The sequence below is a fragment of the Dermochelys coriacea genome, chromosome 4 (genome assembly GCF_009764565.3).
Source record: "Dermochelys coriacea isolate rDerCor1 chromosome 4, rDerCor1.pri.v4, whole genome shotgun sequence".
Classification (NCBI taxonomy): Eukaryota; Metazoa; Chordata; order Testudines; family Dermochelyidae; genus Dermochelys; species Dermochelys coriacea.
In genome coordinates this window covers 91,028,433-91,252,445 of record NC_050071.1, presented here as the reverse complement: position 1 = coordinate 91,252,445, position 224,013 = coordinate 91,028,433, and the positions used below count along the sequence as shown (strand labels likewise).

Here is a 224,013-nt window from a genome sequence, read left to right as displayed (position 1 = left end):
AAAAAGTCTATTGCCATGATATTTAAGAACCAAAATAATACTTTCCACCCCAAGAACACAATGTGCTTCAAAATATCACTACATTAAATCTCACAACACAACTGTGAGGTAGGTATTACTGCTCTCATTTTACAGCTGGAGAAACTAAGGCACCAAGACATTAAATGATTTAATAAAAAAAAGTTTTGCCTGAGATGCCAGGGGAGAAAGGATACTGCTGGAAATCTGTATTATATGCTTAGCTCTGTTGCTCCCCAAAGGGCCCATGAGAAATGTGTAGCTTTGACCCAAAACCAAGAATTTTTTTCAAATTTTCATTGAGTTTTGTTCAAGTGAAGCTTAAAGGAACAAGTCAGACACAGCCACAAAGGTTTTCATTCTACCTGAAAATTGAAAGTGAAATAGAGAGGATACAAATCCAGGCAATCTGAAACTAAAAGGAAGTTTGCTGTGCCTCCTTCCAGAAGCTTGTGAGTTTAGCACGGCTCTAATAATAGAGCTGTTCAGATTGCTTTTTAATATTTAATTATTTTGTTTTTATGGAGTTGTATTTTAACTGTTCAGCACCATGAATGCCTTGGCAGTGAACCTGGGCTTAATAAATAAATGAAGATTTTATATATATTTGAAGCTTTTTTTGAAAGATCCATACATGTTTTTAAAAGGTAGTTTGTACCTATAAGCTCATGCTTTAAAAAAGTGTCACAAAAATATTCCAGGCACATGGCACGGAGTGTGCACCATTTACTGTATCCGAGTCAGACAAATAGTTTCTTAATGAGGACTCTGACACTGACTATGAACCACTGAAACTTCTCATCATGACGCTATAAATACTGATGGTGATGAACTGAAGTCTGAGGCAGCAGAAGCTTCAACAAGTCCTTGACAGATAGATGTCCTTGTCCTTGACAAAGGCTGGGCAGTAAGAGTGGGAGGATTGCAAGCTGTTTTTCACATCACAGTTGCACTCTACAATACCTCTGAATTTGCAGATTTAAAAAAAGGAGCCCAATCCAAAACATGGGAACAGCCAGAAAAGGGAAAATAGGTACAGTTGCAGAGTCAATTATTTTTTAAACTTTCCCTGAAGTTATGGGAAAGAAAGTATTGCCCATGTCCACCCAGTGAGCATGTAAACAGCCTATCTAGAGGCTCTTGCTGAATCCACACAGTGGATTGTGATTGATATTCTGTTTGGCCTGTATGCTAGGGGAGTTCTGTGCATGCAAAGAGAACAGACAAGCAATGTAAAGTTTCACCATGCAAATCTGTTAGAATAATTTTGTCAGTGTGCAAGAAAGGGTATTGACAAAATCTCACTGTGCAGTATTGCATATTTATTATGCATTTGCAAGCCCCGTATCTGATGGCTTAATTAATATCTCAGATATTTGAAATTCTGCCTGGCTGAGAACAAAGCCATGCAAATTGTCATCTCAGAGCATTTTAAAAAAAATCTATAAACAGCTTCATTATTTGTATAGCGTTGAACATTTTTGAAACTCTTGACAAGATCTAAACTAAAACACAGATTTTTTTTAAGCTAAGGCCTTTTAATATTTTGAAACAAAAGCAATGTGTTTATTAATCTTACTATCCATACCTTCTGCAGTCTTTATACAGAAAAGACTGCCAGTGAAATAAGGGGACTTGAGTCCCTTCTAACAGTGGTGAGAATAAAGTAACTCCGCTGAAGTCAGGTCAAGTCAGTGCAATTATTTCTGAAAGCAACATAGCTAAGGGATTTTCAATTGTAAGTTATTAATTTTTATTATTATATCATCTCATAGTGTCCACATTATGGCAGGAGCCATTTTGTGTTAATTCTGTGTAAATACATAGAAAGACATAGACATAGACTCCCTTACCAAGAGGAGTTTACAGTCTAAGCACTAACCTGGCAGAGTTTGGACATAGAACTAGCATACCAATCACATGAGGATTATTCCAGTGTAGGAGGATCCTCAGATGGTCAAGATCAAGTATTTATGGCTCTCTTACACCAACCCATCCCAGCAGAGGAGTCATGGCCAGAGAACTGAGCACCCTTATGCCTTGCTTATCCCCAGTTGCTCATAACAGCCATAGGCATTTCTAAGTTATGTCAGGGTCTGGCCTAGCATAGGATCTGGCCTAGGATCAGGGTGGCATAAAAGCCACCACCTTTGCACTCCTCCTAAACTATGCTGGGCTTTCCTCAGCTGTAACCGAGGATCTGGGTGTAAGAATTGTTTGTTCAAAATTAATCCAGTTTAATGTTTTGAATCAGTCACATGTCAGGAGACCTGGTCATGGGTGATCTGGCCTAGTGGTCAGAGCAGGGTCAGACCCAGAGTCAGAGTCCAAATGCCAGAGCCAAGGGTCAAAGCAGAGTCAGAGCCAACCAGGAATCAGAACAAAAGATCAGAACCAGATTATCTGGAGTCCAGGAGGACAGGAGCAGGGCAAGTTCTGAGGCTGGAACAGGAGGACTAGAACAAGGCCAGGTGGAGGTCAGGGTCAATGCTAGGTACAGGGCAGAAGCAAGGCAAGCACCAGGAAACAGAGATTCCACAGCAGGTACATTGAACAGCCAGCAAGCTACTGCAGGGTTTAAGAACAGGCCTGCTAGCTTCCTCAGCCAATCAGGAGAGGCAGTCTGTCAGCCAGCCTAGCTAATATAGCCCAGCTTGTTAGGGCATCAGGAGACTGAGCAGGTGCAGCTGCTGGACCTTATTCCTGACATCACAGAAATATATCTGTAGACTTAAGACTCTCAAATATATTTTCAAAAATGTGGAACAAACAAAATGCAGATCAAACCTAAACAATTAAAATGCTGTGGTTGTTTGTAGTATCCTTTCTTCTTACCCCATACTTAGGCAGTTTGTTGTTAAAGCACACTAGTTTTACACTAGCATAACTTCATTGGAGTTACTCCCAATTTACACCAGAGGAAGGAAGAGTAGAATTAGGCTCTGAGAATGTAAAAGCCTATAAGTCAGTAACTACATCTTATTTCATGTCAGTGAACCACCAAGTTTATCTATGATGCTACAAAATATAAGTAATGAAAACAAAACTATTTTTGAAAAAATATTCTTCAGATTCATAACTCACCTGCAAGATCCTCATTGCAGGAGTCCATAGGCCAGAGGCAAAAATCAGTGGCATTACTACAGATTTATATCATACTAATTGAGATCATACTCTGGTGTCATTTTTCCTTGCAACAGTTAGTGACATTAGAAACACAACAAACCCTGCAGAAGAGAGAAGCTGTTGCAGTCAACATTATTTTACAAACTAAAATTAAAGCCTCAGTGCACAGGGAAGAAGAGTTAAGCATCTCCCACCAGGCAACAAAGATGTGTTGACAAGAAGCAGCACCAACATGATTCAGACAGTGAAAGAGGACAGTCACTTGGAAAGTTAAAAGTTTAAATGTGATACAGAAATATGGCAGCTAAAGAGCAGACTTCATTTAAGAAAAGAAGTGAATGAAAATGTTGCCATTGAGTTTTCAAAGTTGAAAAATATTAAATTAACATACATAGGTACAATCTATTTACAGGGAAGAAGTGGGGGGGGATGGTCCTTCGTAAGGAAAGTATCTACTAAGGCAGTGAGATAAAAATTGGCTGTAAGTAGTGATTTGGGTGAGAATACAAGAAATGAAAAATAAATGAAGCGCTTAAATACCATGTTGATGGATGTGATATGAAAATAGAAATAATTGCAACAGCCAGCTGCTACAGGCATCTAAGAATGGGAGAAAATCAAAGATTGGAACATTCTATTGCAGGTTTTGAAATTAAGGGATACTGTACTGCTGAGGAACCTTATGGAAACATCTGCTGGGTGACAAGCACAGTTAAGCATAGGTCATAAGCATAGCCATACCCGTTATGTATTCTGCTTCCAGCAGTGTATTTAACACTTCAGAGGATGGCTTCCTCTTTTCCCCAAAAATGCATCTGGCCAATCCTGAATAGTGTTACATGAGAACTGTAGCTTTTGTTTGATTGTAATGGTCTACCTTTTAGTTTGTTCAGTTGTCCCGGCGACTCCCGCTGTTCTCAAGGTCAACAGGATAGGGCAGACCTGATCAGTTTACAATATGCCTTCACAGCTTTGTAAATCTCAAGTAAAACTCCCTGCTTCCAAATAAAAAAGGCTTTGTAATGTCTTCCCAGCGACAAGTTTCTGCATGACACTTACCATACTGTGCAAAAGTAATGACTGGTCAGCTTCATATAAATTGTACCATTAAATGAGAGTTTCACACGTGCATATTACTGACGGGTCAGTAGAGCCGTTAGTTCGTTAAAAAGTAGGGGTTTTTTTTCATTGCTAGATCAGAAAAGCATCACATCGGAGCAAAACCATCTATTCAAATTGCTATTAAAAATCCATGACACCTTTCGATTGAAATTAGCCTACAAAGAAGTTTATAACCCCTGAAAACAGAGGTTGATAATGACAGATTTGTCACAGCTTTAGTTGGACATGAGATCTGATTTAATTGTGAAGACAAGGGAAGGGAATGTTCATCCTAGGAGGAGATGGGTGTGAAAAGGTGTCTCACAAGCCACAGCAGTGATTGCTGCAAAGACCTTGTGTGATAACGAAGGGGTCAGTTTGGAGGATCAGATTTCCAAACAATAGGCTAGATTCACCCTGATGAAAATCTGGACTTGGGCTAATGCTGAAGCTACTTTCTGGGCTGGAGCCAAGAGCTGGCTGGCACTTTGCTCTGAAGCAATGCACACGGACCTGTGGGGAAAGTTAAGTGTTCAGCAGCCGCGCTACTGTAAGAGCAGAAGGGTGGGTAGATAGCCCTGCTTCTGCCTTTCCTCTTGCCAGTGGTAATATTCTTAATGGAAGATGATTACAATCGATACCTCCAGTCAGCTGTTAACTGATGGATATAATGGAATCAAACCGAGGTCGTGGGGCTTTATTGAAGGTTTGATATTAAAAATGCCTGTGCAGGGTAATAGCCCGGGGACTAAATACGTCTGCAACACCCCATGCACGAGTATGCCCCCCCCCCCCACTCCGGACAAGCCTCAGAGAGTCAGTGCTGGGCGCTGAAGAGTGGCGGCAGGCGGCTGCTCTTTTCAGGAGGCTGGGAAGTTGGAGGTTTGTCTGAGGCCTGATCGGGCTGTGTGCAGAGACCGAGACCCCCGGGCACCTGCTCGGGAGCCGCGAAACGGGGCAGCAAGGGACCCAGAGAGAGAGAGAGACCATCAGCCTCGCCTGCCGCTAAGGAAATGTCCTCGCTGGTGAAGGAGGACTTGCAAAAGAAGCTGTTTGACCCCCTGGGGCAGAGCCTGCAGGAGTTCATAGAGATCGAGTGCTCCGCCCACAACAGGTTTTACCTCTGTGCCGCAGGTAAGGCAGGGGCGGCGGGGGCAGGTGTATCGGTCTCTAGGAAGGAGCCCCGCGCTCGGCGAGCAAGTGGCGAGCTCGCCCTCGCCCACGCGCCTCCGGGCTGCGGGCTCCTAGCGAGCCTGCGAACGATGCTGGGTCCTGCTGCTGGCCCCGCTCGGGCCATGATTTGCATTGGTCACTAGGCGCATTCCAACATCTGCATTGCACATCGGGCTCTTACGTTAACGGCAACGGTGCCAGGCGCTGGAGGGGAATGTTTGCCCTAGATCTTCTGTGACTCAGGGGAGTCTTCCTGCAGCGCGCTGGCCTGGCACCTGGCCTTGCACCTTCCCGTTTCGCGGATCCTGGGCTACTGGCATGTGGAATGTGCATGGTACTAGTCTGATGAAGAGCTATTTTGCAGTTGTATTCAAAGGGCTTTAATGCAGGCTCTGTCCCCTTGGCGGTCTGGACAACCGCCCTGAGTAGAGCAGAGACTTGTCCTCTGGTGGGAATGGCGAGGCGGGGGACGCCCGTGCCTCTCCGAAAGGTTTTTAACTAATGATCCTGCGTTCAGCTTAGCCTTTTGGCCTAGTGTAATTGAAACAAAGTAAAACTATTTCCCCATGTTATTTCTCCCCCCCACCCCACCCCCCACTGTTCCTCTGATATTCTTGTTAACTGCTGGAATTAGCCTACCTTGCTTGTCACCATGAAAGGTTTTCCTCCTTCCTCCCCCCCACCCCCTCCGCTGCTGGTGATGGCTTATCTTAAGTGATCACTCTCCTTACAGTGTGTATGATAAACCCATTGTTTCATGTTCTCTGTGTGTGTATATAAATCTCTCCTCTGTTTTTTCCACCAAATGCATCCGATGAAGTGAGCTGTAGCTCACGAAAGTTTATGCTCTAATAAATTTGTTAGTCTCTAAGGTGCCACAAGTACTGCTTTTCTTTTTGTGAAACAAAAGCGGCGCACTTCTCCAGGGCTGTTTGTCTCAGGAGCTAAGATGGAACAAAAAATAGGTTTGCTATATTAAACCAAGTGTAGACACACGTAAAGAACATGGCACAGAAGCCTCCTGCGCGAGTCCTTGTGTGTGGCTCTCTTCTTGCTGAAGTGTAACTGACAGCTACCGTTGCTCCGCTGCGTGCCAGAGTCCTAACCTTAAACCCGAAGAGACGGGTATCTGGGGCCTCGTTCCTTTATGTATGGCTGTTGACACGAATCTAGCCCACATTTTACGATCGTGTCTGCGCCTCTGTCCATTGTCTGGAGGATCTTCCTTTGTTAAATGGAAGATTTAAAGCATCACTTTCATTAATTCACACAGCATGTGCAACAGATTATAATTGCACAGTAAGAAAGAGCCGAGATTTCCACATGAGGATGTTTAGGAATAGCCTATAAGCATACTGTCATGCTGTTGTATTTAGTAAGTGTGGTAATAAAGCGAGTGACAGTGTAGAACAGTAACTGGATAGCCCCTTAGCCACATGCATTTTCCAAGTGCATCGCTGAGATTGGGTATAAACTATTCACACAGCGGGGAGAAGAGGGAGAGAGTAAAATTTGACCCCCGTTATAGCAGGGCATCGCCACTGAAATCAATGGTTTGAACAAGAAAAGGGCAAATCAGTGAAGAATTTGGTTCTATGATACAGAGCTTCTTGATCCCGCACGATCCAACGCGGGCATAACTCCCATTGACTTCAAGTAGCGGAGCCTATAATGCGAGACTGTATTTGAAATAAGTGGCGAGCAACTAAACTGCAACACTTCCTCCCGCTGTAGTTAATGGCATTAAATGGGTTGGAATCTTTTGGGACAGGCAGTTATGTTGCCCAAATTTCTGTCTCTGCTGTCAGTCTCAATCAAGCAGTTCCTCTGCAGTCTTCAAATGGTTACATAAAGCATACATACATAAAGCAAGAGGAGCCTGAAACCATTAGCCTTGTCTTAAGTGTCTCTGTGTTTCTCATTTGTATCTAGTTCGGGGCATTTCCTTGTCTACAGCATGAAACCTACTGCATTGCTGAGAATCCCAGAACTTTTGGAAAGTTGTAGGCAACATATTTAGGATTTTGAAAATAGGGTTGGAAAAGGGCATGCATTTTCTCCTACTTCAGACCAGTTCTGAAAGGCACCAGATACATAGTTGTTTATAATACACAAAGAAATTAGATATTGAATACAAAATGTTAGAAAACTATTCACAATTTGCAAGCATATTTTGTGTAGCTAATTTGCCTTTAAAAGACTGATGCTATTTTATGCTAATTGCATTTTTATAATAACCATAACATTTTTCAGTAAACATTTGTTCTCTTTGTCTTTTTTTAGAGTATTTGCAGTCCCCATCCTCTCATTGTGTTTAAGTATAGTTTCTTGCTATTCACTGCCTGAAGTACATCTTTGTTTTAGCCAAGGGATTGTGAATGTTTATTACTATAATAAAGTAAGATTGTTCAGGGTGGCACAACCTTATTACTTGAATATTTACCAAAAAAATCATTGCAAATGTGTTTGCTATATAACTTTATTAAATAGGCATTGACAAATATCACCTAGTAAAATACGTTTAGAAATCCATGAAGTTGTATTGTTTTTATACCACTGAAAGCTGTTCAGAATTAGGGAATTTATAAATATTATGATTAGTAGGTAGAAGTGAACATTACTTTCCACTCTCTTTTTGTCCTTGAGGTTCAAACCATGTGCTACATATGGGCTTCAGGAATTTTTGTGAAGATTGATAGTTTGTGCAACGATGACAAATATAAAAATATTTGTTTTAAAATCAGACTAAAGTTCTGTTATAGAACATTCAAAGGGAAAAGGGAGCATAAGTATCTTCTGAAATATTTAAGTGTTGTTTCCTCAGAATAAAAAGAACCAGTGAAGAAATCATCTAAACAAATTCACCAAATGGAGAATCTCTGCAGACATAGTGGAAAATATACTGAAAATTAAGACTGGAGAGTGAGTGTGTGTGTGCATGTGTGTGTGTGAGAGAAAAAAAATACTCTAGCATAGTTGGGTAAGTGGTGGGCACACAGTAAACCTGATCCTGAAAGTTGGTGAGCATCCTCCAATTCCTACTGTAGTCACTGGCAGTTCAAGTTGCTCAGCACCTTGCAGGATATAGTCCTTAATCCTGACCTAAACAGCCCTTTCTAATCCTGGAAGTTTCTTGACTAGAGACTACCAGTTATATCAGATAACGTCAGAATGGGTGACGGCTTTGTGCAGTATCCATAAGGGATTAGGAGAAAAGGAGCCCAAACTTGTTTTACTTTTGACTGAGTTTTCTATTTTAACAAATTCTGTGAACCCTGAAAACAGGTTGGTATTTTTGTGCATTTAGAAGATGTACAAATATCAGGCATGAAACCTTTAAAACAAAATTGTTACTGTTTTAATATAATTTAAATACAGCCAAATGTTTCCTAATTCTTCACAAGTGGCAAGTATATATTCTAGCAGCACAATTAGTGTAAGATCAAAACAGTCTAACTAAAATCTTATCCTTGCAATATAGTCTCAATTTATTCTTACTGGTTAACTTGTATTATGCCTGTCAAAGTTTGTAAGAAAGAGAAAATATTGTAAATAACCAAATTTTTGCATAGATGCAAACAGAATCCTTTAGAGCCTGTCCCATTTAAAGCTATACTACAATAAAACCACAATGTGGGTTGATAAATGCTGCTATTTCCATGCCATATTCCCAATATTGTCTCTCTTCACCTTCATTGTGGCAAATGGTAAAAGTCTGAAATGAGGAAATTAGTGCCCATTAGTACTCCCCTACATTGAATCACTAATCAACCCAATTAGTGGTAAAACTGAAATGCAGAGATGTCTAGCCATTTTTAGCAACTGTTTTGATGTGGTTAGGAGGGATTTCAATGACATCGTAATATAGTCCACTGAAAAATACAAGCATCCCCAAACTGCATTTATTTTTCTTCTGTAAAACACCCCAGGGGACAATTTAAACAATCCAAGGCACTATAATGTCTCTCCTCTCCCACAAGAAGAAATTTCAAACCTAAACTAAATGGGAAATCTGAGAAATGCTGATGTTATACAATTTTTGTCAAGGGAGTATGAGGAATAGGAACTTGGATAATCTAAACTACCAAAGAAGTGAGGACATATTTTAGATGAGCGAGGACTTCACTATTTCTAGGACTGTTTCTTAACACATGTTCTTCTCAGACATCATATGATTTCAACTCCTAGATGGAGTCTAGCACTAGAAAAAGCAGTAATAGTTGGGTTTCCCAACAGACAGGACCAGGAAGAAAAAAAAGCAAGCCACCAAGTTTTACTGTGCATTTGCAGGAAAAACTATATCCAGTGTATTTGTTGTTTTGGGTTTGTTTGTCTCTGTATTTCAGGATGAAATATGGGCTTGACCCAGTAAACCCTTGCGCATGGGAGTAATTTTTATGGGAGTAATCCCTCTTGTGTAAATGGAGTTATGTGCCTCAGCTAGGGTTTGCAAGATCAGGCCCTACACTTGTTTTTTTGTTTTTGTTTTTACATCTGTTTCTATTATTTTTTTAAAGTACATAAAATGATTGACAAAAAGGATAAAACTTCCTCCATGAGGACTACCAATTTCTTGCTAACAAGGCAGAGCAAAAGAAATTTGGATAAGAAGAAGTTATTGCCAAATGATGTCCAGGAATTCCATTTAAAAAACATACTGTGCCCCTGAAGTATGCTGTGCCTCTAGTACCTGGTCTTCACCCTTTTTCAATAGCCATCTACTCTTGGACCAGACCACTCCTCCAGAGGGTATGTGATGATGTCTAGTGATGAGGTCAGGCTGCAGTCACAGGGGAAGAATGGTTTAGGAATACTAGGCTGAAGAACAGGCCATTAGGTCAGAGGTGGTCTCAGGAGGGTGCAAGAGTTACAAATCTGTGTAAAGCCATAGACACCAGCTGACAATTAAAAAAGAGAAAATAAAATAAACCTACCTAATATAGGTGTTCAAATTCCAGGGCTTTCCCCACTAATTAGCATGTATATTCCATAATACTGATCTCCTTTTCAGGGCTTAATGCAATTAATTAATATTGATGAGGATTATGAAGAGTTTTTCTATCCTTTTTTCACTTGCTCCCCATTAGCAGGAAAATGATAACCACAGACAAGTTGGAACTTCAAGTAGTGTTTCTTAAATACTACATGTTATTTTTGTTATGTATTATATTAATATTTTATAGGAAAACACAGATCTTCCATTCATGGGAAGTATACAAACATTAATGTAAATGCACAGACTCAGAACTGATTTTGGTCACAGTCCAACAACTCAGTGGACCCTTGCATGTGCATAGTGCACAACTGAGGTAACTATGATTCCAGACATATGGGGGTCTACTTGCACAGATCTAAAGGCAGGATCAGGGCTTTAATGCATATATTCTTTAGTAAACCCAACAAAGCTTTCCCACAAACAAGATTCGCTTTTACAGGGTGGGTTAGGGTTAAAAAAAAGAATCTATTAAAAGCAAATAGACTTTATAGGCTGCAAACATTGGGCTAAATTCTGCTCGCTGTGCAAACAAACCCATCAAGTTTCATATAGCTCTAGTTTTTAAACTATTGTTTAAAATGCAGCTTGATGAAGTATTTCATTTTCAGATATTTTGGAAAGCAATTATCTGTTTGTGTAAACTATTTTTTTGTCTTGCAGTGACTAAAGGTGGAGAAGTAGAAATATCTATGGTGAAACACTTCAGAATAGATCTGGATGAGAAATATGAAATGGCTGAAAAATGGTTTTTGAAAGATCTGGAGATGATTGATGGAAAAGAAGCAGACACTGTAAGTGCTGTATTTTATTGTAAGTTTCTATTAACACAATGCATTTATGTTACAATTTGTGACATAACAGATGAGGTGCAGTTCTACTAAGAAAAGCGATTCTGTAAAAAAAAAAAGATGGCATAATGGGGATACAGATTTATCATTTGTCAGAGACTCAAGATCACATTTGCTCTGCTTACAATATTTTTTTGTCAATTCTGTAAACTCACCTTAGATATGAGAGTCAAGATGTCCTATTTCTTGCTTGTATGTCATTGCAGTAATAGAGATTATCCAAGTCACTTTTTGACTTCAATTCCACCAGTGTAAATATGGAGTAATTCAGTAGATTAACATTGGTGTAACTAAAAGGAAAATTTAACTCAATGTCTTCAGTTGAGTTGCTTACGTATAACTGAGGGCAGGATATTTGAACTTGGAATTACCTGAGTAAAGATGAGGAAAATTCCAGAGTTTCAAGTTGCAGAACTTTATATAAATTCTGCAGAATGTGGGAACAAAATTATTCTTATCAGTGGAAGCAGCAGCTGGGGATTTTGCCCCCTTAGCTCACAAATTCTGAGGGACACATGGTCCTCAGCAGCTCTTCAGGATGCAAGAGCATCTGCCTACGGCTGTGCTGCCAGGGAATCCCCAGACCATGCCTAGTCCCTGAACATTCCCAAGTGTTGCAGAGTGGAGGACTAAGTGGCACAAATGTATGTGCACAGAAGGGAGCCTGAACCTATAGATATGGAGTGGGAACATGGAGCTTTAACTAACAAATCTGTTGATTTAATCTTGCTTTTTAAAAATTAAAAAACTAAAATAGTGTTTATATACAAACACACTGGTTTAACTCAATCAGTTTTAAAAGGTTAAGTCCATGTGCACCTAGGCAAGGCCTAAGACACTTATCTTTTAGTGATGTACTCTTTTTAAATAGATGTAGTAACCATACACTATTTTATTACACTGGAGCTTTCCCATGAAAACCCCCACAAATATAATGAAAAAGAGGTGGACCCAAAAACATGGCGCTAGCAACTGCATTCCCATGAACAGCAATCTTGAAATATTTGGGACCAAATCTTGCTCACATTACTTGGTTCCTCTGAATGTTTTTCATGAGTAAAGTAAGCATGATTTATATATCTTTGTTGTTTATACGGCCCTCATTACTAATCTGAGCACCTGCCAATCTTTTAATGTATTTATCCTCACAACACCCCAGTAAGTTGGGGAAGTACTATTATCCCCATTTTAAGATACAGAACTGAGGCACAGAGAAGTTAAGTGACCTGCCCCAGGGCACACACAAAGTGGGAGGCAGACTAGGGAGACCCAGGTTTAATTTCCAAGTCATAACCTAGTACCCTAATCACTGGACCTGCGGCTAAGGGATTCAAGTCAGAGTAGTAATTCAAGTGTAACTATGGAAGGGGAAAATTTTACACTAAAAACAGACATCAGAACAACCCCAGAGATAGAATTAAATTAAATTTTACAGAAGATGAAGGTGCATTGAGGAAAATACTTTATTGCATTTACAATACAAGATTTTAATAGACATTCAGCCAAATGAATATAATCCAAGTACAAATACAGGAATAAATTCTACATAAAAATGAATTCATCCAGAGTTCTCAAAGAAAAATCAGTGCAATTTTCTTCCAAGAAAAACAAACCTTGGTCTGAATCATTCACCCCAAAAAGATTGGTTTCAGAGTAGCAGCCCTGTTAGTCTGTAGTCACAAAAAGAAAAGGAGTACTTGTGGCACCTTAGAGACTAACAAATTTATTTGAGCATAAGCTTTCGTGAGCTACAGCTCACTTCACCAGATGCATTCAGTGGAATCCAAAAAGACTGTCCCTCTTCACACCTATTTCCCTTCAATGGAATGCTAAATTGTATTTTACTGTTCAGCCACTAGATGGCTGTGTGTGTGAAGTACAGTACTTTGTTTAAAAAAACCTCAGCCATACCTGGCAGAGTATTAAAGGATCTTATGATGAATATATCTTGTGTTTAAAGACAAGCTCTATAGCCAGTCCATATCTGATGCAGAAGAACATGACATGGTATCAGGAGTAAACTAAGAATAGAAACAGAAGGGAAAAGGCAACAAAGGTTGCAAACAGAAGAAACAAAGCAACAAAGGTTGCAGGATCTCATCAACATGCCACTCTTCAATGCCCCGGAGAACTTCAGGTTCGACAAACCTTCAGAGTGGACAGACTGGAAATAATATTTTGCAAGATTTTGCATGGCAACCAAGCTGAACAAAGAAACTGGAGATATGCAGCTATTGTCTTTAATTTATGCTATGGGAAAGCAAACAGAGCATATCGTTAAGTCCTTTGACTTTACTGAAAATAGTCATAAAGATAACTATGAAAGGGTTCTGCCTATGTTTGATGCATATTCTATACCTCATAGAAATGTGTTTTATGAAAGAGCATGTTTTCACCATGGAATTCAAGAACCAGGGGAAAATGTTGAATGTTTTATAAGAGCTCTGTGTACATTGGCTGAAAACTGATTTTAGGGAAGGCAAGACATGAAAATATCAGAGACAGACTGGTAATTGGGTTAACAGATAAAAACCTGCCACAGTAGCTACAACTGCTGAGAGATTTAACCCTAGCCACAGCTATACAGATAGCAAAACCATCAGAATTAGTCAAACAGAGCAAAAGGCAGGAGCAACTTGAAAAGCCTGAAACTAGCTTGGACGCTGTAACAGACACTTGAGTGTTAAAAGTCATAATAAAACCGCTATGGCAAGGAGAGAGAACTCCCAGTCTAAGAAGAATAAATTCCAGCCTACATGCATAAGGTATGTATCACAGGGTCTACTTATACAGTGGCACCTCCTGCTGGCCATCCTGGGGATTAGTTCTGCCAGATGGTGCACGCTCTTCAGGTGGTGCCTCTCCCATTGTCCTCTCCTTCTACAGACCCAGCTCACTCCAGGAACCATGGCATCCTCATCATGACTCAGCCCTCCAGACAGGTCACTAAGATCCTCACCTTCCAGAGAATTCATAGTCTTTCCAGACTTGCTGTCTGTCTGGCATCTCCAATGCCCCAGCCACTCCCCAGTGGCTAGTAGGGGGGAATCCAGGCCTGCCCTCTACATTGGGTTCCAGTTCAGGGACCCTCAACCTCAGCAGTCCTGGGCTTTCCTCTTCTAGCCCTCACTGCACCTTCCCTAGACTGCTTCCAACCACTGGTTTCCCTTCTCTCTCTGGGTCTACCAGTTCCCAAACCCTCCTCCCTCTTCCCAGGAAATGACTGCATCCTACTCACTTTGCAGTCTCCAAACACTCCTCCCCAGAGAGTGTCTGCCCTTTCTCAGCAGCCCCCACTGCTTACAATTTCCTATCTTTATAAGTCCAGCTCAGACCTGGACTACTTGACTCATTCAAGGGATTACTTGGCCACCTGATTCCCCTCAGCTGTGGCCTCTTGGATTAATTAACCTCTTTCTTTGCCTTCATTAACCTTTTCAGGGCAAATGTGGGGTGAACACCCCATCACAGCATGGAAAAAGTCATATCCCAAGAGATGATGCATGTCCAGCTGAGGCACATGGAGTAATAATTGTACAATATACGGATATTTTGCATCTGTTTGCTGCACCAAAGCAGTCAGGGAGTTGATTCATATTATAGATACTCAAAAGTCATTGTTTCTGGAATCTGTCACTTGTGATGACATAGAGCCTGCCTGGATAGTGAAACTGAATATTCACGGCAAGACTATTGACTTTAAAACTGATGAACAGGAGCTGATGTCACGGTCATCTCAGAAGGGATGTACAATCACTTCAACCCCTCCCAGAGCTTAAGTCACCAGACACAGCTCTGAGTAGCCCTGGAGGTTCTGAACTTCATGGACCAGTTCATCACAGAAACAGTTTACAAAGATAAAATCTATGCATTCATAGAAAGTCATAGATTCATAGAAGATTAGGGTTGGAAGAGACCTCAGGGGGGCATCTAGTCCAACCCCCTACCAAAGCAGGAGCAACCCCAACTAAATCATCCCCGCCAGGGCTTTGTGAAGCCAGCCCTTTAAAACTCTAAGGATGGAGATTCTACTACCTCCCTAGGTAACCCATTCCAGTGCTTCACCACCCTCCTAGTGAAATATTTTTTTCCTAATATCCAACCTAGACCTCCCCCACTGCAACTTGAGACCACTGTTCCTTGTTCTGCCTTCTGCCACCAGTGAGAACAGCCTAGCTCCATCCTCTTTGGAACCCCCCTTCAGGTAGTTGAAGGCTTCTATCAAATCCCCCCTCACTCTTCTCTTCTGCAGACTAAATTTCTCACTAATCTCTCAGCCTCAGCCTCTCCTCATAAGTCATGTGCCCCCTATTCATTTTTGTTGCCCTCTGCTGGACTCTCTCCAATTTGTCCACATCCTTTCTGCAGTGGGGTCCCAAAAACTGAACACATTACTACAAATGTAGCCTCACCAGTGCTGAATGGAGGGGAATATTCACTTCCTTCGATTTGCTGGCAATGCTCCTACTAATGCAGCCCAATATGCCATTGGGCTTCTTGGCAACAAGGGCACACTGTTGACTCATATCCAGGTTCTTGTACACTGTAATCCCCAGGTCCTTTTCTGCAGAACTGCCGCTTAGCCAGTCAGTTCCCAGCCTGTAGCAGTGCATGGGATTCTTCTGGCTTAAGTGCAGGACTCTGCACTTGTCCTTGTTGAACCTCATCAGATTTCTTTTGGCCCAATCCTCCAATTTGCCTAGGTCACTCTGGACCGCCTCCCTACCCTCCAGCATATCTATCTGTCCCCCCAGTTTAGTGTCATCCGTGAACTTGCTGAGGGTACAATCCATCCCATCATCCAGATCATTAATAAAGATATTGAACAAAACCGGCCCAAGGACTGACCCTTGGGGCACTCTGCTTGATACCAGCTGCCAACAGACATTGAGCCATTGATCACTACCTGTTGAGCCCGACGATCTAGCCAGCTTTCTATCTACCTTATAGTCCATTCATCCAATCCATACTTCTTTAACTTGCAGGCAAGAATACTGTGGGAGACTGTATCAAAAGCTTTACTAAAGTCAAGGTATATCATGTCTACCGCTTTCCCCATATCCACAGAGCCAGTTATCTCATCACAGAAGGCAATTAGGTTGGTCAGGCATGACTTGCCCTTGGTGAATCCATGTTGACTGTTCCTGATCACCTTCCTCTCCTCCAAGTGCTTCAAAATGGATTATTTGAGGACCCGCTCCATGATTTTTAAGGGACTGAGATGAGGCTGACCAGTCTGTGGTTCCCTAGATTCTCCTTCTTCCCTTTTTTAAAGATGGGAACTATATTTGCCTTTTTCCAATTGTTCAGAGTGCCTAGGATCAAAGACGAACAACTTTCTCAGCTGCAATATGGCAGCCATTATGGGCTAGTGAAAGAAATTGGAAGAAATTTACGGTAGATATGATGATAGGGGACTTCTGAAAGCAGATCCAGTACAAATCAACTCAGAAGACAATGCTGAACCATACAGTATACAAACATACCTACCAAAGAGACCTTGGAAGAGACTAGCTGCAGATTTATGCAAATTCAGAGGACATATTTATCTGGTCATAATGGACTGTTTTTCCAGGTATACAGAAATAATGTACTTGAAAGACATAACGTGTCATAGTGTTACTGAGAAATAAAAATGATCTTTTGATCACTTCTGTATTCCAGAAAAACTAAGGACAGACAGCAGACCACAATTCACTGCAGCAGAATGTAAGTCATTCTGAATAAAATATGATTTTGATCATATTATTAGCAGCCCACATTACCCACAAGCAAAAGGAGATGCTGAGAAAGCTGTACAGACAGCCAAGAAAATCCTACAGCAGGACGATCCATTCCTTGCTCTTCTGAGTAATAGATCAACACCAATAGCAGCTACTGGATACAGTCCAGCAAAACTCCTGATGGGAAGACAACTAAGGTTCTTTTCCAAAGCTTGAGCAGTAGTTCTATCTCCAACGTGGCCAAACATGAAAAAAGTAGCCCAATAGGATAAAAAGGCTAAAAAAGCTTATGAACGCTTTTACAACAGATGTCACTTGGTTAGAGAACTGCCAGATTTAGAACCTGGCACCCATGTTTTTGTCAAATTGGATGGAGAAAAGGGATGGACAACTCCAGCTGTAGAATTTTCTCCAGCTGTAAAGAAAAAATTCAGTGCCATGATCATATGTGATCGAGACCAAAAGTGGAGAGTTCAACAAACACTGTCAAAACTACAGTTTGTTCCTCAGAAAGAACAATGAGCTGAACAAACTCTACAAATGGCCAATGCAGAACATGAAGAAGAACACTCAGATTCAAAACCGACCAGAGACAGGCGTTGCAACTAGCCAGGTGACCAAATTGTTATGTGTTCAGATCATGTAATTAGAAAACCAGCACAATTCAGAGACTTAACAGACTGATCCATACTGAACATAAAAGAGTGTGATAGTGTAAATATTGTAAATGGTGGGAATGTAGAACTTGAAGGGGGAGATGTAATGGAATGCTAAACTGTATTTTACTGCTCAGTCACTAGATATGTGTGTAAAATACCTTATTTAAACAAATCTCAGCCATACCTGGCAAAGCCTGAAATGATTTTAAGATGAACACATCTTGTGCGTATATGCAAGCTCTGTAGCTTATCCATGTCTGGTACAAGAACATGATTCTCCCCTCATGCCCAATGGGGGGGTAGGGTCAGTCCCATTCCCCTTCCCATACTTTGAGTACTTTATACACTCTCTGTGTTTATGGTAAATCTGGGTGAATGAGGCTTGGGGGTGGAGGATATGTCCAACCACTCCCAGCCCCTTCTGGCTCCATGCAGCTTAGGCCAAAAAAATAACAGTTTAGGGCTGATTTATCTTTCCTCTGGAACTTTTCACATCCCAGAGCTCCCACAGCCATGTCAGCCAGAAGGACTTGCTCATAGCATGGCTACAATGAACTCCACTCCCATAATACAATGATGTGAGGGAGCTATCCCCGAGGGAATCCTCTCAGAGATTTCCTATTCCAGAACCTCCTCCCATAGATTTTTTTCATAGGAGGGTATGATCAAGGCCTGTCTTATTTCTGATGAAAAAACATTTAATCATAAAGTCATTAACATTAGTATAAATGTTCATAATAAACTACAGCTAATGACATTCACAAAGTTTAATTTAACAGGTTTCATTTTAAAGCCATTGTTAGCATTAAGCAAGCGGAGGAGCCTGTAAACATAGAGATCTGCAATATAAGCAAAGAAGGCAATCAATAATCTTAATTTGATAGGGGAATTTATTTATAATAGGAGATAAGTGCTCTTCATACAGTACATTTTGGACAATATTACAGTCCTTGTACATTTTAAAATTGTGTCTTATAATTGTCTTAAGTTGTAGTGTTCTCATTTGGCCAAATCCTGAAGCCCCTGCTCACATCACTGAGAGTTATACCTGATTAAGCACTACTGTTTTAGGGCTATTCTTGGTAAAAATTTAAAAGAACCACCCCTATAGGAATGTCTATGGATTGTGGAAATATTTCTGAAGTCCAGTGCTAATATTTTATGAATCCATTACAGTGAGACAAAGATTACAAGGTGGCTAAGCATAAAACAATAAATGTTGCTGTTCTAGTGCCTGTAAAGCTAGTAATTTCATTCTCTCTTCATTTTTTTAGGATAATCCATATTTTGATATGCACTTTGAGAAGGTCTACAGTTGGGAAGCACATAGCTGTGCATCTAAATATGCCTTTGCTCGAACGTTAAACAAATTGAATTACATGTACCTTAATAAGGACTTGAAGATTGTGAACTTTGATATAACCTACATAAATGATGATTCACTCTGGTCATCCAACAATGGAGACTGTTTAGTTCTTATGAAGATATGCTTCTATGCTTTCAACCTTTTGTGTCTGTCCCTGTGTCCTATGCCATAAAGATGGATTTTATAACAGTAAGGTGACTAGCTGACTTCCAGTGCCAGATTCCGACAAATCGTCTGATATAAAAGTTAAGTGATATGCAGTATTTGCTATTTAATTTTACATATCAGCCAAAACCAGAAATCTCATTTTGATATAAACAATGAACGGCTTCTTTCAGTAAGATCCCAATCCTGCAAGCACTTACACATCTGCTTAGCTTTCAACACAATAGTAATAACTGAGTTCCATGGGACTACTCATGCGAGTAAATTTCAGCACATGCACAAGTGTTTGTAGGGGCCCAAATTAGTATACATTAATGACAAAAATATTTTAAAATCAATATTGCCAGCTAATTTGTGTCTTCAAAGAAGGGGGGGGGAGTTTGTGTAGTTAAGCAATGCAAAATTCAATTTCTAAATATGTCAAAATATTGGATTCTTTTTAAAAGATCATATCTAGATAAATACAGAAGCTGAAATCCTGGCCGTATTGAAGTCAATGGGAGTTTAGCCACTGGGTAAAATTCTGGCTTCATTGATGCCAACATGGGTGTGATGGGTTTTCCCCAGGGTGCCACTGATGTCCCTGACCCACCAAACTGGGCTCCCTCACACATTGTATTGCTGTGACAAGCTGTAAAGCCCTCCAGCTTTCACTTTTACCAGCTTTCGTACAGGTAGTGCCACACCCAGCTGCAGTTACATGTGGGCTCTCTGTCCAGTCCCTGCAATGAACCAACAATGGAAAGGCTACAACTAAGGCAACTCCCAACTCCCCAAGCACACACCCCCTCTGGAGTATAAACTGAAAATTATACCACCTTGCGCTGCACAGGGAACAGTACAGCGTAAGCTCATAAAGCTCGCCCCCTCCCTCTATGTGGAGAGGAATATGCAACAGCCTTTGCCCCTTGAGCTAAAATTCCCACACACTTCACTCCAACTCACTGGTTTAAATAAAGCAAAAACAAGTTTATTAACTACAAAAGATAGATTTAAGTGATTATAAGGGATAGCAAACAGATCAAAGCGGATTACCTAGCAAATAAACAAAAAACACAAACTAAGCCAATATACTAGATAGATTGGATATGAATTAGCAGATTATCACCGTAAGAGATGATACAAGCAGGTTCTTAAGGGGCAAGCTGCACTTGCTTTACAGCTTGGAATCCCCAGGTATTTCATTCACAGGCTAAAAATCCCTTTAGCCTGGGTCCAGCACTTCCCCCAGTTCAGTCTTTGTTCCTCAGGTGTTACCAGGAGTCTTCTTGTATGGGAAGTGAAGACCCAGAGATGATGTCACTCCCGCCTTATATAGCTTTTGCATATGGCAGGAAGCCTTTGTTCCCAAAGCTTGGTTCCCAAACCAGTCTGTGGAAAAATACTGACATCCCAAGATGGAGTCCAAAGACATGTGGTCTGGTCACATGTCCTTGTAGAGAGTCATAGCAGCCATTACTTGAGCATTCTCTGTATTGTCTGAGCATTGTCTGAGCATTCTCAGAAAGGTTTCCCAGGTGGGAGATAAGCTTCTCCTAAGGCCTGTTGTTCTTTCCTAATGGCCCATTGCCATGAATAGGCCCTTCCCCACCCACTATATAGACTGAAAGCATCTTGTCTAGTGGGCGTTATCCAGGTGTAACTACATTTGAAATACAGATAGATAGTCAGTATTCATAACTTCAGATAAAAATGATACATGTATACAAATAGGATAATCATATTCAGCAAATCATAACTTTTCCAATGATACCTCATATGATTTATCTTGCACAAAATGCATCATAATTATGCTACCACCATATCATAGTAATATCACTATGAAGAATATGGGGTGCAGTGTCACTGTGGAGAAATACATGTGTCTATAATTAATTTTTTACAGAGTGTCACATACTTTTTCATTTTTATCTTCCATTGCTTGTGGTACCCTCTTAAAAATTTAAAGTTAATATTTCCCGATTCATTTAGCCTCTTGCTATTTGGCAAACTTGTTGGGGTCCCCCCACTTTTTTTTTTATTTAGCACAAGTGAACACAAATATTTTCTTTTTGTTCACGTCATTTTTTGTGAATCAACTTTGATGCTAGCCTAGTTTTGTGAACAGAGTTTGTTAACATCCACACTTTCTTCAGCTCTGGAGCAACAGTGATGCTAGATGGGAAAGGCTCTGAGTTACTACAGAGTATTCTTTTCCAGGTGTTTGACTGTTTGACTGTCTTGCTGAAATGCTCAGGGTCCAAATGACCATCATGTTTGGGGTCAGGAAGGAATTTTCCCCTGGTTCAGATTGGCAGAGATCTTGGGGATTTTTCGCCTTCCTCCGCTATATGGGGCACAGGTCACTTGCAGGTTTTAACTGGAATAAATGATGAATTCTCTGTAACTTTAAGTCTTTAAAGAGGATGTCAGTAATTCCGCCAGAAATTATGGGTATATTACAGCAGTGGGTGAGTGAGGTTTTGTGGCTTGCAATGTGCAGGAGGTCAGACTAGATTATCATGATGGTTCCTTCTGCTGTTAAAGTCTGTGAACAGTAGATCCTATATAAACCTTGCATAATGACAGGTTTCAGAGTAGCAGCCGTGTTAGTCTGTATTCGCAAAAAGAAAAGGAGTACTTGTGGCACCTTAGTCTCTAAGGTGCCACAAGTACTCCTTTTCTTTATATAAACCTTGGCTATTGTTTACAGTTTCTTTGTCAGAGAGTGAGATTTTATATATATTTAGTTAGAATTCAGAGGACAATTTTCCCCAGATTCTAACAATTTCTCAGCATATTTTCAGTATGTTACTTACATTTAATCAAAGGTATTAATTAATATGCATTTAACAATTTAAATAATTAGATGGCTTTTTAAAAAGTGTTCAGCATTGGTCTATGTCTGCTTCCACTAAAGTCATTTGTTTTACCATTGAGTTCAGCACTGGCTTAATTGCTCCCACTGAGTGCTTTTAAAAATCTTTCCCATAGTACATAGTAAGAACTGGATTGTAACCCTACAATTCAGCATCAGTAAAGGATAGTTCATAGCTGTGTTGCCCTAGGAGCAAAGTCACAGGAGCAAAGTCACAATTAGGTTTCTGCTTCTCCTTTGTTCCAGGGGAAGTAATCTGCAGCAGTCTTTTTGCTAGCCCTACTGACCAACATTTTCGAATTAGGTGGGAGGCCCTTGGGAAGGGTTTTGGCTCCCAGGGTGGGAGGCCCCTGAATGCCACTGTATACTTTTCTACTAATTATACACATTTTTAGAAATATTATTGCCAATAGATAAGGTGGGATCTTTAAACTGACTTTGGCTACTACATTAAATCTGTGTTTTGTAAAAATAATTACACTCTGGATGCACTGATTCTTCCCACCAACTAAGAGCTAAAGTTTTACCAAATCTATATATAAGGTTGTTAATTTCAATTTATTTTAATCCTTTACTATTACTCTAATGCTGTTTTTGCAAACATATTGGGGGAAATCTTTATGTTAAACTTTCATAACAAAGTGCACAGGTTTTGGGGTCTGGATGGGGAGGACTATGAAAACTGGCTCTTTTCTGAGAGCATCAGAGCCCCCAAAGAATTTCTGGTTTGAAATCTGGAGTGGGGAAGAGGGACTTGATGATGGAGGAAATCCCCCAAACCTGTTACAGAATCCCCCAAACCTCAAGAGGTCATCAAGTCCAGCCCCCTGCACTGATGAAGGACCAAGTAAACCTCGTTTGTCCAGCCTCTTCTTCAAAACCTCAGTGATGGAGATTCCAAACTCCCTTAAAAGCCTATTCCAGATTTTAATTACCCTTGTAGTTAGAAGATTTTTCTGAATATCTACCTAAATCTCCCTTGCAGCAGATTAAGCCCATTGCTTCTTGTTCTACTTTAGCTGAACATGAAGAACAATTGACCATTTTCCTCTTAATAACAGCCCTAAAAATATCTGAAAACTGTTATCAAGTCCCCGCAACTCAGTCTTCTTTTCTCAAGACTAAAAAAGGCTTTTGTTGAAACTTTCCTCATAGGCCAGGTTTACTAAACCTTTATCAGTTTTGTTGCACACCTTGGGACATTCTCCAATTTGTCTACATCTTTCCTAAAATGTTGACTCATATTCAGTTTGTGATCCATTATAACCCCAGATCCTTTTCAGCAGTAGTATGATATAGCCAATTAGTTCTTATTTTGTAGTTGTGCATCTGATTTTTTTCCTGCCTAAGCGTAGTATTTTGCACTTGTCTTTATTGAATTGCATCTTGTTGATTTCAGGCCAATTCTACAATTTGTCACGGTTGTTTTGAATTCGAATGCTACCAACCCCTCACAGCTTGATGTCATCCACAAATTTTATAAGCATATTCTCCAGGCCATTATCCAAGTTATTAATGAAAATATTGAATAGTACCAGACCCAGGACTGAGCTCTGCAGAGTCCCACAATATATTCTGCCCCCCCCACCCCCTGCCAGTTTGACAGCAAACCAATGATAACTACTCTTTCAACCATTTGGGTACCCACTTTATAGCAATATCATCTAGACTTCATTTCCCTAGTTTGCTTATGAAAATGTCATGTGGGATTGCGTTAAAAGCCCTACTAAAAATCAAGATATATCACGGCTATTGGCACTGCTTCCCTCCTAAGCCCTAGACCAGTGAACCTTTCAAAGAAACAGTTAGGTTGGTTTGGCATGTTTAGTTCTTGACAAATCTATGCTCGTTATTCCTTATAATCTTACTATCCACTACATGCTTACAAACTGATTCTTCAATCATTTGTTCCAGTAGCTTTCCAGGTATTGAAGTTTTCCCAGGTCGTCTTTGTTCTTCTTTTTAAAGATATGTACTATGTTGCCCTTCTCCAGCCCTCTAGGACCTCATCCATTCTCCATGAATTCTCTAAGATAATTGCTGTCAGTTCCAAGATTGCCTCAGCTAGTTCCTTAAGTATCTGACAATGAATTTCCTAAGTAGATTCCTGCAAATCTGTAGATATCTGCTTCATATCCATGGACCACTTTTGCAGATAGTGGATTGGATGTGGATACAACTGTGCAGGGCTCTACTCACCGGCTTCCAGCTCAGGCAACCCAGGGAGTGCAGCGCGCTCAGGGCCGGCAGCAGCAGTAGCCAGTGGCTGGGGCTGGGTGGCAGGTTGGACTCAGGGCTGTCCAGAACCCGCTCGCCATGCTGCTTCCTGTCCAGAAGCTAAGGCCCCTCAGGCAGTGACAGTGTCCCCATCACAGTGACTGTGCTCCCAGTCCTGGGCCCGGACTGACGGCTCCTGGGCAGCAGGGCCCACCCCCGGCCATGGGGATTGGAGTGGCTGGGGCCCTGATGCCCCACCCCACCACCCTACTGTGATGCAACACACACTGCTGCTGCTGTGTGCCGTCCCTTGTGAGCCCCCGGGAGCAGCATGTGACACAAAGCCCCTTCCCCCCAGCATCTCCTTTGTCCTGCCTCTTCCCTGCAAAACTCTGCCACCCACTCCTTCCCTTCCCTTGCCCATGTGTTTCTAGCCCATGTGAGACGGCTTGCGGATGTGGATACAGGTAAAAGATGGCTAGCACAGGGGTTGGCAAACTACGGCCTGCGGGCCGGATTCGGCCCACAAGCCATTTTAAGCCAGCCCTTGAGCTCCTGCTGGGAAGTGGGGTCTGGGGCTTGCCCCGCTCCAGCACTCCAGCCAGGGCACAGGGTTGGGCCACTCCACGCAGCTCCCAGAAGCAGTGGCATGGCCCCCCTCCGGCTCCTACGCGCACCAATGGCCCCGCTCCAATGGCCCCCTCTGGCACTCCAATGGGAGCTGCAGGGGTGGTGCCTGCGGACAGGGCCGCACCTCCACATAGGAGCCGGAGAAGGGACATGCTGTTGCTTCTGGGAGCCGCTTGAGGTAAGCGCTGCTTGGAGCCTGCACCCCTGATCCTGCACCCCTGAGCCTCTCCCCATACCCCAACCCCCTGCCCCAGCCCTGATCCCCCACCTGCCCTCCAAACCCCTCGATCCCAGCCCAGAACACCTTCCTGCACCCAAACGCCTCATCCCCAACCCCACCCCAGAGCCCACACCCCCAGCCAAAGCCTGCACCCCTTCCCACACCCCCAGCCTTCTGCCCAGCCTCCTGCCCCAGCCCTGATTCCCCTCCCGCCTCCAAACCCCCCGGTCCCAGCCTAGAGCACCCTCCTACACTCCAAACCTCTCATCCCCAGCCCCACCCCAAAACCCTCATCCCCCCCACACCCCACTCTCCCCCCTGTACACCAGCCTGGAGCCCCCTCCCACACTCTGAACTCATCATTTCTGGCCCTACCCCAGAGCCTGCACCCCCAACCAGAGCCCTCACTCCCACCCACACCCCAACCCCAATTTCTATTCCCAGATGTGGCACTTGGGCCAAAAATGTTGCCCACCTCTGGGCTAGCAGATCGTGGCTCAGATTGTGGATTGATCCTGGCGGATGCGGATCAGATGCAGATCCACATTTTTGTACCCATGCAGGGCTCTATTCATAAGGTCCTGCCAACCTGAATACATCTAACTTATCTAACTATTCTTTAACATGTTCTTTCCTTATTTTGGCTTGCGTTCCTGACCCTTTGATTGAGTCTCTGATCACCATTAACCTTTTTAGTGAAGACTGAAGCAAAATAGGCATTAAACACCTCAGCCTTCTTGTTACTAACTCTTGCAGTGTGCTTCACTTCACAAGCATGCCTAGTGGGCAAGCTATGGCTCAACAGTCACCAAAGTCCTGGAATGGCCTTGCTGGGCAATCTGAGGGCCTGGCAAGCCAAGTTACAGTCTATAATCCCCAGAGTTCTTCTCGTCAGGGAGAAGGGGAAGGGGAGTCAGGCCCTCCGTCTCCACCAGGTCCCAGTCCAGGAACCAGAGGTGAGGAGTGTCTCAGTCCTCTCTTGCCAATTCACCACAGCAGCCTGCCCTATTCTCTCTTCAGTTAGGGGCATGGTCCCAGCACCGTTCTTCCCTCCCAGCAAGGATTGTTCAAACAGCCTCAACAGTTCAGATAGTTAATGGGGCTTCCCAGGTCACTTCTTAGTGTCCATTTGTTCCTCCTTGTCAAAGAGAAGGGGAAAGAAAAAGGGACAGGCCCCTGGCCTCCTGGAAAGGTTTTACCCATAGTCCAAACCCATCTCCTGTAGATCACTCTGTCTCAGGAGCTACAAATTAGCTTTTTTTCTATAGACAACTTCTCCTTCACTCCCCACACCTGAGTGTCAGAGTCCCCTTTGAAGCAGGTTCTCCATTTATAGCATACTCTGCAGCTGCTGAGGGGCAGGAACTCATTGGCCCAGTTCTGCTCCATCATGCCCTTAGCCTTAGTGTGGGATCTGTAAACCCCATCACAGCTCTCCTGTCCCACCAAGTGGAGGACTTCATCTTTCTTTCTTCCTTTCTTTCTCATAATATATTCAAAGAACCTCTTATTATTGCCTTTTTTATCCCTTCCTAATGTAACTCACTTTGTGCCTTGGCCTTCCTGATTTTGTCCCTACATGCTTGTGCTCTTCTTCTGTACTCTTCTTTAGCCATTATAGAATCATAGAATTGTAGGACTGGAAGGGACCTCAAGAGGTCATCTAATCCATTCCCCTGCACTCATGGCAGGACTAAGTATTATCTAGACCACTCCTGACAGGTGTTTGTCTCTTAAAAATCTCCAATGATGCAGATTCCACAACCTTCCCCCGGCAATTTATTCTACTGCTTAACCACCCTGACAGTTAGGAAGTTTTTTCCTAATGTCCAACCTAAACTGCTCTTGCTGGAATTTAAGCCCATTGCTTCTTGTCCTATCCGCAGTGGTTAGGAACAACAATTTTTCTCTCTCCTCCTTATAACAACCTTTTACGTACTTGAAAACTGTTATCATGTTCCCTCTCAGTCTTCTCGTCTCCAGACTAAACAAACCTAGTTTTTTCAATCTTCCCTCAGAGGTCATTTTTTCTAGACCTTTAATAATTTTTGTTGCTCTTCTCTGGACTTTCTCCAATTTGTCCACATCTTTCCTGAAATGTGGTGCCCAGAACTAGACACAATACTCCAGCTGAGGCCTAATCAGCACGAAACAGAGCAGAAGAATTACCACACTCTTGCTAATACATCCCAGAATGATGTCAGCTTGACCATGAACCACTGATAACTACTCTCTGGGAATGGTTTTCCAATCAGTTATGCACCCACCTTAAAGTAGCTCTATCTAGGTTGTATCAAAAGCCTTACTAAAATCAAGATATTCCACATCTACCGCTTCCCCTCTATCTGCAAGGCTTGTTACACTGTCAAAGAAAGCTGTTAGGTTGGTTTAACATGATTTGTTCTTGACAAATCCATGGTGACTGTTACTTATCACCTTATTATCTTCTAGATGTTTGCAAATTGATTGCTTAATTATTTGCTCCATTATCTTTCTGGGTACTGAAGTTAAGATGACTGGTTTGTAATTCCCTGAGATGTCCTTATTTCCCTTTTTATAGATTGGTACTATATTTGCCCTTTTCCAGTCCTCTGGAATCTCTTCCTTCTTCCATGACCTTTCGAAGATAGTTGCTAATGGCTCAGATGTTGCCTCAGTCAGCTCCTTGAGTATTCTAGGAGGTATTTCATCAGGCTCTGCTGACTTGACATCTAATTTGTCTAACAACAAGGAGTCTGGTAGCACCTTAAAGACAAACAGATTTATTTGGGCATAAGCTTTCGTGGGTAAAACCCCCTTCTTCAGATGTGTGGAGTGAAAATTACAGATGCAGGCATAATTATACTGACACATGAAGAGAAGGGAGTTACCTCATAAGTGGAGAACCAGTGTTGACAGGGCCAATACAATCAGGGTGGATGTATTTAACTCCCAATAATTGATGAGGAGGTGTCAATTCCAGGAGAGTCAAAGTTGCTTTTGTAGTGAGCCAGCCACTCCCAGTCCCTATTCAAGCCCAAATTAATGGTGTTAAATTTGCAAATGAATTTTAGTTCTGCAGTTTCTCTTTGAAGTCTCTACGTAAAAGAATAAATGGACACAAATCGGACATCAGGAATGATAACATACAAAAGCCAGTAGGAGAACGCTTCAATCTTCCTGGACATTCTATAACAGATTTAAAAGTAGCCATACTTGAACAAAAAAACTTCAGAAACAGACTTCAAAGAGAAATGCATCTGTAATTTTCACTCCATGCATCTGAAGAAGTGGGTTTTACCCATGAAAACTTATGCCCAAATAAATCTGTTAGTCTTTAAGGTGCCACCGGACTCCTTGTTGTTTTTGTGGATACAGACTAACACAGCTACCCTCTGATACTAATTTGTCTAAGTAATTTTAATTTATTCTTTCCCTATTTTAGCATCTGACCATACCTCATGTTCACTATGTTAGTTGTCCAATCGCTACTAACCTTTTTGGTGAAAACCGAAACAAAGAAGTCATTTAGCACTTCTGCCATTTCCACATTTGCAGTTTTTGTTTTTCCCTTCTCATTGTGTAACAGGCCTACCCTGTCCTTGGTCTTCCTCTCGCTTCTAATGTATTTGTAGAATGTTTTGTTGTTACCTTTTATGTTTCTAACTAGTTTAATCTCATTTTGTGCCTTGGCCTTTCTAATGTTGTCCCTACATACTTGTGTTATTTGTTTATATTCATCCTTTGTAATTTGACATAGTTTCCACTTTTTGTAGGACTCTTTTTTGAGTTTCAGATCATTGAAGGTCTCCTGGTTAAGCCAGCGTGGTCTCTTGCCATACGTCCTACCTTTCCCATGCAGTGGGATAGTTTGTTCTTCTGCCCTTAATCATGTCTCTGAAAAACTGCCAACTCTCTTGAACCATTTTCCCCTTAGACTTGCTTCCCATGTGATCTTACCTACCAACTCCCTGAGTTTGCTAAAGTCTGCCTTCTTGAAATCCATTATCTTTATTGTGCTGTTCTCCCTTCTACCATTCCTTAGAATCAGGAGTTAATTAGGGTTTTGTGGGGCCCCTGGACCAGAGCAAGTAGGGACCACTCCCCAGCCCTTCCACCTGCAGCCCCCTTGTCCCCCCTCCATCTGGCGCTTCTGCTGAGGAAATGGGGTCGGGGCACCGGGCTTGTCCCGCTCTGCCCTCCCGATGCTCAATCCGGGGAGCCGGGTCATGGTGTAGGGAGCGGCAGGAGCACCGGGCAGGTGGAGTGGGGCAAGCCCTTATGCCCCAACCCTGCTCCCACCTGGAGCACTGGGTGGGCATGTGGAGTGAGGCAAGCCCCCATGCCCCAACTCTGCTCTCCGGCAGGCGCACTGGTCGCGCAGAATGGGTTGGGGCGTGGGGGTGCCCCACTTGGTCGGGGTCTCTGGGTACGGGCCCATTGGCCCAGTTGCTAATCTGCCAATGCTTAACATCATGAATTCTACCATTTCATGATAACTTTCACCTAAGCTGCCTTCCACTTTCAAATTCCCAGCCAATTCCTCCCTATCTGTCAAAATCAAATCTAGAACAGCCTCTACCCTAGTAGCTTTCTCCACCTTCTGAAATAAAAAATTAGTCCATGTTTCCACTTTTAGTACAATTCCTTTTTGATTTTCAGGTCATTAAAGAGTTTCTGATGGAGCTTTATTGTCTTTTTACTATTCTTCCTATCTTTCCTTCACATCAGAATAGTTGGTAGTTATGCACTTAATATTGTCTCCTTAAGAAACTGCCAGTTCTCCTGAACTCCCTTTTCCCTTAGATTTTCTTCCCCTGGAACTTACTTACTCATTTCTCTGAGTTTGTTAAAGTTTGCTTTTTTGTTGCCCATTGTCCTTATTCTGATGCTCTCACTTCTTTCTTTCCTCGGAATCATGCAATCTATCATTTAATGACCAATTTTACCCCAAATTGCTTTCAACTTCAGATTCACAACCAATTCCTCCCTCTTGGTAAGAATCAAGACTAAAATGGCTGTCCCTCTGGCTTCCTCTACTTTCTGGATCAAAAACTTGTCCCCAGTACATTCGAAGAACTTATTGGAAATTGTGTGTTTAGCTTTATTATTTTTCCAACAGCTGTCTGGATAGTTCAAGTCCCCCATTACTACTGGTCTTGTTTTGGATATTTCTGTTATTCGGTCTAGAAATGCCTCATCCACCTCCTCTTTCTGATTTGGTGACCTATGGTAGATCCCTAACATGAGGTCACCCCTATTTTTCTCCTTTTATCTTTACCCAAAGACTTAACTGGTCTGCCTCTCACCTCCTTCTGAACCTCAGAACAAGTGTATATATTTTTGATGTGTAATGTAACATCTGTATCCTTTTTTCCCTACCATTCCTTCCTGAACAAGCCGTACCCCTCTGTACTAATATTCCAGTCATGAGATTTAACCCAAAATGATCATATCTTAATGTCCCAATGAACTGAGATCCCAGCCCATCCATGTCCCTCCCCACACAGCTCAACCTGCCACCTATAAGACCCAGGCCCTCCAGATCCTGAGTCAACCCAGTTTCAATATCCTTTCAGCCCATTTCTTCACAGACTCAATCTGATCCCCTTCTCCCTCCCTGCCCAGCAATAAGCTCCCTGCAGGGGAAGGTATCAGGTACCTCCACTCCTTCACCACTCTCACATGCCCTGCTCTCCTCAGCCACTCTCCTCTCAGGGTGTCCCTGCCCAGCCCAAGGCTCTTTCACACATGCACAGAGACTCCCTCCTCTAGGCCATGCTCTCCACTCCTGCCTCATGCAATAGCAACTCAGCATCATTCTAGTTTCATGGTCATGAGCCAATGGACCTGCTCAATGCTAAGCAGAGTGATCCAAGATGGCAGCACCCGTGGCCTTCCATTCCAGTGACGGATGAAGCTCTCTTGCCCCAGTGAGCAGGTCAGGTTCTCCTCCTGTGATGCCCCACCCCACTCCATCTCAGCCCTGGCCCTGCTGGATCACCTGCCCCAAGCTTCTTCTCCTGCACTGCAGGAGATAACATTATTAAATCACGAGTCAGAAGTTTTTTGGTTATAAATGGGACATTCCTTGACATGACAGGAAACTTGGTCAGTCTGTTGCTAGCCCAAATTATTTCCCTTTCTGTGATGAATCTGGTGCATGAGCCAGTGCACTGGTGGGGATGGAGTCAATTCCCAGTCTTCCCTACTCAGTCCCCATAAACTCTGTGGGATGGGGAGTAGCTGTCTGACAATGGCCTCTCTTCTCTACTGCCTGTGAAGGCTCTGGTGATGGAGGTAGCTCATGCAAGGCATAAGGAGGCTCCTTACGCTCCCTTACTCTCCTGCACGGGTGCACATGAGGGTCCATGACTGACCCCTAAAAGAGAGGAAGGATGACTCTGAAGTTAAGGCCCAGAACTGGGAGCTGAGCTCTGGGTTCTAATAGCCAGTTCTGACATTAACTTTGTTTGTGACAAGTCAATTAACTTCTCTGAGCTTCAGTATACCCTATCTGGAAAATGGGGATAGTAATACAGGGATATTGTGAGGCTTACTTCATTAATATCTTTAAGCACTTTGAGATCCCTGGATTGAAGGAACCTATATATGTGCATTTTTAATTCAAATGGAACAAAATCAAATAAAAGAATAATTATTTATAACAGATTGTATAAAATGTACAGCTTTTTACTTTACTTGTTTAAATGCTTCCCACCTTCCTAACTGATATGAAGTCCTGCCCTTTGACTATATGCTAAGTACACAGTTAATTCTAGGGTCTGAGATGTATGTTATATACAAGGCTCCTTTTAACATGAATCTTCGTTATAAGGCTACCCTTGAAAGTTCTCTAAGTCAATCTGATTCTAGGTCATATGAGATCCACTGAAATCCATTACAAGCTTTCCCCTTATATTAGCTATCTGCTGTATGCATCTTTATAGAGAAGGAGCACTGTTTTTATAAATACAATTTATAAAACTATGTTGATACTTTCAGCATCTACATGCCATTGGGATAATCTAAACAAAGTATTGTATGTCTCATACCTTTATGAGCTAATTTGCCTGCCACTCAAGCTGTACAAAACCCTCTCTAATAGTCAGTAGCTAAGGCAGTTGTTACATGTGATTTAAATCAAGACTTTTTGGACTGTATTATTGTATAGGTCATAATATTTTCTAGAATACTCACAGACTCTGTACTTTATAAGCAGAAGGACATGTGGTCTGGGTGGGCAAATTCCCATCATTAAGACTGTAGTCAATCAAAAAGGATTAAACACTTAATAATAAATACTCCAGGACATTCCTTTTGAAGATATGTACGGGTAGCTGAATTTCTGACCAATGATTTTCTGCATTGTGCTGGAAACTGGTTAGATGTAACTTTAGCTAAATTTCTATATAATGCTCAAAGATATTTAATGCATTTGGATGAACAGTTCATATCTTTCAATCATTGTACTGTTATATCTATCACTCTGACTATATGAAAAGATAAATAATCTTGTATTGTATGTGAAATAATGCAATTAAAACCTGTTTGACATGTAATTTGTTTGATAAGAATATAATCTATTTCTAAGTCTTTGATCAGATCAAAAGGGAGGAAAGGTGAGACAAATGAGAAGTTTCCATTTAAATTCCTTCAAAATTAACAATGATAAAAAATGCATGGGGGCCTGATCTAAGGCTCATTTAAATCAGTGGAAAGACCCCTATTTATTTCATTGGGCTTTAGATGAGGCCCCAAATAATAGGACACTCTGTATTGTCACGCTGATATGGTGGCACTGTGAAAACTCATGTTCTGAGATGTAGGAGACTATCACTCTCTGGTTAGTGGAATACAATTACGCAATGGAGATACAGAATCAGATAAATTATAAATGGAAAAGACCTGACAGATCATCTATCCCACTTCTCTACTAATGCAGAACTGTTCCCTAGAGTACATTTTCTGGTGCTCTAAACATACAATGTAGTTTAAAATGTGACAGCTGGGGCTTCCACTAATTCCTAGTGAGACTATTCCAAAATCTAATAGGCAGAGAAACAGCAGTGACAGACACTTGCAGTAGGAATCTCTCAGAGTCACTGATCTACAGAAAGGCATTTGTATCATTCTTACAAAAGGCTTTTAGTGGTGAGAGAGGACAGAAAGGAGTTTAAAGGAGAAAAACATTGCTTCCCAAAATGAGAAGAGAGTTAGTGCCTTGGATCCCATCTGGGCAACCGTTTGAACATAGAAATTGTCATACCCAAGATCCATCATGTCCAGTCTCTGACACTAGTACCAGCTGCTTTAGAGGAAAATATAAGAATTCCACAGTAGCAGGAAGATGTAAAACAAGAGACAGTGGGCAAGAGAGGTTCACTCAGATGCCTGGGAGGTAAAGAGGAAGAAAGTATTCTGCCACAAAATGCTTTTTTTTATTTATTTTTTGTCATGAGAAATGTTCTTTTTTAATGTTTAAACTAATATTAGAACTGAGACTACATGGGAATGCTTGCCTACACAAGACAAGAGGACTTTGGCACACTTTAAAAAAATGTAACATTCATTTATATCATATTTTATCTCTCCTCTGTCTGTCCATGCATTATACATAGATTTCCTATTCATTTTGACACATATAAACTTTAAAAATCAACAAGAAGCTTATATTGGGCCAGATCTTAAAATGATATAAATTGGTTTAGTTCCATTGAAGCCAGTGGCACTATGCTAATTTACACCAGTAAGAACCATCTTACTATATTTTAAAAAGGGTTATCTTAAGGGACACTGTGAAGTAAAAGTTTTGCCCCTGATTTCTGTGAAAACAGTATGGGGCTCCAAGTATTTATTTTAAATTTGACACAGTTTATAATACATTTTAGGGACTAGAAAAAACATTTCCCACTACCAATTTAGTCCTTTTCCATTCAGCAAATATTGATTTCCATTCTGTGCGTGCCTGCGTGCTTGTATTATTTTCATGGAACAAAACCCAGGCATTTAAAGTACATTAAATACAAAAATATGTGGTGTACCAAAACAGATTTCAGTGCTGTTAAGCCAGTAAAGACAATACAAATTACTGGGCCAAATTCTGCTCCCAGTAACATGGATGCAACTTATTTTGGTAGTTCTAATATAATTAGAGGCTATTGAGTTTTTCCTTTCATGTCCAAGCGATAGAGTGGCACCTATAAAAGACAAGCAAACAAAACTACATATTTGGAGTCGAGAAGACTTTTTCCATCTGACTTTATGGTCATACCTAGGGTCTTAAAACCTCAATTAATTTATCTCTTTAATTACACACTGAAAATACCAGCATACAAAGTGCTAATATATTGTCTATTTTCAGTATGTATACACCTCTTTGCATCCCATATACTTAAGCAGCATCCCTCCACATGAGAAACTGCTCTAGCTATAGCAGGGATCTTATGGGATTGCAAATGGGAGAGGAGGTGGTCTCTGTATTCCTGAAACACTAAAGACAGAGTAGTCAAAGTACAACATGTCAACACAATGAAAATCATAATGGTTTCAGACTGGCATTTGAATTAATCCAAAGTAACTTCACCATTATGTAAATCAACAGAATTCATTCCCTTTGGACAAAATCCTCTCCTCAGCTTTGGTGAGTGAAAAGGATGCCATAGCTCATGCTGGGGCATTGCCTAACAAAGTCCCCTTTTCCCATTTGGCTAGCCACACAGAACAGCAGATGTGGATTCTCCTTGAGGACTGGACTCCTCAGGATATCAGGGCTCCTGTCCTAGGGAATATCTGTGAGGGCGGACCAGAAGGGAGTGGATGGTTGCAATGGTGTGGTCTGGCCAGTTGCAATATTGTACCTGTGGGAACTGTATTGCCTGGGAAAAGGGGATGATAGAGAAGCAGTATGGAGGAGTCAAGTGTCCATGGAATTTGGGGTTCCCTTCCCCTTTAGTCCTTGAGAAAAAGATTTGTAGGAAACCCCCAAAGCTGAACCTCATGGCTCCTCCTATACTCCTCCCCTTCCAGAATACAATCTGACCTATGAACATGGAATAATTCTCACCCATTCTCCTGGTGTGTTTATTGTTCAGTAATGGCAGTACAGAATAATGTTAGTTAGATAAGACATTGAAAATAAATGCATACATGTGTTTAAAGTTTTAATTCTGTCTCTTCCCATTAACTTTTCAAATGTGTTATAGCATGACTGACAGAGCCAGAAGAGTACCCAGAAGTCACCTACTACAGGACAGGCTCAACAAAGAAAATAACAGAACGCCACTAGCCATCACTTTCAGCCCCCAACTAAGACCTCTCCAACGCATCATCAAGGATCTACAACCTATCCTGAAGGACGACCCATCACTCTCACAGATCTTGGGAGACAGGCCAGTCCTTGCTTACAGACAGCCCCCCAACCTGAAGCAAATACTCACCAGCAACCACACACCACACAACAGAACCACTAACCCAGGAACCTATTCTTGAAACAAAGCCAACTGTGTCCACATATCTATTCAGGGGACACCATCATAGGGCCTAATCACATCAGCCACACTATCAGAGGCTCGTTCACCTGCGCATCTACCAATGTGATATATGGCATCATGTGCCAGCAATGCCCCTCTGCCATGTACATTGGTCAAACTGGACAGTCTCTACGTAAAAGAATAAATGGACACAAATCAGAAGTCAAGAATTATAACATTCAAAAACCAGTTGGAGAACACTTCAATCTCTCTGGTCACTCGATCACAGACCTAAGAGTGGCTATACTTCAACAAAAAAGCTTCAAAAACAGACTCCAACGAGAGACTGCTGAATTGGAATTAATTTGCAAACTGGATACAATCAACTTAGACTTGAATAGAGACTGGGAATGGATGAGTCATTACACAAAGTAAAACTATTTCCTCATGGGTTTCAGAGTAGCAGCCGTGTTAGTCTGTATTCGCAAAAAGAAAAGGAGTACTTGTGGCACCTTAGAGACTAACAAATTTATTAGAGCATAAGCTTTCGTGAGCTACAGCTCACTTCATCGGATGCATTTGGTGGAAAAAACAGAGGAGAGATTTATATACACACACACAGAGAACATGAAACAATGGGTTTATCATACACACTGTAAGGAGAGTGATCACTTAAGATAAGCCATCACCAACAGCAGGGGGGGGAAGGAGGAAAACCTTTCATGGTGACAAGCAGGTAGGCTAATTCCAGCAGTTAACAAGAATATCAGAGGAACAGTGGGGGGTGGGGTGGGAGGGAGAAATACCATGGGGAAATAAGAAAAGGAGTACTTGTGGCACCTTAGAGACTAACAAATTTATTAGAGCATAAGCTTTCGTGAGCTACAGCTCACTTCATCGGATGCATTTGGTGGAAAAAACAGAGGAGAGATTTATATACATAAATCTCTCCTCTGTTTTTTCCACCAAATGCAACCGATGAAGTGACCTGTAGCTCACGAAAGCTTATGCTCTAATAAATTTGTTAGTCTCTAAGGTGCCACAAGTACTCCTTTTCTTTTTGCGAATACAGACTAACACGGCTGCTACTCTGAAACATGGGGAAATAGTTTTACTTTGTGTAATGACTCATCCATTCCCAGTCTCTATTCAAGCCTAAGTTAATTGTATCCAGTTTGCAAATTAATTCCAATTCAGCAGTCTCTCGTTGGAGTCTGTTTTTGAAGCTTTTTTGTTGAAGTATAGCCACTCTTAGGTCTGTGATCGAGTGACCAGAGAGATTGAAGTGTTCTCCAACTGGTTTTTGAATGTTATAATTCTTGACGTCTGATTTGTGTCCATTCATTTCCTCATGTTTATTCCCCCCACCCCCCCTCCACTGTTCCTCAGACATTCTTGTTAACTGCTGGAAATGGCCCACCTTGATTATCACTACAAAAGGTTTTTTCCTCCCTGCTCTCCTGCTGGTAATAGCTCACCTTAAGTGATCACTCTCATTACAGTGTGTATGGTAACACCCATTGTTTCATGTTCTCTATGTATATAAATCTCCCCACTGTATTTTTCACTGAATGCGTCCGATGAAGTAAGCTGTAGCTCATGAAAGCTTATGCTCAAATAAATTTGTTAGTCTCTAAGGTGCCACAAGTACTCCTTTTCTTTTTGCGAATACAGACTAACCTGGCTGCTACTCTGAAACCTGTCAGCCTGATGCTAGTGATTCTACAGTGTGTGCAGGAAAAATTATAGCAAAGGTTATAATTTCAACTCCATATTTTTTATATAAAATGTTTTTAGGATGAAAATTTTGATCAACTCAGTAGAAGAAGGATATTCCTAGAAATTTTGAAGGGAACTAAGTTAGCATTTAACTTAAAGACAGAAAAACAATTAGGTGAGGTATTCCTTTCACATTCAAAACGTTTGTATTTTTTGCTCTCTGGTAACTACACTGTCTTTGAATGTGAAATTAAACTAATATGGGGTTGCACCAGCTATTGCATAGTTCAGGTTGCCACTGAGTTTCCATGGTAAGCCTGATATTGCCATTCTCCACTCTAATATCCATAAAGGAATAGTATGCCAAAATCTGATAGTATAATATCTGATAGAATATTTCTACCACATTTGAAGTGAATCGGACAATGGAAGAGTCCAAGTTGCCCTCACCAATCTTATTTCAGGTCCTTGTTTGCGTTGCACATGAGAATAGATTTATGTCATCTCACCTACCCTCCCAATATGGCTCAGAGCTCTCCCCTTACTACTCTTCTTCCTGTTATCTGGATACTCCAACTCTATACATTTTCACAATATAAATTAAAGACCTCCTCGTATCTTCTCCCAACATTAACTGAAGTTTGAACTGTGTCACTAAAGAACACAATGTCACAAGGGCAGAGTTAAAATTGGTATAGCAAGATGTGAGGGTCCCTCAGCCCACCTATAGAATGAGAGCATGGGTAGAGAGGTAAAAGTGTTGTGCATGCCTTAAAAGAGACTCTCATAATGTTTTTGTGTTAAAATACGTAACCCTGTGCATTAACTCATTCTAGAGGTTGTTGTTTTGTTTTTGAGGCAATAGAATTAAGAGTCTGAAGTTAGAAAAACTAGGAATTTAAAAAAATGATTATATGACTAATATACTGCTGAAGCTGCATGCAAATTCTATGCAATCTTTTACAGGCACTTTGTCCAGTCTGTTATAGATCTTACTAGAGACAGTTATATTTTGTGGTTAGAGTGAGAAATTATCAGGTTGTAAATTTTCTTTTAACCTTGTCCCTCATGAATGATACATTATAGAAGATGTACACAGTATACTGTTTTATGAGTTACAAATGCAAGATATATCCACCTAGAAGCATATCCCTTGATACTGCTTCAATTGTTTCAGTCAATTAATAAAACAGTATACGAATGATGACGCTGTAGTTTTACAATGTGGATTTTTAAAGTCCACATGTATTGACAATTAGACCATCATAAGAATAAGTCTCGAGGTACTTATCAAAGCTTAGCACAAAATGTTTATGGGTAATAGTCTCATCATGTATCATTGTAGCTGGACCTTTTGTGCAATGACAGAAGTAATGCATTATTTAAAACTATTCACTGCCAGTAACTTGGTAGAATTTCAGTCATATCTCAGCTCTTCATGAATGAGAGACTTGCAGAGCTGTGAGACTATGATTCTATTTCCACTGGAGATAGTACAAGAAATAATGGGCTTAATCTGCAGCAAAGGAGACTCAAGTTAGATATAAGGAAAAACTTTCTAACTCTCACTCTCAGGGTAGTTAAAACTCTGGATTAAGCTTCCAAGGGAGGTTGTGGAATTCCCTGTCACTGAAGGTTTTTAAGAACAGGCTGGACAAACACCTGTCAGGGATGTTTTAGGTTTATGTGGCCCTGCCTCAGCACAGGGAGCTGGACTTGATGACCTCTTGAGGTCCCTTCCAACCGTATATTTCTATGATTCGATGAGAATTTATGCAACCAATGCTAAATATGAAAGAGGTTTATTGACCACAAAGAGATGCTCACTCACAGTACAGACCAAATTGCAATCACCTCATCAAAGGTGGATAGGAGTTGTATCCAAAAGTCTGAGGCAGAATTTGGACTAAGGATGTAAGGGTTTAACCAGTTAACTGATAAGCTTGATGCTTATTGGTTTCTGTTTATGGTTAAACTCTGCCCAAGGTCCCGGCTGCCGCCCCGCTTGCCCAGGATTCCTCTGGGTTGTCAGCCCTGCGCCCGAGGTCCTGGCTGCTGCCCTGCTGCTGCCCTGCATCCCAGTGCACCTGAGTCTGTCCCAGATGGGGTCCCAGCTGCTGGGGACCGGCCTGGCTGCCAGCTCCATGGCTGGGGTCCCAGCTGCCACCCTGCTGCTGCTGGCATCCCGGCACACACGGGGTCCCTCTTGGCTGCCAGCCCTGTGGCTGGGGTCCGTGCCGGGCAGCAGCAGGGCCCCAGATGCGGGGGCAGCAGCAGGGATCCCTGGGCACGGCAGCAGCAGTGGAGCCCCACCTAAAACATAACACCCCTCTATACCCCTCCATACCCCTAGTTTCCCAGGTAAACGTTTAACCATTACACGGTTACTGTTTTTATATGTTATTTATATCCCTAATTTGGACATAATTTTTCATTGTATTACTGTGATCTATCAGATCTAATTAGCTATACATGCTTGAGTTGAGTCTGTCTTTGAAAGGACAAAATCCAAATCCTAGCTGTTGCAGGTGTGAGTGATTCTGTGTCACATTTCCCCCTGAATTAGTACTGATGCTAGAGTACTCTGAGCTGCTGACGATGCTTTCTGATTATACGTAAAGCCAAAGTCCTGAACACTTATGGTTATTAAAGTTTCTATGGTATTCTTTGCAAACACAGGGGTTTTAATTCTGAAGTACTGAACTAATTCCAAATCAGGTAATTTCCTTGCAGTTTTAATGGAATATGGACTTCTTCACTTCTTATCCTGAACTGTTGTGTATAGTTGCAAAGTACTGTTAAATAACTTCTGCTTTCAACTCCATGTGATAATCTGTTTTTCCGTTATGTGTAATGTGAACCTTGTGCCCCTTGCCTATCTGAAACTAGGGTTGTGAGGCTGTAAAGTGATTTGAGATCCTTATGTGAAAGATGATAGAAGTGCATTATTTACTTTGTGCTTCGTGCTAATTTTCAAGTTAAAAACCTATGTCCTTCTCGGAGTGAAAAATACGGTAAGCAGTATATACATTACAGCACATGAAAAGATGGGAGTTGCCTTGCCAAATGGGGGGAGGAGGGAGTCAGTGCTAAGGAGGCCAATTCAATTAAGGTGAAAGTAGCCTATTCTCAGCAGTTGACAAGAAGGGGTGAATATCAACAGAGGGAAAATTGCTTTTGTTTATAATATGCCACTTGCCATTATGACTCAGAGTTAACCTGCCAGTAAGATGAAGGGGGCAGTTCTCCCTTCTTAGGGTGATGATAGTGTCAGGCTGCACGCAGGCTCAGGAGATGGCAGGCGCTCCAGTATCACCTGCTAAAGGGCTTCTAGTCAGCAAAAGGGCTAGAAAGTTAATTTTTAACATATAAATTCTGTAAAAAGCAATGGTGCTGCTGACAGGTGCCCTGGGGGGCTGGCTCGGGCCTGATGATCCTGTTGCCCTAGTTTAGTTCCCCCTCCCCACTCAGGACCTCTCCGCCTGCCTCCCACAGTCCCAGATCAGCTGTGCCACCCTTCCCCTTCATCCCCCCCTCCCCCGACCCAGGTGACCCAATAGGAGCCACGCCCTCTGCCGCCTGCCTGGGCTCCTATTTGCTCGCTCCATCGCCCTCCCCACTTCCTTGCCGAGCGCTGCGAGGACAACGGTGACCGGGCTGTTGCTCCAGGCCGCCGAGAGGGGGCGCCCTGTCCAGCGAGAGCCCCCCTCAGTAGACTGCGGTGTTTCCGGGCCGCCCTAGTCACGGGACCGGAAGAGGACGCCGCCGCGCTTCCGTGTTGTGCGGCCGCGGCCGGGTCTTTGCGAGCGGCGGCGGCGGAGTTAGATGGGCTGGAGGCGGGGCCGCTGCGCCCTACAGAGGAGACACGCCCCAGTCTTTGCGCTCGCCTGCCCGGGCCCCGCGGTAAGGGGGAGTTGGCCCCGGTAACCCCGCTCCGCGCAGAGACCGGGCAGCACCGCCCCCTGCGGCCCTAGGGCCCAACAGCCCCCGCCCCGTGTGTCGTGCCCGGTCCTCGCCGCGGCGGCGCCGCGCCTGGCTCTCTGGTCTGGAGGGGCGGCCCCGGTGTAGTGACCCCGCCAGGGCTCCGCTCTCCCTGACCGCCAGGCGCCCGGCCGTCAGCGGCGTGTAGTCCCCCCCGCCCCGTGCAGTCACGGCGGTGACAGGCACGGGCCCCGCGGGCAGAGGCCGGCGCTGCCTGCGGGCGCCTCGCGGCTGTAACAGGTGTCCCCTAGCACCGCGCGGGGGGCGAGGGCCGCGGTCCCCGTCGGGCCAGTCTGACCGCGCGCTCCTTCCCACACCAACAAGGAAAACTATGTAAGGAAATGGTGGTAAAGCCCCCGGGGCTCGCCGCCGACCTGACGTGGTTCTGTCTTAAGTGGACTGGATTTACTGTTGCCCGTGTTTCTCGGAGTGGATTTCCCAGTTAACGGGAGGCAGGGCGTTACTATTCATGTTGCAGTCCCGGGAGGGGACTCCGTCTGCGCTGGGATAGGGCAGTGCCAGCTACAGGACATTCACTGTGGGAGTCCAGCATAGGTAGTTGTCATGGCAGGGCATAAGTTAAAAGCCAGGAACAGGCTGTTGTTTATACGTTGCATACGCTGTTTTGCACATATCGCAGAAGACATTCCTTGTTCCTTGAAAGGCATTCCAGTTAAATAGGCTATTTGTAACTTTCTCAGGGCAGGGACTGTTTCTTCTAGTGTGTGCATATTGTCAGGGCTCAGTCAGATGTGTTCAGTCAAGGTTCACATCAGACTTGCCTGACGCTCACTCTGCTTATTGAAAGGTTTCAGAGTAGCAGCCGTGTTAGTTTGTATTCGCAAAAAGAAAAGGAGTACTTGTGGCACCTTAGAGACTAACAAATTTATTAGAGCATAAGCTTTCGTGAGCTACAGCTCACTTCATCGGATGCATTTGGTGGAAAAAACAGGAGAGATTTATATACACACACACAGAGAACATGAAACAATGGGTTTATCATACACACTGTAAGGAGAGTGATCACTTAAGATAAGCCATCACCAACAGCGGGGGGGGGGGGGGGGGGGGAAAGGAGGAAAACATTTCATGGTGACAAGCAGGTAGGCTAATTCCAGCAGTTAACAAGAATATCAGAGGAACAGTGGGGGGTGGGGTGGGAGGGAGAAATACCATGGGGAAATAGTTTTACTTTGTGTAATGACTCATCCATTCCCAGTCTCTATTCAAGCCTAAGTTAATTGTATCCAGTTTGCAAATTAATTCCAATTCAGCAGTCTCTCGTTGGAGTCTGTTTTTGAAGCTTTTTTGTTGAAGGATAGCCACTCTTAGGTCTGTGATCGAGTGACCAGAGAGATTGAAGTGTTCTCCAACTGGTTTTTGAATGTTATAATTCTTGACGTCTGATTTGTGTCCATTCATTCTTTTACGTAGACACTGTCCAGTTTGGCCAATGTACATGGCAGAGGGGCATTGCTGGCACATGATGCCATATATCACATTGGTAGATGCGCAGGTGAACGAGCCTCTGATAGTGTGGCTGATGTGATTAGGCCCTATGATGGTATCCCCTGAATAGATATGTGGACAGAGTTGGCAATGGGCTTTGTTGCAAGGATAGGTTCCTGGGTTAGTGGTTCTGTTGTGTGGTGTGTGTTGCTGGTGAGTATTTGCTTCAGATTGGGGGGCTGTCTGTAAGCAAGGACTGGCCTGTCTCCCAAGATCTGTGAGAGTGATGGGTCGTCCTTCAGGATAGGTTGTAGATCCTTGATGATGGACCTATTTATTATTAGCTATTTAAGGTAAGGGACAATGATGGAGCAAGGACATATACGTATAACCTGGCCATGAATAAATTTAGTTTAGCAAGTAGAATAAGGTTTCTAACCGTTGGAGGAGTGAGGTTCTGAAACAGCCTTCCAATAGGAGTAATGGGGGCAAACAGTCTAACTAGTTTTAAGATGGAGCTTGATAAATTTATGAATGGGAGTATATGATGGGATTGCCTGTGATAGCAGAGAACTGGATTCAATGCCCCAGGAGTCCTATGTTGCTAACTCCTCTCAAAGCTTGTTACTGAGCCAAAAATGCTTTATCTACAGTTCTCTCATACTTCATTTTAGGCTTTGTCAGATGCACTGTCTCAGAAAAGCACAGCTGTCTTGTTGGTATGTATATGGAGATGAGATCTCTGATGTAGCTGGGTCTTCCTGGCCCACTTATGTCTTTGAAGATTGGGACCAAGGCCTTGAACTGGTAATAGAAGGTGGACTGTAAAGCCTGTGGAAAGATTGGTGCACAGAGTTGATATGCTCACCACTCGCCTATCTGACTGAAGAGAGAGAGGCTACGACATTCTGCACAAGTTGGAGAGTCTGTTACTTCCACTTCTAGCCCCAGATACAAAGTGGCATTAATAATTTACCCCGGGGGAATTCTGCTCCAAAACATTAAAAAATCTGCATTTTATTTGTAATAATAACACAACATAATCATGCTGATGTCAATTATTTTGGTTATTTATATTACTATACAATGGATGGAGAATGGGAGTGGGGAGCATTGGAGAAAATCCCCAAACCTCCTTTGTCTAATAGTAATGTAGTTATTACTAATAGTCTAATAATAATTAGTCTAATAGTAATTTGACCCTTTATTTCTAGTTATTAGTCAACAAATATATGCAATCATATGTTCAATGTTACATCTTAGGCAACTGAAGAGCAAGTGAGGGCTGAGGAATCAAAGTCACAACTTAAATTGGCTACTGACCATCTCTAGAAAAGTCAGTAGCAAACAGTTCATGGAGCATATTTTGATAGGAAATGTTTTCAGTCCAAAAATTTAGTCTAATCACTAAAGTATCATAAGCATTTATAAGCCATACTGTCCTTTAAAATAAGACTCCTTTACCCCATTCTGGCAATGTAAAGGAGCCTTAAAACTTACACCTGTTTTATACCCCTGCAGGATTCACAAAGATAACAGGAACAGTTCACTAAGAACAAGTCACTAAATAGACAGGCTGCTACATTCTGCTCTGCCTGAGAGGACCAAGACTGCCCCACGCCTATCTCCTCAAAAACAACCCAAAGCCCTGCCCCTCCATGCCAAGTGTGTGTAAGAGGGATAGTGTGTCTTTCTCTGTCACACACATGACTGCCCAACCTCCCTCCCCCACCCCAGCAGTGATTTATGTCTCTACTGGCTTCTCTAGGCACTCAAACTGACCTGCCTGTGCTGCTGGGGAGGGGCACATGACCACTCTCAAGGCATCCCTTTCCTTCCCAATCAGAAGTCATTTTTCTTCAGGGAAGTAAAGAAACCTGCGGGGATGTGAATTCTGCACACATGCAGTGACACAGAATTCCCCCAGGAGTAATCATTCTGGAGGTGATTAAACTTGTGGATTCTTGTAGTCAAATCCTTGTCCAGAAGGAAAGGCTCCCATTTCTTAACTTGATGAATGTGGATTATTTTGCCACTGGGTAGTGAAGAGTCTAGCAGGACTTGAGATTTTGCACCACTTGAAGTGAAGAAAGCAGTGGCAGGGCCAGACTCTGTTATTCCTTCAAAGCAGTTCCCCTTTTCTGATCAGTGTTGTTTTGGTTTTGCTTGAGTTGAGTTTGTCATCTTTCTTTTATTCAGGAGCATGTGTAAGCATCCTTCTGGTAGCATTGGTTGCGTCTGAGGAAAATGACAATGTAGAGCTGGATTTAATCTGGGTGGTGTTAGCAGTGGAGTCTATAGCATCTCGCTAGACATTGATGTGATCTCACATACATATTGGAGGAGAGAAGGAGGGCAGCTTCTAAGAAGACTTTTTTTAGGCAAGATGATTATGGAAGAGAAACAGTTGCTGATTGTTACACTACATGCCATTAAAGAGGAGTGATGATGATTATTGACCCCTATGAGTCAGAGTCATGGACAAGGACCCCATTTTGCTAGGTGCTGTACAAACACAGTACAAAAAGACAGTCCTTGGCCCAAGGAGCTTACAGTCTAAATACAAGACGAGACAACATATGGATGTAGACAGATGGAGTACAAAGAGACAATGAGACAATATTGGTCATAAGCGGTGGTTACAGCACACAAGCACCCTGTTGTCAAGGGTTGTTGGGGTTTTTTTTTTTGTTTTTTGTTTTTTTTTTGTAGGCAAGGGAGAGTTCTGAGGAGGGATTTGAAGGAAGATAATGGGGTAGCTTTGTGAATGTTTATGGTGATCTCTTCCTAAGCACGATGGGGAGTTATGCGAGAAAACACAAAGGTGCTTATTTGAAAACTTAACAAATGAGTTATGGAGGCCAGCTGGCATCATGGGCCAATTGGAGGTGAGCATTGATAGCAAATGCAAGACAGACAGGGTGAGGATTGACTGTGAAGGGGCTTGAAAGTAGAAATGAGCTGTTTGTTTGATATGCTAGAGGAGGGGAAGCTAGGGGTGGGATGTAAAGAGGAAGAACGTTGTCGACATTGCGGTGCTGCATTGTCTCCTTTAGCTATGTTGGATTAACCACACTTTATAGTGAACTACATCAAAAATTACAGAGAGGTCAAGTAGAATGAATATCCTATCTTTACTCTGCTGTCTACACTGGCTTCCCATTGAATAGTGAGTCAGGTTCCAGGAACTCAAACTTCAAGGCATATATAATGGCTGGTTCACAGCTCCTCTCCTCAGGCACAATAGTTAGTTTTTCAAATTCTCTCTAAATGCAGGAATTTGTTTTTAGGTGTTTCACAAAGTATCTGATGGGATATTTTATTCTTTAAGGGGAACTCACATCTTGCAGTACCATGAAGATATCCAGCATTTGATTGATCTCTATAAACATCATATAATATCAAGGTGCACTGCATAAATGTGGTAGCAGAGTGCAGGCTGAATTTTGGAGTGAAGGCAGTGGCTGGGACTATAACGAAGATTACCTTCAGCTTGGCATTAGGCACTAACTTAAACTCTTGCTGAGGTCCAAAAGCAACATCCTGTTTGATATGAGACGTCTGGTTGGACCAGTTCAAAGACTCTGAGCTATTTGAAAGAATATCTATCTATTCCAGGATCATTTGAATTCTGGTTCAAAACCCATAACAAGCACTGGAAGTAAAAATAATGTTTTTGTTTTAATACACTACTCAATTGTCTAGTGGCATCACGAACAAAAGCAATATGCTGTTCTCATTGAACATTGAACAATAAAAGCTATTGGTATTGGCGTGGTTTTAAAATAAATAAATTAATGAGAAGCAAACTTGTTTGCAGCAGTAAGATGTTTAATAGTAAAGAATGGCTATATATATATATATGTGTGTGTGTAATATATAATATAAAGGTTTTTATCATAATTCTTCTTCCACTCACCTAAATGCTCCCTCTCACTTTTGTCTGTCTTCACGGTAATGTGAGTTGAACCATTAAAAGTTGTTTCTAAGGGGTGTATCTCTGATTTCTCTGGTCACTGGGAAACTAAAGTCCTTTCCTTGGTCAGGAGAATTAGACAGAAAATAAAATGTCTGTTCTTTGAGTAGGTATCCGTGTGGATCCTTATCTAAGTGTGCAAGTACCTCATGTGCGCAACATTGGAATTTTTGAAAAGGGGTGTACCTTGAGCCAGGCCTGCACTGTGTATGCCCTCATGCCCCATCATCCGAAAGCATAAAGGACAGAGTGGCTGAAACCCTCCCTCAGTTTCATGTACCACCTGTGGCAGCAAGATGGAACAAACAGTGACCACCCACTAACCCTTAACAGAATTCTCTCTTTCAGTTAGCTAGTGTTAATTACCAACAACTTCCCTTTTTAAATTTTATTTTATTTCCCCCTCAAAAAAGTTTGGTTTTTTTTTAAAATCTGTTTTTGCCTTATTCTTTCCACCAGTGCTTCAAACCTAAAATGGAGATTCAAAGCCCATGGAATTCAAACTATGCCATCACAGGCCAGGATCACAGGCTGCCATCTTGAACAAACTCTGTCTGCTTACATGTTGCCTCTAGCTGCCGCTGTTTTTGTCTTGGTGACAGCTGGGTGTCACACCACTGCTCGGTGTGCCGTTCTTTTTGGACCAGGAGAAGCAAATCCAGGGGTACTCGGTTGAAGTTGTACCTTTTCGAACAATCAATAAAACAAACATAATTCCTTAAAGGGAATTGATGTCATACAAAAACATTGATCGCTTTTTAGATACAAGGAATTTGGTCCCAAAAGGATGTGAATAAACATATAAACCTTCTAGAATTATGAGCAATCAAACTTGCATAGCATTCCTACCTGTTCCAAAGAATTTCACCATGCAGGTTTTCAGACTATGTAATACACTACAGGTGTGTTTAAAAATCAAGGAGTTGCCTATTGATTACTCCTTTGCCGGTGGCAATCAAGTTATGAATGTGGTACTGACAAAATGGGATAACCCTTAGCTGCTCTGCATCTTCCAGGTGTCAGCAACTATCTAGCAGACTTCCTAAATAGACAATCTGTTACCAACCACCTGTGGTCTCTGAAGAGCTCCACCATCATTTCAATATTTCACCAGTGTGGGAAATCCCATTATATACCTGTTTGCCACAAAAGAGAACAAGCACTGTCTAGGCTTGTCCAAGGGAAGCATAAGTCCAGGATCCTTCTTTGTACCATGGCATCAAGGTCTTGTATGGATTTCTGCTGTTTGCCCTGATACTTGGCCGGTATGGCAAATCGGAGAGGATGCAGCCATGCTGATCCTGATAGCTCCATATTGGTTAACATAATTCTGGTTACCAGATCTCCTTAGGATCTCTATTTAGCTTCTAATAGCATCTCCAGACTAGTATCTCAGACCCAAGAACAGATACTTCACCCAGAACCAAAATTGTTGCGTCTGACAGACTGGATGTTAGCTGGTTGAATGCTACTGACAGTTTGCTACAAGTTCAAGAAATCCTACTGAAAAGCAGGAAGCTCTCCATGAGGAAAACTTATTTCTCTAAATAGAAAAGATTTTCAGTTTGGGCAGCTAAGTGCAACCTTGACACATTGAAGATCTCTATATCTATAATCCTTGATTATATTCTGCATTTAATTCCATTAAGGTATACCTTGCAGTGAATTTGGCGTGCCTACCCCACACATAGCTGATTCAAACATAGTCAGTTTTCTCTCCATTGTATCCAGATTTTTAAAGGGGTTACTTTATTTTCCTTACAAACTCATGGAAGCCCCTCTTTGAGCCCCTCTCAATTCTTTACACCACTTTATACTCAAGATGGCCTCTTTGGTTGTTATTACATCAGCTAGAAGGCTCAGCAAACTAACAAGCTGTCATCACTAACCCTCACACAATGTTCCACAGAGATAAGGTGGGGGTGAGAACTCATTCCATATTTGACACAATTTTAGGAATAATCTATTAATCTCTCTTTCTTTCCAAAATCTTATTCTTCTCCATGGAAAAAAAACTCCTCCACCACCTTGGAAGTTTCAAGGGCCTTGTTATGTTCTGATAGATAAGCTCTTTAGACAGACATTCTGCTGCCATAAGTAGCATTTCAAAGGGGCAGGCCATTTTTTCCCAAGAGAATACCTAAATGGATTACCCAGTGTATTTCAATCAGGTGTTTGTAGGAAGAGGTGTACCAGCAATCAAAGATCACAGGCTGCCTCTTCTGCATGCTTTAGAAATATTCCCCATATCTGAGATCAGCAAGACTAGGTGGAGTAATCCCCTTTTGTTAAATCCTATGCCCTTGACCTGGCTGTAAGATCAGATGCCAAATGTGATAGGGGTATATTTATGATCGCTGTTTAGTAGTAGTTAGGAATCTTCAATCCCAGCTTTCAAATGGGGCACTGTTTATTAGTTTCAAGATACATACTTAGAGAATGGTTACTTACCTTTTATAATGGCTACTGTTCTCTGAGATCTTTTCATTCATATGGATCTAATGAGTCATCCTCCATCCCCACTTTTTCAGCACCCCCTGTACCTGGGATTCTGAATTAGTGAGGGAACTGAGGGACAGTTAAGGCAGCTCTGCCATTATGCTCTTGGTAGGTGGGGGCACAAGGACATGCATAGTGCAGACATGGCTCAATGGGCAGCACTGCTCAAAGATTCTGATGAGGCGCTTGCACACATAGAGGGGATCCACATAGATGACAACCTCTTGAAGAACCACAGTTACTATCAAGAAAATAACTGCTGTTCTCAGTATTTTTTCATAGAATATCAAGGTTGGAAGGGACCTCAGGAGGTCATCTAGTCCAACCCCCTGCTCAAAGCAGGACCAATCCTCAATTTTGCCCCGGAACCCTAAATGGCCCCCTCAAGGATTGAACTCACAACCCTGGGTTTAGCAGGCCAATGCTCAAACCACTCAGCTATCCCTCCCACCTTAACCAGTTCATAAATGTGCTTCAACATTATTTTGTAATCAGAATTACTTTTTTAAACCTGTTTTTCAGCTGAGAGAAAATGACTGCAATCAAGCATGCCTTACAGAGGGATATTTTCACTCCAAATGATGAACGTTTATTGAGCATTGTGAATGTGTGCAAAGCAGGCAAAAAGAAGAGAAACTGCTTTTTGTGTGCCACAGGTATGCATGTTGATTGAGAGAGATAGCAAAGTATTTCTTTTCATTGTCTGAGTATTTTTCACTTTAAGTGTAGTAAAATGAATAGTTATATTTAATTTCTGTAAGTGGCAACTGCTTTTCATGTCTCAGCCTGTTCCTTTCCTGTATAGAGAACATGTACTTCCATTTATTATAAATGGATGGAATCAGTTAGGGTTTAGAGTGAAAATAAATTAGTCATGTTTTCATAACAAAAAAAGCTTTAGTATTAAAGCCCTGCTGGACCCTGCTCCAGGCATGTCCTTAGAAGGAGGGCTTGTCAAGTAAACAGTGACCTGAGGGTTTAGGATTTAATTCCCTAAATCCCTAGTTTAGAGGCAGGTAAGAATAGCATTACTGGCTGGGAATGATTTAAGTTCAGCATAGCTGTTTAGGCTCAACACCTTAAATAATGCTGGTTACTTTCAAAGGGAAGGGAGAGGGGCTGGGGTGTACTGATTAGAAGCTGGGGCAGGGAGCTCCGAGGAAATGTGAGTGCGATCTTTTTGTCCTTTGTATCTGAGTTTAGTTGCAGGCCTTCCTAGCAGTAGAGACTTTTGGCAAATTAGGGTCAATTTGGCCTAACCCAAAATCCTTGCAAACAAAAACCAAACCACCCCCATCCCATAATAACCCTAACCAGAGAGGGCAATTTTATATTCAAACCTGATTCTTCAGTGATTTTATTTATTTTTTAACTGTTTCACCCCAATCCTGCGATAATGTAACTGTGGATATTGATTGGACTACCTATGTTGTAAGCTCTTTAGGGTAGGGACTATCTTTTTGGTCTGTGTTTGTAGAGCACATAGTGCAATGAGGTCCTGGTCCATAACTGGAGCTCATAGGTGCTATGATAATACAAATGAATAATAACAATAATATATTCTGTCAAGCCCATATTTGTGGAGGGTTTAATTTTGGTTGTGTCAGTCCTTGGTTCTGTTTTACATTATAGATGCAGCTTTGCTCTTTAAACTCATCACTTTATTGTAGGGCTACTATAAGAAAACAAATGCCTACATAGCACTGTAGCTGATTTTAGAAGTTATGCCGTGATACGTATCTGTGTCTGAGATAAAAAATGAAACCTGTGTCTGGAGGGATCCCTTTACAACACATAGAAACTTTAAGCTAACTGTCTGAAGGGGAAAATCTGTTCAGAATCATAGATTCAAATGTAGATGAGAAGTTGACATTACTACTGGTTAAAATAGCCCCTACTCTTTGCTGAAAGTAATTCTGTACTTAACAGTGACAACAGAACGTCCAGTGCAAGTAAATGTGGTCAAGGTGAAGAAATCTGATAAGGGTGATTTCTACAAAAGACAGACAGCATGGGCACTTCGAGATCTTGCTGTTGTTGATGCCAAAGATGCTGTTAAAGTATGTATTTATTCATACTTGTGTGACCTGTGTTTAGAATGTGTCTCCCTAACTATATAGAGACTTTAAAAGTTTTTCATTCAGAGCTCTGTCAAGTCCAAGTTAACCTCTTAACTGTGAGCTACACGAAGTTTAGATTCTAACATCGCATGAGGGTTGGGAGCTGGGACAGCAGCCATCTGTCTATTTTGCCTGTGCCCTAATCTGCCTTGCCCAAGGGTGTATCTGAACTCCAGTGAGGAGGAGGTAAACCTGAGGAGCCAGCAGAGCCATGTGATAGTATTCTCAATATCTATTCTACATAGTCCGTCAGAGGTATCTCAGATAGATAGAGCTTGGCTTGTGTGCAAGAACTTGAGAGAATACTACTTGTTTTCCCCAATTTGAGTGCCGTATAAAATCTTTACTCCTCCAAATTCAGGTCCCCTTGAAATGGACTACCTTTGTAGAATGAAAGCATTACTGCTGATTTATAATTCATGCTAGATTTTAAGTAATGCTTGTACCAGAAGGCGCTTTGAAACCATGGTGATGAGCAATATATAAGAACCTAGACAGAGCTGTCTGAAAAAAATGTACATGGTAATAAGATACATTTTTATAAATCATCCCCAAGAAATGAGAACATTGACCCATCTGTTGAAAAGTATATGGCCCTGAAGTATTTTGCCTCTTCATAAATCCTAGATTATGCATGCCCACAACAGTAACTTGGTTTGGGCTCTGAAAATCATCTCTGTTCTGTAGAAGGTAACTTTTCCTTCTTTCTGTTAAGTATTTCATACCTCAGAACTTGGTGTGTAACTGGAGATGGGAGTGGTGGGGCCAAAACACAGGGCAGGTCTACATTGGAGCACTACATCGGCATAGCTGCAACGCCATAGTGCATCTGGTAAAGGTGCATCTGGTGAAGATGCGCTGTGCTGATGGGAGAGCACTCTTCCGTTGGCATAATTACTCCACCTCTGCAAGAGGCGGAAGCTATGTTGATGGGAGAATGCCTCCTGCCAATGTAGTGCCGGTGTGGACAGCGCTTAAGTCAATGTAACTTCCGTCGCTCAGGGAGTTATCTTTTTTCACATCCCTGAGCAACATAACTTACATCGAGTGAAGTGGTAGTATAGACCAGCCCACATGTTACTCATTCTTTCTTTCCTTTAATGTTCTGCCTATTGGCATTATATATGAATAATCAAAAAAGTTATTTAGATTTACTGGCTTGTAGAAGTTTTCCATCAAGAGTAGGAAGAATACACTTAACTTTATTACTCCTGTAATATATGTTTAACACACATGTTGGTTGTAACTTTTAAGAAGAGTACAATTAAAAAGAAAATATACGTTTAATTTAGGGAAATAACTTCCTTTATGGGTCAGGGTTCCTCTAAAAGTATTGTTTCTATCAAGACTTTTCTTTCAGAGCAAGTGACTTTACTTAGTGGAAGCTAATATGTCTCTGAAGTGTCTGTGTGTTCTCTATGTATGCCTACTTTTAAGTTATTTATAAATAGCTTATAAAAACTATGGTTGCAAAGTTAAGCACTCAAAAGTTAACAAAATCCAGAATTAACATTGCCTGTGCATCTTCAATTTAATTCGGCTCCCTTGTGGGAATGCATTATTACAATAGTTTTAATTACAGGATCACACGCTATTTTTTTCACAGGACTCTTGCCTTTCACATCGCACATCATATATAAGGCACACCACCCATAAAATTGTGTGTGCGTGCACACTTTTTATAATGTATCATTAATCATCACACTTAGCAGCTGATACTGACGAGGCAACTGAGATTCTTTTATAGTACTTTGTGGGAAATAGTCCTAATGAAGATTTCATTTCCCATCATGTTCAGTTTCATGTGCCAATTGCTTGTAGGAGAAACATTAGCAGCAATACAAGTGATATGTCACAGTAAATGCTAATCTAATTTGCAAGAATGTATAGCGTTAAGAGGATGTGAAACTTTCACTGGAGGAAAGGTGGGTGTTCTAAAGTGCTTAGACTATGGAGTTTAAATCAGGCTATGTTCAGTACAGTTGATGCTGGATATATAAGTGGTTAATGAAAGGAAGCTTTTAATCAAGTGTAATTAAGGCAGCGTTCTCATTTGGTGGGTGCAACAAGATAAATGTAATAATAAAATTGAAATTGTTTACTTTTTGTAAGTGACTTATTACATCGAAAACTAAAACCCTATCTTGCAATTTTTTATAAATGCAGCTCATTGGTTCTCTATCCACCAGTGCTCAAATCCTACAGTGATGGGAGCAACTACAAAGCTCTAAAATGCAGAAAATGTCCATAGTTCTGCTCAAGATGCAGTAACAGATGCATTCTGATCAACTGTATGCCTTCCTGCTGGTTCCATTGCTGCTTCTGGTGGTCAGAAAGATAAGACAGGACAAGGCCTAGGTCATTTTGGTTGCACCACGTTGGGCAGATAGTACTGGTAAATGAATCTCCAAGATCTGTCACAGGAGTCTTCATATCCTATGAGAATGTCGCCAGATCTAGTTCAAGAAAATGATTTTGTTCTTCATGCAAATCTGTAATCTCTTTACCTCAAGGTTTGAATTATGCTTTTCCTGCCATACAGTCTATTTTGGAATATTTACCTGAAGTCCCTGAGCCTCTCCATGATCAAAGTACACTTGTATGTCTGCTATCTCAGCACACCACCCGCTAGTTGACAGCAGTAAAGCTTCCATTTGTCCCACCATCAGACCACTTTTTTTTTTAAAAACTAGAAACTGTAATTCCACTATTTGGAGAACCAGTTGAGCCTAATGAGTTTTCTCTTGTCTTTTGCAGGAAAATCCTGAATTTGACTTGCATTTTGACAAAGTGTACAAATGGGTTGCCAGCAGCACAGCAGAAAAGAACACTTTCATTTCATGTATCTGGAAACTGAACCAGAGATATCTTAGAAAGAAAATTGACTTCGTAAATGTTAGTGCCCAGCTTTTGGAAGGTAACATTCAATAATGGTGTTTATTTTAAAACAAACAAAACTTACCATTTTATACCATCGTGGTAAAAGATATTCACTAAAGTGTATAAAAAGCAAATGCAAGGTCTGGTTTTGGAATACTAACTAATTCGATTAATTGATTTAAATACTAGGAACTATATTCAAATTTACTACACTATTGGTAAAGGTAGCTTCAAATGAACAAGTATGTATTGTGGGGAAAGCAGGTTCACTATTCTAACAAATAGAACAAGACATTTTCTACAAATTAAACAGTCTGTATGCTGGAGACACAGAATAATTTGTGAAATATTCACTAACTCCCTAAAACAATAAAGATAATGTATAAGGTTTTATATAGTAAGTCTAAGAGGAGGAGAACTTTGTGCAGTTGTATAAATCTTACTATGTTATACAAATGTGTGTATAAACTTCGTTTTTTGCATTTGTTTAGGATTATTCCAGGGTAATCGAATACTCTGTTATATAAATCTTGGAATGCCTTTGTAGGATTTAATTGCATGTAGTGACTAATCAATTTTATTTGAGCACTCTTTGATGCATCAGACTAACAGGGTAAACTTATTCTGTATCATCATAATATGAGTAAAACTGTAAAAGCCTAAAACATTTAGATGGCTAGAATCTGGTGTAAATTGCAGTGAAATGATGACACTTCATAGATTGATTTAATCAGAAATGGCAAAAGTCATGCTCGTATTAAACAATTAAAATGACTTGTGTAGATACGCTTGAGTTCAAGTAATTAGACTCAAGTGGTATTTACAGGTGGAAAAACTCCTTGGGAACCTACTTTTTTAATGTTGAACTCGAATTTTTCAAAACTTGTGATATTGTAACATTCAACCTTGTTTCCATTTAAAAAAACACACACACAGTGTTCGTACTCTGCCCAGCTAATAATCTTTGCTTCCTTTCCTCTGCTTTTTTCACACCTTTTTATTCTCCAGAACTACCTAAAGTTGCAGAAGGTGCGTAACACCTTTTTCCTTTATTCTTTTGTGTAATGATTTTTTTGGTAATTAAGTTGCTTTTGTTCTCTTGAAATAATTCATTGAATATCTTTTCAAATTGCTAGAGAAAGCAAGTTCCAGGTGTGTGATAGAAGGTGTAGGGGACTATATTAATGTCTTGTATGCTTTTTTAATCACTCTCTTCAAACTGTTTCCATAAGCTTACTACTGTGGCAGCAAAAGAACACTGAAACCTGTGGCAGATTTCTGCTAATATTTGTTTGGATTATTTTTATCAATGTCTTTAGGTGTAATCCTCATTTCCTTCATTGTTTCCTGTTCCTGTGGGAAATTTCTGTTGAGCATCAATTTCACTCTTACTCAGTGAATTCAGTTTCTATTTGTAGAACAGTTTTTTCTTCTGTGAATTACTCTTAGCATATTTTAGAGGCAGAGGGAAGGATTTACAAAAATGAGTGCCTAAGGTTTGGCTCCTAAATACTAAATAAATGGCTTGATTTTTGGGTGGTGGAAGGGCGGTGCTAAGAAATCGGCATCTTTGACTAACTTCAGTGGAATTTGTTGGGTACTTAATAACCTGGTAAATCAGGCCACTTATTTAGGTGTTTAACTTCAGGCATTTTTTAAAAGAAAACCTTGCTCATAAAGTATTCTCAAGCTCAGGATTAATGCAGCGCTAATTAATCTGCATATCAAGTTAGAATTTGGGTGTCATAATTTTTCTATCGGCATTTCTACAAATTTCCAATCATTATTGCTACCAAGAGTGACAAATGTTAGCACTTTCAATTTAAAGTAATTGCCAATAAACAGCACTGCCAATCACATGCATTCAAAAATCATTACTCGGGCACCAAAACCATGAGATTTGCTTAAAAATCATGAAATTCGTGAAAATATTTGGAAGCATCTGTGCATTTTCTCCCTGCTCATTCAAAAAGATCAGCTGACTAGGGCTCATTTGGTTTTGTGTTAGCGGCTACCATTTTGGAATTAGTAAGCTGCTTTGGTGGGCTCCACTGGATTTAACTCAGTGAGCTGTGAGATGTATTGCGGACAATTGTTTACATCTACCTGTGAGCTGAACCTTGGCACCTAATGGCTGGAAAGGCCAGTGTGAGAGGTTTGAGACCTATTATTCAGGATTGTGAAAGTAGGATGTGGCCCTGCCAAAGAAACAATCTCTTGACATTAACTATCTTGCCAATTGCTACCCTTTATCTAACTTTTCATCGTGGGTAATAGAGTGAGTCCCATTGCTTCTTGAACTCATAAGTGGCCTCCAATTCTACTAATTTGTTTTAGTATAAAGGTGGAGATATCATCTGTAGTTCGTGATCTTCTCCTAGCAGTCTATATAGGTAATATCCTGACTGCGTCTGCTAACTGTATGAGCAGTCTTCGGTAGTAGTGACCATGAGGCTTTCTTGACTTGCTTGTGGAATTGGGTAGGAATGAATTGGGAATGTCTTCAAACTTTCTTTGGTGCGAAGGTTTAACTTTGGCTGTTATCCCTAAAACCCTACAAAAGATTTTGAAGTAAATATAGGGCTTTGCCCTCATGCATGCTTGTTTGTTTTTGTATTGTATTGTATTGTGTGTGTTTCCTTTCCTCTATTTGATGTGGCCTTATCTTTTAGTCAAATCTAATTATTTTTGTTTAAAGGAGGTTGAATTATCTATCTCCATTTAAAATGGTAGCACTTTTTTCTGTATTTTTTTTATTACAAAAATGAATTCATTGTGGCTTTCCCCCCCCGCTTCCCCTCAAAAGAATCTGTTCCAAGTGGAGAAAATCAGAGTGTAACAGGAGGAGATGAAGAAGCTGTGGATGAGTATCAAGAGTTAAATGCAAGAGAGGAACAGGACATTGAAATAATGATGGAAGGCTGTGAATATGCCATTTCTAATGCTGAAGCCTTTGCAGAAAAGTTATCCAGAGAGCTGCAGGTGTTAGATGGGGTAAGAATTTCTTGTGTGTTTTTTTTTTTAAAGTGTTATAATGAATTAGCACACCTTGTTTAGTGCATTTTTGCCCACGACAATATAATTTAACTAGTAGCTGAAAGCTTGAGCTATTGCACAGGTGTAATTCATAAAAATGTGGTGGTGGTGGTGGTGGTGGTTTTTTTTTTTTTTTAAATAGGCCAAAAATAGCTGAGAACTTAAATTGTATGGTATGAGACCACGAATCCCAGTGGTAATTGAACCTGTTCATATTCTAAACAAAAAGAGCTCTCAACATTGCTTGTAGCTGCTTCCATCTCCTCATGTTGATTCAACAGACATTCTTGGCTTCAGAGTGACACACAGAGACACAATCCTGGAATCTTAATATATAGACTTCTGCTTTGCGCATTTATTACGTTTTATATTTGTCTGAACACGTACAGTGCATTTTAAAGTAGAGGCTAAAGAAAGAGTATCTTGCATATTACAGTTAACTAGATACATATATTGCTATCTTTATGCAGAAAAATTGCATGTTCACTTGTACCTAAAGTAAAGAACTTTAAAGCCATTTCCAGGCCTTCTAAAATGAGCCGAATGGACATCAGATGAAGAATAGAGAAGGAAAAGGAAGGCATTCTAGAAGAGGTTTTCTTCTCCCAAAAAACAAATGAAGGAAAATTGTGATCCATAAATATATGTTTAGTAAACCAACTATAAAATATGTAAATAGACTAATAAAAAGATAAGCAAATTATGATAAGAGACTACTCTATAAAATGAGAACACTATAAAATAAATTGATACAATAACAGAGGTGTTAACTTTTAAAAGAATATTCCGCTCACCTTAGGAAAGGGTGACAAGCAGTGTCAACTAGGAGATTTGGATTAATGCCACAGTATTGCAGAATTGGACTGACTGATTTTTAGACAGTAACTTATTTAAAAACAAACAAACAAACTGCCAGTGCTTTGTCACATAGTGAACTTAATGAAAGTGGGGCTGACTCGGTGATTCCAAAATGCAGAACAGACAGCTTTTAACTATCTAAACTATATTTTTGCCTTAAGCTTGAAAGTTGTTTTTTCCTGGATGGGGTTGATTTATGTAGAAACATGGTTGTATTACCAATTAAACAGTTTCCCTAACTCCAGCTTTCTGTAGGGCAAAACCATAAAATATTAATCACAGGGACCAAAGTGTTAAAACTATTCTATGACTATAGCCTTTGCATGCAGACTAATATTAGAATACTGTGAAAACTAGAACAAAACTTTATTCTTACTGATTTTTCATAAGAGGATTCCAAACTCTGCCATGGCCTAAGGCACCTACTCTGTGGTCAGTAATACTTAAAATCTTAATATTTTAACATAATTCAAAGAGCCAGAACAACCTAACATTTTGGGAGGTACAGTATTTGATAGTCATGAGGGTATCATTTAAAAAAAAATGTATAAAATTGTTGTTCACAAACTATTTGCTCTGCAGGCAAACATCCAGTCAATCATGGCCTCTGAGAAACAAGTGAACATCCTGATGACGCTGCTGGATGAGGCTCTGAAGGAAGTGGATCAAATTGAGCTGAAGCTGAGCAGTTATGAGGAAATGCTACAGAGTGTAAAAGAGCAAATGGATCAGATCTCAGAAAGCAACCACCTAATTCATCTCAGCAACACGAATAATGTGAAGCTGCTGTCGGAGATAGAATTCATAGTTGTAAGCATGTTAATTATGGCCTGAAATCTGAGACCTTTTGTATTGGGAAGTAACTATTTATTTTTAGAAGTGTCTTATAATAGCTGTCGTCTTCTAATAGAATAGCATGAAACTAAACTCTGAGCCAGTGCTTTCTTATATACTGTACTTGTATGTTATCTTTTAGAATCATATGGATTTGGCAAAAGGTCACATAAAGGCCCTCCAGGAGGGAGATCTGGCATCTTCTCGAGGCATTGAAGCCTGCACTAATGCAGCTGATGCCCTTTTGCAGTGTATGAATGTAGCTCTTCGACCAGGTAACGCTTTTATTAAATAAAATTGTTACAGTAGTACCTCTCCTTTCAGGTTTTTAGATAGTTTTTCCACACATAGGGAATCTAGCTCTGTAGCTTCTTCCACTCCTAACAAAAAAAAGTAAGTCTTAAAATATTTTCTGTTGTGATTTTTTTAGGACATGATATGCTTTATGCAGTCAAACAGCAACAGCAGCAGTTCAGTGACCTACGTGAACAATTTGCACGGAGACTTGCCAGTCATCTGAACAATGTGTTCGTTCAGCAGGTAACTTACTTCGCTTCTTTAATCTGGATGTTTGCAGCTAGATGGCCTTTTTGAAAACTTTGAAAACAAACCATCATAAAGTTTGATGTGATTAACTGAAATCCAAGCACATTTTCTGATCCACATAATAACTTACCTGACTTCGACACATTTATTTACAATAGTCTAATAAGTGTGTATAATATTAAATTCAAGTAGAGATTTCTAATGGTTTCTAACAACTAGACCCCACAGTAGTAACCATCTATACGTCTTTGCACAAAATGATCTATATTAAATTTGACATGTACCTTAAGGTTCAGTTTTGTCATATAACCATAGTCATTTATTTTAGCCTTAAAGTTCGATAACTAAAACAACAAAGAGCAATAGTCAGTGAGAGCCAGACTGAGTACTAAAAGGTGGACCTTTCCCTACCACAGAAGGGCCCATCTCCACTACAGATATAATTGCATCAAGGAAACTGTATTATGATTATTTGCAAATCTATGGTTATGCCACTGTTCCAGTTCTTCATGTAGCTTGGTGACAAAACATGGCTGAATTTCAGTCTATGCAACAAATTGGAATTATGATATAAGCGTGGATTTGGATATAAGGTAAATAAGCTGCCTGATATGATGATATTTGTAGTAGGGATGACTCCTACACAATTTAGTAGGACTTTGATCTAGATATTTCTTGTAGTGGAGCAAGTGGCATACTCCCAGTTCTGTAGTTGAATTGTTCTAAAATCATAAGTGAAGTAACTTTTTAAAATCTTACAATATGGGTGGAGGAGGCTTGAACTGAGGACTTTTAGAGGGTGTTGGATTAAAGTGTTTACAGGCTGGTTCAAAGCAGAAGAGACTAAAAAACTCTTGCTTCTGCAATTCTGCAGGGGTTTTTTTGTATGGACCTTGCAGCAAGTAGAATTGTCTTGATGTGGTTTTGATCGTTGTTTTAAATAATTTAAAATTCATATTGTGCTGAATTTGTTTCCTGTGTGGGGTTGTGGGGTTTTCTAGCACCTTTCAATTTTCAATTCTTTTTTTTTTTTAATTATTCCTGTATTTTATCTCCAATTAGTTTGCTCAGACCCTTCTTCAGCTCTATAACAGGTCCTACTATCTTTCGGTTTCTGTGAGTACATGAGGTTTGATTCAAGCTTCTTTAATTTTATTTTGTTTCTAAAAGCTTGCTAAATCTAACTAGTAGTTGCAGCTTTGGCTTCATAAATAGGAAACTTGCCTTTACTGATTGCAGGGTATAAGGGCTCCCCCTCCAATATTTGTATCAGCACTCAAGATTTGTGTGTCTGTTAGTGGACAGACAACATTCACATGGCCTCTGAAGCATAACTAAGATAGTGAGGTGACAAATTGCATGAAGAAAACTATTATTATATTTGCCACAAAATGAAAATGTTTGTGCATAACCAATACAAACAGCACCAAACAGAAAAAGCTGGCTAAGATGCTAACTAGCAGTTTTTCTAGGTATTGCAGAAAATGGAAGAGTTTTTCCAAATAGAGTAATGCAGGATAATCCCATGTGCACGTGACATTGCATTTGGCAGTGCAGGTCCTCCCCGTAATGGCAAGTATTTCTCTACTCTGTAAAATAATAACTTGCTGGATCTGCTTAAAATTGTCATTGTTAGCTTCTGCTCTTTCTAATTTTTGTATCCTCCCTTACATTTAAAAAAACTCCCAAATCTGTGGCATCCCACTTCTTCATCTATCAGTGTGTCTAAATGAACAGGTAGAGACAATGGTGTTCAAGTCCTATGTAAATGGTTGTTCTTAGAGAAGCTGGAATGTTGGATTTGCTGGACAGTGCTGTAAGAGGATGGTTGTGCATTTTAAGGGCAGATTTATTGAGAACTTGCTTTTCTAATTTTATGCTCCTGATAGTGCTTTTTTATAAAAGTTTAGAGAGAGTTAGCTCTTCTTACTACAACATAATATATTGGTTGCATTCATCTGATATATCACTTAGCTAAACCATACTGTTGTTGTTTTTATACTGGAGGAAACTTTAGAGGGAGGACATATAAATAAACAGTAAACTTGCTTAGCCAGTCATATTCTGTGTTACCTTTGCAAAGATTTCTAATATTTGTGCCTGGATAAGTGCTGACACAAGTCCAGTTTCTTCTTTTGCTTAATCCTTCAGTGAACACATTGTGAGGGTGCAAACTCAAAACCCATTCAGCAGAACTGAGTGATTTCACTACAGGTTCAAGTAGGAAAAGCTGATGGACTGGGAAGGAATATGCCTTTGTTTAAATTCTCATCTTCAAATGTAGCAGCAACAACAACAAATTATACTTTAAATATAGCATGTTGGACAGTGGCCCGTCTGTTGTGTCAAAGGTATTGGCTTATAAGATGGCATACTGTTTTACTGGGCCGTTGGATGAATTCAGTGCAGAGGTTGCCCATTTGAAATGTATATGAAAAATGTCTCTAACTGGCACATTTTCTCTTGTCTTTAACATCTTGTTGAGAGTTGCACTTTTTGTTTAGAATTACTTGCGTGATTTATTTGAATTCCTCATGTAAGCACTTTTCTTCTTTCATTAAGAAGCAGTCCTAAACCAGAAAAGGCAAGTGTGAAAACATGAAGCAGTTCAGTCTTCTGCTCATACATACAATCAATTTATATTGTCAACTGGATTTATTTAGACATGATAAAGAGAGAATAAATTCCAATGGATTTATCCAAGCTTAGATATCTTAACCTTGAACTATAATGCAGCTTGTTTCATTTTAAAAACAGAGTTTTGGGTACCAGTGCATTCACATATTTTTATTTTAAAAGATTAATACAAGAAATTCTAGAAATCTGTTGACATTTTAAACAGAAAAATGCAACTCCAGATTAGAGCTCATTGCATTTGCCAAAAAAAAAAGTCTGCAGTTACTATTGCTAACATTCAGCAGTTGATATAGTTAAACATTTACTTGTCTGTGTTCTAATCTTATCTAGTTTTCTAAATTTGTATTTTATTAAATAAAATACATCTGTAACTTTAGGATGTTATCAGGTTCTATTAGTAAGGAAAACATAAATCAGCTGGGCTTTCTTCTTTTGGAACAGTGGACAGCAAACTTGATAAAAGCTTTCAGTGCAACTTGATGACAAAAAAAACTGTCATTTTGTGCTGCGTATGTATCTAGTGGCAGTCCACTGAACCAGAGGTGGTACTCCTTCTTTTTATGTGGCATTTTTGGAGGAAAAACACCTATTAGTTCTGGGCCCCTAGATACTAGAATTTAAACAAACTGGATGTCATTTGGAATAGAGCAACAGAAAAAATTAAGATGGAGGGATTGACTTGGAAGGAGAAATAAGGAGAACAAAGTTAACTTTGATAGACCATGGCTAAAGGGTGAACATGATCAACTGTAACTATGTGAAGAATGCTAATACCAAGCAGAGAGGGAAATTCTTTGAAGTGGTACAAGAGGGACATGAATCGGAATTATGGGATGAAATAAGCAAAGGAAATTTTAGCTGAATATCTGAGAATGTCCTAACAATAACGTCAAGTAAATTGTACAGTAGTCTCGCAAGAGACGTGATGGAAGCCCCAACAGGTGAGTCTGGACTAAACAAAAACAACTGAAATATATATTGTAGGAAACAAGGTTGCATAGTAGGAGGATGAAATAGATGACTAAGAGGTTTTCTGCATTGAATTTCTATGAAAAGCCTACCTTAAAAAGGGTGGGGGGCATCAAAGAAGCAATTAAGAATATTTTGCTATTACTGAACTAATATACAACCTTTTAACAGTGTTAACTCCCTAACAAATGGGAAGATAATTTCTGCTGTTGATATATTACTTACTCTCGTTTGTTAAAGCCCAGCTGATCCCTGGTTTTTTAATTGTTTTGTTTTAAATAAATATGCAACAGTAAAGACAAACAATACTTAATATGACTACAAAGATCACAGTTTATCCTCATTCAGCAGGGGTGACTCAAGTGTGGCCTGTGCCCATCTGTGCATATACCAAGGTGTGGCCTGCCTCCTGCAACTCTCAACGTCACTAGTTTCAAGTTTCAGTTGGGTTTTAGAGGGAAAAAAATAATTTATCTGAATGTTTGAACTTACTCTTTGCTGGGACAAATAAGAAAAGTCATCTCAGTCTAGGAATCATTTTAATGTAATCTGCTACCTCATGCTGTATCCCAAATTGGATGTAGTTTTCTTTATCATTCTTATTCTGAGAAAGGAGGTTGTAGTAGTAATAATAATAATAATAATAATAATAAAAAAATCACAGTTTGACTAGTTTGTCTAAAGCATTTTAAATACGCTGAATTGTTGGGATTGCAATGTTTAGTTAAGGTTATTTTTCAGTTAATGTATATATGGAATGTCCAGGTTTAAGTCTCTTAATTTAAATTAGGAGTCCATGACTGTATCACAGTTGAAAACTACAAAGATTTTGAGTTCTACACACTTCTTTTACGTACATTGGACTTAATTCCCAAGTCTGTCTAAACTGTACTTGGTACAGTGGGAAGGGGCCGTGAGGGAAGATGGCCCTAAGTCATCTTTTTTTGTTTCTGTGTTCTAGGTACCAAACTGGCATCCATGTAACTTAAAGCAGCCTAATGGCTGCTCTAAGCTACACAAACTAAAATAATCTTAGGACCACTTTGCCAAATGGTCACCCCCATCCCACTTCTGACCTGCTCAAGAATGCCCCTCTATCTGGAGCGAGTGGCCGACAGTGGTTTAAGCTGACTTTACACTACTTGAAAATTCTGTTATGTCACAGGAATCACTGGCTGCCTAATCAGGGCAGTTTGTGTGCCCTTTACGCTACCAGAAAAGCACAAGTTATAGATCTGAGGGCCAAGATCTGGCCCATAGATTAGTTGTGAACCAGAAGAAAATTTTCCTCCTACATAGTGCAACATAGCATATAGTGACTTAAAAAAATTTAAAAATGAAATCTGTGTAATCTAACCTTGAATTGAGCTAATAATCATACATTCTACTATGTTTCCAGAGTGATTTGTCATCTCAACTTGTATTAAATCAGTGGTCTTCAACCTTTTTACGCATAAGATCACTTTTTGAATTTAAGTGCAACCCAGGATCTATCCCGCCCCTTCCCTGAAGGCACCCCCTACCCGCTCACTCCATCTCCCCTCCCCGCCCCATTCACTTTCACAGGGCAGGGGTTTGGGAGAGGGTGCGGGTTCTGTGCTGGGGCAGAGTGTTGGGATGCAGGAGGGGGTATGGGTTGCTGGCTCGGGGGGGGGGGGGGTCAAGTTGGGTCAGGGCTCCCGGAAGAGGCCAATGCACCCCTGCCCTCCCCTGCAGGCATCGCCCCCGCAGCTCCTATTGGCCACAGTTCCTCATTCCTGGCCAATGGGAACTATGGGGACAGTACTTGAAGGCAGGAGCAGTATGTAGAGGGAGGCCCCCTCCCCTGGGGCTGGAGGGGTGTGCTGGCGGCTTCTGGAGTGGCCTGGGGCTGGGGCAGGCAGGGAGCCTGCCTTAGTGGTAGCTCCGCTGTGCTGCCGGACTTTTAGCCGGCGATCGTGATCGACTGGGAGAGGCTCCAGGATTGACCAGTCGATCGCAATCGACCGGTTGGTGACCACTGTATTAAACACAGACAAACCCTTACTTTAAAAGAACATTATTAAGGTTGCAAAGACATGCACTCAAAAATTAGAAAATACCAGAATTAAGGTTCTCTGTACCACCTTAATTCAGCCCCCTGGTTCATGTGCATTAAGATACAGTTTTAATTACATGATTCCATACTATTTTTTTTTTCCACAGGCCCTCTGTCAGTCACTGTACAAGATGGACTATGCTCTAGGGATAAATCAGGGTTTTGTGTTGAAGGAGACAGTTAGTCATCTGTTTCATTTCTTGCAGAAGTTAAAAGGCGTGAAGTGAATGAGGCAGTGGATTGCAGGAAGAGAGGATGATTAAGGCAGTTGAATGCTGCTCTTGGAAACTGAATTCTGTTCCTGCCCCTGCCACAGGTTTCCTGTGTGATCCTGGACAGGCACTTAAACTAGACTTTTCACAGGTGGTTACTGTGTTCCTCGTTTTCTCTGGGTGCTTGACTTGAGACCCTGAGGGTCTGTTTGCAGAAGACTGAGCACTCGCAGCGGCAACTGATGTCAATGGGAACTGTGCTTTGACCATATTAGCTGCTATATAATGCCATATATTCTGAAAAATCACGTCCCAGGTGTCTCAAATTGGGCACCTAAAATTAGTGGAGACTTTGACATTGTTTTCTGTGCCTCAGTTTCCCATTTGTAAAATGGAGATAATATCCCTTCATTCCACAGGAGCCTTGTGAAAATAATATAATGTTGGTGAAACACTCACATATGATAGTGATGAGTGCTGTAGAAAAAGCCTGTGAGGAAACTTAATAATTCTGTCTTCAGAGCAGGTTTTAGTGTTCACTAAATAAAGTCTAGGGTCACAATGAGGAAAAAATACTGACTAGCTACTTGTTAATTGAGCACCATCTATCTTGTGAACTGAATGAGTCAAGAGTCCTATGGAAAAATGTATGTGATCATGTGATTACAGACTGTATCATAATTCACGTGCACAAGGGGGCTGAATTAAGGTGGAACAGGCAAGCTTAATTCTGGCATTTCTTAACTTTGCATGCTTGACTTTGCATCCTTAGTGGTTTTTTTTTTTTTAATGTAGCTTTGTGTATAATTTCCCAGGATTTAAAAAATACTAAACTGAAAAAACAAATTGTCATGTGGCATCATATTGATATCCACCTAAATCCTCAACTGCATTAGAAGCTTTAGATCTACCGCATAGACCTCTGCCATTTGAGTTAAAAGAATAACTAACTGATAGAGGATGACAACCTACTATTGTTATATGGACCAATGCTAGATGGGGATGAGACATTTTGCCATTGGTTTTCACAGATATTTGCTGACAGAAGAGGAATAGTAAGGCTAGAATCTTGAGTTCCATTCCTGGCTCTGGAGGGGAGTGTGGTCTAGTGGACACAAACTATTCTTCCTGTTACCTCTCCCTCCAGGCTTGGACCTCTTCTGCCCCATCCTTTCCAAAGTGTCCCTGTGCCGTCTTTCCCATCCATGGCTTCCTGACCCAGTCACATTATCCTCACCTAGCTAGTCCCAATCTCTTTAACTCAGACTTCTCATCCAAGTCCCAGTTTCCCCAACCCTTCAGCTCCTTGTCCATCAATCCCAGCTCCCCTTCCCTGCTCCTCATCCAGTCTGTCTCTCTCCACATTCTCTGCCTCTGGTCCTCCTTCTCCTCCTCCTGCATTTCATACCCTCATTGGCTTCCAGGCCCTGTTTCCATCACCAGACTCTTCATCCAATCTCAGTGGTTGTCTCGCTCCCACTCCTCTTTGCCTTGCCAGTCCACTTCTCTGCTCGTGCCTTGGCTTTTCATCAAATCTGTTTCCCCAGTTCCCATACCTCATTCCTTCCCCACCTCACTAGTTCTCAGTCCCAGCTTCCTTGCTCAAACAGTTCCTGCCTTCCCATGTAGCTCTTTGTTTCATATTGAGTCTCTCCTCCGTTGCTTGCCTTGTCTAATCCGTTCAGTCTCCTCCCTGCCAGTCTCTCTCCCTTGCCCCCGCTCCTTGTCTCAATCTAATTATCTCACACCCCCAATCTGACTCTTATTCCCTCTGCTTTCAAATCAGATAGCTTCCGCTATGCGGCCTGGGCTTCAGCAGGAGGAGCATTGAGACCACAAGAGGGACAGTTTTTTGCTTTTCAGTTCTGGTCCAGACCCAGTCTGGCCTGCAGCAGCAATTGTAGAGAAAGTCTTGTTACCTCCTGTAGCCCAGGGCTGGAGCTTGCTCAGTTGCTCAATAAGATGGAAATCTTCATTGAATTTAGTATCTAAACTCACTGAAGTCTCTGCTGAGTATGTGCAAATTACAGGTTTTTCAGATGCTTATAACTTGGCCAGATTTGGTCTGATACTCACTGAGATACCAAAAGACAAATCCATGATATAAAGGTCCCCCCCCCCGCTCTCCCACCCTGCCAAATTTCAGGTCCAAGCTCTATAACTAGTTCTAGTGTCCCCACGTTGAAATCACCAGAATTTTTTAACACAAGCAAAATAACGTAGTATTTTTTTCTGAATGGGTAAATGGTTTTTGGTTGAAATTAACAAAAAACAAATCTGTTTTGAGGCAGACACCTGGCATAGAAAATTTCAGCCCCAATGGTTAAAGTATGCCATAGTTATAAGCAACTGAAAATCAGGCCTTCTAATGGGAAATATCTGGCAACTTTAATAGGCAGTGCTACCAGCCCTGAATATGGTATAGTAATGTAATGTCTCTGTATTGTTATTTGTATTCTAACAATCCCCAAAGGTCCCATCTGAAATTGGGTCCCCGATGTAATCCAGCTTTTTTAATCAGTGGATTACAAATCATTTTACAATGGTGGTATCATCACCATTTTACAGATGGGCTAACTGAGGCACAGAGGGGCAGTGACTTGCCAAAGATCACCCAGCAGGCCAGTGGCAGAGTTAGGAATGGAACCCAGGTCTATCAAGTCGTAGTCCAATATCCTAGTCACTAGGCCACCACAGGATATCATTTAAGATATTAACTGCAGATAAATGACAGGTGAAAAGTAATTTTCAGTTTCGCTTTTCTATTTTCTTTTGTTTATCTGACTGTGATAACTTTTAGGCTAATTAGATAGCATTTATAGTGGTATGTTTACACACATTGCTTCTACGCTTATTTTAATGTTTTCTTTTATCAAGGGTCATGACCAAAGTTCCACGCTTGCCCAGCACTCTATTGAGCTGACATTACCCAATCACCATCCCTTTCACAGAGACTTGCTTCGATATGCCAAATTGATGGAGTGGCTAAAAAGTACAGATTATGGAAAATACGAAGGGTTAACAAAGGTATGTGACTCAGATATTGGATGAATTCTCTCTAGTGCTATGTGTTCCATTATTTTTGGATAAGTGTCTTATTCTCAATTTGAATGTTAAATTGTGATTAAAAAAATCACAGTTTAGATGTTTTAATCCCTGATCCTTCTTTCCCTACTTTTTTCTTGGTATTATCGTCATTTACTGTGATATACACTGTTAACTCCTCTAGAGATAGGTGGTGTTTTTAATCTCTGTACAAAGTTATGGCACTTAATAAATATGTGATACCTTTTAAATACACATTTTTCCATTGTGTGCACTAACAGCATACATAATTAAAAAAATAATTCTGGAAAATAACTCTAGTATAAATGGTAATCTTATTTCCACAGAACTCATTGTTAATCCATTTTTAGAGGCTACTTTAAATAGAATAGAAAATCTCAATTTTAGTTATTTTTAAAAGTTTTTTGTTTAAGTTGTTTGTACAGGTTTTTCAAAAATACCATGAAGTGAAAAATTAACCACAGATTGTACAGTAATTGGTCAGGTGTAACTGAAGGCAACATTTGGCCCTTAATAGTGAGGTTTTTTGCTCTTATTAAACACACTATTTTTAAGGCTGATGCAATGGATGACAATTATTAGCAATCCTGATACTGACAATTTTCTGTTTATGAGCAACTTTTTGCTAGGAACCAACCCAATCTGATTGATTTGAATGTTAATGGCATTTGGCTATTAACAACTGTCATGCCGTTTACTGACCATTGTTTTTGCCGTACAACCCCGCAGGTCCTCACTTCCTGTGGAAAGTCCCAGATACAGGCAGATTTGTGTGGCTGCTGCCAGGGAGGGAATCACTTGATTATGCTAATCCTGGGCTCCTGGAGCAGTCTGGACAGTGCATGGAGAGGGGCTGTGCAGCCCCACAGGCACTCAGTGCCTCTGCTTCCTGTAGAAAGCCCCAGCATTCAGGCTACAGCCCTGCTGCTTCCCTTCCTGCAGCCCACCCACCCAGCTTCCCTTCCCACTCCACAGTACCTCCTGCGTTTTTCTTCTGTATTGGTGGTGGATGCCTAGCTGCAGGGCTGCTCTGTGCTGCTGTCCTGGGCGTGGGGTTTTTGCCTATTGGCAACTTCTGGTTATTAGCAACTTTCTGCTAGGAACTGAGAGGTTGCTAATGAGTGTTATCCATTGTAAATTCAGTCAGTCTTAAGTATTAGAATTTAAAGCAGACTCCTAAAAATGATCCTGAAATATTCAACTATTATTCATATTAATAATGTAATTAATTAATGTAATATTCAACTCTTAAGCAGAAGTTGGTTAAATGCCCAGTAGAAGACTGACGTCTTACAAAGAAAGTTTTCGCAAAAAGAAAAGGAGTACTTGTGGCACCTTAGAGACTAACAAATTTATTAGAGCATAAGCTTTCGTGAGCTACAGCTCACTTCATTGGATGCATTTCCGATGAAGTGAGCTGTAGCTCACGAAAGCTTATGCTCTAATAAATTTGTTAGTCTCTAAGGTGCCACAAGTACTCCTTTTTCTTTTTGCGAATACAGACTAACACGGCTGCTACTCTGAAAGAAAGTTTTATTTGTTTCCCATTTTAGTCAGCATTCATGTTAATTAGGTATGTGGCCTATTAGACGCTATCTGTACAGAGACTGAATGTTAAACTTCTAGAACATTTTCATATCTTTCAAGTATACGCAAACTATATTTGATGATCTTCTTTGGTATCCTGTTCTAATTTTCCCTCGTTCTTTCGATTTGTTTGAATTGGGCTGTGAGCTAAAGTTAGGGATATACTCGGAAAACAACAGTCCTTTTACAGGAATTTTTTCTTTTGCAGCTTTGTAGTTAAGTAGTGCTTTTGAATAATTAATATAATATTCAAATGAGCAAATAAATCAATAACACTTTCTAACTGTGAGCTCAATGATTATTAGTGATGTAACTTAAAATGTAATGAATTATTTAGTTTTTTCCCCCTGATAATGAAAGTAAGTAACCTTGTGACTGCCAAGAGGACTTATTTTGTGCTTGTAATGTTTTTTGATAGAAATAATAAAATGCAATAACTTCCAAAAACTGAAACTGGATTTCCCCACTAGCACTGGTTTGTGGTTATTAGATCATTAAGCAAACTAAATAATTTTTCAATTTGTTTTACTTACTTTCCGAGAAATAATAGTAAAAATAATGGACTGAACACCATTGTGGAAAGTAGAAGTAGTTACCATTGTATGTAAAAGTGATAACGGTTTAGCAACTTTGGGGAAGGGCTGAGTTCCCTACTACTATTTCTTGAAGTAGGCAAAATAGAGGGTAATGGGATGTGTGTGTAATGTGCTTGTGTGTGTGCACACATACAACCCTAAAGATAGGCATTTGCTTGCCCTCCTTGTCACGTGCGCTTACACACATGCACGTATGGTTTAATAGGGAAATATTCTTCCAATAGGTTCTTGTTACATTTTTGCACTGATAGTTAGGAATGGATTAGCAATTTATGGAGGGATTTATGGACTCGTTATGTCAAGTGATTAACATTTGAGGAAAATATGAAAACAAATACAGAGGGCACTTCAGTTTGTGGTGCTGACTAAGAGATTTGTTTTATATAGCGAATTCAAGTTATAAATCAAGCAGTCAGACAGTCAAATAACTTTATATTTTAGTTGTGAGTAGATTTTTGCTTTTTGAAATTTAAGCTTTCTTAGCAACAATGCAAAATTAAAGCTGCTTCTGTAGTTTACAGTAAAGATGCAGCATACAACAAATAAAGGACCAGTATCACTGAATCTGGTGGCAGGGAAGTGGAATTTATAACATCTTGAGCTATCTTTGCCTTGTTTCTCAGCAGGGATTCATCCTGTGGGAGGCAAACTTTCAGGGTTTTTGCCTGGGAGTACATCCTTTTTATTTGCTGCTAGAGGCTCAGTAGAGCCCAGTAGCAGAGGCTGTAAAGGGGATTAATTGAATTATCATATCCCCCCGCCACTCTGGCCACCTCCAATAACCGTGGGCTGTGCTGGCCATTTATATTCCCCCTTTGGTGGGGAGGTTACAACCTACCCCAGTGGATTTGTTGCTTCAAAGCTTCTTCTGGAAGCATAGACCTCTAAGGCTTTATATAGTCCAAATCTTTAAATGCAAGACACCAAGAGCATTAGCTTGTTCATTTTATTTGCAGATTGCCATTTATAATTCTGGGTTATTGCATTTGTTCAGATTACAGTACGTATGCTAAACTGTTTTTTTGTTTTTCACTTAAGAATTATATGGATTATTTATCACGGCTATATGAAAGAGAAATTAAAGATTTCTTTGAGGTTGCCAAGATTAAGATGACGGGTACAACCAAAGAAGGAAAAAAGTTTGGTAAGCTCCCAAGAGACACATACCTTTGCTTTAGTTTTTTGTTTGTGTTGTAATAAACACTTTATGGCAAATCATCCAGAGCCAACTTTGTAAAAGACTGTTTTGTGCCTGAACTGGAAAGATGCTACATTTGGCAGACATGGTGAAAGTCAGAGGACAAATACGGGATCATCAAAAATGTACACTGCAAAAGCCCTCAGTGTGACACTTGTAATAAATTAAAAGGGAGTTGAATGAGAGAACTTGAAGAGTGAGGCTTGACACTATATATGTCACTGTGAGTGCAGATCATTGTTTGAGACCTGACAACACATTATTGTTTAAAAACTTCACTTATTGGGATTTTAACACTGAAGCAAATTTGAAAACAAACATTTTATCCAAAGAAAACTGTTTGGGCAGTGTTTTAGTGTTACTTGTGCTACTAAGAGATTTGTATTTTAATAAATACTTGTGAGAGATTTTGAGGAAGCTAACTTAAATACTAATTCTGCCCATGGGGATGTACATACATGAGTTTCAAAGGCAGCTATGTACTTGCATATGAGGTTGGAAATTGTATTTAGTTTTCCTTTTGATGGGTGCATGTATCCCCTTTTGGGAAAAGGAGTTCACTCATGCGTATGAAAGGGAATCTATACCCAAAATAATATTGCTATCTAGCAGCAAATAATAAGGAAAAACATGTGAAAAGTAGATGGATTTATATGTAAGATGTACTGTATTTTAATGTTTGGTATAGACATATGGCCTTTAATCTCCCATCATTTTACTACTGAAATGAAAGAATGCAATTAATTCTGCTTTGCCTTTTTTAATATAATGAGTAAATCTTTGATGCACTTTTCCAGATGATATAGTCTATTTGTTAATATGCCTAAATTTGCCATAGCAGATGATTGAACATGGAGCACAAATGGTTCCCTAGGGTTTTCAGAAGAACAATTTGGGGTAGAAGAAGTCTTGAATCTTGAAATGTTAACTGACCTTATTGGTCACAAGTTAAAAAAATAAATAAATTCCCTTTGTCTTCCCCACCTCTTAAAATAACCCTATATTTTTTTCCATTTTTTTTTTTAACTTTTCCCTTGTTATCCACTTTGGGAGGAAACCATGTTACCTATAGTAATTTATGTTCTGGACTTATGACACATTATTGTGAACTGTGGATAACAGATCTCTGTTTTAGAGGAAAGAGATTATTCACATATGTGAATTTAAAAGATCCAAGAGAATTTCTGTTAAGATTCATATTTGTGTAAACTTCGACTACATTTTTTTAAAGCCTAGCAATCTTTTTCAGTCTAGCAAGAGTTTGGAGAAACTTTCTACAAATTTACCTAGTGTAAGATTAATTACTTTTCTAACAGTTCTACTTAAACATAGACATATTCTTTTATAGTTGGTCATGTAGCAAGCCAAACTGTTGCTTTTTCAGACCTTCAGTAAGCCAGGGAAGAACTTCCTTCTCATAGGTCATTCTGAGATATGTCCTCCAGTATTCATGCAGAGAGTGAGCAGAATCTCTTTCTCGAGGAGTGAGTAGGCTTCAGTCTTTGTACAGAAACAGAACTGGCATTCTGCAGTTGCATCCATGGAGGAAGTTCCTTGCTACCCAACCCAGGAATTAATGAGCCGCTTTCATGGATGCATATCCCAGAATCATGGATCGTCTATGAAGTCCACAAACAAATTTAACTGAATTAGATCATAGTGGTAGTATAGGAAAATACACTGCTCTGCACTATTCATGTTCTTAATGTTATCAGTTGTGCAAAGGGGGGGAGGAGAAGCATCTCAGATCTCTGCAGGTAAATAGTGTTTCATTTTGCCTTTTAAAAGTCAGCTGATTTTTTTTAAAATGAATGCGAAAACCTGTTTAACAGTGCCGAATTAAAAAGACTTTGTGCATTTGAGGAAGTTAGTGCATATTCCTAAAAGATGTTTTGTTGAATTAATGTGCATTTCTTTAATAATAAAAAAATTACTGTGTAAGGAACAGACAGAGACTTTTTACCCCACAACTTACTCTGTATCGGACACTGCCAGTCTTTGAGCTGTGTTGGTGTTTTCTTGCCTTTTTGCTTCTTTGCAATTTTTGGAATGAAGCTTCAATTTGAGCATCTTCAACACAGAGTCTGCTGGGAGAATTCTTTTGGTGCTCTGTATAGCAGAAGGCTCTTTTTTTGGAAGACAGTGACACAAAAAAGAGAGCAGTAAACTTCTCGGATAAATTCTTCCTTGCCTTAATGGGATGTACTTTTCTTCCTCTGTTGAAGCTAGAATCTTGTTACCTTCAGTGCATTTCAATACAATGAGCTGAAAGACTCCTAGAATCTTAGAAATGTAGGTCTGGAAGGGACCTCAAGAAGTCATCAAGTCAACACCCTGCGCTGTGGTAGGACCAAGTAAACCTAGACCTTCCCTGACAGATGTTTGTCCAAGTGGTTTTTAAAGGATATCAGTGATGGAGACTCCACAACCTCCTTTGGAAGCCTATTCCAGAACTTAACTCTCATTACAGTTAAATAGCTTTTCCTAATATCTGGCTTAAGTCTCCCTTGCTGCAGATTAAGCCCATTACTACTTGCCCTAACCTCAATGGAGCTGGAGAACAATTGATCACCTTTCTCTTTATAACAGTCCTTAGCATGTTGGAAGATTATCAGGTCCCCAAATCAGTCATCTTTTCTCAAGACTAAACATGGCCCTTTTTCTCAACCTTTCCTCATAGGTTTTCTGACCCTTTTATCCTTTGTTGCTCTACTCTGGACTCTCCAGTTTGTCCACATCCTTTCTAAATTGTGGTGCCCAGAGCTGGATGCAGTACTCAAGCGGGGGACCAGTGCCAAGCAGAAAGGACTGTTACTCCCGTATCTTACATACAGCACTCCTGTTAATGCATTCCAGAATATTAACCTTTTTTGCAGCTGCATCACATTGATGAATCATATTCAGTTTGTGGTTCACCATAACCCCCAGATCCTTTTCAGCAGTACTACCACCTTGACAGTTATTCCCCATTCTGTAGTTGTGAATTTGATTTTTTTCTTCCTATGTGAAGTACATGTGCACTTGTCTTTATTAAATTCCATCTTGTTGAATTCAGACTAATTCGCCAATTTGTGAAGGACATTTTGATTTTTCAACCTGTCCTCCAAAGTGCTTGCAACCTGTCCTAGCTCGATGTCATCTGCAGATTTTATAAGCATACTCTCTACTCCATTATCCAAGTCATTAATGAAAATATTGAATAGTACCAGACCCAGGACTGACCCCTTTGGATTTCTACTAGTCATGCACTCCCAATTTGACAGCAAACCTCTTTGAGTACAGTCTTTCTAATGCTAATACATAATGTACCATGTGACAACAGTATGTCCTACCTACCAGATGATACTTTCACAGCATCCAGACCATTATATACCTTTGTTCAAGGGTGGTCCTTGGCTATATTTTCTTTGTTCTGCAGTGCTAGTCTGTGGGGTTGGGGATCAGGGAATCTATGAAGAAACCAATACCAAATATGCGGTACTGTGGTAAAATATAAAATAGTGTAGATAATAATTAAGCTGGAATTAAATTTGAGTCTGACATCCTAAAACTGTTTGCGTTGATGCCTAGTTGAGAAATCGGTGTTGAAGAGCATTTGCACGTCCATATTTGTACAATTGAAAGTAAATATCTATCGTCTTAGAATAGGACCAGCTTGCCAGCTCCACTCTGATGGGGTGGTTCTTTGTGGGATTGTACACATACACATTTCACTGTAGGTTTATGTGTGTCCAGTGCATTCAAGTCAGAGACTTTCGCCAGCAGTACTACTAAGTGGCACACAGGCTCCTGCTCAACATGTGCTCTCAGGAGAGGGCATAAAAGGAGCATGTCCACTGTCTTCCTGGTCCCAAAGAAATCTGGTGGCCTCCAGAACTATTTCAAAAGCCGAACTATTTCATCAAGAAAATTAAATTCAGAATGGTCACCCTTGCTATTACCCCTTCCATGGAGACGAGACGTATACTTTCATGTGGCAATTAATCCCTGCCATTGAAAGTACCTTCAATCTGTGGTAGGTACGAATGGTTAACTGTACATAGTGCTTCTCTTTAGTCTATCTTCAGCCCCTAGTGTCTTCACCAAATGCATGTTGGTGGTACCTACTCACCTCCATCATTTGGGTATTCAGATATTCCCTTACCTGGATGATTGGCTTATTCATGCAGCATCGAACGACCAGGGCCAGAACAGTGTCCTTGTCATCAGACAAGTGTTCTCCTCTCTAGATCTGAAACTAAATTTGGACAAATCACAATTACAACCAACTCAGTGCATAACTTTCATTAGAGTCCACCTCAATATCGGGACTGTCATCCTTTATCTTCCAAACAAAAGGTATCAATCTATAGCCATCCTTCCAAAAGCCTTAAGTCCAATCCAACAATATCAGTACATGCCTGTCTTCAGCTCCTCGGCCATGGGGCTCCATGCATGTATGTAACTCCACATATGAGGCTTCAGTCAGTGTATTGGTTTTTCAGGTAGTTCTGTGAGAGTTGACCTGGCTTCTATTTCTACATTACATCAGCCAATAAATAATTTTTCCATCTTTTCTCATCCTTTAGTTTTTTCTATTTTTGAAATGCCAAATCAATGTTTACTTTCCTGTGTCTACAGCTGTATCTCTATGGGATTTAAACTTCACCCTTTCCAAACTGTTAGGACCCTATTTTGAACCAATGGCTACAATTACATTATCTTTATTTTCTCTAAAGAAAGTGGTTCTTCGTGGCAGTCATTTCTGCAAGGAGGATTTCAGAACTTTAAGCTCTCTTGGCTGACCCTCCTTTCATGGTATTCCATAAGGACAAAGTATCTCTTGGGTCTCACCCTAAGTTTATGCCTAAGGTAGTGTCAGTCTTCCATTTAAGCCAAACAATCTTTTTATATTTTTCCTGACATGTTAATTTAAGGCTGAAAAAGCATTCCATACTTTGGATGTTTGTAGAGCACTGGCATTTTACTTGGACCACACTAGGTCTTTCAATTCTTACCCCAGGGTCTTTGTAAGCTATGTTGAAAGAATTCAAGGTCAATCAGTGTCATCTCCGTGAATCTCAAGCTGGGTTTCTGACCGTATGAAGCCCTGCTACGATCTTGATAAAGTCTCTCCTCCATTGAGAATAACATCTCACTCCACTAGGGCTCAGTCCACCACATCACCATTCCTGAGCAATCTTCCAATAGCTGGTGTACACAAGACAGCAATATGGTCGTCTGTGCATACTTTTCCCACTCATTACACCATGATTCAAACCTCTTGAGATGATGCCAACTTTGCAAGTTAGTGGTACAATCACTATGTAGATGATCCAAAGTCCTCCTACTTGTAAGGGAATGTCTGAGGAATCACCTCCAGTGGAATGTGTATGTGCACAATCACTCAAAGGAGAAAAAAGGTTATTTATCTGTACAGTAACTTATTCTTTGAGGTATGTTGTGAATATGTACTTCCCACCTTCCCTGCTACTTTGGACTTAAAGTGGTGTGAAGGAATGGAGAAGTAGGCGGCAGACATGCCTGTTTTATGATGTCACATGAGAGCATGAGGCGAGCAGGAGCATATGCACCACCTAGTGGTAGTATTGGCAGAAGTCTCCAACTCGAGTGCAGTAAGCACACATTCACCTCCAAATGGAATGTGTATGCACAACACAACTTGGAGAACAATAGTTACTGTACAGATAAGTAGCCATTTGATATTTTTGCGTCTGTAACTTGAAAAATTCATGCTCGCTAAGAATTGTTGAATTCTACTAAATTTTGCTTCTAGAGCATGTGTGCAAGTGCTTTCCACTGGTGAACTTAGAATCGTTTATCACAAACACAGGGAAATATTACCCTGTCACAGGGTACTCTGAACTTCTTACTAAAATGCAGTTTTTTGCTTGAGTAAACTGCTTATTTTATTTTTCAGACGAGCAGGATATTCGGGGGATAAACCTTTTAAAAATGAGTTGCATCTTTATGTAAATGTTATTATTGGTAGTGACTTTTTTTCTTAGCCCGATAACATTTGCAAACTGGAAAATTGTTAATGCAACCTGAATGAAAAACACACTACTTCTCACTGTGAAAAGCAAAACTGAGTTGTCAACAACAGCAGTATACAATAGGCTAACTGGTCTTATTGGAGAAAAGAATATTATTGAAAGGATTTCTGCAGTATTAGTAGATTTTTAGTTAAAGAGCTGGAAGATGATGCTGGTAGCCCTGATTCAGTACAAGTCTACACGGGATTAATCTGTTTGCATTTCTCTTTGTTTGGTATCAATATGATTTACAGTTTGTTTGCACACTGTTCCGGAAAACTGCGAATCTCATCCAATATCAATCTTTGCAAATAAGACTCAGTATTTTGGTGGTCTTTTCTATGTTAAGGAAAATTTGATGTATAAATGTTTAACAAGTCAGAGTTTTCCTCCACGTTTTGTTTTACGAAAAATGAAAGTTTAATATTTTGAAACATATACTGTTTTCCATGTAGTTAGAGACTGAATTTCTAGAACAGTAACTCCCCAACTATATGTGTTTGCAACTATAGTTACTTGCTGCTTATAGTTCTCCTGCATGTTTCTTTACAGCTAGTGCTTAACTTGCATCTTGTGCATGGTTTGTGCAAACTGCATTTTTAACTTGTCTTTGTCTTTGATGCTTGCAACCTAATCCATGCCAGCTACACTGCCTCGAAAAGAGAGCGCTGTCAAACAGGAAACAGAGAGTGAGTATGATCGGTGCATTAGTATGTATTGTCAATGCATGTGTGTCTATGTGTTGGTGTAGTTATATATAATGGAAAAACCATTAACCCTAAAGCTAACTATTCAGGGTGCAATAAATATTTGTAAGCAAAACACATCCAAGAGATGTTGAACATAGTTGGCAGTTATATTAGATGGAACATACAGAATGAAAATTAATAATTGGTTTCTCTGTGATTTGAGATTTATGAAGATTTACCATAGCATTTTACTTGCAGTTTGAATATAACAGGAGATGTTTCTCTTTATTTTGTTTTTCTACTGAGGTCTCTCATCATAGCAAGAGCTCTTCCTTAAGTCCTCTTCTCCCCCCGCCGCACTTTATTTCCAACTGTCATTAACCAAAAGAGTGTGAACTATGGAAAAAGCTATTCCAAGAGACTATGGAGAGTATCTTCAGATACTCAAGTGTTTGCTTTACTATTTTCCTTTCAGAATAATTTCCCCACCGCTCTCTTTGCTCTGTGTGCTGCTGGAAGATGCTCTTAAAGCATCACAACTGGAATTCCCATCCAGCTTTCCTTTCAGAAAGGAGAGTATCTGCCCTAGCATATTTGCTGTACTTGCTGGTCCCAGGTGCAAGATGTCCAAAGTGGTTCCTGATGTCAGTTTTTCTATGTTATTCTACAGTGCAGACTTAGGTAGCTGCATTGTAATTAACTCTGAAAAACACTTAAATATTCCAGTTAGGCTTGTAACGAAGAAACGTGTATATAAGAAAACCACTTAGAGAAGGTACAAACTATTCAGTAGAAAGAATATTGACCATCTCTATGGGGACTAGGAGTGCTGTTTTGGGCATACCAGTATTGTTCTTTTCAAATGTATTTTATTCCACCTAGGCTACCATCTTTCATAGTTTCATTATTTCATAGGTCTTCATGGAAGTTCTGGAAAATTGACTGGGTCTACCTCTAGCCTAAATAAACTCTCCGTTCAGAGTTCAGGAAATCGCAGGTCTCAGTCATCCTCACTGTTGGATATGGGAAACATGTCTGCCTCTGACCTTGATGTGGCTGATAGAACTAAATTTGATAAGGTAAAACAAAAAAATGTAATGTAATATGTCTCCTTAGTTTTGAACTTTAATAGTCATGAATCCATATTTTGTTTACTATCTGAAAATGTTCGTTCATGCCCGAGAGAGAGAGAGTCTCTCTCTAATGTAATAATGCTTTAAATTCATTTAGAATGAATACATATATGTCAACACTTAAATATGATATGCATTGTGCATTTGCTCAAGACTCTGTAACAGATTTAATTATGGAGAGACTAATTTTAACCATAGTTAAGATTGAAGTTGTTTTCATTATAAGCCCAATTTTGCTGACCCTCCTCAAAAGTTCCCAAACAAAGGAATGTTGGCCAAAAAATTGGTGGGTTAAGTCTGGGACCAACATTTTTTTTTTACCAAATATGAAGTGACTTGATCATGAGATTCCTGAATTATGACACCTTCATAAGAGTGGAGTTCAAAAAGTATTGTGATGTGTTTTGTAAATTTGTTGGCTAATTGAAAAGAAGGAAAGAGAATCTAGTTTACTAGACCATCCAGAAGAGATCTAGTACACAAGACAAAAGAATAATTTAAATAAACACCAATTTCTAAAATTAACCATTTAAACGTCACTTGCACATTTACTTTGGCTGCCTTAAACTATGGCGCCAAATGATTGCTGGAGTCCTCACTTTTTTTAATGGAGGCTGTCTATAGACCTGTCCATTGCAGAAATAGACCTAAAAGTGTAAACCAGTATTTAGGGAGGATTCTCAATGGATAAGGAAAAATTTTCCTACCAAAACTGTATTTAGTCTTACAAAATATTGTAAATTAAGATATATTTTTAAAAAGGAAGAGGGGAACCAATTTCAGTCTTCTAATACTTTTTTGCCAAGTGCTATGGTGAAAATGGAAAGTGGAGAAACAATTAAAATTAAGTTTTTTTTTGTTTTTTTTTTTTATAGGATTATTTTAATTGAGATGAATACCTCGGTGGTGGTGGTGGTGGTGGTGTTGCTTGGCACCACCAATCCTTGCTAACTTTTCCTGTTTTAATTGTTTTTTGGGTAACTGCAGTTTACCTGTTAGGATTTTTACCTCTAAGTTACTGACATACACTTGCAGTCATAACAGGTGTTCTTCTATGAAACTGAATTAAAATCATGGTCCTGTCTGTGAAAATTAGTAATTTTTTAAGAATTCTGACATTCCGTTACAAGTCAACAAAAATAGATAGATATAATCCCTTCAAATGGTTTGGTTTTTGTTTTCTTCTTTTAATTATTTTAAAAAGTCCTCGTCTTTTATTTCTACATGTAATCTTGTGTGTGGTGAAGAAATGTATACACAGAGTTATGCAATTTGTTCTGCTTGCCCAATATCTTTTTGGATAAATCTTTCCCTAATTAGTTTCTAGTGATTGGATTTACTGCTTAATCTTAGTCGTGTGGTAGGCTTTAACAGTTACCATACATTTAGTCCCTAAATACTTGCAAAGAAACTGACTTAGTTTACTGTATGAGGGTGACACAGTAAACTAGAAATGTCTTTGAAAGAGTCTTTATGGATTGGTGGATGACAAATATTTTTAATAAATTAAAATGTATGCCAAAAAGTAGCTTCACTGTTTTGTTTAATTCGATTTTATTTTAAAATAATTCAAGATCACCCCATATTCCAAAAGTAAATACAAAAACGTATTTACCAATTTCACCAGATGCTAGTATTTAATACACAAAAAACTTTACTGTGAAGCAGTTAGGGTTGGCACATACAGAACATAGCTGACGCAAACCCCTAAAGAAATGGTATGTTAAGCCAATTAACATACCCTCTATTCATCCACTCACAGGCACCCACCTTACCAGTTCCACAACTACAGTATTTGCTACAGATCATGCACCAAAGTCTTTTGCTGTGCCCCACTCAATCTGTGCTTCTGCACACACCCCTTTACCAAGTTACCATGTGCCAACAGAACACACTGCTGCACCAAATGTCCACAACTAATAATATGAAACTGCAGCATAGTATTTGAAATTTTTTTCCAATATAAGAATAGCAGCTAGCATAGCTTCATCTACTGTGGATAGAAAAGGAGTACTTGTGGCACCTTAGAGATTAACAATTTATTTGAGCATAAGCTTTTGTGAGCTACAGCTCACTTCATCATAGAAACACTTCTGTGAACTACTTCCTATTTTCTTATTCCCTGCAGCTACATATGTAGTATGATTGCTTAACAGTCTATAACTGTACCAGGTATGGATGCAATTTGTTTGGTTATAACCTTATTTGAAAAAGGTTATAACAACTCTGTTACAAGCTCTCATGTGGCCTGATATTTAATGGCTTTTGAATTAGTAAATACTTCATCCTGTAGTCTTAGAATTCAGTTGGCAAATTCCTTGGGGCAGGGGGAAGGAACGGGAGAGACATGGACCATTCAATTTTCCTTTCTCCCTCTTCCTCTCATATTTAAAGTGGATAACAAAGAATTATGTTTCACATGGTAGTAAAACTTTATGTAAATCTACCTTTTAAAAATTACTGTTTTGTTAGAACTTTTGGAAATTGTATTGCTTTTCATTCTATTGCTTTTTCTATTTCTATTACTTTTATAAATGTTCAGGTAGAAATCTAGCTTCAGAGTTTGAGTGCAGAAGGTATTGTATGGAACAAGCTGTGATGGTTCTTGGGGTACCTAGGACTGCGAGTTACCTTGTAACCCCCTTGCCTCCAGTGAGAGAGACTTGCTAGTGCTTAATTGAGTGTCAGCTCTCTGACCCCTCTGGCCTAGTAGCAACTCAAACAATCTCATCAGGGCTATGCTAGCCCTTATTTTGGCTTGCATGTTAACAATAGGCATACCTCAATCGCAGAGTCCCTGTGAAGCACTCCCCTGTAATGTCCAGCCCCTAACCACTGGACACTTGCTGAAATTAGCAGGTTTGCTATCCCTAAGCAGACACACACACCAGCCTGTTTGATTCAACTGAGGATCAGCTTTTATGTAACATTGCAGCAGTGAGAGAAATTTATTGTGAAAACAATCATAATTTTATTAGCAAAGGCTAAGATTTAATGGATAGTAAATAAGGATAATAGAGACAGAAAGATTACATACAAAACAAAATCGATACAAGCTTTCTAGAGACTAAACTTTACCAGACTAACCATGTGTCTAAAAGCAGAATTTATATTTTCCAAAAGTTTTTTTTTGCATCATTTCTAACCTAGACTGATTAGGAACATGTTTTCATAACACTGCTCAGTTACTTCTTCAGGTGCAGGATAAAGAGGTGTCCTTTTGCCTTCTTCATCCTCCAAAATTCATTGTTTGTTCCCAGAGTCAGGATGACCCTGGTGGCCTATTCTCTGGCATGCTAACACCATGTTGACTTGTATGCAAATGGAGTTTCCATTGTGTTGGCTTACTATACTTAATTTGCATGTAAACTGAGGCAGACAGCTGGATATACATCCTTTGGCAGAAACCTGTTTGTCAACCCTGCCTTGAGTCAGACTTTTTAAGAATATATTTTTATTGTGAGTGTATCAAGGGTGGCAGAGTCTGCCCTAAAGTGGGGAGGCCAGGGGCCGGGACCACAGCCCCCCGCCCCTCCTCTTCCATCCAAGGCCCTGCCCCCTGCCAAATCGGAAGCTGGAGGAGGCTGGAAGCCATGGACCTTTGCTAGGGAAGGAGGTCCAGAGCAGCCCCCGGCTTGTGTCCACACCCAGGGCCAGAGGGTCCACAGTTGTCCACACACAGCTCTTACCTGGACTTGGCTCTGGCCAGGAAGCTGCAGCTCGGCCATGGTATGAGCTGTGGGGCACTATGCTGCAGACCCTCCATTTGTCCGGGAGGGTCTGTGGGGTGCCTTGCCATCCACGGCACGTCACCCCACAGCTGCCTGGGCTCCCTGGACGGGCTCCAGCTGCTGGCCTGGCTGGGGGAGCCTCAGGGGGAAGAGGGGCAAAGTGCATGACCCCCTGTCTCCTCCTATTCTGATGCCACTGACCTATATCTATCCATCATAACCTCTTGCATGCTATTTTGCACGTACATTTCACAATGATATTAATGACCAGTGTGAACCCAGCTTTTATTGAAGACCTCACATGATATTCTTTATGGATATATACTATGAATGCAGTGTGCTAGGTGTCGTTAATTTGTTAGGCATGTTAGGAGCTGTTGTTACAGAACAGTGAACCCTTTGCCAGCTGACATACAGTGGTTCTTAGGATCACACAAGCAATGGAAAATAAATTAAAACAAAGAATATTGTTATAATTGGCTACAGTGCATTGAGAGGTGTGTGTATGGGTGTTTAATCAAATTATTTTGGTTTACTTTAGATCTTTGAGCAAGTTCTAAGTGAACTGGAGCCCCTGTGTCTGGCAGAACAGGACTTCATTAGCAAATTCTTCAAACTACAGCAGCATCAAAGCATGGGAACTTTAGCAATGGTATAACTTATTTCAATTTAGCTAAAATAATATATAATCTATGAATGGTCTTTAACTACAAAATTGTTGTATTGGGTGTTGAAATAATATTGTGGCGATGAAGGCCCAATTGCTACAAATACACATGATAACTCCCACTAAAGTCAGTGGAGCTGCTCATATGAATAAAGTTGCTCAAATGCATGTGTGTTCGCAAGTTGGGCTCCAAAGTGTGAATAATAGTCAGCAGAATTTTTGTAGTTTGCAAGTGAATATCAAAGAAGTCTAGAATGATTAATGGATTTTAACCGGAATGTCTCAAATCCATTTTCCCTAGTAAAGGGAAATCTGAATTTACTTTACAAGTAAACAGTGGAAGAAGAAAAGGTTGTAGTAAATTAGACCCTTTCTTTTATTTTGAATTATTTTCACTCTAAATATATTGTTGAAGTGCTAAGAACCATGGTATTGGGCATAATGGTGGCAAATAAAAGGGGGAAAACCTAGAATGTAGCAAACCTTTATAGCAGAGGTGGGCAAACTACTGCTCATGGGCCACATCTGGCCCGCGGGACAGTCCTGCCCGGCCCCTGAGCTCCTGGCCTGAGAAGCTAGTCCCTGGCCCCTCCCCTGCTGTTCCCCCTCCCACATAACTATGCTGCTGCACGACCCGCTTTGAGTAGCGTGTTAAGGGGGCGTGGCGGTGGGGGGGTTGGGTAGGAGGTCCCGGGGGCAGTCAGGGAGCAGGGGGTGATTGGGGCGGGGGCTCTGGGGGGGCAGTCAGGGAGCAGAGGGCAGTTGGATGGGGCGGGGGTTCTGGGGGGCAGTCAAGGAGCAGGGGGCAGTTGGATAGGGTGTCAGAGTCCCGGGGGGGCCTGTCAGAGAGCAGGTGTGTGGATAGGTCAGGGCAGTTAGGGTATGGGGGGGTTGGATGGGGTGGGATCCTAGGAGGAGGGCGGTTTGGGGTGGGAGGGGGTTCCAGGAAGGGGCAGTCAGGGGTGGGGAAGTGGGAGGGGGCGAATAGGGGGTGGGGCCATGCTGTTTTGGGGGCACAGCCTTCCCTACCTGGCCCTCCATACAGTTTTGCACCCCGATGTGGCCCTTGGGCCAAAAAGTTTGCCCACCCCTGCTTTATAGCTATGTGTGGGAAATAAAAGTAAACCTTCATAGTACATTGTTTTCTGGGACTGTTCCTCAGCGCACAACTCTACAACTGTTGGTATTTTATAATAATTATTAGTAAGATTCTCTTTCTAACGATGCATCATTTTTCTTTTTTTTCCCTCAGAGGAAAGTAATTTTTTTCACCCTTTAAGTATTTTATCTCTTACTGTGTCTTCTTCTAAGATGGTTAGATTTTCAAAGTTTTCTTAAGCTTTCATATGAGATGCTAGCTCTTAAGTGCTTTTTTAGAAAATATCTATACTTACTTAAAACAGCTTAGTTGCTTCAAGGGATGTTTTAGCTGTGCCTGGAAGATGTCTGCCACAGAAAACCATAATGGCTATCACTTTGTCCACATATAAACTGGGTTTCAAACTAAATTAAGGAACAATCATTTAACTATTTTAAGCTGTTGAAACTAAAACTGTCTGTCAGAGTTTGGCTGACCTGTGCAAATGAGGCTAAGTTATTTAGTCTGAGTTTAGAGACTGATATTAGCCTAGGTTGTTAAATTTGCATGTACGCCTATCATGATTGTTAATACAAATTTGGGAGTTGTACATACAAACAGCTGGACAACTGAATAGAAAACTGAATCATAGAATATTAGGGTTGGAAGGGACCTCAGGAGGTCATCTAGTCCAACCCCTGGCTCAAAGCAGCACCAATCCCCAACTAAATCATCCCAGCCAGGGCTTTTGTCAAGCCTGACCTTAAAAACTTCAAAGAAAGGAGATTCCACCACCTCCGTTCTTGGCAACAACAGCACTTTGTTGACTCATATTCAGCTTCTCGTCCACTGTAATCCCTAGGTCCTTTTCTGCAGAACTGCTGCCCAGCCATTTGGTCCCAAGTCTGTAGCGGTGCATGGGATTCTTCCGTCCCAAGTGCAGGACTCTACACTTGTCCTTGTTGAACCTCAGCAGATTTCTTTTGGCCCAATCCTCTAATTTGTCTAGGTCACTCCGCATCCTATCCCTGCCTTCCAGCGTATCTACCTCTCCTCCCAGTTTAGTGTCATCTGCAAACTTGCTGAGGGTGCAATCCATGCCATCCTCCAGATCATTAATGAAGATATTGAACAAAACTGGCCCCAGGACCGACCCTTGGGGCACTCTGCTTGATACCGGCTGCCAACTAGACATGGAGCCATTGATCACTACCTATTGAGCCCGACAATCTAGCCATCTTTCTAATCACCTTATAGTCCATTCATCCAGTCCATGCTTCTTTAACTTGCTGGCAAGAATACTGTGGGCGACTGTGTCAAAAGCTTTGCTAAAGTTCAGGAATAACATGTCCACTGCTTTCTCCTCATCCACAGAGCCAGTTATCTTGTCATAGAAGGCAATTAGATTAGTCAGGCATGACTTGCCCTTGGTGAATCCATGCTGACTGTTCCTGATCACTTTCCTCTCCTCTAAGTGCTTCAGAATTGATTCCTTGAGGACCTGCTCCATGATTTTTCCAGAGACTGAGGTGAGGCTGACTGGCCTGTAGTTCCCTGGATCCTCCTTCTTCCCTTTTTTTTAAAGATGGGCACTACATTAGCCTTTTTCCAGTCGTCCGGGACCTCCCCCGATCGCCATGAGTTTTCAAAGACAATGGCGAATGGCTCTGAAATCACATCCGCCGACTCCTTTAGCACTCTTAGATGCAGCGCATCTGGCCCCAGGGACTTGTGCTCGTCCAGCTTTTCTAAATGGTCTCGAACCACTTCTTTCTCCACAGAGAGCTGGTCACCTCCTCCCCATGCTGTGCTGCCCAGTGCAGTAGTCTGGGAGCTGACCTTGTTTGTGAAGACAGAGGCAAAAAAAGTACATTAGCTTTTTCCATATCCTTTGTCATTAGGTTGCCTCCCTCATTCAGTAAGGGGCCCACACTTTCCTTGACTTTCTTCTTGTTGCTAACATACCTGAAGAAACCCTTCTTGTTACTCTTAACATCTTCTTGTTATTCTTACACTTGTATATGCAACTGCCTGACTTGTGGACAGAGTCATGGTAGGTGTCAGGGGACTTACTTTGAATAGAAGGCAACCTGATTAGTTGAGGCTGTTCTTGCTCCTGTCTTGTTATGAGTCCTTGTCAAAAAGAAATGTCATGTTACTTTGCAGAGAAAGTCTAGCTGACTGTGATTAAACAGTCTGCTTCTGTGCATGCAGACTGCACAAATGCTAAGAGTGAAATGCTGGCTCTATTGAAGTCATTGGTAGATTTGCCATTGCCTTCATGGGGCCAGGATTTCACCCATAGTCTTCTCTGCTTGAGTTCAGTCCAGTTGCTTATTGATGTACTATACTTCACAGTTTTTACCGTGTTGTTACAATAGTGTTGAAAACAAGTAAGTACTACAGTCTATGCTTGGAAGGCCAATAGAGAACTGGATGGAGATTGTCAACACCTCCCTTCAGGTGGTAAGTTGTTTAGCTTCAGTTAAGAAAGCTGTTGTGTGGCCATAGCTTTCAGCATCAGGTGGATATTTCTTTGAATCTGGCCAAATATTGCCAATATTTAATCTTCCATCTTCCCATTTCTTGAGAACACATTGGTGAGATATCTCTGAGAACATCACTGCCTCAGATCGTGTCAATGTGAATACAGATCTGGATATAGCACAGGCTGCACTTGTGGCTTTAGTGGGTGATCTCTTTCTATGGATAGTTAAAGATGAAATGTTCATGCTGTTCTGTTGGCAGTATTTGATATAATTTACTGCACTATGTTATGAATGCTAAATGTTTTTGCCTTACCTTATCTACTATCAAGGGAAAATCATAGGGTGGGACAATGTTTTGCAGAGCTTACGGCAATGACAAAACCTTAAATAGAAAATGTTGGCTATTTAATGGTGACCACTCTGTTTACGTCGAGATGAGAGGGTGGTGGTAATGGTTCAGCATGTTATGCCATGGATTGCGCCCAGGTATCTTGTCTTGTAACAGAGGATGAATGTGTGTCTCTATTGTAAATATCACCTTCAAATAATAATTGCTGCTGGTAATTGTTTTTTTTAGACATACCTACCAGTTTAATACAGAATTTTAGTTAGATAGGGATATAACTTAGTTAACTCCTTGCTTTTAAGATTCTTATTTATGTAAAATACCTGCATAATTCTTGCAGAATGAAGCAGAGGAAATGGATGGAGGAACTTTATCCCGGTCTTATAATTCTGCTGTTCCACAAGCTATATCATCTGAGTACGTGTTGATGTTTCATCATTGTTCATTCTTGAGGCTAGAGATTTATTTTCTGTAATGAAGTACAAATCTTTTATTTATTTATTTTTTTTACCCATAGTGATACATGGACAGTTAGTTTTGTTTCCTGCAGTTAAAATTAATGACTTCTACGTTTTTCAGTAAACATTGAATAGTTAACTTGCATAATTTATACTTAATTTTAAATTTATTGCAGTTAAATGTGCCTGGATGGCTATGTTATAATAAAACAATGTAACAACTCAGTACCCCACCTGCTTACAAAATCTACAAGAAAACTCGCCCATCCCTTTGTTAGTTTTGTAAAAATACCCAGGAGAGTACTTGAACTTTAAGCATGTGGAAGACTCTCTATTTTGGAAACCAGATAGACTTTCTATGATCTAGCAGGCATTGTGAAGAAAACATTTTTAAATGTAGTTAAACTGTAATTTTTTGACCTTGGCAATGTCCAATTAAGACTTGGCAAAAATTATTTTATTCTTCCTTTAGCCCCATCCCCTGAAAACCTTGATGCTTATTAAGGTTAAGTAAAAATGAGACTGTTAAATATGCATACATTTTTCTTTAAAATATATATGAAAGAAAATGTATAGTAGCCCAGTAAATTGTCAGATTTGTTATTTTTATTTTATTTTTTTTTTTAACAGGAAAGACATGATCCGACAGATGATGATAAAAATATTTCGCTCTATTGAGCCAGAGCTGAATAACCTTATAGCTCTGGGGGACAAGATTGATAGCTTTAATTCCCTTTATATGTTAGTTAAGATGAGTCACCATGTATGGACAGCACAAAATGTGGACCCAGCTTCCTTCCTCAGCACAACACTTGGAAATGTTTTGGTGACTGTCAAAAGAAACTTTGACAAATGCATTGTAAGTTCTTAATTACTTAGATTAAACTAATCATAATATTAAAGGCAGCCAACTGCTAACAAGTTTTAAATGTAAGAGAACCCTAAATCTTAAATGTGTTTGGAGTTAATTTAAAGGTAGGGGGAAAAAATCTTACCACTATGTATTGATTTTTAAATTACCACAAAATAACTTGGATGGACTTCCAAAGTGTATAAATAATTGGTGGTTAGCTCAGTTTAATGAACATTGAAGAAGGAACTGGAAAAATGCAGTCACTTATGAAAACTAAGATTCTTAGTATTCCAGTGCCAAATTCTGCCTACTTTTCTCTCACCAGTGATCTCATTGAAACTACAAGGCATGAGCAAGGCAAGCAGACTTTAGCCCTCAGGTCACCTGACTTGCTGAACAAAATTTGGTTTGTTAATAAAGACTTTTTATGACCCTATCAGAATAAAAAAAGTGTGTGTGAAGGAGACAAATGTCTAGTCTACAATAGAAAAGGTTTGCCAATAAAGCTATACTGGCAAACCTACTTAATCTAAACACAGCTTCTACTAGCGAAAACAGTTCCATGATTAAAATAAACTATATCTGCAGTCGGACTACTTTTTTTTGCCAGTATAACTGCATCTAACTAGGACTTTTGCCTGTATAAAAATGTCATTTAAAAAAAACTAAAATAAACAGGAAAAACCCAAACACATCCTTAACCAACATTATTATACCGATAACAGTTTCTGGTGCAGACCTAGCCAAGGATGGGAGACAAAACTTACTGATGATCCAGCTTTCAATAAAGGAAGAAAACAATGTTTGATTCCTTCCTTAGAATTTTTTTTAACTTAGCTGCATTTGAAAATTTAGTTTAATAAACAACTATCTTGATATTTGTATGTTCTGGTATAAATTGCCAGTTGCTAGCAGTAGCATCAGAATATGTGCCTCTTTATAGAAGGTACATAAGAATGGCCCTACTGGGTCAGACCAAAGGTCCATCTAACCCAGTATCCTGTCTTCCGACAGTAGCCAGTGCCAGGTGCCCCAGAGGAAATGAACAGAACAGGTAATCATCAAGTGATCCATCATCCCCAGTCGCTCATTCCCAGCTTCTGGCAAACAGAGGCTAAGGACACCATTCCTGCCCATCCTGGCTAATAGGTCCTATCCTCCATGAATTTAACTAGTTCTTTTTTGAACCCTCTTATGGTCTTGTCCTTCACGACGTCCTCTGGCAAGGAGTTCCACAGGTTGATTGTGCATTGTGTGAAGAAATACTTCCTTTTATTTGTTTTAAACTGCTGCCTATTGATTTCATTTGGTGACCTCTAGTTCTTGTGTTATGAGAAGTAGTAAACAATGCTTCCTAATCTACTTTCTCTATACCAGTCATGATTTTATAGACCTGAGTCATATTTCCCCTTAGCTGTCTCTTTTCCAAGCTGAAAAGGTAAACCAAAAGGAAGGAAAATAAAAGCTCAAAGATTTGGTATACTCATAAATTACTTCTGAGTGCGTCACCCTGATTTATTAAAGGTTTGTTTGGGTAAAAAGACTTAAAACATAACCTAAAGATAAAAGGAAAATTATTCAAGTCTTATGTGAATGAACTTACTGATTTTTCAATGTGTTTGAGTATTTTTCTCAGGCCAAGTTTCAGAAAAAATATTATGGACTAATTAACCTTTTTGTTTTTAACTTCAGAGTAATCAAATAAAACAGATGGAGGAGGTAAAGATATCAAAGAAGACTAAAGTTGGGATCCTTACATTTGTTGCTGAATTTGAAGAATTTGCAGCACTTGCTGAATCTATTTTCAAAAATGCAGAGCGTCGAGGAGATTTAGATAAAGCCTACATAAAGCTTATAAGAAGTGTTTTCATCAATGGTAAGGTCTATTGCAATGCCCTGCATACTTCCACAAACTCACTCTTTGTCTGCTTGATGTACTTTTTCCCTCTGTTTGGGAGGGCAGAATATATAGTTCCCCTGAAACTAACATTAATAGCTTTCCATAAACTGGCCAGTGGAGAATGCAGAACAGCAATTTGGTAGAAAATATTTATTTATTCTGCAGATTAAGCATATTTCCCACCATAGACAATCCAGATGGCAGCACTATTGGGCATCTAGTCCCAAAAATTTGAAAAGTGCATTTACTACTATAAAAAAAAATATTGTCATAAGCCTTAGACACCAAACCTAGATTGAAATTGTGGGCACCATCATTTTTAAAAAATGTTAATGACTGAAATCAGTAACATAATAGTATGTGTTAAGTGAATTTAAAACATAGGTGCATTTTTAATGCTTAAAGCAGACTATTTGAAAAGCAACTTCCCTGCTATGACCAGCGTTCAGGGTTCTGCATGGGAAGTAGGGGACAAATATTCAATATTTTTATCTTAAACTGTATATGAATTTTTAACTTTTATATCTGTACATGTATTCTGTTACTGAGTGGAGCTACTAAAAGCTTTTAAAAACAAAATATTCTCCTTCTTAAAGGCTGTAAAGAAGGAGCTTGGAGATTTGCAATTAAATACTGAGACTTTCACCTTTGTTTCAGGCATCACTCTGAATTACACAGCATCACAAATGTATGTAGTACATCACAAAACAAGTGAGAAGACATTTAGAGTTTACAGTCCAAGAGACAAATCCAAAAGAGGAAAAACTGAGGCATAGGAAGATGTGGCGGTAATATTGGTGAGATCATCAGAATAGGAAGGATTCACCGAAGTGCATTCTTCTTCGAGTCATTGCTGTCCATTCAGCTTAGGTGTGTGTGTTTGCCACATGCACCGGTGCCGGAAGTTTTTCCCTCAGCAGTATCCATACGGGACTGGCTCCAGCACCCCATGGAGTGGCGTGTACATGCCGTGGTATATAGGGTGCCACTGGTTTCCCCCAACCTTCAGTTCCTTCTTGCCGCCAGTGGTGGCGCTGGAACTGTTGCTGCTTCAGTTACTGCTGTAGCTGCTTGTTTGTACGAACTAGTTATCTTCTGTATTATACTGTATATAGTTTTCTATTAATGTTTATAAATCCCTTAGCTATAGTTAAGGCCTTTGTAGGTACCGAACGGGACTTTGCCTTAGGACGTGGCATGCCCCGATCCCCAGGCTTTAAGCCCTGTGATCGCTGTAAGAGGCCCATGCCCGTTAGTGGTCCACACAGCAGTTATCTGCATTGCTTGGGAGAAGGACACATTAGTGAGAAGTGCAAAATTTGCAAGTCCTACAAGCCAAGGACCGTGAAGGAGTGTGATATTCGCACTCCTTATGGATTTGACCCTCACCCCGACACTGGAGCAACGTTCCGACTCGGCACCGAGTACCGTGACCTCGGTATGCAGCGCCCCACTGGGACCGGCCACTAGCTGGCACCAATCCCCATCCATGGCTCCGACCAAGAAGCCCAAGAAGGTGGGATGAGGCCAGTCTCCAGCCTCCCACAAGGGAAAGGATAAGACTGGGTGTGAGCAAGGTCCCATGCCAGGCAACTCTTCACCCATGTCAGGTTCTCGGGCCCAAGCTCTGGAGGAGTGAAGTAGCCCAACCCACTCCCCGCCTGCTACCCAGATAGCAGCAGAGGCCTCTGTCAGCTCCGGGTGCCATCCATGCAGGAGGTCCAGCAGGTGGTGCAGTAGATCATGTACCTCCCAGTGCCACCCACAGTGGCTCCTGCGGTTCCCTGGTCACAGGGTAAACCCACATTTGGACTGCCACGGTTCCCACTCCACCATTCCCCCGTCGCTGCACCGCCCTGTTTGATCCTTGGACACAGGCAGAGAGGCTTGAGGTGCAGCTTGCCGACCACCGGGCACAGACCTTTGGAGGCATGCACAACCCGGCAGGAGTACCACTCCAGGGACCCGTCGAGGGATCAATGGTACCATTCCTTGGACCGTCACTGATCCCCTAGGAGGGCATCACCATGTGCGGGCGCTTCCTGGCACTGGGCCCACTCCGACTCCCAGTCCCGCTCCTCATCCTGGTACTGCTCGTCAAGTGCGAGAGGTAGATCGCCGGCTCCAAGCTGTTGTGGATCCGTCGAGCACCACTGTTCCCTACGACCCCCTCTAGATCAGACTTCAGGCAGAGTGACCAGCAACGGTTGGGACAGAGCCACCATTCTGCTCCATTCTGGTCACCTGGGAGTGACCGCTCAGGATCCAGCCCTGGTTCAGAGTGAGGTTTGCTGACAGTGGGACAAGCTTCATTATTGGCGGTACCGGCTACATTGTCTGCACCAAAACTGGTCCCATGGCCACAGGCACAGTGGTTGGCAGTGTGGTACCCATGGAACCCGTGGGGGTCCAAGAGGGAGCAGGGGAGCAAGCCACCGGGCCACCAATGGTTGTGGAGGATTCTATGGCACTGGCATCTTCCTTGTCATCGCAGACGAGGCTATAATGGGCCCCCTCCCTGGTTCCTCTGGATGATGGTAAAGCACACCAGGAACTACTGAAGAGGGTCACTGCCAACCTGGGTCTTCAGGCGGAGGAGTTCGAGGAGCCCTCGGACTGTCTCTCCAATGTCCTCTGTTCCATGGCACCGGCCAGGGTGGCTCTCCCCTTCATGATGGGGTCTCTAAGATCATTAATGCTCTGTGGTAAACTCCCTCCTCCCTGCCACCCATCTCCAAGAGGTCGGAGCTCATGTACTTCGTGCTATCCAAAGGCCGTAAGTACCTGTACACCCATCCTGCTCCCAACTCCCTAGTGGTAGAAGTTGTTAACCACAGGGAGTAACAAGGTCAGCCTGGAGTTACCCCTAAGAACAAAGACTCCAAGAGACTAGATTTGTTTGGGCATAAGGTTTATTCGTCCTCTAGCCTCCAGTTGAGGATGGCCAACCATCAGGCCCTCCTGGGACGCTGTGTTTTTTACATGTAGCAAGCCATGTCCAAGTTTGAGGGCTCTCTTTCTGAGGCTTGTAGGAAGGAGTTCCGGGCTATTATGGAGGAGGGCACGACTGCGGACAGGGCAACGCTCCAGGCGGCATCGGATGCAGTGGACGCTGCTGCCCGAACCATGGCCTTGGTCGTCACCGTGCACTGGGCATCCTGGCTGCTACTCTTTGGCTTGTCCACGGAGGGTCAGCACTCAGTGCAAAACCTTCCCTTCGATGGGCAAGCCCTGTTTGCGGAACAGACGGACAATAAGCTCCATGGCCTGAAGGAGTCTTGCACGACCCTTAAAACGCTGGGCCTGTATGTTGCTTTCTACTCCTCCTTCCCACCCTCCCTCCCCATCCCTCTTCAGGGATCCTTCTCAAGAGAGTCTCCTCGTGCAGGAGGTAGAGGGGTTACTGCAGGTAGGTGCGGTGGAGATCGTTCCTCCAGAGTTCAGGAACAAGAGGTTCTATTCCTGTTACATTTTAATCCCAAAGGCCTAAGGCAGTCTATGACCTATCCTGGACTTGCGAGACCCAAATAGCTTCCTAGCAAAGCTGAAATTCCTCCTGGTCTCCCTGGCCTCCATTGTCCTCTCCCTGGATCCGGGAGACTGGTATGCTGCCCTGCATCTGAAAGATGCATACTTTCACATCCCCATCTTCAAGGGACACAGACGCTTTCTCCAGTTTATGGTAGGTCCCAACCACTATCAGTTTGCGGTCCTCCCATTTGGCTTAGTAACAGCATGGATATTTACCAAGTGCATGTCAGAGGTGGGTGCCTACCTCAGACATTGGAGTGTCTAGATCTACCCATACCTCGATGACTGGCTAGTCAAGGGCAGAGCCAGGTCCAAAGGGATGTCGCAATGCTGTTAGCCACTTGCCATTGCCTTGGCCTGTTGGTGAACTACACAAAATCCACGTTAGTTCCGGTACAGAGGATACAGTTGATCGGAGCAGTGCTCAACTCAACCTGTGCCAGGGCGTTCCTGCTGCTGGAGAGATTTAGGGCACTGATGAATCTCATCGTGGAAGTCTCTGAGTTTCCCTTTACTACGGCCAGGGTTTGCCTGCGCTTCCTAGGTCACATGGCAGTGTGCACACATATGTGGTGCGTCACGCCAGGCTCCGGATGTGATCTCTGCAGCAATGGCTGGCGATGGTCTACTCCCAGTCAAGAAGAAGGTCATCACCATCCCTGCGACGATACCTCGCTGCGTTGGTGGACTGACCCCAGGAAAGTCCTGGAAGGAGTTCCCTTTGTCAGCACTCGTAGTCAGTCAAGTTGGTTTTGGAAGCCTCAGCTGTCAGCTGGGGGGTGCACCTTGGCACCCTCCAGACCCAAGGTATGTGGTCCCCAGAGGAATCGACGCTACACATAAACATCAAAGAGGTTCAGGGTGGTGCACAGAGCATACATGGTCTTCCTACCTCACATGTCAGGAAGAGTAGTCAGAGTTCTCAGGAACAACACAGCCTCGTTGTTCTACATCAGCAGGCAAGGCGGAACACGATCCTCTGCTAAGATCTGCACTCGGTCTTTGGGACTTCAGCATCGACCATGGAATCTATCTAGAAGTGTGTCACCTTCCAGGTGCCAGGAACACACTAGCAGATCACCTAAGCAGGGACTTCTTCTTTTACCACGAGTGGGTGCTCCACCCAGAGGTAGCCGGCATGATCTTCCAGCGCTGGGCAACTCCCCAAGTAGATTTGTTTGCCACCAGGCAGAACAGGAGGTGCCACAGATTTTGCTCCAGATGGGACCTGGGCAAGGGCTCCCTCTCCGATGCCTTCCTTCTGCCGTGGGCAGGAAGCCTGATGTACGTGTTCCCTCTGATTCTGCTCATCAGCAAGGCCTTAGCAAAAATCAAGAGAGACAAGGCGCAGGTTATCATGATTACCCTGGGGTGGCCGCACCAGGACTGGTTCGGGACACTATCAAGCTTGTCAGCAATCCCTCCCTGGTCCCTGCCGAACCAACCGCACCTGCTGTCACAAGATCACAGCCAACTCTTGCACCTCAACCTTGTGTCCCTCCACTTCACGACATGGATGTTGCGTGGCTGAACCCAGATGTACGGGCCTGTTCGGAAGGGGTCCAGAAGGTCCTCCTTGAGAGTAGAAAACCCTTGATTAGGCAGACCTACCTGGCAAAGTGGATGAGGTTCTCCCGCTGGGCAGCCGAACGGGGCATCTCCCTTTTGCATTCTTTGGTGCAGTCCATCTTGGACTACCTGCTTCATTTAAGGAACCAGGGCCTGGCACTCTCCTCTATCAGGGTGCACCTGGCAGCCGTTTCAGCCTTTCATCTACCAATCCAGGGGCAGATGGTGTTCTCCCATGATGTGATGATCAGGTTCCTTAGAGGTCTCGAGAGACTCTTTATCAAGTCTGGTCCCCGGCCCCTCAGTGGGATCTCAACTTGGATCTGTCCAGGCTCATGGGCCCTCCCTTTGAGCCTTTGGACTCGTGCTTCCTATCTCCCTTATCATGGAAGGTAGCTTTCCTGGTGGAAGTGATGTTGGCGAGGCGGGTCTCCGAGCTGTGAGCCCTGACCTCAGAACTGCCGTACATGGTCTTCTATAAGGACAAGGTCCAGCTCCGGCCCCACCCAGCCTTCCTTCCAAGGTGGTGTCTGCTTTCCACATGAAGTAGGACATCTTCCTTCCGGTGTTCTGCCCTAAGCCCCATGAGATAGTGAAGAAAGGCACTGTGATATTCTTTTCTGGTGTTATCTGGACCGGTGATCTGCTAGGTCACTCCAATCCAATAAGCCAGCCTTATCCTGCTCTGCTGTGAGAACTCCCACTCCTTGGCTGTTCACACACAGCTCTGGCATGTAAGCTGCTCTTTGGATTGTGCAACCGAATGACACTAGCCAATATCCCTGATCCCAGACACATGCCTTGCAACCTCCATCTTGCAGTATCCAGTTATGCCTGCTGGATGCTGCAAGCTTATATGAGTTCGTCAATTTAACAAAGAAATTGATATGTATGAGGCTTGTTATCCCAAGGGGAGTCTCTGACATGCTTCAAACCAAACAGATTTATTAACTATAAAGATAGATTTTAAGTGATTATAAATCAGATTTGGTCAAATGAAATAAAAGCAAAATGCATTCTAAGCTGATCTTAACACTTTCAATGTCCTTTCAAACTTAGATGCTTCTCACCACAGGCTGGCTGGTTGATCTTCAGCCAGGCTCTCCCATTTGATCAGTGCTTCAGTCGCTTGGTGTGATGTCTGTAGATGTAGGTGGAAGAGAAAGAGACCATGGCAAATGTGTTTCCCTTTTATCATGTCCTTTCTTCCCTCTTGGCTTTGCCCCCCCTTCAGAGTCAGGTGAGGATTACCTCATCACAGTTTCAAACTGACTGTTTCATTCAACAAAGGAGTGGGGAGTGACTCCCTTGAGAGGCTAACAGATTATTTTGTTGCTGCCTAGGCCAGCATCCTTTGTTCCTGTGAGGCTGGGCTGGGTTTGTCCCATACTTGCCCTGATGAGGTGTGAACTGCCTCTCTGCTCTTGGAGAATTTTTGCCTGGGCTTATTTTAAGTCATGAGGATACGTTTTCAGCCTCATAACTACATACGTGAAATGATTAAACTATAATATTATTATAACACTACTGTAACAATTATTATAACATCACTATAATAACCATGCTCAGTGCATCATGAGCCTTCCAAAGACACTCAACAGGACAAACTGCATTGGATACCACACAATCATTTTATATCAACATGGGTGTGTAAGGTGTACCCCTGAGGTACAAAGCATCACAGGCACCTTCATGCTTTGGACGTCAGAAGGGTTCTGGCTTTCTACTTAGATTGGACAAAACCTTTCCGTAAGTCGACTCAGCTTTTCATCTCTACAGCTGATAGGATAAAGGGCCTCCCAGTGTCCACACAGAAGATTTCTAACTGGATCATCTCTTGCATTCGGACCAGCTGCAAGTTGGTGGGAGTCCCTCCACCACCGATCATCAGAGCCCACTCGACCAGAGCGCAGGCGTCTTTGGCAGCCTTCCTGGCACACTTCCCCAATCCAGGACATCTGTTGAGCCACAACATGGTCCTTGGTGCACATGTTCACGGCCCACTACACCATCACTCAGCAGGCCAGGTACGACACTGGGTTCAGCAGAACAGTATTGCAATCTCTGTTTGTGAACTCCCACCCACTTCTGAGGGATGCTGCTTGGGAGTTATCTAAGTTGAATGGACATGAGCAATCACTCGAAGAAGAAAAGACAATTACCTTTTCCGTAATTGGTGTTCTTGGAGATGTGGTGTTCGTGTCCATTCCACAACCCGCCCTCCGTCCCCACTGTCAGTTTCCGGCAAGGAGGAACTGAGGGTGGGGGAACCGGTGGCGCCTTATATACCCTGGCATCTGTGCACCACTCCAGGGGCAACAGAGCCGGTCCCCTATGGATACTTCTGAGGGAAAAATGTCCGGCACCAGTGCCTGTGGTGAGCACACACGCCTAAGTTAAATGGACATGAGCAACACATCTTGAAGAACACTAGTTATGGAAAAGGTAACTGTCCTTTTTTAAAAAGGTATTTGAGGGGGGGGGGAAGAGAGAGAGAGAGGATACTTAGCAGAAAAGAGGGCACAGACTGTTCCAAACCAGTTGGGGTAGCCTCAAAGAAAGCTACAAGTGGGAAAAAGAGACAAAAGAGATAGGAAGGATGATGATACTAAGACAAAATAACAGCAGAGATAAAGTGAGAAGTTTGATCGTGAGGAGTTTGAACTGAATGCAATAAGGGGTTTTGTTGGCAAATGGTCAAGGCTGCTCAGAAAGATACCTGTAGCTGCCATGCTTTGGATAGAATAGAAGAGAGGAAGACTAAAACTGGCAGTGACATATTTTCCTAATGACTATTCTGAAATGAATTGATGGTCTCAGTTAATTTTCTAGAATATAGTAATTTTTGTGGCATGAATTCCTATCACAGATGTGATCCTCATTGTTTCAGTACAAAGGCTAATGGATAAATGGACATAAAGACTTTACTACACTTGGAGTGGTGATCTAGAAGTAGATTAAGGAGCAATGATGGGACAGTATGTAGAAATATACATTAGCATTGACCTGTTCTGTGGACAAATGAGTGCTTCCATCATCAAGGTTATCGATCTGGCACCTTTATGGGCAGTCTTGTTTAAAAAAAGAGATTGGAAGAACAAAATAACTTTGGCAATAGACACTGATGTCCTAAGTAAAATTGTTCATGGTAAGAAAAATTGGGATATGCAGAATAGAGCTCATATTACAATACAAAAATCTTCAATAACAGCAAAGGGAGCCTAGAATAAATACTTCTTTGTATAATTTTTTTTAAGTTTTGCTACAATGCATAAATATCTTTAAAGGGCAATAAATTATGTTCGTAAACTTCCACAAAGTGTACAAATCACTTTTTGCTAAACAAAGGATCAGTCATGTAAATAAGTGTATCATATATCAGTTTATAATGTGTAAAAATTACTGTCGATACTCTATATATGTAAGGAGTGGAACTCTGTAGTCTTAGTACTAATGTGAAGTGGTGCTTTGAATATTCTCATGTACTCATTCAACAATGAAAATCATTTTGGCAGACTTGCCAAGTAAAAAAGTAATCATTTTGAATCCTCATCTCTGCTTAAAAGGATACAACTTACTAGGAAATTTTACTTTTGTTTGTTTTATCCCACACGGTTCCCTATGGAGGTAATCTTCCTTGAGAAATGTAGTTTGTGGATCTTTCTAAAATTAAAGAGCTCTAAAATTTTTTCAAGTGACTCTTCTTGACATGAAAGCCAAAGACACTTTTCTGGAATTGTTCCTTTAATTGGCTCTTTTTCATTCATCTTACAAAGCTCTCTTTTTTCCATAATTTAGACATTTTAATTATCTTAAGAGATTTGTGTTGAATCTTTTTACTATTCTGATTTTAGTGGAGAAAGTAGCAAATGAAAGCCAGAAAACACCCAGGGATGTGGTCATGATGGAGAACTTCCACCATATTTTTGCAACTCTCTCTCGTTTGAAAATCTCATGTCTTGAGGCTGAAAAAAAAGAAGCTAAACAGAAATACACTGATCATCTCCAGTCTTACGTCATCTACTCATTGGGACAGCCTCTTGAGAAATTAAATGTAAGCATCTTTTGGGCCAGTTGTATTTCTGATGCAGAATACAGCTGTCTTTCTCCAAAAACTAATTTGCACGTTTTGAGTTTACAGCTCCAGGCATGTGAGGATGTGCCATTTCTTGTTATGTTAACTTCCAGCCCGGGTGACTTCCAAAGGGCTCTCATCTCCCCTCAGGACAATGATTTAACACCTCCTTGACTGCTAATATATTGCAGAATTTTTACCCAAATGTTCATGTGTGGACAGGGATTCTTTTCCAACACTAACTTTCATCACTAATTAGGAGCTTGGGGATGCTGTTGCCCACCCCAATGGTAAAAGCATTATCACCCTGTTTCTAAACTACTTTAAAAAAAAAAAAAAAACCCTAATACTCATTTAATTGCCGGAACCAGATCCATATATATGGCAGCACATTTTGCTTTAAGATGAGCTATTCAATTGGATAACATAGTGAGACTTGTAAGATGTATCAGCTGTGCATATCAAATGTATTTGATATTGTTAATTATGTTTTTGTTATAATTAGGATTGTAGTTTTTATATTTTTTTTAGAAAATTATGAATTTTTATGGTTGAGAAATTACTCCTAATAAAATGTCTTTATATGTAGATATATAAAAAAATTTAAAATGCTTGTTTGTCACCGAATGTGAGTTAAACTATGAAGTTCCCTACACACATTTCTGTAGGCCCATTCCTCTCAGGAATGCGTATTTTAGGATCTCATGTTCATATGCATCACTATTGCTTTTTATTTTTTCTGCTTTAGACATCCAGGGCTCTCCTGCTATCTCTCTTCAGGTTATGATCTTGTTAGTTTTAGGCTGGCTCAGCACTTGACAGAAGACTTTAAGGGAAAACCCAGGTGCTACCAGAAATGGTTACATTTTCCTTCTGAGTTAATACTTAACCAGAGCTCTAGTGCAGTGGTGGCGGACACCGCTCTGTTTAGCGGGGTGGAACCAGATCCTTAGCTGATGTAAATCAGTATTGTTTCTTTGATTCAGGTTTTTTGTCATGTGAAAACAAAATGTGCCATCAGATCAGTATTCTGACACTTACATGCACTACCCTACATTTATGATTATGTTAATACTATAATCGTATTTTAGCATTTCTTTGAGGGTGTTGAAGCTCGTGTGGCACAGGGCATAAGAGAAGAGGAAGTAAGTTACCAACTGGCTTTCAATAAACAAGAGCTTCGCAAAGTTATAAAGGAATATCCTGGTAAGGAAGTGAAGAAGGGATTGGATAATCTCTATAAGAAGGTGGACAAACATCTTTGTGAAGAAGAAAACTTACTTCAGGTAAAACTATCTGATTTGTACAAAGAATAATCTGACGTCTCCGATTGTTTTAATGCCTGTACAAACATTCTACTACTTTGTAGAATAGCCTTTAGTCTGCTTCTCTAAAATGAAACTTCACAGGAATGAGAGAAAATTAGCATCTTCACTTGCACCAAAAGAATGCTATGTAAACTACAGCTCTGTATTCTGGGAAGTATGTCATCAGTAAATTAGTAACTTGCCATCATAACTTTTTCTTTTGGGGGGTTATTTCTGCATACTCCCACTTGGGGTATGCACCTTGAGCTTCAGGACTCTTCTGAAAATCAGTGTTTTTTGGAGCCCTGCGTGAGTCCCTCAAAATGGAATGTTTTGAGGGTTGAGTTTTGTTAAAGGGATATTCACCCCTAATTGCCTCTATTCCTTTTGACAAACCTTTTGACAAACTTTTTGAATCAACCACTAACAGGAGTTAGGAAGAAACTTCCCTTAGAGTATGCCATAATTGTCCATTATTAGGTTTCTTGCAAGCTTGAAACGTCTGGTGCTGGCCAGTGTGAGAGATAGTATATCAGACTAGATGGACCACTTGTGTGATCTGGAAATTTGTCTATTCCTATACATATGTTTTGGCACAGAATAATACTTTCAGTTCATTCTCTTCCAGTGCTATGAGTGGGATATAAAAAAGTGGTCAGTGATGGCCTAATTCTCTTCCCATTGAAATAAGTAGTAAAACTTACATTGACTTTAGAGGGAGCAGAATTAGGCTACTGTACTGAGGATTTTGTAAAATCTCACCCTCTTTGCTCAGTTAGTTACACGAGATATTTGTATTTAAACCTTTATCAATTTAGCACAGACAAAGCACAATGTAATATTATTTTTTAAAAACCCAAAAATCTTTTACTTTGTAATTTTGACTTGGTAGAAGTTGTATAAATGTTCATAGCAGGTGACTTACAGAAATTCTGTGCAACAAAAATCTTGTTTTTCTGAATTTTGTCTTGATAAAATGTCACTCACTTTTGTTTGTATTCCTTCTTTGGCAGGTTGTATGGCATTCTATGCAAGATGAGTTTATACGCCAATACAAACATTTTGAAGGCTTGATAGCTCGTTGCTATCCTGGATCAGGTGTTACCATGGAATTCACTATCCAGGACATCTTAGACTACTGCTCCAGTATTGCACAGTCTCACTAACTTCTACAAGGGGAAAAGGCATGAAAAATATCAAGTACTATGAATGTAACTTGCTTTAAGAAGATGGAATAAGAAGCATATGTATTCTTAAATGTTTAGTCATATTTCCATCTTGGGATATATTTCAATGCAGAATGAAATGCCTAAATAGCAGTGTTGCTTTCCTACCCAGTTGAAGCACTGTTTTAAAGCATTAAATTCATGAAACACTAAATATTTAATTTTTCTCCCACTGGTGCCCTGTGTTTTTTTTTTTTTTTAAATTTGTAACTCTTTCTTGCTAACAGCAATTACCTTTGTATATTCTTAGCACCTTGAAAGGACACTACAGTCATCTGACATCACACTAGTACTGTGCATCCTGGTAATTATGTAACCATTAAAAAGACTCTCTACAGAATTAGGTTTTTTTCTGCCTCAAGCTTTAATAATATGGATGTGGAGTTCAGTCAATGAAAGTACTAACTAAATTCATGTTTTGAGAATTAATGTCACTGTCTGTGGCTGTAACTCTTCTGATCTTAAGTAAAAATAATCTTTCAAACATAGTGTCCTATAAACTTCTTGTTCCAGAGTATTCATTAATTCTTCAGCTGTTCACCGCAAAAACATCAGCCATATCTTAAGTCCAAAATGAGGTACCCAAGCCAAGACAGAAAACAATACATAATTTTCCTTTAAGCATACATTTACTGTTTTATTGGTGTTTACTAGAGCATGACTGAACTTTAGTCATACATTAAGCAGAAAGTCTGCGCTACTACAGTACCATAAAGACGGCTAAAACTTTTTTTTTTTTTAAATGCATGTATTCCAAAATCTTAAGGGCAAAGATTTTCAAAACTACAAGGTTCTCAAGTTCATACTTAGGTACCCAAATGGGAGCTTCTGGATGGCAGTCACTTTGAAAATAAGGTCATTTGTTTAGGTCCCCAAGTATGGACTTGAAAACCTAACATTAGGCACCTATTTTTGAAAATTCTTTCTTTGCACTGTAATACTACTGTGATGGGTTGGATCACAGAAACCCCCTTGGGGTTGCCAGCTGATGTGCCAAGACTACTTCTGCCTCTGCTTTCCCTGCCAGCTTGGGACTCCAGCGCCCTGTCTTGCTGAGCCAAACACGCCAGTCTGCTTCAGCACAGACCCACGATCTGAACCACGTGCCCCAAAGCTGCAGACTTAACTGAAAGCAACTTAAGAAGTGCTCCTGTCTTTAACACTCAGATGCCCTCTATAACACTGATAGAGAGAGATGCACAGCTGTTTGCCCCCCTCCCCAGGTATTAATACATACTCTGAGTTAATTAATAAGTAAAAAGTGATTTCATTAAATACAGAACGTAAGATTTAAGTGGTTCCATGTAGTAACAGACAAAGTGAATTACCAAGCAAAATAAAATAAAACATGCAAGTCTAAGACTAGTACAGTAATAAAACTGAATACAGATAAAAACCTCACCCAGTAAGCTTCCTTTTACAGACTAGTCTCCTTCTAGTCTGGGTGCAGCAATCACTCACACCCCCTGTCGTTACTGTCCTTTGTTCCAGTTTCTTTCAGGTATCCTTGGGGGTGGAGAGGCTATCTCTTTAGCCAGCTGAAGACAAAATGGAGGGGATCTCCTCGGGGTTTAAATAAACTTTCTCTTGTGGGTGGAGAGCCCCTCCTCTCTCCTGTGCAATGTCCAGCTCCAAGATGGAGTTTGGGAGTCACATGGGCAAGTCACATGTCCATGCATGACTCGGAACTTACAGTTAGCAGCCTTGGTTCACATGCTTCCCTGAACGTCCTCAGGTAGACTTCTTATGTGGATTGGAGCCTTACAAGATTCATTTCCTTTAAGTGTTTCTTGATTGGGCACCTAATTTGCACATTCCTTTCTCAAGAAGCTGTCCAAATACTCTACTAAGACTACTTAGAAATCAAGCCAGTACACAGTCAATATTCATAACTTGCATACAAATAGGATTAATAGATTCAGTAGATCATAACTTTTACAGAGATATGTTACATGGCATATGTAGCATAAAACATATTCTCATTATGTCACATATACATTCATAAGCATATTTCCATAATGCCTTATGGGAGGAATCGTCACAACTACCTTGTCCACATTGCACAACTGTGTATTTAATGGTATGTATCAAATACAAACAATAAATCTTCAATAACTTATTACATTTATCAAGGAAAACTTCTCCAAAGAAACCATCTGAACAGATCTCCACTTTTGAATTCATGTACTTGCATGCAGACACAGCAGGAACTTCTTCTGAAATTTCTGAGCATTGGTTTCACTAAGATATTTGTTGTGTTAAAATGTCTCTAACAGACCAATAATAAACTTCTTTCTGACCATGGTCAGCAAATAAGCTTGCTCAGGATTCTTGATCAAAGATAAATATCACAACTTTAATATTGCATCCAGTTTCACCACAATTACTGTATGGGTGAAACTAGCGGGTCCACTCATAAATTATACTGATGTCAGAACTTCAGAAGGAACTGTGGGAAAACATCTAAAGATGACAGAGTTGTCATGAAGGTGATACTGTAGGTATGGAAAATGGGATAACACCACAAAGAAAAAGGATATATTTCAAAAATTTGCCCAAAGGGCAGATTTTTTTTAAGAACACACATGGGAAATATTAGCCTGCAAGATGAGCGTTCTGCACCTGTGAAAAGATACAGCTTATAGACTGGAAACTGTTTTACAACCATAAGTACTGAGGTTGCAACTACTATAATTCAGAGAATTAATGCATCCGATGAAGTGAGCTGTAGCTCACGAAAGCTTATGCTCTAATAAATTTGTTAGTCTCTAAGGTGCCACAAGTACTCCTTTTCTTTTTTCAGAGAATTCAAAAACATTAATCTGAGTCAAGATAAAGTGACAAATTCCAAATGCAATATACACAATTGCTGAATGAGTGCCCTATAACAAAATTTAAATGTGAGAAAACTGTTGATGAGGAAAAGCAATTAAAGCATATTAAAACTACTGATTCTGGATCAATAGGCATCTTTTTTAAAAAAAGTTCAATGATATTCCATTTAAACTTATTTGATTTCTTGCCACTATACTTAATAATACCTCATTAAAGAGCATTCCTTTGAGTTTACAGTCTTCAAATGCTTGAAGAACTGAATGTCTCCACCTTACTTGTAACTTTGCCAAACTCATATTTAGCTCATTTAATCTTTTCTTACCAGCCAATTGCACTATTCTTCTAACCATCTTCCCCGGTTTTTTTTAAACCAATCCAGTTTGACAGGTCTCGGGAACTAAAGTACCCAGAGCTAGGTGCAGTATTTTAGTACTATCATCTCATACATCAGACATGTTCTTTAGATTTTCTCTCTCTCTTCCTTGGGTTTGGCCTAGTCTGCGTTCTTAAAAACAAAACATTACCCATCAAACTTCAGTGAGTCTAGTAGAATGTAGTGAGAAAGGCATATACACAGGTTAAAGTTTCCAAAAGGGACATAGGCACTTTTGAAAGTTTTACCCCCAGTTTCCAATACAGTATCTTCAATTCATAAATCTTAAAAAATATTTAACCCAACTTCTGCTCCCCTTGAAACATAGCATATAAGATTCAAAAAGTCTTTAGATTTCCTTTCCAAGAGGAAAAAGTGGATATACTGAAGTATCTTTTTCAGCCACAAGTCTTCTCTCTGAGATGCAAGGGGTGCCTGAAATTATGAATAACCAAAAAATTGTTACCCAGTTTTAAAAAGGCAGTGACATAATTATTCTCCAGGCATTAAAGAATTCTAACCATCTTTGTTTTAATTTTACTTTTTGACAGGCCCCTCCTTGTGGCTCCCTAGAACTTTGTTATATAGAGGCTCCACCCCTAATCCTGTCCTGTATCGCAAAACTAATGTGCACTTCTTGCTTATTTCTGAAATCTCAATTTTAGAAATAGTACTATCAATACTGCCTTGTAGATTGGGTCCTTATAAAGGTTCAAACTACAGTAAAACTCACAGGTTAGCAAACGTGGTCTGTCTTCAAAGGTTTGCACACCAGAGAAGCAGTGGTGTTCTGTGGCCTGTGCAAGTAGTTGCTTGTCATGTGGTCTCTCTTCAGAGGTGGTCTCTAAGCCAGGTTTTACCGTACTCATTCAAGATCACTTGTGCTGCTTGAATTTCAAAGTGAAGTAATAAAATGGGAGTGATTGTATAGTAAAGGCAGGTGTTCTAAAGAAAAGTAAATGATTTTTTTTTAAACAAATCTTTGAGATGATTAAATTTAGGCATTTGTCCACTTTAAGAATATTTTTCTTTCCGGAGCTGTAGCAAATTCATAGGATTAAACCAGATACATCTTCTGTCCATTTATGGCTCACTGATTTAATGGGTTTAGTAGAGAAGGATGTTTAGCATTATCTGTTAATATACCAACTCATCAAAAAGCCATCTAAATTAAAGGGTTTTTTTATGAAGTTCACAGGGATGTTGATACATATGAGCGAGCATATAAGTACAATGGGATCAGGAAACATTCTGAAGTCCTTAATCAATTGTAGTTACTTTTCTTTAACTCTATTTAACTAATTATAATTTAGCTTAAAACACAATCACTTACACTGTCTAATAATGTAATAATTATTTATTGAGTGCTAACAGCATGCTTGGTGCTGTACAAAACAGTGATTGTTATTTGGTAGGTTTGATTCCATTTGCCATACTTGAGAGATGGTGTGAACAAATGTGGATGAATTACCAGAATTACCAGAACTACCAGAATTGAAGTCATAATGCTTGTTTTCAGCTTAAATAGCATACACTGTAAAGGCATAAAAAGACTGACAATTACCACAGCATTTCTAATGTTTGTGGTAATAAGAGGCAGTGTTGATATGAGATGTCAGTTGGCATTGGTTATCATCTTCTTCCTGTGCCAAACAATTGGTTCATAAGATTTCTAGGGATCAGAAAAATCAGTGTTCCTAACTTTCACAATTTTATCACACACCTTGCAATACTTGCTGATCATCTTAAAGTCCCATCTCCCAAAGTCATGAGAATTTCAGGTTATTTATTTTTTTTATTTATTAAATAAAAGAGTACTTCTTGGGCTTGCAGAGAAAATCTTGAAAATGGGACCTGCTTGCAAAGGATCAAGAACCAGAAGGAAAACAAAAGTACCCACGGGATTCTTTTATTCTATTATTTTTAAAGGCCCGTGATTTTTAAGCCACTGAGGATTTTCTGCGGCCGGACTCCTGACTTTCGACTACTTGGGGCTGGGAATACTAGAAATTGGGCAATTCCAGAAACAGTCCAGAGCCCGGACTTGGGGGCGGAGGTTTTTCGCGGTCCTCTAACGTCCCAGCCACGAACTGATCAGGAACAGCGGGTGCCACTTGGGGGCAGCGGACGAGCTGGAGCCAGGCGACGCAGACGGACGGTGCCTCCACGGTTAAGACGACTTGCAAAGACAAAACAGGCTACGTGGGCTGCGCCCTTGCCTTGCGGCCCGGAGCGGAGGGTTTCTGCCTCAGCACTGGCCGCCCTGGGGGTGTGCAGCGGTGCGGGGGCAGCCGCCGAGCCCGCCTCCGGCTGCACCCCACCCGGATTCTGCCGGTACGCGGGAGAGCCCCGCAGTAGGCCGAAGGGGCAGATCCCGCGCTGACGCGGGCGGGCGGGCGGGCAGGCACTCCAGGCAGCCACAACCGAGGAGAGGCTGCTGGGAGTCCCAGGGCCGCTAGGGGTCGCTCGCTGCAACGTGCGCTGCGGCGGGTGGTGCGGAACGCGGCAGAGCTCGCGCTTGCCCGGTTGCTGGGGTGACGGGGCGGAAGCGGATCTTCCTCCGCGCGCCATTTTCAAACCGCTGGTTCGGCCCCGCTGCCGGCGCCGAGGCCTGCGGAGCCGCAGCCCCCGGTGAGTGTCCCTCGCCCGCGAGATGATGGGCGAGGGCGTTAGGAGCCCCCCGGGTCTTCGCTTCCGCCCCTTTCCGGGAAGGAAGGGCCGAGTCCTGCGGGGGAGGGGGTTGCAGTCTGTTGCCATGGAGACGTTGATGGCCGTGATGTTAGGTGCGGGAGGGCTGGGAGCTCCCGGGGCCGGGGGGGTTCCGGGGCCCGGGTCTGGTGAGGGGTGGCCCGGGGCTCCACGAAGCAGGGACTCGGCGTCGCTTAGCGGCAGGACTGGGCCTGGGCTGTTGCCGACCCTCCCGGCATTACCCCGGAGAGTGATGGTGGGGCCCAGTTCCCTTTACTGCGCCCCGCCTACCCCAGCCGGCCCCTCCTAGGAGTGACTGTGTCTGAGCCCACGTCTCCCTTCGACCCCCTGTTCCCACCGTGCGACCTGTGCCCCCGATCTGATCTGTGCCCGGCCCGCTCTCATCCTTCCCCCTCCCTGTAGCTCGGGTATCTGCGTCCACTCCCACCGGCCTCTCCCTGAGACCGCCGCTGCAGCTAGCCACCCCCCCACCCCCAGGCCTCCCTGGCATGTCTCCCTGCTGCCCTTTTACATATATCCTTCCTGTAACGGTTAACCTTTGCACCCCCACGGCCCCCCATGTGCACACACCCCACCTGACCCATCTCTACAATCTATGCAAACACCCTGTGCTGACCAAAGGTGGATTAAGATTTATTGGGGCACTGGGCACAAAAAACATTCGGGCCCCCCGCCGGCCCATGAGTTCTGAAACTGGGGGTGGGTAGGAGCTACACACCCACTTTTTAACATGAGCAACCAGGAGTGGCAGTGGCTGCGCTTTGCAGGGAGGGAGCTGATAAGCGCAGCCCCTGTAAGTGGAGCCAGCCTCTTCCTGGTGGGAGCCATCACCACAGGGCCCTGCCCCCTCCTCTTCCTCTACCCCAAGATGCTAAAAGACAACACACAGTTAGTCTGTAAAAGATTTTGTCAGAGGATATTGTGAAAGCCAAGACTGTAACAGGATTCAAAAAAGAACTAGATAAATTCATGGAGGATAGATCCATCAATGGCTATTAGCCAGGATGGGCAGGGATGATGTCCCTTAGCCTCTGTTTTTCAGAAGCTGGGAATGGGTGACAGGGGATGGATCACTTGATCTTTACCTGTTCTGTTCATTTCCTCTGGGGCACCTGGCATTGGCCACTGTTGGAAGACAGGATACTGGGGTAGATGGACCATTTGTCTGATCCAGTATGGCCACTCTTATGTTCTTAACCACCCAGGGAGCCTGGGCCCTGAGCGGAGCCCCAGACGCTCCACCTGCCCTGGGTGAGCCGAGACATGGGCTGGGGGCTGCTCTTGGCCCCCTGACCCCCCCATCCAGGGCAAGTGGAGGGTCCAGGGTGCCCCACGGTGACCTGGGCTTCGTGGGCATCTCTTACCATGCCTGGCTCCAGCCTCTGGCTTGGCCAGGATGTGTGGGACCTTAGGGGGAAGAGGAGGAGAAGGGACAGGGCCACAGTTCCACTGCTGATGGCCCTCTCCCCATCTACACAGGTTCCAGCACTGCTGTGGCCCCTTGGCACAAGCCTCATGGGCCTATGTGTCAATCTTCCACTGGCGCTGACCCATTTCTGCAATTGGAATCTGCATTCCTATATGTATACTTGGACTTTACATACTCAACTCTACATACAAAATGAAGGGGCCCTACATTAGCTGTTACTACTCAAGAAAGAGATTTTGGAGTCATTGTGGTTAGTTCTGTAAAAACATCTGGTCAGTGTGCAGTGGTAGTATGAGGGGGAAAAAAAATGGAGGGGGGGCTAACAATGTTAGGAAATATTAGGAAGGGAATAGATAATAAGACAGAAAATATCATGCCACTATATAAATCCATGGTATGCTCACACCTTGAATACTGCATGCAGTTCTGGTTGCCCCATCTCAAAAAAGAGAATTGGAAAAAGTACCAAAAAGGGCAACAAAAATGATTAGGGATATGGAACAGCTTTCATATGAGGAGAGATTAAAAATACTGAGACTGTTCATCTTAGGAAAGAGACAACTAAGGAGGGATATGTAAGTAGTTGAGTCTCAAATGCAAGAAATGCCACCTGGAGACAAAGTTGTTTGAGAGGAGCCAAGTGCTTTGTTAATTTATAGAGAAATCTAATATGTGCTTCCACTCTAGACATGCAGAAAAGCAAAGATTTCCTAAAGGGGATGACTGAGTCTCTGTTGGATATTATGAAGACATTCCCAAGACTTACTATCCTTGGGGACTTCAACATCCATGCAATGATCCCAAATCTCTTAGATACTCTCTGGATCTATACGCAGAGCTAGTTGCTCCTTGACCTGTTTTTTGGAATGGGTGTGGCTCTTGGGAATACAAGGAAACATCATTTTGTCCTGCAATGAGTATCACCACTGTCAGGCTCAGATCAAAATCCTCTCAAGTCTCCAGGCAAGAAAAAGTTATCATGATAGTTTACCCATTGAGCTGTTTGGATCCAGTGAAATTCCGAAACATACTGCAGGTAACTCTACCCAATGTGAAAGGCCACAGGATAGAAGATGCAATGAGATTATATGACCACTGGTTAATCACAGACTTTGATGCTCTGGCACTAAATTGTCCATTTCTTCCTCCTTGTCCCAGTAGATTACCATCATTTTCTGATGTCCTGTGACAGAAGAAAGAGCAAGAAAGAAAACTTTAGCAGCAGTATAAAGTATGACAGAAACAAACTGGAATACTTCTGCTCAACTCCAGAACCAACCATATTGATATCAGCCTACTTCTCAGAGAAAATAATTCACATCCAAGCTTAATTTCTGGAACACTAGGAGCCATATGCCAGATACAGGCCCAGGAACAAGATATCTCCTGTCCCTAAATTTGTCCCATTTGTACAGCAGGAAATCCCAGAAGCAAGTGCAGGAAAGCAAAGTCACCACCTTCGTGCTAATCGTTCTTGGCTGCTGAAGGAGAATTGAGATAATTTGGGAGCACAACTAATTGAAATTGTCAGCACCTCCTTTGAGGATGGGAATATACCACCCATCACAAAGCAATCCAGCTAGTATGTACAGAACAATCACTCAATGCAGTTGAGGTGTTGCAGTTACCTGATTACTCCTGAGAGCATTCTGCGCTGAAAAAGTAAAAATTCTGTGCATAATATTTTAAAATTCTGCACGTTTTACTTGTCAATAAATAAATGTGGAGGCTCCAGCAAGGCAGTGGGAGCGCAGGCCACTGGCTGCATGAAGGTGGGACACGAACTCAGTGGTGAGGCTACACCTGACACAGTACAAGGGCTGGGCCTGCCCCAGAAATGACCTGGGGCCCTGCCCCTCTGTACCAGGTGCACCAGGTGTGGGGCAGGAAGGCTCAACCAGGCAATATCCAAGTGTGAAGAAGCTCGGTGTGGGGGGGATCCAGGTGTGGGGTGAGAAGGTTCTGTGTGGGACAATGTGGGTGAAGGCAGCTAAGTGGCGGATCTAGGTGTGGGGGGATCTGGATGCACAGAAGCTCGTTGTGGGGGTTCCAGGTGCAGGGGCAATGGGACTCTTCAGGGGCTTCCAGATAAAGGTGGTTGAGGCTGACCCCTAGCCTCTCCCTTTCAGTCGAGCACATGTATCCCTGCACCCCCACTGAGACACCCATTCCCTCCATCCCCCTGTGTCCCTGCACCCCCTCATCCCGCCTCCTCCCCTCATCCCTATGTGTCCCTGCACCCTTCCCCCTGTCCTTATGTGTCTCTTTTCCCCCACTCAGCCATCCCCCTTCCCCCATGTGGCCTTGCACTCCCTCCCCCATCCCCATGTGGCTCTGCACCTCTCTCCCCACTGTGACCCTGCACGTCCACTCCCATTCAGCCCCTGCCCCAGTCTGTCCTCCTGCACTAGCCCTTAAGAACCCGTCTGACCCCCCAGCAGCCCCACTCTGTCTGTCTCCCCATATCCCCTGTCTCCTGACTTGGCCCAACAGGTACTGTGAAGAAGGCACTGAAGGCTCTCTCTCTCTCTTCCTAGCTGGTTGGGAGTGGCTGCTCTGTTTTAGCTCTACAGTGCCCTCTAGTGGGTAAAAGGCAGAAGTGCAGCAACTTTCTGGCAGAAGCTATTTTCTATAAAAATAAAAATATGCATGGCACATTAATTATGCGCATTCACAGTGGTGCAGAATTTCTCCAGGAGTAATAATCCACTGGAACTGTCAACTTTGAGTGAAATTTGTATGTGAAGGAAACAAAATCTTTTTGAGAACTGGCCCATGGATCTCACTTCTCGAGGAGATCAAGATGACCACAAAATTCAGAACGTGCAGAATCCACTTTGATTTAGTCTTCCCATAACAATATCTCCCTGAAGTCTGGTTCTTGCTGATGGGAGGGAAAAGAGAAAAAGAGAGATTTTTATGTGTATTCCTCATGGGAGGAGCTCAGATAAGTGTAGTATAAAAATCTAGATAAATAATTTCTTTATAACAAAACTCAGTGTAAGTGGATGGTGTCTTTTAATAAAGGCTTTTAGTTACACAATGTTTCAAGAACATATATAGACATCTATATTTCATATACAAAAATACTAGGGTTTTTTTATTTGTTTTTTTACCAGAAAGGATTGCTTTTACTTATTCATGTTGTATAGCGGCAAGAAAGAAACTCTGTACATATTCTATAATCTTTTTCAGGTCACCTTGATTTTGCTGGGAGTGATAAAACCACTTTTGAAGCATATTCACAATGAGCACGGCTGCAGAGCGAAAGTTTATTAATCTCAGGAAGAGGCTAGATCAGCTGGGCTATCGACAACCCTTGGGAGTGGAGAGCTTGCCTCTGGTGGAAAAACTTTTCAGGTATCCAGACAAAAGGGAAATCTTTAAAAAGAACATTAGTCATAGCAGTGCATGCTACTTGATGAAAAAATGAGTGGAAAACTGTCTTATTCTTTTAAAAAATTGCTTTAAAAACAAAAACAAAATTTTCTATTGAAATAGGGTCAAATGAGAAATTGTTTAAAGTGAACATTTAACATTTTATGAGAATTTACTGGGATATTTTCTAAGTATTGACAAGTTAAGAAAATTCTAGTATCCAACTCCTGGGACAATTGGGTTTTTACCGGTCTCTATAAAGGCTGATGATCTGCACTTAAAAATTCAAAATGTCTAAAGTGAGGCTAAAAATGAAAACATACCTCCTGACTCAGGTTCTTAATAATCTTATGTGGGTAGAGTGTATATATCATTAGCTGTGTCCACATTTACTGAAATGTGTAATGGAATGCAACTGGTTGCATAAAGCAGAAAATGAATGTAGCTAAGTAGTATGTCTGGAGGACAACTTATCCACCCTTCAGCTGTTTGATGGCTTTGATGCCATTAGGCACACAGGAATTGCCATACTGGATCAGAACAGAGGTCCATCTAGTCCAGTATCCTGTCTCGGATAGTGGCCAGCACCAGATGCTTCGGAGGAAGGTGTAAGAACCCCACAATCAGCAGTTGTGGAATAATTTGCCCCATTCTTAGGTCTCTTCCTGAGTACCAGTAGATTGATTTGAGCCCACTGAGGCATGAGGTTTAATGTTTGTTAAAATTAATTATGGTAATTAAATATTCTTGAGGTACATATCAATACCAATCTCTTTTTGAATCAGGTTTAAATTCTTGGCCTCAGTGACTTCCTGTGGCAATGACTACCACCGTTTAATTACATGTTGTTTATCAATTTTGAATTTCCTTTCCTTTAATATAATTGAATGTCCACTTGTTCTTGTGTTATGAGGCAGGGAGAACCAAAGTTTTTTGATCTGCCTTGTCTATACTATCTATACTTTTATCATGTCTCTTCTTCTTCTTCTCCTTTCTAATGTCATCAATCCCAATCTTTTCAATCTTTCTTCATATGACAGTTTTTCCATGCCCCTGATTATTGTCATTGCCTTTCCTTGAACACCTCTAGTTCGGAAATGTCTTTTTTAAGAAGGGATGCACGCAGTATTCCAGATGAAGCCACATCAGTGATTTATATAAAGGCACTATAGTATTTTCTGTACTATTCACCATTGTGTTCTTTATGCATTTTATGCCAGTTCTCATTTTCAGTCTTAATGGACAAACCAATCTGTCCACTCAATATTTTTAAGTTCATGTCCGTTGCAGCTTGTCCTTGAAGAGCAACATAAAACATTTTAATGTAGAAAAACCAAAAGTAAAGGCAACTCATTTTATCTACAAGGAGAGCAGCTCAATCTAGTTTCTGGTTGAATAACCAGGTCCAGGGTGTCCATAGACAAGATACTTTTTAAGAAAAAATTGATAACCTAATTGATTATTGAAGCTAGAAGCTTTCTTGATAGGATATCATTTTCCATAGTGAAAATTTAAGAAGTTTTCTATTTAAAACAATAAAACTACTTGTGCTGCTGTGATTTTTTTCTTCACAAAGATAATTCTTTAGGAAAAATTAGTTAGACCTAATTTTAGGAATACATTTGTTAATCCCACATTTTTGGTTTACAGACACTTGGTATGTTACAGAAACTAATTATTGGTGGCCTTTGGTGGTTCTGCCAACATTATTATGTAAGCATAGAATCCTTTCTATATATCTAGCAAGTTGTAACCAGCAATTCTAGACTAAAGCCAGAAGGAAAAGATCAGCCACATTTATGTCTATTGCATTATACGGCATTAATATTTTGAAGTTTGCACTGAATTATTGTCAAATCTTTATAGTGAAAATTCTGACTTTATATACCTATGTTTTGGAATGTACCTGTGTATAATGCTAGGAGAGGGAGTCTTAAAATCTCTCTAGTACTGGGGTGGCTAACCTGTGGCTCCGGAGTCACATGCGGCTCTTCAGAAGTTAATATGCGGCTCCTTGTATAGGCACCAACTCTGGGGCTGAAGCTACAGGTGCCAACTTTCCAATGTGCTGGGAGGTGTGGCTCACTGCTCAACCCCTGACTCCGACACAGGCCCTGCCCCCACTCCACCCCTTCCTGCAACCTCCCCTAAGCCTGCCATACCCTCATTCCTTTCCCTCCGAGCCTCCTGCACGTCATAAAACAGTTTATCGGGAGGTGTGGGGAGTGGGTGGGATGTGGAATTTATGTGGGGCTGCTGACATATTACTGTGGCTCTTTGGCAATGTACATTGGTAAATTCTGGCTCCTTCTCATGCTCAGGTTGGCCACCCCTGCTCTAGTAGATTAAACAAGTAATTTAAAAATGGTTTCAAACAACATGACTGCCTTTTTAAGGACAAAATAATCATTTGAGATTATAATTTTCAATTTGGTAGGATTCTTACCTGAATTTAGACTGTTTGCTGTCTTTTGATTTCAGTGACCTTGTCCATACAACAGAGAGCCTGCGTAGTACAAAGTTATCTGCTGGAAAAATTGAAAAAGAATGCAGCAATTTTGATGCTATTCTAGAACCTTATAAAGCAGAGAATGCTAAACTCACCAGAGAAAATAATGAATTACATTTAGAGATATTGAAACTGAAAGAACAATCTGATCGTCATGTTAAAGGTAATATGAAAAATTAAGATAATTTTCAGTCTCTCTGAATATCAAAAATAACTGGATTTTGTTTCAGATTGCACATACAGTCCTGATCCTTCAAATTCTTCTGTATGTTCTTAACTTTAAGCCCATGTGTAGTCCCATTTACTTCAGTGTGTTTACAGACTGGGGCCTAAATGTACAAATGTTTGTTCTATAATCCAAAGGCTGCTGAACTCCAATACATTAACATTCTGTCAAGTTTAATGTCAAGTTACATTTTGTACTGACATACTTGTACTACAGTGATACTCAGACCAAGGCTCGGGAGTTGCAAGTGGCTCTTTAATGTGTTTCCTGTGGCTCTTTGCAACACATGATATTAAAATACTGTGTGATGTTATTAACCAATCAGGGTACTTTTGCTATGTTGTTAACCAGTTGTAGTGATCAGTCATTTTGCTGTGAGAACAATTTTTATATATATATAAAAATAGTAAATGAAACAATGAATTCACACTACTGTGGCTCTTTTGGGTACTGTTGATCGCTAATTTGGCTATCCTGAACCACTGAGGTCTGAGTATCACTGTTTTACAACATGGAAAATTGCTTAAAAATTAAAATACTAGGAATATTGCTGTTTAAAGTGTGGCTTTACTTTGAAAAGGGACTATGTGTATAAATATGAATGAAAAGTCTTTCTGTGTCTTTCTATCTTTATGATCTTTCAGTGACTTCTAAATCAAATTTGTTCATTTTTCAAATCTGTGGGTTTTTACCCATCTGGCAAACTGCAAACTCACCCTGAAATCTAACAGTGAAGCCAGGGTTTTTTTTTCTGGCTCATCACTAATACTTAGCTCTTATAAAAATGCTTTTCATTCATAGATTCAAAGCGCTTAAAAATTCTGTAACTGGAATTTAGTTAACAATCTTGAAGAGAATCTAGTTCAATATTGCAGAGTTGTATTAGCTATACACTTCTAAAACAAAAAAAAATAGTATCTTAATAATTAAAGTAAGTAGAGTTCACTCTGAATATACACTTACTTAAAAAACAACCACATTACAGTCTCTTTTCAGAACTGATGTGCTCTTTAATTGAAGGGTATTCATGGAAGCCGCAGGTCTAATGGGAAATCCTGCTCTCTGACTGGTTTCTCACAAAGTTGCACAGATCATGCTAAGCAGATGAGCGAAAGCCATTGGATCCCTTCCAGTCCTAGCAGCTAAGAACAGAAAAGGAGGGAGAAGAAGTTCTGTTTTATCTTTGCAGGGACCATAAGATAAATGACACGCTATCATTTCCTTAAAATATCATTGTTTGTGATATTGGTCCTCATTATTTAAACAAGCAGTGTTCATCCTATAAATTACTTTACTTTTTTATCTGTGGGCTTTTCATACTATTGAATGGTCAGAAAGGAAATAAGTATAATGTCAGATCTTCATTGTTTATCACTGAATTATTTTAGAAGTATCTGGGCTAAATGTTACAGTATGAACCCTCCAGAATTTGCAGATTAACATTTTGTAAATTGGAAGAAAAACTTGTTTTGTGTGTTTCAACACTAAAGAGGTTTTAAACTTTTTCAATACACTTGTGAGAAATAATGACCACAAATGTCCAGTTTGTTTTTTTTAATTACATTATATGAGTTAAAATTGAAGATTCCTGAGGTCAAACTTAATTTTAGCCTATGACTATCATAAGTAAATTCCAGAGTAAGTTCTTCTGCCCACATAAAATATAGATCTTGTTCCAGTCTTGAACACGCACAATATGCCACTGGCACATTCTAGTCTAGAAGTTGACAGCCTCGTGTTGAAATTTTCAGGAAGACTTTATTAACTAAAGTAAGAAAGACCTATCAAAACAAATACCATGTACATTAATAGAGTAGAGTAAAATATACCCTTCAATTGTATTTTATATATACATATATATATAAATGAAAAATGTTTGTTACTTTGAGGGCTGTGTTTAAAAAACGATTGTCAGTGGACTTTCATTGTGTTCCTAAAGCTTCCACAGTTAAAGTAAAAATGTGTTGTAAAAATTACTATCATAATACTTTTACCAACCACCTTTAATAAAATTAACTGCAGAGTCAAGATGTTAGTACATTTTAAAATAATAATGTATCCTGAATATTGACAGAGAAAGCTAAAGCGTCTATGTTCTTTTTCGTGCAATAGCATTACAATGACAAATGTAATCAGCAAAAGCAGTATTCCAGTATATTTATCTCTTCTTTTTTCATTACTATTTTCACTATGAATGAAGAGCCAGTGACAGTTTTCTTTGCTGCATCATCAGCGTAGTCCTGGCTATAAAGACATCTTAACCCTTTCTAAGGAGGAGCAAATCAGTCTAAGGGTGATATTCAGATGGCACAGAGCAGTCATAGTAATCACTTTTGCCACTTATTATTCCTGGCATAGAAGGATAAATAGTTGATGGCTAGAAGAAAGAGGATCAGAGGGGTAGCCATGTTAGTCTGTATCCACAAAAACAACAAAGAGTCCGGTGGCACCTTAAAGAAAGCTTATGCCCAAATAAATCTGTTAGTCTTTAAGGTGCCAAGAAAAAGGATATGGCCTGGATGTTTGAGCCCTTGTGTCTGTTGCAGCCTGGCATAAATTAGCGCAGCACAACTCAAGAGGAAGAACCTGCACAGAGCATCACTGAGATCAGAGGCAAAGCTTTTGCACATCACCCCCATGAGCTGTGCTCTATTGTTTGACAGAACTAGAAGTCTCCAACTCATTCCACTGGAGTCTGTCTATACTGAATAAAAATAACAACAACAACAATATTAATCTGTAAATAAAACTCAGATGTTACTTACATGAAGTAAGACTTTAACAGCTGAAAAACCTATTAGTAATAATGAGAGAAAATTTGCATGAACTTTGCAAGAATCTAAAGAACTACATAACATTATCAGCTCCTGTGTAATTTTCATGTTTTTGAAAACGAGGACATTTGACTCCTTTATGCATATATTTGTATGATTAGAATATTGATAATAGCTATTGTTTTGTTTTTTTCTAGATTTGAAGGCCACATTAAGAAAGGTTGAACATGAGACAGCTGACTTGAAGTTTCTGAATAATCAATATATACATAAAATTCGATCATTAGAGCGAGATAACAAAGCCAAGACTGAAAAAATTCAGCAACTTCAGGAGAAGAATCTACAAGCAGTAGTACAAACTCCAGGTACGACCACTGCATATAAAGCAATTCAAGATAATCTTACTTTTCCCAAACTGTGATGATCTACTTTCTAGGTAAGGATGAGAAGCTGGGAGGAAATTTATAGCATTTCAGTACACGATTATCTTCTTAAACTTTTGGCTCTCTGCTCTGCAAGTCTGCTTTTTCACATGTTTAAGAAAGATTTGTGTAACATAATATTATCAAAGAAAGATGATGAGTGATATGGGCAAAGTTGCCCCTGGAAAATTACATAGTTAGAACATGACCTTAAAGTATCTTGTTAACCAACATAATTTTGACCATAACTCTGCTACCAATGGCAAATCATGTTTAACACTGTCAGCTGGTCATGGGTAAACCCATGTGTCAGTAGTTTGTCTTTAACATTGTGCAGTTGGTCGTGGTTAATATGATTTGTCCCTGTCTATATTGACTGCACAGTAATGGTCAGCATCATGTTAGTTAACCTGTTAGAGGAATCTGAGGGCTGCTGTCTTGTAACAGCCACAAAGGGCTGTAAACCTAGTTCAAAATGAGAGTAATCTAGTGGTTTCTAAATGCTAGCCTCCTTGTTTTCAGTAATCATGCCTCTCCCTTGCCTTTTATTGGTAGGCTGATAGCAAGAAGGGTGTGTGGAACATGAGAACCTATGTTGGCTGTACAGCTTCAGGATCATCATCCTTGCATCTGGTTGATCCTCTCTGAGCCACTTACTTTGCTTTTGGAACTGAAGTCTGTTTAGTATTGGGGTGGAAAACTATCATAGTGCACCAGGGATCTAGCTCTCTGGGAACTCAAATAATTTAAAGTAGTCTCTCTCTGCACATCTCTCTGATAAATTAACATGTGCTAGTGTTTAATTTCACTTGTTAGGGTAACTTCTCTCTTTCACTTCCTTTCCCACACTAAAACAACAAGGAGTCTGGTGGCACCTTAAAGACTAACAGATTTATTTGGGCATAAGCTCTTGTGGGTAAAAATCCCATTTCTTCAGATTCATGGAGTGAAAATTACAGATGAAGACGTTATTATACTGACACATGAAGAGAAGGGAGTTACCTCACAAGTGGCAAACCAGTGCTGACAGGGCCAATTCAATCAGGGTGGATGTAGTGCACTCCCAATAATTGATGAGGAGGTGTCAATTCCAGCAGAGGGAAAGTTGTTTTGTTGTGAGCCAGCCACTCCAGTACCCAAATTAATGGTGTTAAATTTGCAAATGAATTTCAGTTCTGCAGTTTCTCTTTGAAATCTGTTTCTGAAGTTTTTTTTGTTCAAGTATGGCTATTTTTAAATCTCCGTTATAAAATGTCCAGGAAGATTGAAGTGTTCTCCTACTGGCTTTTGTATGTTACCATTGCCGATGTCCGATTTGTGTCCATTTATTCTTTTATGTAGGGACTGTCTGGTTTTGGCCAATGTACGTGGCAGAGGGGAATTGCTGGCACATGATGGCATATATCACATTAGTAGATGTGCAGGTGAATGAGTCCCTGATGGTATGGCTGATGTGGTTGGGTCCTCTGATGGTGTCGCTAGTGTAGATATGGGGACAGAGTAGGCAATGTGGTTTGTTTATAGGGATTGGTTCCTGGTTTAGTGTTTCTGTGGTGTGGTGTGTAGTTGCTGGTGAGTATTTGCTTCAGGTAGGTTGGGTGGCTGTCTGTAAGCGAGGACTGGCCTGCCTCCGAAGGTCTGTGAGAGTGAGGGATCGTTTTCCCTCATTTATTGCCACATTTATTGTGAATACAGAAAGAATCATAGTAAGCAGTTAGTTACAGCTATAACATTCCATTCAATTTCATATTTATTCACACACACACACACACACACAGGTTCTGCAAGGTTGTTATCATAGTTACCAGCCTTAGAGTTGCTTATGCCAAGCCACTGGCCAGGTGGTCTGGACATGAGGAGGGAGCAGGGCCTTGTCAGATGCTCATGTGATGCTCTTGGAAGTTGGTTTGCAGAATCAGACCCCAAAGTTCTCACTTTCTAGAGTCCATTTTTATAGGAATTTCTTCCTGTTCCAGTCTATGGGAATTCCTTCATCATGTTGTTGCTGAATCAATCAGCAGATAGCACATTCCTGACGGCTCCATGCTGCCAGATGTTATCTTGTTCTTTGGTTCTCCCATCCTTGAGGCTGTTGGGTGGATTCCAGTCTGCCCTCCAGGAATCCTCTGGTTATTTCCACTTGATGCCTTCTTCAGCCGATGGACACTGGATTCTTAGGCTGGCACCTCCCTGATCATTCAGTTATTATCCACACCAAGCATCCATCCACATACATCCTCTATCTCTATTTTAATCACAATTGTTAACAAAGCGAGATGAATACAACAAAAGGGCAGGGAGTCTCTGGGTGCTGTTTCTGTTGTTACAGAGTATTGCTTTGAGTCTCTCTCTGTGTGAGTAGTTGATGTTACAAAGAATTGCTTTGAGAACAGACTCTGTCTTAGAATGTACTAACACAATTAGCAGCTTGCAAGTTTCACACAGAGAGGGAGAGAAACAGTACCAAAAACCAAGAGACCTCTTAATTAGTAATACCCTGGAATTTAAACTATGGGGAATCAAACTCATTTGTGATTTTAATACAGAACTTCTTTAATATGATCCAACACTGTACGTGATAGCCAGTGGTGTTTTGTTATGTTCCTTGTTGGGCCTGTCCTGTAGTAGATGACTTCTGGGTACCCGTCTCACTCTGTCAATCTGTTTCCTCACTTCCCCAGGTGGGTATTGTAGTTTTAAGAATGCTTGATAAAGATCTAGTAGGTGTTTGTCTCTGTTTGAGGACTGGAGCAAATTCAGTTGTATCTTAGGGCTTGGCTGTAGATAATGTGTAGATAGTGTGACATGTCCTGGATGGAAGCTGGAGGCATGTAGGTAAGTATAGCGGTCAGTAGATTTCCGGTATAGGGTGGTGTTTATGTGAACATCACTTATTTGCACTGTAGTGTCCGGGAAGTGGATCTCATGTGTGAACTGGTCCAGGCTGAGCTCGATGGTGGGGTGGAAATTGTTAAAATCTAGGTGGAATTCTTCAGGGGCCTCCTTCCCGTGCATCCATATGATGAATATGTCATCAATGTAGTGCAAGTAGAGGAGGGGCACTAGGGGACGAGAGCTGAGGAAGTGTTGTTCTAAGTCAGTCATAAAAATGTTGTCATACGGTGGGGCCATGCGGGTACCCATAGCAGTGGGGTATAAGTTGTCCCCAAATCTGAAATGGTTGTGGGTGAGGACAACCTCACAAAGCTCAGCCATCAGGTGTGCCGTGGCCTCATCAGGGATACTGTTCTTTACAGCTTGTAGTCTATCCTCATGTGGAATATTGATGTAAAGAGCTTCTACATCCATGGTAGCCAGGATGGAGTTTTCAGGAAGATCACCAATGCATTGTAGTTTCCTCAGGAAGTCAGTGGTGTCTCGAAGATAGCTAGGAGTGCTGTTAGCATAGTGTCTGAGGAGAGAGTCCAAATAGCCAGATAATTCTACTGTAAGAGTGTAGTTTCTTTTGGTACTCCTTGGTGGGATCAGAGGATAGTGGCCTGTAGAATGTGGTGTTGGAGAGTTGCCTGGCAGCCTCCTGTTCATAATCCAACCTGTTCATTATGACTACAGCATCTCCTTTGTCAGTCCCTTTCATTATGATGTCAGAGTTGTTTCTGAGGCTGTGGATGGTGTTGCGTTCTGTACGGCTGAGGTTATGGGGCAAGTGATGCTGTTTGTTCACAATTTCAGCCTGTGCAGGTCTGCAGAAGCACTCTTTGTGGAAGTCCAGTATGTCATTTTAATCCGTCAGGAGGAGTCCACACCCAATTCTTCTTGCAGTGTTGGTAGGAGGGTTCCTGTGGGTCAGTGCACTGTTCAGTGGTGCTTTGAAAATATTCCTTGAGTCGGAGATGGCGAAAGTAGGCTTCCAGATCACCACAGGCCTCTGTATCGTGTTCGTGGGGGTTGTGGGGCAGAAAGAGTGTCCCCGAGATTGGACAGACTTTTCCACTGGACTAAGTGTGTGGTTGGATAGATTAACAATTAACAATATTGTTGGGTGAGTTAAGGGTGCCACTGTTATAGCCCCCTGTGGCATATAGGAGTTTAGATAGTTTACTGTCCTTTTTCATCTGTAGAAAAGTGAAGTGTGCGTTGTAAATGGCTTGTCTCATTTTTGTAAAGTCCAGCCACATGGAAGTTTGTGTGGAAGGTTGGTTTTGTATGAGTGTCTTCAGTATCGAGAGCTCATTCTTGATCTTCTCATGTCTGCTGTACAGGATGCTGATCAGGTGATTCCTTAGTTTCTTTGAGAGTGTGTGGCACAATCTCTTACCATAGTCAGTGTAGTATGTCGATTGCAATGGATTTTTTACCTTCAGTCCATTTGGTATGGTGTCCATCTGTTTGCACTTGGAAAGGAAGATGATGCCTATCTGTATCTGTGCAAGTTTTTTGATGAGGTTGACGGATTTCCACTCCATACGGCTAAATTCAGTACCTTGCATGGTGTCAAGTGTCGGGGTGTCAATAAATCTGTTAGTCTTTAAAGTGCCACCGCACTCCTTGTTGTTTTTGTGGATACAGATTAACATGGCTACCCCCTGATACTTTCCCACACTCTTTCAAATGGGGAAATGTTCATGGGAAACTACAACATTTAAGGTTTTATTTCTGAGTTCTTTTGTTTACCTATCCACTATTGGCATCTGAAAGAAATCCATGTACAATTTAGCTAAAATTAAGCTATCTTCTACTCTTTTTCACCTCCACACATTCATGCTCCTCCTTTGGGATTTTTGTTAATTTCTTACTTGATGACCCATTGTACTCTTTTATGTCTGTGGCTTTACTCCTTTCTTTCCCCTCTCATTTTTCCCCCTCAAGAGTCTTCTGTAATTACCCCTATTCCATGCACAAAGATAATACATCATATTTAATGTTCTGGTAAGTACAACTAGTGGTTACTGCCTCTGAAACTAGTTAGTACTATCCCTGTATGTTTTTTATTTATATAATCTAATATAAAAAAACTGTTGGTGCACATGGCTCTTTAATTTACAAGCAAATAGCCAAGATTGCTCGAAGCATCTGTAATATAAATTAGATAAAGTAATGAAATTAATGACAGACCATTTGGAATTATGGGTGGAAGGAGACATCAGTAAACAATGAGGAGCTAAGTTTAGTCACATCAAGTAGATCCTAAATGTTGTTTTGTTTAACCTTTTGACATTTTAATTTAATTTTTTTTAATTCAGTGCTTTGCTGCTAGTAGGACATAGATAAGTGTTGGAAATCTCACTAAAAGGAGTGTTTTAAGGAGAGACAGGTTGTTTATTGAACAAGAGTGACACATCATTTGGCTGGAGGTGGTCACTAGAGTGATACAAGGAATCCCTTCTATCAAGTGCTGAGAGTGCTGGAGAAGCAGTAATTCTAGCCCATGCTTCCCTAGGGAGATGTGAACATTATTTGCAAATGCTGATGCACTATTACTAGATCACTTTGTGAGCCTCCCTTCTGTGTTATCTCTCCCCACTGTGTTTTGTCTCCTCCTTGCTCTCTACTATATTTTTTGCCTTCTACTGCTAATTAATTCCTAATTTAGGGTATGTCTACACTATGAAATTAGGTCGAATTTTTAGAAATCTGTTTTTTAGAAATTGTTTTTAGATAGTCAATTGTGTGTGTCCCCACACAAAATGCTCTAAGTGCATTAGGTGTATTAACTTGGCGGAGTGCTTCCACAGTACCGAGGTTAGCGTTGACTTCCGGAGCATTGCACTGTGGCTAGCTATCCCACAGTTCCCGCAGTCTCCGCCGCCCATTGGAATTCTGGGTTGAGATCCCAATGCCTAATGGGGCAAAAACATGGTCGCGGGTAGTTCTGGGTACATGTCGTCAGGCCCTCCCTCCGTGAAAGCAACGGCAGACAATCGTTTTGCGCCTTTTTTCCTGAGTTACCTGTGCAGATACCATACCACGGCAAGCATGGAGCCCACTCAGCTCACTGTCACCGTATGTCTCCTGAATGTTGGCATATGCGGTACTGCATTGCTACACAGCAGCAGCTCATTGCCTCGTGGCAGCAGACGGTGCAGTAGGCCTGATAACCATCGTCACCATGTCTGAGGTGCTCTTGGCCACCTCGTTAAGGTCAGTCAGGAGCGCCTGGGCAGACATGGGCGCAGGGACTAAAATAGGAGTGACTTGACCAGGTCATTCTCTTTAGTCCCGCTGGCAGTTGTATTGCACCATCTTCTGCCGAGCAGCCAGGAGATGAGGATGGCTAACAGTCCTACTGCACCATCTGCTGCCAGCCATAGATGTAAAAGATAGATAGAGTGGATCAAAACAAGAAATAGACCAGATTTGTTTTGTATTCATTTGCTCCCTCTGTGAAATCAACGGCCGACAATCGTTTTGGTGAGGTCTGTCAGGGGCACCTTGAAAAGTTTAATGGAGATTCAGTCCTGCCTGGAATACCGGGGAGAGGGATAGCTTAGTGGGTTGAGCATTGGCCTGCTAAACTCAGGGTTTTGAGTTCAATCCTTGAAGGGGCCATTCTGTGTGACAATTGTTTTTGTTTCATCTTGATGTAAAGCCACCCCCTTTGTTGATTTTAATTCCCTGTAAGCCATGTTGTCAGTCGCCACTCCCTCCGTCAGAACAACGGCAGACAATTGTTCATCGCCTTTCTTCCGTGCAGACATCATACCACGGCAAGCATGAAGCCCGATCAGATCTCTTTGGCAATTAAGAGCACATTAAACACACGCATTATCCAGCAGAATATGCAGCACCAGAACCTGGCAAAGCGAAACCAGGCAAGTAGGCGACGTCAGCGCGGTGACGAGAGTGATGAGGACATGGACACAGACTTCTCTCAAAGCATGGGCCCTGGCAATGTGGGCATCATGGTGCTAATGGGGCAGGTTCATGCCGTGGAACGCTGATTCTGGGCCCGGGAAACAAGCACAGCCTGGTGGGACCGCATAGTGTTGCAGGTCTAGGATGATTCCCAGTGGCTGCGAAACTTTCACATGCATAAGGGCACTTTCATGGAACTTTGTGACTTGCTTTCCTCTGCCCTGAAGTGCCGGAATACCAAGATGAGAGCAGCCCTCACAGTTGAGAAGCGAGTGGCGATAGCCCTGTGGAAGCTTGCAATGACAGACAGCTACCGGTCAGTTGGGAATCAATTTGAAGTGGGCACATCTACTGTGGGGGCTGCTGTGATGCAAGTATCCAATGCAATCAAAGATCTGCTGATATCAAGGGTAGATATCCCCTTGGGGGACCCTGGGAAATGTGCAGGTCATAGTGGATGGCTTTGCTGCAATAAGATTCCCTAACTGTGGTGGGGCCATAGACAGAACCCATATCCCTGTCTTGGCACCAGAGCACCAAGCCGGTGAGTACATAAACCACAAGGGGTACTTTTCAATAGTGCTGCAAGCACTGGTGGATCACAAGGGATGTTTCACCAATATCAACGTGGGATGGCCGGGAAAGGTACATGACGCAAGCATCTTCAGAACTCTGGTCTGTTTCAAAAGCTGCAGGAAGGGACTTTCTTCCCAGACCAGAAAATAATCATTGGGGATGTTGAAATGCCTATAGTTTTCCTTGGGGACCCAGCCTACCCCTTAATGCCATGGCTCATGAAGCCATACACAGGCAGCCTGGAGAGTAGTCAGGAGCTGTTCAACTACAAGCTGAGCAAGTGCAGAATGGTGGTAGAATGTGCATTTGTACATTTAAAAGCGCGCTGGTGCAGTTTACTGACTTGCTTAGACCTCAGCAAAACCAATATTCCCACTGTTATTACTGCTTGCTGTGCGCTCCACAATGTCTGTGAGAGTAAGGGGGAGATGTTTTTGGCGGGGTGGGAGGTTGAGGCAAATCACCTGGCCGCTGGTTACGTGCAGCCAGACACCAAGGCAGTTAGAAGAGCACAGGAGGGCGTGGTGCGAATCAGAGAAGCTTTGAAAACCAGTTTCATGACTGGCCAGGCTACGGTATGAAAGTTCTGTTTGTTTCTCCTTGATGAAACCCCTCCCCACCTGAGTTCACTCTACTTCCTTGTACTCTGACCACCCTCGCCTCCCCCCTTTGGTCACCGCTTGCAGAGGCAATAAAGTCATTGTTGCTTCATATTCATGCATTCTTTATTAATTGATCACACAAATAGGGGGATAACTGCCAAGGTAGCCTGGGAGGGGTGATGGAGGAAGGAAGCAGCGGGTGAGGTGGTGGAGGAGGGAAGGACAAGGCCACACAGCACTTTAAAAGTTTAAAACTTATTGAATGCCAGCCTTCTATTGCTTGGGCAATCCTCTGGGATGGAGTGGCTGGAGGCCCCCCCACCGCGTTCTTGGGCATCTGGGTGAGGAGGCTATGGAACATGGGGAGGAGGGCGGTTGGTTACACAGGGGCTGTAGCGACGGTCTGTGCTCCAGCTGCCTTTCCTGCTGCTTAACCATACCTTGGAGCATTAGTTTGATCCTCCAGCAGCCTCAGCATTGAATCCTGCCTCCTCTCATCATGCTGCCGCCACCTTTCAGCTTCAGCCCGCCACTTACTCTCTTTAGCCCTCCACCTCTCCTCCCGGGCATTTTGTGCTTCCCTGCACTCTGACATTGTCTGCCTCCACGCATTCATCTGTGCTCTGTCAGTATGGGAGGACAGCATGAAGTCAGAGAACATTCGCGAGTGCGTTTTTTTTTTGCCTTCTAATCTTCACTAGCCTCTGGGAAGGAGAAGATCCTGTGATCCTTGAAACACATGCAGCTGGTGGAGGAAAAAAAAAGGACGGTGGTATTTAAAAAGACACATTTTATAGAACAATAGGTACACTCTTTCATGGTAAATCTTGCTGTTAACATTATATACATAGCACATGTGCTTTCATTACAAGGTCGCATTTTGCCACCCCTCCCTCCTCCCTGTGGCTAACAACGGGGAACATTTCTGTTCAGCCACAGGCAAACAGCCCAGCAGGAATGGGCACCTCTGAATGTCCCCTTAAGAAAAGCACCCTATTTCAACCAGGTAACCATGAATGATATCACTCTCCTGAGGATAACACCGAGAGATAAAGAATGGATGTTGTTTGAACGCCAGCAAACATACGTTGCAATGCTTTGTTCTGCAATGATTGCCGACTATGTGCTACTGGCCTGGAGTGGTAAAGTGTCCTACCATGGTGGACGGAATAAGACTGCCCTCCCCAGAAACCTTTTGCAAAGGCTTTGGGAGTACATCCAGGAGAGCTTTATGGAGATGTCCCTGGAGGATTTACGCTCCATCCCCAGACATGTTAACAGACTTTTCCAGGAACTGTACTGGCCGCGAATGCCAGGGCAAATTAATCGTTAAACATGCTTGCTTTTAAACTACGTATACTATTTAAAAAGATACATTCACCAGAGGTCCCTTCTCCACCTGGCAGGTCTGGGAGGCAGCCTTGGGTGGGTTCGGGGGGTACTGGCACCAGGTCCAGGGTGAGAAACAGTTCCTGGCTGTTGGGAAAATCGGTTTCTCCACTTGCTTGCTGTGAGCTATTTACAACCTCATCATCATCATCTTCCTCGTCCCCAAAACCTGCTTCCGTGTTGCCTCCATCTCTATTGAAGGAATCAAACAACATGGCTGGGGTAGTGGTGGCTGAACCCCCTAAAATGGCATGCAGCTCATCATAGAAGCGGCATGTTTTGGGCTCTGACCCGGAGCGGCAGTTTGCCTCTCTGGTTTTCTGGTAGGCTTGCCTCAGCTCCTTAAGTTTCATGTGGCACTGCTTTGGGTCCCTGTTATGGCCTTTGTCCTTCATGCCCTGGGAGATTTTCACAAATGTTTTGGCATTTCGAAAACTAGAACGTAGTTCTGATAGCACGGATTCCTCTCCCCATACAGCGATCAGATCCCGTACCTCCCGTTTGGTCCATGCTGGAGCTCTTTTGTGATTCTGGGTCACCATCATGGTCATCTCTGCTGATGAGCTCTGTATGGTCACCTCTGCTGATGAGCTCTGCATTTATGTGCAGCTTGCCACGCTCGCCAAACAGGAAATGAGATTCAAAAGTTGGTGGGCCTTTTCCTATCTACCCGGCCAGTACATCTGAATTGAGAGCGCTGTCCAGAGCGGTCACAATGGAGTACTCTGGGATAGCTCCCGGAGGCCAATACCGTCAAATTGTGTCCACGCTAACCCAAATTTGACCCAGCAAGGCCGATTTCAGCGCTAATCCCCTTGCCAGGGGTGGAGTAAAGAAATAATAGATTTTAAGAGCCCTTTAAGTCGAAAAAAAGAGCTTCATCGTGTGGACGGGTGCAGAGTTAAATCGATTTAACGCTGCTAAATTCAACCTTCAACTCCTAGTGTAGACCAGGGCTTAGACTCACTTCTGCATTTCTGAAAAACTTTCCAGTGGCTTTGTAAAGACATAATGAATGAAGCTGTCAAAATCCAATCAATTCTCTTGATTTTAATTTTGCTGCTGGGGAATTTGCACAAAATTTTCAGGTGTGATTCTCTTGCTCATCTTTCAGAATTACTAGAAGGATTCCTTCAATCCTATTCCGAACACCTTTTTACCCCAGAAACATTATCTCATAGCTTTGTTTTTGGTGGTTTATTTTTCTGCTTTACCATTTTTAATGTAGCATCACTCAAGGTGTATTTCTGTAGCAATAAGAGTTTTATGGCTCTTGTGTAGCCACTTGCACTGATCTGCAATTCCATGGTTATATGATCATATGATAGCTTGTGAATCCCAGGATTCTTGTTGCTCCACAATATTCTGACCCTGGAAATTATTCTTTCATACAGGCAATCTTTATTTTTCTCACTGTGACATCCATTAGTGGCAAAGCATATGTCAAACATATAATTTTGGTATGTTTACTGTTACAGTTCAGGGCAACTGCACCTGTAGTCCCCCCTCCAGGATCCCTTAAGGACACCCAGCTTCTCTTAGCTTCTTTTAGGCTTCCAGCTTTTCAGCCATCGTGTGTCTTGTATAGAGAGCCATGTCTCTCTCCCTCCTGACAGGGCATTTTTCCAGATGGCACAGTTCCCTGCCTACACTGTGGTATTCGCAGCAAGCGCCATCATCTGCACTTTTTCTTCTCTTTGAAGGCTATAAACAGCATAATGGCACACAGCTATTTATAAGCAAGCATGCTTATTGTTAAGGTGAAAGCAGTACAGAGCAAATGTATTAAAAACTATACAAACCTACATGCCTGCTAAAAAGCTTACCAGAGGACACCCCGACTCCACCTTCAGCCTCTGATAAGTGTCAGTCTTCAAAAGCCACAACTGGCTTTTCCCATGGTTACAGGTTCATAACTGTTTTAGGCCATGTCTACTCTACCACTTATATTAGCAAAACTTATGTTGCTCAGAAGTGTGAAAAAAAACATGCCCCTGAGTGATAGGCACTGAATTTCTAATCTGCCTGGGGGTGCTCCCCCCCCCCGTTCTGTCCAGGCCCCACCCCCACTGAACCCTTTTCCCCAAGGCCCCACCCCACCCTGCTTCTTCCCATCCCTCCCCCTCCCACGCCATGTTCCCCAAGGGTGCTGCACCCTCGTTCCTCCTCCCTTCCCCCCCCAGTGCCTCCTGATGCCGCAAAACAGCTCATCCACGGGAGACGCTGGGAAGGATGGGGAAGCGCTGATGTGTGGGGCCTGCCAGCAGGCAGGAGGCACTGGGGGGAGGGGGAGGTTCTGGTAGGGGGGCACCCACCATTTTTTTCACATGGGTGCTCCAGTGCCTATGCCCTGAGCGACATACGTTTTGCCAGCAGAAGTGGTAGTGTGCACAGTGCTTTGTCGGTGGGAGACCTTCTCCCACCAATATAGCTACCGCTGCTCATTGAAATGGTTTTACTATGTTGACGGGAGAGGTCCTTCCCGTTGGCATAGAGCAGCCACACGAGCAATCTTACAGCAGCACAGCTGCATCGGTATAGCTGTGCCGCTGTAAGCTTTCTATTGTAGACATGGCCCTAGATTCAGAGGCAGAACAACCAGGAATAGTTCAGTCTCTCCTTTATACAGTTTGGGCCTTTGATCTTGGCCTTATGTAACAGATGATCAGCAGACAATTACTTACGCCTCACAGTGCAGCTCCAAAAGGCTGGATGTTTTCCTAACTGGAGGTGAGGAATTTGCATTAACCTCTCCCTAGTCATTTCCCAGTGTGATGTTGCAATCTATATGATTTTATGAAAATATGCTAATGAGTTTGAATATAATGTAACTGGAATGTGCTTCATGCAAAAGGTCTCTTGTAAGGTATCGTTACAAAGCTTATCATTACTGAGTGTGGTCATCCTATTTGTATAAATGTATCATGTATCTTGTATTTGAAACTAGAAATATGAAATATAACTCTGAGGTCCTATTGTAGTTATGCAAAGTGTGGGCCGTTAATAGTGGTTTGGAATCTTGATGGCTCCTATCAACCAGGACAATTGACTGTGGATGTCTCTGTTTGCTTGCAGGCCTTCCTGTGAGTCAGGCTGGGAGGAATGAAAGCTTGGGGTCTCACAGGACATGTGACCAGGTCACCTGGTACTGAAATCCATCTTAAACCTGGTGCTTTTCCATTTAGAAGGAGGGGTGGGGACCCAGAGAGACAAAAGATTCCTGTCTTGTGCCAAAGTGATATAAGGGGGTGGAACAGAACAAAGGGGGCTGCAGTCACGAGAAATACCCTAGCTACCATCTAAGCTGGAAAAAAGACTGACTTAGGGGAAAGAATTGTACCCAGACTAGGAAGGCCTCCAGTCTGTGATAGAAGCTTTTTGAAACATCTCTTAGGGTGAGATTTTGTCTGTATTGTTTTCTTACTGTATTAGGCATAGACTTGCATGTTTTATTTTGTTTTGTTTGGTAATTTACTTTGTTCTGTCTGTTATTACTTGGAACCACTTAAATCCTACTTTTTGTATTTAATAAAATCACTTTTTATTTATTAATTAACTCAGAGTATGTATTAATACCTGGGTAGAGAGTACAGTGTGTTAGAGGGCGGACAATTTATGAGCTTATCCTGAATAAGCTTTATACAGGGTGAAACGGATTTATTTGGGGATTGGACCTCATTGGGAGCTGGGCATCTGAGTGTTGGAGACAGGAACACTTCTTAAACTGTTTTCAGTTAAATCTGCAGCTTTTAAGGGACGTAGTTCAGAACTGGGTCTGTGTTTGCAGCAGGGTAGCGTGTCTGGCTCAAACAAGACAGGGCACCGAAGTCTCAAGATGCCAGGAAAACGGGCTTAGAGGTAGTCCCAGCACATCAGTTGGCAGTTCCTGGGGGGTCTTCTGTGATCCAGCCCGTCACACCCAGGAAATCCACTTTGCAGGTTTGTCCCAAAGGTCCCTCCTTGTCTGGCATATTGTTCAGTATAGTCCTTTGATCATTCAGGCGTCACATCACATCTCCCCCTAACATTACACAGCAATGTAAGCCTCAGGTTAGTGGGACTCAAGCTAGCTGAGCCATGTCAGGGAACCTTGGGCTTGAGCATCTACACTGCATTTTAACTCTAGGTTAAGGATTTTCTGACCCATCTTTGAACTTTGGGCTCTGGCATCCACACTGCAGTACTCAAACCCAAGTCAAAGTAACCCTATCCCAGAGTGCCTAACATCTTCTGCCCCCAGTGTCAACATATTAGTGCTATGAATGTGTTGTACTGTGGGAACAGAGTACTCTACTGCCCTCCCTTTTCCTAATTGTGATGGTGCTACTGATGGGATTTAGGTGCCCATAAGGAGTACATGAGTACATACACTGTATAATTAGCTTATTTTGTGACTATCTCAGTAGAATGACTGCAGTTTGAGAAGACTTTATACGGAACTACCATCTAATATGAGAATTGGGCTCTCCACCTCTAGGGTGAGTCACATTGGCAGGAAAATACCCATGTGTACCTGTTCTGAGGATAATTAGGACATCAGTCTCCAGGGCTGTCAAACTATTAAAGTGGAACTTTACAATTCTTAATTTTTAAAATGGGATGCTTAATGAAGGTGTTTTTGTTCTTATTTGTTTTGGTTTTAAATTTGACATAAAATGTAAGCTTCAGAGGAAAAATACACAATCCCCCGGTGCGCAGTGAAGTGCATCCCCAGGGCTTGGAGTGTAGTGTGCTCCAGCACCTCCCGGGGATCCCTTATCTTTTTATAGAATCAAATGCTGGAGTCCTGGTTTCAGTCCTTGCCCAAATATAACTCTTATTTCCTTCAACAAGAATACTCGCATGAAAAGGCAAGCAGATTTGATCATATGTATTATCTTTATGGGGTTGAGAAACATCACCAATAGCTCACTCTCCTGGGCTAAAGAAAACCTTGCATTTCTCTAAATAGTATTCTTTCTTTTTGCCATCCAATATTCCTACTGCTTATTACTTGGCCAAAGTGCTTGGGGGCAGAGGGAGGGTTGGTTCAAATGTATTAAACAGAAATTTAGCATGGATAGAAAAGCTGGTGTTTTTATTCAAATAAAGTATTGAACCCACAGTGATCCAAGTGGGAATGGTAAAGTCATGTAACCGAATCGCTCAGCTCCACTTCCTAGTCCTCTCTTTATATGCTTCACAAGTGCCAAAATCCAGGCTCTGTGTGAACTATGGCAACTGTATTTTAAATCTAAAAATTAATCCAGCTCAGAGCAGGATTAGCTGCCACTGAAGCATCTAAATACTAACCAGATGTTGCTATCCAGCTGGCAAAATGCCATCATCTTTTTAATTTCTTTTTTCTCCATTAAGCTGAGTTCATTTTTTGCTTCAATCAAAGCAGTATGTCCTGTGGATCCCTTATCCCTGCCTCTGCTACACCTTGGGAAGCAAGGATAAGGGATATCTGGGAGGCTGCCGAGAGGTTTTGGGGCTGGCTCCCTCTCACTGTCCTCACAGCACACAGAGACTGGGTGCCCCTGCACATGAAGCCCCAGGGAGGATGGGCGGAGGGTGTGGGGAAAGAGAGCAGAGCAGGGACCAAAGCGGTAGGTAGGGGGGGAACCGCAGGGCTTCCCGCTCAGCACAGCAAGGGGAGGGATGACACCCAACATCCTGGGAGCCACCTTGCACCTGGCAACTTTGCTCCTTGTTCCGGGCGAACTCTGCACAGCAGTGAAGAGGAGCTGGAGCTGATGCCACTGCAGTTGGAGCAGGAAGGGGGAGTACTCTCAGCCAGGCCTTAATGGTGCTTCCAGTTGCTGCCCTGGCTGCCTGTAGCACTGCTTCTCTGGGAGCAGGAACTCTGGGATACTTCCGGAGGACTTTCAGAACCTGAGTTAAGCTGCGGCTGTCTGCACCCAGAAAAGCAATAGGGCTTGGACCCTAGGTCCCAGCTTAACGCGAGCTCAGACTCTGCAGCCCTGCAGGGACCCGAGACCCTAGGTTCGAGTCCTAAGTTAGCACAATTAGTCTGTGGACACACGGGGTCAGGCTTGAGCCTGGGCTTTCATTGCTGTGTAGTAGAATCATAGAATCATAGAATATCAGGGTTGGAAGGGACCTCAGAAGGTCATCTAGTCCAACCCCCTGCTCAAGCCCTGCAGAGGGACTGGGATACTGCAGGACCTGCTTCCGTAATACCAAGAGCAGGTAAAATGTACTTTGTTGCAGGCAGAATTGGGTGGGCAAAAATAAGACTATGGTAACTTGTTAAATATATATATATATATATATATATATATTCACCAATTGTTGTTTTTATGGCTTTCAAGCAATTAAAAAAATTAATCACATGATTAATCACGCTGTTAAACAATAATAGAATACCATTTATTTAAATATTTTTGGATGTTTGCTACATTTTCAAATATTGATTTAAATTACAACACAGGATACAAAGTGTACAGTGCTCACTTTATATTTATTTTTGATTACAACTATTTGCACTGTAAAACCCCCCAAAAGAAATAGTATTTTTCAGTTCACCTAATGCAAGTGCTGTAGCTCAATCTCTTTATCATGAAAGTTGAATTTACAAATGTAGCATTATGTACAAAAAAACTGCACTCAAAAATAAAACAACGTAAAATTTTAGTCTTCAAGTCCACTCACTTCTTGTACAGCCAATCGCTCAGACAAACAAGTTTATTACATTTGCTGTAGATAATGTTGCCCACTTCTTGTTTACAGTGTCACCTGAAAGTGAGAACAGACATTCTCATGGCACTATTGTAGCCAGCATTGCAAGATATTTACATGCCAGATGCGCTAAAGATTCATATGTTCCTCCATGCTTCAACCACCATGCCCGGGGACGTGCATCCACGCTGATGATGGGTTCTGCTCGATAACAATCCATTTTCATTATCTGAGTCAGATGGCACCAGCAGAAGGTTGATTTTTCTTTTTTGGTGGTTCGGGTTTCTGCGTTGGAGTGTTGATCTTTTAAGACTTCTGAAAACATGCGCCACACTTCATCCCTCTCATACTTTGGAAGGCACTTCAGATTCTTAAACCTTGGATTGAGTGCTGTAGCTGTCTTCAGAAATCTCACATTGGTACCTTCTTTGCGTTTTGTGAAATCTTCAGTGAAAGTGTTTTTAAAACGAACAACATGCTGGGTCATCATCCAAGACTGCTATAACATGAAATATATGGCAGAATTTGGGTAAAACAGAATAGGGGACATACAATGCTCCCACAAGGAGTTCAGTCACAAATTAAATTAATGCATTATTTTTTTAATGAGTGTCATTAGCATGGAAGCATGTCCTCTGGAATGGTGCTTGTAAACAAACTTGTTTGTCTTAGCAATTGGCTGAGCAAGAAGTAGGACAATGTGGACTTGTAGGCTCTAAAGTTTTACATTGTTTTGTTTTTGAGTGCAGTTATGTAACAAAAAAAAATCTGTAATTTGCACTTTCACGACGAAAAGATTGCACTACAGTACTTGTATGAGGTGAATTGAAAAATACTATTTCTTCTGTTTATCATTTTTTCAGTGCAAATATTTGTAATCTAAACTAATATACACTTTGAATTCAATTACAACACAGAATATAATATATATGAAAATAAAAAAAAATCCAAAATATTTAATAAATTCCAATCGGTATTCTATTGTTTAACAGTGCTATTAAAACTGTGATTAATCATGATTAATTTTTTTGAGTTAATCATGTGAGTTAACTGCCATTATTCAACAGCCCTAGTTTTTGTTTGTTTTAATAGCATGGGGGAATCTATCTCTTTGGTGGGATTTGCAGGATCTAAGTTTTTGCAGGTGGAAGCGGGATAAAAATGCAAGAAACAATGCAGGAGTGAATTGGAGTGGGTATTGCGGGGCAGGATGGATGTGGGTTTAAAAAAATAGTCTGTTGCAGGATTCTACTTTGTAGTCATCCCTCAGAGAGTTTGCATGCAATCTCAGCCCATAATAATACATAACCTTTTTTGTTAAGTATGATAGATTCCATAGATACTTACTCTTAATTCAATAACATTTTGTCCACGACGTTGCAGGAAATTGCCATATTTGTTCCACTGAAATGTACAGCAAAGGCAGAAGGTGAGGGGGAGGAGGAGAGAATAAAATGTGGGCCAATATGTTGCATGTTGTTCAGCTTCTATTCATTTTTATTGTGTTAATGAAAATTTATCATATAATTTTTAGATCTCGTTATTGAATGGGGGTTTAATTTGCCTTCACGTTTCTCCGTAAGGCAAAGCTGGCATTTTTAAACCCAGTCACTGAATTCTCTGCTAAAGCCACTAAATTTGGAACTCTATTTGCATTATTACATGATGGGGTAATATCTTTTCTGGACCAACTTCTGTCTTTAAGAAAGAAAAGGAGTACTTGTGGCACCTTAGAGACTAACAAATTTATTAGAGCATAAGCTTTCGTGAGAATGCATCCGATGAAGTGAGCTGTAGCTCACGAAAGCTTATGCTCTAATAAATTTGTTAGTTTCTAAGGTGCCACAAGTACTCCTTTTCTTTTTGCGAATACAGACTAACACGGCTGCAACTCTGAAACCTGTCTTTAAGAAGAGCTCCGTGTAGCTCAAAAATTCATCTCCCTCATCAACAGAAGTTGTTCTAGTAAAAGATATTACCTCACCGACCTTGTCTCTCTAATATCCTGGGACCACCATAGCTACAACACTGCATACATTACATGATGACTATTGAGATTTGTCTGTTTGAAAATATTACAAATAGAAATAACAGAATCTGAAAGTTGTTTAAAGTGTTGTTTAAACATTTTCTCCATTATGTTGTTACTAGAAGCTTGTGCTTGTAGCCACTGCTTAGTTGAGAGGGTGGGGGTTGGTGAAACAGTAACAAGTTCTACAGCTTGTGTTGTAGAAAGTAAAGGCCACCAAACATATGGAGGGAAATTTCTTTTGTTGGACTTTATCTGGATCAGACTGCATATTTGGTTATTTAAAATTGGAATTAGACAAAATTAATGTGTATTTTATTAAGGATGTTGTCAAGAATGTATGACTTCTATTCATGGGCACTTCTCTGTGATGAAAAGGAGGAACATACCAATTCAGAAGCTATTGAATGCTTCACTTCAGATAAAATATAATATCCTCTTTTACTTCAATTTCAAGTAATAAGCATTTGTGGATTTTTAGGTGGCAGGAAAAGAAACATTCCATTCAGGCGTCAACTCATGCAGATTGATCAACCTGTCCCTCCTTCAGGAGTCAGCACTTATCCAATTCCTCAGCCAGATGATCCCTATGTTGCAGATCTTCTTCAAGTGGCTGATAACAGGTGACTTAAAGATTTTTTTCAAAATGTTGAAATGTTGGTAATATATATTTGCTGTTGTAACAATATTTTTCTCATCTCTCTTTAATCTTCGATATCATATAGCATTTCATGTCTCATTGCTATGAAGTTTTGCAGCACCAATCACACATTCACTTGATTTGCTACTTTATAGCCCTTCTAGATTTTTTTTCCAAGAAGAACGTCTAAGTGCATGAAGATTCAGTCGTTCATGTATTTCTGTGGTAATGACACCAGAGAAATCAAGTGATTTCTCTAGGAAAAGAAATGCATATTCTTTAAGAACAGTCTATTTTTTATACTGAATGTCATTTTTATTGACCGACAGTGCTCTCAATATGGAATAAAGATTACATTTCGTCATTCTTAATTTCTGTGTATGTCATAAGAATGGCAATATTGGATCAGAGCAATGGTCCAACTAGACCTGTCTTCCAACAGTGGCCCATGCCAGGTGTTTCAGAGGGAAAGAACAGAAAAGGTAATCATCAAATGATCCATCCCCTGTCCCCCTTTCCCAGCTTCTGGGAAACAGAGGCTAGGGATACCATTCCTGCCCATCCTGGCTAATAGCCATTGATGGACCTATTGTCCATGAATTTATTTAGTTCTTTTTTGAACCCTGTTATAGTCTTGGCCTTCACAACATCCTCTGGCAAGGAGTTCCACAAGTTGACTGTGTATTGTGTGAAGAAATACTTAATTTTGTTAGGTTTAAACCTGCCGCCTATTAATTTAATTTGGTGACCTCTAGTTCTTGTGTTCTGAGAAGGAGTAAATAACATTTCCTTATTTGCTTTCTCCACACCCGTCATGATTTTATAGACCTTTATCTTATTCTCCCCTCCCCTGCCACCCCCGTCGTCTCTTTTCCAAGCTGAAAAGTCCTGGTTTTATTAATCTCTCCTCATATGGAAGCCATTCCATATCCCCAATCATTTTTGTTGCCCTTTTCTGTACCTTTTACAATTCCAATATATCTTTTTTGAGATGGGGCAACAAGGTCTGCACGCAATATTCAAGATGTGGGCGTAGCATGGTTTTATATAGAGGCAATATGATATTTGCTGTCTTATCTGATTAATGCTATAAATCTATAACACACTAGCAATGGAGATTTAAGAATAGCTTCTTGTCTTAAAGCATTTCTCTTGAGATTCTAATATGGTACCTTAAATGAATGTTAGTTCAAATACTGTGAATTGAAGCCAAGAGGGCAGTGTTTTGAGGAGAAGGTGTCTCATCTTAGGTGTTTGTCTATATATAATATTTTTCCCCTTTTTTGGTTTTGTATTAAGAATATTTGTTTGTCCTGGGAATTTGAACTTGTATGAGGCTCTAGTCATTTAAAACGAATTTTTCTCTGATATCTTCCTGGTTTTCTTCTATTAAAACTCATCTACTTTTTCATACTGAAGCCTCTGTACTTATATTATGCATAGCTGTAACTCTTCTGTTTAGTCCAATGTATCTCTTGCGGGGGCAAGGAGCAAATATTTATAGAAAACTGTTGAAACTCTATTTCACTAGAATATGTTTGTGTTGAATTACTGAATGAAACCAATCTGGACATATGCACTATATTGTAAATATATTTCAGAATTCATGAACTTCAGTTGGAAGTAGCTGAATTGCAGGAAAAGCTGGAGATATCTGAACGTGGGGTGAAAAATTATAGCAAACAGGTAGAATAAATACTTTAAGATTTTTTTGTTTTGTTTTGCCACAGTGACACTGGAATAGTCTGTGTATAATTTGTATGTTTACATTACATTAAGCTTCAAATATGGTCAGAGTGAGTTCCATAAATTAGTAATATTATTCTACTCCTATTCTTTACTGTTTTGCTTTTATACTTCTGGATGAAATTGCTAATGCAAAGATGTTTTCTTAAAGATGTTTTCCTACAGCTTATGTTCTGTTTGGATCAATGATTCCATTAAATAACATATATTTAATGGGTTTTAAATTGAGGTTTTCATGTATGTATAAAAGCACAAATCATTCCAGGATCACTTTGATGTAGAAATACATCAAGGATAATTTTTTTGTTAAGTTTGGACTACATACATCTATTTGAAAACGATTTTTAAAAAAAGTTTATCCTAACCAGATTCAAATATCTTTGCAGTTTCTTAGTCCATATGTGGTTTATTAGATTCCTGTTTTGGTCTAAAGTACCAACGTTTAGACTTACACTCTGCATATGTGGAGAGATAGATAGGATATCTTTTTACATAAATAATATTGGCTTTTTAAACATATGTAAATAAAAAAAAGAAAGGTGATTATAGTAAATGACAAAATATTGACTTAGTTTAAATTAATGGGGAACTGATGCTCTAAAAAATCTCAGGAGCAGGGTATATGTGCAGACTTAAAATTACAAATATTTTGAAACCAAATAGTTTAATAACATCTACTACTCTGGGTCTTGGTTATTAAGATTTTAGTTTTCTCATCCAAAAGTGGATTTCTTCTAAAACTGATGAATTCTTCTTAATTTTTTAGGGTAAATTTTAATCTTTTCTTGAAGTTCTACCTTCACCATGTTTTCTCTGACAGTGAGAAAACATGTGGCCTTGTTCCTCCCCCACTAGCCTCGATTTCCCTCTCCCCCCCGCCCAAAGCCTCTTTTCAGAGAAAGCCTTGTGAATGTAAATCAGTTAAAATAGCTTGCTAGGGCTGATAGTTTGTCACGGATTCCCCTCCTCCACCCAAAAAAATTCTTGTGCTGTTTATAGCCCACCAAACAGCTACCCACAGCTGATCTTTGTGATTCATGAAACCCATAGCTATGCCTGCTTTAATTTTTAGTGGGAGGGGGAGATCCCCAGATATTTTTGTAGCTCTGAAGGGACTGAAAGGTCTGTTGTTGATTGTGGTACAGCTGCTGAAAGCTGCCTTTCAGCTGTCTGCTGCTAAGTCAACTCTTCTGTTGAGGAGTCAATGTGACCTCAGGCCACAAGAAGTAGCTCATTAGTGTGAAATACCTAGATCTAGTCATTTGTGCTTGGGTCTGGGAGCAGGTGAAATTTGTATTCCACACTGACTTGCTCTCTGCCTCAGTTGTTCTGTTTGTAAAATGGAGGTAATAATCCTAACCTTCCCCACAATGGTAGTCATGTGATTATCACTGGTTTGAAAAGCATCACTTAAGTGCCATGTATAATATTAGAAAGGGAGCTGAGGGAGGACCTTGAGGAGACAGTGGATAGCATGGTGGAATATGTAGGACAGAGAATACTTGGGGTATAGAGAAGGCGGTAGAGACAGTGTAACCCAGGAAGAAATAAGGCAGTGGACAGCAAAATGGGAGCAAATGTGAAAAAGAGGAAGATAGATGTTGCCTTCCAAAGAGAGAATGATCAAAGACAGAAATGAGAACAAAATGGTGTGGAGATGGAAGTAAAGAACCAATAAGGATGTTTAAAAAGGATGAATTCAAATTGGAGCAGGTACAGAGAAGGGCTACTAGGATGATCTGAGGAATGGAAAACTTGTCTTATGAAAGGAAACTTAAGGAGCTTGGCTTGTTTAGCCTAATTAAAAGAAGGTTGAGGGGAGATATGATTGCTCTCTATAAATATATCAGAGGGATAAATACAGGAGAGGGAGAGGAATTATTTAAGCTCAGTACCAATGTGGACACAAGAACAAATGGGTATAAACTGGCCAGCAGGAAGTTTAGACTTGAAATCAGACGAAGGTTTTTAACCATCAGAGGAGTGAAGTTTTGGAATAGCCTTCCCAGGGAAGCAGTGGGGGCAAAAGATCTATCTGGTTTTAAGATTCTACTTGATAAGTTTATGGAGGAGATGGTATGATGGGATAATGGGATTTTGGTACGTAATTGATCTTTAAATATTCAGGGTAAATAGGCCAAATCCCCTGAGATGGGATATTAGACAGATGGGATCTGAGTTACCTAGGAAAGAATTTTCTGTAGTATCTGGCTGGTGAATCTTGCCCATATGCTCAGGGAGATTGGAGAGGCCCTGGAGGTTTTTCGCCTTCCTCTGTAGCATGGGGCATGGTTGACTTGAGGGAGGCTTCTCTGCTCCTTGAAGTCTTTGAACCATGATTTAAGGACTTCAATAGCTCAGACATAGGTGAGGTTTTTCATAGGAGTGGGTGGGTGAGATTCTGTGGCCTGCGCTGTGCAGGAGGTCGGACTAGATGATCAGAATGGTCCCTTCTGACTTTAGTATCTATGAATCTATAAGGAAAGGGAAGAAGCAAAAAAGCACAGATATTAAGTTAGTTAATTTTATGTATTGTGCTTCCCTGGAGACTGAAAATATTTAGGGAAAATGGGATTTTGAGTGATTAAGTTACATTAATATTGTTGACTAGTTGGGGTTTTCTAGTTAAATTGGAGAAAAGACAGAAAAAATCATCTAGTCTGTATGTATCCATTCTTTATGAACGAGAGCCCTAGCAGCCCCAGTCCCTACAATATATGGAGAATTGTCCCTTAATATATGTTTTTAATACTTTCTATGCACATTATCCATCATAATCATCTGGTCTTCACTTCTACCACAGTGGAGAAGTTTGGTGTTAGCCTGAAAATTTGAAGAGAGGGATACAAAAGTCATTCTAATGGTCTTTCCCAAAATTCTAATGCCAGTCCTGTGCAGTAATATGAGGTGTGATTACTGTGGTGGGAGAGTAATAGCAAAATTGTTTCTCAGGCCCTCCCTAAAATGCAAGGGCTATCATTGCATACAATCATAAATGACAGAAACATCACACTGGAGTCTGACACTTTTTCTGAGACTTTGTCCAATTTAACTTCCCTGATAACTCTGAATAACTCTTAAAGGAGTTTATCACCAGCTGAAACCGAGGTATTTTCAGTCTGTGATGAAATGCTAGCAAAACTGTATCCAGCTTCTCCAGAGACCTTCTTTGTCAGTGATTTAAAGGAAGTGATAGAGGAATAGAAGTTTCAATCTACAGGTGATGGTTGCTTGTTCTTAGGAGATTCTTGTAGGCATGTGTTTTTAATTTGAATTTTTCTTGTGGGTCACAAACAAATATCACCTGTAACAGTACTTAGTACTAAGGAGGTGATGGTGAGCTCCTTTCTCCCCTGTACTGAGAGCTCTAGCCTTAGGCCGTAAACAAAGAAGGCAGGCCAAAGATCCAGGGACTGAAATATCCACTGCCTTTCGTACAACCACTTGCTTCACCTCCTGCCCAGACCATGATCCAGCCAACCCAGTCCCTTAATTGTCTTTCCTTTGGGCACGATGCAGCTTAAACAGATAAAATTACTCCCTTCCATCACGGTGAAAAGGTACACCAATTCATGGATGTTTCAAAAGGCATCTTCCTGAAAGCAGTCTTTTTTCCTACTGAGTATATTCCTGGATTTCTTGCTACTCCTTATAATCAGGTACTTCCCAGTGCTTTCGGTTGGTCTTGTACGAGTCCCAGCAGCTGATTTTCTTTTGCTGTTCCTACCTTCCAGGCTGGAGAGTTAGAGATGTAGCTGTCTTTGTTCTGGATTTCTTGTACATTGCCTACCTGCATAGGGGCCTGACCAGGAATTTTGGTCTTTTTCCAGTCTTTAGATGAGTATTGCATCCAGTCACACCAACTGTGACCTTTTCATACTAGTGCACTAGTCCCACATCAAAGTCACATCTTCCCTTTGCCACAGCATTTTTCTTCCTTCCTAGTTTGTTTTTCAAAATATTCAAGACAAGGTTAGTAATTCAAATGATCTTACCCCTTACTTTATTTTTTGGTCAGGTAAGATTGTATAAAATTCTTTGTTAGAATTTGAATGCATATTACTGTTTAGTTTAGAACAAAGTACTGGGCATCTTGAAATCTTTTCATATTGAAACTCTGTTCTTCTGTTATTCCAAGCTGAGATATCAGAGATTCTTCCCCAAATAGCTTTGGAAACATGAGTTTCCAAAACCAGATTGGGTAAATGGAAGGATGGAAAGAACAGTGTTAAATCTGACCTTTACAAAGTAAAATCCTTTGATATTCTCTGGTTTTAAAATAATTTCTAAACTCTGATCTTAATGCATTTTCCTCTGAGACAAGCAAATCTGGGTATCTATAAAACAAAATGGATAGTACCTACAGGAACACCAGAAGTAAATGCATCAGTGACCTTAGCAAGCTTGCTCCATTGCCTGAATCATTGACTCGACCACCTGACATAATCAAATTATAACCTCTTTTCTTTCCCTAAGGAATGTACAGGATATTAGAGGTGACAAAAATCCTTCATTATCCAAATAAGCATAATATTACTGTAATCTGTTTATGCCTGTTGTGTGGCTGCAATGTTGATAACTTGCACTCATGCATAAAAACATTCCTCATTTGGTTAAAGCCAGTGGCTCTCAACCTTTCCAGACTATTGTACCCCGGCCCTTTCAGGAGTCTGATTTCTCTTGCGTACCCCAAGTTTCACCACACTTAAAAACTATTTTCTTACAAAATCAGCCATAGAAATACAAAAGTGTCACAGCACACTGTTACTGAAAAAATTTCTCATTTTTCCATATAATTATAAAATAAATAGTTTGAAATACAAATTTTGTACTTAAATTTCAGCGTATAATGCAGTATAAGCAAGTCACTGTCTGCCTGAAATTTTAGTTTGTACTGACTTTGCTACTGCTTTTTATGTAGCTTGTTGTAAAAGTATGCAAATATCTAGATGAGTTGATGTACCCTGTGGAAGACTGCTGCATACCCCCAGAGATATGTGTACCCCTAGTTGAGAACTACTGGTTTAAGCAATGCTGCTTACAATTGACTGATGTAGCACATTTGATGCAAAGTATTGGTTAAGGATACCCTTTGTACACGTTAGCTGGCAGTATGGTAGTATGCTTGAGAAAGCACATTGGCACATGAATAAGCCACATTATGGAATACCAATACTTAGATGTTTCACTTTTGAATCTGTTTATTAAGCTTTTTTTACTGAGAATGTGCTTGTGGAAAACATTTGACACTGGGAATACACTTGAAAAACACTTTTTTGCCAGTTTATACATGTCAATCATGTGTAAGACATGATTGACATGATTGAACTCATGCTTTCAATTTTGAAAACATTTATATATTTTGCATTCTGAGTTCTTGAATTTCTGAGATCTGTGCCTTTGTTGTACTTTGCATACATGATTTCTATTCCCTTTTTGTGCCTATTATTTACTCTTTTAAAGATATGTATTTGGACAGAATATTTTTTTCAAGCAACTTCTCAAATTTAATTTTTATCGCAGATTCATTTCTTTTCATCTTAAATGAACACAAACCACTCTGTAGTTTTTCTTGTACTGTTACCATAAATAAATAAATGGGGGAGTGGGATTATTGGTTTGGGCTGCAGATGGATAAGATGGTGGAGGGGGGAATATTCTTTTAAATTGTTGAACATTTTCAACTTAAAAGTGATAAATATAATAAAGTAAGCAGTGGCGTTTTCCCAGCCAGGTCACTGCCTTTAATGTTCTAGAGATTTTAAATTTTCAGATTTCCTCTTACAGTATATCATCCAGTTATATATTTATTATTATTGTGACAAATAATGGCTAGCAACTTTAAATTCAATCTGTTTAATGTATACAAAAATAGTAGAGGTTTTCTAAGACTGGCCAGGAGATAAATAAGCACTTAAAAGGAATAAATATTTTCTCCCTGAAGGTTGAACTGAGAGATAGAGAGATAGAACGTCTAGTACTAGCACTGGATGGTGGTCGCTCTCATGATGTTATATCTTTGGAATCCAGAAGTAAAAGTAACGAGAAGCTTATTGCCCATTTAAATTTGCAGGTAACACATTTATGCACATTAGTTTGTCAAGTTTAGAAATATTAGCAACCTATAAATGACTTGTAGCTCCTTTTTTTTAAAAAAGTATTTTATGTTAGAAACAAAATCAGCTTAAGATGCTTAATTTAAAATTGCATCATGTCTTTTGTTACCAGTTTATTTTTAAATGATTTAATGTTTGTTTAGAATAGTTTTAGTTTATAGCCCAAATTTCTCGGTTTCTGACTAAAATATTTTGGTAAGACATCTGTGTTTAGTAACTTTCATTTTGTTATGTTCAAACTGTAAAATTTCTGTATGATGTTTGGACTAATTTGAAAACAGTAAAGTTTTTGTTCGGTCCTTTATATTTTTTTCTGTGTGTGAGGGACTGAAACTGAACACTGAAATGAGAAGTTACTTACAGTTAACTCTGATTCTTCAACTACATTGTCTTTGTAGATACTACGTTGTCTATGGCATCATAGGGTCAGATTAATCTGGAAAAGTGGTGCCTTTGAGCCATGCAAATGCCCCCTAAATGTTCACATGTTTATAGCATGTGTAGCAGGAGTATTAATCTGCAAACGCAATTCTAACTAGGAAGTAGAAATAAGTGTATCAAGAAAAATTTTAAAATTAAACCTAGCAACTTTAAATAGTAACTGTTAAAGAATGCTGAAAAATTGAGATTCTGAAATTGAAAATAAATGTGTTTTAAAAGTAGAAAATTGCTTACATTGTTTAACTGAAGATCAAAATTAATGAACTGAGTAATTTAGGCTGCAATCCTGCAGACACTCATGAAGATGGGTAATTTTGCTCATGTGAGTTGTCTCATTGAAGTCAATTTTATAAACCCTTTGTACTTATTTTAAAAAATGGTACTGAGGGATAAAACAAACACAGCAGTAGACCTCTTAGAAGGAAGCATTTATTTTGTCTTAACTTGCATTATTTCCCCTTATTCATAATGTAATAGCACAGTGAGTTAATATGGAGTGGAGATTGCAGCTCCTGCTTTATAGGACTCCTCTAGTGAGGGAGCCCCCTAAGCCTGGGGAAATGAATGAGGGCATCTATATGGAGATATACATATCCCCATTTAATCCCCTACCCCATTTCTGCTGTGTTCCCTGATACTCCAGTTCACTCAGAACGTAAAGAGAACCAATGGGTCATGCTTTGTTCCCCTCGTACTGCCACTCCCCTTCACTGCCCCTGCCCCTCATGTCTCCTGTGGTCCACAGAATGCATTTTCCTAGCTACTAGCAATGCTTGTCTAATGAGCCTCAGGGACGTATTAGAGGGAGCACTGCTGATAACGATGTATGTAGTTAGTTTTTATGGTCCCCATTACAGTAATATCCGAGCACCTCAGAACGTTTGTTTTATTTATTCTCTCAACACCCTCGTGAACAATAGAAGTATCATTATCCCAGTTTACAGATATGGAACTGAGGCACAGAGAGACTAAGGGTATGTTTCAACTTTGAGATGGGGGTGTGATTCCCAGCCTGAGGAGACGTACTCATGGTACCCTCATTGAGATAGCATGCTAAAAATGCTGTGGCAGCACGATGGGCTAGCCACCCTGAATACATGCCCATTGGAGACCCTACATACATACTTCGGGAAGCTAGCCCTTCCCATAGCTCATGTTGCCTTTGCTACACTCTATTTTTAGTATGTTAGCCTGATGAGGGCTAGCAAAAGTATGTCTCCTCAAGCTAGGAATCACATCCTTATCTCCAAGTGTAGATATACCTGAAGTGGTTTGCCCAAGGTCATGCACATAGGAAGTCAAGGGCAGAGCAGTGAATCTAACCTGGGTCTCAAGAGTCCCAGGCTAATGCTCTGACCACTGGCCCATCCTTCCTCTCCAGGTAGGCAAATTCCTTCCCTAGGCTACAGGTGTCATGGGCGGAAGTTCAAGGAGGTCAGGAATGTGGAGGTAGTGATATCACCTCAGTATCTTTGGTGGGGGGAGAGGTATTGGGGTTGTCAAGGTACATAGTAGGAATGGGGAGAGGAGAGCAAGTGGGGACTTGTGAGGGACATAGATTCTCCATCCATTAATGCCCCCGAGGCTGTAGTAGGGGGGAAATATGTGGAGACATGGATGCTCACCCATTAATGTCCTTCAGGAATGGTGCGGGCTTGCAACCCCAATACTCCAGCTCCCTTAGCTTGGCTATACACTTCCCAGTTTTCTGATGTTTATGTTTTTTATTACAATACTAAGGCCAGGTCTACGCTACCACTTACTTCAGTATAACTTGCGTGTCTCCGGGGCGTGAGGGACGTAAGTTATACTGACTTAAGCACTCGTGTGGACAGTTCTATGTTGGCAGGAGAGTTTCTCCCACCAACATAGCTACCATCTCTCATGTAAGTGGATTTATTATGCTGATGGGAGAGCTCTCTCCTGTCACCATAGACTGTCTTCACCAGCTATGTAGCGCTTCTAGTGTAGACTAGCCCTGAGTTTCTTGTAAAGGTGATAGTGAGTCTTAATTCCACACTTCTTTGTTTCTCAGTATTTGGGTTCTGGGAATTAATTCATGTTCTGGTAAGGAGCACAAGGCACTGCTGGGTGCCTACAACCTTAACTCCATGTTAATAATTTTTTTTTGTTAACTTGTATTATATTTTAAGTATAGGAAAAACTGCAATTTTTTACAAGGAGAGATGTAGTTTGTTTTTAATGTATAAAGCAGGTACAGTGATTCAGAATTAGTGGAAGAGGTATTCTACTATCTTCTTTAATAATATTTGACAATTTTGTATTTAATATTACTGTTTTAATTATAAATACATCTTAGGTTGAATATCTTCAGCAAACAAATAGAGATCTTGAGAATCGCATACAAGACCTTTTGGACACCAAACAAAATGTCACTAGTGAAGTGGTTCATTTAAGCAATAAAAATGAAGAACTATGCCAAGAACTGAGTGAGATAGATCATTTGGCACAGCAATTGGAAAGACACAAAGAAATTGTGCTTGAGACTGCAGATAAGGAAATTGGGGAAGCTAAGGTAAACAAATACTGTAATTTGCTATGTTATGGATCTGATCCAACTCCCATTCAAGTCTGAGGAGTTGGATCTGCATTTAAAGGATACAAGGATTATTTTCCTACCACAGATCAAAACATTATGAAATGTACTTAGAATGTTGTATAGAATTTGTCACTGAAAGGTGATTATCCTTACACCATGATTAAATATATATTTTTGTTACTTTGGCATCACAAAGCTTTGTCTTGTACTATAAAATAGAATAAAAGTTTGTTTGGGTTCATCTCTTGGTGCTTTGTGTTTAAGGTTTAAGATTTTGTTCTCTGTTCTATTTAGAATGAGCAGGAAAATGCACAAAATAGACCAGCAAGCATGCTAATGGAAGTGGGTTTATTTCTCTTATTTTGTCTCTTTACTATTTTAGGCAAGACAGTTATTTAAAGAGTAGTTAGCTTCTAGAAGGAAGAAGACTGTTTAAAAAAAAAAAAATCCTGAGACCAAGAACTCCTGGGACAAGATAGATCTTTGTAACAATGATGATCTGTTTTGGAGGGTTCTGGTCTGAGGAATCAAGCAATTAATCGCTATGCTCTAAGAGGAATATAAGTCTGTGTGCAGCAAATTTTAGACATTTTCAGTACTTCTGTGCTTTATTCAATAAATAACATGTAAATCAAGCTCTCAATCAAGTAAGTGATGACTAGTAAATTCTTAGGTATTCAGCTTATGTAGCATTTTACTGGATATATGTACTTAGAATTTAGCAAAGTAGAAATTACTTTCTAAGTAAGTTGTATATGTCTCACAAAAATATATTGTACACAATATCAAGGATATTTGATTTTAAAGGAATTACAATTTTGAATACTTATTTTTATTAATATATGTTAACTTTGATTAATAGAAAGAGATTAAAAGAAAACATAGTGAAATACAGGATCTTGAAGAAACAATAACGAGATTTAAGTCAGTAAGTAAAACAACCTTTTCAAATTGAGGTTTCTTCAGGTAACTCTAATGAAGTTGTGATTTCTTTTTTTTTCTGTTTATCATATCTTGTATAGAATATTTTAATATGCATTCATCCTTATGAGATAAGATAAATTTACAGGAATGAAAAGATCTCTTAGTTCTTTTAAAATAGAAAATGTGTATAGGCATGAATATTTTCTATAATATCTAAGAATTTAAATAAAATAGCTTAGAGAGTAGATTCCAAAGTTAAAAAGCTGAATGAGCCATCCTATCATTATGTTGTAAATTTGAATAAACAAAAGAAAAAAATTTTGTAGACAAACGGTTTGGTTAAGCATTGTAGTTTTCTTTTTGTATTTGTTGCTACACGTTGTATTACAAAGGACAATTCTGTGTAAAGTACAATCTTTTCCTTGAGTTTTTCTTGTTATCATTTCTCCTTCCCCAATGTCATAGTCTTTAGTTTGTACAGACGCTCCCCGGGTTACACAATTGTTCCGTTCCGGAACGCCTTGCGTAACTCGAATTTTGCGTAAGTGTAAAACTTATACCTCACCATTATACCAAAAAAACCCAAAAACCTCCTGTTTCTAGCTTATGGAACTTTTTCCATAAGTGCGAATTTGCATAAGTCGGGTCTTGTGTAACCCAGGGAGCATCTGTAATGGCATAATTATTTTCACCACACCCAAGCAGGACATCTCAGAGAATTTTTTTTCATATAAAAACTGCTCAATCTCTTAATGGGGACTTCCAATGTTTTACCTAGTACTTGCTAGGTTGGAGACAAAGCTTAACACCCAAATGAAAAATACCTGTGACCCTATGTCCTTTAAAGTACGTCTCCTGTAGTTTAAAACAACACATCATGTAGTTTCAGAGTAGCAGCCGTGTTCGTCTGTAGCCGCAAAAAGAAAAGGACTACTTGTGGCACCTTAGAGACTAACAAATTTATTTGAGCATAAGCTTTCGTGAGCTACAGCTCACTTCATCAGATGCATTCAGTGGAAAATACAGTAGGGGGATTTTATATACACAGAGAACATGAAACAATGGGTGCTACCATACACACTGTAACAGGAGTGATGGTAAACACCCATTGTTTCTTGTTCTCTGTGTATATAAATCTCCCCACTGTATTTTCCACTGCATGAATCCAATGAAGTGAGCTGTAGCACACGAAAGCTTATGCTCAAATAAATTTGTTAGTCTCTAAGGTGCCACAAATACTCCTTTTCTTTTTACATCATGTAGTGGCACTGTTTAAGTATTGTATGAAAATGTTAAAATCAACTTTATATAAAATATGCCTTTAAAAAAGCATTTAATTAGTAGGATGAGCTGCTAATAGAAAAAAAATATGCACAAAACTGTATTTGACTAGATATAGAACTGGTTGAATACAACAAAATATTGTCATACAAATTATTTAATGCCAATTAAAATAAATATTAAATATTTGATTAAGAAATACTGTTTGATCAGACCTGCTTACTAAGATCTCTTGCTTTAGTTGTATCTTCTTTCCTTTGCAGGTTCCGCTCCACTTTTTTATTTTTTTTAATCATTTTTCCCTCTTAATATAGCAGCAGAATGAAACTGATCTGGTTCTTCTTAGGGCTTGTCTACACTTACCAGAGGTTTGACATGCATTTATTGATGCATCGGCCGTCAATTTAGCTGGACCCACTAAATCAACTGCCGATCGCTCTTCCGTCAATTCCTGTACTCCACTTAAACGAGAAGTTCAAGGGGAGTCGACGGGAGAGCGTCTCCAGTTAACATTGCGTAGTGTGGACCCTGCAGTAAGTAGATGTAAGTACGTCAACTTCAGTTATATTATTCACATAGCTGAAGTTGCATAACTTAGATCGAGCTCTCCCCGTAGTGTAGACAAGGCCTTAGATTCATTGCTGACTGCAGGGTTCTGAATGCAGGATATAGCATAATGTATTTTTACTTTACACTTGATTATAGTAAAAAAACTGGCACCAAAACAATACATTCATAAACATTTAAAATTTTGTAAATGGGGTTGGTTAAACAGTAGCAACATATCACAATTAGAAAGTTAATAAAAATTTAAATTGTTATTAAAATACTTTGCTTAATTTTTATTTAGTGATACTTTTATGAACCTACAGTACTAACTTTTTCAGTACTTTTATGTCAGGAGTTATGTTTGTGTCGGAGAGAAAAAGAGAGGCTGGCTGATGAACTCTTTGGAAAAGCAGATGAAAAACAAAATTTTGAACTATTGTTAAACCAGCTTGAGCAAGAGAAACAAAGGCTTTCAGAAAAAGTTGAAAACTTTGAAATTATAGGTAAATGTTTAAATATTGATTCCCTTAAATATATCTTTGATGTTGTGTTTTTTAAAAATAATAAAATTTTAAATATATTTGTCTGTAAGTGGTAATAACACTAAATCAGGATCCTGTTTTATTTGGAACAAAAATAATCGTATGAAGGCTTAAAGTTTTCCATCAAAATATTCCAGCACTGAAACTGTGCATGCATGATATAATTTAGCTACAGCTGCATTTTTTTCTGCGTGAGGAGTGTACAGACTTCTATAGTGATTTTAGGCTTTATTTGTGCTAATCTTATTAACCCTATAGATGGTATATGTCTGTCTGAATAGTATACTCTAATTGTTAATGCAAAATAAATTGTTATGGAACTGCAGAATACTGATGGTGGCTATTGTTCTATTTATTTTATTGTTTTTGTGTGTGTGATTTTGTTGCATACGTTTCTAGTTCTAATATATTAGAAAACTTCTAAAACTTTTAACTCGTATATAATAGGCAAATACATTTAACTCTAGTTTTGTCAATAATAAAATGTATTCTATCTTCACAATCATATTTTGTTGTAATATTTAGTAATTGTTGTTGTAACTTGAATAAATAGTATCTTTATAATATATATATTATATAAATATAATATATTAATATAATTATATATATATTATTACAATATAATATTAATTATATTATAAGGATATAAATAATATCCTTAAAATAGTCTCTTCTTCATATATACACTAGTTTTGTTATTTCTTGGTTGCTTTCCTCTGCAGAACGAGAACTTGTCTTAGAAGTAGAGAGAATGAGGTTAGAATATGGTATAGCTTTTGGAGACAAGTCACCTTCTCGACTAGATGCATTTGTGAAGACTTTAGAAGAAGACAGGGATTACTATAAAAGAGAGCTAGAATATCTTCAAAAGATGATAAAACGAAGAGCTAGCCCATGCCATAGGTCTCCAGAAAAGGTAACGCTCCCTTTATCAATGAATGGTGGAAACAGCAATGTAGATCTGTTGCTGGAAATATATCACTTCAATTCAAGAAGTGATAAAATATAATCCAAATATTAACTGCAGAAAATTATTTACCCTAATTGTCTTTTTAAATTATATTCGCAGCATGAACAATAAGTAATTGTGAACATTATAGTAAATTTCCCTCTGTTGATACTCACACCTTCTTGTCAACTGTTGGGAATGGGGGACGTTCTCCTTGATTGATTTGTCCTCATTAGCACTACAAAAAGTAATTTTCCTTCTGTTGATATACACCCCTTCTTGTCAATTGTTGAGAATAGGCCACTTCCACCTTGATTGAATTGGTCTCATTCACACTGACCCCCCCACTTGGTAAGGCAACTCCCATCTTTTCATGTGCTGTAATATATATATATATACTGTTTACTGTATTTTTCACTCCATGCATCTGATGAAGTGGGTTTTAGCCCACAAAAGCTTATGCCCAAATAAATTTGTTAGTCTCTAAGGTGCAACAAGGACTTCTTTGTTGTTTTTGCTGATAGAGACTAACACAGCTATCACTCTGGTTTTTGCTGATAGAGACTAACACAGCTATCACTCTGATTTTCTACTTTTACTCTTGACATTTTTTAAGTCTTCCATTATTGCTCAATCTGTAGAAAAAGATTTTTATTTCAAATTAAAGAGGAAAGAAACGAGACATCTAAGGGTATGTCTATCTGGGTATCTAAGGTACCCTAACACGTAGATATGTCTATACAACAATTAAAAATCTACAGGTGGCCTGTGCCAGATGATCTGGGCTTGGGCTAAGGGGCTGTCTAATTGCAGTGTAGACTTTGGACTTGGACTGCAGTCCGAGCCCTAATGTCTACACCACAGTTAAACAGCCCTTTAGCCTGAGCCCCTTAGCCTGACTCAGTTGTCTAATTTCTGTATAGACATACCCTACGTGTTTTATCAGGTTTTGGAAAAACTGTTCCTTGTTTGGTATTTACAGTAAAGCATAGAAACCGAATCAGGATTGGGGCTCCATTTTGTTGACTTTTGCCTAGAAATTTATATTTTACAGATGTTACTAGTAATGTTATCTATTAAATATATATTTAGTATTTTCTGATTTACTTTGCAGAGTGAAAATGTGAGGTTGATCACGAGAGAAAGAGATGAACTACAATCTATGTTGGATAGATTTGAAAAACACATGATAGAAATTCAATCCAATGTCAAATTACTGACTGCGGAAAGAGACAAATTAAATGTCCTTTATGAACAGGTAAGAAATTAAAGGCGTAATCTAACTGCCATTAAATTCATTGACTAACACTTTTTAGTACTGTTTGCTTAAAAAAAAAGCAGGGATTGAGGGACTTGGGGGCTCAACATGGTGGGATCCTAGAAGCATAGACCAACCAAGATATAACAAGCTATAACTACTGTATTAGGATTGCAAATTTAGAATTATTTGCTAATTGGGTAATTCCTGATTTTATTACTTTGTAATAAATTGGTAATGTCAAAGAAATTCTAGTAGTGGCTACTGTGTCTTCCTGAATTCAGTTAGGATATTTGCTGTGCAGATCTAATTTATATGTGAAGTCCTTAGATACTACAGTGATGAGTGTTGTAGAAAATCTTAAATTAGGTAGATAGGAGTTAAAATTGTAATCTACTTTATTAGTGTCACAAGTTAATATGTAAACTAAGGCTATGTCTATACTTCTTTGTGGTTTGGACTCTGTGAACAGCAGTGCACACCAAAGTGCTGCGCTATAACTCCCCTGTGTAGACGCCGCAGGAGCAAACTAAAAGGTTCCCAATCTTGTTAGCATTGTAGTTCTCAAACAGGACTATGTTAACGTGAATTAGGAACCTTTTAGTTCGTGCCAGCCGAGTCCACATGAGGCAATTAGAACACAGCTCTTTTGGTGCGCACAGCTGTTCACACCTTGTATAGTCCAAACTGCAGGGCAGTGTAGACAAGCCTGAAGTCACCTAATATTTTAAATCCAGTTTTACAGCTTTAGCTGTTTTTTAGAATCATAGGACTGGAAGGGACCTCGAGAGGTCATCTAGTCCAGTCCCCTGCACTCATAGCAGGACTAAGTATTGTCTAGACCATTTCTGACAGGTGTTTGTCTAACCTGCTTTTAAAAATCTCCAATGATGGAAATTCCACAACCTCTCTAGGCAATTTATTCCGGTGCTTAACCACCCTGACAGGAAGTTTTACCTAATGTCCAACCTAAACCTCCCTTGCTGCAAATTTAAGCCGATTGCTTCTTGTCCTATCTTCAGAGGTTAAGAAGAGTAATTCTTTTCCCTCCTCCTTGTAACAACCTTTTATGTACTTTAAAACTGTTATGTCCCCTCTCAGTGTTCTTTTCTCCAGACTAAACAAACACAATTTTTTCAGTCTTCCCTCATGGGTCATGTTGTCTAGACCTTTAATCATTTTTGTTGCTCTTCTCTGAACTTTCTCCAATTTGTCCACATCTTTCCTGAGATGTGGTGTCCAGAACTGGACACACAAATTCAGTTGAGGCCTAATCAGAGCGGAGTAGAGCAGAAGAATTACTTCTCATGTCTTGCTTACAACACTCCTGCTAATACTTTCCAGAATGATGTTCGCTTTTTTTTTTTTTGCAACAGTGTTACACTGTTGACTCATATTTATGCTATGGTACTCTATGGGCTAGCATCCTCAAAAGAATGTTAATTTTAGAATCTTATGAGTTTTTAGGAAATTTTTCAAGTGACATATATTTTAGAACACTTTCAAATGATGCTTCTACAGTTGCATATAGTATATTGTAACTTCTAATTCACAACTCTTTTCCTTCTGAAAAGTAATTTAGTTAAGATGTACATACTGTACTAGGAATTTGGAAATAGAAAGGTTAGGAAGATATGGGAGAGGTAGAATTCATGAGAAGGGGATGGGAGGATAGAAGCAGGAAAGGAAGGAGTAGGAAGTAATGAATGAGAACAGAAGGGGGCTGGACATAAGAAAGAAGTAAGAAAGAGAAAAAGCATTAAGTGTATGTTGGGAAAATCAAGAATTCTTTGCCTTTGTACAACTTAAGGAGCACTTTCTGTATGTCTAGGAAACAAATAGAAAGAAATGCAGTATATCTAGTGTAATCAGAATGCTAAAAATCAGTTTGTCATTTTTCTTAACATTATATACAATGTAGTATTTTGAATGTATGACTCCTACTAAGCAGTACTCTTTTAAAGTCTCAGGATGAATTAAATAAGTTAAGAAGAGAGGCAAAGCATACTTTAGTTTCTCAAAGTCATGTGGAAGAGGAAAGAGACGCTGCATTAGCTGACTTCAGAAGAATAATGGCAGAAAAAGAAAGTCTAAGGGAGAAACTAAAGGTGAGCATGTGTTAATATAAATAATGCCTTTTATGTTAATCTGTGAATATCTACTCTTATGAATTCTGAGAGGACTTCTGATGTGTTGCTTATTTATGCAGTCATAATTATAACTAAGAGCATACAACTTCAGTTTTCTTCTCCACTGAACACCACCACTAGATCACTTGTATAGTGTGTGCAGGATTAATGAGCTTTCTGGAAATTCAGCATTTTAAAATATTGCACTTGTAAAATGATCATCTTATACATCAAAGAATGCATTTGTCAGGAGAAACTATGCATAGGATAGTATGTATCTGTGCAATAAATATATGGATATAATGTTTCAATTACTCTTGCATGTTTCATTTTATTGGTGCAAAAAAGCATTAAACCTATGCTCAGTAATGTTGGGGGTTTTTTTGTTTTTTTTTATTAAGCCTCAAGTTATTTTTAAGCACTGGACATGGAAATCCAACAACAAAAGCAGTGTTGCAGAAGGGGTTCAGTAAATACTAGATATTAAAAACTGCTCCACAAATATGTAAATAAAGTATATCCTTTCTGGTATTTTATTTGCTAGCTTATGGCTAAACATTAGAGCCGATTTAATCATTTAGTGTCTAGTGTTTAGATTCATTGTGAACGTTCAGAAGCTTTAGTTCATTATAATGTTTTGTTTACTTCAATATGATAATCTTTGTGTGTTTTGCCTTGAAACCTGTCACTATGAACACCAAAAGTGAAATCTTGGCCCCATTGACGCCAATTGGAGTTTTACCATTGACTTAAGTCGAACCAGGATTTCACTTCTATGTGGAAACATTTCTAACTTGATATTATACTTAGAGCTAAGAGGGGTTTTTTTTTTTTTTGAGTAATTGTTCATATAGATTCCAATCTTGGTGCATGTCATATGTGCAAGATCGTATTCTTTAAAATGGCAGTGTCTGGGAGGTTGGCCTGTGCTTTGCATACCCTCCTGCTTCCCACAGTGGAAGAGACAAAGGATGGTACGACTACCAGTGCTTGGTTCTTTTTTATCACCTGTTGCTGCAAGACAGAATCCTATGGCATCCTTGTTCCTTGCTTAGCAAGAAACCAGTTAGTCTGCAAACTTTTCAATTTTTGTAGTTAAATTTTTTGATAGGTTTTCTTTGCCTCTTGGCTTTTTTTATTTATCTCAGATAAACAGCAATGACCGATAGAGCCCTGCAAATATGTGGATTTCTGTTTTATATCCACGGACCATGTTTGCGGATCGATGCGGATACAACTTTTTGTATCTGCACAAGGTTCTAAATACAGGAGCTCAAAGGCAGAGAAGCAGCTGTCTGTAGCTTATAGCCTGTGAGGCTGCTTCCCCACCTTCCAGCCCTATATTCCCTCTCTCCCTGTATACAGAGAAAGGGGAGGTGGATAGATCAAGACAGGTAGGAAAATCCCCTATGCTCCTATCTGTAGTTTAAGCAGCCAAGCAATGTAGGAAACTTCTCCCAACTTCATTGTCCTATCAGGTCAATTGGAGAGGGAGGCAGCTGCTTCTGCAAAGTAAGTCAGTCTGGCTTCCTGACTTTGCAGAAGCAGCTGCCTCCCTCTCAAACTGATCTGTTACAGCACAAATTAATCACTGGCTGGGCAACCGGAGAACACTCCTCTTCTGCTCCCCTAACCCTTTCACCTCCCTCCTGTGCCCACCTGGGAAAACTGACCTGAGTCACAGAGTGCCTGCTGTCATTGCTCCTCTTTTCCCCCCCCCACTGCCCCCCACAGCCCCCTAGGGGGCTGCAGAGGATGATCTGCCAAGCCAATAGGTGCCGGGGCTGAAATAAGGCACTGGTTGGCGGCCAGAGAGCATCTTCATCCCTCCCCCCGACCTAGAATCATGGAGTGCCTGTTGTTGCTCCTCGCTCCCCCGGCCCCCCACAGGCCCCTTAGGAGGATAATCTGCCAAGCCCATGCAATAATTAAGCACCATAGCTCTCCGATAGTATTCTCTTTACATGATTCCACAGGGAGAACAGTGGCTGGTGCAAAGAAACTGGGATTGCTGAGCTCTCAATGTGATGACTATAAAACACAAGCTAAATAGGTGGCAGACTTTTTTTTTTCTTCAGTTCAGTTTGTTATTTTGAGCATTATTGACTTTAGACATTTACATTAAAAATAAAAAAATAAAAGGCTGTTTGTTCTGATGCCCATTATATAAGATTGATGTTTAAAATAATAACAACAACAATAACAATAGTGTGCACATTTATTAAGCCATGTAGCTTTCTTATACAGTGCACAAAAATGCTCTTCCTTAGAGGCACTGTGACATAGCTTGCTGCTGAGGGTGCAGCGTGGATAAAAATATAGATAAAAGATGGAGCGTGGGTTGGATACAAGTTGATTCCTGCAAATAGAATGTGGATCCACATATTTGTGTCCACACAGGGCTCTAATGACAGGTGTATCTGATGGGATACACAGGAACAATCCAAGGGTCAGTACTATAGGGACAGAAGCCAAATCCTAGAGTTTGTGGGTAAACTGGAGTTGTAGGCTAGAGGTGGAGCCAAGGATTGATACTGGAGAGACAGAAGTTGAATGCCAGAGCCATAGCTGAGGATTGACATCAGAAGTTGGAGGGAAGGGAGGCTGGAGCCAGAGTGGGTAGTAGGTGGAGCAGATTTGGAAACAAGTCTGGAAGCAGGCTGGAGCAGGATAAGTGCAGCTGTGGGCATAGTACATGTGGAGGAACTGCAGATCTGCTCTGAGTGCCAGGCTTATGAGCAGGGTTGCTAAACCAGCAGCCAGTCAGGTGCTTTGGCTACTCTGTCAGTTCCAAGGCAGTGCAGCTGGACTCATTGGTTGCCTAGCAGTGAAGTTAGTCAGGGAGCAGGCCAGTGGTTTGTCTGACCCCTGACAGCACCCCTTTCATTCAGGATCACTTCCCAGGAACCCTGGGGCTGTGTTTCTTTGGTTAGGCAGGAAAGCACACAGGAGATCTGGGATCTGGACATGTTCCACAAGTTCTTGTCTGCTTCTCCAGGACTTATCCCTCCCAGTCAATCAGATATTGGAGTCTTCCACAGACTCAGTGAGAGTCCAGAAGCTGCTGGATCACATGTTTCTGTTGGCCCTTCACAATTATTGAAGGAGGAGGAGGAGTGTAGTGCGGGCAGAAATTCTTGATAAAGGTTTCAAGAAGGAGATGTAGAATATAGGGTGGATCTGAAACGATTCTCGCAGCTGTAATCAAAAGATTACTTGGTTAAGTTGTTCTGTGTTCTCAAATGGCTACAAGTACTTGTGGTCCAGCTTCATGGATGGACAGATGTATTGCAGGTTTTGGGCAAACAATCAAACCCTATCCCCTTTCATGAAATTGGGGGTTGGCTGATGGCATCAGCTGGCTGATGGCATGGTGCTTGTACACTGTCTTAGCCTCTTTTAACTGGTGCCTGAATTCTAGATGTACTTGGTTAATGTGCACAGTGAGGTCAGCGATGGTTGTTACTGGTAAGGCAAGGGGATTTCAAGGTGCTACCAAAGGTGGAACCCATAATTTATTAAGTGGGGGTCTTCTGAGGTGCAGTGTGTGTGGAGTTGTAGGTGAATTCAACAAGGGGAACGAATGCCAACCAGTCATCCTGGTGGTAATTTAGGAAGCAGCCTAGGTACTGCTCGAGGACTCTCTCTGCCTGACTGTTGGTACTAAGGAAGTAAACGGTTGAGGTACGAGGTTCAATGGTCAGGAGGCACAGAAATTTCCACAAAAAGCAGGCAATAATCTCTGACCCCCGGTCAGATACTATGCTTGTGGGCAACCCATGAAGGTGAAAGGTATTGTCTTCAAACAGACGGGCTATTTTGTGAGCAGTGGGGAGGCTGTGTCACAGTATAAAATGCGCCATCTTTGTAGGGAGATCAACGACCACTAGAATCCTTGGGAGGGCGGATGTTCCATGATGAAGTCCATCAACATGATGGCCCAAGACTGAGGTGGAATGGAAAAGGGCTGAAGAGTAGTTTCACATGGGGTTTTGGTCTGGGCACAGAGGTTACAGGACCAGATATAAGTTGCTTTAGAAGTGTACAGGGCCAGCCACCAGAAACTCCTTGAGGGCTTGGGTGTTGAATTGACCAAAGTGACCTGCCAGAAGAGGATCATGACTGATTTGTAGAACTTGCAGCCTGGGTTAATCATTGGGTATGTAGATGTGCCCCTTATGATACAGAAAGGCAATCTGGGTGGTAGCATTGTCCAGGGCTTCGTGGATCTGAATTGTGAAGGGATTGTTAGGCAGCAAAGAACGCATGGAGGGTAGCAGATTATGGACAGTGGTACTCAAAATGAAATGTGACAGTTTGAGGATCATGGATGGAGCCTCTTGGTCAAGTTCACAGTACTCCCCCTTCTGGGATAATGCACCTTTCTTTGCATTCCTTGTTCTGTGACGGTAGGTCACCATGCTGTCAAACCAAATAAAGAAGAGGGACCAGTGGGCCTGTCACTGTTTTAGGTGCCAAGCCTTCTTCAGGAATTCCAGGTTCTTGTGATCAGTGAGGACTTGGATTGGGAACCTGACATTCTCCAGGAGATGCCGCCATTCCTTGAAGGCTGCTTTGTTGGCCAGTAGCTTTTTATCAAGGATGTCATTGTTTTGCAGCACTGGTGTGAGCTTGCGCAAGTAAAAGGCTAAAGGGTGAAGCGGACCATCAGAGGCTGCCATTTGGGAGAGGACTGTCCCAATGCAAAGTTGGAGGCATCTGCTTCTACTGTAAATAGCCAGTACAGTTTCAGCCGTTCAGGTGCAGTGGAGGTCACTGAAGATAACCATCGTGGCCTGAATGATCTGATTCACCTAGCCCAGGACGGGGCTGGACTATTCCAATGGAGAGGGAGGTCCGGGCCAAGGCTTTCCCAGTAATGTTGATACCTACTCAGGCCTGGTCTGTGAGGCGCATTGGGTGCATAGCAAGAGAAGGAGCTGGCATTATTTAGGAAATCTCAAAACTGACCACAATCATCATTAAACTTGACCGGAAGTGGGACCTTTGGCTCTTGGGAGGCTGGAGCCAGGGTGGATCCTGGGCTTGTAGGCTGTTTTCTGCAGGGTGAACACTTGTGCTTGCAAGGTCTGTATGGCCCATCCATCAATTCCACCAGGGAAAAATTGGCCTGAGTGGGGTCTATGTCGGTGAGGTGGGCCTCATCCATGTATTGGGCTGTTCAAACTGTAGCCGACTGGGTCTGTGCAGTCAGGACTAATGGTTGAAATAAGAGTCCAGCCTATCAGTTAGAGCTTGGTCCAGGGGAGCAGAGTCCAGGAACAAGCTGAGGGTCAGAGGGACAGAAGCTGAATGCCAGAGCTGGAGGTGGAGCCGAGGATCAGTACCAGAGAGACAGAAGCTAAATGCCAGAGCCAGAGGGTAAACTAGATACGTAAGCCAGAAGTGAAGCAGAGGATCGAAGTCAGAAGCTGGAGGGGAACAGGAGCAGGTTCAGAAACGAGGCTGGAGCAGGACAGGAACTGGGAAGAAGCAAGGCCTGGAACCAGGCTGGACTAAGGTTTGGAAGCAGAAGCAGGGTAAGCACAGCTGCAGGTATGGTACATGTTGATACTCATGGGGGCATTCTGAACCAAAAAATTAAAAATGCTGCGCATAATATTTTAAAATTCTGCAAACTTCTACAAATTTTATTTGTCAAATAAATGTGGAGTCTCCAGCATGGCATTAGGGAGCACAGGCCATTGGCTTCACAGAAGTGCGAGATCACTGTGCAGCTCCACCTCCCCACCCAGGAAATGGACTCAGCAGAAAGGCTGCACCCAGCCATGACAGTGCAAGGATTGGGCCTGCTCCAGAAAAACCCCAGGGCCCTGCCCCTCCTTGCCAGGTGCACCAGGTGTGGGCAGGCGGGTTTATCAAGGCAGGATCCAAGTGTGGAGAGGCTTAGTATGGGGTGATGCAGGTATGGGTTGAGAGGATTCTGTGTGGGGCAATCTGGGTTCAGGCAGCTCAGTGGGAGATCTGGATGCACAGGGGCTTGTTGGAGGGTTCTGGGTGCAACAGTAAGGGACTCTGCAGAGGGTCCAGGTGAAGGTGGTTGGGGCTCAACGGGGGGTGGGAGTCTGGATGTGGGGGGATAGAGTTTGGAAGGGAGGGTCTAGTTGTGGGGGGGTCCAGATACTGGGGGAGTGGGGCTCAGTGGTGTGGGGATCCAGATGCGGGTGGCTTGTTGGGGTGGTCCAAGTGTAGGGGTGTGAGCTTGGCGGGAGGGTCTGAGTATGAGGGGTTCTGCATGCACAGGGGTTAGGCAGATGGGGAGCAGTGTACAGTGATCCCTCCCCCTTCACCTGAGGAGCGCCACCCTTCACCTCATTGGCTGGTGCAGTGGGAGTTGGAGAAGTAGCACTGATAGGATCTATCAGGGTAATTAGAAAGTCATCTGGGTCACGTAGGGTACCACTTGTGTGTCCTCCACACTACTCATGCCAACCATGGGATACTGATCCCTTGAAGAGTAAATCCATACTCCAAAAAATTGGCTCAAACTGCGGCTTTCAGAACCAGATCCCCCATACCAAAGAAACAACTCTCATCTTGTTTCAGCTCAACCCCGATTGGTATAGGGAAAGGAGGAATACAGTCGCACTTAAATACTTTTCCTTAAATACTCCATCCCCGCCATTTCATCCTTCTTGCCAGATGAAGTGGTCAACCCTCTGTCATCTGTCTCGGTAGAAGAGCTGAAGGTCTTTTAGGACTTGCTCTGTCACATGGCAGAGACATTGAACATCTCCCTGGCAGTCATCCAGGAGAAGCAGCACAAATTGCTGGATATCCTACAACCCTTCTTGTTGGGACAACTCACCATGCCCAAGCCAGCTAAGTTTATCTGGCACACACTAGAACCTATTATGAGTACATCAAAGGGAACAGACAGAGGAGGTATTAGGTCCATGAAAAGGGATTCAAGTACTTTTACCAGCGTCCTCTCCAGTCATTGTTGTAGTTCAGGCAGTCCATGAGACAAGCGAGACCAGGCAAAGGTTTGACATCTTTGGGAGGAAAGCTTACTCTTCACCAGTCCTCCAAGTGAAAACAGTGAATTACCAGGTGCAACTTTCCAAATATAGGTTCATGATGTCGGACAAACTGTCTGTTGTTTTATGGACAAGCTCTTCATAGATCACCTGGAGAAAATAAAAGGTCTTATGGTAGCTTCCAGCCCTGACAGTACGCTGAGCAGCAATTAATACAGTTGATATGGCTCTCAGATAAACAGCCACTGCTGTAGCTGTGAGGAGGTCTTTTTAGTTGCAGGCATCAGGAATTCCACATGAAGTCCAGGTTACTATTGAGGACCTCCTCTATGGGGGCAATGAGCTCAACATCATCATTGACAACACCCTACATACCTTAATAGTCAAAGGATTCAATGAGATTCCTGGGCCTATAAATTCTGCCCCCTAAGAGGAAGTTTCCCAGATAATAGCTACAGCAATACAGGCAGAGGCAACAGCCCCACTATTACTTGCAATAGTAATCCTTGTAGCCCCTGGGGAAGAGACAGCATTTCTGTGGTGGCTGACCTTCTGCCTCCTCCTCAATTGTCCCACAATCCAGGGCTTCAAGAAAACATCAGTTTTGATATACAGGGTGAGAGTTGTGCCAGACCATCTGTGGACCCTTCTTTTTCCATCCCTTCTTTGACACTCACCTGTCCTTTCCTGGGAGGCGTGGTCAGGGATTACCTCAGACCAATGGGTCTCTAAGATCATCAAAAAGACACCTTTCTCCCTATCTCTCTTCGGGGACCCTTCTCATTAGAATCTATTGAAGCAAGAGACAAAACTACATGGTACAACTGGAAACAGTGGAGGAGGTGCCTCAGGAGTTAAGGGGCAAGGGATTCTGTTTCCACTTACTTCCTATTCCCAAAGAGGACAGTGGGTGGAGACTCATCCTCGATCTTCATTGCCTTCATTTATTGCTCTGTGTCTCAGCCCCATGGTCTGATTTGTGGTTCTTGAACCGCCAAACTTACTTCCACATTTCTGTGCATCCAGGTCACAGGAAGTATTGGTTGCTCCTGGTAGAAACCTCACATTATCAATACAGAGTTCTACCTTTCAGCATTTCCACAGCACCACAAGTATTTTCCAAGGTCCTAGCTGTGGTGGCCACGCATTTAAGATCACCAGGAATCCAGGTATGCCCCTACCTGTATGACTGGATGGTGCAAGGGAAATCCCCTTCAGCACATGACAGATTCACTTCAGAAGATATTCCACCCTGGGGCTCAGAGTCAACAGGTAAAAATAGACTCTGACCTCAACCCAGGGCACTGTTAAATTAAAAGTCATTATGAACAAACCTTCCTCAAAAGACGTTTCAGACTATGATAGACTTTATCAATCAACTTTGGTCCCACCCCAGCACTCAGAAGTGAGTTCCTGCCTCAAACTACTGAGGCACATGTCAGCGTGCATGCAGGTCATCCAGCATGCCAGACTTTATCTGAGGGTGAATGAGATCTGCATATCTGCCAAACAGACACAGGAAGAGGTACGTGTTTGTAATCCCTCTGGAAGTCTTTCTTCTTTAAACTGGCAGACAGATCCAACCCAGGTATGCAGCAGAAAGTCCTTTTTCACAAACACCACCAACAAAGACTCTTGTCTTGAATGTCTTTACTCTAGGGTGGGAAATTGTCACAACCTTCCCCTTCCTGGGCATACGCCTTGTTCAAAACCGGTGTTTCTGGATTACTAGTAATCCCCCTAAGCTTCCTCTCAGAACACTTTCCTGTGAATATTGGGCAATTCTGGCTGCTTTGCCTAACTCTATTTCAAGGACCCTGCAGATCTCTTCAGACATCCACTGATTTACTATGCCTGGGACTTCTGAGTTTGAAAAACCAGTATACTATTATTTAACTAGAATAAACATATCATAAACAGCAACCGCTTTCAGTATGCCTTTTACTTCTGCCTTTTAAAAGGAAAGCCTAATTTTATGAGAGCCCAGTAGTGCTTCTCTTCCTGATCACAATATAGTTCTCTGACCCCCCTCTATGATCCAGTTCCCCATCTTCTCAAGAGCTAACCAACAACCCTTCAGATTCAAAACTCCCAAAGTTCCAAACAAACAAAAACACACCAGGTGGTGTTTCCATCCAAAAGTCCCAGGCTCTATACATCCAGCACCATATGTTATTTTGGTGTTCATCCAACAACATACCCCATAATACAATTTCACTTAGCATCAGTTATCCTATAACAACATATCATATCATATATACCAGTTCAAGTTAACATAATTCCTCCTCAACGGGAGACCACGTATATCAATAGAAGGTACAGGAGAGATAGTAGTCTCTTGATGGTAGTCTCTTAAACATTCTGGAGCTCAGGGTTGTACTGATGTGGCTTTCCTACCCCTAATTGGTTACCTGATGATTCATGTACTCACAGATGATATCACAGTGATGCACTGCCTCAGCTGGCATGGGGGAGCAATCTCTCCCCTCACCTCATCCCCATTAGATTCATAGGTTATGTCTACCCTTCAAAGTAGGGGTGTAATTTCCCCTGCTTGTGTACACATACTCACACTAGCTTGATAACAGCAGTGTAGTTATGGCATTACTGGTAGTGGCTGGAAAGGCATGGCTGAATCATGCTGAGTACAAACCCACCTGAAACCAGTAGGTAAGTACTTGGAATGGCTCATCTATGCCTCCACTACTGCTACCCATGCTAGTGTGGCTACGCTGCTATATATACTCATGCTAACTTGATGAGCTAGTGCAGGTATGCGTACACAAGCAGGGGACTCAAACCCCTAGCTCATAGTGTAGACGTAGCCATAAATTTGAAGGCCAGAAATGACCACTGTGATAGTTTAGGCATACCTGCATAACACAGGCCATAGAACTTCCCTGAACTAATACCTGTTTGAACTAGAACATATATTTTAGAAAAAATCCAGTCCTGATTTAAAAATTGCCATTGATAGAGAATCCACCACAAGCTAGGGTTACATTGTTCCAATGATTAATTACCCTCACTGTTAAAAATGTGCACCTTATCTCTAGTCTGAATTTTTCTAGCTTCACAGAATCATAGAATATCAGGGTTGGAAGGGACCTCAGGAGTCATCTAGTCCAACCCCTTGCTCAAAGCAGGACCAATCCCCAACTAAATCATCCCAGCCAGGGCTTTGTCAAGCCTGACCTTAAAAACTTCTAAGGAAGGAGATTCCACCACTTCCCTAGGTAATGCATTCCAGTGTTTCACCACCCTCCTAGTGAAAACTTTTTCCTAATATCCAATCTAAACCTCTCTCACTGCAACTTGAGACCATTACTCCTCGTTCTGTCATCTGCTACCACTGAGAACAGTCTAGATCCATCCTCTTTGGAACCCCCTTTCAGTTGTTGAAAGCAGCTATCAAATCCCCCCTCATTCTTCTTTTCCACAGACTAAACAATACCAGTTCCCTTAGCCTCTCCTCATAAGTCATGTGTTCCAGTCCCCTAATAATTTTTGTTGCCCTCCGCTGGATGTTTTCCAATTTTTCCACATCCTTTTTGTAGTGTGGGGCCCAAAACTGGACACACAACTTCAGATGAGGCCTCACCAATGTCGAATAGAGGGGAACAATCATGTCCCTCGATCTGCTGGCAATGCCCCTACTTATACATCTCAAAATGCCATTGGCTTTCTTGGCAACAAGGGCACACTGTTGACTTATATCCAGCTTCTTATCCACTGTAACCCCTAGGTCCTTTTCTGCAGAACTGCTGCCTAGCCATTTGGTCCCTAGTCTGTAGCGATGCATGGGATTCTTCCATCCTAAGTGCAGGACTCTGTACTTGTCCTTGTTGAACCTCATCAGATTTCTTTTGGCCCAATCCTCTAATTTGTCTAGGTCCCTCTGTTTCCCTACCCTCCAGCGTATCTACCTCTTCTCCCAGTTTAGTGTCATCTGCAAACTTGCTGAGGGTGCAATCCACACCATCCTCCAGATCATTAATGAAGATGTTGAACAAAACCGGCCCCAGGACCGACCCTTAGGGCACTCCGCTTGATACCGGCTGCCAACTAGACATGGAGCCATTGATCACTATCCGTTGAGCCCGACAATCTAGCCAGCTTTCTATCCACCTTATCATCCATTCTTCCAGCCCATACTTCTTTAACTTACTGGCAAGAATACTGTGGGAGACAGTGTCAAAAGCTTTGCTAAAGTCAAGAAACAACACGTCCACTGCTTTCCCCTCATCCACAGAGCCAGTTATCTTGTCATAGAAGGCAATTAGATTAGTCAGGCATGACTTGCCCTTGGTGAATCCATGCTGACTGTTCCTGATCACTTTCCTCTCCTCTAAGTGCTTCAGAATTGATTCCTTGAGGACCTGCTCCATGATTTTTCCAGAGACTGAGGTGAGGTTTACTGGCCTGTAGTTCTCAGGATCCTCCTTCTTCCCTTTTTTAAAGATGGGCACTACATTAGCCTTTCCAGTCATCCAAAACCTCCCCCAATCTCCATGAGTTTTCAAAGATAATGGCCAATGGCTCTGCAATCACATCTGCCAACTCCTTTAGCACTCTCGGATGCAGCGCATCCGGCCCAATGGACTTGTACTCGTCCAGCTTTTATAAATAGTCCCGAACCACTTCTTTGTTCACAGAGTGCTGGTCACCTCCTCCCCGTGCTGTGCTGCCCAGTGCAGCAGTCTGACCTTGTTCGTGAAGACAGACGCAAAAAAAGCATTGAGTACATTTAGCTTTTTCCATATCCTCTGTCACTAGGTTGCCTCCCTCATTCAGTAAGGCGCCCACGCGTCCCTTGATTTTCTTCTTGTTGCTAACATACCTGAAGAAACTCGTCTTGTTACTCTTAACATCTCTTGCTAGCAGCACCTCCAGGTGTGATTTGGTCTTCCTGATTTCACTCCTGCATGCCCGAGCAATATCTTTATACTCTTCGCTGGTTATTTGTCCAATCTTCCACTTCTTGTAAGCTTCTTTTTTGTGTTTAAGATCAGCAATGATTTCACTGTTAAGCCAAGCTGGTCGCCTGCCATATTTACTATTTTTCTACACATCGGGATGGTTTGTCCCTGTAACCTCAATAAGGATTCTTTAAAATACAGCCAGCTCTCCTGGACTCCTTTCCCCCTCATTTTATTCTCCCAGGGGATCCTGCCCATCAGTTCCCTGAGGTTGTCAAAATCTGCTTTTCTGAAGTCCAGGGTCTGTATTCTGCTTCTCTCCTTTCTTCCCTGTGTCAGGATCCTGAACTCGACCATCTCATGGTCACTGCCTCCCAGGTTCCCCTCCACTTTTGCTTCCCCTACTAATTCTTCCCGGTTTTTGAGTAGCAGGTCAAGGAGAGCTCTGTCCCTAGTTGGTTCCTCCAGCACTTGCACCAGGAAATTGTCCCCTACATTTTTCCAAAAACTTCCTGGATTGTCTGTGCACCGCTGTATTGCTCTCCCAGCAGATATCAGGGTGATTGAAGTCTCCCATGAGAACCAGGGCCTGCGATATAGTAACGTCCGTTAGTTGCCGGAAGAAAGTCTCGTCCACCTCATCCCCCTGATCCGGTGGTCTATAGCAGACTCCCACCACGACATCACCCTTGTTGCTCATGCTTCTAAACTTAATCCAGAAACTCAGGTTTTTCTGCAGTTTCATACCGGAGCTCTGAGCAGTCATACTTCTCTCTTACATACAATGCAACTCCCCCACCTTTTCTGCCCTGCCTGTCCTTCCTGAACAGTTTATACAACTTCTAGCTGTTGGATCATGTTATACCTTTGTCTGCTAAACTGAAAAGTTCATTATTAAATATTTGTTCCCCATGTAGGTACTTACAGACTGTGACCAAGTCTCTCTCCTTTATCTTCTTTGAGCTCCTTGAATCTCTTCGCTTAACAATCACTGTAAGGCATGTTTTCCAATTCTTTAGTCCCAAGTGGCTTCTCCAAAATGTGAAAAGCAGCAGCAGCAAGGGATGGAAGGAGTCTGGTTTGGGTATGCCATTTATACAAAGCAAGTCTGTGAAGAAGGGGAAATCAGACCAGAGCCATTGCTCTCTTGGTAAAGAGAAATGTACAAACCATTATCTACAGGTTTTTGAGGAAGTGCACGAGCTTATCTAATGACATCACAATACTCGTATATAAAAATCAGAAAGTAGATAAAGGTGCTTTAACAGCAAATAATGGTACAGTGCTGAAACGGGGAAAGATCAGTTTGATTTGTAAGCAGACCTTAAGCTTCAAGCTTCCAAGGTTGTGTTTGTAACAAATGAAAACAGATTTTAAAAATTACTTTAAACCTTGACAATACCTTTTAGAAAATAGCTTATAATTCTGATGTCTTAGTTTACCATATCTGGCATTGCTTTGGTTTTGTAATCTCTCTATAGCAACCCACCAGAGACTATTTCATAAGGGAAAAGGAAATTTACTTTTTCTGTTAAATTCTTCCAAAGGTTGAATCATACAGAGATTTAAAGACATCTCACAAAATCATGAGAAACATTGTATCGTACCTACATTGTTGTTTGTTCATGTCTTGAAGCTCTGGAGTTCGTTGTGTGCTTTTCATCCAATCATGTATATATGAAAATGAGGCTTTTTCTCTTTTAGAACTTTATATTATGCAAAGAGCATCGCCATCTTAAGTCATATTCCAGTCTAAAAAATTACTTATTGTTACAACTAATTCTGTATTTCTTTCCATGTCAGGTCCAGCAGGAGGCAACTGCCTTTGAGAAATCAAAGATGGAGCGTAACATTGCAGAACTGGAAAACACTATTTGTGGGGTAAGTAATATGTTAGTGAGTAAACGTCTAACAGAAGTTCTTTCTCACCCAAATGGCTTTTTAAAACCCTTAAATTTTCTTTTAAGTAAAATCATTCCACTATAATTCCACAACTTTTTTTTTTTTAATTGCAGTTTGAAACTCAACAGTTTGAACTGAAGAGTACAATCTCTGTACTGAAAGAAAGAATAAACTCTCTGGAAGATGAATTAAAAACAAAATCTTATAAGCTTGCCCAGACATCTGATAACTCTTCACAATTTAAAGCTGAGTTATGCTCACTTCAGTAAGTTTAGCTTAAAATTTTGTGTCGTGTTATAGCAGTTAACATACAATTTTGTCATAGGTTAACATGACAGAGATAGATAACTCATAGTAACACTTTCATACAATGTTTTTCAAATATCCTGATATTGTTTGTCTTGCACTGACAAGAAAACGCTAGTAGGAAAAGGTGCTTTAGATTCTCTTGGGCTACCAGTGTAGTTGTATAGTGAGCAAATATAATAATATTTTTTAAAGTGCCAATTGCAAATGAAAGATAATCTTATTGCCAACATGAAAAGACACAAACTCCTGAAGCTGTGAAAATCTTTGTACAGAGTCCATCATTGTTATACTAAGTTGGAGTAAAGAAAATACCAAAACTGAAAAGTTCACTAAGTTATAGTGAAGGTTGCTAGGAGCAATTTGAGAAGAAATGCTACTAAACGCCTTTGTTAACTTAAAATTTCTGTAATGGGGTAATTTCCCCCATCTACATGTGTTACTCCCCCTGTACTTTGGAGTTCCAATCTCAGGTCTATAAACAAGGCAGTAGTCAGGATTGATCTCTTAAAATTCTCCTGCCCTCAGAATTATTTCATTTTTTGCCAACAAGCGTGTTTTCTAGGTATGATCATGGAGGAAAATGAAGTTTCTAACAGGTGCTGCACAGGCATTTTCTTAGGGTGGAGATGAAAGCCCTCACAGACTGGAACATTGGGCCTGGATTATGCCACTTTCAGACTCGTGTAACTCTTTAGGTTTCACTGAAATCTAATTTTATGTATTGTGACAAAGCTCTGACCTTGCCTCCGTGGGTCCCGCATTTCCTGGCGGATTTCGCTAGCCTCAGAGGCTCACTGTGACCCTCCATGTAACCCTTCTTTCTCTAGAGACAAGAGTCACAGTCTACTGAGCCATTTTCATCATAAGCCAGCGAGGGAGGTGAGGAGAAGTTATCCTTCCTTGTACAGTCTCTGTTGTCTTCCAGTCTCAGTGATTAATCAGGGGGCAAAGGTGGGGGGGGGAGCCTGGGCCCACCCTCTACTCCGGGCTCCAGCCCAGGGACCCTAAAAGTATCAGCTATGGTAGCTGACCTTTTAGAAACATGACATGTACAATTCCTTGGGCTACTTCCCCCACAGCAGCCCTCACTTCCTCAAGCTCCACTTCACCCTTACCTCAGGGCCTCCTTTCTTGTGCCTGATATGATGTGTACTACTCGGCCTCTCCAACCACACAACTTCTTCCCACAGCTCCTGACATGCACACCCACCTGACTAACTGGGAGGCTTTTAACTAGTTTCAGCCAGCCCCTGATTGGCTGGAGGTTGTGTTGGAATAACAGGAGGGCTTAGAGGTTGTGGGGGGTAGACAAAGTGTTAATGTGGGACCATGAGGGGAATAGGAGTATGTCAGTGGGCACAGAAGGAGACTATTGGGGAGCTGGAGCTTGTTTTGAGTAGAATTGTGGAACTGGGATATTTTCTTGGGAGCAGAGGCCTGGGGTAAGTTAAATGTTGCAAAGGGGTATATTTTGTGGAAGAGGAAAATGTGGTGTGTTGGGCAATGGTCTTCGTGGGAGTAGTCGGGGCATGTGGAAAGGAATGAAGATGTTATGTGGAAGGCAGGGCAGCTGGGATATTTGGAGGAGGATCCAAAAGATGGAATGGGAGTCGGAGAGCCATAGACAGTTGAAGCCCAGGAATAGTCTCTTTGGGGCCTGTTATGGCTTATGTTTATTTAAATGTTACTTTTGCATCCCACAACTTGTGCTGAATTAGGTTTTTTTTTCCTCAGTATGTTAAACTTTCTACTTTATTATGTGTGCAGAAAAATTGCAAGTTACAAAAACATCTTTGTTTTCTTAAATCTTTTCTTAAATGATGAAAATATTAATGATGCAAAATGTTCTCAACCTACTTATAAAGCTCTCATTTTCTCATCCCAAAGTCAAAGCGAGGCCTCAGACTTATTTTAGACTGCCAAATCTCAAAAAATACAGAAGAAAGATTAAAGTTTCATATGTTTACCCTATCTTTTGTTATCCATTCCCAAATTCAACTATTGGTTCACTGCCCCTGGTTTAAAGGGTGCCTATTTCCACATGGTCATTCATCAGAGTCACCAAATGTTCTTAAGGTTTGTTGTAGCAAGTGTGCATTATCAGTTTATGCTCCTTTCTTTTGATCTATTATGAGCCGCCCTGAGTCTTCACAGAGTGCAGTCGGTAGGGGCAGCACATCACAGGAAGACAAAAATCCAGGTCTATCCATATCTGAATGATTGGTTGGTCTTAGGTCATTTCAGACAACAAGTGAAGGAAGCCATCGAGAATATCTGATCCCTATTTTGTTTGTTTGGCCTGATGATCAACAAAGACAAATCAGTTCTTCTTCTGTACAGAGAATTGAATTTATAAGAGTTCTTCTTGACTTGACATCAGGAAGAGCTTATTTGACTCAGGCCAAATTTCAAGCAATATTCAACATTTGCAAAGATTTAAAGTTATATCTTTGTACAATAGTAAGGAACTGCCTGAAACTTCTAGGTCACATGGCAGCTTGCGTATAATACATGCACAATTACTTCAGAGTCCTGCAGAAGTTGTTGAAGCGTGTCTCTCATCATCTACTCGAAAATCAGACTCAACTGTTCCTGCAACTATTCTGTCTTGCCTGGACTGGTGAATGTACCCTGCCAGTGTATGTAGTGGAGTTCCATTTGCTCCAATTCTGCCTTGTGTGACTTTAGTCACAGATGCTTCATTCCTCAGTTCATAGAATCATAGAATCATAGAATATCAGGGTTGGAAGGGACCCCAGAAGGTCATCTAGTCCAACCCCCTGCTCAAAGCAGGACCGAGTCCCAGTTAAATCATCCTAGCCAGGGCTTTGTCAAGCCTGACCTTAAAAACCTCTAAGGAAGGAGATTCTACCACCTCCCTAGGTAACGCATTCCAGTGTTTCATCACCCTCTTAGTGAAAAAGTTTTTCCTAATATCCAATCTAAACCTCCCCCATTGCAACTTGAGACCATTACTCCTCGTTCTGTCATCTGCTACCATTGAGAACAGTCTAGAGCCATCCTCTTTGAAACCCCCTTTCAGTTGGGGAGCACATCTAAGGAGCTCTCAGACACAAAGTCTGTAGACTGATCAGGACCTCTCTCTACAAATCAACGTCAGGGAGCTCTGAGTTATTTGTCTGGCCTGTCAAGTGTTTCTGTTCATATTGCAGGCTGTTCTATACAAGTGCTCACATACAACATCGTTGCAATGGTTTACCTCGACAAACAGGGAAATACCAGATCAGACCCCTTTGGCAAGAAGTACTGAACCTCTGTCTCTTTGCATTGAGAACAAGATTACCCTCAAAGCATCTCATCTTCCTGGATCTCAGAACTTTCCAAAAAGAAAAGGAGTACGTGTGGCACCTTAGAGACTAACAAATTTATTTGAGCATAAGCTTTCGTGAGCTACAGCTCACTTCAAGACCATCTCAGCAGGTCATTCAGCAGAGATCATGAATGGTCCCTCGGAACCAATTTAGCAAAGTCAATTTTTCTTGTATACCAGAAATGGACCTGTTCAACACTTGACTGAACAGGAAGTGTCACTAGTTTTATTCAAGGGCAAGTCTCAGCCCAGGGTCCATTTTGGACACCTTTGTGATCTCCTAGAAGGGAAAACTTATTTACGCTTTCCCCCAATCCCTATGCTGCTGAGAGTCCTGGGCCAACTCAGACAAGATCATGCTGTTCTAATTTTGATCGCTGAAGCCTGGCTTTTTCAGCACTGGTTCTTGGACATGTTGAACCTGTCCATTTGAGATCCCATTACCATTCCCCGGATTCTGGACATAATGTCACAGGGCCAGGCTCTGTATCAGAACCCTCTTAGCCTCCTGTGGAGTCAATAATGGAGCACCCAAGCAATGAGGTGTATGTTATCTGTTCTGCTGCAGTGGAGAGCATTTGTCGGAACAGCAGAAAGCCTTCCACCTGATACACTTATCTCATAGAATAAAAGAGGTTTTTGGTGTGTTCCCAGCAGAAAGATACCTCTACATCACCACTACATTCAGTGTATTCTGGATTACCTTCTTCACTTACAGGAAGAAAGCGTCTCAATCAGTTCCCTCAGGGTTTGTCTGACTGCTATCTCTGAATTTCTCTCTTCTACAGATGGTAGATCTGTTCTCCAACCCTGCGACTATTAGGTTTTTGAAGGGGTTGAACAGGCTTTTTACACCTGTTAGAGACCCAGCTCCACCCTGGGATCTAAATTTGGTTCTCTCGGTTTTAGTGGAACCCTCTTTCAAACCTATAGCTACACGCTCATTGTCTCATCTCTCGATGAAGTTGGCATTCCTGGTAGCTATTACTTCAACCAGAAGAGATGCAGAACTTCAGGCTGTCCCTCGTTATATGGTATCTTACTAGGACAAAGTTGGTTTGTGTCCACATCCCAAATTTCTCACTAAAGTGGTTTCAGATGTTTATTTGAATCAGACTATAATACTTGCCAACTATTTTTTCTGAAACCTCACACAAAAATAAGAAAAATCTCTATACTTTGGACATTTGCAGAGCTTTGGCTTTCTACCTGGATGGGACTAAAGAGTTTAGGTCATCTCTTCAGTTATTCATATCCTTTGCTGATAGGATGAAAAGAAAAACCATTATTTCAGAATATCTTTTCCTAGATCTCCTCCTGAATTTGTCTGTGCTATGAGATTGCCAACATTTAATTATCTCAAAGAGCTTTAGCGCTCTCTCTAAGCTCAAGCACGTTCAGCTGCTTTCCTGAGTTATGTTTCCATGAGTGGTGTTTGCTGGGCTGTTACTTGTCATCTGTTCATATGCTCACTACTCATTATGCTTTCTCCCAAGCCTTGAGGGATGATGCTATATTTGGGAGAGTGGTGCTGCAGTCTTTGTTGAGGTAAACTCTGATTCCCTCCTCCATCTGGGACTGTTCTTGTGTCACCTAAAGTGGAATGGACATGTGTAAGCACTCAAAGAAAAAATTGAGTACTTGTGGCACCTTAGAGACTAACAAATTTATTAGAGCATAAGCTTTCGTGAGCTACAGCTCAAAATGGTTACATACCTGTTTGCTGTGTTCTTCAAGATGTGTTGCATATGTCCATTCCATATTCCTTCCACCTTCCCCCTACATGGAGTCACAGCAAGCACTGGCTTCTGGTGTGGAGGAACTGAGTGGGGATCAAGGCATCTCCACTCCTTTATACTCTGACCTAACAGCATGAGTATGTGGAGGGTGCATGTGCTGCCTTAACCAGTAACGCTATGGGAAAAAGTTTTCTGGCTTCAGTGCCTGGGCGTGCAGGACCTGAAGTGGAATGCAACACATCTTGAAGAACAACAGTTGCTGAACAAATATGTAACCTTTTTTTAAATGAAATTATCTGGAAAAAAAAATTCCATGTAGAATTACACACAGAAATTTTAAACTAATTGCTCACTCAGATCAAAAGGTCAGAGGAGTGTATGAAAATAAGACTTACAATAGAACACTCAATCTAGCTTTTAACTATAAAGTCAGTACCATGCTTCTGTGATATATTACTAACATGACCATTTGGAAACTGTGGTCCCTAGCACATTTAGTGGTGGTTCAGACAGCTGACCCCACCGCCTTGTTTTCAGTTTCTCCTCCAGATATCTGGGGCTCCTTATTTCAAAGAGGAGACTGGATGCCATTAAAAACAGATGAAAATGAAGAGGATATCTCCTGCTTGACACAGGAGCCACCCTCCAGGGATTGAGCCACTAGCAGAATGGTTAAAAATAACTAAATACTTCCCCAGTACTAGTATTCTATATAAGCAACTTCTGTAGTTGCATGGAGTTGCTTGGTATGAACAGGGAGGGATGTGTATACAAGTCACTGTTCAACTGATAAAGTTTTGAGAACACCTGTACTGGTAGATAATTTTCTTGAAAATCTTCAGAAAGTAAAATGTGCTTGTAGATAAAACAGTGAGAGAAGTCCTCATTCAAGTGAAAAATTCTTGTTTAATAAATTCCACATAATTATAACTGAAAATGGTATAATTGCTATTTATGGAAAGGGTAAGATCAATACGGGTAAGATCAATATTGTAAATCTTTCAGCCTATAGTACAAATTTAAATGTCAGTTGTTACTGCATCAATCAAGATTTTGTTGTGCTCAATGTTGGCTTACAACAATGTCTTTCTACAAAACAAATACTATAGACTTTAAATAAAGAAAAGCTCCTGTTGACATCAGTGGGATTTCTAGTTGCTGCACTACTTTGAAAATCAGGCCACTTATTTTTTTCCTCTTGCAAAACTGGCATTTTGGTTTTATTATTTGCATTTGTTCTGGTTTATTAAGATGATGAAAATAACTTCGGCAGATCAAAACAATCCCACAGAGCGATGCTCTTAGATAATCCTTTCAGTTTCTCTAATTCTTTGATAGTTTGATCAAAGAATGTATCTGAAAGATTAAAGTTTTGTGTTTTCCACTGACTGTTGATTTCTCAGGCTATTAAATGAACAACTACAGCGGTCCCTTGAAGATCTTCAGCACCAATCCTCTCTTAAAAAGGATGAACTTCAATCAGCTCAAGAGGAAATTGCAAAGCTAGAGGAGAAAATAGGTAATCACTTTATATTCTTTTTTGCATTGATTTTCTATATTTAAACCAACAAAAACACCCATTTCTTCTCTTACAGATAGGTTAAACCATAAGAACTCTTCACAGGATGAGACAGTGAATGTGCTCAGAAGTACCATTAGTGTCCTGGATAAGGAAAAGGACAGTCTTCAGGAAACTGTAGATGAAAAGACAGAAAGAATTGCATGTTTAGATGACAACTTAGCTAACAAGGTATGTGCACTAACTACTTAGTGTATTGCACTTGATTAGTAACTTCCATCTGAGGATCTCAAAGCAGTATACAAAAATTAGGGCAAGATTTTGTTGTGATGCAGAAGGCCTTTGTATTGCTTAGGCCCTGTGTTTAAAGATTTAAGTGGCACCTAAGCTCTTGTGCCAGCCCTCTGCTCTGGGTTTAATTTTATTAGGACTGTCAATTAATTGCAGTTAACTCAAGCAATTAACTCAAAACAATTTAACTTGATTTTAAAAAATCGCAATTAATCACAGTTTTAATCATCATGTTAAACAATAATAGACTACCAATTTGAAATTTATTATAAGTATTTTTGGATGTTTTTCTACATTTTAATATATTGATTTCTGTTACAACACAGAATACAAAGTGTACAGTTCTCACCTTTATATTATTTTTTATTACAAATATTTGCACTGTAAAAAAGATAAAGAAATAGTATTTTTCAATTCACTTCCTACAGGTACTGCAGTGCAATCTCTTTATCATGAAAGTGCAACTTACAAATGTAGAAATTTTTTTTACATACCTTCCCTTAAAAACAAAACAATGTAAAACTTGAGAGCCTACAAGTCCACTCAATCCTACTTCTTGTTCAGCCTACTTCTTGTTTACATTTATGGGAGATAATGCTGCCCGCTTCTTATTTACAATGTCACTTGAAAGTGAGATCAGGCATTCACATGGCACTATTGTAATAGTCATTGCAAGGTATTTATGTGCCAGATATTCTAAATATTAGTATGCCCCTTCATGTTTTGACCACCATTCCAGAGGACATGCTTCCATGCTGATGATGCTTATTAAAAAAAATGAGTTAATTAAATTTGTGACTGAACTCAGGGGAGAATTGTATGTCTCCTGCTCTGTGGTTTTACTCACATTCTGCCATACATTTTGTGTTATGGTAGTCTCGGATGACAAACCAGCACATGTTGTTCGATTTAAGAACACTTCCACTGCAGACTTGACAAAATGCAAAGAAGGTACCAATGTGAGATTCCTAAAGATAGCTACCGCCCTTGATATAAGGTTTACAAATCTGAAGTGCCTTCCAAAATCTGAGAGTGACAAGAGAGTTAAGACTCTTGCCTGAAGTCACATATCAAGACTGTAGCACTACCAGCGATATAACCTGCATCTACTGACTCCCAGTCATTTACCTTAACTGCTAGATATCCTTCTTCTACAAACTTCAAATTACTCCTAAGTTTCATTTTTATTGTAAGAAGTTTGGAAATTTGAACATTTAAAAAACCCAGTTACCTATTGCTGAATAGTAAATTAAAGCTTTTATAAATGCTACTTTAAAGTAAATTATGCCCAGTTTGAGTTATTCTAGATATTTTGCAGCATAATATGTAATATAAATTTCATATTTATTTCATAGGAAAAAACAATTGCTAATTTCAGACTAACTCTGTCAGAACTGGAGTCTTCCATAAAGTAAGTAATCACTGAGGTGATTTTCTGTTGGTTTTATTTTTCCTAAGATCAATATCTTCTTCAGAATAAAAGCACTAGCAACCAGGCTCTTATTGTATTTTTGGTGACATATACTTAATTATATATGTTATCAAACAGGGGAGTATGGGTTTACATTGTGGAAAAAATATATCTCGTTGCAGAAGTCACTTCCCCTCAAATACTGTAGATGTGTGCTAGTGGATGGTGAGGATTAAAAGTGGCAATAGCAATTGTTTATCTGGGTAATTAAACTCATGTGCATTTAATTTTTCTATAAGTAGCACTTAAATTGCACTTCTAAGGTCTTGTCTACACTACTCACTGGATCGGCAGATAGCAATCGATCCAGCGGGGATCGATTTATCGCGTCTAGTATAGACGCGATAAATCGACTGCTGAGCACTCTCCCGTCCATTCCGGTACTCCACCAGAATGAGAAGCACAAGCAGAGTCAACGGGAGAGCGTCAGGGGTCGACTTGCCACAGTGAAAACACCGCGGTAAGTAGATCTAAGTACGTTGACTTCAGCTACCCTCTTCACGTAGCTGAAGTTGCGTATCTTAGATCGACCCCGTGTAGTAGTGTAGACAAGCCCTAAGTTAGAGTGACTTTGTAAACATGGGGTTGTGCTGTTCTGTATTCCCCCTTAGTTGTAAGTGTTGTTCAGATATCACGAGGGGGCATAATTTGGCCTGCAGACTCTCCATTATTGGTGACGTAATTAATTCTGCCTTCCTAAATTGCTTGTACAGTTTTAGTTAAATTGAATATCCCTCCTTACTACTGATATATAATTGCTATGTAGTGTTGTGTGCTGTTAAACAGTTGATCTGTTCTATTCCAGTAGTGACTGCATTTCAATGTTGGATGAATGATTTCTATATTTACAGTTTGTAAAGTGATTTGGGATCCTTGTGGATTGAAGTTACTGTAGAAATTAGTGATGGTCCTGAACCATAAATCTTGGATCTAGAGTCAGATTTTCCCAAATCACAGGGATGTTTGGATCTAGTTTTTGGTTTGTTCCTTTATAGAGGTACCAAAGTTTGGTATTAAATCTGAACTTCCCCATAGATCAAGTATATTTTGATCTGTGGGTCGGTTCAGGCCCATATCTGATAGAAATATCAAATGTTGTTGTTGTTTACTGATAATGTTGGCCTTATTAGCACTTGAGTGATCAGTCTGCCAGCCATTAGGCCACAGAAAGATACATAGGACCGGAACTGATCCAACTTAAACTGTTGTTCCCCATTCACTGTACTTACTACTTCATAAATAAAACTTCTCATGTTTAGTCGTACGATTGATCTATTGCACTGAACAAACTCCTGTGTTCTACTTGAACCTTCACAAACCTGTACTCCATAAAGAGAGCATAACTTAACTCAGTTTTGTTTTGACTTCTATCTTCATTATATTGGGTTTGAACTCCTACTGGGTGGGTTTGTGGGGCTATCAGTTAGAAACGTACTCTTTATCTAAAACTACTCAAGATAGCCATCAGGCCATTTTTACAAAGTCATTTTTTAGGGTAAAACTGCAGCATTAGAGCATAACAACTGCACATCTAGTTGATAGAATGCAGAGTACACTGTGGTTAGATGGAAGCAGATAATTAGTAGGGAGACCTGAGGATATGACCATCTGTTTAGGCATACATGGAACACTTGCAAAATAATTGAGGCATCTTACTGGATGCCTAAGTTTTAGAGTGCTTTTAAATAAACAGTCATTACTAATGTATGCAAATACCTCTATATGTTCCCCATTTCATACAAATCAAATTATTGAGCTATTTAATTTATTATTTTCAAAATTTGTTCTTTATTTCTATTGTCCTTAAAGTTTTACATATTTAAACTAATGTCCACAAAATCCACAAGCAATTGTGATAAAATATATAAAGTATTGAAAACTGTAAAACAATATGGAACAATGTAAATCATATTGAACTATTGTAATTACATCATTATGTCTAATTCACTAACAATTCATAACCTCCTCTGGAAAATAGAAGTCCAAATAAATATTAAATGGCTGCCAATCTTTCTTTGTCAGAAACCTTTAATAGAATTTATTGCCTTGTGTTTTTCTTCACTTCTTTGTTATCTTCCCATATTTAAGGAAATCTCTTGCTGAGTCTGTTCTTCTCAAATAATGTCAAAATAGCTCTTATATGTTATAAAACTGGTAATAATGCAGATAGGAAATGTTTTTCTCCAAAATATAATAGCATAGAGATTACCATGTTGAATCTAGTGCCTTAGTGTTTTACAGATCTGTTTTAAACCATGCAACTCTCCCCAAGTCAGCAGGGCATATATGTATGACCATTCCCGGGGGCTCCCAGGGTTGTGAGGCACCTCGCAACTATCTGTCTTTAGTGTGAGGAAGCCTTGTTTGTGCCTGTCATGAGTTAGCTCCCCAGCTCCTCCAGCCATTTGCAAAACAAACACTCCCCTCTAGGCCTTGCTGGCCCCACTGTCACCCTTTAGGTTAGCGATTGGCATATCCTATCCTTGAGTCCTGTGATTGTCATCCTGGAGCACCTCGCCCGGGTCCATGGGACACTTGCAGTATTAACAGATTTGCTGCTTCCAAAGAAACAGTAGTCCCCAGGTTACCAGTTCTACCTCAGATCGCCACTCATCTCAATGCACAGAATTTATGTATGTTTATAATGAAATCAAGTATAAGTTTAATTAACGGAGCATAGAGATGCAAGTAATAGCAAGTAGTAGTATTGGAAACAATTGTTTACATATAAAATAGAATCATAACATGCATTCTAGATCCTAAACTTAATTCACTAGATACTTTTATGTCTTGTAGAGTTTGACTCACCCAAAATCCTTGCAACGCTTTACTGACAGGTTAGGCTATGACTCTTCTTTCATCAGACAGATGCGTTGTCAGCTTACCTCCTTGGTGAAGGATTTCAGTGTGTTTCTTTGCCCTTTCCTCGCACCCTGAAGATATACCAGTTCCATCCTTTTTTTTTATTCATAAACAGGACACCCCTTGCTGATTGTTTCATCTTGTAGACTTTCTGTCTTATAGATTTAGTCTGTGGCTCAGTACACAAATAGGCATTACTCTGAGGCATACAATACGCAAATGACCAGACAGGGCGATAGGTGTGTACTATCTCCTGCCTGAAAGGAACATTTCCAAGGTATGTCACCTCCTGGTGATCTTCCTTAACTCCAAGACCTTAAGACCATAATTTTCTGTATAGATACATAACTCAAATATTATCCACACACACATTTCACAATGATTATGTCAACCAGTGGTCTACTGGCTCTTACTAGAAATCTTACATGCTTCACTTCGGTGAATTATTGTGCATACATCAGACCAGGGAATCACTGTAAAACCCTATGAGCCCCCTATGCACTCTGCCAATTGGCATCAAGGGGTCCCTACGGATGAGTTCCAAAGACAAATAAACTACCTTCTTTATTTCTTTTTCTGATCTAGGCTTCAGCTGATCCTTTTTTAATTGTCACCTTTCAGACATTTCTTCAGTTAACTGCTGACATTTTTCTAAAAAGGTTAACCTTTATTTGAAGGTCAGCTTAACTGGAGTTTTGGTGCATTAGCATATGAAACATCTGTGGAAAAAAGCTATATATATATGTATGTGTTTATGAAGGTGTACATATAGGTTACAATAGAAATATATAATATATATTTCTATTGTGGGTTTTGTCTCTGTCCTTCACTTTTTGATTGTGGGCCTTTTTAGATTGAGAGTTGTTTGGAAGAGGAATTGTCTTCCTGTGTGTGGGCAGTAGCTAAGTTATTGTAGCCACTATCAGAATACAAATAAATAAGAGTAATTCCTGTTCCTTGACGGTAGGGTATATATGCTTACCAGATTATCAATCACTGTGATCTTCAGATTTGTGTGTGTGTTTTCTCATAGATACCAAAGCCTGAAGAGTACATTGTGGTCACCTAGTCTGACCTCCTATATAACAGAGGCCATAGAATTTCCCAAAAATACTTCCTAGAGCATATCTTTTTAGGAAAACATCAAACCTTGATTAAAATATTGTTAGTGATGGAGAATCCACCATGATCCCATAAATTGTTCCAATCATTAATCACTCTCACCACTTAAAAAAATTACACCTTATTTCCAGTCTGCATGTGTGTAATTTTTTAAAAAGAACTGGAAAGAGGCAGCAACTCGTCATTTGAAAACCCTGGTGCCCCTTATGACCTGAGCACTTAGCTGAAGTCCAAGGTCCTGCAGGTGGTTATCATTAGGAGGAGGAATTGATGATGGAGTCAGTAAATTTGATGCAGTTCTTTTTATTTACAAAGAATGTACAAAGTCCTGTTTCCCTGAACCCAGAAGGACTCAAACAGGAGACAGTTTATTTTAGCTTCTTTCAGTGATTTGCACATGTGCATTCCATTGTTGGTGTGCGTACTCCCTGTTCAGTCATTGAAAATTTTTCCCTTAGTGGTTCCTGTCGGGGCAGCTTGAGCACCCTCTGCTGCCGCACATCACTGTGCACTGGTATACAGGGCCCAGCCGCCCCCCAAGTTCCCTTAGTTCCTTCTTATCGCCCATGATGATCATTGGAATTGCTTGGCTTGTCTTAGCAAGTGCTCTGTGTGTTCATTGTAAATGAACCATAGATAGTTTTCTAGATTTAAAGCGTTAGTGCTTAGTTAATAGTGTAGATAACATAAGTGTTCTTTTTTGAACACAGATGGGTTTTCTTCTGTTACTTGGTACTGAGAGATGCCTTGGTTACTCGGCTTCAAGCCTGGCTTCTCTTGCACTAGGCCAATGCCCATGAGTGACCCACACTCAAGCTACTCAAGTGTTTAATGGAAGGTCGTATTCAGATTCGTTGCCCACCACCAGTCCATTGGCCTTATTGGAATCTGTTCAGTTTCCCCAGTTTCTAGGTAATCCGTGAGACATTCGTGTTCTGTGTCCTCGGAGAGGCGTGGGGCAAGTTACTCACCAGTTATTGCCTGTTCCTGAGCCTGGTACTGAGCAGCAAGAGGTGGTTCACGAGGACCTTGCTGGAAAACTAGTGGAGGAAGAGTAGCCTCAGCCTGGGCTGTCTGCCTTTTCCTGCTTTCCTGTAATAGTCATCTGGAGGAGGCCCTCTGAGAAGATAAGATCCCCCCAAGAGTTGTTAAAGAGGGTGGCCTTAAGCCTGGGGATCCAGATGGAGGAGGTTAAAGAATCCTCACACTGCCTGGTTGATATTTTGGCCACAGCAGGGCCTTCGAGAGTGGCCTTACCTATTAACAAGGCAATTATGGACCCTATTAAGGCTCTCTGGCAGATCCCTTTATCCCTTCCCCCTACCTCAAGAAGAGCCGAATGTAAGTACGATGTGCCTTCCCAGAGGTCTGAACGCTTATATTTTCATTCCTCTGGGCTCTTTGGTGGTGTCTGCGACTAGTGAAAGGGAATGGCAAGGACAACAAAGGGCGACCCCCAAATCAAATGATGCCAAAAAAAAAAATTGATTTATTTGGTAGAAAAGTTTATTTAACTGGGAGATTGCAACTCAGGATTGCCAACCAGCAAGCGCTATTGGGTCAGTATGATTTTAATGTTTGGGATTCCATTTTAAAATTTAGAGACATGCTGCCAGAGGACACTAGGCAGGAGTTCTCGTTATTTGAAGAAGGGAAATCTGTAGCTAGATTTTCACTGCAGGCTGTATTGGATGCAGTGGACTTTGTGGCTAGATCCATGGCTTGTCCAGTGCGCATATGTAAGAGCTCATGGCTGCAAACCTTAAGGCTTACATAGGAGGTCCAACAGACTTTGAAGGGTCCTTGCTGTTTTCGGGGCAAACTGACCCTAAGCTCCAGGGCTTGAAAGACTTTAGTGGAACTCTAAAGTCTCTGGGGTTCTATACTCCAGCCCTACCCAGAAAGCACTTCTTCCCACAGCAGACCCACCATTACTCTGTTGCTGCTCCTTGGCAGGACCTGGAGAGAAAGAAGAGTTGGGGTTATATACGTAGACCTCCCTCTCCTTCTGCTTCTGCATTAATGCCTTCTCTTTGACACCCCCAAGGGGTGCTAAGCATATGTTTTGATGGGATGCTTGAGGAGACGATTCCAGTTTCTAGGATGCACTGACATCCAAACGGCCTTATATAATCCTGTTTATGTCCTTAAAGTGATATCTAATTTTCATATTAATCAGAAAATTTACTTACCTACGTTTTACCCAAAATCTCATACATATAGAAAGAAACATCATCTGCACACCTGAGATGTTAGAAGAACGTTGGCATTCCACATAGACAGGACTAAACAGTTTTGTTTGTCAACCCAACTGTTCGTTGTCATACCAGACAGAATGAAGTGTCTCTCAGTCTCTTTGCAGAGACTTTCATTTTGGATAACTTCATGCATTCATGTTTGTTATGATCTGGCAGGTATTTCCCTGGCTGCCAAACTATCGGCACATTCCACAAGATCGTAAGCAGCCTCAACCGTGTTCCTTGTTCAAGTCCCTATCCAGGACATTTGTAGAGTGGCAATCTGGTCTTCAGTTCACGTCTTTGCATCCCGTTATTCCATTATTCAGTATGCCAGAGAAAATGCTAAATTTGGATGAGTTGCACTCCAGTCTATGTGTACATGAACTCTGATCCTTCCTCCTACATTACAGCTTGTGAGTCACCAAGAATGGAATGCACATGTGCAATCACTCAAAGAAAAAAGGTTTACTGACCTTTTGTGACTATTCTCCTTCAAGATGTGTTGCACATATCCATTGCACAACCCGCTTGGCAAGAAGGATCTGTGAGAACTCTGAGGCAGCTAGGCCTTTCATATGAGCTCATAGTGGCGTGTGGTAATAGAGGGCACTTGAGCTGTCCCAACGGGTAACACTGAGGGAAACCTTTCCAACAATGGTGTGCAAGACACAGTCCCACCAAGAGTGAAATGGACATGTGGAATGCATCGAGAAGAACAGCAGTTAGAAAAGATTAGTGTGTTTTTTTTCTCACTGCTCCAGGCCCCTTTCAGCCAGCACTCAGCCCAAAAGCTTTCTCTAGGTTTTTTTCAGCTATGCTGTCAGTCCTTGTTCAGGCTGTGTCTGGCTTCCTGCTCTTTCTCTGTTTCTGTGAAAACAACGAGGAGTCCTTGTGGCACCTTAGAGACTAACGAATTTATTTGGGCATAAATTTCATGGGCTAGAACCCACTTCATCAGATGTATGGAGTGGAAAATACAGTAGCAGGTGTGTGTGTGTATATATATACATAGTACATGTAAAGAAGGGAGTTGCCCATCAAGTGGGGGGTCAGTCTAATGAGACAATTCAATTAACAGTAGAATACCAAGGGAGGAAAAATCACTTTTGTAGTGTTAATGAGGGTAGCCCATTTCAAACAGTTGACAAGAAGGTGTGAGTAACAGTAGGAGGAAATTATTATGGTAAAATTAGTTTTTGTAATGACCCATCCACTCCCAGTCTTTATTCAGGCCTAATTTGATGGTGTCCAGTTTGCAAATTAATTCCAGTTCTGCAGTTTAATGTTGGAGTCTGTTTTTGAAGTTTTTTTGTTGAAGAATTGCCACTTTTAAGTCTGTTATTGAGTGACCAGGAGGTTGAAGTGTTTTCCAACTGGTTTTTGAATGTTATAATTCCTGATGTCAGATTTGTGTCCATTTATTCTTTTGCATAGAGACTGTCCGGTTTGGCCAATGTACATTGCAGAGGGGCATTGCTGGCACATGATGGCATATATCACATTAGTAGATGTGCAGGTTAACGAGCCCCTGATGGTGTGGCTGATGTGGTTAGGTCCTATGATGGTGTCCCTTGAATAGATATGTGGACAGAGTTGGCACCGGGGTTTGTTGCAGGGTTTGGTTCCTGGGTTAGTGTTTTTGTTGTGTGGTGTGTAGTTGCTGGTGAGTATTTGCTTAAGGTTGGGGGCTGTCTGTAAGAGAGGACTGCCCTGTCTCCCAAGGTCTGTGAGAGTAAGGGATCGTCCTTTAGGATAGGTTGTAGATCCTTGATGATGCGCTGGAGAGGTTTTAGTTGGGGGCTGAAGGTGACAGCTAGTGGCGTTCTGTTATTTTCTTTGTTGGGCCTGTCTTGTAGTAGGTGACTTCTGGGTACCTTTCTGGCTCTGTCAGTCTGTTTCTTAACTTCACCAGATGGGTACTGTAGTTTTAAGAACGCTTGATAGAGATCCTGTATGTGTTTGCCTCTGTCTGAGGGATTGGAGCATTTCTCTGCATCTCTCTCACATACATGCACGTAACCTCTATTAGAAACAATACCTGACCTAGCCCCCACCACTCACTTAATTTAAATTCCTGAATGCCCTTGTTTTGGGCATTGCCATGCCTGTGTTTGGGATAGAAGCTGTTATTGTTTTACAAAGGAACTTAACTGTTCCTTGTGCCATTGCTGAATAGGAAACAATTTGCCTAAGAAGTTCAGCAATTTTGAAAAATTTCCCATTCCATAGTGGGATGAAACCAACCTTTCAAAAAAAAAAATTGAAATCCATTTCCCCTCTTTGTCCCCCATAGTTTGGTTGTTTTGTCACTCACCTGGGATGCAGAGACATGGGAGAACCAGGCATAGCAGGGACTTGAACTTAGGTCTTCCATATTTCAGGTGAGTGCCCTAACTTCCAGATTATTGGCTGTTCCAGGTGAGTCTGTCTCTTCTGTTGAGCGGTTCCACTTTGTATAAATAAATAAATTATGCACTGGACCAGGGACTTTAACCTGCATCTCCCACATAACAGATAAGTGCCCGGACCACTGAGCTATAGTCGGTCTTTCTTTTTCTAACCCAATAAATATTTAATTATTTATACAAAGTTAAACAGCTCCACCAGGAGAGAGAGATAGAGAGAGACTCACAGGAGAATTATTAGGACACTCAAGTGGGATGTGGGAAACCTAGGTTCATGTCCCTGTTGTGCCTAATTCAATGACTTGCATCTTCTTAGCTTATGCCACCAGCAGCCTCGGTGAGTGCCATGTGGAAATCTCTCTCTTTCTCCGGTTTTGAGCAGGAATTCCATCCTGGTCCTGAGAACCCTTCCTGACAAAAGTTTTTTTTTGTTGAAACCACCCCTTTTAAAGGAGAAGTTTTGGGTTTGATGAATCAGTATTTTTCAATGGAAAAACTGTTAGTCAGAAAATTTCTGTCCAGATCTACTTACAGCCTTCTTACATGAAGGATGGCAGTTACACCCACCAGTTTTAATGACATTTCACCCAATCCTCAACAGTTCTACATGCTTCAGTGATGACTTGCCCAAGGCACAGCAAGCAGTTAAGCACTTTGTGCTGGTAGGCAGTTCAACAGTTTACTCTGAGCTATGCAAATTTTAATCCATCACATGTGGGGGCACAAGATCCATGTAGTGATAATTTGTTTACAACAGTGATACTCAGACTGAGGTTTGGGAGCCACAAGTGGCTCTTTAATGTGTCTCCTGTGGCCTCTTTGCAGCACATGATATTAAAACACTGTGCGAGTTTAATTATTAACCAGTCAAGATGCTTTTACTATGTTAAAGACTAACAAATTTATTAGACCAGAAGCTTTCGTGAGCTACAGCTTACTTCATCGGATGCATAGAATGGATGCATCCGATGAAGTAAGCTGTAGCTCACGAAAGCTTCTGGTCTAATAAATTTGTTAGTCTCTAAGGTGTCACAAGTACTCCTGTTCTTTTTGCGGATACAGACTAACACGGCTGCTACTCTGAAACCTTTTACTATGTTATAAACCAATTGTAGAATATTTGGTCAGTGATTTTGCTGAGAGAATAATATATTATTTTATATTCTATATAAGTAGTAAATTAAACAAATTCACACTACCATGGCTCTTTTGTGTAATATTGATTGTTAATTTGGCTCTTGAGCTACTGAGGTCTGAATATCACTGGTTTATAGTTACCTTCCAAACGATAAATAAATTAGTAAGTTGCTACTAATGCTTTTGTATATTCAGAGCTTATCTAACATTTTGAAGCAGTATATGCTATAATGCAAGAAGGGAAATTTTATTTAAGGTTTTCAAAATCACCCATTTGATAGCCAACTAAAGGAGGCGCTGAGTAACAGAGATCGGGAGATAGCTAGTCTCCGTCGCCAGCTTGATGCATCTCAGGTAGAGCTTGCAGAAACTGGAAGAGTGAAGGAAATGGCTCTGAAGGAAAACAGAAGATTACAAAATGATCTAGCGATAATGACCAGAGAAAACCAGGTATGAAAGTAGTGCCTGATAATGAAGTACACAAAAGCAGAGCTGGCGTTGGGCATAAGCAGAGTAAGCAATTGCTTAGGACCCCGAGCAGCTCAAGCCCCCCCCCCGCCCCCCCATTCACTTTTTTATTGTGTGTTTAGGGGAGGGGGCAGTGGGATAACACCATCTCTGCATCAGAGATTACTTGTATTTCGTCTGCATGTATTACTAAATCCAAAACCGCTCTAGTCTATTATGCATTTTGAATATTTTGCTGTTCTGCATTCTTGTGAATACTAGAATATTAAGAACAGTTGAGTTGAAATGAACATATTTAGGCTGAATTTAAATATCTGTAAATTTAAGAACTTGTTCATTTATTTGATCACCTGTGGAATCAAAATGCATTCAATTCTTATATTATCCTCTCAAATACCAAAAGGTTTGTTCTCCCATTGACATGTGTGGCATTTACATGCATAATTTTCCCCACACCTTTGATAGGAGAATAAACCCCTTATTACATGGCAGTGTCCTTCAATGTGTGTAGAAAAAGGCCAACATGTATAGCAGTGAGCTTTCAGCATGCATATTATTATTATTTTATTACACCATTGTCATATATGAAACATTATAGTTAAAATAGAGATGGACTTTCCATTCTAAACTCTTTCTGTCTCAGGCAATCCTAGCTCTTTGAAAATGTATTTTTAGGCTGAAATTTAAGTTTTTATTTGTTGCTTGTACCTCTTCAAATGCAATGTAGATGAAAACCCATCTTGTTGGACTGATTGTGTCCATCAGAGGACCCACACTGAATTAACTTCTAACACTTTGAGAATATGCTTATTTTCTTAATGCACCATTGGCTTTTAAGACATGCCATGTAATAATTACACTTCAGAAGGTGGTCTTGTGAATTAAAGAAGAATGTTAATCCACCTGTCTACATGTAAAATGGAGACAGTTTAAGGAACTTATCAGGTTTGACTGACCTTTTGGTGCATCAACGTCTTTCAAATTTTGTGCAACCTGGGGTTCAAGCATCAGAACAGCTGTAATTTAAATATGATGGTCATAATTAAATCAGTAAGAAAGATGGGGGAAGGGTTAGCTCGGTGGCTTGAGCATTGGTCTGCTAAACCCAGGGTTGTGAGTTCAATCCTTGAGGGGGCCATTTAGGGATCTGGGGCAAAAATTGGGGATTGGTCCTGCTTTGAGCAGGGGGTTGGACTACATGATCTTCTGAGGTCCCTTCCAACCCTGATATTCTATGATTCTATGGCATAGTGTTTGAGTTTGCTCAAAAAGTCCTTTTCAAAACCATTACAATTTTTTTAAACCTAGCGAATGCTTCATTCTCCATTAAGAAAAACATTATTTCTAATTGTAAAATAAATTTGGATATGGATTACTGAAGTATAAAAAAAAAGTTCTAAACAAATTTTTGTTTTTGTTTTTTTTAACTTGCAAAATATTGGGTCATAGGATATATTAATATAACTCAAATTATCTGACTGAAGCTTTTGGTTGTGTTGTAACTCAAATTAATTGATTCCTAGTTAGTTTGAATTAACCAGCACTATAACAAATGCTAATTTAGATGCTCCACAAAAAAATTCTTTCTGGTTGTGGTTCAGTCTAAGTTTCAGCCACTTTGTTAATCTTCTGATTTTTGAGTCATGAACATTAATTTGAAAACTGTGTAAACGGAGACCTTGTGAAAGTAACAATAAGAGTCTGTTGCTTAGGTCACTCCTCCCTCTCTGCTTCAGATTACTCAACTGAGAAAGTAGGGAAAATGCCACTCCCCTATAGTCAAAAGGGGAGGGATCTTGAAAGAACTTTAATGGATGTTCACAGGGCGGGGGCTGTCCTCCTTCTCCCCCCAGGGGCAAACTACCTTTCAATTGGCTGGGGATGTAAGAATGGGCTAGCTGGTTGGCTCTTATCCCCTCCACCCTTGCCTGTTTAAACTCTCCCAAGTTGAATCTAGTGGAATAAGTGGTATGTGAAAACAGGGGGGCATAACACTATTTCCCAGGTGTTTTGTTAAATAAAGTTGTGGCCTGCCAATTAAAATCCATTCTCTGTTGTTCATTCACCTCCATGTCCTGATCAATGTAGAGTTTAACAGGGTGGTGTATGGAAATCAGATTTACTGAATGAACAACTCCAAAACAGAATAAAGTAAAATATAGGGCACTTCACAGGCATGCTTACTTTAGTATATTTTATTTTAATAAACTATTCAGTTTTCATGTAATCTCTTTAGACAGTCACTACTGAACTAGAAGAAGCAATACATGAAAAAGAAGAAATGAAGACTAGAGTTCATAATTACATAACTGAAGTCTCCAGATTTGAAAGCTTAATGGCTTCAAAGGTGAGGAAATAAAGTCTGTAAATTGGCATTTGTGTGTTTTTAATAAATGTTTCAATTATGACGTGTTTTAATTAGCCTACAATAAAATTAAGATTTGTAGATGTAAATTTCACTTTATTTTAAAGCTAGTAATGTATGTATGGAAAACCCTGTTAGATTACAGGCTTTAAGACAGTCTGGCAGACTTCATAAATAACAGTTACATTGTCAGCAATGGTGAGGAGAAGCATCCTCATATTTGGTTGGTTGGATGTTTTACAGCATAGATAGTGATATATTTCTAGCATTACTTCCTTGCTATGAGCAACAAAGCAAGATCTAATGATCATTTTTAATCAGGCTTAGAAGGATTAGATTTTTATCTATAAATGTCATTTTCACTGTACACACAAATCAATGAACAAATATTTCCAAATTTGCAAAGTAAAAAAAAAAAATCTGCTTCGGAAATTATTAGAATCAAAAAAATACAGTGATGTTCTTCGAGTGGTGGTCTCTGTATATTCCACGGTGGGTATGGGTGCTCTCTATGGCCCGAAGTCAGAGAATTTTTGAAAGCAGGGTCCATTAGTCTGCACATGTGCCCTTGCTCTCCTCATGCCTCCAGCCAAGGAGATAATGAACAGAGCAGACCAATTGCCTCTCCCATTCCTTCTTATCACTGCTTGGCTAAGGTTGAATCCTCCAGTGCCCGGAACTTTCTCTTTCTGTTTTTATTCTTCAGTCTGTAAATATATGTATTGTAAATGGTTTCGAATTTTACTCTATAGTATGTAGCTAGATTCCCTATCCTGGGGAATTCTCCCTCCCCATATCTCATTACCAGTACTGGACTATGCCTAGAACTCTGGGCTTCAAAATCTATACTTCTTTCCTGCACTCCTTCTTGGTCAGCAGAAGTGATCAACACTGCCTGTACAGCCTATGGGAAGCTCACATCATGGCAAAGTGCAGAATCTGCTACTCTTCCCCTAGAGAGTGGGAACTTCATCTTAAGAAGCACCTTATGGAGAAAGCCATGAGGCCACAGTTGGACTCCAGTCAGGGGACTGCCTCCTGTGCATTGGCCTGACTTAGGAGCAATGGAATCTACTTCCACAGATCACTTGTTATGGCCTTGTTGGGAAGACAAGGAGCATTCTCTTAAACGCTAGAGAAAATCCTCCTCTAAGCCCACTTCAAAGAAGTCAGATAGAGCCCTCCCTAAGTCGAGTAAGTCTTCTTGCTTAGCCCACAAGGACTTGGAATATCCTAAGTCTCAGGTTTGTCACAAGAAAGCTCACAAATCCAGGGCTCTGACAGTACCAGACCACACTACAGTGGCAACAGTACCTCCAATACCAACTAAACTTAAACACCGGGAACCAATGGTACCATCAGGAACCTCAGCCACTAATGGTACCGGCACTGCTTCACCAAACGATGGTACAAACTGCTCCAGGTCCATCAGTTTGAGTGAACAGGACCCCTCGCATTCCCGGGAAAGTACTCTGTACTTGATGACATTTTTGCTTTCTCTGATTCTGAGACCATTTCTATCAGGTCCTGACTCCACCAATATATGCAAGTTATGGAAGGAGTCTGTCTCCTTTGCATCTTCCAGCCATTATTTACTTCCAGCATAACTGTACCTCCAGTAGACACAGAATTGGTCTTTTCTTTCTCAGGAGACACTGAACCACCAGAAGAACCTGTGTCTCCTACTCTGAAAGATACCTTCTTAGACAAGAAACTAGGATCTGTATGGAACCAACCTCCACCTCAGCACCTGTCTCGAACCAATTGTACCCCATACTGTTGGGGGACTTCACAACCACTCTTTGACCTTTCTTAATGGCACTCTTTTCCCACAACTGGAATGAAATAATAGCAGACAAGTGGGTAATAGACATCATCCATTCTGGTTATGCGATCAAACTTACTTACCTATCCCCTCCAAAACTCCTGTCTTTGCCTATTTCATGGGCCATTCTCATGAGGAGATTCTCAAACAAAAGGTCGAATCCCTCCTATGGTAAGAAGCAATAGATCAGGTACCTCTTCAGCACCAAGGAAAGCGATTTTACTCATCATTCCTTCTAATACTTAAAAAAAAAAAAAACCACACAACAACAAAAAAACAACGGTGGCTGAACCCATTCTCAATTTCCACCATCTCAATCACTCTATTCTCAAACTGGAATTTTGCATATTCACACTAGCATCTATAATTCCATACCTAGAAAAGGAACTTAATTTACAGCTCTTGATATTAAGGACACGTACTTTCATGTGTATGCTCGCCCCACTCAGAGGCATTTTCTCAGATTCATAGTAGGCCCTAATTGCTTTCTATACAGAGTGCTCCCTTTTGGCCTTGCAACCACTCCAGGGTCTTTACCAAGGTCTTTATGGTAGTAGCAGCTCATGTCAGGTGTGGTTTCACCATTTTCCCAATCTCAATGACTGGCTTCTCGTTGCCAATATAAGTCAAGAAGCCTATGAGTCAACTTCTTCAATGCTTCAGTTCTTGTCTTCCCTATGGGTCAGCATAAACCTGGAGAAGTCTGCTTTCACTCCAGCACAAACTAAAGACTTCATCAGAGCATCCCTAAATTCAGTCACGGTAAGGGCTTATCTGCTGATGGACAGATTCCAAGCAGAGAACGTCCTCATAGATCAGGTCATGAACAACCCTTGAACACCAATCAAAATTTCTCTTTCTCACCTGGAACATTTGACTTCATGAACATACATTGTGCCATTTGCCAGACTCCACCTTTGTTGCCTACAAGCATGGCTTCAAGCGTACTCAATAAGCAAAGAGTCTGTGAACACCATGGTAACAGTTCCCACAAATTAACATCATCTCTACTATGGTGGGAAAATTGCCACCAAGTATTTTTGGGTATTCGTTTCCTTTTCCCCTTCACCATACAGGACAATCTTATAGCTGCTTCCCTCTTAGGCTGGAGAACTCACATGGATTGCCACACAGCACAGGGCACTTGGACATGATGAGAGGCCAGGATACACATCAGTGTTCTGGAATTACAGGCAGTCCAAGACACTTTCAAAGCCTTTCTCCCATTTATCCAGTGTTATTATGTCCTCATAATGTTGGAAAATATGACACTGGTCCTTTACTTCTACAAACAGGGAGAAGTGAGATCTATTCCTGGACTTTCCCCCAGAAATCTGAATCTTGTACTGCCCAGAATCCTCCTGGACAATACAAGCTCATACAAAGCCTGTCGTTTATTAATAGAAAAATGCTATGTACAAATCCTGTTATCCCAAATGGAGTCTCCCAAACATTTGAATCCAAATACTCTAGTTTAGATAAAACAACAAAACAAATGTATCCGCTTCAGAAAGATATATATTTTAAGTCACTACAAGTAATGAGGCATATTAATCAGAATTGATTACAAGGAAATACAAATTCCAACAGTTTTTCTGTCTAAATCCTTCAGTCAGGATCTCCCCCCGATCCAGTGTGGCATCTTTTCTTCAAGTGTTGTTGATGCTGTTGGTAAAGAGAAAGGGAGAAGATGATTTGGGGCATCTGTCCTCTCCCCTCAGAACCCTTTCTCTTGCACAAGAATCATCTCTTGCTGATATTTGGGAGACAGAAATTTGGTGTTGCCAGGAACCTTAAGCTGCTTCTTCTTTGTCAAAATGTAGATCTTTTGCCCACATCCACTCTTCTGATGAAGATTGGCCACTTAATCAGGTGATGATCAAAATTTGATCTCGTTGACACCTAGCTGAGGCATTGGCTAGCCTTTTTCTCTGGGGAACTTGTTTGTGACTGCCCACCAGAACATGTTTGAACATGTCTTGATAATATTATACAATGGAGTCTCATATCTTTACGTACAGTGTTGCCGCACATATTTTACAAGGACAATAATGATCTGTAAATCATGAGTTTTCAAATGATACCTTACACAATATGCTTTGTACAAAATTTAATATGGTCTTGTAAAAGGGTGAACATAGGGTACAGACTGTCACAACACCCTAAATTAAAAAAAAACATGAATAATGTTAGTCAAGCACTCAAAAGCAGAAATGCTGAGCACTCACAGCTGCAACTAAAACCAATAAGCGCTGTGCTTTGAACACAAGGTTCTATATAATGCTAAATTCTCTGAAAAATCAGGTCCTAGTCATCTCAAATTGGGCACCCAAAATTAGTGGACACTTTTGAACTTAATCTCTGTTATTCAGTTCCCTATCTGTAAAATGGATTATACCACCCCATTATCTCACAGGTATGTTGTGAAAAAAAATAATTTTGCGAAGTATTTAGATACTCTAATAATAAGTGCCATAGAAATGCCTGAGAAGAAATTAATAATCCTGTCTTCATAATAGTGTTCAAATAGTGCCTAATAAACAAAGCATACATGTATTGACCAATGTAGATAAAACAAAATGTTGAATAGCTGCTCACTGATCACCATCCATTTTGTGCATCGAATGAGGCAGTTGTCCTATGGAGAAAAAACTGTATGCGATCATATAGTCAGAGGCTGTTTTATGTCAAATGCATACACACAAGGCTGCTGAATAAGGCTGCACAGGCAACCTTAATTCTAGCATTTCCTGACTTTTGGATGTTGGACTTTGAAACCTTAAGAATATTTGTTAAAAGTAGGGGTTTTTTTATGTGAAATATATACTTGTACTGTGCCTACCACAATGGGGCCTCAGTCCTGACTGGAACCTTTAGGCACGGTTGTAATACAAAATAGTAGTGTCAAGAAAGTGTAATGGAAGAAGCTCCAAAGATGGAGCTCTATAGAACTTCCATCGAGAGAAGAGAAGAGTATCTGCTGCACGAGATGCCAAAGGAATGATTTGAGAGGTAGGAGTTGAATCAGGAGAAAACAGAGTCATGAAAAGCAAGGGAGGATAAGATTTTTAATAAGCAGGATGTGGTTGAAGTAGCTGAAAGGTCAAAGAAAAAATATGGATACAAACCCTGAGATGTAGCTAGGAAGAAGTTGTTAGAGACCTTGGTGATTGGAAAGAAATATGATCCTTTTTGATAGCACCCTTAGATGAAAGAAAAAAGAACAGAGTATTGAGAGAAGGATAAAGTAATCCAGATTTGAGTATTTATTGTAGTGACTGAAAACTTTAAAGCTAGAAGAGCTAATAAAATGAGCTAATAGGCCGGGGTGATGGTCTTTTAGGATATCTTTGCCAGATACACTGCAGCTTTGGTAGAAATGATAATAACAACATAGCTTTGATCTTGAGAATGACAAGAAATTCCTACCTTAAGAGGTAAAACATGAGGTAAAAATATTTTTAATGTATTTTTCGTGGTGTCCTTGACAGGTATGTATCATCAAACAAGTGTCTATTCTGTTAATTGCTTAAAAAAACCACTTCTAATTTAAACTCAGTTGGGCTGCTGTATCTTGGATACATTTGCTGCTTGGCACTTGCAAAAGGAATAAAGCTATGTACTCTGTCCAGGGAAAGACAAAGATGAATGCCTACAGGGTCCGGGATATGGCGAAGGCCACTCTTTTCCTTTGAAGTAGTGTAACAGAAGCGACTTGCAGACACAAAGAATGTTAAATGACTGGAAGGTACAAGGCACTTGTTGCGGTGACACACAGTTTATTGTAGAGTGATTAATTTTATTTCAACTAGGATCAAGAAAATCAAGAATTGTTAGAGAAGTTCCGAACGCTCCACAGCCAAGCTGAGGACTGGGAAGTCAAGGCCCATCAAGCTGAGGGAGAAAGCAGCTCAATACGTCTCGAACTCCTCTCTGTCGATACCGATAGAAGACATCTACGAGAGACAGTGGAACTTTTAGAAAAAGAAATTCAAGAGGTAATAACCAGTACTCCCCAATAAAATTGAATCTTATCAAGGAAAACCGTTTATACTTAATTGCTTTTTTGTTTGTCTTTAAATAAAAGATAAGGAACATTTTCTATGCTTGCATGGAAATTAACTTTTATCCTTGAATGTTTTGAAGGCAGACACAGAATATTTGAAATGGTAACTGCACTTCTGGCTAGAGTAGTATCATTTCTATTCTGCTTAATTCACTGCTGATGCCACAGCGATAGATTTTCAGTTGTTAGGGGGAGAAAAAAGATTGTTTGCCTGTATGTAAGAGCCTTTTAGGTTACCTATCCATAAAATAGGTGTGATATTTGCTTGCAGTATTTCACAAGGGCATGATTAATTATTTGTTCAAAGCACGTTAAGTTCCTTGACTGAAAGGCTCCATGTGGAAATCATAGAGGCAGTAGTGGTGGTGGTGTTGATATCTTAGTAGTACCTAGTAGCCAAAGTCAAAGATCAAGGCCCCCTTTGTGCAAGATGCTGCAGAGAAATGCAAACCAGTATTAGCACTCTGTAATGCTATACTATTGTTACTTAAATCTCTGAACATGCTCAATGGACCCCGTCTGAAATTACCATTTATTTTACATAAATCAGAGGAGTTGAAGAAGTTTTTGTGTTGTGGTTAGGGACTCAAGTTGATGTGGAATCTTGTGAATAGATTGAGGTTTTGAATGCGGCAATACCTTTATCCCCTGAATCAGAGTTTGATTTTGTAGCTGAGCAGTTGTAAGGCAGCATGGACAACCTCTATTTCATATGAAATAGAGTACTGAGGTATACTTGCATGTAAACAGCAACAGGATATGGCTGAATAGGAACAGCAATTTTGGAAGCAGAAAACATAGTTCTTTAGAAAATAAATGTACAAGATTCTTCTTAGTATTATAGATTTAATAGAACAGTAAGACTACAATGTGTATCTATTTTTTGAAGTATTTGAAAGATCCTTGATGGTTAATTGTGATTAGTTGATAGTGAAATGTCTGTAGCATTTTGTTTCCTCTGTTCTTTTTCTGAGGTTACTCACACCACTCTCCCCACCTACCCAGTGTATATGGATGGGAAGGTTTGGGAATGGGTGAAACCTTGGCTCCAATCACCTAATGTACCAGCCAGTGTAGCTGTGCTGGTATGCCTGAGGGCATTTGCTGCAACACTCCTCTGGAGTAGGAAAGGCAGACTCTGGCTCTTAGTCACCACTGACGGTAACTCCTCACTTAAAGTCATCCCAGGTAATGTTGTTTCGTTATTAGGTCACTGACCTATTAGAGAACATACTCCTTTAAAGTCCTGCAATACTCCCTTATAATATTGTTTGGCTCCCCCGCTCCGCCAGCCCGGTGCTTCGCGGCTGGAATGCCCAGCAGGCGGAGCGGGGCAAGCCCCCATGCCGCGACCCTGCTACGTACTTTCCTCAACCAAGCTTCACAATCATCATTGGTGAGTACAGTATTCAATTGTTTGTTTAAAATTATTTAAAACTTATACTGTATATGTATATAATGTCTTTTGTCTGGCAGAAAAAAATTCCCTGGAGCCTAACCCCCACTATTTACATTAATTCTTTTAAAGAAATTGGATTTGCTTAACATCTTTTCACTTAAAGTTGCGTTTTTCAAGAACATAACTAGGATGTTAAGTGAGGAGTTACTGTACTTACTTGTATACTCGTTGGAAAGCACTACAGATTACTGCACCTTACACAGAGCTTAGGGCCAGCCACAGCTAAACCATAAAATACTTGTAGCTCTGCTGCCTGGACTTCTATAAATAATAGAAAGGAAAAACAGTAAAGGAACGGCATAGCAATTTTTCCTTCAGCAAAAATTCTACCCTCAGTTATTCCCAGGAAACTCCATTGGGTTTATGGAGTTCTATGGGTAACTGGTAGAACTCTGCCATTAATGTCTGCATGGCATAGTGAAAAATGCCATAGTGAAAAATCTTGCCCTTTGGAGTAACTATTGTTAAGTAGAGCCGGTTTACATTCCTGTGGAGGAACTGTTTGGTAAAGTTTATATGAAGACTTCAAGATGGAGGAGTTAGATATTGCATGATCTCAGAAGTGGATAAATATTGCCACTATATCTTCCAATAATTCCATTTCACTACATGGGCCAAAATGTTCTTGTGATATTTTTCAGAGTTAAGTATTAGTTCAAACTTTTGGTTCTTATAACAACATATTATAGAAAACTCTTTCCTGGGTATCTGGCTGGTGAATCTTGCCCATGTGCTCAGGGTTTGGCTGATTGCCATGTTTGGGGTCGGGAGGGAGTTTTCCTCCAGGGTAGATTGGAGAGGCCCTGGAGGTTTTTTTGCCTTCCTCTGTAGCATGGGGCATGGTTGACTGGAGGGAGGCTTCTCTGCTCCTTGAAGTTTTGAACCATGATTTGAGGACTTCAATAGCTCAGACATGGGTGAGGTTTTTCATAGGAGTGGTGGGTGACATTCTGTGGCCTGCGCTGTGCAGGAGGTCGGACTAGATGATCAGAGTGGTCCCTTCTGACCTTAGTATCTATGAATCTATATTAGATTATTCCAGTTATATCAAATGAGGATTTCATATTTGAAGAAACAGTCTTTCTGAATGAAGATCAAAAAGATTTTAACAGCCAAGCAGAGACGGGCCACATTTCTATCTGACGTTCTTAATTCATTGACAAAAGAGCAATTAAGTTCAAGATTAGCAGTTGAGTAAAAGATGGAGTTCAGTCTTCAATTTTTAAGTTTTTTAATTTTCTTCTGAAACACCAATATAGTCTATTTCTGCATTTTGTTTTATATCTGTGTAGTCCTTCAAATGGTTGCAAAAGTTTCTGAGAAACCTGGTTTTTAGGGTTCTTGTTTTTTTTTTAAACCATGGTTTAGGAAAAAAAAAAAAAGTAAGGTAGTCTAGTCTAAAGTTCAGTTTAGAGCTCAGGGAAAAGATCTTAAATGTATGTAACTTTGTTATGCAACTTTTAACACTGGGGGAAAAAAATCATGACCTCTTAACTGTTGTCTGTTTTCATTTAGCATATCAATGCACACCAAGCATATGAATCTCAACTCTCTTCAATTACAAAAAATATGTCCAGATTGGAAGAGGATCTCAAATACGAACAAGAAGAAAAGTCTTCTGTATTAGCTGACCTGGCTTCTGTGAGGGAACTGTGCATGAAACTTGAGTCTAGCAAAGAACATTTTTCACGCCAGCTAACATCCAAAAACCTGGATTATGAAAGGGTAAGAAGCAACGACTAATATAGTTCTTGTTATAGCACAGATACACAATTTGATTTCCTTACTTGGGGGAGCTCTAATAATTCCTTTTTCCTCTTACTTACTACTTACTAGTAATGATGATTACTAGTAATCATTTCTGACATGCACATACGCTTCACTGGGGCTCCTTTAGAATAGGAAATAAGTGTGTGTGCATGCGCGCGCGCGCGCGCACGGATATAACAAACAGATGCGTGTTAGTCCACTAATTCTTGATATATTGTACAAACTTTAAATTTTCTACTGATTATTAACCTACTATACATTATACGTTTTATTTAGATCATGATGGTTTGTTTTTATGTCTATTAAAGTGACTAATTTTAATAATTAATATAATGTATCTAATTCTGAAGTTATATGACAAATAAAAAACCCTCAGGTTAAAAATGGTGACACTAGCAGAGTTAAGATTAAGTTTAAAATAATCGTGTTGAACATACCATTATGGTTAAGGCATTTTAATGTTTGTGGTTCCAGATTTATTCCTTTTTGTATTGTCACTACAAGGCACAAGATTGTTTGGGTGCCCTAACTGAATATTTCCATCTTAACCATTTAGATTTCGTATACATTTAATCTTAATTCTGAATTTCCTGGGTTTCTAAGGCTTATTTGAAGAATTATGAAAACATTCCTGTAATGTGTTTTTTCTAAACCCTTACATTAAAATTGATACGTATATTTAATTTTAACTCCCATTTTAATTTAATTTCTTGTCTGTTAAAAAAAATTTTATAAACTGTAAATTAGTCTTTTTCAGAGAGAATGTGAGAACTGTACACACACGTATCTGTGTGTATCTGTTTGTAAAATGCTCCATAAATAGTGAACATTAAATGTAAGGCTAGTAACAAATTTACTGTAGTAATTATTTTATACCGTAGGTTCTGGCTGAATTAGAAGATATAAAGTCTGAAGCAGAGCTTTTAAAAAAGCAATTGTCCAGCGAACGACTTACTATTCAGAATCTTGAAACACTGCTGGCTACTAGCAGAGACAAAGAGTTTCAGAATCATTTAAAATCCCATGAGAAAGATTCAGAAATTCAATTACTTAAAGATAAGCTAACACTTGCAGAGAGCAAACTGTAAGTTCTAAAACAGACAACAACATTTCTTCCAATATTTTTACTTTTTTTATTTTATTTGTATTTTGATTGTGAAAAATCTTTGAACTGTATAAAAACACTTATTTACATAATCAAACCCCCCATGCGTGGTCAAAAGATTGTTTCTGAGAGAATCATTGTTTGTATGTGTACCTGTTAGAAGAGTTTGTGTGTTCAAATCTTCCATAAGAGCCCCAAACTAACAAGGACTCTTGACGTGGGCTTCCATCCTCCCAGTTACTATTATAAATAGCATTTCAGCTACAGGAAAGAAACTTTCTCAGTCAGATTAGGTTTATCTGTTTCAGGAAATGAAGTTAGGGAAAAATACTAGGGTTATCGATTAATCGCAGTTAACTCATGCGATTAACTCAAAAATTAATCGCAATTAATCGCAGTTTTAATTGCACTGTTAAATAATAGAATACCAATTGAAATTTTATTAAATATTTGGATGTTTTTCTGCATTTTCATATATATTGTATTCTGTGTTATAAATGAAATCAAAGTCTATATTATTTTTACTTACAAATATTTGCACTGTAAAAATCACAAACGAAAGAAATAGTATTTTTCAATTCACCTCATACAAGTACTGTAGTACAATCTTTTTGTTGTGAAAGTGCAGATTTTTTTGTTGTTAATGACCACACTCAAAAACAAAGCAATGTAAAACTTTAGAGCCTACAAGTCCACTCAGTCCTACTTCTTGTTCAGCCAATCACTAAAACAAACAAGTTTGTTTACATTTAAGGGAGATAATGCTGCCCTCTTCTTATTTACAGTGCAACTAGAAAGTGAGAAGAGGCATTAGCATGGCATTTTTGTAGCCGGCATTGCATTGTACCAGATATGCTAAACATTCGTATGCCCCTTCATGCTTCAGCCACCATTCCAGAGGACATGCTTCCATGCTGATGACGCTTGTTAAAAAATAAGCATTAATTAAATTTCTGACTGAACTCCTTGGGGCAGAATTGTATGTCCCCTGCTGTGTTTTACCCGAATTCTGCCATATATTTCCTTTTATAGCAGTCTCGGATGATGACCCAGCACCTGTTGTTCATTTTAAGAACACTTTCACTGCAGATTTGACAAAATGCAAAGAAGGTACCAATGTGAGATTTCTAAAGATAACTACAGCACTCGACCTAGGTTTAAAATCTGAAGTGCCTTCCAAAATCTGAGAGGGACGAGCTGTGGAGCTTGCTTTCAGAAGCCTTAAAAGAGCAATACTCCGATGCAGAAACTACAGAACCTGAACCACCAAAAAAGAAAATCAACCTTCTGCTGGTGGCATCTGACTCAGATAATGAAAATGAACATGCATCGGTCCGCACTACTTTGGATTGTTATCGAGCAGAACCCATCATCAGCATGGATGCATGTCCCCTGGAATGGTGGTTAAAGCATGAAGGGACGTTTGAATCTTTAGCGCATCTGGCACGTAAATATTTTGCAACACCGGCTAAAACAGTGCCACGAGAACACCTGTTCTCACTTTCAGGGGATGTTGTAAACAAGAAGAGGGCATCATTATCTCCTGCAAATTGTAACCAACCTTATTTGTCTGAGCTGAACAAGAAGTAGGACTGAGTGGACTTGCATGCTCTAAAATTTTTCATTTTTATTTTTCAGTGCAGGTTTTTTTGTACATAATTCTACATTTGTAAGTTCAAATTTCATGATAAAGAGATTTCACTACAGTACTTGTATGAGGTGAATTGAAAAATACAATTTTGTTTTTTACAGTGCAAATATTTGTAATAAAAAATAAATATAAAGTGAGCACTGTTCACTTTGTATTCTATGTTGTAATTTAAATTAATATATTTGAAAATGTAGAAATCAAAAAATATTTAAAATAAACGCTATTCTATTGTTTAAAAAAATTAATCGTGTTGTTAATTGCTTAACAGCCCTAACATAAACTACTAAAAAAAAAAGGAAAGAAGCATTTTTCTTCTGCATAGTAAAGCTTCAAAGCTATATTAAGTCAATGTTCAGTTGTAAACTTTTGAAAGAACAACTATAACATTATGTTTAGAGTTACAAACATTTCAAAGTTAGAAACAACCTCAGAGGCATTCGGAACTCTGAGGTTCTACAGTATTTTTTTTATCTATAAAGGAATATGATGCACTGTAGTATGAATTTCTTGAAGGACTTCCAAGTTCACACTTTAGTCTTTCCCAGGTTAGCTTCATCCAGTAAATTGTCATTGTATTCATTCAGTTCTTCCCAACACTTCTGATTCTCACTCTGTTATTTTGAGCTGTTTGAAGTAACAACTCCTCTTACTTCATTTTTTGGTTTGCCTTGTTCATTTCTGTTTTTCCTAATTCCGCTAAGATACCAGCTGAAAGTGTGCAACAATTTAAGAAAATTCTTTGTTACTTCTCATGATATTTTTAGAACCAGTCATAATAGAGAAGTTTCCATGCTTCGAAGTAAAGTTGCACAGCTGCAGACTGACTATGATGTTTTAAAAAGGCAACTGACAACTGAACGATTTGAACGGTAAGCACCTGTGTTGTTTTTGTTTCAGTGCGGTGATCCTCCTTTCCCATCATTAAGTTAGCTGCTAATGCAATACCATGTGTTTGAAAATAGCTTTCCTAATAATTTTATCCACTGTTTACCATAATTCAGTTTTCACACAATCATTCCTTTGTTAGTCCAAAGAACTCTTGGTGTTGATTACATTCAGAATATCAATACAAGAATATATACCCTCATATTTTATATCCTAGCAACAATATAGTTATAAAGCATTGGCCAAAATTCTTACAACTGGATCAAGCCCAGGAGACACCTTCCCATCATGTTTTGATTCCCGTGAAAACTCTGACAAAGAACCCCCAAAAAACCTTGCTTTTGTATATACTGTAACAAACAAGTGATGTTATTGCTGGGTATCAGATCTTAGCTAAGGCCAAATGAAACAGCATAAGGCTGAGCCCTGTTGTCTGCCCCTGTCAAGACAAGAGTAATGGCTGGGCCTCTTTTATCAAGGTTTTCTTACCTCATTTTGTCATATTTTTTCCTAACTACTCGCTAAGCATTTCTTTTTAATAAAGTAAACAAATCAACAATTACCTGCATCTGGTATCCAATTAGCTCAGTGGTTCTCTTATTTGCATCTGTAGTAGTTTACATGCCCCTCGCCCGCCCGCCACACAAGTGCATGTACTAATTTTTTAAAAAAAAATCAACATGCAACTCTCACTAAATATTAAAAACAGCAAGGCATTGATTGAAACAGAGCCAACAATCTATTGTAGTAAGAGCAAAAGCAAAACTGCAATTGTGCTTGATGCTTACAATTAAATGTGCACACTTGCGTTGTAGCAAATGGATTAATGTACAGAGGGCAACAATTTTGTATAATGCTATGCAAGTTTAACAGAAATCTGTCAAAAGGCACAGTACCATCCTGGGACCTGGTATGTCTGGAGGAATCAGCTGTGCTATTCATTGATGTGGGTAAAATGTGCACAGTAAGTTGTTTTTTTGTTTTTTTCCTAAAGCTTCTCATGCTCCCTCAGAATACATTCTGTGCCCACCTCCCAAGGGCACATGCCCCCCAGTTTGAAAACTTCTGAATTAGCTATACTTTCTTTATTTCTGTTACCACAACCCAAATCTTAAATAAGATCATGCTAATATTTTAACAGTTGCTACAAGTTTAACACAATCCCCGTCTCATGATCTTATTTTTTTGGTCACATGCTTTGGGCCTAACCCGTTCTAACACCAAAACTCAATTTAAAATCATAATACACCCAGGTCCAATGTAGGCCTATATTCCCACACCATGGTTGCAGCTTGGATATTGGCGCAAGTGATGTCATTTTCTATCCTCTTTAGTGCCGTCTGAGGTCTAAAATAAAGAACATTCTCAACTTCAAAGTTGGGGGGTAGGGTCTTTGAGTTTTTTTAATGTTACAAATAGTTTCAGGTACCATACCTAGTTCTGATCTACATGCCTCCAGCTTCCATCCAGGACACATCACACGATCCATTCTCTATAGCCAAGCTCTAAGATACAACCACATTTGCTCCAATCACTCAGACAGAGACAAAAACCTACAAGATCTCTATCAAGCATTGTTAAAACTACACTATCCACCTGCTGAAGTGAAAAAACAGATTGCCAGAGCTAGAAGAGTACCCAGAAGTCACCTACTACAGGACAGGCCCAACAAAGAAAATAACAGAACGCCACTCGCTGTCAGCTTCAGCCCCCAACTAAAACCTGTCCAGCACCTCATCAAAGATTTACAACCTATCCTGAAAAATGATCCCTCACTTTCACAGATCTTGGGAGACAGACCAGTCCTTGCTTATAGCCCCCCAACCTGAAGCAAATACTTTCCAGCAACCAAACACCACACGACAAAAACACTAACCCAGGAACCTATCCTTGCAACAAAGCCCGATGGCAACTCTGTCCACATATTTATTCAAGTGACACCATGGTAGGAACTATTCACATCAGCCACACTATCAGAGGCTCATTTACCTGCACATCTACCAATGTGATATATGATTCATAGATACGAAGGTCAGAAGGGACCATTCTGATCATCTAGTCCGACCTCCTGCACAGCGCAAGCCACAGAATCTCACCCACCCTCTCCTATGAAAAACCTCACCTATGTCTGAGCTATTGAAGTCCTCAAATCATGGTTTAAAGACTTGAAGGAGCAGAGAAGCCTCTCTCAAGTCAACCATACCCCATGCTCCAGAGGAAGGCGAAAAACCTCCAGGGCCTCTCCAATCTGCCCTGGAGGAAAATTCCTTCCCGACCCCAAATATGGCAATCAGCTAAACCCTGAGCATATGGGCAAGATTCACCAGCCAGATACTACAGAAAATTCTTTCCTGGGTAACTCAGATCCCATCCGTCTAATATCCCATCTCAGGGGATTTGGCCTATTTACCCTGAATATTTAAAGATCAATTACTTACCAAAATCCCATTATCCCATCATACCATCTCCTCCATAAACTTATCAAGTAGAATCTTAAAACCAGATAGATCTTTTGCCCCCACTGCTTCCCTTGGAAGGCTATTCCAAAACTTCACTCCTCTGATGGTTAGAAACCTTTGTCTGATTTCAAGTCTAAACTTCCTGGTGGCCAGTTTATACCCATTTGTTCTTGTGTCCACATTGGTGCTGAGCTTAAATAATTCCTCTCCCTCTCCGGTATTTATCCCTCTGATATATTTATAGAGAGCAATCATATCTCCCTTCAACCTTCTTTTAGTTAGGCTAAACAAGCCAAGCTCCTTGAGTCTCCTTTCATAAGACAAGTTTTCCATTCCTCGGATCATCCTAGTAGCTCTTCTCTGTACCTGCTCCAGTTTGAATTCATCCTTTTTAAACATGGGAGACCAGAACTGCACACAGTATTCTAGGTGAGGTCTCACCAGTGTCTTGTATAACGGTACTAAAACCTCCTTATCCCTACTGGAAATTCCTCTCCTGATGCATCCCAAAACCGCATTAGCTTTTTTCACAGCCATATCACATTGGCAGCTCATAGTCATCCTATGATCAACCAATACTCCAAGGTCCTTCTCCTCTTCCGTTACTTCTAATTGATGTGTCCCCAACTTATACCTAAATTTCTTGTTATTAATCCCTAACTGCATAACCTTACACTTCTCGCTATTGAATTTCATCCTATTACTATTACTCCAGTTTACAAGGTCATCCAGATCCTCCTGTATAATATCCCGATCCTTCTCCGAATTGGCAATACCTCCCAGCTTTGTATCATATGGCATTATGTGCCAGCAATGCCCCTCTGCCATGTACATTGGCCAAACTGGACAGTCTCTATGCGAAAGAATAAATGGAAACAAATCTGACATCAGGAATCATAACATTAAAAAACCGGTAGGAGTACATTTCAGCCTCTCTGGCCACTCAGTAACAGATTTAAAGGTGGCAATTTTGCAACAGAAAAGCTTCAAAAACAGACTCCAACGAGAAATTGCTCAGCTTGAATTAATATGCAAACTAGATACCATTAACTTGAGTTTGAAAGAGACTGGGAGTGGCTGGGTCATTACACATATTGAATCTATTTCCCCATGTTAAGTATCCTCAAACCCTCTTGTCAACTGTCTAAATGGGCCATCTTGATTATCGCTGCAAAAAATTTTCTCCTGCTGATAATAGCTCATCTTAATTAATTAGCCTCTTACTCCACCTTTTCATGTTCTCTGTGTATGTATATAAATATATATTTATTTATCTTTTTACTATACGTTCCATTCTATGCATCCGATGAAGTGGGCTGCAGCCCACGAAAGCTTATGCTCAAATAAATGTGTTAGTCTTTAAGGTTCCACAAGTACTCCTGTTCTTTATACCTAGTTCTGAAACTCCTGGTAGATCCAGGGGATTTACAGTCACATTTTAAAGTAATTTTTTCCTCACCTCTTGAGGTATGGGAGACCCATACAAAAAACAAATATACTGAGTTTACAGAAGAACAAGACTGACTACATGAAATGTTGTCAAATTCACAAAGTAAACAAACTGAAAAAGAAGAGAATTTTTTTCTAACCTTTTATCATACCCTTAAGTGTTATTTTTAACAATTAATTTTAAAAAGTGAACTGTGTCTCTTAAATATAAATGTGGAGTGGAAATCTATCAACTTCATGAAAAAACTCGTACAGATACAGACAGACATCATCTTCCTCTCCAAATGCAAACAGATGGACATCGTACCAAAAGGACTGAAGGTAAAAAATCCATTACAATCTACATACCACACAGACTATGCTGACAGCTTGTGCCACACACTCTCAAAGAAACTGCGGAACCACCTGATCAACATCCTCTACAGCAAACAGTGAGATTAAGAATGAGCTCTCAAAACTGGATACTCTCATAAAGAACCAACCTTCCACACAAACTTCCTCGTGGCTGGTCTTTACAAAAACTAGACAAGCCATCTACAACGCACACTTTGCTTCTCTACAAAAGAAAAAGGACACTAAACTCTCGAAACTACTACATGCCACAAGGGGCCACAACAGTGGTTCCCTTAACCCACCCAGCAATATTGTTAATCTATCCAACTATACTCTTAGCCCAGCAGAAGAATCTGTCCTATCTCGGGGCTTCTCCTTTTGCCCCTCCACCCCCACGAACATGATACAGTTCTGTGGTGACCTAGAATCCTATTTTCGATGTCTCTGACTCAAGGAATATTTCCAACACACCTCTAACCAACATATTAACCTATAAGGACCCTACCAACACTACAAAAAGAAGGATTCTGGGTGGACTCCTCCTGAAGGTCGAAATAACAGACTGGACTTCTACATAGAGTGCTTCCGCCGACGTGCACGGGCTGAAATTGTGGAAAAGCAGCATCACTTGCCCCATAACCTCAGCCGTGCAGAACACAATGCCATCCACAGCCTCAGAAACAACTCTGACATCATAAACAAAAAGTCTGACAAAGGAGGTGCTGTCGTCATCATGAATAGGTCGGAATATGAACAAGAGGCTACTAGGCAGCTCTCCAACACCACTTTCTACAAGCCGTTACCCTCTGGTCCCATTGAGGGTTACCAAAAGAAACTCCAGCATTTGCTCAAGAAACTCCCTGCAAAAGCACAAGAACAAATCCGCACAGACACACCCCTGGAATCCCGACCTGGGGTATTCTATCTGCTACCCAAGATCCATAAACCTGGAAATCCTGGATGCCCCATCATCTTGGGCATTGGCACCCGACAGCAGGATTGTCTGGCTAGGAGACTCTCTCCTCAGGCCCTATGCTACCAGCACTCCCAGCTATCTTAAAGACACCACTGACTTCCTGAGGAAACTACAATCCATTGGTGATCTTCCTAAAAACACCATCCTAGCCACTATGGATGTAGAAGCCCTCTACACCAACATTCCACACAAAGATGGACTACAAGCCATCAGGAACAGTATCCCCGATAATGTCATGGCTAACCTCGTGGCTGACCTTTGTGACTTTGTCCTCTCCCATAACTATTTCACATTTGGGGACAATGTATACCTTCAACTCAGCGGCACTGTGATGGGTACCCACATGGCCCCACGGTATGCCAACATTTTTATGGCTGACTTAGAACAACGCTTCCTCAGCTCTCATCCCTGAATGCCCCTACTCTTCTTGCGCTACATTGATGACATCTTCATCATCTGGACCCATGGAAAAGAAGCCCTTGAGGAATTCCACCATGATTTCAACAATTTCCATCCCACCATCAACCTCAGCCTGGACCAGTCCACACAAGAGATCCACTTCCTGGACACTACGGTGCTAATAAGAGATGGTCACATAAACACCACCCTATATCGGAAACCTACTGACCGCTATTCCTACCTACATGCCTCTAGCTTTCATCCAGATCACACCACCATCCAGATCCATTGTCTACAGCCAAGCTCTACGATACAAGCGCATTTGCTCCAACCCCTCAGACAGAGACAAACACCAACAAAATCTCTATCATGCATTCTTACAACTGCAATATCCACCTGCTGAAGTGAAGAAACAGATTGACAAAGCCAGAAGAGTACCCAGAAGTCACCTACTACAGGACAGGCCCAACAAAGAAAAGAACAGAACGCCACTAGCCATCACCTTCAGCCCCCAACTAAAACCTCTCCAACGCATCATCAAGGATCTACAACCTATCCGAAGGACGACCCATCACTCTCACAGATCTTGGGAGACAGGACAGTCCTTGCTTACAGACAGCCCTTCCCCCCCAACCTGAAGCAAATACTCACCGGCAACCACACACCACACAACAAAAACACTAACCAGGAACCTATCCTTGCAACAAAGCCCATTGCCAACTCTGTCCACATATCTATTCAGAAGACACCATCATAGGGCCTAATCACATCAGCCACACTATCAGAAGCTTGTTCACCTGCGCATCCACCAATGTGATATATGCCATCATGTGCCAGCAATGCCCCTCTGCCAGGTACATTGGCCAAATGGAACAGTCTCTACATAAAAGAATAAATGCACACAAATCAGACGTCAAGAATTATAACATTCAAAAACCAATTGGAGAACACTTCAATCTCTCTGGTCACTCGATTACAGACCTAAAAGTGGCAATTCTTCAATAAAAAACCTTCAAAAACAGACTCCAGTGAGAGACTGCTGAATTGGAATTAATTTGCAAACTGGATACAATTAAGTTAGGCTTGAATAGAGACTGGGAGTGGATGGGTCATTACATAAAGCAAAACTATTTCCCCATGTTATTTCTCCCCCCACCCCAGCCCCTACTGTTCCTCAGACGTTCTTGTTAACTGCTGGAAATGGCCCACCTTGATTATCACCACAAAAGGTTTTCCTCCTTCCTGCTGGTAATAGCTCATCTTAAGTGATCACTTTCCTTACAGTGTGTATGATAAAACTCATTGTTTCATGTTCTCTGTGTGTGTATATAAATCTCCCCAGTGTATTTTCCATAGAATGCATCGATGAAGTGAGCTGTAGCTCATGAAAGCTTATGCTCAAATAAATTTGGTAGTCTCTAAGGTTTCACAAGTACTCCTTTTCTTTTTTGCGAATACAGACTAACACGGCTGCTACTCTGAAACCTGTTAAATATAATTGAGACTTTTATTTAAAATGTGTATATGATATCCAATTAAATTATCACCTTTCATTTTCTTTTATCTTCTAATAATTTCTGCAGAGAAATATTATGATGTGGCAGAATATGAATGCTAATAGTGGTAATAAAGATAAAAGTGTGTACAAATTAGTGTTTAATAAAATTACTGTCTACTTGGTAGAGAGCGCGCAATTCAAGAAATGCGTCGACATGGCCTGTCCACATCTTCTGTACGTACCTCATCTCCACTTAGTTCAACAATGAGATCTCCTTCCCATTCTCCAGAGCGCACAATTGTAAGAACAACCGATCGAGCAGCAGCAGAAAAGTAAGTAATTTGTTGATTTTTGTCAAGATTAAGTGTTCACAGAAGAATTAAATGCAGCTGTTTTTAGATTGAAATGGATGGCAGGAAATCAGCATTTTATGTTTTGGTGCATATGAAATATTTAAACACTCTAATGATAGTTCACTCTTATAGTGTTTTAAACAAAATAAATAGTATTGACTGAAAACATTAAATGCTAGTTATTCTCCAAAAGCAAAGTATTACAATGGATTCCTGCTTCTGGGATTTTGCTTATAGAACAGGACTGCCATATACATCCATAGATTTAAAATTCTAAAACCATTAAACCCCTTCACCAGTAGGGGGGAGCTGGGGCATGACTGTGCCGCTGAGCTGATCCAGTAACTCCTCACTTAAAGTCTTCCCGGTTAACATTGTTTCGTCGTTACATTGCTGATCAATTAGGAAACATGTTCGTTTAAAGTTTCACAATGCTCTCTTATAACATCGTTTGGCAGCCTCCTGCTTTGTCCACTGCTTGCAGGAAGAGCAGCCCCTTGGAGCTAGCTGGTGGGGGCTTGGAACCAGGGTGGACCAGCAGCCCCCCATTAGCTCCCCATTCCCCTAAGTTCCCTATGCGGCAGTTCAGTTGCTGGCAGTTCAGCTGTCCCTCCCCCCACTGCCATGTGCTGCTCCTGCCCTCTGACTTGGAGCTGCTCCCCGGAGACTCCTGCTTGCTGTGCAGAGGGCGGGAGAGAAGGGGGCTAATGTCAGGGTGTCCCTCTGCTCCTGCACCCCACTTATCCCATCTTCCATAGAGCAGGGGGGACACACACGACAGGGCTCAAGACAGAGGGACCTTCCTGGCAGCAGCTGCCATCTCAGCTTGATCTACTTAAAAAGGCAGTGTACTTAGAGTGGGGTCAGCATACGTAAAGGAGCAATGCACATCTCTCTCTCTCTCTGAGATGTCGGTGTGTGTCTCTGTCTGCCGTGCTGTCCTCCCTCCCTCCATTCGTGCTGCCTTGTAGAGTGTGAGGCTACATTAACAACAATAGGTTTCAGAGTAGCAGCCGTGTTAGTCTGTATTCGCAAAAAGAAAAGGAGTACTTGTGGCACCTTAGAGACTAACAAATTTATTAGAGCATAAGCTTTCGATGAAGTGAGCTGTAGCTCACGAAAGCTTATGCTCTAATAAATTTGTTAGTCTCTAAGGTGCCACAAGTACTCCTTTTCTATTAACAACAATAGTTTAACCCTTCAGGGCTCAGCCGATTGCTAGTTCATCATTTAGCAGTAAGGCATTCCCTAGGAAATATCCCACCCTCTGACTTCACCACCTCAACCAAGCTTGACAATCATCATCGCTATGTACCGCTATTAAATTGTTTGTTTAAAACTTGTACTTAGTGTGTGTGTGTGTGTGTGTATTTTGTCTGGTGAAAAAAGTTTTCCTGGAACCTAGCCTGCCCCCACCCCTTTACATTAATTCTTATGGGGAAATTGGATTCGTTTAACATCATTTTGCTTTTCAGTCGCATTTTTCAGGAACATAACTACAACGTTAAGCAAGGAGTTACTGTATAGAGTATGTCTACACAGCTAAGAAAAGCCCACGGCTGGCCAGTGCCAGCTGACTCAGGGTTATAGGGCTCAGGCTGCAGGGTTGTTTCATTGCTGTGTATACTTTCGAGCTCAGGCTGCAGCCTGAGCTCTGGTGCCCTGGAAAGTGAGAGGGTCCCAGAACTCAGGATGCAGCCGAATACGGAAGTCTACGCAGCAATGAAACAGCCCTGTGAGCCCAAGTTGGCTGCCGTGGGCCAGCCTCAGGTGTCTGGTTGCTACCTAAACATATCCACAGTGTCCTGTATTGGCCGGAGCTTGAGTATTTGTGCAGTCTAATAAATTTGTTTCCTTTCTTCAGCTTTGGTGATATATGCCCTGCATCTTGCCTAGTCAGCTGTAGATATTATCCAAGCACAGAGGCTACTCTGAGATTATAGTAAACCTCACTTAAACACTCTCTTCACCACACCTTGGTCTGATATTCTCAGCATTAGTGGCCTCACAAAGATCAGGGTTGACAGCTGCTCCACATTTGATACACAAATCATCTCATCTAGTAACCTGAAACTACTACATGGAAAGATGAGAATGATTTGTCAGGTTGATACCTGGAAAGCTGGAGGAATTTCTTATGTCACGACATTCAGGGGTACTGAAGAAGACAGCCTTCAATCCTTCCTCTCTACCTCAGAGTAGTCACACTCCTAATTTTTGTAGAGAGGGGCTAGGGTCATCCAACTTATGCAGAAAACCACTATGGGCTCCCAGCCAGAAATCATACCCATCCAATTCATCCATATACCACTCTAGCCATGTGTAAGGTGACAAAATGCAAGCACACACTGCCAAAGAGTGCCACTGACTACTTCTACCTTTTACATTGGCACTTGATGGAAACATTATTGATGGTCAAGGACAAGCCTAATAGTTCAGCACCCCTGAACCATAATTCTAACACTGGGATGTTCTAAGAATGAAGAGCAACAACCCATACTCGGAGCTATCTGTTAACAACACATACACTGTTATAAGAATCTTATACTAAGGTAGATAGCATAGATACATAGGTAAATACTAGTATGAGTTTTGGAAAAAGTCATACCAGTTTATCAGTTCTCTCCCCTTGCAAATTTGTACGGAATTCAGTCTATGAGGGATTGGAAATGGCCTATAATCAAGTGTGGAAATCCTCCAACGTACTTGATACCCATAGATATATCTGCCTGAGATTTTTGGCTTTCAGTAGGTAGTTTAGCTGATTGAAAATTTGCTAAATGGGGATTTAGGCAGAGGACAATCTCATGAAGGCAAAAAGGAGTGTGGTCACATTCTGTTTCTTGGGGTCCATTATCCAACCGTCTACCTTCCACAAGAGAGGTAACGGACAGGCCACGATGTTGTTCTTTATTTCTAGGTTGGTTTGAAGGATACCTGGAAGGTGTTGGGCCTCTGTATTAGCAGGAAGCCAAGGCCCAGGCTACTAAGCAGCAAAAACCTTGATATTTTTGAAAGGTTCAAGCACAAACTGCCAGCTTCCCAGATGCATCTTGGGGACTCTTCCATTTCTGATTGCCAAGGTCTGAATGTTCAAGGTCATGATAAGGCACAGTCTATCAGAGGTAGATCAGAATCTCTAGCTAGCCTGTCATCTTTTACTGTCCAGGAGATTTGCAGAACACTCATGTATGTCTCTACATTTTTACAAAGCATTGTTGTTTTAGATATGACCTGTCAATGGTACAAACCTGGTTACAGGTTTGTGTGACCCACCTCTCCCGCTACTACATGTTACATCTCAGTGAAAAATCAAAATCAAAGGATTGTGAGTTGAGCTCTGTTTATTTTCAAAAAGTATTTAGTAACCTGGTATGCTACCACAGCTGGCTTGTCTAATTAGATTACGTCTGAACTGTCAGAGGGGAACCAAGGATCCTGAAATTGCACAAAGTTAACAGAAGAGATACCATTTCATATTTGTACTTTTTCTATGGACTTTGCTTGAATCCAAATACTCTTGAAATTTCTGATTTCATACACAAATTTGTCCGATCCCAGCTCTGAGTCCAATGCATAATTGTTCCTTGGCAATCAGATCTGCCCATGAACTTTTCACTTTCTCTCTCTGATCACTTTTACTTCTTATTTATCCCTTCCTTGCAGCTTTCCACGGTGGAAGTATGTTTTGTCAATTGTGTTGTTTTATACTGTGTACTGGGAATTTTTCCCCTTTTTATAAGCCATTTAGCCTAAACTAATAACTTTCTACTTGTCCTTGGCTTACATTTTACTTGTGTTCAGTGCTTGTGCGACGTGTCAAGAATGAAATACATATTAAAATAAATTCTGTGGGTGATATCGTGGGCTGATTCAAGTAATTTAGGAATAAATTATGAAGAAGGTAATATTATTATATATTTTACCCTTGGTTCAATTGATAAAAATACTGTAAGCAGATGTTTATATTTTTAAAATTTCTTCTTCCTCCCCCCAACCAGAAATGTGAGCTTCAAGGAATAACCATACCTGGGATAGTCTTAAAACTAAACCAGTAATAGAAGGATTAACTTGTTCCAAGGACTTTTGAAAATTATGAAGGTTGACATGAATTCTACCTCTGACTTTGCTTCAAATCAGTGATAACTTGCGAATGTGTGTGTGCATGTCATAGAATCAGCCTTGCAAAATTCTGTTCTCCCATTTATCTGGGGGTGACAAGGTGTTTCTTTTTGTGTGTGCTTTTCATTGCCAGTCGATGCACAAAATTCATGCATTATAACAAAGTTGCATGACAGTTTTGCAAAGCTAGTATAATAGCTATATAAATTTATGGTACAAAAGAAGGAAGCTGGGTAAGAATAACTGATGTAACAACTTCTGATGTCTCTGCTTATTTAAATTTGCTTAAATCAGATATGGCTTCAGAAATATGTACATACTACAGCATGAGTGAATATTGAACAAAAACAGGTTTGAACTTTTTTTAAAGATTTGTTATGCTTCTGGTGGATTTCCATGTGTTTTTGAATTTTTTTACAAGTGTTTTCTGTTTATGTCATTGCTTTTATACACCCCCTGTATTGTAGTATGTCAGTTTATTTTCTGAATGTATTATCCTCGCTGTAGAATTTTCTTCTTAACAAAGAGTAGTGTCAAATCAATAATTGTATTTTATAAATTTACTTTATATGTTATTTCTAATAAAAAGAATAGTCTAGTCTTCTGGAATACCATTTATACTTTTAAAACTTATTTTGCTAATGTTAATGAAAAGTAATGGGAATAAGAGATTTTAAATTTGTACTGTATTATAATGTACTAAATATTACACAATAGTTCTATTTTACTTGATATGAATATTCCCAAACTAAATCTAGAGATATTTTTCAATTTTTTTTTAAAAGATCAGAACAAAATCTGGAATCGTTCATACAGTTGAGTTCAAGTTTTTAAAGAGATGTGACACAGGGCCTTATTAGGATACAGAGCTACTAGGTAAGTGTAATGAGGATTAATCTCTTTAAGAAAACTCTGATAAATATGACAGACAATTATTAAAAGTTTAGGTCAAAGTAGATTATGTACTCTGCTACATTCATTTTTTATAACATATTAAAGCTGATCTATGTCAGATAACTGTATATTTGGATTCATCTTAGTTGTCCTTCTCCAAAATGTTTAATTTGGTGCTTAATAGTGTTTAGTAATTCAAAAGATAATGTGACAAGTATTTATTGCTGTTATGTATAGGGTTAGAAGGGGAAACCTATACTGTTATAATGCATCCCTGCTGACTGATTTACAGCATTCCATTCATATAACTTTGAAGAAAATCCTGTACTTCCCAGATTCCATTATGGACATCAATAAGGCATAAAGAACATATAAAATGACATGGAAGAATTAAACTTTGAACTTCGCTACACTTGGTCTCCTATCAACAGTATTTTGCAATACGATTGTGACTTAATAAAAATATATTTTATCTGGAAATATTGTAATTAACTTAAATATATTGTTGCTTCCGTATATAAGCTTTATTCTTGTATGAAGGTGGCATATTGTGTCAGTTTAGACAATCTTATCTATGTAGAGACTAGATCATAAGGACTGAATGTGACAACATAAAACACACAGAAAAATTCAGAATTACTTGTAAATATTTTAAATAGGTTAGTTCCAACCTCTGGGGTCATGGAAGGGAATTGCTTATACAAGAAGAGTACAATTCTATTTTTAACGGATTGTTGGTTTGTCCATTATGGGGTGAAGGGAATTGTTGGTTTGTCCGTTATAGGGTGAAGTGAAATGATGCTGTAGTGATAGATGCGATCCCAAATGAAGTTAAGGCAAAGCTTTCATTGACATCAGTGGTGCATGATGAGGTTCACAGTAACTATATAAAGTACATTCTTACATTATTCAATTTTGTTTCTGCTTTGGATAGTCTCAGCAGTAGCTTTTACATCTTTTAATTTATATTCTTTTTACTGTCAAACTTTTTCAATAATAAAATACTAAGTGAAAAGAGCAAGGGTATGATTACACTACAAAATTAAGTCGATCTAAGTTATGTCAGCTGCCACAGTAATTAAGTTGGTTGTGTACATCCACACTATGCTCCTTGTCAGTGTTGTGCATTCTCACTACCAGTGCTTGCATCAATGCCGAGAGCAGTGCACCATGGGTAGCTAGCCCAGTATGCAACTCATCACCATCTAGCGCAGGGTGTTTGGGGTAGGCTTTGCAATGCTACAAGGGGGAAAAACATTCACGCAGCAGTGACTGGGAAAATGGCATGAATGTCACATGATACAGTTTTCTCCATCATGTAACTGTAGACGCTATAGACACTGCTTTAAGTCAATGTAACTTGCATTACTCATGGGGGATGGCTTTTTCACACCTCAGAGTGATGCAAGTTACATCGACTTAGGCAGTAGTGTATACAAGCTCATAGTGATGAGCGTTGTGAACACAATGTGCCTGATCTTGCAGTATTTCCGTAGCTGCCGCACGGAATGTGACAATTCCTTTCAAGTAACCTTGCTGGAAGCCGTGGAATAAAACCATTCCTGGTTGCTGCTGGCAGTCACAGAGCAACTGAATATGATGGAGCACTAGTCTGGTCTTGAGAAACAAGCACTGACGGGGTGGGGGGTTCGCATCATTATGCAGGTATGGCATGACAAGCAGTGACTGCAGAACTTTTGGATGCACAAGGCCACTTCTTTCCTGGAACTGTGTGTGGAACTTGTCCCAGCCCTCCTGCACAGCAACACCCAAATGAGACCTGCCCTGACAGTGGAGAAGCAAGTGGTGATCGCTGTGTGAAAGCTTGTAATGCCTGACTGCTACTAGTCAGTCAGGAATCAATTTGGAGTTGGGCAGTCTGCTAGAGATAGTGGATGGTTTTGCTGCAGTGGGGTTCCTGAACGACGGTGGGGCAATAGATAGCGCATCTGAAGGATATGCGTACCATCATCTGCTGTGTATCATGCTCCTTCTCCTGAGCTTTTCTCCTGTCTTCAGTGTCCCTGCCCATTTCGTCAGAGAGTGATGCTCCATTCCCTCTGCTCAGTGTCTGCCGCTCCAGAGGCTTGCATGATCTCTAGAAACATGTCAACCTGCATTCTCTTTCTTCTCCTCCTCATCTGGCTCAGCCTCTCTGCTGGTGTGGAGGTGAAGGCCTTATTTGCAGCTGCAAAAAAGATACAATGCATAAAGGTACTATTGTGAGTGCATACTCCAAGCATATGGAAATCACTCCCTTTAATCCATCCAAGTTTAAAGCAATACATTTTAACTTCAGCCAGGTATTCATAGACCGTGGTGGCAGTCCCAGCCCTGGGAGGGGGAAAGTAGAGAGCTGGCACAAGGGGTGTGGGGGGCACACAGGCACTAGTGTTTGCAGATCAGGCAATTGAACTGAATACTGGCACTGTCTCCCACAGGCAGTGGTGACTTTAGCTGATACCTCATACCTGAGGGTAATGGAAGCGGAAAGAGAACAGCTGCTGCACGTGTTCAGCTGCAGACTGGATCCATATGCTGCTAGCCTGTGTGCTACAATGATGCCTACCCAATTAATTGCTGAGTGGCATGGGAAAGTGTCCTACTGTGGCAAAAGAAATAAGGCAGCCCTTCCCAAAAACCTTCAGCAACAGATTGCAGAGTACCTACAGAAAAGTTTCCTCGAGATCTCTATGGAGGATTCCCAGGATATCTCAGTGCACATATGTTTCAGGGCCCCCTCTGCCTAACTGTGCTGGGCAATGAGAAGCAGATAGCCACTCTACCTCCACCGGTTATTTCACTACCTCTTATAAACAGCTCTTTGTAAAAGCAGCATATCTGCCACACCACACCAGGAGTAACTGCCTCCCTTGCCTTCTGGTATGCCTGCTGCAGCTCCTTCACTTTCACACAGCACTGTTGCAGGTCCCTCTTGTAGCCATTCTCCTTCATGCCTCAAGCAATCTGCTCATAGATGTCCATGTTTCTATGGCTGGATCGGAGTTTTGCCTGTACCTCCTCTTCTCCCCACAGAACCAGGAGTTCCACCACCTCCTGTGCACTTCAGGTAGGAGTGCATTTGGAGCATGTAGCCAGCATGCTTAGCTGGGCAGGAGCTAGGTGAACTTTTCACACTGAGCAAAGAGGAAATGGAATTTCAAAAATGTGCAGGCCTTTAAAAGGGGAGGGGCGTATTTCTGTGTACTTGGCCACCGGGCAGCAGAGTTCAAAACAGTGACCAGAGCCACTAAAGTAGACGTAACACAGTGTCTGTACTGCCACTGCATCAACTTATGTCAACTTAACTTGACCTCTGCAAGAGGCATAGCACTTAAGTCAACTGAGCATGTGAGTTACATCGGTGTGAGGAACATTGTAGCGTAGTCATTGACATAATTAGGTTGACGTAAGCCGCCTTGCATCGACCTAACTCTCTGGTGTAGACTAGGCCCAAGTGTTCCATTCCTTGGAAGATACTGTTCTTCACTTAGCAAAAGAAACTGCAAAGCTAGATGTAAATATTTACATAATAAAATCTTTAATTTAGATAACAACAAATATGTTAATTGTTTGCTAATTTCACTATTTGCAGGTAACTCTTAATTCTACATAACTGAATGCTATTGTATATGATCACCTATCAGTTGCCATTCCAAAAATATCAATACTCCAGTATACTGAAATAGTTCAGTTTGTGCCATCTAGGATTGTGAATTTAAAATATCATTGAAAACTAGACTACAGTTTTGTTCTTTTACCATCTGTTACAACTTTGTTTTGAATGTTTTATGGTAAGCTGAACAAATAAAGGTAACAATTATGCCATTTCATGATTTAAAACAGAGGTGGGCGAACTACGGCCCGCACCACTCCCAGAAGTAGCTGGCACCACATCCCTGCGGCCCCTGGGGGAGGGAGGCAGAGGGCTCTGTGCGCTGCCCTCACCTGCAGTCACCACCCCCTGCCCCGCAGCTCCCATTGGCCAGGAATGGGGAACCACGGATAATGGGAACTTTGGGGGAGGTACCCACAGGCAAGGGCAGTGCGCGGAGCCCTCTGCTCCTCCTCCCTCAGGGGCACCGGGGACGTGGTGCTGGCTGCTTCCAGAAGCCGCTCCAGGTAAGCGGCACAGGACTTGAGCCTGCACCTCAACCCCGTGCCGTGAGCCTCCTCACATTCCTCCTGCACCCGAGCCCCCTGCTGCAGCCCCCACCCCTCCTGCACCCCAACCCCCTGCCCTTAGTCCCCTACCACACCCTACCTGCACCCCAACCCCCTGCCCTGAGCCACCTGCCACACCCCTTCTGCACCCCACACCCCTTCTGCACTCTAACCCCCTGCTCTGAGCCACCTGCTGCACCCCATACCCCTCCTGAGCCCACTTTCCCCCCCAACCCCTTTGCCCTGAATCCCTTCCTGCACACCACACCCCCTCCCGCACCCCAACCCCCTGCCCCAGCCCTACATTCATGACTCCACTGCAATTTCTCCACCCAGATGTGGCCCTTGGGCCAAAAAGTTTGCCCACCTCTGATTTAAAATATCAATTTCTAATTTACAGAGAAAAGGTGGATGAGGTAATATCTTTTTTTGGACTAACTTCTGTTGAGAGAGAAACTTACACAAAACTCTTCTGGCCTTCTAACAACCTCCCAGCCTCTCTAATCTCATCATCTGAAGCAAGCTCTCCTCAGATTGGGACACACCACTTATAGTGACACCAGACCCTGCCAGAACAACAGATGCAAAACCTGCATATATATTTCCCCTGCTATGATGATCAATACCTCCTTTCAAGACCCCTGGGTCCTTCACATGCCTATCACAACATACAGAATATCTCATCCAGTACATTAAATGCCACAACTGTGTGGGTGAAACCAAACAATCACTATGCTCTCAAATGAACTCACAAACAAAAATAAGACAAAAAACACCATATCAGCCATGGGTGAACACTTTTCACAAAACAATTACTCCATATATGACCTCTGTCCTCATCCCTAAAGGAAACCTGCACAAGGTCTTTAAAGATTAACCTGCGGGCTTAAATTCATAACTTTGCTAGACCCTAACAATCATGGTCTTAATAAATACACTGGATTTATGCTTACTACAACAGACTGTAAAAGAGACTACCTGTGCCTGCAGATAGTAGGGGGGCAAGTGAGGACAGCTGGCTTCAGCAGTGTTACTGAGCATGCTCAGTACAAGCCAAGGAGCAAATCTGGAGGGGGACATGAACCTCCAGTCCCCTCCCCCCAGCGCATCACCTCTTCTCTGTAACCCTTTAACCTATTTTTGTCCTATGATTGTTAATAGGATACTTCACCTTTAATGGTCTCAGAATAAGTGCTGATGCTAAACAATCTGTTCCACCTTGTGATGCTCAGGGCTTGCCTACACTTGAAATAGCTGCAGCTGTGTCGCTGTAGCGTTTGAAGTGTAGATGTTACCTGTGCTGACAAAGAGAGGTTCTCTCATTAGCATAAGTAATCCACCTCTCTGAGAGGCAGTAGCTAGGTCAATGGAAGAATTCTTCTGTTGGTCTAGTGCTGTCTGCAGGGGGAGTTAAGACAGCTTAACTACATCACTCAGAGATATGGATTTTTCACACTCCAGAGTGACATAGTTAAGCCAACCTACTTTTTTAGTATAGACCAGGCTTCTGAGTACCTTTCCCAGACCTGAAGAGAGCCTTGTGTAGCCCGAAAGCTTGTCTCTTTCACCAACAGAAGATCCAATAAAAGATATTACCTCACCCACCTTGTCTCTCTCAAAACCTGGGACCAACACAGCTAAAACAATTTCTAATTTAGTTCAGTAAGTATAAAACAGGAAAAAAGTTGAGAGATTTAAGTTACTTCAGTGTGATGATGTGTGTAAACTATTTTGATTGCTTAATGTTTGATCCTAAGAGCCTACTAGTTTGAAAACAAACCTACAGCCAATCAGGGATATTGTAGAGATTGTTTTGTTCTTTGCTGGAGTGTCAACTGAAGAGTTGTTTTCTTATTGCACCTTGCCAAGATGGGGGGGAATAGGAAACTGGAACACCCCAGATTTTGACAGTTTTCTAGTTTCCTATCCTTGTAAATTGAAGATTGGGACAGGACAGCTAAGTGGAGTCCTGTCCGGACGGACAACACCCAAAATACTTTCATCCTGACTTGTGGTATTTTTTCCCCTAGCTTCTCTATTGCTGTGGGAGAGGTCTAGGTTGGATATTAAGAAAAAGTATTTCACTAGGAGGGTGATGAAGCACTGGAATGGGTTACCTAGGGAGGTGGTGGAATCTTCATCCTTAGAAGTTTTTAAGGCCAGGCTTGATAAAGCCCTGGCTGGGATGATTTAGTTGGTGTTGGTCCTGCTTTGACCAGGGGGTTGGACTAGATGACCTCCTGAAGTCTCTTCCAATCCTAATATTCTAGGATTCTATTGATGACTCCAGAAAATAAAGCAAAAGGGTACCTATTTTGATTGTTCCTCTGTGTTTTTTAGAGTGGATTGCCAGAGATGTGAGAAATCTGGAGAGCACAAAGAGTCTGCTTTCTAGATGGCTGATGCTGGGGAGACAGTAATGCTATCAGTCTGGATTGGTGGGTTAAACATATCAACAGTAATTTTTTTAAAAAACTTTAAGCTGTTTTGACCTTCCCTTCTTTCTTGGCTTCGGTGACATTTTAGATGATTAATCTAAAGTCAGTGCCCTTTTAAACAAAGGATTTTAGAAAGTATTTTGAAACTTTAATTTTCTCAGACCCTCCTAAACTGAGAAATGCTCCCCTCACTAAGTGATAAGTTAATAAAAGCCAAGAAAACCTGCAGTATCTAACCTCTACACAGAAGCATATAGATAAAAAGTAAAGAAGCACTAAGACTTTTCTGGATCCTGACCAGCAACACTTAATGGGTCTTAAAG

The 224,013-nt window shown here is 40.9% G+C and overlaps 4 protein-coding genes and 1 long non-coding RNA gene across 25 annotated transcripts; 4 read left to right on the top strand and 1 right to left on the bottom strand.

The window, feature by feature from the left end:
* The first annotated feature begins 4,989 nt into the window (after positions 1-4,989).
* On the top strand, positions 4,990-19,231 carry EXOC1L (exocyst complex component 1 like). The gene is made up of 3 exons (XM_038398186.2): positions 4,990-5,379; positions 11,075-11,205; positions 18,919-19,231. Exons 1-3 carry the CDS (start codon positions 5,259-5,261, stop codon positions 19,180-19,182), a joined length of 516 nt encoding a protein of 171 aa, XP_038254114.1. The 5' UTR covers positions 4,990-5,258; the 3' UTR covers positions 19,183-19,231.
* Positions 19,232-40,892: 21,661 nt separating this feature from the next.
* On the top strand, positions 40,893-103,377 carry EXOC1 (exocyst complex component 1). Of its 15 annotated transcripts, none has more exons than XM_038399110.2 (21): positions 40,989-41,172; positions 49,697-49,830; positions 51,104-51,234; positions 54,052-54,211; positions 55,183-55,203; positions 56,981-57,168; positions 58,651-58,878; positions 59,045-59,177; positions 59,333-59,442; positions 60,511-60,564; positions 68,221-68,370; positions 71,631-71,736; positions 78,470-78,514; positions 79,430-79,593; positions 83,920-84,030; positions 88,299-88,375; positions 89,047-89,275; positions 90,962-91,145; positions 100,124-100,323; positions 101,436-101,630; positions 102,665-103,377. In XM_038399110.2, the coding sequence occupies exons 2-21, from the start codon at positions 49,707-49,709 to the stop codon at positions 102,815-102,817; spliced, it is 2,763 nt and encodes a 920-aa protein (XP_038255038.1). In that variant the 5' UTR covers positions 40,989-41,172; positions 49,697-49,706; the 3' UTR covers positions 102,818-103,377. The 15 variants fall into 15 exon arrangements, with proteins under 15 accessions (XP_038255044.1, XP_038255046.1, XP_043369724.1 ...); XM_043513781.1 differs by lacking the exon at positions 40,989-41,172 and adding an exon at positions 41,274-41,583; XM_043513782.1 differs by lacking the exon at positions 40,989-41,172 and adding an exon at positions 41,274-41,675.
* On the top strand, positions 86,850-97,108 carry LOC122460028. The gene is made up of 2 exons (XM_043513790.1): positions 86,850-86,860; positions 95,089-97,108. Exon 2 carries the CDS (start codon positions 95,580-95,582, stop codon positions 96,663-96,665), a length of 1,086 nt encoding a protein of 361 aa, XP_043369725.1. The 5' UTR covers positions 86,850-86,860; positions 95,089-95,579; the 3' UTR covers positions 96,666-97,108.
* A 2,469-nt stretch (positions 103,378-105,846) lies between the features above and the next one.
* Positions 105,847-107,777, bottom strand: LOC122460027. The gene is made up of 2 exons (XR_006281069.1): positions 107,650-107,777; positions 105,847-106,520 (listed from the first exon to the last, which is right to left on the bottom strand). It is a non-coding gene; the product is annotated as an uncharacterized LOC122460027 (long non-coding RNA).
* On the top strand, positions 106,518-217,568 carry CEP135 (centrosomal protein 135). Of its 7 annotated transcripts, none has more exons than XR_006281068.1 (27): positions 106,518-108,716; positions 113,419-113,583; positions 116,083-116,273; positions 119,308-119,475; positions 138,110-138,251; positions 139,870-139,954; positions 145,959-146,087; positions 148,892-149,107; positions 149,994-150,059; positions 152,238-152,388; positions 153,150-153,343; positions 154,491-154,634; positions 156,599-156,742; positions 170,487-170,564; positions 170,699-170,850; positions 177,368-177,483; positions 177,560-177,714; positions 179,130-179,185; positions 189,293-189,461; positions 191,716-191,826; positions 197,482-197,667; positions 200,710-200,919; positions 201,846-202,048; positions 204,485-204,589; positions 211,905-212,051; positions 216,074-217,070; positions 217,381-217,568. XR_006281068.1 is itself a non-coding variant. In XM_043513778.1 (27 exons), the coding sequence occupies exons 2-26, from the start codon at positions 113,471-113,473 to the stop codon at positions 217,026-217,028; spliced, it is 3,480 nt and encodes a 1,159-aa protein (XP_043369713.1). In that variant the 5' UTR covers positions 106,518-108,716; positions 113,419-113,470; the 3' UTR covers positions 217,029-217,070; positions 217,424-217,568. The 7 variants fall into 7 exon arrangements, 6 of the variants coding, with proteins under 6 accessions (XP_043369713.1, XP_043369712.1, XP_038256605.1 ...); XM_043513778.1 differs by having other exon boundaries at positions 216,980-217,070; positions 217,424-217,568; XM_043513777.1 differs by having other exon boundaries at positions 216,980-217,070.
* Positions 217,569-224,013: the final 6,445 nt, after the last annotated feature.

What these genes read in the sequence shown, in the direction of transcription:
- CEP135 (XM_043513778.1), top strand. Translation starts at nt 113,471, where the DNA reads ATGAGCACGGCTGCAGAGCGAAAGTTTATTAATCTCAGGAAGAGGCTA. An exon ending in GCTGAGTTATGCTCACTTCA is followed by an intron (nt 170,851 to 177,367) that starts GTAAGTTTAGCT and finishes TTGATTTCTCAG; the next exon opens with GCTATTAAATGAACAACTAC. An exon ending in ATGACAACTTAGCTAACAAG is followed by an intron (nt 177,715 to 179,129) that starts GTATGTGCACTA and finishes TTTATTTCATAG; the next exon opens with GAAAAAACAATTGCTAATTT.
- LOC122460028 (XM_043513790.1), top strand. Translation starts at nt 95,580, where the DNA reads ATGGTCTTCCTACCTCACATGTCAGGAAGAGTAGTCAGAGTTCTCAGG.
- EXOC1L (XM_038398186.2), top strand. Translation starts at nt 5,259, where the DNA reads ATGTCCTCGCTGGTGAAGGAGGACTTGCAAAAGAAGCTGTTTGACCCC. An exon ending in GTTTTACCTCTGTGCCGCAG is followed by an intron (nt 5,380 to 11,074) that starts GTAAGGCAGGGG and finishes TTTGTCTTGCAG; the next exon opens with TGACTAAAGGTGGAGAAGTA. An exon ending in ATGGAAAAGAAGCAGACACT is followed by an intron (nt 11,206 to 18,918) that starts GTAAGTGCTGTA and finishes TCATTTTTTTAG; the next exon opens with GATAATCCATATTTTGATAT.
- EXOC1 (XM_038399110.2), top strand. Translation starts at nt 49,707, where the DNA reads ATGACTGCAATCAAGCATGCCTTACAGAGGGATATTTTCACTCCAAAT. An exon ending in ACAATGTGTTCGTTCAGCAG is followed by an intron (nt 59,443 to 60,510) that starts GTAACTTACTTC and finishes ATCTCCAATTAG; the next exon opens with TTTGCTCAGACCCTTCTTCA. An exon ending in CCTACTATCTTTCGGTTTCT is followed by an intron (nt 60,565 to 68,220) that starts GTGAGTACATGA and finishes TCTTTTATCAAG; the next exon opens with GGTCATGACCAAAGTTCCAC.